General features: G+C 34.0%; 31 protein-coding genes and 1 long non-coding RNA gene across 48 annotated transcripts; 10 read left to right on the forward strand and 22 right to left on the reverse strand.

Annotated features, from left to right (window-relative positions):
- Positions 1-2,698: 2,698 nt before the first annotated feature.
- Positions 2,699-3,280, reverse strand: LOC108197779 (uncharacterized). Its single transcript, XM_017365482.2, has one exon. It carries the CDS (start codon positions 3,278-3,280, stop codon positions 2,699-2,701), a length of 582 nt encoding a protein of 193 aa, XP_017220971.1.
- A 4,770-nt stretch (positions 3,281-8,050) lies between these two features.
- LOC108223230 (uncharacterized) lies at positions 8,051-8,620 on the reverse strand. The gene has a single exon (XM_017397380.1). It carries the CDS (start codon positions 8,618-8,620, stop codon positions 8,051-8,053), a length of 570 nt encoding a protein of 189 aa, XP_017252869.1.
- A 3,927-nt stretch (positions 8,621-12,547) lies between these two features.
- LOC108200174 (uncharacterized) lies at positions 12,548-13,120 on the reverse strand. The gene has a single exon (XM_017368224.2). The coding sequence runs from the start codon at positions 13,118-13,120 to the stop codon at positions 12,548-12,550; it is 573 nt and encodes a 190-aa protein (XP_017223713.1).
- Positions 13,121-15,709: 2,589 nt separating this feature from the next.
- On the reverse strand, positions 15,710-16,522 carry LOC108223237 (uncharacterized). The gene has a single exon (XM_017397393.2). It carries the CDS (start codon positions 16,445-16,447, stop codon positions 15,875-15,877), a length of 573 nt encoding a protein of 190 aa, XP_017252882.1. The 5' UTR covers positions 16,448-16,522; the 3' UTR covers positions 15,710-15,874.
- Positions 16,523-22,638: 6,116 nt separating this feature from the next.
- LOC108223246 (uncharacterized) lies at positions 22,639-23,115 on the reverse strand. Its single transcript, XM_017397405.1, has one exon. It carries the CDS (start codon positions 23,113-23,115, stop codon positions 22,639-22,641), a length of 477 nt encoding a protein of 158 aa, XP_017252894.1.
- Positions 23,116-24,072: 957 nt separating this feature from the next.
- LOC108203259 (ABC transporter D family member 1) lies at positions 24,073-46,389 on the reverse strand. Of its 4 annotated transcripts, none has more exons than XM_064085666.1 (27): positions 46,271-46,389; positions 46,078-46,114; positions 44,804-44,930; positions 43,657-43,939; positions 42,902-43,126; positions 41,883-42,080; positions 41,247-41,701; positions 39,585-39,720; positions 39,411-39,489; positions 38,692-38,930; positions 38,261-38,565; positions 38,062-38,179; positions 37,806-37,964; positions 35,626-35,725; positions 35,430-35,538; positions 34,763-34,853; positions 34,163-34,287; positions 33,187-33,336; positions 33,032-33,104; positions 30,836-31,016; positions 30,589-30,747; positions 27,618-27,776; positions 27,307-27,543; positions 26,297-26,457; positions 26,057-26,109; positions 25,891-25,969; positions 24,073-24,559 (listed from the first exon to the last, which is right to left on the reverse strand). In XM_064085666.1, the coding sequence occupies exons 3-27, from the start codon at positions 44,863-44,865 to the stop codon at positions 24,473-24,475; spliced, it is 4,023 nt and encodes a 1,340-aa protein (XP_063941736.1). In that variant the 5' UTR covers positions 44,866-44,930; positions 46,078-46,114; positions 46,271-46,389; the 3' UTR covers positions 24,073-24,472. The 4 variants fall into 4 exon arrangements, with proteins under 4 accessions (XP_063941736.1, XP_063941737.1, XP_063941738.1 ...); XM_064085667.1 differs by having other exon boundaries at positions 46,183-46,329; XM_064085668.1 differs by lacking the exon at positions 46,078-46,114 and having other exon boundaries at positions 46,183-46,323.
- A 3,354-nt stretch (positions 46,390-49,743) lies between these two features.
- On the forward strand, positions 49,744-55,291 carry LOC108208378 (uncharacterized). Of its 2 annotated transcripts, none has more exons than XM_017378912.2 (5): positions 49,744-50,156; positions 50,829-50,899; positions 52,506-52,611; positions 53,781-53,913; positions 54,763-55,291. In XM_017378912.2, the coding sequence occupies exons 1-5, from the start codon at positions 50,068-50,070 to the stop codon at positions 54,925-54,927; spliced, it is 564 nt and encodes a 187-aa protein (XP_017234401.1). In that variant the 5' UTR covers positions 49,744-50,067; the 3' UTR covers positions 54,928-55,291. The 2 variants fall into 2 exon arrangements, with proteins under 2 accessions (XP_017234401.1, XP_017234409.1); XM_017378920.2 differs by having other exon boundaries at positions 49,923-50,156; positions 54,849-55,046.
- Positions 55,292-56,479: 1,188 nt separating this feature from the next.
- On the forward strand, positions 56,480-70,317 carry LOC108221469 (uncharacterized). 2 transcript variants are annotated; one of them, XM_064085670.1, is made up of 9 exons: positions 56,480-56,758; positions 58,059-58,170; positions 62,336-62,526; positions 62,629-62,723; positions 62,823-63,227; positions 63,926-64,034; positions 65,444-66,083; positions 68,297-68,421; positions 70,026-70,317. In XM_064085670.1, the coding sequence occupies exons 1-8, from the start codon at positions 56,624-56,626 to the stop codon at positions 68,416-68,418; spliced, it is 1,809 nt and encodes a 602-aa protein (XP_063941740.1). In that variant the 5' UTR covers positions 56,480-56,623; the 3' UTR covers positions 68,419-68,421; positions 70,026-70,317. The 2 variants fall into 2 exon arrangements, with proteins under 2 accessions (XP_063941740.1, XP_063941741.1); XM_064085671.1 differs by lacking the exon at positions 70,026-70,317 and adding an exon at positions 69,755-69,892 and having other exon boundaries at positions 56,490-56,758.
- A 1,892-nt stretch (positions 70,318-72,209) lies between these two features.
- LOC108210467 (glycerophosphodiester phosphodiesterase GDPD4) lies at positions 72,210-80,126 on the forward strand. Its single transcript, XM_017381767.2, has 9 exons — positions 72,210-72,506; positions 73,750-73,836; positions 75,045-75,142; positions 75,910-75,970; positions 78,482-78,562; positions 78,671-78,763; positions 79,153-79,242; positions 79,409-79,536; positions 79,628-80,126. Exons 1-9 carry the CDS (start codon positions 72,360-72,362, stop codon positions 79,809-79,811), a joined length of 969 nt encoding a protein of 322 aa, XP_017237256.1. The 5' UTR covers positions 72,210-72,359; the 3' UTR covers positions 79,812-80,126.
- Positions 80,127-80,887: 761 nt separating this feature from the next.
- LOC108205234 (SUN domain-containing protein 4) lies at positions 80,888-86,999 on the reverse strand. Of its 5 annotated transcripts, none has more exons than XM_064085673.1 (6): positions 86,797-86,993; positions 86,604-86,665; positions 85,635-85,861; positions 82,756-84,161; positions 82,484-82,569; positions 80,888-81,185 (listed from the first exon to the last, which is right to left on the reverse strand). In XM_064085673.1, the coding sequence occupies exons 3-6, from the start codon at positions 85,792-85,794 to the stop codon at positions 80,960-80,962; spliced, it is 1,878 nt and encodes a 625-aa protein (XP_063941743.1). In that variant the 5' UTR covers positions 85,795-85,861; positions 86,604-86,665; positions 86,797-86,993; the 3' UTR covers positions 80,888-80,959. The 5 variants fall into 5 exon arrangements, with proteins under 5 accessions (XP_063941743.1, XP_017230593.1, XP_017230595.1 ...); XM_017375104.2 differs by having other exon boundaries at positions 82,756-84,185; positions 86,797-86,935; XM_017375106.2 differs by lacking the exon at positions 86,604-86,665 and having other exon boundaries at positions 86,797-86,999.
- Positions 87,000-88,398: 1,399 nt separating this feature from the next.
- LOC108212406 (uncharacterized) lies at positions 88,399-96,234 on the reverse strand. The gene is made up of 7 exons (XM_017384157.2): positions 95,640-96,234; positions 91,194-91,246; positions 90,925-91,017; positions 90,588-90,811; positions 89,939-90,005; positions 88,765-88,878; positions 88,399-88,677 (listed from the first exon to the last, which is right to left on the reverse strand). The coding sequence occupies exons 1-7, from the start codon at positions 96,067-96,069 to the stop codon at positions 88,651-88,653; spliced, it is 1,008 nt and encodes a 335-aa protein (XP_017239646.1). The 5' UTR covers positions 96,070-96,234; the 3' UTR covers positions 88,399-88,650.
- A 1,750-nt stretch (positions 96,235-97,984) lies between these two features.
- Positions 97,985-100,201, reverse strand: LOC108201379 (uncharacterized). The gene is made up of 2 exons (XM_017369673.2): positions 99,331-100,201; positions 97,985-98,314 (listed from the first exon to the last, which is right to left on the reverse strand). The coding sequence occupies exons 1-2, from the start codon at positions 100,039-100,041 to the stop codon at positions 98,186-98,188; spliced, it is 840 nt and encodes a 279-aa protein (XP_017225162.1). The 5' UTR covers positions 100,042-100,201; the 3' UTR covers positions 97,985-98,185.
- Positions 100,202-100,453: 252 nt separating this feature from the next.
- LOC108201370 (SCY1-like protein 2 B) lies at positions 100,454-113,295 on the reverse strand. The gene is made up of 14 exons (XM_017369665.2): positions 112,572-113,295; positions 111,217-111,321; positions 109,943-110,053; positions 107,684-107,866; positions 107,193-107,319; positions 106,610-106,671; positions 106,414-106,500; positions 105,539-105,625; positions 103,987-104,100; positions 103,693-103,821; positions 103,109-103,171; positions 102,178-102,339; positions 101,976-102,094; positions 100,454-101,711 (listed from the first exon to the last, which is right to left on the reverse strand). Exons 1-14 carry the CDS (start codon positions 113,064-113,066, stop codon positions 100,754-100,756), a joined length of 2,802 nt encoding a protein of 933 aa, XP_017225154.1. The 5' UTR covers positions 113,067-113,295; the 3' UTR covers positions 100,454-100,753.
- A 189-nt stretch (positions 113,296-113,484) lies between these two features.
- Positions 113,485-115,581, reverse strand: LOC108201389 (molybdopterin synthase sulfur carrier subunit). Its single transcript, XM_017369680.2, has 2 exons — positions 115,463-115,581; positions 113,485-114,014 (listed from the first exon to the last, which is right to left on the reverse strand). Exon 2 carries the CDS (start codon positions 113,994-113,996, stop codon positions 113,682-113,684), a length of 315 nt encoding a protein of 104 aa, XP_017225169.1. The 5' UTR covers positions 113,997-114,014; positions 115,463-115,581; the 3' UTR covers positions 113,485-113,681.
- Positions 115,582-116,454: 873 nt separating this feature from the next.
- On the reverse strand, positions 116,455-123,616 carry LOC108205352 (protein WVD2-like 7). Of its 2 annotated transcripts, none has more exons than XM_017375288.2 (9): positions 123,408-123,616; positions 121,724-121,914; positions 119,976-120,608; positions 119,177-119,503; positions 119,026-119,081; positions 118,857-118,952; positions 118,623-118,680; positions 117,176-117,327; positions 116,455-116,838 (listed from the first exon to the last, which is right to left on the reverse strand). In XM_017375288.2, exons 2-9 carry the CDS (start codon positions 121,808-121,810, stop codon positions 116,814-116,816), a joined length of 1,434 nt encoding a protein of 477 aa, XP_017230777.1. In that variant the 5' UTR covers positions 121,811-121,914; positions 123,408-123,616; the 3' UTR covers positions 116,455-116,813. The 2 variants fall into 2 exon arrangements, with proteins under 2 accessions (XP_017230777.1, XP_017230776.1); XM_017375287.2 differs by having other exon boundaries at positions 116,455-116,850; positions 123,408-123,546.
- A 4,458-nt stretch (positions 123,617-128,074) lies between these two features.
- On the reverse strand, positions 128,075-128,693 carry LOC108199137 (ethylene-responsive transcription factor ERF022). Its single transcript, XM_017366881.2, has one exon. The coding sequence runs from the start codon at positions 128,629-128,631 to the stop codon at positions 128,155-128,157; it is 477 nt and encodes a 158-aa protein (XP_017222370.1). The 5' UTR covers positions 128,632-128,693; the 3' UTR covers positions 128,075-128,154.
- Positions 128,694-130,179: 1,486 nt separating this feature from the next.
- Positions 130,180-133,564, reverse strand: LOC108197095 (11-beta-hydroxysteroid dehydrogenase B). 2 transcript variants are annotated; one of them, XM_017364608.1, is made up of 6 exons: positions 133,241-133,564; positions 132,441-132,633; positions 132,112-132,197; positions 131,866-131,997; positions 130,967-131,131; positions 130,180-130,678 (listed from the first exon to the last, which is right to left on the reverse strand). In XM_017364608.1, the coding sequence occupies exons 1-6, from the start codon at positions 133,424-133,426 to the stop codon at positions 130,349-130,351; spliced, it is 1,092 nt and encodes a 363-aa protein (XP_017220097.1). In that variant the 5' UTR covers positions 133,427-133,564; the 3' UTR covers positions 130,180-130,348. The 2 variants fall into 2 exon arrangements, with proteins under 2 accessions (XP_017220097.1, XP_017220088.1); XM_017364599.1 differs by having other exon boundaries at positions 130,958-131,131.
- A 3,094-nt stretch (positions 133,565-136,658) lies between these two features.
- Positions 136,659-143,268, forward strand: LOC108195385 (probable serine/threonine-protein kinase At1g09600). Of its 2 annotated transcripts, XM_064085674.1 has the most exons (9): positions 136,659-136,758; positions 137,095-137,702; positions 138,427-138,711; positions 139,103-139,420; positions 140,010-140,237; positions 141,204-141,301; positions 141,570-141,675; positions 141,765-142,040; positions 142,832-143,268. In XM_064085674.1, exons 2-9 carry the CDS (start codon positions 137,304-137,306, stop codon positions 142,991-142,993), a joined length of 1,872 nt encoding a protein of 623 aa, XP_063941744.1. In that variant the 5' UTR covers positions 136,659-136,758; positions 137,095-137,303; the 3' UTR covers positions 142,994-143,268. The 2 variants fall into 2 exon arrangements, with proteins under 2 accessions (XP_063941744.1, XP_017217837.1); XM_017362348.2 differs by lacking the exon at positions 136,659-136,758 and having other exon boundaries at positions 137,219-137,702; positions 141,762-142,040; positions 142,832-143,128.
- Positions 143,269-143,636: 368 nt separating this feature from the next.
- LOC108207741 (uncharacterized) lies at positions 143,637-150,356 on the reverse strand. Its single transcript, XM_017378175.2, has 3 exons — positions 150,001-150,356; positions 145,982-146,136; positions 143,637-144,477 (listed from the first exon to the last, which is right to left on the reverse strand). Exons 1-3 carry the CDS (start codon positions 150,236-150,238, stop codon positions 143,800-143,802), a joined length of 1,071 nt encoding a protein of 356 aa, XP_017233664.1. The 5' UTR covers positions 150,239-150,356; the 3' UTR covers positions 143,637-143,799.
- A 3,479-nt stretch (positions 150,357-153,835) lies between these two features.
- Positions 153,836-155,398, reverse strand: LOC108213835 (probable E3 ubiquitin-protein ligase XERICO). 2 transcript variants are annotated; one of them, XM_017385627.2, is made up of 2 exons: positions 155,244-155,398; positions 153,836-154,540 (listed from the first exon to the last, which is right to left on the reverse strand). In XM_017385627.2, the coding sequence occupies exon 2, from the start codon at positions 154,524-154,526 to the stop codon at positions 154,065-154,067; it is 462 nt and encodes a 153-aa protein (XP_017241116.1). In that variant the 5' UTR covers positions 154,527-154,540; positions 155,244-155,398; the 3' UTR covers positions 153,836-154,064. The 2 variants fall into 2 exon arrangements, with proteins under 2 accessions (XP_017241116.1, XP_017241122.1); XM_017385633.2 differs by lacking the exon at positions 155,244-155,398 and adding an exon at positions 154,695-155,222.
- A 5,068-nt stretch (positions 155,399-160,466) lies between these two features.
- Positions 160,467-164,183, reverse strand: LOC108209881 (small ribosomal subunit protein bS16m/bS16c). Its single transcript, XM_017381075.2, has 3 exons — positions 163,929-164,183; positions 161,505-161,550; positions 160,467-161,058 (listed from the first exon to the last, which is right to left on the reverse strand). Exons 1-3 carry the CDS (start codon positions 164,059-164,061, stop codon positions 160,836-160,838), a joined length of 402 nt encoding a protein of 133 aa, XP_017236564.1. The 5' UTR covers positions 164,062-164,183; the 3' UTR covers positions 160,467-160,835.
- A 1,649-nt stretch (positions 164,184-165,832) lies between these two features.
- Positions 165,833-169,311, reverse strand: LOC108204877 (multiple C2 domain and transmembrane region protein 6). The gene has a single exon (XM_017374532.2). The coding sequence runs from the start codon at positions 169,027-169,029 to the stop codon at positions 166,021-166,023; it is 3,009 nt and encodes a 1,002-aa protein (XP_017230021.1). The 5' UTR covers positions 169,030-169,311; the 3' UTR covers positions 165,833-166,020.
- Positions 169,312-172,263: 2,952 nt separating this feature from the next.
- Positions 172,264-174,919, reverse strand: LOC108204545 (APO protein 1, chloroplastic). Of its 2 annotated transcripts, XM_017374043.2 has the most exons (4): positions 174,715-174,918; positions 174,327-174,434; positions 173,370-173,728; positions 172,264-173,277 (listed from the first exon to the last, which is right to left on the reverse strand). In XM_017374043.2, exons 1-4 carry the CDS (start codon positions 174,853-174,855, stop codon positions 172,443-172,445), a joined length of 1,443 nt encoding a protein of 480 aa, XP_017229532.1. In that variant the 5' UTR covers positions 174,856-174,918; the 3' UTR covers positions 172,264-172,442. The 2 variants fall into 2 exon arrangements, with proteins under 2 accessions (XP_017229532.1, XP_063941745.1); XM_064085675.1 differs by lacking the exon at positions 174,327-174,434 and having other exon boundaries at positions 174,715-174,919.
- A 1,606-nt stretch (positions 174,920-176,525) lies between these two features.
- LOC108206579 (transcription factor bHLH80) lies at positions 176,526-179,653 on the reverse strand. The gene is made up of 5 exons (XM_017376925.2): positions 179,108-179,653; positions 178,619-178,747; positions 178,266-178,331; positions 177,111-177,179; positions 176,526-176,860 (listed from the first exon to the last, which is right to left on the reverse strand). Exons 1-5 carry the CDS (start codon positions 179,606-179,608, stop codon positions 176,813-176,815), a joined length of 813 nt encoding a protein of 270 aa, XP_017232414.1. The 5' UTR covers positions 179,609-179,653; the 3' UTR covers positions 176,526-176,812.
- A 5,458-nt stretch (positions 179,654-185,111) lies between these two features.
- Positions 185,112-188,860, forward strand: LOC108201729 (protein NRT1/ PTR FAMILY 5.10). The gene is made up of 4 exons (XM_017370018.2): positions 185,112-185,402; positions 185,490-185,707; positions 187,035-187,579; positions 187,900-188,860. Exons 1-4 carry the CDS (start codon positions 185,273-185,275, stop codon positions 188,714-188,716), a joined length of 1,710 nt encoding a protein of 569 aa, XP_017225507.1. The 5' UTR covers positions 185,112-185,272; the 3' UTR covers positions 188,717-188,860.
- Positions 188,861-190,147: 1,287 nt separating this feature from the next.
- LOC108223294 (uncharacterized) lies at positions 190,148-190,771 on the forward strand. Its single transcript, XM_017397470.2, has one exon. It carries the CDS (start codon positions 190,148-190,150, stop codon positions 190,769-190,771), a length of 624 nt encoding a protein of 207 aa, XP_017252959.2.
- Positions 190,772-194,672: 3,901 nt separating this feature from the next.
- On the reverse strand, positions 194,673-196,502 carry LOC108201740 (uncharacterized). Of its 2 annotated transcripts, none has more exons than XM_017370029.2 (3): positions 196,165-196,502; positions 195,426-195,718; positions 194,673-195,320 (listed from the first exon to the last, which is right to left on the reverse strand). In XM_017370029.2, the coding sequence occupies exons 1-3, from the start codon at positions 196,270-196,272 to the stop codon at positions 194,792-194,794; spliced, it is 930 nt and encodes a 309-aa protein (XP_017225518.1). In that variant the 5' UTR covers positions 196,273-196,502; the 3' UTR covers positions 194,673-194,791. The 2 variants fall into 2 exon arrangements, with proteins under 2 accessions (XP_017225518.1, XP_017225532.1); XM_017370043.2 differs by having other exon boundaries at positions 195,426-195,729; positions 196,165-196,500.
- Positions 196,503-197,500: 998 nt separating this feature from the next.
- LOC108201718 (protein NRT1/ PTR FAMILY 5.10) lies at positions 197,501-202,300 on the forward strand. The gene is made up of 4 exons (XM_017370006.2): positions 197,501-197,737; positions 197,830-198,047; positions 200,735-201,273; positions 201,381-202,300. Exons 1-4 carry the CDS (start codon positions 197,608-197,610, stop codon positions 202,204-202,206), a joined length of 1,713 nt encoding a protein of 570 aa, XP_017225495.1. The 5' UTR covers positions 197,501-197,607; the 3' UTR covers positions 202,207-202,300.
- Positions 202,301-204,834: 2,534 nt separating this feature from the next.
- Positions 204,835-213,056, forward strand: LOC108209230 (uncharacterized). The gene is made up of 4 exons (XR_010288081.1): positions 204,835-205,784; positions 207,403-207,597; positions 208,451-211,018; positions 212,795-213,056. It is a non-coding gene; the product is annotated as an uncharacterized LOC108209230 (long non-coding RNA).
- A 1,898-nt stretch (positions 213,057-214,954) lies between these two features.
- On the forward strand, positions 214,955-216,139 carry LOC108195135 (mitogen-activated protein kinase kinase 9). The gene has a single exon (XM_017362120.2). The coding sequence runs from the start codon at positions 215,094-215,096 to the stop codon at positions 216,009-216,011; it is 918 nt and encodes a 305-aa protein (XP_017217609.1). The 5' UTR covers positions 214,955-215,093; the 3' UTR covers positions 216,012-216,139.
- Positions 216,140-221,708: 5,569 nt separating this feature from the next.
- LOC108204559 (dihydropyrimidine dehydrogenase (NADP(+)), chloroplastic) lies at positions 221,709-227,033 on the forward strand. The gene is made up of 7 exons (XM_017374063.2): positions 221,709-222,349; positions 223,473-223,736; positions 223,830-224,000; positions 224,741-224,853; positions 224,946-225,132; positions 226,444-226,553; positions 226,663-227,033. Exons 1-7 carry the CDS (start codon positions 222,077-222,079, stop codon positions 226,817-226,819), a joined length of 1,275 nt encoding a protein of 424 aa, XP_017229552.1. The 5' UTR covers positions 221,709-222,076; the 3' UTR covers positions 226,820-227,033.
- A 1,104-nt stretch (positions 227,034-228,137) lies between these two features.
- On the reverse strand, positions 228,138-234,232 carry LOC108204233 (potassium transporter 25). Of its 2 annotated transcripts, none has more exons than XM_017373579.2 (10): positions 234,052-234,232; positions 231,861-232,086; positions 231,541-231,783; positions 231,364-231,417; positions 231,216-231,257; positions 230,482-230,742; positions 230,301-230,353; positions 229,903-230,062; positions 229,562-229,831; positions 228,138-229,308 (listed from the first exon to the last, which is right to left on the reverse strand). In XM_017373579.2, the coding sequence occupies exons 1-10, from the start codon at positions 234,085-234,087 to the stop codon at positions 228,266-228,268; spliced, it is 2,388 nt and encodes a 795-aa protein (XP_017229068.1). In that variant the 5' UTR covers positions 234,088-234,232; the 3' UTR covers positions 228,138-228,265. The 2 variants fall into 2 exon arrangements, with proteins under 2 accessions (XP_017229068.1, XP_017229059.1); XM_017373570.2 differs by having other exon boundaries at positions 231,216-231,260; positions 234,052-234,226.
- Between the last annotated feature and the right edge of the window lie 4,869 nt (positions 234,233-239,101).

Here is a 239,101-nt window from a genome sequence, read left to right on the forward strand (position 1 = left end):
CAACAGAGGATAAACTCACGCTCGTGCTCATACATTACATTAAATTTTTTTGTTTCAAGTACAAATTCTTTTTAAAGATAATGCCCAATATAAAAGGGGTGGCAGTTTCGGATAACGGGTCGTGTTCGTGTCAGCAATCGGGTCAATTTCGAGTCGATTTCGGGTAAAGCTAAAATCACTTAAAATTGAATAAAACTAAAAATTGAAGGTATTAGAAACGAAATTAGAATTTCGGGTCATGTCGGGTCCATTTCGTGTCAAAACGGGTGATTTTCGGGTCACTTTCGGGTTTTGTCTCAGTAAATCGGGTTACGGATTTGGGTCGGGTTCGGGTCGGGTTCGGGTCGTGTCTGATATTGCCAGCCCTAATTATAATATTAATATTTTTAGCTGAAAAGGGTCGTTACTTTTATTGACAAAATATTAAAAACATGATAATTTTATTCTTAAGACGAATAAGGTCTAATTATGAGACCGTTGGTTCATGATTAATTAACTAGGTGAGAATCCGTATTCAACTTGAAAAATATATCATTTGTTACGTGCATTTTTATATTTTTCATTCTCCACTATAATCTATTATCTATTTATTATATATCTCTCTTGATATTGAGAATTTTATTATCCTGAGTATTTCAATATTTAGTGCACACTGTATATGAAAATACTATATTTTAATACATAATTTATAAAATTCACATGTTTATATGGGCTCCTAACAACTTTTAAATATATTATAAATATAAATTTTAGTTCTTAGTAATCTCATATGAGATCATTAATAATATTCTTCATCTTCATTACTTATTTTTTTATAAAAAATAATTTGTATTTATAAGATCATTTGTAAGAGGCACTCTTTATGAGTTCATAACTAGAAAAGTAAAAGAGCCGGGGTCAGATTGAGTTTCAAGAGACTCTTATAAACTCTTTATATACTTAAGAATCTATTATTTCTTTTTTGATCAAATCTATTATTTCTACTCTCTTTTAGAAGTCTCCACGTGGTTCTTAACTTATTTTCAATAATAGAATTTATTATATCCTCTTCATCCATCATGTTTCCTCTTTTTGTGTTTATTTTTATTAAAATATAAAATAAAAAAAAAGTATACAAAGTATTGTTAGTGTTGACATTTTTAAATATGTATTGATTTTTTAAGAGTCATATATTTCATATTATATCTAAGAGGAACTAAGATGCTATTCGCGATGCTAAGAAGCTTTTAGTGGTGTTTATTTGATGGGTAATGAATCCCGTTAACGGGAATCAGAACCTAAGACATATTTATTGGTATTTGAATTAGTGATGTGAATTGTCACTTGATCGGAAATCGCAGCTTTTGGAAAGCTCATTCCCATATCTAATAGCATGCTGCTCACTGACTCTTTGGTTCCGAAACAATCAAAGGAGAAAGATTGGTTCCATGCCGAGTTTGAAGATGACATGCACCTCTCGAGTCTCGAATTGGACTCTGTTCTTGCTTCCTGCTGACATACAGCATCTTATGAACAAGCTTCCGGTGGAATTGAACTCGACGTTTCTGGCACTTGAGATTCTTAGTTCACAGCTAAAAGCTGATTGAACTTGAAACCATGCAAGAAAATATAAACTATACGTATCTGTTTGCACAAAGTGAAAACACAGAGTTGTAAGTTTGGTTGTTGAGAAGTTGAGAGAGTGCTTTAAGCCACTATTTATGATCGATAAGCTCTGCGATACAAAATGTTCGTCTGAATTAAAATTCATGAAATGAGATTTCGTTAAGGATCTGTGTGATCGGCATAAGATAAATAAGCACTAGCTGGATTTTATTGTGATTTTACAAGATCTTGTTGAGGCAAAACCCCTAAGGTAATCCTTGCAGTGGAATATATACGAGTATCTTCGTTTCTAAATTTATACATACAAAAAACGCGCATACTTATCCAGAGAAAAGCAGCAGCAAACAACCTCATGTTTCCTAATAGTACAGCTACATTCGAATGGCTCAAAGTGATCTCCATAGGACAAAACTACAAGTTAGTGCAGGTATGGTCACACATGTATATAAGCTGCAGCTCAATGGAAAGTAGCTAATTCCATGTCATTAAAGTAGAAGTATGAGTGCGATTATATTTTGTAGGCAATTTTTGATTTCAGACAGGGGTGTCGTTTTAAACTTCAATTTTTACTTGTTGGCTTGTTCGCTGAAGAATTTTACTGATCTGTTAAAGTGTGTGTGCAAGACTGATTGTGAGAGTAATTTCTTCAGGAAACTGGTCCCTGAAAAAGGCAATTGTTCGTAACCATTTTTGAACTTTTTTTTAATCACGGGAAGATAAAAACCCTAGGATGACGCAGTCATTTGTTCACATAAACGCATTTCACGGCTAAAGCTTTAATCAATAAAAACGGATGAAAGATGATTGCATCAATCGCTTGTCAGGAGTCTGGCGCATTTCTGTAGGCAATTTATGTATTCCTTTTCTTTAATAAAGGAAAATATAGTTCAGAATTCAAAATGAAGTCATACAAATTATAATAAGTTTAAGATTAAGATTAACTGATATCAAGGCAAAGATATAACCAATTTGTATACACCAATGCAAATCAATTTCAAAAGAAAATAAATCCAGATTTTTCTTCAATCAATTTAACAGTTTACATTTGTGTCTCTAGCTAATTAGCAAACTACAACTGATCGCTTCCCCTCTTCTAACAAGAGAACTCCAAAGCACCATCCAGTGCAAAAAGTTCACAATTTAAACAACTTTTACACTGACATCCATCACCGCAACTCTTCCTCTGTTTCACAGCCTTTGTTGCAACTGGTATAACAGCTCCGTCAACTTTCATTCCAATCTGCACAGCAGGAGGCTTCACACCATCAGGCAACCTCTTCCCCGTTTCCATCACAACCCATTTCTCAACATCCATCGTCGACGATTCCAAAACAGTTTTCCAAGGAACTTCGGCCTTCCCCAAGAGCTGTGACTTTCGGGTTCTTCCAAAGAATGAAATTCCGCTCCTGCATCTAAGTTCAAAAATCACAGTTCCTTCTAATAGCATGCTCCTCATAGACTCTTTGGTTCCAAAACAATCTAAGGAGAAAGACTGGTTCCACACCATATTTGAAGATGACACTTCTCGGCTCTGGAATCGGACTCTGTTCTTGTTTCCTGCTGACATGTAGCATCTTACGAAAAAGCTGCTTCCTGTGGGAATAAGATCGGCATTTCTAGCTCTGATGACACTTAGCTCACAGCTAATAGCTGCTTGATCTTGAAATTTATCCATGCAAGATTATATAAACTGGTTAATAATTTTTGCTTATGCTTTTGTACGAGTGAGTGAAAGAGAGTTATGAATTTGATGAAGTTGAGGGAGTACTTTGTAGTATATATAGAGAGATTACAGTTAGTAATTAGCCACTTGATTAGTCTTGGTGTCATTTAAAATAGGGGTGTGCATGGTGCGGTTTGGTGCGGTTCCGGACATTAACCGTTACCAAACCGATGAATGCGGTTCGGTTCGGTTAATCATCATTAACCGTAACCGCACCAATTAAAACGGTTTTTCGGTTGCGGTTAACCATTAGTCGGTTGCGGTTTTTTTCCGGTTTTTCCACTATTATTTGCTACTCTTGTGCATAGTGATTTTTTAAAAAAAATATAAAATTTTCGTGAATATGTGCAATATGTTCGGTTACTATTTATTATTGTTTCTATACGAGGATATGGGAAACATTACATACTTTCATCTAAAAAACTTTAATACACAATAAAAACTAAAACATACATATTTTGACAAGAAATTAGATGATGTCAAGTCAATAAAATTACCCAAAATCAACTAATCATGAAATTCAAATAAAAAGTTTTCAAAAAGTACATAAATAAAAAAAGTAGAATAGGTTTCATAATAAAATTTGATTAGCAGATTAACAACAGAAATATTTCTGCTTTGTGGCAAATCACAATAGCTCTAGTTTTCGATCAAGCGCTCCTCCAAATATTTGGGTGCCCAGTTATTTAAGTGACTCAGCAAGTATGCAAGTATGGAAGCAGAACCTCCATATAAAATTAGATGTGAAGTTTTAAAATGACTAAGGTGCTTTATTAATATTATTAATATATATATATATATATATATTTCGGTTCGGTTAATTTCGGTGCGGTTTTAGCATAAAACCGAAAATAAAACCGCACCACTAATTTCGATTTTTTATCTCGGTTATTTTCGGTTTTATTTGCGGTTTGGTTTTTTCCGGTGTGGTTTTTCGGTTTTTTTAGGTTTTTTTTGCGGTTTCGGTTTTTCCTGCTCGCCCCTAATTTAAAATAACTAAAAGGTGTTGTCAACTTGTCCTTGATCAAGATTTTGGCTTATCATACTTGATAGGATCCAAATATGCTGATATGATAAAATATTTATATGTTCATGTGGACTGAAATTCACAAAATGAGATTTTGTTAAGAATCTGTGTGATCGGGCTGAAGATAAACAGGCACTAGCTAGAATCCATTAAAATTATGTTTTGTAAAGTCAAAAGATTGTCATCTTTGTGATCCCTGGGCAATCCATGTAGTGGGGGATGTGTAAGTTTACTGCATCCTTATCTACAAAGTCATTTTTAAAATTTCTGATTCATTATTTCTTAAGTTTTTCATGCTTCTTTATAAAATATATTGATCAAAATACAGTTGCTTTTTTAATATCAAGCATATTTTCTTTTCTTGATATGCTTAAATATTTGCTAGCTTATGTTGTCGACAATTAGTATTCAGTTACAAAATTTTCGTTTTATTTTTTAATAATTTGTCAATTATATTCCTATTTAAATTAAAATTCTGTCTGATTTTTAGAATACAATTTCATGCCGTTTCCTATTTAAATTAAAATTCTGTCTGATTTTTAGAATACAATTTCATGCCGTTCTTAAAATTATCCAATTACATGGATTAAAAATAAGTAAATGCATGGAAGATCTGCGTGGCGATGTTGCATTACACGTTAACATCGAGTAGAAATAGAAATATAAACACACCACTGATACTAATAGTTGACTAGTTGATGAAAATGGAAGTTAATATATATAATATCTGGGGGCAAGGTAAAAATATAATGGAGTCCCAACTACATACAGCACATAAGAAATCGAATTTCACAAAAGCCATATTGTTTTTTATCTTTCCAGTTTCCAATGAGTAAAGCACTGTTGAGCTATTTTATATGAGTCATATTCAAGAGAAAACTATTAATCAGAAAATTCTAAAAACTTCTATCATATTTATAGTATTAGTGAGAAAATTATTAATCAGAAAATTCTAAAAACTTCTATCATATTTATAGTATTAGTTAAGATTCAGTAATAAAACTGCATATAAAAAATATCTTATTTATGTATTATATTTTGAAATTACTTCTGAACACATACTTCTATAAACTAATAAAAAGAACGGCCCGTGTAACTTCACTCAAAAATTAAACGTTTTATCCTAAGAAGTTTTTGATAAATTTGAAATCCTTTTGTTTTACTTCTATACATTCCGGAGAAGACATGCATATCCACTGTGAAGATTACCTTTCGCCACTTGATGAGTCAAGGTGTCATTTAAATAATCAGTACTAAGTTACAAGTGCAGTACCGTCTTCGTCCTATTTTAGTTTTTTAAATATATCTTACAAGATTTTGCTTTAAAAAACTTCACTAATATGTTTAATATTATATGATTTGTGTGGTGTGAAATGCAGGAAATGAGATTTTGACAATGACTTGTGTGATCCGCTTTCCGTAAAGCTAGCTACTTTGTTCTATAAATTACATTTAATAATTTTGAAGAGTGTTCAAGCCATATAACTGATAGATAATCTATCTAGAATTGCAGTGGGGATCTATAAGAGCATCTCCAAGAGGCTCTTCATTTAGGCTCCTAACTTGAGATTTGAGGAGGGAGAAGCAAAATGTTGCTCCAAGAGACTCTTAAGTGGCTCTTAAATCTTAAGAGCCTCTTGTTTCTCTCTCCTCTCTCCTCAAAGTTAAGAGCCACCACATGGCTCCTAACTTATTTTTTCACAATAAAAAAATCTTTCCCTCCAATCAACCTCCATCTTTCCCTCTCTTTTGTTATAGTGGAGCCCAATATATGAATAAAATATGAAATAAAGAAGAGATGTAGAGAGTACTGTTGGAGTTTACACTCTTAACTTTGTCCTAAATTACTAAGAGCCACATTTTTTATATTATATTTAGGAGTCAACAAGGAGGCTCTTGGAGATGCTCTAAGTATCTATTATCTACATTATTTTCAACAACAAAAATATATGGCTAACTTTAAACGGCAAAAATATAATCAAGTCGAACAAGTACATGAATACATGGTCAGAAACATACAAGCATCTAGGTATACCGCTTATCATTATATACACCACTGGTCGATCATGTTTCTTATTTTTGAGAAATAAGTCAATTATTTTGAAAATTTTATACATTTATACTTTTTCTTTTTTTTGAGTAAAATTTATACTTCTTTTTTGAAAACGCATAATGTATTTTCATATATATGGAAAGTTAAAACTTAGTATTAAACATCTCAAACTAAAAACTATATAAATACGAAATTTTTCCTTAAACAAGTTCTTGTAAAAAAATTTAAGCCAAACGAAATAAGTTATTTAATTTCCCTATGTTATTTACATTTTTGCCAACTTCCATTGCACTAGGTTTTGACATTGTTACATTGCCGAGAGTTCGATGGGTTCCTGAAGAGCATTCAAAATGTGATTGGCTCTGTTGTCATGCAGAAAACTAATACTTCTAAAATTTTAAGTATTAGAGTAAGTTTTCAAATAAATCTTATGCTCCATATAAATAATCTCGGAACAAGCAATTGAGCTCACATGCACCGGAGCTGCCCTTAGCACTAAAACCCGATGAGTTGGTCGACACATTAGACTTAATAAGAAAGCAACGTTGGGGTCTTCATTAGTTGCAAAATCAAGATTCCAAATAATCCAGACTAATTAAGTAGTACAAGTTATCTACTAGATTTTGAGAATACTCTGGGCTAGAATAAAATATAAGTGAGCACTTCTTATTTTCGCCGTTGTGTTGTTTTCATATATTCATGCTCTTCGTAAGACATTTAAATTTCTATGGCCGGAAATGTAACAACTCCTAGAAAAACCCATCTAAGAATTATGTTCATAAACATCTGAAAATTGTGCAGTTGATCATGTAGCGTAATTGCTAGATTTTCTGTATACTTCTTTTTACTAGAGGGAGATTATAACAGACTATCCTTTTTGAAATGGTTTGATTTTTAAAAAGATTTTAAAAGAACAGTATAGGAATGAGAACGAGGGATATTTTACCCGAAGCAGAATACCTGTCCTACAATTCTTATAACAGACTATTCTTTTTGAAATGATTTGATTTTTAAAAAGGATTAAAGAGAACAATAATAATGTGATATGGAGAGAAAGTAGATCAAGACTTTTGGATGATAGACAGGAATGAGAACCAGGGATATGAAGATGAGTATTGCAAATGATTTGGAAGAAGGGTTTTGGTCCGTGACAACTGATTGTCAGGAGGCTTTATCTAACACACAGCTCCATTATCATTAGATCTGTATTTCAAGGGTATGAATTGAAACTTGTTTTTTTAAGTATCCGCTATAATTTTTTCCTATCCGCGGAAAATTTCCACGGATACTTAAAAAAACGAACTTTTAATCTGGACTCTTGAAATATTGATCCGACGCCCCTGAAAGTGTGTGTTAAATAATCTGTCCCTGACAATCAATTGTCAGGTATCAGGACCCGTTGGAAGAAATGATTTACTTATCAACTAGAAATGGATTCTCATTCCGTACCACAAAATGACTACTACAAATATAGATTTCAATTCCTGTTAATCGAGCTCATTAATCATAACCAACCAAACAACTCGTTTGATAAATTGACAGCAAATAGGAAAAAAAAAATCATTTCTTTCAAACAATCTCATATTTAACATTTGCAAATGATTCTGCATCCTAACTAATTAACTATGGGTGTCTCCTTTTCTTAAAAGAACTCCAAAGCAGCATCAATTGCAAATAAGTCACAGTTGACACAATCTTTACATTCGCATTTTTCGCCACATCTTTTAGTTTGTCTAATGGCCTTTGAAATTGCTGGCAGAGCTCCGCCAACTTTCATTCCGATTTGCACAGCCGGAGGCTTCACACCGTCTGCTAAACTCTTTCTCGAATTCATTACAATCCATTTCTCAGTATCCATCGTTGACGACTCGTAAACAGTTCTCCACGGTACCTCCGATTTTCCTAGGAGCTGTGACTTTCTTCTTCCGAAAATTGAAATTCTGCTCCTCCATCTAAGCTCAAAGCTCACGGTTCCTTCAGAGAGCATGCTGCTCATACACTCTTTGGTTCCGAAACAATCTAAGGAGAAAGATTGGTTCCACGCCATATTTGATGATGATACTTCTCTGGTCTCGAATCGAACTCTATTCTTGTTTCCTGCAGACATGTAACATCTCACGAACAAGCTCCCCGTGGAATTAAATTCGATGTTTCTGGCTTTTTTGATACTTAATTCACAGCTCAAAGCTGCTTGATCTTGAAATTTATCCATGTATAATTATATGGATTATGTGTGTTTGTTGATATTAGTATGAGTAGAAGAGAGTTATATATGAATTTGATGGAGTAGCTTATGGACAGCTTTGCTCTACTTATAGAGATAGAAAATGCATGCACTTGGAGATTACTTTTAGCCATTTGATTAGTCTCTGTTTGTTTTAAATAATTTGAAGTTATCAACGTCCCACTCAAATACTTTAGTATACTTTACAAGATGTTGGAGTCTTGGAGATTGTTATAATACTCAAGGTAAAAGATACATGCACCATATTATAAGTTTTTCGTGGAGTGAAACACAACAGGTATTCAAAAATGATTTTGACAAGGATTCGTGTGATCGGCTAAAAGATGAATAACATTTGCTAGATTTGATTAGATTGTTGAGCTTAATTAATGACTGGATATTCAAATATTCATGTCAAATGCAAACTCCACGGATGATCCTTCTAGTGGGAGTTCATACGTGTTTCCTTGCTTTAATTCCACTACTACAAAAAAGAAAACTACTACAAAAAGAGATAAGCGAGGAGCATCAGGTGATCATTAACAACAAAATTAAACTCATGTTTAAGGTGCTAAATTTGGAGGGCTCTAATTAGTTTGATGCTTAAATAAATATGCAGCGGTCACAAAATATATATGCAGCAACCAACCTTGAACCCAGAGACTATAAAATGATAGGTGAAACCAGACAACTATGTTGAAATATTGGATCATTTTATTCTTAGTGTATTCAGATTTGAATTCGAGATTATTTTATTCAAATATAAATCAATTTTTAATATTTGATATCCGAATCTAAATCGGATATAAGTAAATATCATGGTTACGTAGTTTGTAATTCATCGAATTGATCCACTAGTATTAAATATCATTAGTATTTCAACTATTCAAATAATTTTCTTGTCTAAGTTAATTAACTTAATACCGCCAAAACATAATTAATACTTATGCAACAAAAATGATATACGTATAATTTATTAAGAATATACAATGATAATTAATGAATCACACTGTATATTCATTTTTTGTGAAAATTTAAACCTAGATAAGCAAATTAAAAATTTATATAATAGTGATTATTTACTTTAAAATTTAATGAGTTAAGGATATAATCATTGATTATATTTGGATATTCAACTAGCTAGAATCAGTACATAAATATACTATGAGATCTAATCTAAGCAGGATATAAATATACAGGGTAGCACTCCATAATATACCCTCTTATATGGAGTTACATAACACATTATTATAAATATAGACATAATATATATTCTATTATATTTTTTATGTAATATAATTACAAATTTTGATTATTAAACAAAAAACTAAGTTATACAATTTTTTTATTCCATAAATCATCTAAAATTATGCAATATCTCAACAAGATTCTATAACAGAATAATAATCATCCATAATTATTCTGTTGTAGAATCAATTTCGAAAATATACTTTTTTCATCAAATTTTAAGTGTTAAATTACTTAAAACATATATTTGTTATAGTATCCTATATTATAATCACGTTTTATATGTATTCTATAATACAATTTATAATAAAATTGATAATTTGCAATGGTGTACTATGTAACTCTACATAAGGAGTCCTTCCCTGAAATGTTGGCCTAAATATACATACTTGAAATTATGTTTTATTCGAATTTAACAGCTAGATATAAATTATATATAAAACAAATATGAGATATCATATTTTCAAGTTAAACATAAATCGAGGTAGGGAGATATTAGAATGTTTATATTAATGAATTAGTTATATCAATTAAACCATCATATGTGATATTTAGAATAATTTTGATAATAAACCTGAATGATACATATTTTTCATAAAATAAATGGGCTGTAATTATTGGACGTGAATGTGTATAAAATATGTTAACTTATGATTCTTAAAATTATCCAATTTCATGAATTTAAAATTGAATATATGAATGTCTACAAAATATGTAGGCTCTTGAAATTATCCAATTTCATGGATTTAAAATAGTTAAATGTATAAAAGAACTGCGCGGCTTTAACTGGTGCATTACACGTTATAAACGGTGTGTACAGATATAAAAACATCCCTAATACTAAATAGTTGACTAGTTGATGTAAATGGAAGTTACTATAATATCTGGGGCAAGGCAAAACTCTAATGGAGTCCCAACTATAGAGAGCACACAAGAATCGAATTTCACAAAAGCCATATTGTTTTTGATCTTTCCAGTTTCCAAAGAGTAAATCACAATTGAGCTATTTTATATCGAAAAAGTAAATATAATACGTACCACATATATATTTTTATGGGTTTTGGTCCATGACAATCCGTGGAAATTTTCCGCGGATAGGGAAGTCCTTATCCGCGGAAATTATAGCAATACTTAAAAAACGAAGTTTTAATCTGGATCCCTGAAATAGAGATCCGACGACCCTGGAAGTGTGTGTTAAATAACATGTTCCTGATAACCGATCGTCGGGACCAGGACCCTATTTTTATATATTCGTCCTATTATCTTTTGATACATTCGGAATCCTTTTGTTGTACTTATATTGTGTAGAGAAGACATGCATATCCACTCTCAACATTACTTTTTAGCCACTTGATCAGTGTGGGTGTCATCTAAATAATTAAAGTACAAGTGTAGTACCGTCTTCGTCCTATTTTAGTTATTTTAATATACCTTACAAGATTTTGCTTTATAAAATTTCATTAATATGTTTAATATACGATCTATTTAAGAATTTAGATATCATTTCAAATTATGAATTTGATAAAGTGACATGTTTGAATATAGAGAAAAAATTGAATTTGAATTTCATATTTAAATAGAATTTGAAATGACAGCTCAAATCTGAAATATTTAAAATTTAAGACAAAATATGTGCACATAGACACAATCTTGTATGCATGATTTGTTTTGAGTGAAATGCAGCAAATGATTTGACAAGGACTTGTGTGATCCGCTTTCCCTAAAGTTACTTTCTTCTATAAATTGTATTAATAATTTGTAGAATCCTACTAGAATTGCAGTGGGGATCTATAAGTATCTTATCATGATCTACATTATTATCAGCAACAAAAACATATGGCTAGGTTTAAATGGCAAAAATGTAATCACGTCCAATAAATACAATACATGGTCAGAAACATACAAGCATCTGAGTTAGTATACTCCTTGTATGTTGGATGTCTCTTTATGTTATTTAATTAATTCTATATGTTATTTGCATTTTTGCCAACTTCTATTGCTTTTGTTCTGACATTTTTACCTTGCCATAGACTTCGATGGGTTCCTGCGCTCGCTGCCCAAGCACTAAAACCTGATAAGTTGGTTGAAACTTGAAACATCAGACTTAATAAGAAAACAACGTCGGGGTCTTCATTAGTTGCAAAATTAAGATTACAAATAATCGAGACTAATTATTTACAAGTTATCTATTAGGTTTTGAACACCAAAAAAGTTTTGTCTAACATTGTTGCAGCAGGAACGTGTCGACATACAGTCTGGAACCCGATCCCATTTGGTGAAATCTTTTCATAATTTAACTGAGCTGGGTAATTCGGATCAGTGATCTTCCACACAAAGGTAAGGAGGCTGGAACAACTCTTGCACTCTGATTTTGAGAACACTCTGGGCTAGAATATTCCGGCATTGGGCTAGACTATACTTTTATTCATAAAAGAAATTTTAAAAAAAAATGTGTAGAAACATGTTTTTTCCATCTCAAATTTCATATAAAAAGTAATAGTAACACTTACTAAACTAAGGGAATATTAATATAATTTAGAGAAGAAATTTAGTAAATTAAAGGTAGTAAGCGGGAAAAAATTATAATTTCTTTCAAACAATCAAATATACTTTACATTGCATCTAATTGTTCCTCCTAAATAATTAACTACAGGGTATCTCCGTTTCTTAAAAGAACTCCAAAGCAGCATCTAGTGCAAATAATTCACAGGTGACACAATTTTTACATTCACATTTTTCGCCACATCTTCTATTTTGTCTCATGGCCTTTGGGATTGCTGGTAGAGGCCCGCCAAGTTTGATTCCGATTTGCACAGCCGGAGGCTTCACACCGTCTGCTAAACTCTTTCTCGAATTCATTACAATCCATTTCTCTCTATCCATCGTCGATGACTCATAAACAGTTCTCCATGGTACCTCCGCTTTTGCTAGGAGGTGTGACTTTCTTCTTCTTCCGAAAATTGAAGTTCTGCTCCTCCATCTAAGCTCAAACATCACAGTTCCTTCAGATACCATGCTGCTCATAGACTCTTTGGTTCCAAAACAATCTAAAGAGAAAGATTGGTTCCACGCCATATTTGATGATGATACTTCTCTGGTCTCGAATTGAACTCTGTTCTTGTTTCCTGCAGACATGTAGCATCTCACGAACAAGCTCCCCATGGAATTGAATTCAATGTTTCTGGCTCTTTTGATACTTAATTCACAGCTCAAAGCTGCCTGATCTTGAAATTTATCCATGTATAAATATATGGACTATGTGTGTTGATATTAACTAGTATGAGTAGAAGAGAGTTATGAATTTGATGGAGTAGCTTAGGGACGGCTTTGCTCTACTTATAGAGATGGAAAATGCATGCACTTGGAGATTACTCTTAACCATTTGATTATTCTCAGTGTGTTTTAATTAAAAGTTATCAACGTCCCACTTAAATATTTAAGTATAATTTAGAAGATGATGGAGATAATTATAATACTCAAGGGTAAAGGATACATGCACAATATTATAAGCTTTTTGTGGAGTAAAACACAGCAGATATTCAAATATGATTTTGACAAAGATTCGTGTGATCGGCTAAAAGATGAATGCACTTGCCAGATCTGATTAGATTGTTGAGCTTAGTTAATGATTAGGATATTCAAATATTAATGCATGTCAAATGCAAACTCGCTCCACGGATGATCCTCCTAGTGGGAGTTCATATTTATTGATGTGTTTCTTTGCTTTAATTCCACTACTACGAAAAAGAAAACTACTACAAAAAAGAAAAGCGACGATCATCAAGTTTTCATTAACAACAAAATTAAAGTTATCATTAATAACAAAATTAAACTGAAGGTGCTAAATTTGGATGCCTCTAATTAATTTGATGCTTAAATCATATGCATGCAGTGGTCACAAAATATCATTTTTTTTATTATAACCGTTACGATTCTCCGAATTTGATCCATTAATATTAGTTATCAATTATCATTATTATTTCAACAATTTGAATAATTATCTAAATCTAAAATAAACATAATGTTGTAAGAACATAAATAATAATTATGAATTAAACATGATACATGTATAATTTATTAAATATATATGAATTAATGCATTGATAGTCACGGTGAATATTTATTTTTTGTGAAAATTTAAAGTTAGATAAGGAAATTAAAAACATATATAATAATGAATATTTGCTTAAAAATGTAACGAATTAAAAATATAATCTACATATGAGTCCAGATCAAATACGAATCCTTTATTATATTCAGATATTTGACTAGAATAATTTCATATATTATGAGACTTAATCTGAGCGGGAATATAAATACTCATATCTGAGAACACATATGTTATTATATTTTAATTTTCCGCTTAGATATGAATCATATATAAAACAAATATGAGATATCATATTTTCGATTAAACATAAACCAAGATATCGAGATATTGGAATGTTTATATTGATGAACTAATATATTTATATTGATTAAATCATGATCATATGTGATATTTGGAATAATTTTGATAATAAATTTAGACAATACAGTATTTTTCGTTAAATAAAAAGGATGTAATTATTGGACGTGAATGTGTACAATGCTTCTTAAAATCATCAAGTTCCATGGATTTAAAATAGTAAAATATATGAAAGACCTGCGTGGCTTTGTTGCATTACACGTTAACACTGTGTACAAATATAAACACACTACTAATGACTAATGAGTAATACTGATAGTTGACTAGTTGAGGAAAGTGGAAGTTACTATAAAAATATCTGGGGGCAAGGCAAAACTATGGTGTCCCAACTATATAGAGCACACAAGAAATCGAAGATTACTAATGTCACAAAAGCCATATTGTTTTTGATCTTTCCAGTCTCCAAAGAGTAAATCACAATTGAAATATTTTATAATATGAAAATTAACTACTTCACTCTATTATTATCTTCAATTTTCTTATTTTGTTTAATTCTTAATTTCTATGTCCAACTCAAATGTAAACATTTGGGTAGGAAAAAAAAATATATTACGAGATTTTGCTTTATAAAACTTTATTAATATATATTTAATATTATGGTCTATTTGAAAATTTAAATTTCATTTGAAATCCTGAATTTAATCACATAACATGTTTGGGGAAATACAATGTTGGATTTAAATTTCATTTGAAATCCACAACATTCAAATAAAATTTTAAATGAAATATATAATTACAAACACAATTTTATATGATTTGTACATCAAGTTTTGACAAGGACTTGTGTGATCCGCTGTCCCTTTAGTTTTTTTATAAGGACTACAAACGGTTAGTTCTACTTTGTTCTAAAAATTATATTTAATAAATTTGAAGATTGTTCAAGCCAAAATTGATAATCTTTGTAGAATTGCAGAGGCGATCGGATGTATAAGTATTTTATCATCTACATTCTACATCATTATCATTTATCAGCAACAAAAACATATGGCTAGGTTTAAATGGCAAAAATGTAATCAGGCCCAACAAGTACAACACATATATGGTCAGAAACATACAAGCATGAAGCATCTAAGTTATTAAGTATACTCTAGACTAGTTAACTAACTAATATCCAGTTGGATATTTAATATAATTAAATTAGTAAACTAAGCTAATAAACTAAGGGGCCGTTTGTGCAAATTTAAAACGAATTAAGAAATGTAGAAACCAGGTTGCTTCCGACAAACAAACAGGCACTAAGTCATGTACAAGCTTCATCGATATCCTCAACATGATGTGTTTAAGGTAGCACATAAATAAAGATTTAAAGTATGACCCTGCAATCAACGTTTGGTTCCTTGGTTCATGAATGTAAATAATTCACGAGTTGTTTTGATGATGTATCAGACTCTCAGTTATGTAACTGCATGATTTCATTAAAGTTATTGAGAAAGAAAGAAATCACAATTTCTTAAAACAATTAAATAAGGGATTAAATAATTGCATTGTATATAATCTTATATGCTAACTATGGAGCCTATGTTTTTCTAAAAGAACTCCAAAGCAGCATCCAGCGCAAATAATTCACAGTTAACACAACTTCTACATTGACATCTAGCACCACAACTTTTGTTTTGTGTCATGGCATTTGGGATTGCTGGCAGAGCCCCGCCAAGTTTGATTCCGATTTGCACAGCAGGAGGCTTCACACCGTCAGCTAAGCTCTTTCTCGAATTCATTACAATCCAGTTCTCAGTATCCATCGTCGATGACTCGTAAACAGTTCTCCATGGGACCTCAGCTTTTGCTAGGAGTTGTGACTTTCTTTTTCTTCCGAAAATTGAAATATTGCTCCTCCATCTAAGCTCGAAGATCACGGTACCTTTAAATAGCATGCTGCTCATAGACTCTATAGTTCCGAGACAATCTAAAGAGAAAGATTGGTTCCACGCCATGTTTGATGATGATACTTCTGTTGTCTGGAATCGAACTCTGTTCTTGTTTCCTGCAGACATGTAGCATCTTACGAACAAGCTCCCCGTGGAATTAAATTCGATGTTTCTGGCTTTTTTGATACTTAATTCACAGCTCAAAGCTGCTTGGTCTTGAAATTTATCCATGTATAACTATATGGACTGTGTGTTTGTTGATATTAGTACGAGTAGAAGAGAGTTATGAATTTGATGGAGTAGCTTAGGGACGGCTTTGCTCTACTTATAGAGATACAAAATGCATGCACTTGGAGATTACTTTTAGCCATTTAGTCTCTGTTTATTTTAAATAATTTGAAGTTATCAACGTCCCACTTAAATACTTTAGTATACTTTACAAGATGTTGGAGTATGGGAGATTATTATATATAATACTCAAGGTAAAAGATACATGCACCATATTTTAAGTTTTTCGTGGAGTGAAACACAACAGGTATTCAAAAATGATTTTGACAAGGATTCGTGTGATCGGCTAAAAGATGAATAGCATTTGCTAGATTTGATTAGATTGTTGAGCTTAATTAATGACTGGATAGTGGATATTCAAATATTCACGTCAAATGTAAACTCCACAGATGATCCTCCTGGTGGGAGTTCATATGTGTTTCTTTGCTTTAATTCCACTACTACAAAAAAGAAAACCACTACTCAGGTGATCATTAATTCACAACAAATTTAAACTCATGTTTAAGGTGCTAAATTTGGATGGCTCTAATTAATTTGTTTCCTGTGGAATTACATTCGACGTTTCTGGCTTTTATGACACTTAGGCTGTGTTCCCTTGGATGAAATGAAATGAGGGGAGAATGAAATAAAATTTGTACTATAAACTGGGAGTGATTAGAGAAATTGACTATAATTTTCATTCATTCAATCATTCCATTCCAACTATTTAAACTACAACCCACATATTTTGGAAGCAATGTTCATTTCATTTGTTCATCATATTTACCTATCATCTTCATCATAAAAAGTTTTAACTCACTCATATTTAATCATTATTATCTCGTACTTTCTACTTTTTCCATAAAACTTCTCTATATGTTTTCATTTCATTCTCCCCTCATTTCATTCAATCCAAGTGAACGCAACCTTAGTTCACAGCTCAAAGCTGCTTCATCTTAGAAATTTATCCATGTATAACTATATGGACTATGTGTGTTTGTTGATATTCGTACGAGTGAGTGGAAGAGAGTTATGAATTTGATGCAGTAGCTGAGATTGGGCTCTTCTCTACTTAGACACACAAAATGCATGCATTTAGGAATTACTTTTAGCCATTTAACTAGTCCAGCTTAGACCTTAGTGTCGTTTAAATGATTTAAAATTATCAACATCCCACGTAAAATACTTAGGTGTCCTTCTTGTTGAGCTTAATAGGTTGATGGGATATTCAAAGATCGTCAATGCTTGATTAATACTAGTATATTCAAAGTTTGTCAAGGCAATATCCAGGGAGGATCCTTCTAGTGGGGGTTTATATGTGTTTCTTTTCTTTAATTCCACCACTACAGATAAAGAGCGAGAAGCATCAAGTGATTATTAACGGAGTTAAGCTCATAGTTAAGGACCTATATTTGGATAGCTCCAATGATTTTGACGCTAAAATAAACATTCATGGTCACAAATTATGCTTAAAACAAACGATTAGATATATGGAAACGAAAAGTCATTATTAACAGTATAATTTATTATTCAATTTCCTGTGCAATTTCTATAATTAAGTTGTTAGATAACTAATTCTCTAATGTCCATTTTTCCATTTTTTGAGATATAGTTTTATTTTCGTGTTCATAATTATTCGTAATTAAATATGGGAACATCGGAGACTCGTTCAAATTCGAATTTACAGCCACAAACCTAATTAACTCTAATATCAGAATTAAGTAATCGATTTTCTCAAAATTTCGAGATCCATGAAACAGGGAATGATAGGAGCATACAGTATTGTATTCCAGGAGAAGTGATCAATACTGCATTATTGCTTATAAAATCACATTAAACCCAACGGCCAAGGCTGCAGCTACGTGGCTATATTGCATTACACGTTGACATTGCACAAGATAAGCAGTACGGTAACAATCGACCAATACAATAAAACACGAGAAAATTGTTTATTACTGTTATAATATCAAAGAATTAAAATTTAACAATCAACTGTAGCTATATATGGGTGCCAGGAAGGAGGTCAAATACTTGTATAATGTATAAGTATATATATATTAGCAGGAGCCATAACTTTTTCGAAGTTTCGAAGAGGTGAATATCGTAAAAGTTCCTTTTCTTTTGACCCATTAGGTTTTGACCCATTAGGATGACTATTTTAGAAAGACAAGTTGATTGAATTTATTTATATGAAGTTTATGCATGCAAAATGATATTTGACTCACACATGCACGGAGAACACAGCAAAATTAATAGAATAGTTGTGTTGATTTTGTGGATCTAATGTCTCACAAGAAATAAGAAATATTTCACGTAAAATGGCAGTTTGGTTAAATCTGTTGAGTGGTGGGTTCAACCCAAGTCCTACGTCAGGAAGATGTATTTTGAAAATAAGCACCCAAACAACTCCATCAGTATGAGACCTTTTGGGAGGAGCCCGAAAACAAATACGTGCGGGCTTGGCCACAGTCCAGAGCGGACAATATCATACTAATGCGGAGTTAACGGGTGTTGTGCGGCCCAACAAGTGGTATCAGAGTCGATGGTTAAGAAGTTGATCCTATGGGTTGCGGGCTGTAGTTGTGTGGTGTGGGAGGCTCTCCAGAACTGCGATTGGAGGTCATTGACGGCTTATGTCGAAAGTCTTTCCAACTAAGGTGGTCGGACGGCGTGTCCTGCAAGATGAGGAACCAATGAGTAGCGGCGGTATAAGGGTCACAAGATTAGTGGTTCTTGGATTGAGGGGAGATTGTTGAATAGGTTCAACCCAAGTCCCAGATTGGAAAGATAAAGAAGATTTATCTAGGATATAAGCTGCCAAAGAACTTCATTAGTACGAGGCCTTTTGGGAAGAACCCGAAAACAAATCCGTACGGGCTTGGCCACAGCCCAGAGCGGACAATATCATCTTAATGCGGAGTTAACGGGTGTTGTGCGGCCAACAAAATCGAGAATAATATTATTATTATATAAAATTGAGAAGTTGATTATAAGTGACGGAGTGCGACAATGTCAGTTGTAACACCATCATCCGCGAAAATCTTATAAATAAAATAAAGGATTAATTATCAAACGGGTTAAATATCAAAGTGGTCACTGAAGTGGATGTCATATATCACTTCGCTCATTGATCTTAACGGGGTATCATTGATAGCTTATAGCGGTTGGATCTTGAAGTCTAGCCATGAAGAAAATGAGATGGATTTAATTTGGATGAAGAAAATGAGGCTAGAGAGCAATGCTATATAAAGAGAGAAAAGGGTGCATCAACTTGACATGTGTCCCTGTAATTACAAAGAAGTATCAAGTTGAGTGACTAAACAAACACATGTTTGTAGTGGAGTGAAATAATGCATCAAGTGAATTTCTCAAAGATTTGTGTGATGGGCTAAATATATGTTAATCCCCACTAACTAGATTAATTGAAATATTTTCCAGAGTATTATTTTCCAAGGCAACATCCCCAGATAAAATAGTTATAGTAGTTGTAGTGGGGAGTCCAGATACATGAGTATCTTACTGTTTGATTTTACAAATATAGAGGTAGGAACATAATATGAGCCTAATCATGCTTCCAATGTACACTGGTACGATTGTACTTATGGGCACTCCTGGTATTTAACCATTTGTTTTGCACTTCATCACATGTATTATTTATATTAGCTTATAACCCGTGCTTCACACGGGCGACCGATCATATAATTTTAATGTTTATATTTATAAGCTTAATTAATATCATTTTATTTGTGTTATTTTATTAAATAAATAAAACAGTATTAGATTATATTAGTCGATTTCATATGTGAATGTTTATTTATAAGCTTAATATAATTTTTTTAATGTTTTTTTATTAATTAAATAAAATGTTATTAAATTATATTAGTGGATTGGTTATATTAACTTTTGAAAGTTTGTCTTGTGGAATATTTTTCTATATTATAAAATATTAATATTAACAATCAATTTGTTTTTCCATATGTGAATGTTTTCTTAATATTAATATATGATAATGTGGTTTTTGATTAATATTACCTCATATTATTCATATTTCATTGCATAGCACAGCACAGAATTCGAGAATCTCGTGTTCGTTCGACACTAAATAAAAAATAAATATTATATTATATGTAAATATAATAAATAATACTATTATTTAGGTATTAATTTTATTTTATAATTGTAGAATTATTTAAAATTGATATTGTATATGTTGTAAATATATAAATAATATTTAGATAAATTTTTTTCATTAAATTAATTTAAAATAACCTAAATATTATTTAAAAATACACCTTGTTCGCGAACTGTTCGTGTTCGGTTCGGTTCGACATGTTCGCGAACCGTTCGTATTCGGTTCGGTTTGAGGTGGTGGCGCATGTATGTTCACTCCGGACCAAACCGACGCTATTAACCGGACGAATTGTTACTTCGTCATGCCTCTTATCACCTTCAAGTTCACCACTCACCTGAACCCTTTTAAAATGAACTATCTCTTCGTCGCTGGAGACGTGATTTCGAAGTACGTTATCGGTTTGATTCTAGGGGTTTGGGTTTACTTCTTCGGTGGAAGCTACGAGTGGTGCATCACTGGCTTCTCTTTGTCAACTATAAACAACAAGGTCATCGTCGGAGTGCCGCTCATGAGAGCCATGTATGGGTCCTTGGGGGAGGACCTGGTGATTCAATCTGCGGTTCTGCAGTCGATTTTTTGGGTTATGATTTTACTGTTTATGCTCGAAATTAAGACTAAAATGCAACATGTGTGCCTGTGGTATGGCCATTGTGCAGTTTGTGTACTTATGGTTTGGAAACTAGCGAATTGCATGTTGTGATATCCTAAACTGTGCAAAGTGTGTGCTGACGTTAAGTTGGTGACTAACACCGTTAGAGTGTACGTTGCACAGTGCACAACAACGTCTGCTTTCCCCTCCCACAGTTTATATAGCTTGCACTAGTAATGTTCCAGCATTTGTAATGTCTTTTGTTTAAAAATCATGGACGAATTACGTATGTGTCGGCTGCTTTTTCCTCCTTTTTCACATTACTTTTACTCCGCCATGTCCTTTTTATATTAAAATTAATAAGGCATGTATATAATAAATTACTTTATTGTATATCTAAATTCACAATTCAAAAAATATTTTTATTGTAAATTTCTACATATGCTAAAAAAAATTATACTCAAAATCAAGCTGCTATAACACCTGCATATACGCCAAGCTGCTGAAAAGTCGATTCTACCCTTCAACAACTAACAGTGTTAGAAGTTGATGGTTGGAAGTACACAGTTTGCACAGCTTTAGATACCATAGCATGCAATTTGCTAGTTTCCATATTATATAGGTACACAAAGTGCACAATGTTAACAGCACAGGTACACGGGTTACATTTTAGTCCGAAGTTAAACAGTACATGAAAAAAAACAACTCCTTTTAACTTGACCAAATTAAACGCAAATCTGCACAAAGAAACAACTGAGGGAGCGGAGTAAGGAAATGAAAGATTCTAACATCACGTGATATAATAGATTTTATTGATATTTTTAGTACTTAGGATGTGCAAAATATTAATATCGAACATTTGTAAGAGCAACTCCAATACTTTAACTTGACATTCAATGATCAACATCTTCTGAGGGTAGTCAAATTTGTCATATAAAAATATATCATTTTTTTAATTTTCATCATCGATTTTTATCTTCCATTTTCAAACAATCAATAATACGATGAATATTGACGATTTCTATTCATGATTAATATATTTATAAAATATTTACAAGTATTTTGTAACATTAATATATGTGGTGATCATCTTATTTCGATAGGTTTGCATCCCGGTGTGTGAACATACAACATAATTACAGGATGTCTAGAAGGATTGTCGTTGGAGGAATTAAGCAAAAGAGCAGGGCACATATCGGTTCTTTGCTTTCGTAAATGAATTTGGCAATAGGTACCGAAATTCATGGTAGAATGTTATACACCGTCACTATCCAGCATTTTGAAGGATTTTGCTAAGGAATATGGTTCAATGGATTCTTAAACTAACTTATATTAATGCATTGAATCTGTAGCACAAGACAATGAGATAACACATAAACAAATATTGCATGCATTTGAACAAGTCTATACTAAGTTCTACAAAATTGTCAGAGTCTAATAACATGAGAACTCCAAAGCTGCATCTAATGCAAATATTTCACGTTCCTCTAAAATTTCCCCACCACTGCTTTTCCTATGGTTTAAAGCTTTTTGAGCTCCAGTAACTCTCATTCCAACTTCAATAGCAGGGGGCTTCACACCCTCAGGCAACCTCCTTTTCGGATTCATCACAATCCATTTCTCGATATCCATCGTCGATGATTCATAAACGGTGTTCCAAGGAACCTCGGCTTTTCCCAGGAGTTGTGACTTTCCTGTTCTTCCAAAAAATGAAGTTCCGCACCTCCTTCGGAGTTCAAACATCACGCTTCCTTCCAGCAGCATGTTGCTCACGGATTCTTCGGGTCCGAAACAATCGAAAGAGAAGGATTGGTTCCACGCCATATTAGATGATGATACTTCTTTCGTCTCGAATCGAACTCGTTTCCTGTCTCCTGCTGACATGTAGCATCTTATAAACAAGCTACCCATGATATTCAATTCGATGTTTCGGGCCTTTTTGATTGTGAGTTGATAGCTGATAGCGGTTGGATCTTGAAGTCTAGCCATGAAGAAAATGAGATGGATTTAATTTGGATGAAGAAAATGAGGCTGGAGAGCAGTGCTATATAAAGAGAGTAAAGGGTGCATCAACTTGATATGTGTCCCTGTAGTAACAAAGAAGTATCAAGTTGATGAAAAGTTGACAAGATTCTGGACTAAACAAATTAACACATGTTTTTATTATATAATATCATTATGATTGTAGTGGAGTGAAATAATGCATCAAGTGAATTTCTCAAAGATTTGTGTGATCGATCGATCGGCTAAATATATATTTATCCCCACTAACTAGATTGAATGAAATATTTTCTAAGATTTTCCCAGGTAGCATCCATAGTTATGGTAGCTGTAGTGGGGAGTCCAGATACATGAGTATCTTACTGTTTAATTTTATAAATATAAAGGTAAGAACATAAAATGAGCCTAATCATGCTTCCAATACACTCGTACAATTGTACTTATGGGCACTACTTAGTATTTAACCATTTGTTTTGCACTTTATATGTATTATTATATGTGCTAAGATCGCCCATTAGCCTCTTCCCGGCTTTAAGTTATAAAATTTGTGTAATAGGTGATAATAATATTTAAATTTAAAGATAAGTCATGGAAAATGATTAAAAGTCAGAAGTTAGTATCAAGGACTTCCTCAAATCTCAATTTCTTTTTAGTTGTCCGGTTTTGAATTTTAATGATCAAACTAATCAAAATTTGATTGAACTTTATCATCAAAAATTATTAAAAAATTTATATCACTACAAAGTACATACAATACATTGCAACTATTATAAATTGCAATGAACTTTAAATTGCTTCAATGAACTTTAAATTGCTTATGTTTGCTGGATTTCATTGTGTAACTTACAATTGGAACACGCACACGCATTAAAATTTAAAAATCAATACATTGCAACTATTATAAATTTAAAAGTCCAAGGTCCATAAGTAATTACCAACATTTGGATTTTGTATGATGCCCCCAACATTCCTGCAATTTTACTGGGGGGTGATTAATTGGATAGGCTTACGAGTTCTTACAACAAAATAGAGCTCTAAACAACAAATAATGCCTATACATGATTTTCTAGATTACACAAACTAATGTTCACCTGTATACCCTATTCCTTATTTCCTTCACACTGGAAAATATATTTCGTTTGCTACTATCACCGATTTTCGTTCGTTTCCGGGAAGTCTAAATTGGTTTGACCTACTAGTCACAACCATTGCAGAAATTAAAGCTGTATATGAACTAAAGAAGAGCAGCTAAAGGAACCATCCCAACTCATTGCATGATTGAGCGAAGCTCCCACTTACCTTCACCATCAATCAGTCGCAGTTCCGTGGAATGGAATGGTATCAAAGCAGGACGCTGTAATTAACAAGCAAATTACACAATATAAGATGAGATAATACAGCAGATTAAACCAAATAAAGAGTCAAAATTGCCGACGGCAAAATGGTTCACATATGATATGGTTGAGTTTTAGGCTCATTTATATATATATATAATACAGATGTATGTACAGATTATATATAACACCAAGGAAACAAAGATAAAGCTAAAGGGATGCCTAACATACTAAATTTTGGAGAGTACAGGCCAACAGGATGCAAAGTCCATTATTCAACACAAGTCAGAATGACAAGAAACGAATGAAAGAAAGGGCTAAAAACTGAATGTTGGAGAGAACGGGGTTCATATTGCCCCTCAAATATCCCATCCACAATGTAAAATACGCATAATGTAGGACCCCACGAAGATTCTAACTAATCTTGCATAACTACTTTAAAAAAATGAATGAAAATCGTCAACAAAATATGAACAAGATTTGGTGTTAATTGATCTGGTTACACAGGCTTGTATAATTTTGACAACCACAGAGCTTATCTAATTCCAGAGTCAACTTAAAAAGTTAAAGATGGTTTTATCTGAAGAGGTCAAATAACATGTACTTACAACTGCTACGTTCAACCATAAAAGGTTCAGTAAATTTGAGGTCACAATATGTACTTACAAAAGATTAGGAGCCCATTTCTTTGGGCTTACAAGTGGACAAAGTTTCCGGACTGGTAGGCAAAAAGTTGAGGAGTTAATCAGGAGACACTTTTTGCATTCTTAAAGTGTTGGTTTTACTTTGAATTTTTTACTCTACACCTTCTCTATCCCCCCCCCCCCCCCCCCCCCAACAACACACACACACCCACCACCACCACGACGCACACACACAAAGTAACTGTATCAATGCATATTCTGCAATTTATATGAACATTTTTTAAGACATCAATGTATTATTCTGCAAATTAGTTTTATACATTTTGTATGTAAATAATCATCATTCAAATTCTTGAACTTTTTAACTCAAGTACAACTAATAGGAAATTCAATTTTTCAATGATTGTGTTCTTTATTACAATATCAACCTTTTTATAGTTTATTTTAAGTGATACACATGTAGGCTACCTTATAAATTCTGTTCTTTTTTGTTATTTTCAGTAAGTTTCATGACATATAAGTTGAGATTACCAAACACAACTAATTTACAGGTTCAATTTTAATTCTGGTTACAATTTACAAAAATACCGTTAAGTGAGAACTGATAAGGAACTCATTTATTTAAGATAAGCCAGATGGGCCCTAAATCTCATGCATACTAAATCACAGCATATTGTAAATTTCTTACTGTTACCAAAAATTCTTACCTGCGAGGAAGTAACAACTGTTATGCCCATATCATGAGCAATCCTATAAAGATGTTCTTCAACGTCAACACTAGTAGCACTGTATTGAAAAAGGAATAAATATCACAACATGGAATATTACAAATTCTGTTTATACTAAAATCAAAGTATACAGTTGCAAGCTTACTTGGTACACTCGTCCAGGATCCCATATTGAGGTTTCTGAAAGAACAAGCGAGCCTGGCAAACAAATGACTCGGTATTTAGTATTACATCATGCACTCAATGCTACAACATTTAGCCACTGATTTTTTCTTAATCATTTTGAAGTTGCTAAACCTGGATACCAACACTAGATGTATGCATATATGTGCGACTGTGCGGGCATGCTCAAGAATGACATAATAATTCCACTAATTTAACTCACCATGCCTAATCTCTGTTGTTCCCCAAGTGAGAGGATGTCTTCCCAGTTCTGACTAGCATCCCAGCGACCTTCCCTTTCCAAAAGATAAAGTAACTTGACTTTCTCTAGAATTGCTTTCAGATGTGCATCCAAATTGTTTGTGCCACTTGTATACGTTTGACCTGATATTGGTGGGAGTAAGTTAAGAGAAAAAGTAAAAGATGAAAGTAATGATCTGTGTGAACAAATTGCCTGACTAAGTACAACCAACTAGCAAAGCAGAAATATAATTATATTAACAGGGAAAAACTCAGGGACATATCCTCATATTTCATATAACAAACTGAAATTATAAAAGAAGTGCAAAGAAGACGAGCCAAAAACAAACTGTAAAAATTCAACTCCGCTAGATAAATTCCCACCTACTTTTTGCTTACACCTTATCACAGATAATGGCTTTAGACTACCAATCTCCTGATTAAATGAAAATATTAATTAAAAAAAAGAGTCTCCATCCACCCATTTACAAATATTCCATGTATTACCATCACATTCCGACAACTCTATAGACTTACTTACCAGGAAAAATTGCAGTGCACGACCATAACAATTATAAATTCATCTAAAATTGCTCTCTCTCTCTCTGCTAAATTTGACTGGAGAGAGCATTCTCAGACACAAACACTCACACACACACACAGACATATCAAATGCTACAGTAATTTTGTGAACTCGACAAAAAGTAACTTCTGTTCTGCAAATCTACCTAAAATCTACAATGCAGAGATATATTTTCTTTGAAATACATTTTGGTGAGCAACCATAATTGCCCCGTATTTGCACCTTAGATTAATTTTTTGATAAACGTCACAAAATTCTACTTGATTATCAGAGAGAAGTTATACTGATTACATATTCTGTCAACCTAACTGATATTAAGAGGAATATTAAAAAAAATGCCAGGTACATCTAATGGACAATGAAAACTGAAATGGGTACAATATCATCAATATTGGTAAACTTATAGGAACCTTTTTCATGAAAATTTGTCACCCTCTTCTCTGCTTCCTCGTGAGAGAGTGGATATATAATTTGATCTCTCAAGGTCCCTAAACATGTATATGGTCTCTGAGGAACAAAAAAAAGGCCACGACCAGATCCAGCCTCTTCATTAGTAACATGATGTGGTTTAACAAGCCTTCCATTAACTACAGGCCAAAGACCTCGAAGGGCTCTGAAGACTGAACTCTTTCCACTTCCGTTTGGACCTTTATAATAGATATGTCAGCCAAAATGAATAATCAAATACTTGCTACATAATCAAAGCAATTACTTTACTAACCAGTAACGAGAAGACTTTTGCCTGGCTCTATATCACAAGTCAACTGCCTAGCTAACATCTTCTGTGTTGGTGTGATGATATCCACTTTGGAAAATGATATACTATCATCAGAGTTTAATTCCTTCACCACAGATGACGATGTAGAATTTGCAACATCTTCTGCAATGAAAATAATGGTATCAGCACAAGGGCACAACACTTGAACAATTAATCAATAAAAAGTAGACAATTTGAAAGAGAAGTAACTGTGTGAGATGATATGTAGTTCTATGTTATGAAAATGGGAGGTGAAGATCATCTAAATCAGATGCATGAACTGCCCCCAGTATGCTGCACAAACTAGAAGGTGCTAGATTTCCCTACCATTTTGAACTTTCCATCCAAATGTGTTAAGCATATTCTCCGAATCTCCATCTATGTATTAAGTCTTATATATTCCAATATCTGGTGCACATTTTACAGAAAAATGTTTGAAAAGATAACATGACAGGGCACATGAGTTAATTGAATGCACCATTGCAGCCTGTTTCTCATAGTAAATCCTAGAGAACAATGCAGAGCCTAAAACCGACAAATTGAATAACAAAATTTATTAAGATCAGTCATTCATTTTGTCCTTTTCTTTTTCATAGATATTCAGAACTCATACAATGCAGTGTATCCAAATCTGTATAACGTATACACCCAAGTACACCATAGAATTACACTTTAACTACATCACTGAGAGTAATACCTACAAACACACATCCATATTATAAAAAAAAAAAAAAAAAAGTCCTCCCTTAGATCCTCTACTCAAATCAGTGACAATAATTGATCACTCAACTTAAAATGATATGAATAAGATTGAAATACTATGGACAAGGCTTGTCGATATCCATTAAGGTAAGAGCATGTATGTCACTTGCAATAGATGACTAGGACCTCATGGAGACTCAATACCCAACTTCTAGCACTGACGGCAAGTAGAAGATTCATTGAACTGCAGGAAATGTTATACACAGCCTTTATGGACAAATATTCAGGGGAACCCCTGTGGGAAAATCTCCCAATTGAGTTTCAACTATTGCATGTGACAGTATTAAACTACTAGTACTTCTAAATGATGGAATCTTTGAACATCAATATCATCTTGAGTGACTTCTTTGTTATGTACGGCCGTGCCATGGGGCCCTTCAGATTTGAACTCAATCCTGATAATGTTCTCACATTATCTGGAAGGTAGAAAGAGATATGAATATATGATACAGTTGACTACATCTGTGAATCTAATTCTTTTCAAGGGGGTCCAGGTACAAACCAAAAGACATTCAATCAAGTCAAAGAACATTAACCCAGAATGACCATCTCTAATTGGCTCGAAGTGATTTAGATCCACTGAGATGACTGACAGGTGGAAAAAAGAATACATGATAAAGAACAAAAAATCAATTTTCACTAGGCCAGGAAGAGCATATAGCACAATTAAATGACTGGTGGTGAACAGATACATTATATAATAACATGTATATATCCATAATGCTGAATCAAGCATAAACCCTTGGACTAGGAAACCCTTAACAACTTCCACCCCTGTATCCGCCGCCAGACCTGCATCCATGGTACTCATATATTGTTGGGTCTGGAATGACTGGCATTCAGATACCCAATTAGCTACATTATTCTAAGCCCCTTGAAAGTATATACTGAGGATTCATCATAGTTTTTCACCTAAATGTCCTTCTACACCCTTGGATTATTATCTACACAAATTTTGCCTGTGTTTGAACTTCACTATAGAGCCAACAATTGATGTTCTACGTATTCAAGAAGTTCGCTCTACGTCATACTCCCTTAGGACCAATTTTTTCAATACCTAGCCAAGTAACTATGATTAAACTATCTTCATCACACACCTACCTCTTAAAGAGTTGTATCATTCCACTAGGTTGAGCAGCTAACAAATAATATCAAGAATCAATTGTTCTTATTCTGTAACTTCTTTATATAATCAGAGGTAATCCAGTTCTTTCATAATGGTATTAGAGTATTATGTTTTAAGAGAGGTCATGTTGCATTACATCAAACTAGCTTAAATAATTTAAGTTCTAAAATGATGTTCCACTGATCATCCATTTGAAGATCTACACAGGAAAGGTCAAAACACCTAGGAGCTCACCTGCTCCCCAAGAATCCCATAGTCTCAGCATGACCTAAATATCATCTTGAGTACTCTAGCAAAACTTGCAAGAGGAAAAAAAAAATACAAAGATGCTCATATACTGGAAGCTTCTTAGACCTCAATTCCTTGATAAACTTTAAAGGTCATCTAGTAGGTTTGATCACCTTACATCGTCTTAAGTGTCTGCATTGCTCGTACTAGTAATCGAGCACTGCCAAGTACCAAAGCAATCTTCAACAGAGACTAGGGTATACAACTTGCAAGGCAACCATGTGTTTAGTTTACGTATTAACTTTATATGTCACAGTATATATCTCATTGGCTTTACTTAATTTCCAAGCATTATTACTTTGTCGGTACATAGGAAAGCATAGCGTCTAGTCATTGCATCACCTTCTTTACTTGACACTCTCACTAGGGATCTAAAAAATTACCTTCCCACTCTTACATGGTCATGCATTGACCTTTATCCTCGTCTGACCTAACAAAGAACTAATTTATAAAATTACTCGCAGCAGTCCTGTGATTTAAATATTCATTCATCATGAACATTAAAGCATCGAACTTTTTCTCAATTCTTCTGATTTCTCATGATTAAAGTCTCTAGAACTTCATACAGCAGCATGTCAATAATTTGTCTACCAAATGAAGACAGAGTTGAGATAAAAAACTGTACCTTAAGAAAATTGAATTGCGAAAATGACCAACTAAAATCAAATCTCATGAGACTCTTATATAGGTGTCCGATGGCAAAATATATATTTCTGTCAAAGAAACAAGGATAATACGCCTAGAAACTTTTTCATATACCTGACTGTGCAGCATCTAAAAGCTCTTCTAGCTCAAAAATTCGATTGATACCACCAGATAGCTCAAGAAATTTCCTATGCAGCTCAAGAATGTCGCCAAAAGCCAAGAAACTTTGAGATACAACAGATGCTAAGAAACGGAGTGCATGTGCCAGCTCACCTGAAATTATCAATGATATATTTATATTCTTTTCGAAGAGAAACTTCACAAGACAGACAAGACATGGGGAACACCATTTTCACTATACCTTGAGTGGAAACTGAAGCTCTGTTGCCTTTGTGTTCCATAGCGTATAACAAGCTCAATCCCCACGTAACATTGTGAGGTAGTTGTTTCGTAGTAAAATCATCTAGCACACCAAACAGCCACTTCTTCTTCAAAAGTAAAGCAGAATGATTGAGAAGTTCCATAAATCTTGATTCAACCATCTGAAAAGAACAAGGAAAATCAATCAGGGAAGGCTGCTGTATAGAGACTGTTCTATAGAATGACCAAAAGAAACAATGGAAAATTAAAGCAAGCTGCACCATACAATAGTACAACTATTGAAATTGAATTCTAGTTGTATCCATAAAATGTGTGTGTGTGTGTGTGTGCAAGTTCACAGTTGTGATGGAGCTAAAGAACATCTTTTCTCTGTGCAGCAAAACTAACAATCCCAAGTTAGTAGTATTCTCAGCACAACGCAAAAGCCCAGGTTCTAAAAAGAAATCGGTATGGAGCCAGAGTAGATTTGGGTCTGTGGCCCTTTCCCCTTCACTGACCAGTTTCTTACTAAAAGTCTAAAAGTATATGACGCATTAGGACACAATCATGACAAGTGTTCAACAGCCATGCTAAGTGACCAACTTCTTACTAAAGGAATGATACCCTTGTATCATCTTACTTGGATGACCAAATTTAATTATCGCTGCAAAATTATTATTTCCATCAATAGTAGAACTGCACCTGCAAGTCTTGAAAATTGTATATATCTGGTCTGTAGTTATCATGGTTATCAGGACACCCAAGTAGTTGTGTTAGCCAAAAACTAGTCAGTGAGTCAGTATCTACAGAAGAACTAGGACCCGCCAACCAGACCCAAAGTGTGTCACAAGAGAGAGAGGGAGACAAGACCCAAAACCCAACACAAAATTAAACACTTACTCCCTCCGTCCCATTTTATATGACCTTATCACTTTTTGCACGCTTTTTTAGGTAGGTAAAAGAAGTACTTGTACACAATATTTTTTCGTGATTTCTTTTTCGTATTAAAATTTAAGCTTTAAACTTTTACACAAGATAAAAATTATGAAAAAATATTATATGAAAGTAGATGTTTTTATTTGCAAAACAAGTGTTCTAATTTGATGAGCTGTTTCAGCACCTTATTTTGTTTGAGGTAGATGTTTTTATTTGCAAAACAAGTGTTCTGATTTGATGAGCTGTTTCAGATACTGTAAATTGTTCAAGCTTTAGTCTTGGAACTGTTTTCAATAGATATTACCTGTTTTAATAGTACAAACTGTAAAGCCTGTTTCTTGTTTTTTATTACATGAGCTTATGGCATACAATTAAAACTATTTTACAAGGCTAATTTATCATTTCAATAATCAGACTCTTATTACTAAAATATATAACTCTTAAATTATTACTTAAATCCAGAATATTTGAAACAACACATCTGGAGTTTAATCAACTACATACACAAGTTACTGTGCAAATCACATTATATTATTAATATATTTTCACAAACACATGCAAAAAACCAAAACAGCTCAATCACTAAGCAATTACTACCAGTGGTTAGTGGTCACATGGGGGATGTAATATAGCATAAATGTCTTCTCTTTCGTAGAGCTAGAATATCTTGCAGAATCATAAAATTCGTCGAAGAAACCATCAAAGTGATGCAATATTCGGGATCTAACTTATTTATCAACTTTAAAGAAAAGCAAATACCATAATGATAATAGTGTTCATGATCCGACATTTGCAAAATTCTGTATCCGTTTGATAATTATCCATAAAAATATTATAAATCTCTCTACAATACATGATGTCATCTGAACCACCCTATATTAAAAACACATATTAACGGACTAAAGTAACGAGAAAAAAGTAATCGAGTTAAGTAGAAACAACCATTTTAGTTGATTGCTTGTATCATTTTATGAATTCTCTTAAAAGATGTCAGTACTTTCACCAAAGCTTGTAAGTAGACACCACCTATATACATATACATATACATAGACATAGACATAGACACACACACACACAATAAATATAACTATAAAATTCTAATTTTCTTGCTCCAACATGACAGAGTAACATAAATACTATCTGATTAGTGACTCCACGTTTTGTCTTGCATTACAAGTGTAATAGGACGAGCTAAACAAATACTTTTACAAAGGAAACAAATTTAGTGGAGTATAGTAAAAAGAAAAAGAAGAAAATATACCGCTTTTTCCCTGGCACCACCTCCAAAGAAAGCAATAGATTCAGCATGTGTACGCAGTCTCTCGTGCATAAACCTAATCATATTAGAATATTCTAAGCAATGATGATTTCCAGATGAGGTACAAAACACAACATTAAAAATAAACAAGATGAGACCTAAAAGTTCCTTCAAGCTGCTGTTCACGGCCTGCCAGGTTGCCGAAGTCTGGAGTAACACCCCTTAAAAAACCCAACCCTAGTAACATGTAAGTATATAATATGGCAATTCCCCTTTGACCTGTTAGCATCTTCATCCTCCAGGTGAACCTAAGAATATACGACATTTTTAAGGACTACATATAATTGAAGAAGTAAAATAGAAATATAGAGGAGGGCAAGGCTAAAAAAGATGCAGGAGTCGAGAAAAGAACAACAGTACATAATTAAGCAGAGACCCCGTATGTTTCTCCCACACTAATAGCTCAATGAAATGCAAAGAACAACGCTCTATCCCGAAGAAGTCAACAATTCATAGCAAAAACAAAAATTTCCTTTCTTGGCGTTGAACATCCACAATAACAAAACAAGATCACCTCAGAAAAACAGTTATTACAATACCTAGTTTATATACTTTTCAAAAGATGTAAGATATACTGTATCCCGAAACAGACAACACAAAACATACAACGGCCACTAACTATCACAAATAAAAAATTATAAGGACTTGGTTTCTTGCACAAAAATAAGCAGCTTCTGGTTCTTGTAGACAGATTTTTCCTGAACTAATATCATCAGTGTGATGCTTCCCGAGTCAGATGAGTCAAATTCAGATTTAAAACTCACTTGAAAGGGACATGTAGCTTTCCAAATATGAAATGCCAAAGTAAAATGACAGTTGGGTACAGAACTGAATGACTGATGTCAATAAATTAATATTAAGTCTCTACTTGTGAACAATTTGAATAAAACTCACAAGAACGGTCTCTGTGGCTTCAAGAGAGCATATACTACTATTGGTAGAGTGTAGATTTAAACAAAGCATCAAACTGATAATGTGAGTGTTAAAATGGTAGAAAAGGAGAGAAGCAAAGTAATCCAACATGACCTAATGAGCGTCCATTAATAAAGCAACATTAGCAGCTTCTGAACTTACCATAAAATGTCAACAGTTGGCTTTACCATCCCTGTAACCAACCCTGATAGATCAGAAGTTAACTTCTCTACATCTTGAGTCAGTCTCTGATCTGCATCAATTTGTACATTTGACATGTGGAATACCTACAATAAAATGCAGTAGAAAATATTCTTTAGAAGGTTGCAGATGTGTGGTTACTATCAACATCTAAGTGATATCAAACACAAAAAGAATATTAAGATCAGTGCAGAAGTAAATCCCGTGGAAGATATAGCAGGACCAACATCTGATGAATTATGAGAGAGGGTTTTAAAGTTTTCTAAACATTTACATTAGGCTGCCTATCTCATTCCCCATTCATATCTAGTCAGCTTCTGACTATGATACGGAACTGTCATTATTTACTGAACGTGTGGCGTACCATATATCTCGGAGAATAAGAACAGTATGTACTATTAATAGTTAGTACGTAACATTTACAAAATAATTGATATTGGGGCAATACTGGCATCTAACATCGCAGCCCTCAGATAAGTGTAGACACTTTTCACATATGATATTAATTGGAAGTACATTCAACTACTTCACATATAAAAGACTGCCTCTAATATTAAATACCTTGTAATATGCACTCTTTCTTAAGTAGTTCTTCAGCAAGTGCTGCGTCAAACGAATTCTCCATCCAAGTGCAAGTCTGGCTGTCAAGTGTCTTTAAAAGAAGATATGTTACATATACTGTGCAGCATAAGTTACCAATATGCAAGGAAAAATAAACAGAAATTATCAAGTCGCATATTAAACCTACATGAACAGATACCTCGCTAATCTGTTCATTTATAAGTAAAAATAATATAAAGCCCATTTAAAAACTAATAAATATGCGTGACAGTCTAAATTCCAACAGTTCTTTAGGGCCTCAGAGAATACTATGCATGTGTGCGTCTACATGGGTGCAGATGCCTATGTATGCATTATACAAGATTGTTAATAAAAAATAGTACATGTTCATGCTTCCTATAATGCCTTAGGTCATTGTTACATTTGAATATATGTCCAATATATAGAGCATTGAGTTTGAAGCTCAACCTCAAGCTATCTGTTGACCTTTTGGCTTTTATAGACCAAACACCACATATTTAATGAAAGAAACAAGGAACACTAAAATCATTAAAAACAACCATGATCCATGTCGCTTAACCCCATATAAAGATTTTGTATTCTACTTTCTTCATAAGAAAATGGCCCACAAATACTTGCAGGTAATTTTGAAAGCTGAGTAAATTACCTTAGAGAAGGTGCAATGAAAGATGAAGCGGCACTTTGTAGGACACTTACACCAATCAACCTTACAAAAGCTGTCTTATCCTGTTCTAAAACATATTTTACAGTAGTTCCTGAAAATACCAAAGAAAAATTATGTTAAATAACATAATCCACGCACTACCAAGCACACCACACAATCACTGTAGCAACAAGTATACCATTTAAAGAGGCAATACGATCAGAAACCCAAGTTCTTGACACCACAAGCAAAGCTACTGCAAAGAGTTGTGCACCCTGTTTATCAAGCACCGTGGGGACCTGGAAAATCACGCATTGAGGTCAAACCTAACATCAGCAATTCAAAATTATCAATCAAATTTCTTTATGAGATATCTCACAAACTTGGATGCCAAAGAAACTAAGCCTTCATCAGGCAGTTTGTTCACTACATAGTAACACAATCTACTGATGTTAGTTCACTAACCTAGCACAATATCTGCAAAACATGAATCTCACCAACTATACCACATGCATGTCAGCACAATAACAAAAAAATGAACCATTCTGTTTTGAGACCTTCAACTCTGACATGAAGTATACATGATGTACTTCCATAAAAATGGGCTGAGAATGGTTTAAATTGCTCTTCTCCATGAGCATGTCCACACCGAGAGTACAATCCTAATTCCTCTACTCAACAAAGACCCCTCATATCTCCAACACTTTAAACTCCAGACCCCCCCCCACCCCCCCCCCACCCACAACAGAGACATACAGCAACAGAGACAATTTAACATTTTGTATAAAGGTAATAAAAAACTGTGTCTGCTGCTCTATAATTTTACGAAAATAAATGTTAGGGGCTAAATGAAGAGCCCATTAAATGGTTAATGCTTTCATGATCAAAGAATTATAAAGGATATGATTTTCGTCAACAAGGTAGTAATTTAAGAATTAAGAGAACATAAGGTCATATCTATATACTATGTTCCAGGTATGTTATTCTTATTATATTGCTATTTTTTCTGGATACAGTGTTGTTTGGTTACTGTAGCCCAGGTATTGTAATAACCACGCTGTTTAGCTTCTTGAGAGCTGTGGTTGGTTCAATTATCATCTTTCCATGAAAGAACAGTTTTTCTCTACTACTTGAGACTTGTTAATTAAACCAGATGCACGCCACTATCCCCGGAAGCTAGTGACTGAAGCATCACAAACTTTGAACTAGATTTACTTAAGGTATCAATAACAGTAGATGGAGATGCATGGACATGACTTCATAGGTTCGGCACAGTAACTAGCTTGCTTATTTTGTCAGTAGATAAGTTAGTTACTTACTCCCTCCGTCCCAAAAAGAGTGAGCTGGTTTGACTTTCACGGGGATTAAGAAAAATGTAGTAAGTTTAGTTGAGAAGTGGGTAAAGTGGTGGGACCTACCAATATTTAATAATAGATTTGGGATAGTGGAGGAAGATATTGGGTGTAATAGTGTTTATATTATTATAGAATGGAGATAGTGGAAGAAAGTAGTGGGTGTAATAGTGAAAAGTAGTGTTCAAAAATAGTAAGTATTGTAAGTTCATTCTTTTTGGGACGTCCCAAAAAGGAATAAGGGTCACATAAAATGGGACGGAGGGAGTATCACTTATCAGATTTCAAGATGCAGAGGAATGAGTTCGTAATGACCTAATTGTGGATCAGATATTCTGTCCAGATTTATATTTAGGTATCTGTCCACTTTACCTTATAAACTCTATTCAGCCTAACAGATACTAAATATTTCTATTTCCAACCAAATCTATTAAGCTTGGGTTCACAGCTTCTATAAGCCTTTCAATGCAGCTAACCCTAAATGGTAGAACTGCATATCAATCAGGGTTCAACTTTTGTTTCAACATATATTGAAAAACAAAACCCTTGATACATACTACAAATATTAGTACTTCTTACTTGTTTGGCTTAATGGCAATGGGACGAGTATGGCAGCAAGGGATGAATAGAAGGATTATAAGATTCATATGCTTTGGAGGGATTCATATGCCTTCAAAATTAATGTAAAAATATGATTGGAATTTAAATGCATAGCATGGACCACTTAAAGGAAAACGTCACGGCAAAATCTCTCTTCTGGCTTTTATAATATTTTAGATTTGCATTACAAGAGAGAGAATATATAAGAACATAAGCTAAGTAGAAAACTGCAGAATCTTTACAGATTTTGACTTATGGTTGTACATATAAATATATCACACAGCACACAACAAACAGAGACAAACAATTGCAGTCATAGGTGTTAGTATGCCAAAGGCAACATCAAATCTTGTGAGCTACGGAGTATTATTACTAAAGAATGTCAGTCAAGTAAGAACAGGATAAAGACGTAGCTTCATGCACTCACCAGTACTTTAGCCATAGCAGCTATTCTTAACGGTAATAATCTGGGAACAACATTGAGTCTTGGGATCACAGGCACTAGATTCCTATCATCAGCCGCAGGAGACGCTGCGATTAAATCTGAAAGGTATGATTGGGCCTTCGTATTTGAGAATGCGGAGTCCTACAAACATATTTCAGCAATATTGTTGTTATGGTAATCCGATATTAAGAGAGACTAACTTGTAATTAAAAAAAACAGTAAAACATAAGAATCTCACCCTTTTCATATCAACAAAAGCACGTTGAACAACAATTGCATCATTTTGCCGGTCTGTCTCTGAAGTCTTCATCTTGTTGATTTCAAGTTCGGTACCAGTAGCAACATCAGAATTCTCGCTGCAGATAACAGGAAGCTATGGGTAATTGAAATGTCAAACGCATAAAACCAAATATCTTTTATAATGAAAAATAATAAACCTTTTGTATTGGACACTCCATCCTCCTTCACCATCCAAAGACAAGACAACATCGTGGAATGCAACTAATGCAGGGCGATGAGATATTGTAATGCATGATGTTCCCATTGCTCGAACTTTAGCACAAAAACGTTCTTCCATATCAGTTGTCACCGCACTGGTACATTCATCAAGAATAGCAAATTTGGGTTTATGGTAGAACAGTCTGGCCATTCCCAATCTTTGTTGCTCCCCCAGAGAGAGTTCATCACCCCAATTAATCTCTTTTTCAGCCGGGTAGCGGTCCAGAAGATACTCAAGATCAACCTAGTAAGATACAAGTGACAGTAACTCAGGCCAGAGGAGATTCGAGATTTATACAGATTACCAATGTGGCCTTGTATCTACACTGACTTGCAAAAAACAGATATGTGGAAATACAATTATTCTTACATTTTTTAACAGCTCAACCATTCCATTACTTGTGAGAGGTTGAACCTCCTGATCTGCTGTGAGAGGATAGATTAACTGGTCCCGAAGAGTTCCTACAGCTGTGTATGGGCGTTGAGGCACGTAGAAAATTTCTTTATTCAGATCAGAACCAATCCCAGGTTTCACAATATGCCCAGATACAAGTGGCCAAAGGCCTCCTAAAACTCGGAAAAGCGAGCTTTTACCGCTTCCATTCGGACCTAGATGAGTACAACGAAAGCGAAATTGTCATTTTTCAACGCATAATATGATGCTTTTATTATATTCATTCATCCAAGCATGACAATGCTAAAGATTGTTGAATGAAATTTCTTTTTTTTTTCGCGTGTACACTGCAGTTATGATCATCACATTTTACACCTGTTGTTTTCTTACTAGTAGTGAGAATTGAGTAATATAAAGGAGTTCAATTCATATTGTGCAGCTTTGCATGTAAAACAAGTACTTTACTGGAAAGATGATGCCCCAACTCATTAGAAAATATAATATAAAAGGTTCAGATCAGTGTCAGTGGTCCACATTCTATAAGAAAAGATGAGGATACTGAAAAGAAACCTTGCGTCCTAAAACGATGAGAACTATCAAGTTCACATATCACATCTAAAAGTTTGTGCTACTCAATTTCACCTAAAAGTAGATTACTGAAAAACATTAAAGAAAAAACTAGTAAAAGGGCTTACCAGTAATTAATAAATTAGACCCCGTATCAACTCTCAAGGTCAAGTCTTCCACCAAAACATTACCGCTTGGTGTAACTACCTGGAAAGTATAGGATGCATCAATGATCAATAGTTATATTCAAAAAAAATGTTTAGTACATATGTTAGGAAGTCCAAAGAACAACCAATTATCACCTTGACATTATCAAATTCAATGTAATTTGCTTCTGTAACATAATTTTTACTCCCACTTCTCTGCAAAGAAGATATATCATGGGTACTTAAATCTCTAGATACGACCATCAGTTCATGAATGCGATCAGCATAACCACTGCAAAAATAGAGTCTTAATCAGATATGGAATCTACGTGATGCATTATTCTATTGCAGAAATTGTCTATTGCCTTCATGTAAAGAAAACAGTAATCTATAGCATGCATACCTGACCATAAATAAATGAAGCAATTAAGTAATCTATAAAAATAGGACCTCTACAAGAGTCACAAACATGTACAGCCAACCTATAAAACCACTTACAAACTACATTTTGCTTTTTACTCTTGTATCGATCAATAGACAGCTTCAAAAAGAACATTTTACATGCTTTCCATAAGTTCTGGAATTACACGAGGAGAGGTTCAAAGCAACCATGTTGATGACTCTACCGCAGATAAGCTATAAAATTAAATTAAATTTAAAATTTAAAAGAGGAGAGGCGTGTATATTCCCTATATCTCTCGTCCATAAAGGCACAGAATGGTAGAAAATTTTTAAACAAGACTAAGAAACAATCTCTTGTAAAAAACTTTAAAAAAACAGACACACATCACACAACATGTTTTCAAAAGCATAAGTGTTCATGAATTGCAAAAGAAGAAGCAGACGGGAAGGGACAGACAAGATTTAATTCATATAATGAAGAGATTAAAACATCCTCCAAATGGTCAAATGAATCCTGAATTATTAATGGTTAAATTCACCAATATCTACCCTCGAATCCCAAAGCTGTCATAGAATGGGTCGAACTAATCAGTAATCACAACCACTTGAATAAAAAAATAAAAAGAAAGAAAGAACATTGACACGGATAGATGACAAGGAATATGATTCACAGATGCATTTTCAAGTCCTGTTGTCTAAAACAAAGGAAAATGTGCATCAAAAAGGTGCCCAGCGCAACATTTGCACTTCAGATTTTAAACAAAAAATTTATTAAAAACCACACACAAATTCTATCCTGTTGGAGGAAGGATCTAACTAAGCAAAATACAAAATGTTTAAACATGTCACATATAATTGCACAAATGACGACCTATTATAACTTTCATAACATCTACTATCTTTACTAATATGATGTGCAAAAAGAATGGTAACAACGACCATAAAATAATTGTCAGATGGGTGCTCCCCAAAAGATACAAAACCTTCAAGCTGATTTTCTCCGTCTATATACCATAGCTAGCATACAAGCCTACCTAGTTCTTAATAGCTCTTGAACCTATTCTTAACACCACAAATTTAAACTAATAAAACATTAAAATTTTTGCCTTGAGCTACAACTGGTGAAACCAAAGACCTGGAAAGGAAAGAGAGGGGTGCATTATCTCGTTACGTAAAATCAGAAACTTTGAAGAGAGATTTATCAGGTAGATAAAAAGAATTCCCAAATAACAACAGATATTTGGGGTTTGAGTATACAACTATTTTTCTAATGTTTTACCTTCTATTTCCGTCACAGGGAGGAAAACAGTAAAACAGGATTTTGCACAAAACACTAAAATACCTAAGTCAAGAACAGATACAAAAACATCCTATCATGCAGTTTGATAGATGTAAACTGAAATGTCTTGTATTTACCTTAAGCGATTCAACCTTCTGGAACTTATTGACAGGGTCCCCAAGGATTGAAAGAGTGATATTATGACACTAGTATGATATCTTAAATTGCTCAACATCTCTGCCCGTCCTATAGTTGAAGTATCGGGTCTTAAATTGCCAGCAAAAAATGGCTCAATAATTAGAACAACAGCAACAGTGGCTCCAAGATACTTTACAAGAAAGTCTTGAATCATGCCAAACCACCAGTGATCATGAAGTACAGTTCGCATATGTTCAACAAGAGTCTTGAACTTCTGCTGAATATGAGATTCTTCTCTTGTTTCACCCCCATAAAATGCAATGCTTTCTGAATGGGTCCTTAACCGTGAGTGGAGCTGTCGATACTCACCTTCCAGTTGTTGTTCTTTAGATACTAACTTTCCAAATGCTGGAGAGAAATTTCTGATCAATGTTCCTGCTCCTAATACATAACCCTGCAAAAATAACATTCTGACATAAGACGAACAAGCACAATGCAATATGCTTTGTAGAATATGACAGGAAAGGGAGTGGAAGTAGTAACTGCGATACTTTCACTGATTCGATCTTACAAGAGAAGGCAAAAACTTATCACAAGTCTACAAAATAACTAACAGTATCTTGTGAGAGACTTACCAGTATCCAAAATACATATTTTGGGCTAGCATATGAACACAAACGCCAGGTATATAGCACACCATCAGTAACCGCGGTAAGATCCTCCTGTATAAGGTCACTCAATTCCGAACAGAATTTTGGAACATCACTCGCAATCCGTTGATCAGGATTGGTGATCCTCCCATCAACATGAGATATTTTGTAGTATACCATATTCTGAATGCAACATATAGCAATGTGAGAAAAAACACCAACAGCAAACCAATAATCTGGAATGTAGATGCGACTAAAATGGGTCACGTTAAAATCTGTCACATTCCACAATATATATAACTTACTGCAGCAATTTCCAACAAAAAAGTAATGACAATAACAACATACAAATTGCAACTCTTTTATAAGTAAAATTTGTACGTTGTTGACACATATTCATGCAAATGTACTGTTAGAAGTTAATTGCTACTCTCACTGCAAAGTTCCTAGAGATGTAACAGTTATTAGGTCCAGGGTACTACCCGGGACTTCTATCAGTGAGAAGACTTTCTACTGGCCCAGCTGAACAATGTATCAAAAGGAAACAGTTGCAAAGGAATCTCGGATATTAGTTTTTTGTGCACCTTTTTAAAGTGACGGAGTCTGACGAGGACATTTCGAGCTGATTTTGTATACCACACTACCATACCATTCTTGCACATCTTCCATATCAATATCAAAGAACTTCTCAAACTATTCTAATTAGAGAGTTTATAACCAATAGACATTTGAAGGCCTATTGTTATGTTGGTTACTCCGCGTTACAGTGCCTTCAATTTATTTAGTCACAAAAGTGAACGCATAGTAGCATAAGCTGCATAGTCTATACACATGCAAATAACTTTATCTCCACTACAGACTGTATTATAGGAACAGACATATTTTTCTTGAACTTCCTTCGGGTAAGGTGGAAAGTTTTCTACACATACAGCTTATGCAAGTGTAACTTTAAAATTTATAAAACAGTAGAAGATATGACAAAGATAAACTTTATCACTTTGTACCTGGAAATATTGTGTATGTATAAGCCTTGTCAGTATTTTTCTGAACTGCAAACTTACGGTCCCTGTTATATATTTTGAGGTAGAAAGCAAAGTTGACTGAAGAAAGCATAACAATATATTCTCGAATATCAGACGGAAAAACGTGGGTACGCGTCGAAGAAAAGCAGCACGGAATAGAAATCCTTGCACTTTTGCTAATCTATTGCTTACGGCAGTTCTCAATACCTGCCAAAAAAAATAAAGTGAAAAGGTAAATAAATGCTAAATGACGCTATATCAGTTCTAAATCAGCCAAGCCTACACTTAGACATGATATACTTGGTTCAAGTTCTGATAGTTGCTACAAAAGGAAATCAAGATCTGGTAGACAATTACAGTATTAACACTTCATATATTAACAATCACAATAAGTTAAATGACAAAAACTTTCCAAATCTTCCAAAAACAGACTAGAAACCAGAAAGGAAAAAAAGGCAATTCTTGATTTTCTTTTTCCTTTCATTTTAAAAAATAAAAGGTACTTCGAATGATTAGGTATGTCACTCATATCAGGTAGGTAGATTTGTGATAATATCAAGGACCTATGGTATTGTTTCACAGTCAAATAAGGAAATGAAGTTTTAACTAATTATGCCAGTTGATCATTATCAGAAAGTTGACCTCATTTAGATGTTGCCTACTTATTAGGATGTTACTTAGATTTCGAGTTCTGGAAACAATGAACTTCAACTGCAGTCAAATGCAGAGGCTCTTACCACTATAGCTAATAACGACAGAAAATCCTTAACACTTCTCTTGCCCATATTCGAGATTAAAATTGCAGTTAAAACTTTAAGTGAGCGCAACCCTCCTTTCTTTTGCCTGCTTTTTTTTACAGAACTATTTTTTCCAACCACTTTGTCATGTCCAACGTTGTTGTCATCGACTCCATTGTGGTGACCGAATGATTCAGGTCTTTTAGCACTATTTCTTGATTTCATATACGCTGCAGCTGTACCGCTAGCAACTATGATACCAGAAGCCAACAACAGGGTTTTCCTGCAAGCGCATAGCAAAAAAACTTGTAAATTGCAGATGCAGCAAGTGTACAGTATATGTGCAAGACTGACAGATACACTATAGGGACATATTTCTTTTAAGTATAACTTGACATTCATTAATACGTACACAAGTAAGTGACACTCCTAGCTTAAAAATTATCAAGAGGACAAGGCTAGGACTTGTGAAGAAAGAACAATTCTCTTCTCTTCATTAAAACATTATACTATCTGTGTAAGGGGATTGCTATTTGCCAATCATGAATTTTGTCATAACTCAGAAGGAAATTAAAAGTGTTCGAATTATACAGATTTCAAAAGTAAAAAAATGTTAAGTTATTTCATTCAAAAAAAAGGCACATTAATTTTCTTAAATTTCATATACTTTAAGATTAATAATTTTTAATACCAAAGCAATGGGAACCAAAAACATTCATTTCTGAATATTTAAATCATTACACCAAAGAATAGCCTCACAGTTTTCCGTACTGGACTTCACAAATGCAGGCAGCACATAGTGATATGACTTTGTTTCACCTAAATGCTTCAGTTCATATTTTATTCAATAATTGTAATTTTGTAGTCCTGATGGAGCACTCTGACTTTCTGATACATTTTATTAAGCAACAAGGATATATTTGGCTATTTGGACATTAGTGGTGTGCACGAATAGTGGCATGAAGACACTACTCACTAGAGATTTGTAATTTAAAAATAAATTTAAACCATGCATCTTAAGCCTTGGTATTCAATAGAAGTCATGAAAAGTTCCTGCTACAATTGCACCTAGCTGCATCAACTCAGAAGCTCGGCTCAATAAAAAATAAGTTGCATGAAACCAATGATGACATGAAGCCCTTAGTACCTTCTTGATGCTAGAAAGCTTTTACCATGCTCAGTCAACTGCAACAGTTGAAGAGAAGGCATGTCTACAAGTGATTATTTCCAGCCAGAAATTACACGAGGGAAAGGCCACAATAACTTCCTCCACTCTACACAAGCGGAAAGAGTTTGTTATAAGGACCAGAGCTATAAATAACAAGAAATATAAGAACATTATACCATTTACCTTAAAACTTAACAAGGCATGAGATTAATTAGCAAAAAGATTCATTGCTTAGAATGAAGGAATGGACCAGGAACAGATGCATTTTAAGCAGAGATGCCCACATCATCTTAAATTTATTACTTCCATACGAATACCAAATCATAGCAACAAAAAGAGTTCAATTAATGGCAAAAAAATCACTTGCACGAGCATGTAGTGGAAATCCTTTGGACCCTCATTAAAAAGTTTACTTGATTGCTTCGTACTTATTAACTTTATAAACAACATTTTATAATGTCAGAAATATGGATAATCTTTCTGGGAGGTTTTTTATGTGAACCGTACTAAATCCTAGTCCAGGATCCATACATTATTTTTTCTAAAATTTTGTAAGTCATACCAACGGAAACCATTTAATGCTTGGGATATGATGATCGAAATATATTAATAAGAATGAATAAAAAAAATTGCGTTTAGGTGTAATTGACAAGCATTTGATTGGAGGAAAAAGAATCTATCCTTCAACCGTGCACAATTAAAAATGCATACAAAACAAATTTGTCGTCAGCAACTTAATAACCCCTGCCAAACATAAAATTCAACAAAGAAAAACGATAACGGCTACTCCGCCAAGGCGCCGATATTAAAAGAATAAAAGTAAACTTGAACAGTTTACTCCAGCTTTTAGCCTCCCTGCGAAAATCAACTCAAAATCATATAATGTTCCTCTCTCTCTCTCAGTCTCTCTCTCTCTCCCTCTCTCTCTCCGTCCCTCCCTCTCTCCCTCCCTCTCTCTCCCTCCCCCCCCCCCCCCTCTCTCTCCCCCCCTCTCCCTCCCCTTTATGTTTGATAATTCCCTTTAAACACACACAGTATATCCCTCCTCTCTCTCCCTCCCTCCCTCCCTCACTACCTCTCTCTCTCTCTCTCTTTCTCTCTCTCTCATATGTGATTCCCTAAACACAAACACAAGTTCCAATTACAACAAACATAGATACACATACATCCATCAACACACATAGACACACCTTCTCTTTTCTACTAAACTGCAACACATACAGAACTATAAGTAAACACGGAGCAAGATTCACCTGATGATCAGCAGCAAAACTGATCAGATTGAATTAGCTGGAAAAATCACAAAGCTGTGCTTCAGATTACAAACACACACAAAACAAAAACACACATATACTTACAGCCGATCCAGTTGCAAGTAAATCAAAATTCACAAGCCCTAGATTCTCTGCGTTGTGCATACATACAAAAAATTGTGTCTATACATACTTGCGAGCAAGGGGGCAGTTGCGACAAAGACAGGGATTTCTATAATTTCAAGGACATATGCAATTAAAAGCCGATTATAAGTCTATAATCTATATTGGTGAGACTACACAAAAGTCTATTCTTGTTTATTTTTTATGTCTATAAACGTGTTTTTAACTTTTTATAAAAGTACTAGCCTTTAACCCGTGCAAAGCACGGGCGGTTATATAATTCGTAATTTATTAATTATAATTTAAATCTTAACACCATATTATTAGTATTTTGGTATTAATGAATTGGATTTTAATTAAATTATATTAACCAACTGATTATATCTTCTAACGGAAATTCGGCTTTCACAATTTATTATATATCTATAAATATTTTTCTGATATTAATATATGACAGTATATTATTCAATTAATTTTAAATCAAATTTTTCATATTTCATATATCTTCATATGGTATGTATTGGTTCGTGTTTGTAAAGAAATAGAACACGTTAGAGTTAAATTTCGAGTAGAATACATTATAATTAAAAAGTAGCGTCTCCAATTATTTATATATATTTTAGACAAAAGATATTCAAAATTGTATATTTATAATTAGTTATACATTTATCTATATAAGTATTTTTTTTTAATATTAGTATATGTTATTAACAGTAGTTTCACCTTTTTCAACTAATTATAAATTATATTTAAAAAGATATTAATATACATAAGGATTGTTTTTAGTATATGTAACTGTTTAATAGATATCTACATGTTGTAGACTTTTAGTTTTAGAGTAGAGTACCAAACCAAAATTTTGTACGACTACAAATTATACCCATGTTGGCTTTTTATAGTATAGTATAGATTTAATTAAATTTAGTCCCTTGAGTTTCAAGAATAAAAAAAAGGTGCAGTGATTGTTTCGACGTTTCGTTTTATTTTATTAACAATATTCAAGATTCTTATTTCAAAAAAAAAAACAATATTCAAGATTCTAATTTATATGCATATTTTATTCTTGCATATCGATATTGATGTGGGACCGCATTTGTAGAATATGAATAATATATTTGAAAAAGTAAATAGATAATATCATCGTTGTGAATACTGTTACAATTAAAAACTAACTAAAATATTGAATGTGTTATTTTGATAATAATTTCGGCTGTTGTTTATTGGAAATAAATAACAAATTCAAAAAAGCTATTATTCATATATATGTACCGATCATATAAAGAAAACTATTCATAAATAATTTAAAATTAGACAGGAGTATATGTTAAGAAAACGAAAAAGACACTGAATTTTTATAAAATTGACATGATATTTTAGATATATTTTATCAATAATCTAACGGCTTCATACAAATTAACTGATTGCACTGCAGATATTGAGCAAATTTTCGTAACCCCTGCTGAGATGAAAGCGAAAAAAGCTAAAAAGACTCGTGTAAATCTGGATGTGATTGGTAAGAGTTATGATGTGGTGGATGTGCGCAGCAATTTTTTAGGCACGAAAAAGATACGTACTTCTAACTGGTGTGTGCCTCGATCTGCGCAATGAGGCTTTCGACTGTGTCTTTGTACGATTAACGGATCACTTGATTTTTTGGCCGAGGATCTTATTTTGGTTTGGAAATTGGAATCCCGATTCCACTCGGTAATCTACAAATTATTGTATTTATTTTTAGTTAACAACCAAATCTTTTTAATTATTGGTGGAATATATTTTTATTTTTGAATGAGGTATATATATATTTTCCAACAAATTTAAAATCATAAAATACAGCTTTTATATTTGATATTTAAAATTTAAATATCAAAGACAAATTAGACAAATAAGTGAGAGATATTTAATAACATATTAAATATTAATTACAGCTTAACTTAGATATTTTTATACAGTTTCTTCACCATAAATTAATTCAATATTATATTTTCAAATTGAAATTTACCTCCTACAGATCATTTTTATTTTTTTTTTGAAAATGAGAATAAATCTCAACGAGCAGATTCGGCAAGATCTTGACCGAGGAGTTTCTTTCATTCAACAAAACTTATCATCTAACCATCGGACATGCTAGATGACCGGGGACATTTAGACAATAAAACTTTAATGTCTGAAAAGAAAAAACTGTCCTCTTCCAAGCATCCTGAAAATATAAACAAAGGAAATAAGAAGAATATAAGTCGATATATATAACAAATTGTATATATTATAAAAAATAAATTAAAAGCACGTGTATATCATTTAAGAAGTGAAAAGGAAGTAATCTAGCCAACAAAGTGGCATATAATTGGGTGTTGGCCGTCACTTTCACTATATCCGTGATTAATGCCCCAAATATCAGGATCTGGAAAAATGACCCCAAATATCATTCATTGACGCTACATCATGTAGCGTTTTATATATTTATACAAAACGCTACACCGTCTAGCGTTCTGTTGGTGTTAAAAGAATGGAACGCTAGTTTATGTAGCGTTATGTTAGGTTAATTCTAACAGAACGCTACATCGTGTAGCGTTTTGGTGGGGTTAAAATACCAAAACGCTACATGATCACCAAAACAATACACGATCTAACGTTTTCTTCCCAAATTGAAAACACTAGATAAAAAGTTAGACCATCATGAGTCAATAACTGGTATTAAGGGGTAGAGCTGGCAATTTCGGGTATCGGGTCGGGTTGACAGCCACGGGTCATAAATTACCCAACCCGAAACCAGCCCAAAATTTTAGTGGGTTAGAATACCCAACCCGACCCGCACTACCCGCGGGTAACCCGTACCCGACCCGAATCGTATTTTTATCAATAATTTTTTTAAAATAAACGTTAAATGTTATTTTAATCTAAATAAATTATTTTTATTAAATTTGCCCAACAAATATTACAAAAATAATATAAACATATATATATATATATTTTATATAAAATATAAAATATTTGTATTCTATATTAATTTTTGGGTAACCTGAATTCAACCCGAAAATGACCCGTTTTTTCCAGGTTGATTCTGAGTCAGCCCGAATTCGACCCGAAACCGAAAAACTCCAACCTGAATTTGTATTTTACGGGTTTAATTCGTGTCGGGTCATCGGGTCGGGTCCAATAATTTCAGATATTTCAGGTAACCCAAATTCAACCCGAAAATGACCTTTTTTCCAAGTTGATTGTGAGCCAACTCGAATCCGAAAAACTCCAACCCAAATTCGTATTTTAATACTCAAATTCGTAGTTTATAAATATTTTACATGTTCAGCGAATATAACCATCATATGAGGTTGATTATAATTATAGACAACAGAAGAGTGTGATGAGAAGGTTTCAAGAAATTATCTATATTTTTTATGCCAAACTCAATTAGCTATTTTTCTTTTTTTTTTTAATCATTATTGAAGCTCTTCTAAGATCATGTAAAAATGTATGCCAATTGACAATCTGTTTAGGATTGCTTTGTTTTGGGAACTACAAAAACACACTTTATTCAAGGTAAAACAGAATCGAAGCAAAACTAAAGGAGATTAAACAAACAGGATGAACGTGTACATACAAAACACCCAGCTAAATGTATCCACGCTCAATACATACTGATAAGGTCATATAGCATTTAATTCTACCCACCCTTCTCTGTCGACCTTGGTAAAATTATTATTATTGTGAATCATACAAAAGGGTTGCTTTCAGTTTGACTTTTGGATTGCCCCCATCAACCTGTTATTCATAAAGTTTTGATTTTGATTACACCCACAACTTCAAAATCAAATTTTAGTAACCCCTTTTAAGGGATTTTCATTTTGCTGTTGCAAATTGATTGAAATAGAAATGTGGGATTCTGTGAGAAGAATAGGATCAGGCACTGGTTCTTGGTTGCAAGAAAAATTCTTTGACCCTCTTCTTGTAGTTCTCCAAAGGTATATCCAGCTATCTTTATGACTTTATCTACATACATACAATTGTGTTTGTGTTGTTGTGTGTGTTTAGCATAAAAAGCTCATGTTAGTAATTATGTCATGACTAATTGTTTATTATCTTTTTATCATGATGCTTCAAGTTTTAAGAAATTATTAGGATCATGGGTACTTGTATAGCTGACCTTAAAGTATTACTATTATCTACCTCTTATCAATATATATATTGATGATTCCAGTTTTTAGATATTTGGATCATAGAGAGTTGTAACGCTGACATGTTTTCCGCTGATAAATGATGTAATGATCTGATTCTACATGTAGTTTGCTGGAGAACATAGATATGCTAATCTGAGGTTTTGTTATTACGACGGACTGTTTTTTAATCTACCCTTTGTGAATTGCTTTGTGAAAACGTTCAAGTACCCTCATGCGAGCTTCATTTAGTATTTCAAGAATAGACTAATATTAGTCGAGAATTCAATTTAATTTAGCAAAATAAAAATTTATTCAATTTATAGATAATTTATTATATTAAGGGTTATCATTTAGAACACCCGCAGCAAACATATAACTAAGAAACACAAGTTCTTATTTTTTCCTCAATTGTATTTGGTATGAATATGAATATCTTATTCAATTTGCTGGACACATTATCGTACTTTGTTTCATTAGGGGTGCTGAACCGAGTCAATTGGCATTTTCAGCTGCTGTTGGCATTACTTTTGGAGTGTTTCCCATATGTGGTGAGTTTGTCATTTACATGGTTGTGATATTTATCCATGTATAAGTGTCACCCAATTGATTTTGATGCAGGATTACAACTTAGACAGTAGACCTCTTACCATGGATTTATTCTTTGATTTCGTAGGATTGTATTGTAGTTATTCTCTGGTTTTTTACCGCCATGGGGGAACAATAAGGGAGATTAGAGGGTGTAGTCTGTGGGAACTTAATGTAATTTGCGTACATATATTCTTATTGCCTACTGAACTTCAATACAATTGTGTTCAAAGTAAGGGAGATGCATACATTGAATTAGAGTACAGAGAACAAGATGATTGTTTTTGCATGAGTGATGTTTCCAGAGTAAAGTTCTAGAATGATATCTAACTATAACTAACTGACAACTGAAATTTGAATGAAAATTTGAAGAACACTATAAAAGAAACAAAAGTTTTTATTGCCAGATATAAATTTCTTTCAATTTCTTTGGGTTTGCTTTCGGCTACTACTAGGATTAGAAAGCTTTAGAGTTTAGTATAAGGCTGGTACAGAGCTCTCTAGCTTAGTAGTAGCAGAAGGGGTTTCCTTGCTATCACATTCGAGGGATTAGCCACTATACTATGGTAGTGAATTTGAGTGTAAACTGAGATTAATCACTTCGACATTGCTTTTTAATTTGGCATTTGTTAACATATTTGCTACACTGTTGTCAGTTAGTCCAGCATATTATTTGATCAACTTTTCCTATTTTGCCTCTATGGAAGTAACATCTAAGAGTCTAATTCGGAGTTTGTATATCTGTTGTTCTAAGCAGTTTAACTGTTTAAGTTGCAGAGTAAAGCAATCAGCTTTAGTTATCTGACCATAAAATATTTAAGGTAAATCTTTAATTGGATATGTGATGAGCGTTGAATACAATAGGTGAAATAGCTACTCAAAAGCATAGGATAAGATTCAATTAGAACAGTCACATATGCTTCAACTTTTCTCCCTCATGTAGGATGTAGTTATTAGTGCGTCACTTAGTATATGCGGTTGGTAAATATATCTCAAGCATGTTTCTATGCTTAAACTTTACCCTCTTTGGCACAAAAGTCATCACCCCCCTCATTTTTGGAAGAGGATGTTAATTCTGTATCCTTTGCAAACAATAACGTGGACCCAAAGGTATCCAACTTGAATAGCCAAACCCACCCTTTCCCTTGTCATGAAATGGGGTGACAAAATCTTTTGCTTGTATTTTTTACCACCTCGTTGCGAATAGCCCAGTGACTGGTAATGCCTGTCTAGCCATTATGGACAATATCAGCAAGTGTCAGGTCCCAGCCGCTAACTATTTGACTTAACCAGATTGCCTATTTAACAACTGTTGTCAAACCTGAGGCTGATTTTGAAATAAAGCTGAAGTTCAGTGGGCCAATTGCATTCTACTTGGTAGTCGACAAAGCGCATCACAGGGCCCTCCAAAAAGACTATAATTTTGTTGGTGCACTTAATAGTTAGGAGTTACCCTTATATATGTGAACAAAATTTCCCACCTGTTTTGATATGTGACTGTGGCGTTACAATTACCTTTTAGTTATCCAAATCCTTTGAATCATGAACATAATATTTTTATATTAACAGGGATAACTGTATTTCTTTGCGGGCTGGCAATCGCAGCTCTTGGATCTCGTTGCAATGCTCCAACCGTAATTATGGCTAATTGTATTGCTACTCCAATTGAGCTGAGGTAAACATATGCTATTAACACTTTTTTTTTTTTACTCCGGACTTGGTGATATTATTATGGGGAAACTTCACAATTTATTGTTCATGACTATTTTTTTACTTAGCTATTATGACATGGCTAATTAAACGAGGGAGGGGCAAACAAATAACACTATTATTTTAAAATCTTGCTTAATTGTAGGATAATATTTTTGCTAATATATATTGTAAATCTGCATTGTAAAAGAGTAAAAAATATTTAGAATCAGGGATGATGAACGATCTTTGTACTTTCCAATCTGATTTGAAATTTTCATTGAGATGTGCAATTACTGTTTTTTCCATCGTGTAATTATTAATTGTAAAGAAATGTGTCTGTATATTATTTTTCATTGGTATTATGTACATTGTGTTATATTTGACCACAGAAGACTAGAAATGGGCATGATAACACGCTGAGGATACCCTCGTAACCCATTGTGTAAATACCATTTGTAAAGAAATACATCTGTATATTATTTTTGTATTGGTTTTGTGCGTAATGCACTACATACAATATCAATTGTAAAGAAATACGTTTGTAATATTATATTCATTGGTTTTGTGCACAAGGCACTACATACAGTATGTTATATTGATTTTAGAAGACTAAAAGTGGACATGATCTATATGTCACAGACATGCGAGCGTAGGACCCTTCTAACCAACACAAGTGTACATGATTGTGGTTGTGGGAATTAAGTCGTGCTTTCACCTATCATTTGACGCATCCAGATTATATTGGGATTGATTTTTACAACCAGCAAGCCTGTAGGGCAATTACCTTTTTCACCAAGTTTATTGTAATAAATCCTCACTTAATTACAATCAGTATTTTCCTCTTCTGTATTAACTCCAGATGTCCTATGTTCTTTTAATAAACCTCAGTGAAATGCATAAAACCTACTTTTCATTATTGTTGTATATATAATTTAAGTCATTTTAAACTGCATTGCAGTGTCTATACTCCAGTTGTTATAGGAATAAGCCTGTATGGCACTTTGACACCTTAAAGTTCTCTCATCTCAGTCTGTATGATAAACTCTAGAAAGCAGTTGTGGTTTTGACACTTCTATTATTTTGATGCTGATTGCTGCATGCCTAGAGTATCCTACATATGACTTTTCTAATATCTGTTTGTATTTAATTTAGTTTGATAATACCTTTCCTGCGCCTTGGCGAGTTTCTTACTGGCGGTGATCATTTCCCTTTGACATCTGATGCTTTCAAGATGGTTATAAGCGGACAAGCTTCACAAGAGATCCTTCAAAGCATCTTCCGTGCGGTAAGTAACCTATTTGTTTATGTTCCTACTGCTTTGACACTTTCTTGCTCATCCAGTTTTGAGTTCTATATAGGTTCAGAATCCAGGTTAACGTTATAGCATTTGAATTTTAAAATAAAACATCTGAAATGCTTTTTCTTTCTAATCAAGGACTCTGTTCCTTGGGAAAAATTGAATTCTGAGCACATGGATCAGATAGTCCGATACAGTGTTCCCGGAAACTGCATCACAGAAACTTACCTTATTTTGGTTACTATTAGGTGCTCTGACAAGTGGCAATCACTCTCTGTCATCTAATTTATGCATGAAAATAGTTTTATTGAATATTGAAAAGGTCTGTACATTTCTAGCAAAAGAGTAATACACCATGTACTGCTGTACTGGACCGTAGAATTCCAAATTATATTAGAGATACACTAGTGCACTACTGAAGCTTATGACCATTTGCTCTGTGTATTACCATGGTGGGTGACGGTGCAGTCCACCTTAGTGACAATGGCCATCTCATTAGACTTGTTGGATACTATGTGATGTTTTGATGCCTCCTCAATATGTGTTGGTGCTTTTTCTTCTCTAAACTTTCCTGTAAGTTGCCTGTTATTCAGGTTTGAAGCTTTTTAATGACCACAAAACACATTGCCGGAATAACGGTTATAGATCACAATGATGAGCGGACGTGTCCTTTCAATTTGTTGTATATTCTGATACTATTGTTTTTTTGTTTTGTCCAGTGTATTGGTAGACTTTGTAAACCCGACAATGAATTACCTTTACCATTACTATTGTTGTTTTCTTATGTTCATTTTTTCTTGATATTATTAAAGCATCATTATTGACCCGACTTTGCAGATGTTGGGGTGGCTTGTTGCTGCACCTATCATCCTGGCGGCCCTCCATTTATTGTTTTTGCCCTGTTTTACTATCCTGGTTCGCAGGTACAGCAGTGGCCCACCAAGCCCAAGGACACCCCTCCTATCTCTCGCAGATGTTAATCTCAAGGTACGGGATGTATGATAAGCATCATAGCTCATCCCGATAATTAACTTGATTGATAAGGAAGACATTAATGCCCAGTACCCTCCCTGTATATAAATTTGTAGTTTGTGTACAAGATTCAAGCTCTATAAGCATGTAATATTGTTGTTAGCAAAGTGTAACAAGTAGAAGCATCGACATGGGATGTGCTTCTTGCCAATAGATATGAAAAGGATATTTGTAAAAAGCAGCAGGTTGATAGGATGATTTATGAGCTACAAGTAATCCAACCATTAGACTGCTGATCAAACAGCCATGGGAGACTAAGCCCCTTAACTGTGTAAGCAGTTGTTCCAATGATATCTGCAGGTCCAGCACTTGAGTTATGCTGTAGTTCCAATGATGTTTGGATTCTTGTTTTGCTGATAATGTTGCATCTAGTGGTGCAACATTATCATACTTCATTAACATAATGGTTCTTGCAAAGACCACCTGACATGGTAATTTATTTTTTAAATGAAAAACTAATTATAGATTGAAATGTTTTATTAATGAATACATAGTGTCTCATTATTTATTAATGTGAGTATAATCAATCACACACTGCCAAATCAGAACAATTTTATTTTTTTGGATACTTAGCATATTTTACACAAACATAGGGGGCCATTTGGGCGAGCTTAAATTAATTGCTTGTTGCTTAAAGTAAAAAAGTGAAGTAGAACTTAGAAGCAAGTTAAGATTTATAAGTGATTAAAATTAAATTGTTTGGGAAATAAGTAGAAGTCATGAAACAAAAGTTAGTATTCTTATCTTTTTTTAAGTAATTCTTGACTTTTTATAAGAACGTTCCCGAATAAGTACTTATAACTTATAAAACTTATAAACCCAGAAGTTCGACTTTTGTTCAACCTTTACAAGATTCTAAGAAATCTCTAAGAAAATTCACTCATTTATTATCATAGTGAAGTGATATATTTTATTTATAAAGATCTAAAATATCAATAATATATTATTTTTAAAATATAGTCGGCCAATATAGTTAAGACCAGAAGAACAATGCATTATAAATTCAACAAACTTTCCACGAAGTCATGCGAGTTCAATTTAGCCAACCAAACAATCGTAGATGCTGTTAATCTGATAAATAAAATATATTCACCATGACATTCTATAAATTTGTTAAATTATAAGATATTATATTTAAACAAAGAAATTACGAAGGTAACATTAAATTTATTGAGCTAAAAAAAGAAAACAGTTGACAAACAAGCACAAATTCTTTATAAATACATCTTAAAAATGTAATGTGAGATTTTTTTTATCTCTGCGAGGGTCGAGAAACTATTGAAATTGAACGTTTTTTTTTTATCACAACTACTTCGACCTTTTTATTTCATATTATATTTTAGCATAATTATATTTATAATTTATTTCTATCCAGTATATTATGATTTATTGAATTAAATAAATTTAAATGTGTTTGAAAATCAATTTCATACTAAAAGCTACTAAAAAAATTTAATATTTATATTAATATTAAAATAATAATTTAATATAAAAACATGTTAGGCCCGTCGGAAGACACCCTGAACGCCTACACACTTCACAGACAGTAGGCTCTCATCAGCCTTAACTTAACCGCCTCTCCAGAACTTTCCTTACCGCCTAGGCCTATACATACACCAGCCAGCCAGGGTTTATACAACATACAGTGTAACTAAAGAGGAAAATCATGTTCAAAAAGTTGGTAGAGGCCAAAACTCATCAGCGACTATCCGGCGCAGACCGTAAAAAACTTAAACGAACGATTAGAGATCGTTTTCCTAATGCTTCTGATGCTCACATTGACATCTTAATCCCTCCCAAGGTCTCTCTCTCTCTCTCTCTCTCTCTCTCTCTCTCTCTCCCTCTCTCCCTCCCTCCCTCCGTCCCTCCCTCCCTCCCTCTCTCTCTCTCTCCCCCCCCCTCTCCCTCTCCCTCCTATGCAAATGATATGTTTGCTTTAAATCGTGTGGTAATTGTGTTAATTTGGTGACGTGATTGATGTATGATTTTTGGTTGTTATGAATTTGACTTGTTAGTTGATTAAATGAAATGAACTGAACTGTCAAAGTGTTCAGGCAATTTGGTGAGGTGTGCCAGACTGCCAGTGTTGGAAGCTTGCTTTAATTATGAAGCTGATCTGAATTATGTGCATCTTTGTATTCAATTGGTGATACCAATAGGTCACTTGAATGATACTGATTGAATTGTTTAAATTTGTCTAAGAACCTTGGTATGACGTTTATTCATGCTGGCAGAATCGCTAAAGATGGAAGAGTGGCCTCTTGTACTCATTAAGAGTTGTATGATAATTTTTCTTCAGGGTTTATGTTGACTCTACTTTAAAGTTTGGATGGACGAGATATAAATACCTTCTGCAGATGATATAATAAAGAGGAAAATTATCTAGTGGTTGTAGTCAAGTGAAGTGAGACTACGAAAACTTGAATGATATCAGTTCCTGATGTCCTATTCCAAAAAATAAGTAGAAATTTCTCCATGACAAAAAGATGATTTCAGTATAATTTAATTCAGCAAATTATGGTTCTTCGCCCAACATATGAGATCATATATCTCATAATAAGCGGTCCTTATATTTTAGGTATTTGGACAATAATTAATTGCCAGTATAGTAGTGGGCGGGGGATAATTATCAGTAATTAGGATTTCTGGGAAGATCTCTAACAAGGGAAATGCAATATTTATGAGAGACTATATTTCAAATAGATAAATCCGAGTTGATTACAAGATATTAAGTCCATATATAAGCAACCTATTCTTCTAACTAAATTCTAAAAGGTAATAGATAAATAAAGATTCTTAGTATTACCGAATAAAATTACGTGATGGGCTTCCAGAGTCATCTTGTTGCTACCAAATGGTTTCCTTGGATTTATGTCCCCGAGTCCACATATCGATTATTCAATTAAGATTTATTTAGTATTTTTTTCTGTATAGGTAATTATTATGCTGCAATTTTATATGCTTGTATGTAGCATCTCTAGGGAGAATTATAAAAGAAAAACTTCTTCATTTGTGGGGATGCATGTGAATGGATTGTTACTAGTTGATCTAAAGATTTAATTGTTTAGCTTCTTATGTTGCTTTTAATTGATATGTTTCAGGTAGAGATAACTGTTGCAAAATATCCGAACCGAGTACTTGTGTATGGAATAGAAAATGATGTTCCAATATTTTTTGATGTTGATGGACGAGGCTCTCAAATATTTCCATCAGGTTGGATGATATGATGGATGCAGAATTTCTTATTATTTTTTTTGGAGTATAATTGTGTGTATTTTCCCTTTAAGCCTGATTTGTTGAATCTGCTGTTGAGTGTTCTTACCAGTAGGGCTGTAAACTGATACGGACTATCCGGTGTCTCGGCTCATATCCGGCTCGAATAAATGATACATGTCTCATATCCGTTTTGAAAAACGATCCAAATCTGGCGGAAAAATTAAGCCCGTATAATATATGATCCCGGATACGAGCACACCTATACCCGCTCAGATTCGGTCTCATATAATTTTTCATAATATGATCCTACCCGAATAACCGAATATGATCCACGGTTCATATTCAATTTAAACTCATATACATATTTTATTTTAACACCATCATATTTGCAAATAAAGTCATCATTTTATAAAATTGTAATATCTTATTTAAGTTTATATCTTCATAAAATATGATTTATCAAATGCGATCATGCTTATTATCTTCATATATATATTTAATAAATGATATATACCAATATATAACTATAGGTTTTAATTTAAAATTATTATACTTTATAATATTATGTTTACTTAGACTAAATGATAATTATTTGAACAACTGAAATAATAATGATATGATGTTAGTGGATCATATCCGGCTCATATTCGATGGATCATAAACTACCCGGTTAAAAAGTTGAAAATACGATACTGGATCATATCCGGTTCAGATCCGAATCTCAAATACCCGGGATCGGTTTATATCCGAATAAAACGATCCCGGACCCAAATCTGGACAAGCTAAAAATAATATGATCCAGTACTTGAGCAGAGGGGTACCCGGATCACCCGGATCATTTTACAGCCCTACTTACCAGTATTTATTCAATCAATTTCTTGCTTGCATCATTTAGATCATAGTAGTAATTAAGACAACTAATTTGGAATATGTTTATTCTGGCTAGCTTGACTGTGAAGTTCAAAGTTGGTGCTATGTATGCGAATTCACTTGCGCTGTGATAGAACCCTTGATATGTATGTATAAGCAACTATATAAAAGATAGACACAAAATACAAAAAATAAAAGATTTGAGTGTGCTTTTGTTGATTAAAATATCAAAAAGATTATTAAACAAAACGAAATTCTGCCTGCTCTCTCTTTCACACATACTCATCTCTCGACAATGTATTCTGTAATCTGTCATATTCTGTACTTGCCAAATATAACATATATTAATTTATCCTCCGAGATCTTATACCAAGTATTTATAGCATATCTCAATATATTCTAATTGATTTAGAAATATCAATCACACGACCTAGATATCCCTTTATTAAGTCCAAATAGTAGTCTAAACAACCCTTTTATTATGTCTGGAATACGTGTATCTGACTGGGCTGTATAACACTGATCCCAGAAAACAAGTTAATGACACTAGATCATTCTATATCAGGAATTCAGTCCCAATATGTATTTTTGCAAATTAAAAGTAATCAGAGATCCATTATTACTTCTTGCATGTTGAGTCGGTTAAGTTGCTCAAAGGTTATTTGCATTTGAAAATTAGTTGCTTCTATTTACTCACCCATTTGTTAACATATAAGAATGTCACAGATATACCGTAGCTTAGTACTTTTGAGTTTTGTCTAGTAGGGTAGCCTCGTGTTCTCTGTATAGCTGCCACAGCTAAGCTGGTAGGTCTTGAGATTTTTTACATAGATGTTAGTGAGTCTACTTCTTTAGGTGTTACCAACTTGTCAATTTCCTCAAAGTCAACTTTTATCTTTTGGCCAAATCTGTGAGGATACAATGTCATTAGAACAGCTTATCGTAACGCCAACAGATGCGCTGAACTGTTTGTTTTTAATGATTATTTATATTATATACTCTTTGTATCTTCTACTATATGAAACGGCGAGGGAAAATAGTTATTTCATGTCTTAATGTGTCATCAATGCATCAGTTTGTCCTCAATCTTCTTTTACTTCCACACAATATTTATAATTTCTTTGCACTCTAAGAGATGAGTCCTAATTGTTGCATCCTTACTCGGTAATTTTTTTCTCGGGTGCATACACATTAGGGCTGAGCATAACTATCCGAAACCGGTCCAAACCGGCCGATCCAAACCGTCCAGACTGAATTTTTCAGTTTCTTAATGGTTTGGTCTGGTTTTGGTTTTGGTAACTGGAAAACCGAAAATTTTCGGTTTGGTTTCGGTTTTCACTTTCAAACCGACCGAAATATCCGAACCGAACCGTTAGCACATATATTATATATTTAATATTTTTATATATTTAGTTTAGGTATTTAAATGTTCAAGTGTTGATTAATATTATAAATATTTCTTACTTTTAAAATTGTTCTTCCCCTTTATCTCCATCCTTATTTTATTTACTCTTCATTAATAATCAAACTTTTTTCTTTTTCTCCATTAAATAAAATATTTTGTTTAGTTTTTAAAATAAAATTGAATTATTTGTTTTTATAACAACATATATGTGTAATTTATTTATATCGATGAGTAATATAAGTTTCACCTTTATCTTTTATTAATTATTTTGTTAAGTGACAAAAAAGAGAGCACCTAGAATTATTATAAATTAATAAAAATGAATATATTTTTTTAATATTTTGGTATTAAACCGAAACCAAACCGAACCAATCCGTTAGAATCGGTTCGGTTTGGATTGGTTTTTATCATATTCGGTTTGGATATGGTTTGTAAATTTTCAAAACCGAAAAATTCGGTTTGGTTCGGTTTGGACCTCTAAAACCGTCCAAACTGAACCGTGCTCACCCCTAATACACATAATGGCAAGGGAACTCTTGTAAGAAAAGAAGGGCAGGGAACTGGTATTGTTATCAAATCTTATTATATTCGGAATATTATAATTTATAGGCGATGTAACTACATAACTATATTACTCTACACATTGTTTCTATGTCTTTCCAACCTGACATGCAGTGTTCTGTATTAAATGCTTTACTATGTGTATTACCATAAAAAGAAGATAACATATTGGAGTAAATACCGAATACGTCTTCATAAAATAATCCGCCTTTACTAATATTTATGTTTAGTCTTAATCACAAATATTTATTACCTTCACATGTAAGTGGTGCTTAAATTTTTTTTGTCAATTTTCATTTTGAAGTGAAAGTTATTAAGTTTTATTTTAATACTGAAATGCAACTCCAGATGCACAATCTAATTTGAAATACCTACTAAATCCATTTAACAAAGAGACTATTGTAATGCAGAGGCCAAAGATTGAATCTAACAAATTGATATTTGTTTATATTATGTTTTTAAAGAATTAAGTTAATGGTAAATACTAATAGGGTAATATTATATTAAATAAAAAGACCGGTAGTAACATTTTAGGTTATGGTAATAGAACAATAAAAGACTAGGTTTTCTATGTTTACTAGTTTCCTAAATAAGGCTATTCTATTATTTTACTTGTTGGTTAAGTTTAGGTTAACCAGTATGCGAGGTTTATTCTTTGATAATCGGCGGACTTTGATCATTGAAACTGAGATTGAGATGTGATCTTCACTGATCTATGGACATTGATTAAGATAAGTTTGTTATAGGGTGCCTTGTGAAAATAAATTCCTCTTTGGCGCTGATGTATCACCTTAGGGCTACTTTTTAGCGTGGATAAATCAGAGAAGTTGATAAGTCAGATGGCTACAAGTTACGCTAGACTCCATATTTCTTAATTTTATTCTGACCTAAGTTCTTGAACTTTTAAGGAAAGTAGCCTAGTGTTTTACATACAAATTATATTATTAAATATAATCTTATACACATTTACGCATGCATTAAATGTTGTACGTGCACACATATAAAGATGCATAGTACATATAATTACATGCATGTTCTATTCTTGCAGCACTTAGAATCCTCAAGTTTTAAGATTTAGTGAAATTCAGTATTCCGGTGTGTTACTCTTTTCATTTATTATTATGCGAATTAATAATTGGTTTGACATGCACTGCTTACATGCATTTTTTGTTCATTTTGGGATACTATGGGACTCCTCTGACGTTTTGTTAGCATAAAACGAAGTGACATTATATTTTCTCCACTTTCTTCAGGTTTGACGTGTTAGTGTTGTTTATTTTTGTAAGCATTCTCATTGGACTTAGTATGTCTGAATTAATGATGCAGTATATGCTCTATGGAAGGTCCCAGAACTTCTGCCTGCCTTTGTGTTGAAAGGTGGTGAAGTATCGCATTATATAATTGGCGGGGCAGATTTGATGTATCCTGGCATAAGCATACCCCCAGAAGGTCTACCTTCGCATTCAGCTGGAGAACCATGGGCGGTAAAAGTTCCTGGAAATCAGGCTCCGATTGCAGTAAGCCACTTGAATCTCTGCTTGTTTAACTTGTTGGATGTTGAGGTGTGTTTAAATGTGAATTTATATCTTTTGACTGGTTATGGATATGTATTTATCTAGGTTGGAACTACCACTATGAGTAGCTCTGAAGCTGTAAAAGCTGGGTTGCGTGGAAAAGCTTTGAAGATATGCCACTATTATCGGGATTTACTTTGGTAAACCTAAAAAACCTCATTGGGAAATTAATATGTTTCTTAGATTGTCGTTTAATATGTATCGATTTGTGACATGTTCTGTTTTTTTTTTCTTTCCAGGGAATCAGCTGAGAAATGCTACATTCCAAATGGTGGATTTCTAGATGATGTTGTGCTTGAGGATCCTTCTATATCATTTGGTGGTCAAGGTGCTTCTTCTAATGAAGGAGAAGCTTCCATTACGGAGGAAAGTGGAACTAACAATGATATAGGGGTGGTTGCTGGTGTCCAAGATGATCTTGTCTCTGACTCAAATATTGTGGAAAATGTTCTTGATGAGCAAGTAATCGCAGATGTCCAAGATTTGAAATTAACGGAAGATGGTGGCCAGTCAAATGCTGATGGTGAGCAGCGAGTTACTTTATCAGTGGAGGAGGTGGATACTCTTTTGGACAAGTGTCTTCTGCAAGCATTGCACACTACAGTTAAGGATAAAGATCTTCCTATGCCTGGAAGTACATTATGGTAACCATATTCCTGATAAAGTTTGTTAATTCTTCTTCCTGTTGTTTGTCCAGATACGAACATGCTCCAATCTTTATACACTTTTGATTAAAATTAATAGTTAATCAAGTTTTTTGTTTCATTGCAAGTCAACTTTTACTTGAAACCTTCAGTTTTTGATTTCCTCGAGTAGTCTCAGTTTCTGGAACTCAACAAGCTGCAAGCTAAAACTGAACAAGTAGTAAATTCTGACTTACAAAATTTTAAGTCTCTCAGAAATATTTTGCTTACCAAATAATTAAGAGCAGGCGGAAAGGTTTTAAGTTTGGACTATTTTTGTCATATAAACTAATCCTGGGATGAGATTCTTCGTAGAGTACTTATTATAATATCATTATCATGAAGTTTCCCTGGTAGTTTCATTACTTGTGATTACTGATTCTAGCAAGTGATTATGCAAATGAAGAGTGTTAAGAATGCAGTTTTTTATCTGATAACAAAAAGCATTGTTAAAGAATTTCTGTATATTAATGTAGTCCTCAAATAAAGTGCTTCAGTAATATGTTAAACTTTCTTTTTAAAGATAATTGGGCCACTTTATGTTTAATTTAATTTTTATATAATTTATGGCGCTCTAAACAATTACCAGTTAACAACAATCGTTTTGCTAATAAGGACTAATCTTTAACTCTTTTTGCTGAATTTTGTTTTTGTTGTAGGTCAAATCACGTGTTGCCTTGTAGGCCGGAAGGCATTACTCTGGATATTAAGAAGTCCTCATACAAAAAATTGTCCAAGTGGCTACAGTCTAAGTCTTCTTTAGGACTGGTATGTTTTGGCTGATCTGGATACTGTTTTTATACAATGTCCGTCTTTATTCATTAAAGAAAAGTTTGTACCTGTTCTCTCATAAAAAGCTTGGACGATGCAAGTTTAATTTTTTTTCCTCCTTTTAATACTCAAGTGTCTTATAATATGTTTATGTTTTTGCAAAATTTTATGATCCAAGTTTCTCTCTGTAAAGAATACTCCCTCCGTCCCAGTCATTTGTATACAAATGGCTGGGACACGGAGACCAATAAATTGTGTAAAAAATGAGTAAAGTTAGATGAAAAGTGGGTAGAATGGTGGGACCCATTAATATTTAATAATAGATTTGAGATAGTGGAGGAAAGTAGTGAGTGTAATAGTGTTTATATTATTATAGAATAGAGATAGTGGAGGAAAGTAGTTGATGTAATGATATTTTATATTATAAAAATTTACTTTTTGGAATGTATACAATTGATGGGACGTCCTAAAAAGGAAACTGTATACAATTGACTGGGACGGAGGGAGTAGGTTAATTATCGAAGTCATCACTCGTTGGGTCCAAATGTCAAGTGAGACACGCACTGCAAAAGTGACTCAGTTTAGTCACTGATCTGAAAATTGGTATTAAGGAGACCATCTGGCAATGATTAAATTGATACAAAAATTCTTTTCTCTAATGACCAAGCTGATACAAAATTTTAAATTAGTGACCAAGATGAGTCAATTTTGACTCAATTAATACATTTGGACCAAATGAATGATAATTTTAATCATTAACCTGTGAAGACTATGACTTCTCTTAATATGCCTTATGAATTACATTATGCAAACGAAATATAATTTTTTTTTTTTTTTTTTATCTACATAGTTTTAGTCTCCTTCTTTTAAACCTCTCTTCTATGTTTCCTAGTTCTGAAACATCATCCACGTTGTGTATCTAGATATCATTCCAGAACCTTTTGGAAAGCTTCCAGTATGTTGTGATTTGGATGTGATCACCACAAAGCGTTACCACACCTAATTGTTTATGGCTGTCGATGCAAATTAGTTGCATTACAAATTTTACAATCATCCAAATCTTCTTTGATTTATTCTGAACCCTTCCGCTGTCATCTCTGCTATCTGAGATAATATTGCAGTGTGAATTTTTGATGAAAATTCTGATGTGGAAGAATCTTTATAGGATTAAGAGATATGTGGAATTTATTATTTTGAGATTTTGATGGCCTCACGGCCATTCTTTTGGGTGAAATTCGAATCATACCAAGACATGTATTGTTATAATATCAACCAAGCCATTTTTATTGTAAAATATAAACTTGTCTAAATCATATATAAATCTGGAAAGTTGCTTGCTTCCGTCCGGAAATAATCTCTGTTTGTCACTAATTTAATATCCCTAATCATATATGTTGTATGAACAGATTTCGGTGAAAGAAGATAAACATAAAAAGGAAACTACACTGGTTGGTGTTAATCGCAAACATGCTGATTACACATCGTTCAAGCCAGAAAAAAGAAAGGCGGAGAAGATGGAACAAGTCACAAATCCAACTGCCAGTGAAGGAAGGGTGATACTGGAAGTTGAAGAGATCTATAAACCAAGTGTGCATGTCAATCCCATCTTTGCTTCTGTAGGAGCTGATACAGGAAAACTCTTTAGTGCATCAGAAGCAACTGACATAGTCTTTCAATACATAGAAAAGGAGAATCTGGTCAAACCCACCAATAAGTCTATAGTGGTTCTGGATGCAATACTATGTGATGCACTGTTCAAGGGAACTGTCAAGAAGGGAGGAACTTATCCAACAGAAATTCATAAAAAAGATTTAGGGAGTACATTTGTAAACCGAATGCAAGCGCATCATAGAGTGACAAGAGGAACTGAGTCGGCTGTACGTAAGGGTGGCCTCAAAACAATCCAAATTTTAACAGAACGAAGGCAAGGTAATAAGAAAGTTACAAAGTTCTCGGGATTTGAATCATTTTTGATTCATGCTGATGCATTGGCTTCAGAGCTTCAGAAAAAGTTTGCATGTAGTACATCTGTCGCAGAACTACCAGGTATGCCACCTAATAGTGGAGTTGGTATCCATCAAACTATATAGAATTTAATTTCAGTGTAGAATTTGCTAAATTGTCACAGTAATATCTTTTACTTGTTTAAAATTTATATAGTTCACAGCTTCTTTCTTCATTTCTCGGTTGAATCACTATAAAAAGTGGTAGGCTGTACAACGGCTTGATATGTTTCAAGTGATTATCTGTAATTTTGTTGATTTCATGCAGATCTTGTTCTTGAATGCGTGTTATGATTTATTTAGTCATCAATAAGATATTTCTTTTTTGTTTAAAATAGAAATATACATAGAAATGATCCAATTGCTATGTATATATTTCCGAAGGACATAATTTCTTATATGTGTTGTGAGAGTTAATTTGTTTGCTGAGCTTTTGGCACTAAAAGCATTATATACTTTGTATGAGGATAATACATGCTCTTCTGAACCATAGGCTAAGGCTTTAAAGAGGTTTGTTTGATACAATTACTATATATTTAAAAAAGTTGGCACAAATATTTGGCATGTTGATTTGGTTTCTTGTGGTGGTTATACTTTCATGATCAGTTGGATGGGCATGGGAAAGGATTACAGGACAAAAATTATCATCACACGCATAACTTTATAAGCTTAAGAGTGAACCTTTTTTGCTGTTGTGACCAACTTGTGTTATCAAACAAGCATTATAATCTAGAAAGCTGTGTGTATATATTTGGGCTGATGTCTATATAAGAGAACCCATGGAATGCTCTTTAGGAGTGGCTACGATCTACACTTTCTAACGTGTTGGATTTATGTAGGATTAAATTTATTAGAGGTTAAGATGCATGAGCTGTTAATGTGTAGGGTGCTTATGAGTGGCGTCTCTGTCCTCTTTCAACCAGTTGAATTTGTGTAGGGTTGAAAGCAACATGAGTTTTGCATGTCTAGGGTGTTTAGGTGCACCATTAGCTTGGCGAAAACTTTATTGCAGCTATTTATGACTGTGCCTAAGAAGAGATGATTTAGTCTTACAAAGAAATGGGTTGAATATCTCTTTAGAGAGCCCTAACACATGGTCATAGAACTTCATTTGTAAATGATTATGTGCTAGATTAGAGAAGAAAAATGTTAAGGGAGAACTTTAGTTTGTATTACAATTCCATCCGTGTTTTTGTTATTTTTATCGTCGTGGAACAGTTCTTTATAACAGGTGTTAGGTAGGTTTATTAAACTCAATAGGAATATGAAGTAGTTATTCAGAATGCTACGATATATTATGGTTGTAGTTTTTTCATTCCTCGTAAATTTATGCATAGATCTCTTCAATTCCAACTTATAATATAGAGGATGCAACACCTTACCTTTTTTGCAATGAGAGCAAGAATCAAGACAAATTTCTACAAGATGGCAATATCAGTATGACCAAATAAAATTAGTGAAAATCTTTAGATGCAATTGATTAATAAGTGTTTTCGTGGCCTATGGTTATGTGGATACTGATGGGTTTTTTTGGAAGGTACACCGATTAGTGTTGTTGCCACTTGTTGCTTAGTCTTACCATTCTTGTTGAAAGCATAGTGTGATATGTTTTTCCGTAATAGTAAATTGTAATTTAGTGTCATTATAGCTTTGTATTAACCTATTAAATTATGTTACAGTGGATTCTTTCAATTCACAGAAATCTCTGCACCTAGCCAAATTTCCTCTCAAACAAAAATCTTACACAGGTTATATCTGAGATTTGGCCAAAGTTGTTGCACACCATATGATAGATATACAAAATCATTTTTGTCCTCGGGGCAAATGTTACTGGTGATTACTCCTCATAGTCTGACCTTTGTCTTCTTTTTTATGCAACAAACATGAGCGGATATTCCAACTGTCTGTTTGATCTTTTGTTTCAGTGGATAAAGCAGTTTGTTCCTTCTCGGTCCTTGATGTTAAGTGAACAGACTTTCATCTGTGATTTTTATTATTTATAATTGTATGCATTTTAGTCGCCACAGCTGTCCCAGGTTCCATGATAGATTGCTTCTTTCCACACCTAAGAAACATGTATGGACGACACTAAATAGAGAAGGGAATTACTGTTGGAAGATAAAGTGTTAATAAACTCCTCATAGGAGGATTAAATATAATGAGATACAGATAATTTTAATGAGACAAAACATTAATCTTCTTCTAAAACATATTCTTGTTAAGCTGAAAAACTTCCTTTCCTCTATTTCTGTTCAGGTAAGAAGGGGCATGAGGTTTTAGTCCAAGGTGGTGTTATTGATGATCTGGCGAAACATCTAGTTCAGCAATATGGAATTCCAAAAAAATACATTGAAGTTCTCGACAAAACGAAGAGATGAGAGGTTTGTAATCTTTGTTGACATTTTCATTCTGTGTTTCTTATAATGGTGGTTTGCAATTAATATTGTCTAACTAATCCATTATGGCAATTTGGAGACGGGCTCTGGTCGTTGCTACTTGTTATGACTTAGGACTAGGTCTGGGTTTTCTAAAACATAGTACAAGTGCATGAAACAGAGAACAATTGCCGTCATTTATGGTCCTCATCTCATCATTAAGCATTTAGAATTTGGTTATCAATTACCTAAAGAATTGTCAACTTGTTGACTTGACTCTAATGCGTTAACTTATCTTTCTACTGTTGTTTGAGGTTTTGTGAACTTTGTACGTGAAATCTTGGTAAGCTATACACGCATCCCCCTTATCCCACCAACAGACTGATAATTCAGACTTGGGCAAAGAGTTGTTGGCATAATACAAGATAAAAGAACTTCGTTGATGTGTAATTAAGATTTCAGAAACTTACTTAATGAAAGTCTAGCTTTAGGGCATGGAAAAGAATTACTATTCTCAACCTGGGAAAGTAATCAAATTTCATTTCTTAGAAAAGCCAGGTCAATAATTGGTCTCCGTAGCTATCAGGCATGTGGCAGTTGAGTAGTGTCAAAAGGGATATTTATGTGATGTTGATGAGTATTTTTAGAGCATCATTCACAGGGAAGGACTGATATTAATACCAATTTCAAGTTTTTTGTTTTTTACAAGAAGTATGGAGAATAGTTTGATGGTGTGTTATTATCTACCGACTAATCTAATAGATAAATAAAAACGAGAAAATAAAGGTGAGAGAAAACAATTCAGGAATTAGAGTTCTTCAATGGCTATGATGGATGTATAATTTGTTTCTTGCTAGAAACAATACTTCTACTGTTTGCCTACAATTATCCTTTAGGAGTCACTCTAATGGTCAGGTTATAGACTATTAAGAATCAAGGATTTTTAGTTGCACAATTCGCATATCAATCTCCAAATCTGATACTTAAATTGTGTCCATCATATCATGTACCAGAATTAAAATTCTCTCTCGATTCGTTATAATCTCTATGAATTCAACTACAGGTTAGCGACTCCCTTAATTGAATGAAGCGCTTTATGATAGAATAACACGGCAAGAGAAAACACAATTAACTAAACAAACATAATAAGCCTACCTAACCCTTGGATCAAGGGATTAGCTACTCGTGATAAGATAATACATATATCAATTAATAACGCAAATCATGAGTTCAAAAATTAGTGCAATGAATTAAGTAGCTTAGTGTAAGGCTTTTCCTTACAATTTAGTTGCTAAAGCTGGTAATACAGTTCGAGTTAAAACTCATCTTGGAATTAGAGGTGTTCCTCTAAAGACACAATAAAAGATGGAAGTGTTTTTTGATTTTCGGAACATTTGGATTTTTAAGCTCCGAGTCATAGAATCTGTAATGGCATTTAAAGCATGAGAGATGTACTGTCCTGCAGACAGCAGTTACGCCTATCTATAAACCTCAGAAAAGTCTCAACCTTGTTGTATTGTCATTCAGAACTGCCTCTAGGTGATATCCAAAAATTGTTTATCTATCTTGATAAATGTAACTTAATACTTGACAGTTTTTCACTTTTGCAGGGTTTTTGCTTTCTCCCCAGGAGCAGACGATTAAAAGATTAGCGATCAGATTGGTTTGTTCTAGCAAGGAGCTGCAACAGTTTTAGACATGTTGAGAAGCAGATGTTAAAGTCTTCTAACTTCTCAGCTTTTGAGACTGGGATAGATGAAAATTTTTTGATTACTATTTTCTATATTTCATATTCTATTGAATTTAAAGTTTCATAAAGCATGAGGAAAGACAAATTTTTCCGAAAGAAGATTTTGTGCTGACAAGTTTGATATCTAATATTCTTGGTTAGTGATTCTCTGATGTTCATCTGAGTATAACTTCAATTATTGTATCTGTTTGAAAGGGGGGAGGAGGGCAAAGAAAACTACTACTAGTCAGGAATTGAGAAGGAACATTGTAAATTCCTAAGCTACAACAGTGCGAATTCCGGGTGACTGGATCACCCTTGCAGTGGGGTTTCATGATCTGAGGCACGACAATCTCTTAGAACCACCCCCCAATCCGACCCAACCCAATCAACCAGACATCTCTTGGTAATAGTTGCCAATGTCCATACGCTTTCATTACCCTTTTATTTCTTTGCTTTCTCTTGATCTCTGTCCGAAAAAAAAAGTAAACAGAAACTATGTATGGGGAAATAGGAACTTGATTGCTGGATGCAAGCTGGTAATACTGTTTCAAGGAGGATTTTGCAGCAATTATTGTAAAAGTTGAAGGTGGCCTTGAGAAATTGGCTTTTTCTTGTGTAGGCATCTGACTTGATTTTGAGTTTCCATAACAATGAAGTGAATCATATCCACTTCTCGACCACCTTGTCAAACAAATGGACGCAAAAATAAAATAAAATAAAAGCATGCATCAAAGAATTTTAAAAATTTGTACAAGACTTCTACTAAAGAATTTTCTTTCTTTTGTGTACTTTATTTATTGTGTTCATCATAGTGTTGGCTAATTTCCAAAATTTGTTGTGTTCGGCTGGGTCGAACACTTGTCCCAGTTTTCGGAATTTGCTGTTGTGTTCGGCCGCCTGTGGACTATTGGAATACCCTCCTCCACCCAGGCTGAAAAAGGGTGGTGGTTTGTGTATTTGTTTCAGAAGTTGGTCAAGAAGTGGATGGAGCCCTGCAAAAATGGGATATTCTTTCTTCCCTCCCCCATAATCTCTGTACAATCTTTCTGTCTCATTCAAATACAGACATTGAAACACTTCAGCATAGGCACTGTTTTTGGTTTAGTGTACCATTCTTAGTTTATTAGCTTCTTGACCTACCATTGAAACAGTTATAGCACTCTGTGTTCCTTTTGCAGTCACTTGAGACTTGAGAGGCGTTATTACTCAAGGTCAAGGGGGCTAGAATTTTTCACCAACACGAAGTTTTACATTCTTCGACCGGTTCATGCGTACAAAATTTCCCTTTTTTATTCGATGTGTGTTTGAATAAATTTTATCTTCCTGGAGATGCGCCCGATGTGTCTGCTGTGGGTAGCTCACGCACCAGAAGTTCTCTGGCATCTCCAACATAGTTGACAACTGCAGATACCTGGACGTCATTTTCGAATGGAAAATGCTAAGTACCCCAAATTTTGTTCCCAAAATTTTTGCCCAAATCTATGTGGCAAGTTGTGATTGGTTATACTCATACTAATAAATAATGGGACCCCCTGTATGCACATAAACCACCCAACCAAATTTCGCCATGTGTTTGCCACGTCATTTGGAAAAATAATTTGGGGACAAATTTTGGGGTCCCTAGCATTGCTCTTTTCGAATTGCTGAAACAAATATATATTAGTGTAATGAAGCTCGTGGGCATCGCTAAATATTAAAATTTATAAATTTGATTTATATTCATTGACGTTTATTTCTTAATAATAGTCCTACGAATAAAATAAATACACCAATAAAAATAATTCAAACAAATTTAGTACTAAGTTCAATGGAAATACTGTAGACAAACTTTAATATTTGTGCATAATATATATATATTAAATTAAACAGGTCGGGTTGGATTTGATCAATCCAAAAATAATCAAACTTTCACGAAATAAATTTTTATCCAACCCAGCCTAATCCTCCGGACCAAAAATCCCAAACTCTAATTCATATTTTTTTAATTTGATTTCGGTGATACTTCGATTGATACCGGATTTTAGCACTCCGTAAAAACTGAGTTGTCAAAGTAAAACCAAGCAGACTGCAGCGCAAGAAAAAGTCACACACATGAACAAAATAGTAGGATGTGACAACAACAAATCAGACTTCCTCAAATAGAAACCCTAGTAGTACGTATCTAATCTAACAGAGCATATTAAAGCTTCTGGTGAAGAAGAAGAAGAAAAGAATGAGGCGTAATCGAAACTTGAAGCAGAGAGCCGGCGGTTTTTTCGCGTCACGGAAATATAAATTCCGTTACATTCTCTACACACTCGCCTTCTTCGCCATTGTTCCCCCTGTTTTCTTCCATTTCAGGCTCAAACACTTCCAAAAGGTTTATCTCACTCTTACTATCTCTATATGTATATGTATACACGGATCACACACGATTGATACTGTATTGTTGATAAGTAGCAGCTACATTTGTTGTTTTTTTGTTTAAATGTGATTACAAGAAATGAATTATTCAGTACGATTTCCTTCGTGAAATCGTATGACATGAAATGATTTTAGTTGTTTGTTTTAATTTAGGCGAGTCAGGGAACTATACCTGTGAAGCATAATGTAGTTTTTAAGTCTAATAGATGTGAGGGAAGTAGTGCAAAGAAATGTTAATGAGGGATTTGTAACTGAGCTTGTTTAAGCTAGAAGAAGTTAATAGCGGATTTGATCAAGCTTTTAAGTACTATTATCGCGTTATTTTAAGAGGTGCCTGTTGACAATTCAAAGGTAATAGGACAGGAATTAGAGGAGTTAAGTTATTGAGGTCTGGAGTAGAATCGTGAGCTTGTACTTTTAAGCCTTATTAACAGCTGATCAAGTTGAGTTCATCAGGATTAAGGGTTTATATCCTGGCCTCCCGGGTATATGGGCGAAAGTAGGTAAACTAAATGAAAGAAGCAGAGAGAGAAACAAAAGGCGAAATTGGTGGAGGTAAACTATATTTTGAAGGTATTTTATATTAATAGGATGTGGGAATGTAAAGGTATTTTATATTAATAGAATGTGGGTATTCAAACCAAAATAGTTCGCCTTCATCAACTTGTATCTTATGGACGGTTTTTTCCGACTTATTTCTGCAATACTTCAGCATGTATAAACCTCTTGCATTTGAAGCATTGAGGCCTTCTCTTATGCCAATGATCCTCTTCTTCATGCTCATCCTTTCTGCAATGACCACACTTAGAAAATCTTGTTTTTTAAATTTTTAGCTAAAGAGCTCTTTTAACCGCATGTTCATTTTTCCTTGTTTCTCAATGCCCCTCCTTGTTCTTGGGCTTGCAAAGAATTGATTAGCTTTGAGAAGGCTAATTCACTAATGTCTTTTGATAGAATAGTTTTGCCTTGAATCCTTCAAGCAAACTCACAAAAAGCTTCAATGAAGCACATGAAAATATATAGGGAGGGGCTTGTGAATAAGCTGGGTAATATATGTATTTTGAATTGCATATTTGAAATGCTAGGATTTATTGAATGTCTTTGCAATGCATGTATTAGTAAACTTATTTGTTTAACTTATTTATATATTTATAAGAGTTTATGGTACTGAACTTTGTAATTTGCTAATGTTTATGCAGATGCAAATAAAGAAATGTAGTTGGTTGAGTAGTCCTCCACTAGTTTGTGCTCATGGTGGTGATTCTTCCCGGGCCTTCCCAAACACTGTATATACCTTTTTCCATGCTCATTGTGATTTGTTATTTTCCTTGGGAACTCCCTTCAGTTAGTAGTTTCTGTTGCATACTGATCTTTTGCTTCCAATGTTCGTGCAATTTTTTGGAAACCGTTGCAACTATTTCGTAGTAGTTTGACATTAATTCGGGAAGAGCAATTTATTTTTTTTACTTTGTTATTAATAAGGTTGTTAAGAGATAATTTGATGTATAAAATTTAATTATATCAGGTGGTAGAATATTATTAATTGCTTATATTTCATTTTAGTGTTTATATAGAAATTGGTTAATTTTATCTGATGGTAGTTCATGTTAGGTGTTTTATTTTGATCGTATTTGCGCTTCATACTCTAATAAGACTTAACAGTTCTAAAAAGTTGATACATGAGTTTTGGAAATAACTGACACCTCTATTTGAGTTTCTACGTGTTCCCTTGCAAATCAGTTCTTTTTACTCATTAATCCTACTGTTTGTGGAATATGGAACTGCTAATATCTGTAGACCACAACTTTAACTTTCCAAAATATTTTTGTATCATGAAAGTATGTTACTTCACATATATCATCAAAGTATGTTGTTCACAACCTTATGCACCGTGATTTATAAGTTCTATAATAGAGGGAATGCCTAGATATTTCCATGGATTTTATCTGTAACACATGAAACCCTTATGTACTTGGTGCTTGATCTACTCATTTTGCGTGACACATAAGCAGTAATGGTTTCATGTATCCAGTTTGTTGAGAATGCAGAGGAGATTATTAGGCAGATTAACTTGACTACTTCACAATTTTATGTGATACTGGGATAGCTGCAGTCTAGTTATTACAGTGTTCTTCAAGCTCATTTATTCAGTAATCATTCCTTGTTAAATGTATATAGTTTCATGCATATATATGTTGGGGAAATGTTAGATGTCATTACTGGTTAGATTTATGTATATTAAAAATGTAACGTCCCTATATATGTTTCCTCTGGCTAAAGTCCAAAGGCACCGAAAATGGAGAAAGTATTGAGATGCAGTCATGAAAATGTAACTACTTTATTTTTTGCTTGGGAAATATAATCATAGTAGAATTGCTTTTAGGCTTATAACGTATGAAGAAAACTTACTTTTTACAAGTGCTTAGAATTGGGCATTTATGGCTTTTGCCAATAACAAGTTTCAAAAGATAATAATTTTTAATTTTGTTATCAGATGGCTGCATACCATATCGCTCTTAATTCTCAAGTGGATTGCATTGAGATTGATGTTTCTCGTTCGTCTGATGGAGTTTTATTTGCCCTTCATGATAGGTATTCATTATAAATCATTGCTACTTAAAATTGTGCTCGTTTTGTAGTCTAAACTATGCACAGTCACACAGACAGATCCAAGTTAAATCACATGCTTTAAATGAGTGAAACACCTTGTACTTGATTTTTATTCAAATAGATATCAGTCAGTGGTTTCTTTCTGAAGGAAGGCTATGTGAGAGTCGACACACAGATATATGCAATATCTTGAGATTTGCACCTAGCAAAAAAAAAAAGGAGTATATATTTTGAGATTTGCATATCATGAAATTGTGAAGGGAATGAATGAACAAGTTGAAAGAGAAGGATTAGGGGATAATCTAGGGCCAAAGAGTAGAAAAAGAGGAGTAGGCTTACATTTGATTATGATTGGATAAAATATACTTCAAAACTAAATTGTTATGGCTGTGAGAAAATCAGCCACTTGTCCGCTTTATAGCATGATGCAGTTGATTTCTTTAGTGTTAAAACTTAAGGATATAAATTGTTAAGGATTTTTAGAGAGCAACTGCCCGAGGAATGAGGATAACACGTTTGATAATAAATAGAAAGCATATCTGGCATAAATTAATTGCTTTAGAATGTGTCTTCTGAAGTTATGGTGCACTAAGAGTGTGCCTAGGTTTCTTTAAAATTGGTTGAATTTTGTTATGCTTTACTCTTTATTTTGTTCTTTTGTTCCTTACATCACAGCTTATCACGTAGCATTTCATCATCAGTGAATTTATTAGGTACAACTGATTATAGTTCTCATTTTCTGCTGGCAGGGATTTGCAGCGGATATCTGGGAATAGTACTTCAAGAGTAGGCTACATGACTATGAAAGAGGTAAGCATTTTTGTAATTATGAGGTAGTATTAGTATTTTAAAATTTGCTTTTATGACAGAAAAATCTGGTCAATAGCTTCGGGAAAGCTATATATGTGTATTAATATATTCTTCTAAAACCTATATAATCTTTCATATGAAATTTACCAACGCATTACACTTTAAAAGCATCGTTTATAATGAAACAAAGTTGTTTCTTTTCATTTCTTTGTAGTTAAGCATTTACTTACATATGCTAACAGGGAACTATATCATTTAGGAAAAGGCCAGCTTAAGCTTAAATAGATAATTCTCTAATGTCTTTTCCTTTAGTCTGACAATAATGGGGGATTCTCTTTTATGATTAGGAATCCTATGCTCAAAATGGCTTCTTATGTTCAAACCTTTTTTGAATGGTTACCTCTGGTACTGGGAGGCACTAGGCCTCTTACCTCTAATGCCCTCTTACTAAGCATACAAGAAGAGTGTAAAATTTTGTGAGCAAGTAGAATTGAGTGTTAATGTATGCAAGAAGTGTCAGATTCTTTTTATTTGAAAACCTGCAATCCTCTTGTGATGACATATCTGTTATTTATTGTTTACCCTCTTAATAAATATATGTTAGTTTTGAAATAACAAACTTAAATAATACTGTATTATAATTCACAAAAAGAACTTTTAAAAATAATTGTTAACTATTTGATCAAAGGGTTAAATCTCAAAGTGCTCACTGAACTGAAGGGCTGGTATCAAATTAGTCATCAAACTTAATGGGGTATCGTTTGAATCACCAAAGTCAAAATAAATATCAAATAAATATCTCAAAATACGTGCTCGAGGACTAAAAATTATTTTATAGAGTTTTATACATATTCCCTGAATGGTACTACAACTAAATAAAAAGTTATGAATTTTTTGGTGTTTTAGATAATATAGTGAGATTTTTAAAATTTTATCTACCAATTATTTTTATTTAAATAAAATAATAACTACAAAATTAAAACTAAAATAGTAGTTAATTATTAAAATATCTTAGTATATTATCTAAAATATTAGAATTCATAGCTTTTCATTTGATTGTAATAGCATACTGGCATTCAAGAAAAATGTATATAACTTCACAAAAATAATTTTTAGTTCCGGAGCACATTTTCGAGGTATCTATTTGATATTTATTTTGACTGTAGTGATTCAAACGATACCCCGTTAAGTTTGATGACTAATTTGATACCAGCCCTTCACTTCAGTGAGCATTTTGAGATTTAACCCTTTGATCAAAACACCTAAATACCCGTGCAAAAGGTCAAGCGACATAAAAGAAAGAAGGAGTATTACACAAACATTAAAAATAAATTCAATATTTGTTAACTATGAAAATATATAAATTGTTTATAAATAGTATTGAGAAATGCTAAAATAATGGCTAAAGAATGAGGAGTGAGGATTAGTGGAGGGAGGATGAAAAATATATAAAAAATGAGATTTGACGAGGAATTGTCACATGAGCATGAAGATGGCCATCAATTTCATGATGACATCAACTGTCTTCTTTGTTTTTTTTTTTTTTTTTGTTATAGAGAAGATGTTTAGACTTTCAAATCTCTTTTTTCTTATTGAGCTCAGGCACACACTTTGCTCCCAAAGACACCTAAAACCCTAATCATTTAGTAAACAAGGGTGAGGGGATACCTTTGGGCAAGAGCTCGCCAGTCATTATCAGGTCTTTGTTGGAGCAAACTTGATCATTACTTCAGTAAAAGATAATAATTAGGCTATAAATGTTATGGAAAAATAAAAAGGAAAGGGTATTACAGGTAAAAGGGTGCTTAAAGTTTTATTGATTGCTGCTAAATACTTAAAACTACATAAGTATTTTATGTATGTAAAAACCTGAATTTTACTCCAGCTATACAAGTAAATCAAGATAATAGCAGACAATTGAATTTGAATACTTCATAGCATTTATTGTGGAAATGCTCAAATTAATAAATATTAATCTTTATTCAGATTTTATTAGGAATTTATAATGATGAGGTATAGAAGAATTTTTTATTTTCGGGCTTTGGCATGATAAATATTAAAATTTAATCCAAAAATATATTTAGACAATGGTTTCTAAAATTTGACACTACACAATTTTCTATTGATTGCAATCTGTACATGCTTCCAAATTCTGCTGTTAAATTCTGGGCGGCGGTCTGTCAGTTCAGTAACCTTGATTCAATCTATTTTTCCATTATAGTAACTGATTGGAATTTTCCTACATCAATTTGCCAGAGCTTTTAGTTTCTCCATCAGTTTCTGAAGTTCGGGATATCTCAGATTATGCAGAATTAAAATAAAATTGTAGAAGCATAAGTAGGTTGTTTGCGTATTATTCATGCTGATTTTTATTTATTTGTTTGTCCGTGACTCTGTATTCTCATGTTAGTATGCAAGTTCTATGCGCTGTGTGTTATTCCTGCTAAGGAAGTTGGATGTCTTTTATATGTCTAATGTTAAATGAGCGTATATTTTAGCATGTGGTTGTAGATAAATGAACTTGTTCCTCATGATCCTGCTGAGTTGGAGTTTCATGATAACAAAATCCCTACTATTGAAGATGCTTTGAAGGTATACCTCACTTTTTCCTATTTCTTTTTTGAATTCTTATGTGAGTACACTATTATTCTTTGTCATTCAGAGTAAGGTTATGTTTTCTAAGATTAATTTGGTCTTCAGTTGGTATCAAGTTCCGTTCGGCAGATAGTTTTAGATGCAAAAGTTGGACCACCTTCATATGAGAAGGGACTTGCAAAGGATATTTTAAATATTGTAAGTTTGTTTGTAGTTTGTGGATTTTGTTAACTTCCTTTTACTTTGTTCGTTAATTTATTCTGCTTGGTATAAAGATTTATAGGATATTGGTTTAAAATTTAATGGAATAGGTGCTGAGAAATTTTGACAATTGATGAAAATTTGATAGCAAGGGTGGGTATAAAGATTCATAGGATATTATGTTCCTCCGGTTGGAGTGGTAATACATTATGTTTTTGAATAAAAAATCTGTTAAATCAGATGTATCCCAGTCTCCTATTTTTACAAGTGAAGCTGAGAGTTAAATATATGACCTATATTTTGCAGCATGAAATGTCTAGCCTAATTTTTGCATTTTTTTTTTTAAATTTCTTGTGTCATATTATTATTGTTCATGCCTTATGTAGGTTGAGAGGACCCGCTGCAAGAATTGTCTTGTGTGGGCTAAGAGTGACAACTTAGCCAGGGAAGTAATGAGACTATCATCTGATGTGGTGGTTAGAACATTTTACATCTCTCCTTTCCATTTCCTAATAAAGTATACATATAACTGAATAATTGATAATGTTTTTATTTTGCTCATAAGTGGATGATGTTGTATTCTAGTGTTCCCGTCCCACTTTTTGATATTTGGAGTTGATTGCATAGTTTGGTGTTGTTCAGGTAGGCTACATTGTCATGAAGGATCCTTCTACTGGTGTCAGGACAAATTTGTTGAGAATTAGTGGTGCTAGTGTGGTTGGTGTTTACCACCAGTTAGTTGACAAGAATCTTGTTAAAGTTCTGCACGGGTATGGATTTTAACTCTTTAAATTTGAAATTACGTCTCATGCATACTTGCCTCCAGCTCTGTATTTGAGTCCTGCATGCTAAATTTTACAGGAGAAGTAAGAAGGTATTTGCATGGACAGTTGATGACACTGCTTCAATGCAGAAAATGTTGTACGAAAATGTTGATGCTATTGTTACAGGCAACCCCAGTTTACTGCAGCGTCTAATGCAAGACATGAGAACAGAATGCCTTGAGGAAGGTTTCTCGTTTAGTCGTGGTGATTTCAATGTTTGAAGCACGAACCACGTTTATATCCACTCGTGAGTTCAAAGGAAGACACCTTTAAGATCCTTTCTTACTTTGCTCAGTCCAATCTAGCACGTGTTTACCTATTTAGAGCATTGACACGATCGATCATAGCATTATTTGTATTGCTACATTTGGCAATACTATTCTTACTAAAAAAATTACAAAAAGTTTTAAAAGACTATATAGTCAAAATGTTATTAACTATTTCATTGGGGCGTTGGTGACTTGGGTGTCATGTAGTTGGTATTTTTCTATATGATACTGAAGAAAATTTTATTTAAAATACCCTGTATGTGTTGACGTGTTGGGGTAATTTCTATTTTGGAGATTTATGTGGTTTTTTGTAACGGGCATCGACCAGATCAAATGCTTTTTAAGTTGTAGGATAAATTATTTGTCCGGCAATGAGAAGCGAGTCTTCTTTTAATAAAAATTTGGCACATATTTTTCTTAATTCGTTTGTACGAAAAAGTAGAAGTACTTTTAGAAAACTTTGAACAACTTGTTTGTATAAAAAAATAGAAACATGTTTTTTTTTTTTTGACGGGATCATTTAAAAGTAACCTCGGAGTATACACCATCCTGTTATGGAGAAAGATGTTGGACATCCTGTTTTGGAGAAAGATGTTGGACGTTGACAAAATTAGCTTATTTTTTATGACCGCTATTTCTTTTCTATATTCTTTTCTGGTAAATTATACATTTTTTTATTATCAAACATTTTTATTGAAGAACGAACGTAATTTATAATTACCATTTATAATCTATTTCTTTATTTTAAATAATAATTTATAATCTATTTTTTCACTTTATACAATAAGTAACAGTGTTTAAATTTAATCAATAACCCCGTGCTGATTCCTTGTGCAGTACACATACCGTTTAAAATATATTGGTTGAGTGCATTTTATGATCCATAAACAATCTACAAGTACAGCCTGATATTAATAATCTTAAATTTGATTTTTGCAATTCCTAACATTAGAAATTTGTAAATTGCAAACGAAAAAAAGAAAAGAAAAGTGAAGCCAACAATTATAACGGGAAAAGGGAACTTGAGGTAACTAATACAACTTTGGTCAATTATATGACTACTTTTTTGTGATTATATTTGATGCTTGTGTATAAATTTATTATAATGAAATGATTATAATTATAGTACAAGAACATAATAGTACAAAAAACCAGGAAGACCTCTCCGAACAAAATTTCCTGGGTTGTGACCTGTAAAAACTTAATAACACATCTATGAATAGCCTTGAAATAGCTAAAACCCCAAAAACTATGCACACAAGAAAGACAACTATTCCTTTATTCTCCATATGTATCTGTCGCTGCCGAACCTTTTCAACCTCCAATCTGCATGAACAAGACAGCAAGTTATTCATGTTATTTTATCCCGGAAAAAATGTACTTTGCTGGGCAACCTTCTAACAAGTATTCAAAAAGGAAAAGGTGATGGGGCCAATTAAGTATGATTAAAGGAAAAAATGATCCTAATAATAGGGCTGAACTTAGTTTTGGTAAAAAGTAGAAAAGGAAAACAGAATTATAAGTTGGTTCAAATCCTGGTGAGAGAAGCTAAATGATTTTTTATTTTCTGGGCCCGGCTTGAAAAAAGCAGTGTTCTGTTCTTCCCAACAAACTCTTGTTAAGTTCACTGATTGTTCTCATCTTCAACAGAAAGTAGGGACTTGTTCATCCCCACACAAGAGACCACTGCCCAAGTATATACTTCCAATGGAACCAAAAAGCAACAGAATTTGACAGAAATCAATTTAGAACATTTTACTCTTTCTTACATTTCACTCTCATTGTCACTCAGCATCATTAATATCCCTCCATTCATCAAAATTTTAAGCATTCATCGCACTATTTTTCTAAGATTGAATTTTTATTTTTATTTTAAAAGAACCATTCATACAGCCTGTACATATACACAATAGTTCTTCATTTTTCTAGCAGTAGATGTCGAACTCTTAGAAGGTGGTGGCAGCATCTTACAAAGAAATTAGCCATGTGTAGTTCACAGACGCTTTCAATAGTTCTATCCATTAAACAGTCAGTGGAAAGGTTCAAACTCTATATATCATTATTTGTCTATTACAAATCACCCTAAAGTGTAAGTTCACAAGAGAAAATGGAAGTTATAGTATGGTTGACAAGACTTTAAAGTTGGATATGTTAAAAAACCAAACCATACGGCCACAAATTTCCCAAGAGATAGAAAACTATACCATAAGAGCATTAATTTTTTGATCTGATATTCAATGATAAGGGTGTTTCAGGATGACTTGACATTTAACATTTCTAATTATTTGGGCTAATTTTAAACCACTCCACTCGGTATATAAGAGGCTCATGTGACTCAATGTAGTTGATTTTGGGGCTTGAGTATGCATAACTCAGACAGGCTTTAAGCGAAAAACAGCTTACTCTATGCAGGTTCAAAACGTCTACTTAGTTATATTTATATATAATACACACACACGCACACACGTACACACGTTTGTGAATTATATATATATATATATATATATATAATACATATATATATATATATATATATAATACATATGTGTGTGTGTGTGTGTGTGTGTGAAGGAAGAAAAGATAATCATGTTATATATATGTAGAAACTTCAGAAAATAACAAACCTGAGCATAGCATTTCCCTTCACCATATCTTCCAGCTGTATGGAAACAAATGATTTCCAAGATACTAGGTCTTCAACCTCTTTCGTCTGAAGGAACAACCAAAAAAGCTTAAATTATTACCACCGGATTCCTATTATAATGTAACTAAATATTACTAATAGATTTATTAGGAAAGCTTATTTAACCTATTGTCTATGGCTATTTTCAAACAACTATATTAAAATGCTGTTTTAGTTTCAAGTAAACTATTAAACCATTAAAAAAGCACGAACCATGGACTCCTTGTGGTCAAACAAACTCCTTATATCTGCTCTTACTTTCTCCATAAGAACATCTTTTTCTCCGATTTCCTTATCAATATCTTTTAAGATGTTCCCGTATCTCGAAGTTAATTCCTCCAGAAATCTCTCCAACACTGACAAATTGACATCAAGAGACCTAACTTTTTGCATAAGTATCTTCAGAACACTGTCTCCTGGCATCCTGCTAACCTGTTGATGCCGAGTATCTTCTGTAGGGTCAGGTTTATCCATCAATGCACCTTCTTGTTTGACATCTGAATTTTCAAGTGGCTGTTTAGATTCCACCTCTTCTGCTATATCATGATATTGGTCACCCTCGGTGACCACTTGTTTGGTGGGCACTGATTTCTGTTCACTACTGACTTTATCAGCTGAAACCGAGACCAAGTCTTCAAGCATCTTCTCCACAGCATCCACTCCATAGACTTCTACAACACTCAGTGTACAATAAAATCCGGATCCGTAATGACTCAAAAGGTTTAACTTGAGATACCTTACCCATTTTGGCTCCTGAAGAACAAACCTTTGAACATGCTTTGCATTTGCAGCAGTAAAATTCCCAAGTTTGCCCCATGTATCTGTAGGATAAACCAAACTGCTACTCAACTCAAATTCCTTAAGATTAGAAGAATAATGTTCAAAATTTGCTATTTGAATTGTATCCACCAGGGTTTCTTCTGAAAGTTCTATAACAACAAATTTCTCCTCAGCAGAACATGGATTTCGAAGGTATTTGTCCTTGTCTCGTCCTAGGATGTTGGAGGCACCTTTGGCTTCCTTGTTGTAGGCCAGAACTTTTGCTCCCTTTGAAGCAGAAGCATAATTATAGTCTGTCCCACCTGGCTCAACCCTGTGTTTGATGCCCCCTGCCTGATCATTTACTGTTTTACTTTTAGAGTTGAGTGCTTTTTGTTTGAACTCATCAAGACCCGGAGGAACAGCATGTGACAACCTTTCTGTTTTGGGCTTATTAGCTTCTTCCGGTTCAACATTTTCCAATACAGTTCTTAGAGCTTCTGGTTCAGGAGCATGTGACAACCTTTCTGTTTTGGGCTTATTGGCTTCTTCCAGTTCAACATTTTCCAATACAGTTTTTAGAGCTTCTGGTTCAGGTTCCGCGTCCAGATTAAGACTTTCTACTTCAGCTTTCTGTTCTGCACCTGTGAGAGAATTCATGCTACTCTCACTAATAACCTGTAATTCAAAATCAGGGCCTGCTGGTTCTCTCCCAGTTGCACATGTATCATCATTTTGACCAGAATCAGGTTGCACCACAGGCTTATCTTCTACAGAAGCAGCATAAAATGACCCTTTATTTACTCCTAGATCATCTTCATCCCAAGTATTTGCACCAGCATGTATCACTTCAGACCCATCTAAATTATCATCAAACACGATCTCTGTTAAGAAGCATGCCTTAAAACTTGCAAATTCCAGATATTAACAAAGATGTAGCATATTTTAATAACTCATAAATGTCTAGATACTTCCATATAATTTTTGTTAATGCACAATAGAGATGAATACTCATATATAATTTGACTATTTATTACACCTTGAAATAAGATGTGGATCATCTTTTAAACATGTTATAAGATCTAGATTGTATTTTATTTGATTTTACACACGGGCGTGGGGAAAAACAATTCAAGAAGTATACCATCAGTAACTCTTAATGCATATTCCCACTTTTACAAATATTTGGAGTTTATGTGAAGTTGTGAACAGACCTTAATTCAGCCACAGGGCTCTGGATTGTATTTGATTGTACACATGCATATTATCATTTTTGACAAATATATGAAGGTTATGTGAACAGACCTTGAGTCAGTCATTGGGCTCTTATTTTACATGTGCCATTTGATGGCCATTTATTTCTTGCACGCGCCAAGCCCTCTTCAAGCAAGAATAATACAATAATTTTTCCTTTACATTGTCACTAATTTCACAATTCTAACCAACCTGGTCACCGCATTATATTTGACAAAAGCACTTATCAAAATGCCTATAATTGTTTATAATGTACACCCTCGAGGCCTTGACGGTAGTATAAAGAGCAAAAAAGGTCCCATTAAAGAGAAGCTAACACAGAAACAGCGATCAAGTGACCAAAATGGCACCTTTTAAATAGTTGGCCCATTTATAACGCATGTAGAACATGCGTGACACATACTCAAATTTATTATTTTAAAATATGCTACTTTGGTACGCACTTGAAAAAATTCTCTACACCTGCAACCCATCCAATACATGCGTACTTTGTTGTCTCGCACATTTCAAATGCGTTCCAAAAGAGCTAAAATGTACCAACTTTCTTTAATGTGCTATCTTAGGAATTTTAATTTTAAAATGTACTAAAAAGGGTCATTCACCACATTAAATGAGTAGCACCAACGCATAATAATAGTGACGCATATAAGATAACAAAAATACTTGTCAACAACAGCAGTATCAAGCAACTGATACAATATTAATTTAAAATATGTGAACATATCTAAAGCAATACAAAGGTGGATAAACTAATGAAAAGCTACAGCAACGAGAATTTTTACTCAAGACAAGGATTTTGTTACAAATGAATGCATCCCAAGTAGAAAGTGAAATCCCATGATACTAAACTTGCAAATTTTCTTCTTTTCCAGGATTTTTTTTTATATATATTTTGCAGTCCCTGCTAAATTATCTATAACACAATATATCATATTTACATGGAGGTTATTCTTTTACATGTCTGCAGGGAACATCATAAGAATACTTAAGTATTAGAACTTAGCAAAAAAAATAAAAAGAGTTAAGTATTCGAGGATATTCAATGAGGCAAAAAACTTAAGCACGTGACAGTGACTGACCTTTATAACCATCACCATGGCCAATCCACAAGTTTAAAAGGAAGAGAAACACCCATAGAACAACAGCCAGAGAAAGAGAAACTTTATAGAATTGTTTCCTTCCATAGAAGGACTGCTTTAAAGCTCTTCTTTCCAGAAGAGCTTTCCGTGACCTTTGCATTGCACATCAATCCAATTCACCACTTAATCGCCCCAAAATTAGTCAATTAGCATGTCGCAGGAATAACCTACACAGGCAATTATATAAGACTTAAATACAAAAACAATAAATCAGAAGCTCTGCAGGGAAGATACTGGACAACTAATCAGTAATCACACATCCAGGCCAATAAAATTGATCATCTCTGGGACAAAACATAATAAGAATCGAACAGATTTGATCATTCAAAAACAAAGAAGATAGATCCGAAACCGATGACAATAAAATGCAATAACGAATCTATGCAGAGTTTAAATGAACCAACTAATAGCAAGAACATAAATTTATCTAAACAGATTCAAAATTTAAAAAATTTGCAACTGATTTAAATCCTGACTAGCAGAAATATATATCACAAAAGACCAACCAAATGTCATCCTGACGCCTGACAATGTCGTCGCAAAATTAAAATCTTTCCGCCGCACTCATAGGTAAGAAAAAACAAGTTACTTGCTACCAATCAATCTGATTCACAACACATATACAATCAGAATGTTCACATAGATTGCTTATAACAAAAGTCCCAAAGCTTCCAGAACCAAACAAATAGTGTACAATAGCTACTACAATTAAAAGAGATATCACCTTAGTAGCAAAGACATGTATTTACCACACTTCCAATACAAGCTAACACTATTTCAACAAACAATAGGCAATACTTACAATTACTGATATCAGAATATATACATAATCACAAACAACCCCAACTAATTTAAATTCAAAAAAACAAAAAGATACACTAAAGATGACAAATTTAAGCCAAATCAAACCTCAATTCTTGAAATTGAACACTCTAAAATATTGATCCACAACTTCACAGCACATAAATAAACTGAATTATGCAAAAAGAAATACACACAATCAGACATACACAATTATGAATCAGTAAATTCAAAGATTTCTTGAAAACCACTCAAGAAAAACAGGTTTAAGCAATGATCTGTATATAAAGAAAAAAATCACCTTGAAAACGGAAAAAAAATGATGAAACCAATAAAAACCCAGCTGGAAAATGAGAAATCTCGAGATGGGCAATGAAGAAATCGTTCAAAAAAGTGATTTTTAGGATCCAAAAGCAATAGATTTATAAGGGGTTTCTTTCTTTTCTTGACGCTTCTACATTCATACCTTATTATTGTGTGTGTATATATTGCAAGTATAATGATGATGTGTGTAATGTGTTAAATTGTTTTTATTGTAACGGTCTCTGCGCTGGCATCCACCGCTGCCCAGTGTCCGAGATCTCTCCACAAGTTTATTTTTTATTTCGAGATTTTGAATTGAGGTTTCAAATTGAGAAACGTTAGATATCCCCAAAAAAAAATCACAAAACTTTTCCAAATATTGAGTTGTTAATGTATAAATGATAATTTTTTTAACAATAATATGTGATCCTGCATGCATATATGTGTCTTCTCAAATAAAAAGTTGTCGTGTGTTATGATACGTCATTTTATAAATATTCGAAAATTTTATTTGATGTCTAGCACTGTTCTCTCAAATTGATAGTGGTGTATTCGGTTGGGATTTTAAAAGATTTTTTTTCATTTATGAAATTCGAGGGTATTCGATTGAGATTGTTTGAAATCTATTAAAACTCTAGGATATTCAATTGATATTTTAAATTATGTTATAAAATCTTTTTATATATAATTAAGATATTAAATTGTATTTTAAAATTTGATAATATTCAATTGAGATTATTTTTTTTTAATTTGTTTTGCGGGAACAGTACGTGGCATCTGGTGAAAATTCGAATCAAAGCCCTGCAGCTGTACACGGAGAACTACAACGGGCCCACTAATTTAAAACGACATGGCTCATTTCATTCTGCCGACCGGTAGTCGACTGGTATAAACTAGGATTACTTTGTTAAGAAAATTAAATAGACTTATGTATACATATGTTGATGTATATCTTCTCTGCCGACTCCCAAGAAATCATCATTTTTTTGCTAAATAGAAATCATCATTTTGTGACTAATATCTTAAATATTACTTTCCGAATATATATTTTGTAAATATCATTTTAAATATTAGTTCAAATTGTATTACTCAGAATCAAATATTGTCATGTGTTTTTCATAATTATTGACCTGGGATTGAAAAGAGAAAAAAAATCAAAAATGTTGGGTCGTTTGGGTTAGATTAAAAAGAGTGACTTTTGCTTAAATTAAATAAGTGGAGTGAAAGTGAGAGATAAATAAATTAATAAAGTGTTTGGAAAAAAATAGAAGCCAAAAAACTAGTATTCTCACCTCCTTGAGAGTACTCCTACTTATTTATACAAACGGGGCAAAGTAGAAGGATTTTTAAAAACAAACGCCCCCTTTACAATCCAACGTTTTCAGATGATATTTGACATTTGTTATATTATGTTGAAAAATATGATCTAGGGTATTTTCTCGTAAATGTATGTATAAATATTTTATTTCTCAATTTCATACTTTATTTTAAGCGAACATTTCTATTAGTTTTTCAAATAGTGATAATTGTAAAGTTTCTAAACTATATGCAATTAGATGGATGAGGACTGAAAATTGTCTAGCTAAATTTACATAAATAATAATTAAATTATAAGATAATTTTGATTTGTAAAAATAAGAATCCAAGTTAATGTAATTATGTACAAAATCCTATTTCACAACTACGTTTATTGCTCTTATGTGAATATATGACACATGTTTGGTTGACAAGTACATAGAACAAAATTAGATTTTCCTTTATGAACCGGGTAAGTGATGCCATTACAATTACAATTTACACAGGGATAAGACAAGTTCATTGTCTTCATACAAACAAAGATTGGCTCTGCTGCCTACTCCTCAATGTCCTTTACAGCATCCTGAAAGACGAGCATTAAGAAAATCGAGTCAATGCCATCTGGCCATTTCTAAAAATATTGAGTGTCATCGACGAGAAGACAAATTACCTTTGCTAGCTTAGTTACGTAAGATGCGGCTAAGGCTGTTGCCAATAGTCCTAAACCAAGGGTCAATAGCTGCTGGCCATTGCTTCCCGGTAAACTGATGCCTGATTCTTCTTGCTGATATGTACACGAAAGAGATTGATTCAGAATAGATTTTAAACAGATAAAACAATAAATAGACCTATAACATCCTGCATAAAATGCAGCAATTCTGAGGCAAATATTCTATGACAAGAAAGATAATGTAGAATCTGCCTGTACAATATGTCTGGTCAGTGGTCTCTTTAAATGCCAACAAGCCAGAAGGTCAATGGATTTGTACAAATCACATACAAGTAAATTGGATGACTCGGAATAGCATAACACAAAACTTGACAACAGTTATTGCTACAGCAGTCTAAAACATAGAAGTAGTCAATGTTCCACTAATAACAACTTTTTGCATCACTGCTTGTTTACGTAAATTTTACAGTGAACATGTCAAGACCCTTGCAGTGACCAGATTTTTCTGAACATAAAACACAAATTCATTTGATTTGCTCGACTAGAAGCAATGCCAAACAAAATCTGTACACAAAATACTCGTTCTCAACGTTATAGTTTTTGGTTTTAAAGTACAGAAGCACCTCATTGATCTGACTTTAAATATTGCATGCCCCAAATTAATTGTCTCATTGGATGTTTGTTTGTCGAATCTCTGAAATAAGGACTTACTATTCATAAACAATACCTATTTTGGTGCGTCTGAGTAATAAGTACTCATTTAGAGGACCTGCTATTCAGAAACAATACCTATTTTGGTGCGTCTGAGTAATAAGTATTCATGTTCTGAAATTAAACTTAAGGAAATACCCTCTTTGTACCATCTACAGTTTACAATAACTTTGAGTATATCACGTTTGTGCTTGCAAAATTTTAATGCTTACACTAACCAGAAACTGGATGGTCCTATTGTACATGTCATCTGTTACACCGACTTTAAATGCTAAGGAAATTCAATTTGTAATAATAACTTCTCCGGTGACTTATTACCAAGTGGGTCACTTATAATAGAACACAAAGAATACAGTTTTTCCTAAAATTTCTTTATGGATAACCAACTCCCTGCTTTATTAAAGATGAAGCCTTAAAAACTGCTGTAATATAATACTGCACCAAGAGCTTGAGAAAGACTTACAATTATTGCTCGCCCAAATGCACCAGCACTGACATAAGCCCATGTGCCAGGAAGCATTCCTAGCCAACTGCATAAGTAATTGACCTCGTCAGCATTTAAATAATATGCAAAATAACTTGAAATAAGTTAATTACACTCCGGGGATGTGCACTATATTAATGTCCCTCACATATTAAATTATGACATCGATTATTATGCATAATTACATCATGGCTTTTATTTGTCAAAACATCTTAAGATGAATACTTGATAAATGACCAGAAGCTATTCTCCCAGAACAAAAGGATCAATTTCAAACAACCCTAAATCTTTCAAGAAATGATATTCCAGAGTACTGTTTGGATCTCAATTTTTTAAAAAGTTCTGTTAATTTTAATGTCAGCATGTAAGACTGAGTTTACTAAAATAGGTACTCATGTGATGAGAATCTGGGTCACCTTGGGAGAGACGCGTGGCGAGTACTCGGCGGCTTCTACAACAAAATGCACTTATGACACGAAATATACAAAACTGAGACCTGTTTCCATTACTCATATTCAGGGATTTACCTACAGGTTACAGTTTTACTATTGATTACCTAACAACTGAAGAAAAAAGCAGGCTAATAGAAATATGCTTATATACTATACATTTAATTTCACAAAGTTACCTTCCCAAGACATAAGGTACGAACTTCACCGATGTTAGCCCATATAAATAATTCCCAAGAGAAAATGGAAGTAAAGGGCTCAAACGGAGAAGTGTAACAACTTTGAAACCGTTTTCACCAATTGCTTTGTCAATTGCAAGAAATTTCTTATTTTCTTCAACGAGTTTAAGTATTCGCTCCCGAGCAAAATATCTGGCAATTAGAAATGCAACAGTTGCTGCAACCTGTAAAATTATAAGATTTTTTCATAATAAATAAACTTGACTCCATAGTTTTCACTTTCATATGCATTCAAAACATCAATCTACAAATTAATAATATAAAAACATTAACTTACTGTTCCACTAATAGAAACAAGAATAGTTCCAGTGAGAGAGCCAAATAACAAACCAGCTGACATAGTCAACGGAACTGCTGGTATAGCTAGTACCTGGAGTAATGTGATTATTAGTATGCAACAACAAAAATATGCTTAGATGTAGGAACATTATATTGCAGTTTCAAGAAACAAGCAGCATAACTACTAAATAACACGAGTGGTGGCATTTATTCACCAGTGAAAATTACAATAAAGAAATGTAGCAAATAATAGTGTCCAAAGCTAACCTCTAGTCCAGCATAAACAGCTACAAATAAGGCATATCCAGCTGGTCCATAACCTGTAAAAAAACATGCAAAATATAAAGCAAATCTTTTGAGAAGGATAGGCAGAGTTTATTAACCACATAGGTTATTAATATTTTGGAAGACCGGGAAAGTATTCTGCAACTAGAAGTATAAATATTTATCGGATACCATACAACTTCATTGATCGAAAAACCAGCATTGTTCCTGGAGTTGTACAAGTTTAACTTGTTCATCAACTAATTGATGTTCAACCTACTTCTTGAGTCTGATGGAGATTATATCTGGCATGGTAACACATGCAGTTGCCAACACTAATGAAGTTAAAAATACTGAGTACCCACTTGAAGAATATGTATCTATTAAGGTGATAGAAGGTTTATATTTTGGCGGTTAGGTAGACCTATAAATCTTCAAATTTCGAGCGCTTAATGAAAATCCTATGGAAATGCTCAATCCAATATGGAAAAAAATTCCATCCTAATTGGCCAGAATCTTCATGCAGGGTATTTCTAGATGCCTTTTGTGATTCAGAAGATGGCCATCAAGATCATGCATTGCACTTGATCGATAATTATGTGACTACCCGCTACCGTTACCCCCACCTTTACGGGAAATAGCCATCTTTAAAGACAAGAAGCTCATGAACCCTAACACTATGATGTTAATATTAGGGTTTGTATGGTCCAAGAAGCTACTGACCTCTGCACTCGAATAAACTGAAATTGTTGATGAAACAGATTAGATCGATTATGAATAATAAAGCATGCAAGGATGGTGACCTTTAGAACATAACAACGGAAGAAAAGGGCTTCTCTTCTTTGTTGATTAGTCAATTTACATTTCTAATCAGACCATTAATCACACATATTTGGCTTATGTAGCTGCACCATGTACTGAGGATTTGAAGGAGTGACTAAAAAATGATCCTCTTTGTCAGAAGGGTGTCAGATATCATTCTATAAAGATGATGAAAATTCACATGCACCATGTGATGTCGCAAGCAGTTGCAAAGTCAAAAATGATAAAAGTGTCGAAGGAAAAAATAGTTATAGTGTTTTGTCAGATTCCTTTCTTAGTAGTGTTTCGATCGCTCATATGTAAGATTGTAGTTAGGGAAAACTAACAAAATCTAACTTCATCTTCAATTTCACATTCATACTGTTAGATGCACAAGCAGGTGGTCATGACAAATTGTTGGTTTTCCTTGACCACAATAGTTTACCTACTTAACAGACAGTGGAAGGAGTTCTTTAAGTTACGAATTTGACAAAACACTATCAACCCATATCTTTCCTCCTGGACTCTTATATTTTTCACTTTGCCACTGATTGCAACTTTGCCATCTAAGAATGATATCTGAAGATCTTGAGCAAAGGGGATCATTTTCTAGTCACTCCCTTTAATCTACAGTACATAGTGCAACAGGCTTACTATTAGCGATGGCTACATAGGTCAGAATTGTGTGATTGATTAACGGTGCGACGAAAAATACCAGTCCAAAAATTAAACGAAGAAGAGAAGGACCTCTCCTAGTGCCAAAGGTATTAATGATTTCAAAAAACGAAAGTGAAGCATCATTACATGCATATCTATGTACACTTATACTCAAACCTTTTCTGTATCATGATCATGGAGGATATCATTTAAGCTTCTTTCCCCTTTTAGCATGGGTGACCGGAATAATAATAATAATGTAATTGTCGATCAAATAAAAGCATGATGCTCATTTTCTGAATCACAAAAGGCATCTATAAAACCCTGCATTTTTTTATATCTTTTTTCCAGAAATGACTGAACTTATGAAGCACTTCCATAGGCTCTTTTTTCTTGAAATGACTAAACTTATGGAGCATTTCCATTGGCTCCTTATCAAACTCTTAAAATTCGGAAAGTGTATAAAATTATCTCTCCGAGTCTCCGCACAAAGTACACACTGTCTATCATTATAATCAATCAATGGTCAACCAGATCCATTTCAATATTGACCATATACTTAATTTCACATATTGTGGTAGTGGCTGAACCTGCAACAGCATGGGTTGCAAGGTTAATGCAGCTATATGACGGTGCTTGGTTGAGTAGACAACCTTTTTACATCCTTCGAGTGTAGTAGTCATTTCAAAAAATTGAGCACATATGTATAAGCATGATATGGATAACATGAATCTACCAAGCTAGCCGTAGCCATTTGCCAATCTAGTGCTGGGGTAAAATGTCCAAGAAGAGAGTATGTGGCGACTAACTTGTGGCTATCAGAGTGAACATAAAATATAACCATTGGCATGAGAACCTCGTCAAAGATTAACATGACACCACTAGTCAAACAAAATTGTATTCTAATATCTGGGTAGAAAATCTGGCACATTTCACTCAAATCATAATTGTCAAGTTCCCTCCAGCTTATATCTGGGTAAAAAATGTGTGCAGCACTCAAATCATGGACAGCAGTACAGAAGCATCTTCCCTGATAAATAGACATAGGAGCATTTAAAACATCTGAGCACAAATCCTCTAAATTTTTTAGAGGTAGCAGAATTCAGACTACTTTTTCAAGTTGTGAGGTCATTAGCTTTGCAGCTAGGGCAATGGGCACTTTTTGCTGATCTGTTAACATCTAAACTCAAAATTTGTCCTTCAGGAAAGAAAGGGTTTTAAGCTTTACCATTCATTAGCTATTGTTTCAGGCAAAACTATTCAATCCACTTGCGCCATGACCCCTGGTGCCGAGGAGAATCTATTGCTAACCACTTTTCCCCATCAATCATTTCAATCCATGAATCATCTGATTTGGATTCGGTTAGCTCAGTTGTGCATAGTTCTGAGTCGAGGTTCCGTCCACCTGGTCATGTTTATGGAATGAAGCTTTGTCACTCAGTTTCTTACTTGTCTTTTTATGACTCAAGACTCCATTTCTAGGAAAGGTGATCATATATTTAAATCTCCTCAATTCATAAGAACCCGTCTGTACATGGTTCAATTTCAACCAAGTAAGTATTCCCTAATTCCAAAAATTCCTTTCTGTCTTGGCCTCAAGAACAAGAAGCAGTGACTCAACTCTGATAGAATGGTGCAATTTGGAATGATAGTTAACACAATTTGTTCATTATGTGGTGAACAGACTGTAACAGTTGGCCACCTATTTATTAAATACTCTTATTAGGCACAAACATGTGCCATTCTATGCTTCATGTGCCTCTTGACTAAAGGGAGGACTAATGATCTTTTTGGTCCTCTTGAGCCATACTTAAGGTGAACATACCATTACAAATCTATTTCCCTATGTCGGAGTAAATGGGATCTGGTAGTAAAAAAATTAGCGTTTTCACTCTTCTATTGGACTTCCTCATTCTAGACAATCTCTGTTGTGCTAGGTAAGGACCCTGCAGCATATCATTTGAGAGAAGCTGCTTAGTGCTAGAAGAAGTTTACTAGATTTAGTCATCCTAAGGTATGACGTACTATGTTGTTCATTCTCTTGCTTGGTTTATACATTATTACTTCGCAGAACAGAAACGCAAATGGCTAACCAACTAGAAATATATAAATTATTGACAATTCAATTTATTCAGAAAATTCCCATTAATATATTCAAATTCAAGATATTGCTCATAAGATATAACCCATTAATAATTAAACTGATCTCTACATCATTCAGGATACAGCATTAGTTATTTTTTCTTTTTGCCAAGTAGGATATAGCATTAGTTGCACTGTGTATTCTTGCAATTGCTAATACTTTGCAACTTTACCAATGTTCTTCTGTAAAACCCAACATCTAAAACCAAATTTTAAGGCGGCTACCTAAAAAAAAAAAAAAAACAACCAATAATCCATGAATTATGAGGACAGGTGCTATTTTACAGTTGTGGACTGGATCATGGTTTTGACAATAAAGGCTATGCTTATTTACAGAAATGGATATTGGATAAGGGACTAGTTGTGGATCTTGTATCAAATACTTAAAACTAATTTGTGCATGATTTGTAGCCATTTGTGTAGTCATTTAAAGGTGAATTAGCAATCCTAGATATCCATTAGATAGTTGATGTGTAATCTACAGGTAACGAGTGGCAAAGTCTAACACGTCCCAACACCCAATATGCACAAACCCAAAATTAACACCCGATTAACTACAATATGATCTACAATAACCCGTCATTTATTTGAATTCCAATCCTTTACCTTCGATTTCATTTCATTTGAATTTCAGCAGTTTTATGACGAAATTACATTTACGAGCTCCAACACAATCCAAAACCAAAAAAAGACACCCCTTTAAGTTAGAGATGGCACAGGCTGCATAGCATAAGCTACACAAGTAGTAAGGCACATTGCAGAATCCAAATTAGGCACTCGAATTCGACATAAAATATACACAATCCCAACACAAAATCATCAAAAACCCCAAAAAGGGCAAAGGAATACCTTCGATAAAAGCAGAAAACTGGATCAAGAAAGCACTAATCTGGTCCCTATAAACATAGCCAGCAGTCCCAAATCCACCAACTACACCCACAAGCAAAACCCCAGCTAAAATAGTCCCTCTAAGAGCAACCCCATCATCATCATCACCATTACTATCCTCCTCCTCATCATCCTTAGAGTCCAAATTTAAGAACCTTTTCAAACTGTTGGGCCCACTAGTTGGACTCTTCTGAAGGGTCTGTGGCTTGTTTTTCTTGGTTTGCTTAAGAGAAGAGCATGGCTTCAAGAAATGGAAGCTGGGTCTTTTGGGTCTCAAAGGGAATGGAAAAGAAGAAGATGAAGAGAAAGCGAAGATGGGTCTGAGAAGAAGAGATGGTTGAGTTGGGGAGGAGGAGAGGCACGGTGGCCTCACGCTCGAGGGGATGCGCATTTGTCAAGTGCTCACTGGATAAGAGCAGCAAGATTGTTGAGTTTGTGGAACATCTTTAACTAGCTCACTTCTATCATGTTTCAGCTGTTTCTTTATTTTTTGGGTAGTCTAAACCCAAAATTAGCATGTTTTCCTGTTGCCATTTTGTGAAATAATAAACATGATCGTCGATGGATTCCGATTATACGTGTCTCTTGTATCGAAAATATGATACATGACTTATATATATTTTTAAAATAATTCAAATTCAACATAAAATTTGATTTCGGATAAAATATGATCTCGTATGGGCAGCGGTCCACAACAATCGATTGTTGTGGAGCGCTTAACTAACACATTGATCCTGAGCCGTTGGATGCATGTCCAGCGGTCAGGATCATATTAAAATTGTAATATGTCCAGCACTTTTATAGCGCTGGACGGGGATTCCCATGTGCAGCGCTTTGATCAGTGTGTTTTTTAACCAGTCTCTGGCATATGACTGCCAGGGACCTAGACCCTTCTTATATAAGAAAAGGTTTTTTTATCACAGTTTTTACAAGTAATGTCTAAGATATCCGAATTAGGAGAAATAAACCGAAATATCACTTAATGGTGTTGGATGATCTATCATTTTGATATTTGAAAGAAAACGTTACATTGTGTTGCGATTTAGCTCTGAAAATTTCTACAAAATATAACAAGATCTAGTGTTTTAGTGTGAAACGCTACTTGAAATTGTGTTTACGGTTTCAAAGTGTTAATTGATCTCATGTTAAAAAATAAAAGATGGATTGATGCACGACCTATTATTTTGGATTATAAAATTATATTTGGGTTCATCTTCTCCGATCGTGATATTTGAGACTTTATTTGAAAATAGTGATCGATTTGGATTAATAAAAGTCAATATCTTAATAAATTCTCGATCAAGTCAATAAAACATTCTGTATTAATATATTCAAATATTTAGATACACACTAATAATCAGTTTTTATCAGTCTAATTTTTATATATAGATATTCATCATTATTAAAAGAGGAGCCAATCAAATAAGCTGTACTTACAAAATTTAGTTCATGAACACACACCACAAAAATGAATTAACCAATTAGTATCTCAATAAAATGCGTGATGGTAAATTAGCAAACACACCCACTCTCAAAACTATCATATAATTGCTTACGATTTTACAGGCATCAGCGGCATGTTCTTGAAATAGTATCATAAACTTTTCATCAATTCTCTGGCGTAAATTATATTTTTATAAAAGGCGAGTCTATATGAATTCTACCCTTCAACCTCTTTTAAATCAGATTTGATGTTGTCTTGATTTTATGCTATCGAGATTCGTACAAATGTTTTATATGCATTTTGTGAGTGATAACTCATATATGTTAAATTGTGCGGAGTAGTGTTGTGTTAGTTGAATTCGGATGAAAGTCCAACACAAATATATGTCACACAATCAACAATATTTTAAAAAACCCCTTTAACAAACTACCAAATATATAAATCGGGAGTACTACATAAAAGCTCATATTTTAGTAATTGCATTGTGTTAAGTGAATTCGGATGAAACTGAACAAAACTATGAAATGAGTGATAACACGAGAGGTCGGAAAATTTGAGATCATTGTGTCGCCTCCTGTAAAATATGCGATCATCTTGTGTCGTGTCAAGTGAAATTGAAAGAAAGTGGCAAAGCACAAATACATGTATTGTACAGTGTTAACACTGAACTCAAAAAAAAAAAAATCTAGTACGAATATTAAAATCTAAGTCAAAAAAAGCTTTAGAAAGAGAGCGTGATGAGATGGTGCATTTTGTTGTCCTAGTTCCAATTTGATTCTCGCTCACCTGACATATCTGACATTTATGAGGATAGATTGTTCAAAAGATAAACTTAAGGTTGAAATTATGAAGAAACAGAAGATGGAGGAAATCAAATGGACGACAAAAACATTAGTAGTATTAATTAAGTTTATACATAGATTTTGGTAGGCACACGTACATTTCCTTGGCACTTGGAATGTTAATTTACACAAGTTGCATGCAAAATACCGATTATACAAGCCATACATATAAGGGTGCGATCTACTCCATTCTGGGTGCAGCGTGATGTTTCTCATTACTTTTATCTAGACATCACAGGCCATGGCATCACCCCACCTGCGGGCAGCTGTGGTCGAATGATAGGAACCCGCTTCACTACAGAGAAGGCCTCATTTAGTTGTGCAACTCGGTTCATGAACTGAGACACCTTCTGCGGGAACCAAAATAATGAAGTGTCCATTAGGTTCTTGTGATATTAGCAAAACCAGAAGTATTTACTTCTTTTTTCTATCAACAAACGCCAGAATACACACAGACACACACACACACACACACATTATAATATGTAAGTGCTATTATAACTATGTGCACATAACAAATAAACTTAAGCTGCAGGAAAAATCAAGCTGTAAATATTATTTTCCAATTAAAGCGAAGTAGTGAGCGACAATCTGCCACACACACACACACACACACACACACACACACACACACACACACACACACACACACACATATTTGATAATAAAAATTTAGAGCAAGTTTAATATTACCCATGATCCCACTTAGACTTGAATCCTTGACCTCTTGCTACCACAACAAGAGCCCAGGGGTCTTCACTAGACCAACGATGCTATCTATCCAGCAAACTATCACCACATACTTTTGATTGCCTAAATTTATCCCTCGAATATAACACTTAAACTTATTTCTTAAAGTAATTACATAACTCGTAACTCTAGAAATATTATAAAAACATGTGATTCATCCTCAACTAATGGCAAAAGTCAAATTTATGATATTCCCCCATGTAGTCAGATACAGTATAAGACTTGAACATTCTTCCTAAAGAAGTAATTGCATACCTCGTACTCTAGAAAAATAATATGAACAGACATAAAAACACGTAATTCATCTTCAACTAAAGGGAAAAGTCAAATTATATATTCTCCCTCACATAACTTGAAGTCTTGAACAGTCTTCCCAAAGAAGTAATAGCATACCTCATACGCTAGAAAAAAGTGTATAAACATATACTGAAACAAGTGATTCATTTTCAACTAATGGTGAAAATTGCAGTTATTGCATAAGCACACCCCTAAAATGTCAACCTGACCTCTATAATAAATCCGATAAACTAGCAGATATTAACGTAAACAAACAGCATAGTCTAACAATCATCATCTCAAATACAAATTCCATCTTATAGAACTCGAAATAACTGACCTGATCATCCACAGTAACCTTCATATGCACACTCTTACTCTTCCTCTTCATCCTATAATAACGACGTCCAAGTATCATAAATCCCATCACCGCAGCCGCCATCGGAACAGTCCAAGCAGGATTCATCCTAAACATACAATACTTCAAAAGCTCCAATGGAAGCTTCCACCAAGCCATCACTCTCTTCTCCCCCTCACTCGCTTTCGCCACCTCAATCACATCTCCACCTTCCTTCACTTGAACAACCTCATCACCAACTCCCTTAACCTCCATTCCGTCATCAACAAACTCCTCGTTTTTCGCCTCAAAGCCAGTCGAATCAGACCAATACTTATCAGAATTCGCCTCAATTTTTTCATTCTGAGCAAAACCTAAATCATTATTCACCTCAAACTCAGCAAACTTATGATCATCGGAGCGATCACTGGCGGAATCAGGCCAGAACTCAGTAAACTCCTTCCGCGGAGAACGAGTATCGGAACCAGGATCAATCCAGCTCGGATTGTTGGAATTAACCGAAACACCGTCCTCGGAAACACCACCGGTGTTCTTAAAAGCGATCGGCGAGTCGAGCGAGAAGTAATCCGGTCTAATTGCGCCACCGGAATCTCCATCGATACAATCAAAGCACTTAGACTCCGAATCATCACCAATTGACTCGGAATCCGAGGCGTGAAGAACCTCCCAATCGTGTAAATCGCCAACCTCCATGGTCGGATGTTTGTGTGTATAGGTGTATGTATATGTGAAGAGTAAATGAAGCCCTAACCTACTTGGTTGAAAAAGATGATAAAAGACAGATGTGAGAAGATAAACAAGAGGAGAAAGGAAAGGTGTGTGCGTGCGTGTGAAGGAGTGGTTTCTACCCGCGAAAAAAGTCGTTATTATTTATTTTTATTTCATTTTTTATTTCTGTAAAAGACAGTGAGAGAAAATCTGCTTTGTTTTTCGTCTTGTCATTTTGCATATGAATTTCAAAATTCAAATTAAAATAATACATCCTGCTTTCTAAGAATCACACCAAGATTAAAAATATTACATTTCCGAAAGACGATTAATATTCTAGATAATCGTTATTCTTCGGTTTGATGCTCTAGCCAAACTCAAATTATTCTACGAGTACTTCACGAGATGAATTTTTTAAAGATGATAATTACATTATTATTCAATACATGTAGAGGAAAACGGTGGAAGAATCTGTATAAGCGGGGCTCCTATTTTACAAACAAATATTTAATCTAAAATACAACAAACTTCACTTTACCCGACGGCAGCACCCATTGTCGCATTTGCATATATCAACGAATTTTTCCATGGATAGTCCAGATAGCTTTTGCTTGATGACGTGCGAGCTTGGGTAACCCACTCTTGATGCATGTGTATACTCTCTTATAACCAAAAAAAATGAACTAATGATACAAAATTACAACAAATCAAGCAGTGGGGGCTGCCCAGATGAAGTGTTGCCGGTTCGGGATGATGTGTTAGCCCTGCTTTGCGCTTGATTTCCCCGGCCTCTTCCTCTACCTCTACCAACAGCCGTCATGGGTGGAGGAGCAAGTCTAAGCGCTGAATGATCACCTTTGTTGGAAGAAAATATTGATCCAATGTCAGCTGGTTTTTGAGGAGCACTAATCCGAGCTGAATCAGGCTGACTACTTTTCATGAACTCAAGGGAACCTTGTGACTTGGTATTGCCATTAAGGCTTCCATAGTTCAACGTTGAACTCATTTGGTTCTGTCTCATTGGCTCAACAGCATTCTGAGTACCATATGTCCAACTGCTATTGTTGTAAGATTGAGAACTTGTGCCGTTCAAGGTACTTGCGTTCCAATTCGATGCAGGATTAATTGCAGACTGACCTATTGTGGAGTGGCCGGAAGAATTAGAACCCACTGTACCAGTCGTCCGAGGGGGCCAATTCGCAAAAGGATCTACATCGTCAAAAGTTGAACTTGACAAATTCCCATTTTGAGTTTTCTTATCAGTATTGTCACCTACTGGAGGGCTAACACCAACAGATGAACGTGGAGGCCACTCTAAATCAGCAGGGGCGTTCGATTCTGATGTTGGCTGAGAAGATGCAGCAGCAACTGATGATGCCAAATTTGTATGATTTATTTGCATAGGCTGCTGATTGGCTACAGCTATAGCTGGCTTGGCCGATGACACATTTGTTGAAGATGTCTTAAGTGACATGGCAGATTCCTTCGCAGGAATCCATTCTTCATCCCATGCAGGAATGCTCTTTGTGGTAGACATGCTAGTTCCTGTGCTGTTCTTCGCAGGCCCGAAGTTAGGCCCAGCACCAGCAGCTGGTATTTTAACTTCTGGAACTCCGGAATCAGTCACAGTTACTCCTCGCTTTTCTTCTACCTTTCTGGGACAAGTATACAAAAAAGAAAAAATCTTTCATTTTAACTTTGAAAAAATCCTTTATTTTACCTTTCTTCTGGTGTTTTAATTTTATGTACTATATAAATAAGGACACAGCCATCAATGTCATTTAAAGAAACTGTAGACTTTATCTATTATTCCCACAGCTAGTAACTACCAGTTTTCTTCATTACTGCAGATTAACGTGTATTCCCTTGGGTGGTGTCCACACACGCTCACGAATGAGAAAAAGAGAGCATATATATACCTGAGTAAATCCTTGATAAATAGCATATATTTTGCAAATTGCTGAACATTCAATTGCTGGGAAATTAAAAGTGGTCCGAGCAGCGGGAGAATATTTTCCACAGCAAAGTCTACTCCATGCTGTGAATTATGACAGGGATGTAAAATAACCATAATAAATAGTTGGCACATATATTCAAAAATAAGGTAGCCCAACAAATGACCTGCTTCAGAATTGAATTTGCAACACCGAGTGTACACATAAGTGTTGGAGCTGAGCGGTCAACAGCAGTGCAGCGCTGGATTGTTTGTATAATTTCTACTGTTGCGCGCTTATCAAGCATAGGGACCATATCACTAAAACATAACAATGCATTCACTCTCACCTGTCAATAACAAGATCATTTCAACATATATTTACTGACAAAAACATGCCAAAATAAATATATACGAATAAACGATTAACAATGTAAACTAAAGTCATATTTCTATACAAAACAATACTTCCAACAGAATCAATTCAGCAATAACTTCATTAAAATTAGCGACTCACTGATTGCCCATCACATTCATTCTTTAAAAATATGCTTGTCTGTCCGCTATGTTACAATAATATGCAAGTGTCTAGAATGACAGGCACATACTGAAAATCAAATTAAACATCATGCCTGGCATCACAACTATTGCAACGTGCTGTTATAGAATGCTCAAATAAATAGCCACACATCAATGGAAGCTCATCACAAGTAATTGGATCTTTATTGTTGGATCCTTATTTTGTCACTTAGGAAGTAAACATGAAAAAAGGATTATATATATACATATTTCCATTTCCTACAAGCAAACGGAATTGCAGCAACAGGTTCTTCACAATTACACTTCAGCATATAAGTTTATTAATTTTTACGGATCACAGATAATTTAATAACAGTTCTGGAAACCCCGGATTAGACACTTGAAGTCAATTAATAAAACACAGACTTCATGCACCAGAAGGTCCAGCCCATATGAGAGGTAGACAAAAGACGTGACAGACAGATTGTTAGACAGTAAAAAGGAGAGAGGGAGAGGGAGCGGGAGGGGGAGTTGGGGGGGGGGGGGGGGGGGGGGGGTAGAAGGGAGGGAGGGAGGGAGAGAGAGCATGAGAGGACATACTGCAGCAACAGTCGTCTTAAGTGCCAAAGCATGTACGCGGGGCAAGATTGCTTGTCTCACCAGCTGCAAATGCATTAAAAATAATATGAATGAATAGAAAGGGATATCCAAACTATCTGTTTCTCTCCATCTTCAAGAGTTGCTAGCAGATATTTTATATACAAGATTTATAACCAAATAAATGATGAAGAAATAGACTATCTATTTCCATTAACTTCCTGATTTATATGTAAATAATGTATTAGAAGAATAAGCATACAACTGTACAGTTTTGAGTTTGTATTCACATCTATAAAGCTTTTAATATTTTCAGTTTATTTTTTTTTGGCTTCAATTGGAAGACAAGACACTCAAACATGCAAGTATAATTATCATATGTAAATCTGTAATGCTTACTTGGGTTTGATTAAAATCAAGACTACAATTCTTGTCGACTAAATTGATAAAGCATGATTAGTTTCATATCTGTGTAGGAATATACAACATATAAAAGGAGCACAATTGCGAACAGCTCAAATAATACAAATGCCAAGTTTGGTAAATTGAAGTTTCAAAGTGTAGGAGTATGATACAGTGACAATCACCTGTGCATCAAGTTGCTTAGCAAGAGATACAGTCCTTTTTAAAACTTCTTCTTGCATACGAGCATCAGTATCATCATACGCTCGAACAAGCATGGGTAACACATGTGCAATCAAGTGCTCTTGACTAGCCTGAAAAAGATACATATAGAATTATACAACAATGTCTCAATCCCAAAACATAGCAGAAAACATTAACTTGATTAGGAAGCAAGTATGAATTACTGGATATGTGCCCACAGGAAGAAAATTTTATAAATTCCCAAAAGATCATCTGCAGTGTAGATGATGAATTACCTTGTTAATAATAAGCTCTGCATGCTTCACGAGTAGTAACAATGTCTCACCTGCAGCAGAACTCAAGACAGGAACAAGAGCTGGCAGTGTCGATAATTCAAAATCATATCTGTCCTGCAATGTATTCAAGAAGCCAAATCCTCATGGTTATAACTTTTAGTGACAATTTAGGGTTCTTTTTTACGTGAACCCCCTACTAGTAACTGGTAAGTAAATATTTTAACGCAACATGTTTCGTAACGTTGATAGATTTCCACCACCTCCAGTAAAGGATGGTGGAAACCATTTGCTTCAGGAGTTGCTAACATGTAGGATTACTATATTCTCATCGAATTATGCCCATTTTGTGCTAATAAAGGCAACCCAATATAGGTTCCACTAATAAAGATAAATCCATGAGAAATAAATAAGCAAACTATATGCTCAAAGGACTTTGAGAAGTCAACACCCTGTATAGAAAACCAGAGGAAGTACTTAATTGCCTAACACCACAGATATTGTCTCTATATCGACTCATATGCCTTGTTAATTTGGGTCCCTTTGCACTTCTTTAATTCTTCTCATCAATCACTAAAGCTTTCTTCTGCATGGGTGTTTTCCTTAAACATGGTCTTTCACATCCTTGATGACCCCTCATGTGTAACATGAAGTTCATCTATAAATTAGATATGGTCCATGTTAAATTATTGATAATTTCTGAACCGTTAAGCTAGCAATAATGGAGTGAACAATTCAGGTCCTTTTGTCTTAATTAAGTTATTATCTGTTCCAATTTGTCCTAGAGAGGGGTCAGTCTTGTGGTAAAGCCATATCCCAAATTTTAAATAACTTTAGGCACAATTGTTCATCTTCTTTTTTCAACAAATATGTTCAGTCAGTCCAAATAAATAAAGATCTAAGCAATCTTTATTGATGAATAATTCATTAACAAACTCGTACACACATAGGCCCTGATGCTCCTCTTGGTTGAAATAAATACAGTGAGGTAAGAATGGGGTGAAAAGTTATGATTTTCAAATAAAAATAACTGAAAGATGGATGTAGGAGATGAGAGTGAAAATATGCACAAGTACAAATTTCTACAATTAGGTTTGTGATGAAAATGATTAGGGATGACTGAGGAAAATGAAGCAACCATTCTCATAGTGGGCGGATGGAGCTCTAGTTTGAATGTGTATGAACAGGATGTAGGCAAAGTTGTATTGTACTGCTGGCCCAGGACTTACAGTTTTAATAGAGGACACCGCCAAAACAAAGTATCAACCAATAGTAAACAGTAAATCCACCCCCCAGTCATAAGGATTTATAGGAAAGTAATAAGGTTGTTAAACAGCCAAAAATGATGCAACTTTCTTACAAGCAAAATCAAAATTAATATACAACAATCAGCAGAATGAGAAACTGAAGTCGGATAATTGCCTTCAGGCTAGTGGAGAGAGGTATTAAAAGGTCAATGACTCTAGGGTTCAAAGCCTAACGGGAGGCACGGGGGTGTGAGTAATTAAATTAATGCAGTTGGCCATATCCCATACTTAGAAAAGAAGCAGAATACCTGAGACTCAGCAATAGTTAGAACCATGGGTAAAATCATTGGTTGCATAACCAGATTTCTGAGCTCAGCACAAAGTGGTGGAAGAACCTGCATGCATGCATAATCAGTCTATTTAGCAAATGCGAGAAGATACAACATATAAACTATAACAAAAAACAATCAAACTTGTAAAACGTTACTATTGAAATTAGTGAGATATATTTCTATATAAGAAGTAACATATTTCAAGGACAATACAGTTTAAGAAAAAATGATCCAAGCAAGTGCAAAGTTTCCTATAGACTTTCCCAATCCAACACTTAGACAGATGACCATGTTTGACAGCTTACAACCTTCTCCGGGTAACATAGCTAAAGTAAGTCCAAGAGATGCCTTATATCATGTCCTAAGTTATAATTTAGGGCATTTGATGAAAAAGGTTGATCCAACAATGTCCTAGTGATGCCTTATATCACTAGGACAACCTCTTCAAACCCTATTTTTGAGGCACATCTCTCCTTGCCCTATCCTATATCCTATATTTTATAATAAATTCTCATGAACACTCTCTTTCTCTCTTTACTTTATATTATGGTTTAATGATGAAAGAGAATCTTTAATAATAAAATATTAAACATATTGTGAGAATAGGGCACATTGTTGGAGTTCAAGTTGGTAAAATATGTCCTAAATTACTAGGACATGATATTTTATATTATATTTAGGGCTTTCAACTAGGACACTGTTGGACCCGCTCTAAGCATCAGTTGCTCGAAAAGATATGCAACAATATTTGGTAAATATGGTTAACGAGATGTAGAAACAAAAGTTTTCACGACTTCAACGAATCAGGGCTACAAATACAACATAGCATGTATAGAGATGGAAAATAAAACCTTGTATCGCAGAACACGTGAATCAAAATCCTTCCACATATCTGATAAAGCTTTTAGAAACTCTGACTTCTGCATGTTGTCTCGTGCCTGTGATGTATAATAACAATTGTGATTTAAATTTCCATTTGCACAAGATCCAACAAGGTCAATGTCTATATTATAACATGTCACCACCAATGTAAAAATTTAGCCATACAAGCATGTGATCAAGGAAGCGAAGTGCACGCAACCTCGTATCATCCCGGAAAAAGGGGGAACCTACACAAACAAAATATAAAAGAGAAAAAGTTACAGTTTCAGAAAACATAGATTCAATGAAACCTGTAAGGCTAAAATCACTCAGATTACTCTCCAAAGATAACACTTCTTTCTTCCACAACCTAAATAGGTCCGACATAGCTATCAATGACCATCTTTAGCAATCCTGGGTTCCCAATTTTGCTGTATCCCACTATGTGTTTCTCTAAATTGCGGACCAAACTCAAAACGTTAATATACCTTATTACCATCCCATTTTTATAATGAGTCAGCGAACCTGAAGTAACAGAAACCTACTGTGCTAGAGAGGGGCAACTTAGCAGAGGAATCAAGATAGTTTTTCTTCACATTTTTATAATAACAGAGGTCTTGACAAACAAGCCCACATATTTTATTCATATCTTATATCAAATTGTGTAAGTTATTAGCTTTATATGTTTCTAGAGCATATACATAAAAATTTATGTCTGCGTAAATTTGCAAAGAATAATAATACGCAACCAGATGATCAATATTCTCACCAGTGAAATCAGATGCTGTTGGCCTGGATGTTTCATTGGCAGAAAGCATCCTTCGCAAATCAGAAGTCAAGTCTGAAGGAATGGATGAGAATGACTCGCTGGATAAGTAAGTCAAACTATTCATGTACTGTAGGAAACCAGACAAATAAGATATACATGTAAGTTTTAAGTAAAGAAACGAGAACAACAATATGGACTAGAATTAAGTGCATAACAAAGCTGGAGCAAGTGAATGTGCTCTGTGCACATTTGCTGGACTGCTGGATATTATTTTGTATTAACAGCTAGAAAGTTCATGCTATAAAAGATCAGCATTTTGTTAGCACTCCACACTGAGTGACTGAGACGCACATACCAAATTCACCCTAAATAAGCTTACGATAAGCATAGAATCAATTTCAAACTGAGCACACAAGTACAAATTAAGCCAATTCTACCTGATCCATGTATAAAATTTAAGTAAATTTTAGCAGAAATAGTTGTTACAGTACCATCTTCACATTGTTGTGGCAGTCGAACAAAGGCTTGCGAGCAACCAGGTGATAAACAAGACAGGCAAAACTGAATATATCCGAAGAGCATCCAACTGAACTTGATTTACTTCTAACTAGTTCTGGGGCAGTGTAGTTCAGGGATGGCTGAAGGGGTAATAAAGAATCTTCAACATCATACTCCTGAACAATAAAATGAGATCAGAAAACTCCCAACCATACTGAACATTTTGACAGTCTATTAGATTTAACTAGTTAGCTAGTATTACCAATAACCTTGTGAAGCATCTTTTATACTAGCAAGCAATACACTAGAAAACTACCTTTATTTTTATACCGTGTGAAGTAGTGATTAGTACTGAATAAATAATAGGCCAAGCGTATATAATGAATTCTGCAAAGCATGGGCCTGTAAATTAAAAAAATATTAATTAGTAGTATATGCTCCATCAGATCCTATCTTCAAAACCCAACTACTCTTGAAATAACTATACATATTAACCTAGATATGTTCAACATACAGTAGGGTTTTACTTTTGAAATGCCAGCCTTTTTTTCACTCAAAAGTAAATACCATGTAAGATCCTATGTTTGAAATTTTGAAGTTAACATTTTAATTATCATAACCCGGCCTAAAAGATCATTAGTCCCTACTATACTATCTAAGATTTTGCTTTATAAAACTAAATATATTTCTCATCTTAATCCGACCGAAAAAACTAATTGATCCACAAAATATTATTTTAAGTCGGTCCAAAACACAGATCAATTACAAAAGAATCTCTTGTTTGGCTGTAATAGAATAAAATATATACATCTCACGTTACTCTCTTGTCCATATAGATGAACATGGCCCACTGTGGTTACGTCGCTAATGCAAGTCACCATATTGATGTGTGTGTCCCGAATGGCAAGTTTGTAAGTATAGGTGTTTGACACAAATACCCCTTCTTTGTGTTTAAAAAGCTTCATATCTCAGGGTTCTACCTGAGGTCACCATCAGGCCCAGCATGCTCTATTTGTAATTGGCCCAGCATGCTCTATTCGTAATTGTATTATGTATATATTACATATAGTGATATATAAAAATTTATTTACATATATCTTAACAGTAGTACAAATATGGTCAACTATAAGTAATTATTATATAACCACAATCAGATGCACTGCAATATATCAGTAGAATCATAGTCATACTTGCAAACTGAAATATTTCCAAATATTTGGTGTGCATACAAAGAGGGTACACAAATACAAAGATCTATACAGTACATAGCACACAATGAGAAACTGAGTATCTAGAATTCAGAGGTGAATATGTTTCTCTTTGGGCCTGATAGGTCAATTTTCTAAGAGCTTTAAAATTTGGGCTGGCTCATGTAGCCATGGCATTTAGTAGATCTCGAACACACTTTTGATTTTCTAAATGACCCTCATCTGCTTCTGGTAGTTTCTCTTTTCTCTTAAATGCTTTTGTAATATTGTGTAATTTTTCTCTCTCAATAGATTACTAGTTGAAAGCAACTTCTAGTTGTGAGGCTGAATTGTGAAGATCATTAGTTGGACACTATCGCTGTACAAATATTTGTTAGGGGAAGTCATATCCTAACTGTTTGAAGTCCTACAAAGGGATCTTCAGGTAGAGAAGTTAAAGTACATAGTAGTTAATATTCTTAATCATTCTAATATGCAGTTGAAATGATTCTTACTCTGTAAGCATATTTCCCTTTTACATCAATTTTCAATTGTCACAAAAATTATATTTGAACTTGATCACATATATAGCTCCTCTAACCACATTTTAAAAAAAAAAAAAAATAGCTAAAGGTTACTCTGTAACGGAAAATCCAAAACTTCAAAACAAAAAAAACAAAGTTTCACAAATTTCTTAAAGTTGCTGAGCTGTGAACTTTGTTTGTCTTATCCGTAAGGCCTTATAACTTATTTACACTTTCATACTAAATAACTAATTATTCACCCCCCCCCCCCCCCCAAAAAAACTTGGTGACATGTGTCACATGTACCTATGTTATATAAAATAGGGATATGAAAGCAGATGCCTCGTCCAGATTAAACAAGACAAATCTGGTGCAACCATATTAAAAGCAAAGCCGGAACATTTTCAATAGCAAAGACAGCATTGGTGTAAAACAAATTCGCCAGAAGATCAAGTACAAAACCATAACAAAGACCAAATAATATTCAATACCAATATTCATTGCTTTAGCAAGTGTTAGTGACGGTTTGATATTAACTTACAGCATAATGGAAGGACTGCACATTAGATGAATCAGAAGATGCCTGATCTGTCGTGATTGCAAAGCCAAAACCACTAAGTTTCCATGCTCCATTTGAAGTAATTAAGATGTTCTGCAACACAGGAAAAGAGGACCTAAAATGTCATTTCATGTTGCTACCATGACACAATATACCAGATATGGTACTTTGGATTAACTTAAAAACCAAGACGGAAGCTTTAATATCACAAACATAGAAATAATATATATACTTTGCTTAAATAAATTGCCTTCTGTCTAGCAACACAAAGGAGAAACCCTGCCTAATACCCTTAATATATAACAACTTGTCTTTCACATCTCCCATAGTTGTCAAGGCGGCTCCCGACCAGCCATGAAATCAAGGCATAGACAACACCTAGGTTCGCCTAAGTCCACCCAGGTCCGCCTAATTTCATTTTGACCCAGCTCAATATATTTTTGACCGGGTCCACCTATAAATTAGTTATAAAGAATAATGCTGTTGAAGACATCAGTCACGAGTAAAACAGTCTGCAACGATCTAAAGGGGAAAGGACATTCCAAAGTATTCTAACAGGTTCTTCTATTCTCCTTTTCTCTTCTCTTAATCTTACAAACACACCCGAATACATATTTGATATAAATATGTGTTTGTATTCTGTATTTTGTATACAACACTTCAGCACTATAACCACCCTTTTCCTGTTTATATTAACATAAATGTAAGTATTTATAAAAGAACAATACATATAGTCAAATGTATAATCCACCTAATGGCCACCTAGGCGGGCACCTAACCGCCTAGGCAGTTAAGCTGTGCACTATCACCTAGCATCCTTGACAAGTATCATATCGTCATTATTGTCTTGTAATAATTAAATAATTTTTTATCTATTGGCTCTTCCTTTTCATGATCTAAAATTTTATAAGTTCATCTCAACAAGAGAGATTTGGCCAGCATAAACATTATGAGGTTTTCGAGCTAGTACTGAATGACTGTCAAAATGTAGTTCAACAAATTTAAAAAATCCAAACTCTAAAAAAAATGCATGGTGCGAACAAAAAGATTTCATAACGACCCTAACCAACATAAATAACGCATACTATGAACAAAAAGAATCATAATACCCTAACGTAGTTTTCGCAAACGACCTACATTTAAGTTTAAAAGTACATGTCAACAGAGGATGACCACGAGGAACCAAAAGAGAAATATCCACAGTAAATAAAGTAACTGATACTAAGAATATGTATTAAACAAGAAGACGTCTCAACCTCAGGACATATGGCCCTATGGATAAGGCGTGCATTATTGTGGAGAAAGTCCAAGGATTCAGTGACCTGAAGCAGACCGTGCTTAACCTCCAATAAACTCATCTCCTGCAAAAGAGGAAGGATTTCAGTGGAAGTATGGATTATATGGTTTGCAACAAAAGACAACATCATTATAGTGTCTGCAATCATGACGTCAAAAATTTTGATAAAAAACATCCCTGGTCAATTTTCAGAATAGGTTAGTTCTGGATTTCTGGTTCTGCTCTGGCAACATAATGTATTGAATATTTTAATTTTTTTTTAAATGTCTCCTAGTGTTGTGTAGAGTGTGACTTTGGAAATACTTCCAAGTTCTATATACATACTCAAGTAACAGAGTACTGGAGTGGTTCCCAGCAACTAGCTGTTTCGGGCACAAACTTATAGAGTACCTTTATTCATGTCTGTTTTATATGCTACATACATTTAAGGGAAAATCATATTTTACAGCACAGAATTCTAAAACTATATAGCTGAAGCCTTGAATAAGTTATAAAATCACCAAAAAAAAACAAAATATTTATTTCTTTATCTTCTTATTCTGTTTGTTAAACTTTAAATCTTATAAAACTACATGTACTTAACGATGGCAGTAAAATATTTATAGCATTCCTGCACTTAACTATACAATGGATCTCATTCAAAAAATCACGGCTCGTCGGCTAGTAATATGATGTGATAAAAATCCAATATCCTAGCATACCCTTCAAATTACGTTCTAAAACATAATGCATTTGGAAGCAGTCTTCTTACACTTTAATACATAAACACAATGATTTTACCACATCCGGTGGTTCCAAAAACATTTACTATCAGTTCTTGCAGCTAGATCTTATATGATCTACATTTCTCCAACATATTATAAAGAATAACAAAAGAGTACTACAACATCCTATATGATCTGCATATTTCCAGAATATTAGAAGGAATAACCATAAAAATCATTAAAATTAATCAACCTGAATAGAATTCTTGTTTGAAACATAGCAACAATTAACTATGGGAATAAGTTCAAAGAAGTATGCAGCTACATCATATTTATCAAGGGGTAAATCACTAAATATAACGAATTCCAGGGTTTTTCTTTTCTAGCTCCCATTCATAGCAATTTACAGACTCAATCATTTCAATTTCTAGAATTCAAAGCCATATACGTAGTTTTTCAATTAAAAGGTATATGTACACATGTGATTAATAATTCAATGGCAGTGCAAAATGAAGTCATTGTACAACAATGCACAACAAAAAACAAATATCCAGACCGATATCTACTCTACAGCTGAAAAGTTCGAGCATTAGAAAATTCAAGTAATTACCATTCCTTTAAGCTCCTTCGGAACCTTAGCAATATTATCGAGATTCCCAAGCACATTGGCCACCGACGCAAACAATGGTTCCGTAACCATAGCCATAGCATTCTTACTCTCGTCCAGCGCCTGCACAACATGAAGCACACCTGGATGCCTCAACCTAACCAACCTCGCCGCATCCGCTCTAATGACATCCAAAAACGAGTCCTCCGCGGCTTTCGACAAACCGACACGCACTCTCGCCTCCGCCAAGGCACGCTTATCAAGCAACCAAACACACACCGTCGGATACTGCTGCGAAATCGAAGATCCGTTCCTCGCCTTCCCTGAATAAAGCTTCCAGGCCAGACCTGGACCGGCCGAACCGATCTGGTCCAGGAGATCGTAGTCGTGGAGAGCCTTGGGACCGGTGACGTCTTGCACGGTGGTCTGTACGGTCTTCTCGATCGCCGCGGCGGTCTTGGCAAAGGCTTGACTTAGGGTTTTCATGTTAAGAGACATCGCGGTGGCGATGCGGTGGTTAATTGTGGTGGAGGAAGATGAGGTTGATCGGAATTCACCTTCCTCGCTGCCGCAATTAGAATATAATTTTCTCTCTCTAGAAGAGTTTATTAAGTGGTTGGATTTTCTCTCTCTAGAAATTTGATTGAAGAGACAGGGAGGAGGGGTTGATTGTATCTCTCTCTCTCTGTTTTCTCGCGTTGGTTTTTTTCCTTCTCGCTTCTTTCTTCCGCTTGTTTTCTATTTTTATTTTATTTTTTTAGTTATACTCCTGCGTTAATATCCCTCCATAAAATAATATACTCCCTCTTTAAAATAATATAATTTTATAATTTATTATTTTTTCTAAAATAATTTTTTTTCTTATTTCAAAAATTAATTATAGTACTTTCCGCAGTAATGCACAATGACAGATGAATTCCACTTTGAAGTTGTCAGAATTAATATGTAGCATCTTCATACAACATTCAGTAGGATATTATTATATAACCCAAAATAAAATATAGTAATAAGCTAACCATATTCCTAACCCGGTATTGAGACCTCTATGGGTATATAATTTGCACGAACTCAGTCTTACATTCTCAAGTTTCAAGGGTCAACACAACAACAAACTTAGCCTCCACTTATCGGTGGTATAACAGCCAATTCATCTTTGTCTTTAACAGTGGCAGACTCAGTCGTGTATTCTTCATTCAGGGCCAGTACCATGCAGCCACGGATCTCATCCAATTGCGGAAACTTTGCAATTAGCTTGTTCAAGCAATCATGTGTAGTACTTCCCTGTAACACGTCCAGTGACATTTCAGTCAAGCCAGTTAAATCTCTTGCTCGTGCAAAGAACAACACCTTTATCTGAACCAGTACATTCTCCTTTTCATGCAAACTATCAACATCTTTAGTTGCACTGTATGTCTGAATGACATCCATAACAGAACCTATTGCAACCTGATTCAAGAGAAATTAAAATTTCATATTAAAATATATAAAGAATACACTATGGAGGAGTATAGTTTCAGAAAGTCAAAAGCAAAACAACTTGGATTTGCAGAAGACACTGTGAACAACAAAGTCTAGCTCCTTGAAGAGAGAAAAATTGTTTATCGGAACTCCAAAGTTCTGTTAAAGGATAGCTAAAAGATTTGTTTTAATTTCAATTCTAACAATACATAAGCTATGCATTTTTGTATCATATATTAACTTGCAACTTCAGCAACATTCAGAAAGAGTGTGACAGGTCAATTATGAACAAATTATAGGACTGGCTAAAGCATTGCTAAAAAGAAGTATGCTGACGGAAACATGGCTAAGTACCTCATTCAAGAGATTAGTAAAACAAATCCGAATGAGTATCTAGGAGACACTGTTGGGGCTCAAAATCATGGTCAGTTACTCTTGGAACTTTCTGACACAGTGCCAAATTTGATATCCACTATTTTGGTGGAGAGTCTTGTGCAAAGAACATGCTGTTTCAATTGGACTGTGAAACGAGGTTGCAGCAGTGGCAGCAGGTAGGTTGGAGAATAAAAGTGCAACTGTACAAAAATATGCACTAAATTTATTTATTATGATGTTCAAGCATAACCCTTTAGGTCCAAATTTTCGGACAGCTTCTTTTGGGGCAACTCTAGAGCAGAACAAGAAGATATTATCCTTCATCAGAGAGTGTTTTAAATGGGTCTCCGTTAGATAATGATGCTTGCAATGGAGACGGTGAGGTCGAGGATCCCAATATATTATGTATCCACGTGTTTAAATTTTCTTAAAAGTAGCTGTGAGTACTCTATTTCTGCTGTCGCTGGAGGTGCACAACATTTTCCTCAGCCTTCGTATTCTCCCCTAATTATTATAATTATTATCTCTCTGTATACCATTCTGTCAAAATACTTGTAAAAGGTCTTTACCATGAGAGATTTCAAATCCGCATAGGCAAACAAACTTAATTACTCGTTTTTGTTTCCAATCCAACAGTATGTTGTGATAAGCTAGGCATTTATATATATATGTAAATTAACATGTGCTCGAGCCGATTAATTGTTCGATAAACCACTTGATGGACACGGAACATTATAATTTTTTTCTGCAGGCATAAGATTGAAGAGACACTAGCTTATCCCAAACTAAATGTCCATAACACAAGTCAATTCTTTGTCTTTCATTTAAAGTGAAGTCAATCAACACATCTAAGAAAGAGAAAAACACGAGTTGCAAATAAAACTTATCTCCATCCAAAATCAACTGATATAATCAAACCTAAGTAGTAAATCCAAACTCAAGCAATATAATTACAGAAATTATCATAATAATCGTGCAATTGAGTGAAGTCACAGCAAATTCTGATATATATAGATATATATGTATGTATGTATGTATGTATATTGAAAGCAAGCACTTACGCTCTACGGCGGCGCGCGGTGGTGGCCGTCCTCTTCTATCAAGCAGCTATCTTCGCCGCCCGTTTTGTGTATCTATCAAGCACCCGTGTAAAACATATAATCTCGTGCCAAAATACGCGTTGCTGAAAAAAATCATAATTTTATATATTATTTTCAAATTTTTTTTCTTAAATGAAAATTTTAACATCTATATTATTATTTAGATAAAAAAAATTAGAAAATAATATGTAGAAGTGTGTTTTTCTTGTACCTTAAATTACATAAAATCAAAATTGACGCTTATTTTGGGATGGAGAGAGTAAATGAGAATATGTATAGTATGAATTTTAATCTTTGAGTACATATTGCAAAATATCAGTTTGTAACTTACATATTATTTGATATTTTCATAATCAGTATTATTCATAACATATAAATATAAAATTATTTTATGCAATTTTACTTTTATATATTTTAAAATAAGTCAAATACAAGACTTATCTGTATATTTTTATTTTATTATTATCTATTCTACCTTTTTTATTAAAAATAAAAAATTGAACATACACAGACAACGACTAATAATTTGACTGAGTATATTTTTAAAGCATACTATCATTTGACAATGACTATTGACTACTTATTTGGAGAGGGGAGTATATTTTTAAAACCTCATTATATGTCAAATTCTATAATATCTTAATTTAAAAATTATCTGATAAATTATTAAACTTATTTGTAATTATGATTGTAGAAATCGGGGAATGAGAACAAATCTATCTTATAAATTATCGGAGTTATTTTCAAGTTGTAACTACAAAGATAAAGACAATGTGAATTACATATATGAATCTGTTGCTTTGTTAGGCCATCCAAATGAAAACTAATGAAAAAATGTTTAATTGTTATCAATTCTACCTTCATGTATGAAGTAATCACCTCTTCAGCTTTAAATATTAGTAGAAATGAAGATATAATAAAGACATGAGTTGAATCTTAAAGACAAAGATAAGTGGATCGGAAAACAGATGCTTTAGAATATCAATCTTTAGACATGAGCCGTCTCAGACGAGTATTTGCTTGACCAGATATACTAATATTACTTTGTGTTGGTTAACATGTCATTACACAACTATTCCTTCAGAGGTAATCTGACATACGATTTAGCTGTTTTGTTCTTTGACGCCTATTACTAATACATCTATAGTTGCTGCCGATGCCTCTAAATAGTAAATACACACAATTATAACTGTTGGTGCCTATTACTCCGACTTCTGCTTCCATTATTCTTTGTCATGTCAGATTTATTGATGTTAGCAAGTGACTCTGGACATCTAATTCCGATCATACTGTCTTCCCAAGTGACCACCTTTCATCGCCAGCTTGGCAGCTTGTTCCTGCACGGGATGCTTTGGTAAATACAAATCTGAAGTTAATAATGAGCATGGACACAATAGGCAGACTTATTAATCCTACTGTCGGCCACAAGCTTATATTGCACTTCAATGTCAAGTAAAATATGTCATAAAATGGTACTGCTTCGTTCCATCAAGTATTAGTTTCCAGGAATAATTCTATATCTGGTGAGAGGTGGAGTCATTAAGAAAAGATATGGATGAAACTACTGACTACTCTGAACATAGAGGTGGTCTATAATAGTCTAAAACTAGAAAATTACAGGTATATACTTTGACACAGGAGTAACTAACGAGCCTTCAATTTTAGAAGTCATACCTTTGTTCCCTTCTACCACTTGTGGGAGCACCTAACTGAAAGTTAGTACGAGCCATGACCTTCTTCTCCGCTGTGGAACTTGTCGCCTTGTTAGCATTGCATGGGGTAGTTGTAGCAGTTTTTGGAACTCTTCCATCAACTGCGCGAGTTACCTGTTTAGATAATTTTTAAATGGATGATACATGCATTGAAATAATTTTCTTGTAAACACTATAAATCAACCAATTTCTTAGTGTAGTCAAACCAACTAGCTTTTTTGCACATAATTCGAGAAGCTGACTTGCAGAGTCAGAAAAGCATTGAAGCTAAATGGATGCGATAAATTTAAAACACTTAGAAATAGGTTGACTGAGACTCTGATCAAGTTCTTCTCGGGAGCAGTGAGTAGAGGTATGATCTGCATACATCTCAACCTCCATTGGACCCTGCTTCCGAGTGTGACATGGTGGGTATGTTTGGGTAGCAGGTTGATTGAGTGATTCAGTACAGAAGTTTTATAATAAATAATCTGAATTACTCTGAAGCTGCTAAAGGAACTTCCTTTTAAAGTTTGATTAGGACAATTTCCGAAGGTTGAACTCCATTTTGAATTTATAAGGTGCACAATTATCATATGTTAGTCAAATGAATAGAGTTTGAAACGTACTAATAGCACATCTTAATTATTATTTATACCAAAGGAAATGATTCTAGTATTAAAGATTTTAAGTCACCGATGCCGCAATTTGAGACGACGGAGCAGGAACAAGTACGTTGTGGCTTATTTGGGAGTAACAAATTTTGGCTAGTGACCTTTTTATCTAACCCACAGCTAATAGTGAAAACGCAACTGCAAAGATATCATCAATTCCATATATTGCATATTTTACCAGTATAGTGTACTATGTGGATATCAAATTGGGATACTCTGGTGCTTATATCTCAAGGGTACATTTGAACCGGCTTAATCTTGCCAGATCATGTTACTTGCACATAGAGTCCTTCTCTGATGCGACTAGATTGTAGTGCCATCTAATCAAGCACACCACTTCTTACATATCTAATAATTGTAAATAAAATCTTCTTGGAAAAGTAACAAGAAGATTGTAATGGCCATAACATGTTTGGTAATACTTGATGAAAGAAATGGACATGTCACTTTAGAAGTGTTAGGACTTTGAATAAAAAAGAATCGTGAATTTGTGGTTCACAAACATGGTTCAGTACAATCCATGACAAGCCACAGACTCCACTTTATCCAAGTAAAAGTGGATTCCCATTTCACTCATAAGAAGATTCAAGTAGGGATATTACTACCAATGAAAACAAGCTGTCTATAGCTCTTAAAACCCGGTCATAATGTTTGGCTAAATATGCACCAGGAAAACTCTTCAACAAGACCTTTGATCATTTCCAATAATAAAGGCAACCAAGTATAGTACACAACTTTATACCAAGGAGAAAGTACCTTTATCTGTGTTCCTACTCTGATGTTCGGATTTGTTTCTGTCTGACGGTTTATAGATCTGAATTAACCAGAGAAAACAATTAAGGTAAGGGAGGTACTAAATGCACAAAGTAATATAGGTACACAGCACTTAAATGCTAAAAACACAGAATTAGCAGTGAATATATTTGACAAAGTGGTAAGAAACAACCATAAACAAATAAAATTACAATGCCAGGGTCCAAATCACATTACATGATTTTTGGTTTCTGGTTCTCAGATTGTCCACTTCTCCACGTCATGCCCCTGCTGCTTGACTCTGAAGTTTTCCCAGCAATACGAGCAGAGGACCTATAAAAATTGTAAATTATGTCATAAAGCATATATTATAAATATATATTGGTTAACAATCTTTGTAACAAACCTTTCCCTAGACATATTATTCACTTTACTTGTCACATTCGCATGCCTTGAAGAACTCTGCAGATACATAAAACCCTTGATAACATTGATATTGCCGAAAAAGTTGCTAAAAGCCTAAAATAGGCAAAGAGAGATGGGTGCCTCTATCTTACCTTGCTCCTGGAGCCAAAATTTAAATTTGATTTATCCGAGTTAATTTTGGTATTTAAACAAGTTGTTGGAATATGTCTTGACACAGCAGGTTGTGATACTTCAGTGCTGGACTGAACTCTAGAAGAACTTTTATGAACCGCTAGATTCTTACACTTCACACTTCTTTGTAGCAAATGAGAAGTCTTTTCAGCCATTACTAATCTCCTGCTGCCATTTACACTTCCATCACCACCACTTAATGGGTTTCCCTTCTCAGGTAGCTTAGCTGCATTTCTCCTTGCCATGTTGTTTAACATTGTCTCCTCTTTAGCTAGAGGAACAGGCCCCTTAAGTATACATAAAAAACATTGCCTGCTTAGTATCTCAAAAAATTATAATAAATGCTCAAATTGAGTAAAGAAAAGAATGTATAAAACCAAGTAGATTGAAAATACATGTGACACAAATGAAAATATAAAAAAGATGCCTGCAGAACAAAGAACTGCAGTGCACCTTTTAAGCTGAGACAAGACCAGAAAACTAAAAAGAAAAGATGTCACAAGCTGTATCATGTATCAGTTTTCTTTAAAACTTGCCAGTTTTGACCACAATTATTCTATTTAATATAGAACAAGGATTTTTAAGTTCACAGAAGTCAAATTTTCTTGCCACTCCAGATGTTACGATTATTATTATTTTTTTAAAATCAATGAGAGAACATCCAAACTTCCTAGTACCACTGAGAAAGCAGTTGGTTGCGAACGGAAACATGTAGTGTTGTTAATACATAAACAATATATCAAGATTTCTGACTGCTACCTTGACTTCAGAAAGCAGAGTACGAGCCTTCAGTTTTTTAGCATTTAGGCTAACTGAGACAACTTTGTTTGGGAGGGAGGATGTGTAACACGTTTTTTGTGATGAAGCAGGAAACTTGACGGCCTTCTTTAGGCATTTAAGTCCTGATGAATCCAACGTATTGTTACTTTGCTGCACCTTCTTTACTACATCATCTTTGAAGTTGACTTTTTGTTTCCCAGTAACTAATGAGTTTCCCTTGTTAGATTCTGGTGCTATGTGTTGCTGTTCATTCATCTTCTCCACTAAAACTGTAATTTGGGAAGTACTATCTGAATTCTTTACATCATTTGAGTTGCAAATCTCAGCAGTATTCTGCGCTTGAGAAGTACAGGAAAGTTTGTCTTCACATGGATCTGGCTGACTGATTTCTTGCTCCTCTGTTTGCGACTTCTTTGCAGCTCTAATCTTCCGATAATATTCTTCAAAGTAGGCCTTCTTCTGTGCAACTATGCCCGGGGCTTTAAACTTCTCCAATTCATCCTGATATCTGTTGTTGGAAAAAACTGACCGTTTTTCCCAATCAAGCGTTTCTGCAGCAAATCTTCCAAAAGATATTGAACCATGATTTACAAGTTCCGAGATAGACACATCCTGTGTAGGTCAAATGAGTTAAAAATTAAAAGGTTTAGAATTCATATGTTATTTATATTTTGTAATTTCTCTTTTCTCTGCTGTAAACAAAACAAAACAAGCAACAGTATTACAAACAAGAGCGGTTGTCAAAATTTAACACATAAGATTTGCATCCCTATTTTACGAAGGGTGTTCTTTCTTGTAATAATTCAAAAGGTACAACATACCATTTTTTTTTTAATTTTTTTTTTAGGGGTGGGGGTTCAGTGGTAATGCACATGTAAAGCCTGGGGTTTGAAATTTTAATTTTAAATTTTTATTTTTTTTTAAGTAAAGGGTATAAATAAATTCGTAAGTAGTCGTGATTTCTCCCACTCTTTTTGTAATATCACTTAACACTTTTTCTTTTAACTTAGCTAAACTCCCCATGTTCCCCTTATAAGCTATAACTCCTAATAATTTCCAAACATTCTTCCTGAATCTCTCCTCTTTTTAATATTAAAATCTCTGATATCAGACATCGGTCCTTGTCATCTTCCACTTACCAATACCTTGCACCAATTGCTTTATAAGATTTTCATTACACCCTCTTCTTCAAACCATATGATATCCTCAGAAGAGCTTTAATGAAGTAAATGAACAAGGACTCATGAATATATGAATATCTATCACATTCAAAGAAGAAAATAGCTGAGGTATAAATCATTAGGATGTAATACCAATCAGTTTTATGTCATGACAGTTAACACATAATTTATCTGCACCGAGGCTGCCTTAAAAAGGCCACTTCCTAATAATTTGCTTTAATGGGCCAGCATTCCTAAATTATGTGCTGTTCTAAGCCTTTTCTCCGGAGGTACATTTCACATATGGAACTCGAACTCCCGAGTCTAAATTTCATCTATTACTCAACCTTAAAAGCTAAATAAATATGTGAGCCTTTGTTAAAGTTTCTTTTACCCTTAGCTTTTTCCTCTCTTAGAATCTTATTACTGTGATGTTATGTTACTCCAACTCCTCATTTTGAGTGTTGTTACCAGTGCCGCACACTTGGGCATCCGACACTTATTGTCATATTCTTTGAATAGACTGAAACGACAGATAAATGGCAATCAGGAACTGGAAAATTGTACCTGAATCTCATACTGAGGGTCTGAACTAAAGCTCGATGGATGTCTCAAGTGGCCACAATATGCACGATGATCAGTATCTGTTGCCATTGTACGGCTTCTCTTGGGTTACATACCTTTATCATAAAATATATATTTGTATTATACAGAATCTTTTGTCACGGTGATGGCAGTGATTGAATTTCTTCAACAACCTGTAATTAGAAAAATCAGCATGTATCATATAAAAAGATCGAAGCACCTTCTGTTTCCATCACAAGCATGAATGCAGATCTAACATTTGAGTCATACTGAAGTGCTTTTTTACTTCAATGAAAGAAAACACTAAGCTTATATTTGTAATATATAGGATATCGCCTGCATGTGGCTATCGATAGTCAATACTCGGGCAATATAAAAAAACCAGGTAAGAACTAGGACATTGTTTTGCAAATCAAGATGATACTTGGTTAAATGTCAGCACTTAAGCAGTGTATAGATCAAATACTCGAAAAATTTAGTTCACAGATTCCAAAAAAAAATTCTCTTTTTCTTTTATAATTGAGGGCTGAATATTCAATTGAACAACTGACCATGTTGTTATTTATAATTACATTAACCATTTCTAGACATATTCAGATTTTACATAAGATTAATAATAATTATTTAAGATATGTTAACCTTTGACTCAAGGGTGTACATTGTCCAAAATTCATTTCCCCTATAACCTCGTTAGAGAAGGAGGAGATTTCTATTCATCTTCTGTTTTACTTTTATCATCTTTAGTCTCAAACCAATAAATACACCGTTATTTAAATATGACCGGCCTATATCCTCCTTGACCAGTAAAAGGAGTATATCTTAAGAGTTAAGACTAAAGATGACCAGCTTAGTTACTACACAGTAAATAATTGTATCTTTTTTCAAAACTCATAACTGTTTGCTTTTTTAAGTCCTCTGTCCAAACTCCAAAGAATACAGGAAATATAGTAGTGCTATATATGTTACAGCATTCAAACAAGAACATAAGAGTATTGTGGAGATAAAGAACCATGTTAAATCTTTACCAACCAATCAATCTGATCTCCGGGTTTACTATTTGTTTTTAACACTGAAAAGGAAATTATTATGATAACAAAACTTCACACCTTTGATCTTCGTATAAACAATATGAAATACCATAGGGACAGGTGGAAAGAGCAATCGCACGACAATAATTAAATGAAATTGACCTCAAAAAGAGGAAGCAAGCTCAAAATAGTGCAGAAACCACTTCGCTGGAGCACTTGTAGATGCGAATGAACCTATATACTAGCTGGCCAAGGTAAAAATAAATCTTCCACGATTAACATATCCCGCCCTCAATCATCCAATTTGATGGACAGTAAGTCTAATATATGATTATAGCATACCAATTGCTAAAACATATTGAAAAATGCTAAAATATCAAAGTGTCAGAGTGCAAACATCAGATTCAAGTAACAGAAGGCACAATCTCTCTCTCTCTCCCCCCCCCCCCCCCCCTCTCCCCCTCCCTATCTCTCTCTCCCCTATCTCTATCTCTATCTCCCCTATCCCTGTCCCTGTATCTATCTCTCTCCCAATCTCTCTCTGAGAGACGTATCATCGAGCACATAGATCCCTTAAACATGAAATATATACAAACATATAGCAAGACAAAAATAGAGAGTTTTAAGACGAAACATACCGAATTGAGGAAGCTTGAGATCTGAATTGGCAGGCAAACAGGGGATGTGTGTAATTCGTATATGTAGGATTGGTGTGAATGTGCTTTGCTTGGGAGCGAGACAGTGAGTGAATGGGGAAAAAGAACAAGATGCCAAAAGTTCGCAAGTAAAAAAACCGGGGAGTGTGTCTAGTAGTCTAGGAGTCTAGAGTACGTGGTTGTCTATGAATGTGTGATTGCACGTGTCTCCGGGCCTATATAGCGGTTCTACACTTCTACCTGATAAAAAGTTCCTCAATCCACAACTCTTTTTTCTTTCTTTTTGAAATATCCTCAATCCTTTGACTCTTTTTTCTTTCTTTTTGAAATATTATGTGTCACAGATATAAAAATTGAGAATCAAATTTAATTTTAAAAATATCATTTAAAAAATTAATTAGATAATTAGGAATTAATCTTTTGATTAATTGAATTAAATTAATATTATTTTAAATATATATGTGTATATGTATATATATTATCATGTGATACAGATTTAAAATTTCGGCAAAATTAAAATAGCATAAACTTATATATCACATAAATATTACTTATTAACGTTTTATGGAACGGAACCGTCCAAATAACGATTAGCTAGTGATTAGTAGGCCAGCAAGAGTTGGTTGGTTAAAAGAGGGGACATGTATCTCGTTGATCATAGATTCGACTCTCGAAGGGAGGAGAATCTGTAATTATGCCTCCTAGGCCAGAGCCTGTGCCCAAAAGGTAGCCGCTGCGGGTTTCTATGTTAAAAAAAAATAGTTAGTGATTAGTCTCGATTAACTACCGACATTTAAATACTCGTCAAGGCTAGAAGAATATGTAAAATAAATAATAATAAAGTCTTTCAATTTTATAATTTTATATTGGTATTTATATCTGGATAGTTATTTTTGGCGAATTAGTAAATTTGTAAATATAAATTTAATTTATAATAACATAATAATAGTAAAATATACACCGCTTCGTTCAGTTAAAATTTTATACTTTAATATTTATTCAACTATTTTATCTATAATCATCAAAGATGATCTTAGATCGGAAAAAATCTATTTTAACTCGATAAACAATAAATTTTCAACTTAATTTTTGATAAAGTTAATATCAACTTAAATTTAGTTTAGAAGAAATTCTCCTCATACATCTAAAAAAACTATATTCCGAATAATGAATGTTTCTTTAAAGCTGAATTTCATCCTGTCCAAAAGCACAAAACACGCTCTTAACAACATCGTTATCAAAGCCACCTGTTGGTAAAACATATTCTAATGCAACAGTTAAAAGTAGACATACATGCCAAACTTTTTTTTTTTTATCAACTACTACATGCTGAGTCAAACGATTTATGGACATAGATGATTTGATTGTTTGGTCAATAAAATAGACTATCGACAACTCACCGTCAACTCACCGTTCACCCAAACAATTTTCAGGAAAATGTCGACCTTTCGTTTAACTTTATCAATTATGATCACGCTTGCGTATTGATAAGTAAATTCTTCCGTTATTACGTAGAAATAGATAGAATTGGTCTCAAACCAGCCAAATTTTTCTTCAAATTAATCATTTTATTACCTTTTTGTAATAAATTAATTGTGTTAATGTACTTTGTCGTTATATAATTTTTTCAGAAAGTAGTGTATAGCACAGATGTCGAATTTCTCGTTGATTAACAATTCTAAAGTTGTTATTATTACTATATTATCATTACTCCCTCCGTCTCAATTTATAGGTCGTTTTGCAAAAAATACGCATATTAAGAAATAGTTGGTTATATATAGTGGGTGTTTGGCTGGCACTTATAAGTCCAGCTTCTGGATTATAAGTTATGAGCACTTATTCGTACCGTTTGTGTGCTAGCTTTTGTTTCAGGGCTTCTACTTATTTTCCAAACACTTTAATCACTTATAAGTCTTATCTTCTTTCTAACTTCTACTCCACTTATTTATTTTAAGCAATAAGCACTTATTTTAAACTCACCCAAACGGCCCCATAATTTTATCTTATGTATCATTAATTAGTACATTGATAAGTGAGAATAAAGTTGAGTTTCAAAAAAGTCACAATAAATATAGAGATTTTGTGCATTGAGAAATGAGAATAATGTTGAGCTTCAAAAAAGTCATAATTAATATAGTCATAAATTTGTATTGAAATAAGAGAGGGATAGGTATTTTGAGACGGATGGAGTATTAGTATATTTGCTATATATATTATATAAATTAGGAAGAAGTAGATGGAAGTGCTATCTAATAATGAAATTATAAATTAAATTTAATTTGACATGTATGAAATAAAAAAGTATTTAAAGTAGATTTTTGATCAAAGGAGTCAATTTGACATGACTAGTAATATAAAAATATATAACTTAATATATATTAATTGAAAATATATCAAAAATAGATACTTGATCAAAGTAATTAATTCTGGTGTAACTAGTAAAACAAAAATAATTAACAACGGAAAAGGAGAAAACAAACTCGTGCTAGTTTTGAAAATTAAGGAAGTCTCTCCACGCTGAATATAGTCGATATTAATATTTTTTATTACACCTCTTCTTTCATTTTTTAAGAAACATATAAAATATAATTATTTAATTATATATATATAATTAAATATATAATACTATCTCGTAAGCAGTATTTGGAGTATTCCTTATTGGCAGATTAAGCAAAGGTCTATGTTCCCGCACTCACATGTTGGGATCCTTATCCAACACACAAAATATCAGCCGTCGGATGAGTTTGTGAATGACTTAGATTTAAAAAAATTCTCATACATATACTCCCTCCGTCCCATTTTATGTGACCTCATTTCCTTTTTGGGACGTCCCAAAAAGAATGAACCTATCATACTTACTATTTTTGGACACTACTTTTTACTATTACACCCACTACCTCTCTATTTTATACTCTTCTTTATTAAACAAACACTATTACACCCACTACTTTCCTCCACTATCTATTAAAATATTGATGGGTCCTACCACTTTACCCACTTTTCAACTAAACTTACTCACTTTCACTACTTTTTTCTTAATCTCCGTGAAAGTCAAACGAGGTCACTTAATATGGGACGGAGGGAGTATCTTTTAAAAACCGTTGTATGTCAAATTGTTTTTACGCGCACGACGCTTCAAAATCGTTGTACGGTTAGTTTACAACGGTTTTTAAACGCTATAAACCCATAACAATTGTAAAAAGCATGATCAGTATTATCGAAATAAAAACATGACAAAAAAATCCGACCTGGCTACGAATGAGACCACTATTTCTCCGCCTGATAATGTTTTCTAAGCTTTTCTATCTTATGGTGGCACTGTGCCGACGTCTTCGTCGGAAACGTACTAGGGCAGCGTTGACCGACGGCGTTAGCGACCGAGTCCCAATCGGCGGGGCGGAGGTACCCACGACATATAGCGTACCATTTCTCACAATAAATCTCAATTAAAGCCAAAGCTTCTTCCTGGGTCCAATACGGCGGCAGAAACTTGCGAGGGATCTTGGCGGGAGCGGCGTCGATGGTCGTCATAGATATGTATCACAAACCAAACTTAAAAATCAAGATCCAAAAAGATGAGTTTTTAGTGGAGTTTTTAAATCTGAAAAAGCGTTGCACACTTTTTGTGAACTTACAGCTTTTTAAGCACTGTATATTAGTCAGCAGTTTTTAAGCGATATACACGTAAAAATAATTTACACGAAACACTGTCCGCTAGACGTACATCCGTTTCTAAGCGCCGTATATGCGAGATTTTTTAAATTAGAACGGTTCACAAACTCATCCAACAATTGACAGCTTCTGTGTTCGATATGGGTACCCAATAAATGAGTGTCGGGGACCTGGACTGTTGAGCAAAATATTATTTAGTTGAAAAGGTAAAAAGTGCAGAAAGTTTATCTTAAATTCTGGTCAAAGACCATTTTCTGACAAACATACATATGGACCGTATGAATTTAAACTACTATATACTACTCCCTCCGTCCCAATCGTCCCAATCGATTTTATACAGTTTTTTTTTGGAATGTCTCATCATTTCTATACATTCCCAAAATAACAACTTTTTATACTCCCTCCGTCCCTATTTATCTGTCCACTTTGAAAGTAAAAACTTGTTCCTATTTATCAGTCCATTTATATAATCAAAGCAAATTTTTTCATTTTTGCCCTTATTTATGTTTTCAACGTGACTGATAAACATGTTAGTTTAATGCCAATAACTCATCTAAAAACCTGAAGAGTCTTCGACTATGTTCTTCTAGCTATAAATATCATGACTATTACTCACTGATTCATTAAATTTGTATTGGATAATGGAGTAATCCCACAAATATTTTCCTACAATTAAGTCATTAAACAAGGGTATTGCTGAAAGTTTCTTATCAAACATAAATTTTCGTAATATGTGTGAAAATGTTAATAGTGGACTGATAAATAAGGACGGAGTGAGTAATATAAAACACTACTACACCCACTCCATTCTATAATAATAAAAACACTATTAATTACACCCACCACTATCTCAAATATATTATTAAAAAATATATGGGTCACCACTTTACCCATTTTCCATCTAACTTTACTCATTTCTTACTCTTTTTCTTGGTCTCCGTGTCCAATTCCAATATAATTTATTGGGACGAAGGGAGTACTATACTTATGTTATGTTATTGTATTGGACTAAAACAAATACTATATCAATAAGTGTTCTACAAATTTTCTCAGTGAATCAAAACTTCCAAAGAGAACTGCACTGCATTTCTTCAAGCTGCTCCTCATCTCGCCTCTCCTCCAGAAACACCGAGCCCCCCATTTCCATCCACATCTTCGGCGAGTCCAACGGAGACTCATTGATCGCTCTAATCTCGCTCGAACTCAACTGCACCGTAACGGGCCCTCGATTCTCACTTTTCCCGAACCCCATGGCAGCCTCTTGAGCCGCCCTCTGCACATCCGCATGGCTCGAACCAACTGGCTTGGGAAGAGACCCAACCAGTTCAGGGAAATTAAGATGAGCCGCGGAGCCTCTTAAGTGCAATGCAGCTACGTCGTAAGCGGCTGCAGCCATCTCGGGTGCCTCGTAGCTTCCGAGCCAGATTCTGGCTTTCTTGCCTGGCTCTCGGATTTCGGACACCCATTTTCCCCATTTGCGCTTTCGGACACCTCTGTAGGACTGTTCCTGGCTGAGTCGTCCTTGTTGGTTCATGTCTGAATGTGGAGAGTTGCATGAGGGTGGGTGGGTTATATATGTTTTTGTTGAAAGTGTTGACAGATGTTATGGGAAGGGAGGTTCTACGTACGTGTCCATGGTAGTGGGATAAAGTTGTGAAATTGACGGTGTGACCAAGTGAGCTTGGACCGTGTGTTTTTTGAGGTGGTATTTTAGCATTTTAGCTTTTTATAAAAGAACTAATATTTCAAATTTCGTCCATGGTACACAACAGCTATTGAATATGTGTAAATATGATGATATTGGACTTTAACTCCAGTTGTTCAGATTTTTGTTATTTTATCAGGATTACTGGTTGGGAAGTGGTTAGCTCATACTATTTGATTTGAGTTCAGATACTGGGACCGTTTGGGTGAGTTTAAAATAAGTGTTTCTTGCTTAAAATAAATAAGTGGAGTAGAAATTAGAAGCATGATAAGACTTATAAGTGATTAAAGTGTTTGGGAAATAAGCAGAAGTCCTGAAACAAAAGCTAGCATTCCTAACTTTTTATAAGTGCTTCTTGACTTATTACACAAACGATACGAATAAGTGCTCATAATTTATAATCCAGAAGCTGGACTTATAAGTCTCAAACAAACACCCACGTTATAATTCATTTTGACTAAAATGTGATTACCGATACTTAGAGTTAGACACCTTTAACCATGTAAATACTCTATAATTTTAATGTCAACGGATTTGATCGAAATGGATTTGGCTAAATCTTAAGCTGAACCCATTATTGTCCCAAAATCCAAATTTAAAATATTCAATCGAGTTTGGTTTACTGAATTAATCCCGAAAAATTTCAAGATTTTAAAAAGTAAAACAAGCTAACAAATAATATTTTTTTAACAAGTGGATATAATCCAGTTTATAGCTGCATGACTGCATCTGACTTGATTTTTTTTTTGTTAGATGCATCTGAGTTGATTTTGTATATTTGATTGGGGTAGAGTCCATTTTTATTATTTATCACACTCTTTTAAAGAGTGTGACAGTTTTGTTCGCCAAGTTATATTCTCCTGACACTTGCATTTCTTTCTCTAAACAACATCTGGCTCCCTTTTAATTCCTTGAAAAATATTTTTAGTTTTGTCAAGCCAAATGGACATCTGTTGACCATAATTACTCTACGCCTTCTCCTGGTTATATCTCCAACCAAGCATTTGTATTTTCGGCTTTTTCCAGTTTTTTTTCACTAACCAGAGAGAGACCTTCGCGTCCTGCTCTTCATCTTTCTCCGCAATCCACTCAATTTCTTCTTCTTCTGCACCTCCTTTCTCAATATCGCTCTCCTTTGTAGCCGTATAAATGGTTTCTGCAACAACACAAGATCAAGAAAATCCTTAGGAAGGATGTGATCTAGTCAATGAGTAGAGACGCCCTCCAAAGGATACTCAAACCGTAGACTGGTCTAATTTCAAAGAACGTGGCCAAACGCCACTTCTTCGAATTAAACATGAAGCCGAAACTCTGGCTACAAATTGTGAATTTGAAAATTTAGCAATCAACTAGCAGCACATAGTCTAACAAGCAATATACTACTAAATATCCTATTATTACATTATTATGCCAAATGTAACAACTTAATGTCTTACATTATTAAAGGTAAAGTCTTGCAAATGCAATTGCTTATTCGAATGTTCTCAATATTCAGACAATAACGCAAACAACATAAACAACATAGCTAGAAGATATGTGCATATCTTCACTCCATTTTCATAGGCTGCTTCCTGCTGGGAGAGGTAGTGGGAGAGCTGGTGCCAGAGGTAGTGGCAGAGGTAGACGGAGCCATAAGAAGTTTCTTTTGGGGAGGACCTTCGAGAAGAGGCCTTCCTGTTCCCATCAAAGAAGTTCTTCGCACGCCTTTTGTTGTAAAAAGAAAGCTAAATGTCCACTTGAGAACATTGGGTGCAAATACCCTGTAGAGGAGGAATATATCGTACCAACTCGGGTATTTCACGTATGAATCTCCACGGCAGGCCCCTGAAACAATCATCCTCGCGAATTCCTCAACCGCACCACCAGAAGCATTTACCTTGAAAAAATAAATTCAGGGAAAAATGGATATTTAGGTTATGACTGCTGGCAAAGCCGTAAATTATATTATCATTAAATATTAGGGGATTTCATATTGTTGCTAATTTTATGGAGGATTTCTTTTTATTCATGAAATCTTCCTTAACTAGATACAATATCTTACATGAAAGCCAGGTCAGGCCTGACAGAGATTTTCAAGGGTGAGAGGAATTATAGTGCATTTAAAATTTAACTATAACATTCAGCAAAAATAATCTAACTTTAATAAAGTACATACAGAAATCACCTCTCTTTCTTCCTTCCATTGCATCTCTGCTCCTTCCTCGAGTAAGAACTTTCCGCCAGTCATTTCAGTACCAATCCAACCGTGCGTAGCAATTGTTATGTCAACTTCATCCTTCACTTCCAATCGTAGTGTCTCATAGAAGTTGATTAAAGCTGCTTTTGCCGCCTATAATCATTATTAAATCGACAAACAAAAGCAAAGTTTATGAGTTCCTCAGTGATCTAACATATATATGCCCAGTCATTTCCAAACTGACAAGTAAAAGAAGGTTTATAGCCTGCTCATGAAACAATAATATAGACTATAGTATGCCACAAAAAGTGCACTACGTCTGACAATTACACATTTACACTAAACAAGATAGACATGAGAAAAAGAAAGCCAAGTGATTGTAAACTTCACTTGTTTAGAGCAGTGCCTTGTGCTTTGTATGATGGCATATTGCTCCTAAACAGACTATATATGTGTAGTGGTCTGATGATTAGAGAGACTTGGTCAGTGGACTATAAATGCAAATGCCCGGCTTTCATTGCCAATCAAGACCACTAATGGCAGTTTTTTTAATGCATATATCTACTTAGCTTATTTCCACCCTTGGTTAATTTCGCATTAAAATTTATGTCTAAGGTGTCCTAAGCTTCTTCAAGCTCATAAAGCACATTTTGCAGAACTGCTGTGGATTTTGAGTGAATGCCCGTCTTGCGCCTTACATCCCAACCTAATGTGAGAAGGCTAGGAAACATGTCATTTGGACCTGGAAGGAATATAACAGAACAAGCTGCTGCAGATAAAGTATTCTTCTTCATATATAAACTCAAATCATGCTCTTCAAATTGCTATAATCTATCCCTGAGTGCTTAGGTACACAGACGAGAAGATCGTTTAAGAGGTCAACTTACAGAATATAAGCTCATCCTTGGCAAGGGTAACCAATTTTCAACGGATGCATTGACCACAATTCTTCCATTACTTCGTCGCAGGTGAGGAAGGGCAACATAGGTTGGATAAACATTTCCCCAAAAGTTTATGTCCTGAAAGTGACAAATGTAGAAACCACGTACTTAGTAAGTTTCAAATACATCAAGTATTACGTCAACATATCTGATATTATCAAATCATTTCATAAATTACTCTATAATTGTTACCAGCAAGATTGGAAACACAGATGTGTCTGTAGCTTCCTCAAAGTAGAAAGTATGCCCCAAACTTGCTGCATTTACTAGGTGATCCACTGTTAAATAGAAATGAACCAAGTTAATAAACAAAATTATGAATAAAGATATCACTTAAAATTATGGATCTGCAAGAAAAAGCTCGAAGTGATTCATTTAAACAAACAATTTTCTGCAACTAATTACTGCCTTTTACGCAAACTGAACAACAAATGCTTATGTAATCCTTTTCGAGTATATATTAATTGCTTCTACTACTAACGACAAGGTCTAACCACAACCCGCCAACACTTGATGCTTACCGCGCCCATATATTCTGACAGTCTCATTAACAAATCTCCGACATTCCTCCTCCTTTACAACATCAGCAGCTATTATGAGCACATGATTGGCGCCAAGCAGCCTTGCATTTTCACCAATCCCTCGAAGCCTGGACTCCCTCCTGGCAACCAAGACAAGTTTCGCTCTCCTCTTTGCATACTCGTATGCAATTTGCTGATTTCAAAAAAGCCACAACAACATGATGAAACACTAGAACATAAGAATTTATTGCATATCTTACATTAACATATATATATATGTCAGTATACTGTAAACATTTGCACTACGCAATTTAGATACAATAAACATCAGCAAAATAATTTGCAAAGCAATACAGAACTTAAATCAACTCCAATCATTTATACACAACTGAAGGTATCAACACTGGAAACGCATCTGATATCCATGAACTATACATAAAACTTGAGTATGTCACAACAGTTTCTAGTATATGTTACAACTTACAACCTCAATTACTCCATTAAAACTAAAAACTAAAAACAAAAAAACACATATCTCAATTAATTTCAATATTTATCTCCAGATTTGGCTACTTGCTACACAAATCAAGATTACGAAAGCGAAATTAAAGACTCAAAAATCAACATATATCATCACCGCAAATTCAAACAACCCTCCAGAATTTTGTTATCACCAGACTCATCCGTCAACAAAAATATACCAGATCACACAGATATAATCATACAGGCAATATTAAATAATCATGAAAGCATATAATAATAAAATCTTACATAAAATATTCGAAATAATAAAAAATTACCTCACCAATCCCAGAAGAAGCACCAGTGATAATAACAACTTTATCTTCCATATCAGAAGGGTTGAAGTAGGTGTCATAAATCCACTCACAAGTGTTGACAAAGCACAAAGTTGGCCATGCAAATGCAAGCATCACCAAGCTCGCCGGAGGCACCACAAAATCAAGAAAAGCGTTGAAGAGATCCATCACTAAGATCACCAAGTAATTTCAATTAAATATATTTTATTTTCAATTACTAACACCACAATCTGTGTTGGTATTTAATAATTAAAAGGAGCTGAAGAAAGAGGGGTATTGATGAAATTACAGATGAGGGTCTGAAGAGATAAGCTCGAGGAAAGGAGAAAGGCAAAGTGATGAGTTCATGCAAAGTATATGGTGGCGACACGTGTACTTCTGCATGCAGCCGTTTGATAGAACATTCTTGAAATTAGAGAAATTGAAAAGAAAAGAAAAGAAAACACTTTAAATAATTTCTTTTTCAGTCCGGTTTATTTCAGTTTACAAATTATTCTGTCTTATTTAATTTATTTTTGATTCTGCCTTTTTTTTCCCTCAGCCTTTTTTTATTTTATATGTGCTACAAAGTAGAAACTGATATAATATCAGAGTAATTTTCAAAAGAGAACTATTATAAAAAAAAAGGTTAACCACTAAAATTGTATCCCACGCTGTTAGAGCATCTTAAATCTACATTATTATTAATTAAAATAATTTGATAAGCTAATAAAAAATAGTAATTCTATAAAATTTATTAAATAGAGACTGATATAATATCATAAAATAAAATTTAATTACTAAGTATATGTATTACTCATTGTTAGAGGAGTTAATTACATTTTGTAACACTAGATTTGCTCCAAACGCAGTTTAGTACCTGAACTTTAAAATGTGGCAATATGCACCTTACACTCAACATTCCCGTGCAAGTTTTAACCTCTGGTCACTATTCCGTCCAAATCTACCGTTAATTTTAACTGTTTGAAAGATAACAGTTTGACTAATATACAAACAGTTACCTCTCAAACAGTTAAAGTTAACGACAGATTTGGACGGAATAGTGACTAGGGGTTACAACTTGCACGAGAATGTTAAGTGTATGGTGCATATTGCCACGTTTTAAAATTCAGGTACTAAACTGCGTTTGGAGCAAATTTAGGGTTACAAAGTGTAATTAGATCTTGTCAGAGAGTTGGCTCTGGAAAAGAGCATAGGTCCACCTTCAGGGTTCAAACAATAAAATGTTTAGTGAAGATTTTCACTTCTTATTGCAGTGCCATGTTCACAGTAGAAACATACTTCTATCTAAACTATTCTTTTAAGAAGTCTTTTTTTAGTCTGCATAAAAGTCTCAATTAAGTTTGAATATTTTAACAAAATAAAAAATAAAACAAAAGGATGTCGAAAGCACACCACGGCAGGAAATTGATGCTATTGTCTTACATGATCATATTGACAATGACAGGGAAAGTCTTTAATGTAAATTATATATTTAATTTGTGATTAAAAATTAAAAGTTGGCTAATTGCAATATTCATAGTCCTTAGGACAAGTGTAGTTCCACCTTCAAACAATAAAATGTTCAGTGAAGAATTTCACTTGTTATTGTAGTGCCATGTTCATACTACAAGGCAAGAGCATACTTCTATCTAAACTATTTTAAAAAGTCTTAGTTGTTTTTAGTTAGCATAAAAGTCTCAAGTTTGAATATTTTTAAACAATAAAACAAAAAGATATCGAAAGTACAGCACGGCAGGAAATTGATGGTATTGTCTTACATGATCATATTGATCTCAGAAGTCTGCAGAACTCATTTTCTTAATCCATGTTACTGTCTTTTAGTACATGTTCAACATCAGATTGACAAGGTCTAATCCATTTGTTGTTGACTTGTACTGACCAAGTCCAAATATTAACAGCTACAGACCATTTCTACATCTGGTGGTTGCCAAGATCTCACATTATTAATCATCGCTCTCTGTCAACTCTTGAAATATTTATATCCGATTGAAATGTTCTATATACGTTACGTATCCTTGTGGCAATGATCATTGCCGCTTATATATATAGAAGTCGGCGATTTGTTTCTTTAGATATCACAGGGAATTGTAATTTTATCTGATCATTTGTTGGAAATGTTGAGGAAGAGAAGCAAGATTAAGAGGTGCATAAGAGCGCCAATTAGGGCGCTAGGCAGGGCAAGGGATTTGTATATCCGGACCATGAATAATCTGGCCGGACAAATGCACAGCAGTGGCGGACCTCTTGTTTATCAGTCAGTGCCAGTGGCACGTTTGCCAAGAAGCTTCACTGTCAATCCAGCTTCTGGCAGGAACGACGATGGGGACTTTAGGGAACTTTTGAGGGTTGCTTCGGCTAGGAGTTTAGGCAACAAAATTGAGATGGACTCTATCCGACGTCAGCAGTCATTGTCAGGGAAGACGATGCTTGGAGAATGTAAAGTTGTGAAGGTACCGCGCAGCCAGAGCCTGGCTATTGGAAGAATTGATGAAGATCATACTTGTGAATTTGGTGATGTGGATAGCTTTGTCAAGAAAACAGCTGATGTGTTTGCAAGAAGCACTTCTGCTGCTTCGACCAATAAATATTGATTCTTCGTGCTATAACAGCAAATTTCGTCGTGATTCTGATCCTCTCTTTTCTCTGCTCTTTTTACCCTTGCGGGCATCAGTTATCCGAGTGATGATTCTTTTGTAATTTGATTGTTGATAGAATGCGTTTTGAGCCCAATGCAAGTGTTTGTAGCTTCATTGCATATTAACATTTTAAGGTTCTTGGTTTCAGATGTTGCAGTGAACCAAAATTTTGAAATGGAAATCTTAATCGATTGCAAGTTGTTCAAGCCTATACCCAAAGGCTTAAACTTTCAAAAATGTCGAACTGGCCTAGAAAGATCTTCTCCTTAAAGATTTTGGCCGGGATTTGACGCATGTTTATCATTTTTCACTTATATAAATCACTTTGATGTAAAAAAATATTGAAAAAAGTTATAAATGAAATTATTCCATGCCTAATCTTAACAAGAGGAGTATTGTATCGGTTTTTCCATCATCAACTAAATTCGTGTAGTTGAATTTGTATTTCACTCTAAATACACGTATAATAATTTATTTTTTATTTATAATTAAATATAGTCGTGTGTTTGACCGAATCTCCTGTATCGTGTAAAAGAAAGCGAAAAAGGTACATCGACGAAAGTTTAAATAATAATTTTATAAGCCTGAAAAATTTGAAAAAAACCCATATGTATAAAGCAGGAAAATATATCCTGGTGACCAAATTTATAATGTTAACTATTAGTTGTTCATCCCACCTTGAATTAGACAAAATCTAGGCAGTGAGTGCAACGAAGCTAACCAAAATCTCTAAAATTCAAGAGTACCAAATTCCTATTTTCAGTTTGTATTTTTTAAAAATAATTATTTTTATTATATACAGCTGGGATATCTTCCAAACAGTCTTTCTTATATCCTGGGAAACCCAGAATCGCTCGTTAGGTACTCACCTCCCCAGGTTTCCTGCTTATTCATCATCCATCTGCATGCCTTTGGTTATGAATATATGATTCTATAATTTTAATTATTGTTTTGATCAATCATTTATTGTTTAAGTTGATGCATTATCTTTTTTTTCCCTCAATTTTGTCATTTGAATATTATTTGTTGTTGTGTATTATCAAAATTCATTTTTGTTGACATGTTTGTGTATTGAACATGAAGAAGATATTGGATATTTTCCATGTCGGATTTGAAAATTTTGAAAATTTTCTGGGCTTAGAAATGCAAAGTGTGAAATTTGATGTAAATTTAATTGTTTTGGCTTTGAATTAGCAGAGAGCGAAGATTCTGGGTTTTGTTGCCGCTAGAAGCACTGCCAAATGGATTCTCATTTGGCTGATGCTCTTTGACGTTTTTCTTCTTTGACTATTATCATGAGAAGTGCTCTGTTAGTTGTAATTCAAGATATTGGAAAACTGAGGTATTCGAAAAACTGCAGAATCTTGGTTTTGAAAGCTTAATATAAGGAGGTTGTTTAGTGTAAAATGGGCTGCCTTTGCTCCAAGGCAACCTGGTCTAATGATTTTGTTGTTGATTATGAGAGAGAGAAAGAGAAGGAGAGTAGAAAGTCTTCGGTGCAGTTAGTTCCTCCAAAAGAGGAATTTGTGGCCGAGTCAAGAAGAGGCTCTGTGCATCGGATATCTAATGAAAATGTGGGTTCAGTTCGCGGGACCAAGGATGGTGAGGACAGAATTGTGGAAAGGCCTAAGAGTGGGCATCATAAACGGACAGGATCAGAGTCGATACATGGTCGGATAAGTAGCAATCCAGGTGCTGCTGAAGGGGAAGCAACAGAATGGCCCTCTTGGCTAATTTCAGTTGCTAAAGACGCTGTACATGGATGGACTCCTAGAAGTGCAGACTCGTATGAGAAGTTAAAGAAAGTCAGTTTTTTGACCCTCTATCATACTATATATATTACAAGTACTTGCAGTACCAATTTTTTGCTGTTTTTGAGATTTCCACTTCCAGCTGCACTTCATGTTATTAGTTTGAGATTCTTGCATTTCATACGAGCAAATTTTATATTAAGTGATTTGCAAAACAAGTTGGCAAGTGGTTCGAGATTGAGGCTCTAAGATGGATCATGGTGTATCTTTTGGCTGTAAACTTTTGCTGAACCAATCCTTCCTTGTTCTTTTTCTGAAAATAAAGAAAGGCCCTTATATCACTTCATGTCTTGTAGTTCAGAAAATTAAAATAAGCAAAAGGAAATGGGAAAGGGAAAGGGTCATAGTGATGTGAGGATGGTTGTGGTAGCTAATTTTCAGCTTATTAGTGAAAATAAGTAACTGATTATTTAATTGAGTTAAATTAGTGATTTCAGACACTTATCTGGTATGTAATGCTTTAAGCACTTTCACATGTAGACGTGCTGTAGGCGCATGTATGAGTTTATAATAATTTAATAGTGGATCATTAAATCAGTCAAGTTAATCTCCTAGCATAGGAGTTAAATTTGATTTTCTTCTATTACTCCGGGGCCTAATCATAGTTAAGGTGCTTATATATTGGTGTAAGCCTCACAATTAGCTTACATGATAGTGGTGACTAGAATTTAGACTTCTCAAATTTCTGATAGCCTACTGATGTTGTTTTGCCATGCAGATTGGCCAAGGAACCTACAGCAGTGTTTACAAAGCACGTGACCTGAAGACCAACAAAATAGTTGCAATGAAGAAAGTGAGGTTTGTTAACATGGATCCAGAAAGTGTACGTTTTATGGCTAGGGAAATTTGTATTTTGCGTAGACTAGATCACCCAAATGTTATGAGACTTGAGGCTATCGTCACATCCAGAATGTCAGATAACTTGTATCTTGTGTTTGAGTACATGGAGCATGATCTCACTGGGCTTTTAGCATCGCCTGATGTCAAATTCACTGTACCACAGGTATGTTTTCACTTTCTTATGCGGGTTCAACTTCTAATATACGACATGAAACTGAACTTGCATTTTCAACTATACAGAGCTTTCTATGAATGAAATGAGATTTTCACTAAGTGTATTAGGAGACATTTAAAATTTATTTTTTTCACTATAGCTTGCCTCTAGGACAGTCAGATCAACACCACCAACATATTACTTTCTGTGTTTTTCCTAAATAGGAATTTCTTGCTTTGATACCAGCACCTAATAAAGGATACTTTTTATTCAGTTTTAAGTTTGTGAAATTGAGTTCCTTATGTAAGTAGTTGGTGACAGTACCAACTACTTAGCGATAAATGGCATTCACATTAGCAGCTTATCTTTTTTTTTTTTTTTTTTTTGCCTACACCTTCAGATTAAATGTTATATGCAACAACTGCTTTCTGGACTCGAACACTGCCATCGTCGCGGTGTCCTGCATCGAGACATCAAGGGTTCAAATCTTCTAATTGACAACAAAGGAGTTCTAAAGATCGGAGACTTTGGTCTAGCTACCTTTTTTAACCCTGACAAAAAACAACTATTAACTAGTCGAGTTGTAACTCTATGGTATAGGGCTCCAGAGCTTTTGCTTGGTGCTACATCTTATGGAGCTGCCATTGATATGTGGAGTGTAGGATGCATTCTTGCGGAACTATTTGTTGGGAAGCCTATCATGCCAGGAAGAACAGAGGTAGAGTAATCTAAACAATAACTATCTGCACTTTATATAGCTTAAACAAGTAGTAGCACAAGCAAGGACATACACTTGCATTTTTATGCCTGCCTTATTATAGAGTTCATCATTTTGCCCAAATAACGTCATCTAACATAATATTCTTTTGAGTTTTAAAAAATCTGATTTAAAAACACCTGTCCAATCTTAAATTTGACTTGAATGATTGTGTTATATTGATAAAGAAGTTTCTAGTGAAACCTCAATTCATCACAGAAAAATTGATAATTTTTTTGTGCTTTAAGAGGGCTGCGCATGTTGATGCTATCTGGGAACATATGAAGATTAATGATTTTGGTATGGGAATTCTACCTCAAAATTTCAAGAAAGTGATAGGTTATTGATCCACGTGGTTAAAATGGTTACACGCGTGCATCCAGCTCACTTCATATTGCATGTTGTACACACTTCTTTTTTCTTTTCATGCATCTGTAGCCACTTGTTCGAGGCCCACTCTTAGGTTCTGAATTTTTTCCAACTTTCTGTATGTCAGAGTTTACTACTCTTCCTTAATTAAGAAAATTGCTAATAATCTTGAGCCATTCAGGTTGAGCAAATGCATAAAATTTTCAAGCTTTGTGGATCTCCTTCTGAGCAGTACTGGAAAAAAACCAAATTACCACATGCTACTAGTTTTAAACCTCAACAACCTTACAAGCGTCAGGTTGCAGAGACTTTTAAGGATTTGCCCTCATCAGCTTTGGAACTTGTCGATGTTCTTCTTTCAGTGGAACCGGAAGCACGGAGTACTGCTTCTTCTGCTCTTAAAAGCGAGGTAGTGCTTATGACTCTTAACCTCAGTTATTTGTTAAAATTATACGGTAAATTTCAATGATTCTGCATCGTAAAGTAGCCGTTGCATGCTGCTAAGTGCAGAAATTAGAAATTTAGACATCTTGGCAATAAGATACTTCCCCTTCTTTTAATGATTTTCTTTCTTTGCATTAAATTCTCCGTGCTATACTATTAACTAGTACACGTCCCTCCACTATCTTCCCTGGTTCCAGATGGATGGTGTGAGACTTCTGATTTTCCAAACAGTAAAACAGTCAACGCGATGTATTCTGTAGACTGTGCTCGGAAATGAGAATTTCTTGGATTTGCATAAGAAATTAGGCATGTGTCGCAATTATATTGTTCTGTGTGGGCAAATTAGAGGACAATCACCTGGACAGTTGGAATATAGATTTTCAGCCAAATGATTTCATAGTGCAAACTTTCATGACTACTATTAGCATCTGGGTAATTAGGCAATTGACCTGATAAGGCAAGAGGATGCTATGGAGCAACATTGCCTCGTACATGATGAAAATTTAATGCTGTCACTTATGTTCATCTTTATAGCAGCATCAAGTACCTTATACTCAGTTATACTAGTTTGTTTCTGTACTATGGGGGTTAGCTGGATAACTTGGCTCGATTTTTGTTTGTTAATCATTCTTAAAGAGACGTTATATCTTTTATATTCAGAGTTAAGCATGGTTGGAAGTTTGGAACAGTTGAATAAGGCATTTTATGTTTTACATATATATCTAATTAGAAATTGAATTTGGTATGCAATATTCACATCCAAAAGTCACTGAAGTTGAAAGTTAATTGGCTGCTTTTGTTGTGCGTGTGGCGCGAACATGATTAAAGTCCGACTTGCATAATTCATAATTTTATTTGTTCTATTGTGTGTTTTTGTTACTGATGAGATTATTATCTCTGACGGGACCTGTTAATATGTTCTTGTTTTCAGTTTTTTACGACAGCGCCTCTTCCTTGTGATCCATCTAGCTTACCTAAATATGCCCCGAGCAAAGAATATGATGCAAAGCTTCGAGAGGAGAAAAAGAGGTATAATTGTGTAGGACTAATTCAGAGTTTGTTTAATGTCACCTTATATCATTTTTAAAAAATTATATGAGCTATATAACATTTTTATGTCTGAAATTTATTTTAACTTGTGGAAGATGTAAGATGATATTCTACATTACAGAATTCGTCATCATTTAGTATCACTTCTATGTAGAAGCCTGTGAAAGAGATTAAGTCGAAAACATACTTGCTTTTTTCAGTCCTAGCTTATATTTACGTACCGTTTGCATCTCTGTCATTTCTTCAGGCGAAAAGTAGAGTCTGTGAAAGGACGTGGGCCTGAATCTGTGAGGCGGGGTCACAGAGAATTGAAGGAAAATGATCCAACACCGGAATTCATGGCACACGGACAGGTGTTTACATGTATTACTTATGGTTGGACTATGTATCAGTTTCTTGCATCAGATTCAATTTATAATACAATTGACTTGTGGTGCAGCAGGTACATTCTAACAAATGCGCTAGTGTAGCGTACAAGCCTCATGGTGATGCTGGAGCTGGCTTCCCACTTGAGCCTTCTAAAGGGTTGAAGAATACTGGGATAAATCATTCAACTTCAATGGTACATCCGAGTGCAGCAGTCTCGTGGTCAGCTAAAGCAAAGGATGAGACTGGTGTGACAGTTTCAGGAAGGACAAACAGCTCTATTCACCGTGGTTCAAACTTAAGAAGGCAGCATTCTCATAAAAATGAAAAGGCTTCCAGCAATGATAATATGGTAAGTACTAATGATATGGCTCGCGTAATGCTCTCTTATATCATTCTTCTCATGCATACAGGTAAATTAAACTGAAACACTTATATATCATCCTCTTGTTCTGTATTCCATTGGTTATCGAACATGTTAATGTGCTCTTACCATAAAGCAGATTGGATATGAACCAATAATATATAGCACTATTACTGGACAGAAGCAAGCCTCAATTCTGTATCAACCAATCATTGATGATATATAACATCTCTAGGTATATTGTCTTTTGTGATCTAGGAACTGAATTAAATTGCTTCCCAATCTATGAAGCAGGGAATCCTTTTGTGTAGAAAGTTATGTGGGTATACAGGGACAGCATGCCTGGGTGACTCTAAGATTTACGGGTCAAAATCAGTTTTCGGGACCCTCATCTCTATTATACTATTTCATACATTTATATAAAAGATTCGACAATTATGGACCCCTTAACGTTAGGCGTCCTAGACGTAAGTCTTGTCCGCCTATAGCCAGGGCCACTTCTGTACGCACGGGAGTGCGTAGGAATATCCCATGTAGCGTGTCCCTTTGCACCCTAATACCCATATGTAAATAATGTGCTTATCCTCGTACTACCCACCCCCCACCCTTTATCTTGCTTTTAGCCCATAAGTTTATGCTTCTAAGTTTAAACTCGGTGCTACAGCTTAGAACAGGCTTTCTCACGCAAGTCATGCATATACACAGTCTATACTTGTCTTGGATAAAGTTTTCTTCTGCATTGATTCATTGAAACTTCTCAACTTTTGGCTTTATGCTAGGGCCAGATACGAAAGAAAAGCAGAATCCTTTGTTCTGGACCATTAGTCCCCGCTGGGGGAAGTATGGAAGACTTGCTAAAAGAACACGAAAAACATATTCAAGACGCAGTGCGTAAAGCACGTCTTGACAAAGACAAGAGCAAGAAGAATCTGGGTGATTAACTAGAAACGTCCAATTTGGGCTATATTATCCAGGAGAGAGTGGAAGCCGAATTGTAATCTGCATCATTGATCCATTCAGGTGGGCTGATGGTATGGTGGGAAAAAAGCTTGTGGTCATATATTAATGGCATTGATATTTTGTAGGCATGAAATATGCCATTGTATAGCTGGAGAAGAGCTGTTCTATTCTAGTCATAAAATGCCATATTGTAAATTCTCTCATAAGTCATAACATAACTAATTGCACTAGCGAAATAGATTCTGTAGTTTTTCGCATTGAGATTGCCGCAAAGTATATATATATAGTTGTAGAATACAGGATATTTTAGGCAATTAGCTTACTATAGAGATGCAAAATTTCTAATCAATGAATTTGTTAGCAAAAATAAAATTCAACAGAACTTTAATTGCTTACACTGGTTCTCTAATGTCGTATGTGATGGACCGTGGTCAAATCGAGGCCTTGAGTTGCTGCATATGTTGTCGTGAACAACCTTCATTGTTGCAATTCACTGCAGTCTACCATACCAAGTATTAACACAATGGCTATCTACAAAGAACAGAGAAACAAACGTAATAGAACAAAAACCTGAGAAAACATACTAGACAATCTAACTAAATGAAATTCCACATACGCGAAGCCTGAAAGAAAAACAATACCTCCACTGGTTAATAATCTCTGTTAATACTATGTACATTTGACTTTTCAGAAAAGCATAAACTTTAAAAATATTTCTAACCCAAATACTCTCTACTAGGGCCGTTTATTAATTTTATTATGTGCACATACAATTCGTAATAAATAACTACAAATCTTGCTTAGGCTTGCGGCTTAGTTCTGAGTAATGACCCCCCATTCGCTGCAAAATCTCTTCCCATAACCCTTCTGTAGAAGAATTAGCTGTAGCTCCAAAAATCAAATTCGCACTACATGCAGCAACATGCCAAAAATCTGAGTCAATCTCCTCTTTCAACTGATCAAGCTGCCATCCAGCATAACCAACAAAGAATCTGAAGTCATTTGGTCTGATCAAGCCTTTCTTCACCAGCTCAGCAGCTTCATCCAAGCTGTTGCGAGCACCAAAAGACAGGCCAGGAATCACCTCCTCAACGCCAGGATGACGTGCTTTATGCCCTGTTCTGAGCAGAAACATGCTTGCCTCCAGGGGGCCACCAAAATGCAAAGGGCAGTCAGAAAATGTGGTTGCAAGATCAAGATTAGTGGGTTTCATATGTTTCATCTTTTTATGAAGTGGACGGTTTATAACAACTCCGAATGGTCCCTCTTGTGGATGCCTGGTTCCAGATTTTAGAAGAAGGACAACAGTTCGCTCAAAGGTGCGAACTCCATCAAGCTTTTCTGTTGCAACAAGAACACAGCCTGCCTCAGGTGATGAAATAGGATGGGCCCATTTGGAGCCAATAGGTTTAGAATGGAGACCTGCAACTTCTTGTTTACGAGTATCAGAGCTTCCGATATTTGCCTGGTTCACAGAACAGAAAGATTAGCATTTAGAACTCAAACGGCAAACACTTCAAAGCTCATTGCTGAAATAAACGAAACAACGGAGGTAGCTTTTACTCGACATGTATATTTTATTGCAAACCCCATGGGATCTCCTAAGAAATAAGTGTTGCTGGAGCTGTATCAACTCTCATCAATCTACTACAAGCACTATAAGATGTATACTACTCAATCTACCATGTTTTTGCAGTAAAATTAGATCAAATAACTTAACCACTACTGTCCAAAGATTGGTGGAATCGAATCTATGCAACATGGCCTGAAAAAACTGACTGGTGATTTTGGCATTCTAATAGACAATATAGGCCTTGCCTTGCGATAAATTTCTACATTAATTTTCTCACAGTTCAATCTAGTTTTCATGATCGAAACAAAAAAGAAAGAAAAAGTTGTGGTCAATATAGAACTTCGATATGAGAACTGAATCTAGCACATGAAGAAAAGAAAATTTCCAAATGTTCTTTAGAATTTTCATACGGCAAGGGAGATATAACATAAGAGCATCCTCTCAACCAAAATTTCCTCTTCAACGCTGTCCTCCGAGTACTCTATCCCTATTGAACAAGGATGCTAAACTTCCTGCTTAAGGCTCTCTTATAAATCAGATTTCAACCTTCCAAGATAGAGTTGCTTGTAAGCAATCAAAGCTACAAACTGAAAAATGACATTCTCATTTGGGTTGCCTCCACTCCAGTGAGGTCCATTATTCTCTCTAAATCAGGCGCCCTCCATAGATTAAAACAGAAACCAAACTAGTTAAATGTGTAGGAAGCAATGTCACCCTCTTTTGTATCAATAGTATTCGACTTTTTCAAGAATTTAGTTGAAATACAATATTACAATTGCATGAAAGATGTTAGATACTACATTATTATTCTCCTACACAATAATCACTTTTAAACAACCAGCTAGGAAACGTTTTAGACAAGAAACAAGAAGGTTCAGTGACTCTGGTCTCTGTATAAAAAAAATACTTCTTATTTAATAAGCAGCTCCACAATGCAAACTAATTAGTCATCAACTCAGATTCCTCATTCAGCCATTAATGTATATTGTAATTTGAGAGTTTAATTGAGATTCTGAGATAAGATATCATATAAAAACCATAAACATAAACAGCTTTACATTTATACTGCTTGCCAACATTCACTATATTTCTCATGGAGGACTACCCTCTTAAGCATTGTGACAATTTAGGAAGCTTCTGTAACTTGACGAGCTTCAATTTACTATTTTAATAGCATTAGAACTTATTGTACTAATACCATTTTTAAGTTATAGTGTAATATTAATTAATACATGCATGTTTGTGTGTGTGTGTCCCCATGTCACATGTGAATTTAAGAACAAGGTTCAGCAGATCAGACGACTTGTATGATTATGTGGAAGCAACTACTACAACTACATGGATGAACTGTTTTATTGCTATTTGCATTGTTGTAAAAAAGAGAAATTAACACTACCTGCTCGTGAGCAAAAAGAGACGCTCTAAACTCTCTCCAGTCCATTATTGTACGATGGTGTTGCTGGGAACCAAGTTCATTGGGCTTGTTTCTTTTAGATGGCGGATCTTTTCCTTTTGATTGATCTTCCTTTGGAGTCTTATGATCATCATTGTCTGCATTATAAGATTATGCACACAGACAATTATTACAACATGTTATGCGGTAGAGGGCACAGATATTGTACCCCGTTATGCAATGCAGGGTTACAAATATTCTCAGCTACTGGCAATGCATATGACACAAATACATGATTACAGTGGAATCTCGTCACAGTTAAATAAGAGGTTGACTTAAGAGTGTAACCTTAAGAGAACCAAGAGCACAACGTAAAGTAATCAATTTATTGAACTCAAAAAATTATTAAAAGAATTTACATTCATACTACGACTAAAATTTCAAGACTTAATTACCAAAAAAACTATACAACTATCATGTTTTTTTCATTTTAACCATAATAGTATATTTATTGCAGGATAATGCAAGTAACTTTAAAAAATTATATTCTAAAAACCCACTATCACTAATCCATAACCACGGTTAAGTTAACTTTGAGATGTATGCCACATATATTATCAAGTTATTAATTATTAAATTAATTAATATATGAATTTTATTAATTTTTTTACTATCCAATTAAAAGGTCAAAATCCTAATTCATATTTTACACAAATATAGAGCGAATCATAATTTATGTATGAAGGTAGAGGACAATGTTAGCATGATTCTTTTGAAACACAATCAGCCTACTAGATACTTGTGTATCGATAATTTTTCATGTGATATAAAAATTTATAAATTTATTCAAACACTTGATCGCTTTATGAATCAGTGTTACTAATTTTGTTGATATTACTGCAACATAGATATGATAAATGTATTTTGTTCGGGTACAACCTACACAAGCACATATAATATATATGGTATTTTGAGATTTCCACATGATTATTAATAAATATTATATATTTTTCGATTATGATTTTCGATTATAAATATAATTCTTCAAACAATATATATATATATATATATATATATATATGTAATTTTAAAATAAGAGTAAATTCTTACTAATCAAAAAAAATATAAACTAAAATAAATTAATTATTTAGCCGACAATAATTTAAAATTATATTATTAGTAACCCTAATAATTCAAATAAAAACAGCTTGTTTGGTCCGTGTGTAATGAATTATGTAAATATTTAAACCAAAATTATACTCCCTCCGTCCCATCCATTTCTTTACACTTTCTTTTTTGGGGTGTCCCACCCAATTCTTTACATTTCAAAACTTACCAAAAATAGTCAATGGGTCCCACCACTTCTCTACTTTTTTTTCCTTTTCACACTACTTTTACTACACTATCTTCTTTTTATACATTAAAAATTAATGGGTCCCACCACTTTACCCACTTTTCTTCCTCTTTTCCACTACTTTATACATATTTCTTAACCTCCGTGCCCAACCCATTTGATAAGAAATGGGTGGGACGGAGGGAGTAAAAAAAATGATATTTTAGTAATGTTGCATAGGACATCCATTTAACCATGGTTAGAAATTGGATTCCCTCAAATATGTTTTCTATTAGTTAGTTGCATTTTTCTGCAACAAAATTAGTATTATGGTTAAAATGAAAAAATTATAAAAGTTTAATAGTTTTTTCAGTAATTAAGTCAAATTTCAATTGCTAACAAAAAAGCTGCTAGTAAATTAAAACAACATTGTAAAAAAATTACCATCTCTTTTACAATCATATTCTGCCAACAATTGAAATTTTAAAAGCATATTAAGGATATAAAAAATTTATTATCTTTTTGGATTTGATTTTATTATCTTTATCAGATAGTATATGCTTACAATTCTGCCTACACAACAATATATTTTAACCCATGTAATGCACAATATTCTAGTATATATACTTACATTTATATGTTATTATGTCAAAAAAAGTGTTTAAATATGAAATAAAGGTATTTTTTCGGTCATTCGGTGTTTTAGGGTTTATACGTAGAGATTTAAGAGAATAGATGCAGAATTCAAAGAGAAGCAGAGGATTTAAATGAGATATAAGCTACAGAGAGAAATGAACACACAAAGGCATAAATTCAGTTATAGAGAGAAAAAGTAGAACAGAATTCTAGAGAGAAAAAGAGATCATGAAAAGTAATTCCATTTTCTGATAAATGTTCAAAAGTTCCAGAATTACAAACTCAACTTGGTATTTAAAACAGTACCCCATGTCCTCCTAGTAAAGAGTATATTACCCTCACTACTACACCAGTTACTGCTATGCTTATTACTATTCTTCATATAACATGTCATAGTGATGTCATGACATATCAATATATCATATATTAGTTTTTTATATTTAACAACCTATAAATGTTTTTTAATAAAAAATTATATAAAACAATTCCATTTTATGTTATAGTAATTACATTAAGTTTGTGTTAGAAAATACAAAAAAACAGGTTAATGTAATTACCAATGATGGGATCCTAGATCTTTCGGGGGTCAAAACCAAACATTATAAAGCAAATAAATAATATGGTTTACAAAACTTTACAACAATCAAAGACCTTTATTAGTAAAGGTCAGATGACGTACAACTATATAAATATTTTTTTATTTTCTGTAATTGTACAAATAGAACCTAAGTTCTTTTATGGAATCATATTACACATGTAATAATAAATTTACCTTTTTTATTTAATGAAATATGTATGAATTTCTAACTCGATAATGATATAAACAATTTGTAAAAAAAAAAAATAGGATTTAAACATATACAAATAGGTTTTAAGAAAATACAAACAGATTTCAAATCAACAACATATTATAGTAGTCAAACCAATAAACAAAACGCTACATGTAGTATACAAATGCTGTAGAATTTCAGCTCTACTTGTTGAACAATATTCATTTCAAACAATTGTGATCGATAGTTTATTACACTAATAAACTCACTCCCTATATATCCATTCATCTCCTCAAGGCTTTGCTGCGTATGAATAAAAAAAGAGGCAAAAAGCAATTTATGTTTCTCCTAATCTGCTTGGAAATTATGGGGGAAGGATAATTATATCTGCTTTCTTAAGGTTCTGCAGTTGAGAAATAACAAATCTTTATTAGTAAAGATTGATAACAATAACAATTTATGGTACGCAAATATCATAATAAAAGAAATTGCTGATTGGAAAGTAAATAGAACAACGGTTGTTGTGGCCAAGTACTAACTTGATCTTGATCTTCTACCACATACTAATACCAAAATTCTAGATAAGAGGTAAAATTTTGACTCTTGAGCATCTATGGGAGGAGTCATAATTGTATGGCCTACAAACTGTGTAATGTGTTAAAAACATTATTGTTGCTTGACAACAATTATATATTTTTAACTTCTGGTAACTAAACTTGAAATTATATTTGGTAGCACGCAGAGGAGCAAATATTACACATAGAATTGAAGAACTTATGGTTTACTCAGTAAAAAGTAATACTTATATGGCTTAACTCGGAATAAGGCAGAAGCCATGTCTTCCTCTACCACAGCCTTAAAACAAACTCCACACATGTCTACCATACATCCAGTTCAAACCAATACCAGTCATAGTAGTAACATTTCAATTCAGATGTCCAGAATAATATCAATAAAAAGCAACATGATTGTTTCCCCTAAATATAAAACTAACAGTCTAACACACACTACATTCAATGTAAAGCCTGAATCCGCACACATATATTCAGTAGAATCAGTCAATTATTTGATCTGTACTCCATATAATCGGTCAACAATTTGGTCTGTACTCCATCAAAACGTACCTCTTACCTCTAATCTTTATAATTCCATCATTTTAATATCCTAAATCAAATGCACAATCAATTTTGAAAAATCGAAAACCACACAAAGTAAAAAACTATCACAATCAGCTTAAAAATTGCCACAAGAATCAAACAAATACACACATATATCGCAAGTACCTGAAGAGTTAGAATTAGAATCGTGACTATTATCCTTCCCCAAAGCCGTGACAAGAAGCCGATTGGCGCGGCGTTTAGAAGCAGCGTCGAAGAAAACGTCGGCGTTGAATTGAGACGAATTTCTGAGTTTAGTGGAATGAAATGAAACAGAGTGGTAATTGCTGAAATCGTGATAAGAAGAGTGGAGAAGAAAGGGAGTGTGAGTGGTGCTCTTGACGTGAATTGCACACAGATCCATCTCGATTGAATTCGAAGAGAGCGATACAAACTATGCGAGAGACGAGAGAGAGAGAGAGAGAGAGATTACGAGAGAGATAGAAAGAGAGAGTATATGCTTTTAGTATAACCGATTTGGTGATATGACACCCAATGGGAATTCAGCCACTTTAACATTTTCTTTTTTCAGTGGACTATGATTGAAAAATATTTTTATTTGCTAATTAGTGGAATTAAAAAAAAAAAATTCAGTATTTTTATTTTCATGAATTATTTGACTTCTGAAAAATATATTTCCCGAAATTAAACAAACAGCAGAAAATCATCGCAAAAATATCTGCCTATTACAAATTATTGAGTCTTAAAAGCATATATTATTTTATTTCCATTGGTTGGTGTTTTGCAATTTGGTCATTTGATTTACATTTTCTTGTTACGTGTACTCTTTTGGTGATTTCTGCTGGAGTCTGCAGGGACATGTATTTGTTTTTGTTTGAAAAATTGAGCATATTTGTTTTTGTTTGAGAAATATGTTTATAATTTGTCATCCCAAAATTTTATTTCAATATTTTATGCAAATAACATGACTAATATTAATTCAATAATTTGTATGTATACAGATTTCAATATTATCAGCTAGAGAATCAAATATGATCGACTAAGATATGAGAATTTTCTTTGATAATACAGTAATTTCTAAATATTAGCATTTTCCAATAAAAACAACACAAAGCTCTGAATATTTAAATTGAATACAAATCTAACATCTGAGATTTATAGTACATATATTAATCACTCATCACTCTCTTCACATTTGCACGGTGAGTATTTTTCATTGGTGCAGACAGATGCACTGCAACTTATTCTGAACACTAGTTGCTCCTCCACAAGTCTACTGGTGTAGTAATATAAGAATATTACAAGTCAACCTTACGCAAACCTGTAAACAATTTATTTGAATAGAAATTGAACATCTGACATAGTACATGAATTACTCACTCATCACTCCCCCTCATTTAGTATTTTACATTGGTAGTAGTCTAGTAGATAATACAATCTATACTTCATGCAGATTGATCCACTGCAACTTATTCTCAACAACTTCAAGCAAGCCTTACTAGTTGCTCCTACCCAAGTCTCATGGCGTAGTAATACCTGCAAAGTAGTAATACAAATACGAGTAAGGAGTCTGTTTCCGCAAATAATTAAATATACGAGCTAGTAAGGAGTCTGTTTTCGTGAATACTCAAATGTACGAGAAGAGAGGTGGATGAGCTACTTACTTCCGCACTTGAAATGGCGAGGGACTTGTCTTCCGCAGCTTTGAATAACTCTGACAGCATAATTCACATCGATAAGTGCTGCCAATTTGGGCGTGATGACCGGACAAACACACTCCACATGCGCAGCTCTCAAGCGTTGACAACAATATGAACTAGGCCCTCTCCTTGCCAACAGTGACTTGCAAGCATTTACCAGGACCTTCCTTTCTTGCTTGCATTCCCCTGCTGTCATGGCTTCGACTCCTTTTCCTAAATCACTCAAATGCATCAATACTATAAAACATAATATTGTTATTGTTATTCTAACACTCCCTTTATGCCCTTCCATTTTCTTCTGTGATAATGTGTCTTGTGTTTGTTTTACTACTCAGGGGAGTATGTATTTATAGGGGATTCGAAGTAAGCTTCTGAAATTTCCTGGAATATGTGTACTAGGATTCCTCTGGTTTTTATATAATTATGATGTATTATTTAATTGTTGAGGTCTTTGTCATGCCAATTGCCATGAATTTCCATCAACTTGGCTGGGTGAATTTTTTTTAAAGAAATGTGATATTTATTCTAGTAAGCTGAAAATATGGTATCATCCCGGTAATATCATGACCTAACACAACTGGTTTGATCACATAACACACTTCAAACAAAAACTATAGGATCCTCGTTTTTCAGAAAATTTCTAAATATTAGGTGCATTCACGTCAATCACACACATCAAAACTTTCGATTTTGACACGTCACTGATGTCAGATCGTTTGGAAACTTTTTTGGAACCTAATTCGGGACTTTTAGTACTGTTCAAAATCAAAGGTTATAAAATCTTAATTCGTACAGTAGAAATTGAAAATCTGGTATTTTCCTCAATTTTTTTCCTACCGTTGACCACCTATTGGTTTATAAAATGCCGGGTGATAACTTCCTCGTAGTTTACGAGCTAATTTAGCAGCTTAAATATGGGATCATTGTTTCCATACGGTTTACCTGATGAATTGTATAATTGTATTACATTTTCTGTGAACAAGACCGTTTTTTTTTTCTAATACCCAAGTCACTGCTAACTAACCAAGTCAATACAATGGTTGATAACTGGATTTCACACCACATAGGATCCGATAAGATCTACTAGAAATCAGGATCCCGTGCCAACTAAATTGTCACAGTTTACTGCCAAGTATCCAGGAAATGAAGGTGCACATATTTAATAGTAATTGGGAGGCTTTCCTTGTTTAAAAAAGAAACATAAGGTGCACAACTGCATTACACTCTAAAATCTCCATCTGGAGGCTCTGGAAACCTCCGTGTCATTGCATAAATCTGGTGTATTGCAGGCTCAGTAAGCTGCAACTGCATAAGCTACTGCTACGCTGTGAGTCGTGAGAATCTGGACAGTTACATTTCTTAAACGCTTGCTTCAGGGGGGGAGCGTGGATAAGCTTAGGCACAGGCCCTGTTTGGAAATTAGCGGTTAGCTGTTAGCGGATCGAATTAGATGTTTTGACTAGCTGATTGAATTAGATGTTTCGACTAGCGGATTGAATTAGCTGTTTCTCGTAAAACTGTTTGGTAAATAGCTGATTGATTAGCTTTTTCTGACACAAACCAAAACCGTTAATCCAAAAAGCTCCTCAAAGTAACTTTTTCAAAATTAGTTTTTTGGATCCAAATCTCTATTTCAATCCGCTAACTACCAAACAATAATATTAACTTATTTTAGTGGTCATACCTCTAAAGTACCTTAAACCTCTAATTTTGCCCCAAAGCTCTAACTTCCAAACAGGACCATAGAGTGATTACCAACTGAGCTACCACAAGATGTCTCCATTCTGGACTTGTTAGTGACGACATACCAATACTTAAAAGGTAGTTGTCCACAGCCATTAATGGCTGTGGAGGAGTTAAACAACACACAGGTTTTGGGCCGTTGGATGAATATCCAACGGTCAGGATTATAACAAAATTTAACATGTAGAGCCCTTTTTAAGCGTTGTTAAACGCTTTTTAACCGATGTATGAGAAATTGAGAATGTCCCTGTACAACGCTTAAAAAGCGCTATACATGTTAAATTTTTATTATAATTCTGGCCGCCGGATATTCATCCAACGGCCGAGAAACTGTATGTTAATTAAACAGTCCCCGGCAATTATATGTCAGGGACCCGGACCTTACTTAAAATTGACAATATACATACGTGACATTTTTTCCTTCACTGTTTGATCATCTTCTTTGGCACAAATTGACAAGGCACATCTGGAGACCAGGGAAACATGAATCTACCTAGCAAAGCTTCCTCAAAACGCAGGCTAGCTCTATCGATAATAGAATAAGTCTGCACATTGCATATATATGTACATACTAAACTGCACATTTATTCATCACAAAGACCGCATGCTAGACATTTCAGAAAAACTGGCATATATAATATAGATACAAGAGTACACCAGATGACCAGATTCAAATACAAACTCCCTACATACTACTAAACTGTACATAGACACTTGTTCATGGTGCGTATCAATCAAACCGCTCACACTGAACAAGCATCTTAATTTATCTTCTTTCTTGCTGTCTCACATTGGACAAGTATCTTCTTCTTCGTCTTCGTCTTGGGGGATCATGTTTGTCCTGCAGTTGGGGCAGGTGAGCTTCCGATATTTCATCCACTTCTCCACACAAACTTGATGAAAAACATGCCCACATGACAAGTGGTTTATTATTGCCTTTGGTCTAAAATTTGTCAAGCAAACAGAGCAATCATGCTCAAGTTGCTTAGAAAACACGGAATCATATCGCATTGCAGGTATCCTACCACGAAACTCTTCTATAGAGGTTTCTGAGGAGCTTTCGTAACATTCTAACGAGTCCGAGGGGATATCAGTGTTGTATTCTTCCCATGATACAATATCAATGCCTATAGTCTTAAGTACAGAGCGGACCATTTCCTTCATCATAGAGATGTATTTAGCGGTATTGACCAAAATCATGCACATCATTTCTGCATCAGCTGGACCGGGGTATTGTGAGAGTCCCATATTTAATTTGAAACCTAATGAACATTAATAAAATTCATAAGTATCAATGCAGAGTATAACGGCATATGAAGAGGAAAGAAGCGAAGCCATATGATCACAAACCGGGAACTAATTAACAAAATGTTTCAACAAACTACGGATTATCAAACAAGCACTGAATGGACTCACAAGGCAATCAAAAACAGAATGAAGGCAGTCATTTTGTGCTTTCGTAAATCAAATGTCTCGCTTAGATTTAAGATGCCGGTGAAACAACATCACTGTTACTTTAATAAGTATAGAAGCTGAGTCCAGCTTCCATGAAAACACCCTATGCTTTCATCAATTGAATAAAAATATACACTTAGACAAAACCAAAGCTTGCTGGCTTCACCAAAATTCAGACAAGTTTAATCTACTTGTCTACAATTAAATTTCTAAAACACCACATAAAGTAAACTCCTAAGTTTTTTTTCCTTAAAGCTCAAACCCAATTATTTGATTATAAACCAAAAAATCAATGGACAGATTTAGCTAAAAAGCGAAGTTAGCAAGTGATACACAAATATACTTTCTTTTGCTTCTATATCGTTTAAAGTAAAGGGAGCAGCATGAATCAAAACAATAAAAAGCAGATAAATCAAGTAAGATAATTAAGATCGAAACACACAGAAAAAATATGGTATGATATGAGATCTGAGAAGATAGTAAGTAAAAAAGAAGAAAAAAAGTACTTACTGGGCAGGGGAAGAGAAGCTAATCAAGTAGAAAAAGATGAAAGTTTTTTCTTTATTTGGGGAAAGAGAAGGGGTGCCACAGGAATCAGGACTAAATAAACAGAGACCAAACACGGGTGAGTGAATGTGACAGCGCCGATGGGAATAACTTGCATATAATTAGCGCCCATGTAAAGGCTTGTCGAGTATTCATTTTGAGAATGCATATCTATATAATTCTTAAAGCATGAGTCATTTTTTAAGGCTGGTTTGGTAATTTCACATTCTCTTGGATCAACCCGTTAAGCTCTGGTTCGACCCAGCATCTTTCTTATTCAAATTAACATTATGAAGATTGAATTCGGATTTTTATGTGACCCGAACCAGATCACACTGGATATGCAGCATGTTCCTACCATATCAGTAGTACTGCATTGAATATAGACACTTCAATCAGGCCACTCATCGCGATTTCTGATCAAAATTTCAAAATAGCATTAATCACGCTTCCTTAAATCGTGCCACCGATCACGACGTCAGTTCAGATTTAAGCTTTGCTACTTATTTGCATATAATATTCATATCACATCAAATCAGATAATTTGAATTTCACATTCGAAACCATTTTTTCTTCCACGCCTCTAATTGCGACGGGTATGTTTTCTTTCGAACTGATTTGTGTCCTCGGTTGGATTTTGCTGCAATACTACTGATCTTGGCGTTCTTTACACATTAATTTCTCTATCCACAGACTTTGCTTTGCGCTTATTTACTGTATTGTATAATAAAATTCTATTTATCTTGCACAAATCGCGTTGATCCGTGTATGCATCAGGTAGCATCCGTCAAAGTCCTCTTGCGACAATGCTTCGACAAAAGATGACGTCTCGAAGTTAAAAAGAGAATTACACCATTGGCCGTGAATTAGGTATGCACTATTTCCGGCTTAATTTACAATATTTGCTTCATTGTGTATATTTATTCATTCTATTATTTTTGAACGGGCTGATGTTTGTTGTTTGAACGCTGCAGGTATCATAATCAGTACATGATTTCGTATTTAACGTGCTCGATAATTTGCTATAGAGAAAGCCGAGAGATCCGTCCTCATGATTTCTATTGATTTCATGTTCCTAGAATTTGAGAAAAATTTCGAACACTATTGTGCAAATGAAAGATTTGTCTTGTGATATAGAACTTATTTTTTGAACATCATTCTTAACTCTTCGTGTTAGGATTTGTGTTGTGCAAAAAGTAATCTTAGTGTTTTGTATTTTAGTTCTTCTGGATTCAATTTATTTTGATTCTGTTATAGTTTGTCATGTATGATTTCTGATATATGGTTAGTATAATTCATAGGTCATAAAGTGTTTGTTCGAATGCCTAAACTAAACTGTTTGTTCTTTGTGTGGTTGATTCATTTAATATGTTTATTATTCTTAACATGTTAATATCTTCAAACTCTATTTGTGTTTTAGATTAATGTTAAAAGAAATGAATGATGATCTTAGAGTGAAATCGATTCAAGTATTACAAAATAATTTCATATCCGCACTAGAGTAAAATTTCCATACGCATTTATTTTTCGCATGTATTTTTGCATAATTTCCATTCGTACTGATAGTGATTATGATACATATATGTCCTCTCATGCATTTATTGAGCCTCTTTTTGTTATTGAGTTTTCCTTACAGCTGCTGAATAGAGATGATTCGTCGAGGCCACTATCGGATGCTCATCGTGTGAAGAAAGATATTCACTTTTTCCTCAACATCTGCTTATTGATCTAGACTTTTTGTTTACTTTTTATCGTGTGTCATTGTTTTTTGACAAGAGCCACCGAGAATGAATATGATGCAATTTCCGTCCAGATACATGAATCTAGCCTGCTATAATTCATATGTAAACATGGAAAAGTAGTCAAAATATATTTGATTTTCAATGATTTTGGCATTAGTCCTTTTTTGTATAATATGTACTGGTTTCCATATTCACTATATTCAACTTTAAAATCTAGACTTTTTGTTATAATTTCAAATTTTGGAGTCATTTTTCACTTCACAATTTTAGCTCTTGATAAGGAAGTTTTTATATATTAAATTTTTAAATATTCGGATACATGGATCTAGACTGTTATAGTTCATCTGCAAATAGGAAAGTCAAATTTTATTTGATTTCCACTGATTTTGACATTAATTACTAAAATACTTTTTCATTTAATTTTGTGGTTTCCATGTTCATTATATTCAATTTTCAAAATCAAGACTTTTTGTTATAATTTCAAATTAATAGAGTATTTTTTCACTACATAATATTAGCTCTCGATAACAAAGTTTTTACATATTTGACTTTTTTAATTTTTCGATACACGTGTCTAGCATGCTATAATCAATATGTAAATAAGGAAAAATAATCAAAGTTTTTTTTATTTAACTAAATTTGGCTCTAATTATTACAATCCTTTTGTATAACATATACTGGTTTCCATACAATACATTTAATTTTCAAATCATGACTTTTTAACACCACGATTTTAGCTTTTGATAATGAAATTTATATATATTAGTTTTTTAATGTTTTCCGATACATGGATATAGACTGCTATAATTCATAGCAAAAAAGGAAACGTAGTCAAACATAATTTGATTTCCACTTATTTTAGCATACTACAATACTTTTTCGTTTAATTTATGCGGCTTCCATGTTCATTATATTCAATTTTCAGATCAAGACTTTTTATTATAATTTCATTGTTAACAGAGTTTTTTTTTTTTGCATACCTGTATCATACCCGTGTGTGTAGCACGGGCCAAAATGCACAAATAATTTTCATGTGGTAATAAATGAGCATATTTTTATTTAAATAATTTCACAATAAAATTATTTCTATGCGGTTTATTGTATTTTTTTAGGATACGAGGTCAAAATGAGCATTGTTAGATAAAAAAACAAAAAATCATACATGTGTACGTAGCACGGGCCAAAATGCTATGAGCATATTTTTATTTAAATAAAATTTTGATAATGAGCATTGTTATATTTAAATAACATTACAATAATTTTTTTTACATACAGTTTACTATTATTTTTTGTTATTTTATTTAAGATACGAACCGTCGCCGTGAGGTGACCCCGAGAAATTTTAATTATATAAAACAATGCCATTTTCATGTCTTTTATGAATATTTTAGAAAAAAAATTACCTAATATTTTTTATTATTTTAACTATACAAATAATGATTTAATAATAGATCCATAAACTAATAAATTTTTATTCCAGATATAAAATATTATTATTATTATATTAAATATCTGATTATATTAATGTTACCAATAAAAAATCTATTCAGGTACAGATATTTATGGCGTATATCTTCTTATTAACAATTTTTAATATAGACAATAATTGTAGCATATAATTTTAGTAAGGTATCTGAATTATGACAATATATGTATTTCTTTATTGATGTATTCCTTTAACGTCAATTATTTCTTAACCTATTTATCAATTTTTATTAAGGACGGGAGGAAACTCTATCATCAACATATTCACCTTAATCAGGTTAAGTTTATAATTATTTATGTTTCTAAATACAAAGATTTATATAGTTCGCGTCGTTATAATTACTATTGCGTGATTTTATTTTATTTCAATCGACATTCGTATATATTATCTTTAACATGATGATAAGTACTAATCGCCAATAACTTAACTCGATAATTTTGACTCTTACATACGTTGTCTTTCATAACTTATATCTAATATCATATTATTTGTTAATAAAAAATGTATAGGTTAACTAGATAAAAAAACAAAAAATCATACATGTGTACATAGCACGGGCCAAAATGTTATGAGCATATTTTTATTTAAATAAAAATTTGACAAATGAGCATGTTTTAATTTAAATAACTTAACAATTAAATTTTTTACATGCAATTTATTATAATTTTTTGTTACTTGATTTAAGATACGAGGCGTCGCCGTTAGGCGACGCCGAGAGGTTTTAATTATATAGTCCTTACCATTTTCATGTCTTTTATAAATATTAAAGAAAAAATTATTTAATATTTTTTATTTTTTTAACAATACAAATAATGATTTAATAATACATCCATAAACTTATAAATTTTTATTCCCAACATGAAATATGATTACTATATTAAGTATTTGGTTATATTAATGATACTAATGAAAAATCTATCCCGTTATAGATATTTACGACGTATATCTTTTTATTAGAAATTTTCAATATAGTCAATAATCGTAACATATAATTTTTGTAATGTAACTGAATTATGACAGCATATGTATTCCTTTAAGGTCATTTAGTTCTAAACCTATTTATTAATTTTTATTAAAGATGGGAGGAAACTCTATTATCAGCATATTCACCTTAATTTTATACTTAAAGAATGGATGGAATCTTTATAATCTGCATAATCAGGTTAAGTTTATAATTATTTATGTTTATAAATACAAAAATTTATATAGTCCGCGTTGTTATAATTTCTGTTGCGTGATTTTATTTTTTCAATCGACATTCCTATATATTATTATCATTAACATCTACGACGTACTGATCACCAATAACATAACTCGAAAATTTGATTCTCACATACGTTGTCTTTCATATCAATTATCTCATATCATACTGTTTGTTAAGAAAAAAATGCATAGGTTTACTAGATAAAAAAAAACAAAAACTCATACCCGTGTGAGTAGCACAGGCCAAAATAAAATATGGTTTTGAAACTAATAAACAAGTAAAATTTTATAACCTAAAACTCATAATGAATATTTTGATTGCGTCGATTACCCGTCAAATTTGGATTTAATTAAGACTTAAAGAACAAAGTATAGATTAAGTAGATAAAAAATCAGCGAATCATACCCGTGTGCGTAGCACGGGCAAAAAATGCTAGTTTTTATTAAAGAGATGTCTTATAATCATTATGTTTTAAATAAATAAGGATTTATTTCAGAAAAAATTACACATACTTTTATTTTAGAAATAAGTCCTTATTAGTGAAAAAAAGGATGGTTATGCAATCATAATATAACTCCTCCTATGAAGAAAAACAGTAAGATATTCCACCACACACCAGTCAACATGCTACTTATTTTGATATTCTGCATATTTATATATATATTGAATGATAAGTGCATTTTGGATGTGGTTTTCATTATCATTATATCCATCATCAATATCCTGAATATTACGATATGGGAAAGAAAAAAAAAAAAAAAAGCCCCGAATACCATAAATTAACGCTACATTGTGTAACGTCTAATATATTCATCAAAAACGCTACATTATCTAACATTCTGTTTGGGTTAAAGTTAAAAAAAACAGAACGCTGGTTCATGTAACATTCTGTTAGGGTTAAAAAAAACTCGAGTTAACATAATAAAACGCTACATGATCTAGCGTTTCTTCCCAAATCGTAAGCGATCAACACAATAATGTTAATATAAAATAAAGTCTTGCCATCTAAGAGCAACTCATAATATTCCAATGTCAATCTCGTATTAGGAGGGCTTGCAGGAGATTTTTTAAGATTCCGGAATGTTTTCTTTCATGCACCCACAACATGACATAATCCATAAACTTCAGGAGGTTGCCGCGGTGTCTTCACCACCATCTTTAGATTGATCACTTTTGGTTGGGTTCTCTGCTGTCAAATACCGTCCAGTCATGGGATCGATTGGCCTGGTGTCTCTTGGCCCACCTTTACGTCCCATTGCCAACATCGGTGGAGGAGGTAACACACCAGCCCTGAACAGAAGGCGCTGAACAGGATCTGAAGGCTGAGCTCCAACTGAGAGCCAATACCTGCAAAATGAGAGAAAAGGGGGTGATAAGAATAAATTGGACAGGTAAGTATAGGTAAATATGGGATCGAAGTATCTAGATGAGGAGTTTGCATATATTTCCTCAACTATATCCTACTAAAACACATAAATAAATATAATAAGAGAGGAGAAATTCTAGTCTAGCAGTAAAACACTGTTTCAATATACTATTAACGCATTTAAAATAATTCCAATGACTCTAAAACATATTACATGTCTTGTGAATAGATTACTCATCTAACAGAGCAAAACAGCTGAACTCCCTGTCGGCTGTCGGCATATAAAATAACAATAACGATCGCATATTTACCATATATCAAGAACTTTTAGTTGCAGCAACACGTATTCTAAAACATTGTTTGACACGAAAAAAAACATTATACAAGAAACAAAGTCAACACAAAATCAAGTCTAGTAAATACTCACTTCACTCTATCGAAGTTAAGACCCATTCGTTTACCACCATCTTGACCTGTGAGAAGTGAAGTCAATGAAACAAATAAATTAGCAAATACTAAGAATGGAATCCAGAAAACGGAAGAAAAAAGAGATTTTCACAAAAGCTACTGCAGTAATCAGTTCATATAATTGTTAATATATGTAATATCCAAATCTTAATATGTTAAAAAACAGCAATGTGAAGATAATTCTGAAAGTGAAGAATAACTAAAAAAGTTGAGCAAATTGACCTTCAGTTTAATCTAATTATTTTCTGTGTATACAACTTTCCAAGGCCAAAGTAATTATGCCCATTAGAGACAAGTACAAGTACATGGACGTGAAATCCTAGACGACCAAATCCAAGTACTAGATAACTAAGTCACCCTTGGTGAGAAGCTAAACTAAGGCTTTTCTATATACCATAAATGGCTAACCCTCTGATGGGAAAAAGAGTTGTTATTTGGTAGTATACCAAACTATTTTGTTTTGCTAAACAATGATCTACCTTACATTATTAACACAAAGCAAAACCATCCATAGGATAATCATTTTCCTCACAAAGAAAACAGGGCATCATCTGCCAGTATATGAGAGGAATGCTAGTAATATCATATCAAGGGCAGGCCAAGCTGTCTTTGTTCATCTACCCAAATTCAGGTATTTAGTGCCATGCTTTAGAATAATATATAAGGGTACAACAGCAGTGGTCCTGTAGGTTCTATAATTTCTTGCTGGGAGGGGATGATCCTTCCACCAGTCAAAATTACCATAGACCAGAGCCAAATAGAATATGCAAGAAGGGAGTGATTTCCCCTGGCTAAACCTGCTAGCAACTAAAAGTCAAGAGAGCCTGTCTTCGAAGATCCAGAACTACCAGTAATTCTATATGAACTGCCACTAGAACCATCTACAGGGGTTTGATTTAAACATTCCAGGACTAAGAACCTTCTTTTCTGCAGCTTCATAGAAAATGTTGTTGCATCTAAAATAACAGGAACCTGTGTATTGAATCGAGCAACTCTATGTACATTAAGAAGGCCAATCATGTCTTGGTAACCAGTGAGCAGTTTTGCCAACTCTATGTCCTAATCTTGAATTGCTCTGACAGTCTGACTGACAGCAAAGTATCAGCCAAATGCTGCCACCGCTTTGAGAATGATGAGGAATGCAGGGAAGCTTTGAGATAAAAAGGTTGAACAATGGTCTAGAAGAGTGGACATATTTGAATATTCTTGAAGGCTGATGCATTTAATCCTTTGTCCAATTAGAAAGTGTCTATCTTGGGGCTTCCGCAAGTCAAACTCGTTGCAGTACTCAAGTTTTACATCTCGATTCCAAGTAGGGAGCAAGGTCACGGGCTTTAAGCGAAAGCCATGAGTTCATTTCCCCTAAAGAGGATGGCATTGCGCTAGGCTGGCTTCACAGAGCAGCGAACACTTCCCTCTTCTGTCGGTGGAAGGATAACAAGCCGGTTCTTCACTAGTCCATCAAACACCGGATGGGTCATTCAACCATACAACCATCTTTTTAAATCTGGTTTAAATAGCCAAGTTTCAAGAGCATTTTCTCATTCACACCCATCAAATCGTGCGGGAAAATGATTATATACCTATACACATGAAACTGCAAAATCCAGATACTTTCCTCCCTTCTATAAGATAGTAATGACATATAATTACGAAACCAAAAAGGAATAAAGTTGGTCTATCTGATAACTGCAAACAAATCAAACTATCTTCAATTAGCCTTTTTAATTTTACCTAAAGTAAAGCAATATACAGCTGACAGAATCTGCTTCCAGGAGACTACAAAAGAGGACAAAAATAAGGAAAACGGAATAGGGGACAGACACTAGAAATTTAAACAAGGATGCAAATCATTTACCTGACTAACAAAGGCCAGCGATGAGGGTAAGTAAAAGGTTGACAGACCCACTCTCGGTAGACTAGATGAGTGTTTGGAAAGCCATCTAAAGGGTACAAGGATTCTAATCTTAACCCCCTACTTAAAACTACTCCATGTAATCTCCCACATAAATAAACAGGTATAAAGAAGTTCCACATCACACAATTAGCACAACACCCCACTGATGATGAGAATTTTATGTACATACAATTATATCTTCATTCTTAACAATAAACGAGAGTGTAGCATCAATAATCCCAAAATGTATCGCATACATCATAAATACAAAATACCCATTTGGGTTGTCAGAAAAACCATTATAACAATCAAGATTATCATAATATTTCCAAACCCAAAAATGATTATACATAACATACACAAGATATACATACATAATTAGAAAGAGAGATGAGAGGGTGAGGGGGAGAGAGAGAGAGAGAGAGAGAGAGAGAGAGAGAGAGAGAGAGAGAGAGAGAGAGAGAGAGAGAGAGAGAGATGGGTCACCTGGTAAAGGATTGTAGTAACCAAGAACTTCCAAGTGCTTGCCATCACGAGGAGATCTGCTATCAGCTGCCATGACTCTGTAAAAAGGCTTGTTCTTGCATCCCAATCTTGATAATCTTAATCTCACCACCATCTTTCCTCTTTCTTTTTCTTCAATTCAGGGTAGAGAGAGTGAAATCCAATGAGATGGAAAAAGCACACTGAAGTGAAGAAAGGGTTTTTCCCATTTCAGGGGTTTTATTTATTTAGCATAACTCCTGGTTCTATTTTATAAATGGCAATCAGAGGCAGAAAAAAAAGCTTAAAAAATAGGTGTGAAATATCAATAATATTCCCGTTTATTGTGTAATTACAAGAGGCCATTATTTAATTCATGGAGTATTTCATGTTTAAAATATTAAATATCATTAATTAATGTACTCGATACTATAATTATTGAAGTTAATTATATTTATCATGTGAATCCTCATTTATAAAGTTTCGTTAGAGCATCTCCAACCATCTAAGAGCATCTCCAACGGTGTTGGCTATAATCGTTGGCTAAATTGGACCTGTAAGACATTATGTAAAATTTGCTGAACCTGTAAGACATTTTGCTTCAATGGTACTGGCTATATTGGTTGGCTATAATTTAAAAATAGTATGTTATTAATATTTTAAATTGTTAAAATAGAATATATCAGTTCAATATGGTAATAAATGATGTACAATCTTCCTACAGATTTTCTTACAGACCTGTAGAGGTTCGACAAATTTAGCCATCCATAGGAGGTTGGCTAAATTTATAGACAACAGGTGAGCATGGTTGGAGTTGAGTTTTTGGAGCTGTTGGCTAAATTTATAGACAACAGGTGAGCATGGTTGGAGTTGAGTTTTTGGAGCTGTTGGCTAAATTTTTTTATTTTAAGTAAGCCAGCTCACCTTTTAGCCAAGGGTTTTAGATGGTTGGAGATGCTCTAAAGCCCTTGGCTAAAAGCTGAGTTGGCATACCTAAAATAAAAAAATTTAGCCAACAGCTCCAAAAACTCAACTCCAACCATGCTCACCTGTTATCTATAAATTTAGCCAACCTCCTATGGATGGCTAAATTTGTCGAACCTCTACAGGTCTGTAAGAAAATCTGTAGGAAGATTGTACATCATTTATTACCATATTGAACTAATATATTCTATTTTAACAATTAAAAATATTAATAACATACTATTTTTAAATTATAGCCAACCAATATAGCCAGTACCATTGAAGCAAAATGTCTTACAGGTTCAGCAAATTTTACATAATGTCTTACAGGTCCAATTTAGCCAACGATTATAGTCAACGCCGTTGGAGATGCTCTTAGTCATTTTACATTGAAAAGATTAATTGACACCATGAGTATTTTTATTTTCTTGCAAGTTTGACACATGAATCAAGACTAATTTGATATTTTAATGTTTTGCATAACCAACTGAAGACTGTGCTTTTACTTTATGTCTGAGCCAGATATGATATTCTCACTATGAGTCCATTATGAACATGCTACAAATCTAAACTTGAAACGGGATGTAACTTGTAAGATCAAATTTTCCATATATCATGCATGTGTTAGTTCTGTTGGTAGAAACATTATGTGGCCAAAGCTTCTTCACCTCAATAATATCTGTTCCTAGTCAAGCACTCCTATCTGCAAGAAGAACTCTCAAATGTGCACCACTTTGTATTGTCAAGTTTTAAGCTGCCTTGAAACTTTTGTCCCTGATATCATTTTTTTCTGGGGAAACCTCCGTATAGTGTATCATAAATTGGATGGATGGCCTCTGTATAAGAAGAATAACAATCCAACTTGCTTTAGCTTTTGTTGCTTATTAGGTTAATCTGATTATTACTTAGCAAAAGAAAAAAAATGAAAGATTGACAACAAGATGTCACACCAGCTAGGATAGTTATCTACTACAAATCAGGAATTGTTAGGAATACAATATAACTCTGGTAAGCCCTCTTCCTGACAACTTGAGATTTAGGTGAACTGAGAACCTAACGGTAATCCATTTTAACTATTGTCACACTTTACGAGATTTATGTTAACTAGGATATAATGTTAAACTACACTCTACTAGGATAACAGCATATCAGACTTTGATGGGAGTCTTTTGAAGAAATTGACAGGAACAGAAGGCATCTTGTTTCTGAACTTCGGATGGCGCATCCAGTACAGCCCGTGAAGCACTGCAATGACCTGAAAGGGAGTGAGGTAAAACAAAGTTGCCCACATGAGAGCAAATATAATGAAGATTGCGGTTGCTCTTGAATCTCGCCAGCTAAGTATTGCCAAAGCTCTCTCCGCTTGTGTAGCTAAATCTCCGAGGACTGTTTGCACTCTTCCTGCCACACTACGCATCCGATCATACCTCATCCTAATTAGGTCTGTAGGTCGCGAAGATGGAAATGTGTCAAATTCCTCGTCTAGCTCATCTGGATGCACGTTCTCAGCCTGTGAGATTCGTGCATCCATATGTGGAGGCTTTCGGGGTCTGAACTGGTAGTTCCATAAACCAATCACACACAAGTAGAGAAATATTGTAGGGAGGATTAGTTCAGGGTAGCAAACCAGGATCAAGAAAAGTACGTGCACAAGGCATGTTGTCAGAGGGTTTCTCCAGTTGCAAATTCCATCCAACCATTTCCAGATAGCTGAAAATCCTGAGAGGAGTGAAATTATTCGGTAAAAATTTGCTTTGCTTCTCCTGAGGCTCCACATGTGATAGTCCACATCAAGCATGTACTCAACTGTTTCGCGTCTTAGAGGTGGTTCTGCCCTGCTTAACCGTGCTGCAACTATCTGCATTGCTTGGTGTCGTAGCCAGTCAATGTGTCGGACAGAAATAGGCTGGACATAGTGCATTTTGGGGAGTAATGGCTTGCTATATTGGGTCAACATATTAACCCAAGCTACACAAGTGAAGCGTATGGCTAAATGAAGCTCTCCGTGTTTCTTCAAACCAGAGGGTTGCAGAACCAGCAAGGGATAGTTATGTGTATAAATTCTATCAGTTTCAAGAGTTGATAGACGAATCCTTACTTTCCCGATCCTCTGATCTCTTGCATCCTCTTTGTTTCCATTAACATGATGATTGTCGAATACACCAATAGTAATTACAGTGCAGGGATCATAAACTTCCCACGTATACTGCTCGTTCCACCTGGGAGACAGTGTGTTAAGAAGAGTTCTAGTACGTACCCATTTATTTCCGTACTTGGCTACACAATATGCATCTGTACTTCCACCTTCTCGGATTTTCATTGGTAGCAGATTTTGAGCACTCAATATCCCTACTTCAAGAATTCCTATTCTTTGTTTCCTCAAGTACTTGGATGATGGCTGAAGATCACTACTGAAATGAGTCGTTTCGTCTAAGACATGGTACCCGACGTCTAAGCAGAGGCAGAGGCGGATTTTGCTAGAAAACTTGACTTCTTTCTCGCCATCTTCATGCACAGAGTGAGAAGGTCTCTGAAGATTTAACCAGCGAGGATCCGGGAGCTTACTTGAATCCACCCTTGGTGGAATCTCTCTGACCGGTACCATTGCTCTTCCCATATTATCCTCCCTTCCCCCTTCACCACGGTCTTCAACACTCACAATAAGGACGTCTTCAAAAGGCTCAGAAGCTACAAACATAAGCTCTTCATTCCAAGCAGCATTTATGTTCCTCGTTTGGGAAGGCCGGGTGACCCTGATCTGATGTCCTAGCTGTATTCTCACATATGGCTGTGGTAGTCTTGTTCTATCAGAAGGCACAAGATCTTGGGCTTCAATGACATGGACGCGAAGATAGTACAACTTAGGCGAGAAATAAACCTTTGAGCGTGTACTCGCTAGGTTATGATGATTAATATCATGAGCATCACTATGCCATGCCTCAGGAAAAGCCTCATCAGCCTGGGTTCCAAGCCAAACTGCAAGCATAATCTCTCCCTGACCAGCCAATCTATACCACTGGGGAGCCAGAGGACTATCAGGTGGCACCCGAAGAGGCACTTCCACTACATCGAAAACCACCTTCCCAACATAATCATCCTTCCCCAAATCTTTAGCCCTCACTATCACCTCAATCACATTTGACTGCAGCCTTTCTTTAGAGAACGCAAACACACTGTTCCACATCGGATCCTGGTTATGCTCCAAGTGTTTTGTCAAGCCCCTGTAGTTTCCCACCTTTACTTCAACATAAGGGTCAAGACTTCCATTCACATCCAAAGCAGGAAGATCTCTAGCTTTCACCACATTGATGTACAAGTAATGCACTTTCTCCACCAAATCATAAGTACTCGCCATCTTGTCACCTCCCAAATACCCCATCCTTGCTGCCACTGGTGGCCGCGTCTCAACCAACCCGAATTCAGGCTTCTGCATGGGAATTTGATTTTGCATAACCATAGGTGGCCTTGGTGGGATAAACTGAGGCCTGGTTTCAAGAACTACTGGCTTCTGCATTGGAGGCATAGGACCAGTTGGGCCACCAGTTCCAACAGAGTAGAAAGTCCTAATCTCTTTCTCCTTCTTCCTTTTTATCTTCTGTTTGCTAAAATCATTAAACTCATCATCCTGAGCCTTCTTATCATACCTTTTAACATTTTCTTGCACCGGAGTTTCTCTACTTTCCATGCCTTTCTTCGTCTTTTCTTTTGGTAATTCAGCTTGATCTGATGAAGCGCCATCCTCATCTTTGCCATCAGCAAGATACAGCCTGAGCGCGATATCACCACGAATATGAGAAAATATACCTCGTTTCTCAAGAGGATATCGTTGCACCGTTGCTTCAGACTCGGACTTAGGAACTGACAGACCAGATAACCGAACTCGACCAAGAAAATTGTGGTTGCCATGACTAGTATTTTCATTGTAGATGACAACTTCAATAGTTTTCCTAGAAAGATCCTGCAAGTCATCGAATTTAAAGACAAATTTTTCGTGCCACGAGGGGTTAAGATCCTTAATCCTTGTCTGTGTCCTTTGATGCTGATCATCTATATCTACCTCAACAAAGGGACTTGCCGAGCCTTGTCCATCTTTCGGCATCAGGTCATTGGCCTCAAGGACTTCAACTACAAGCCTCCCCATGATAGCTGTGCACTAAATTTTCTCAACAAAGATGGTGAAAAGTTGCAGGGGTTTTAGACTGAAGTACTTTTATTGTTACTGAAATGTATCATCAACGATGGTCAAGTGTATACATGCTATCCGCTGAGCAAAAGTCGAAACTCGAAAAAACAGCTATTTTCAGAAGGGTGTGTGCATACATGTTGCAGAGGAGGTGTAAAGTGGAGAAAGTTATGATGGTGTGAGAACTAAAGAAATCAGAAACTGCATTATTACCAGCATTATTAGTGTGTGATCTAGAGGAACTAATGTGAGTTTCACACTTTTGGTCACATTTTGACTTGAATCACTTTTTTCAAGTTTTACTTGTGTTAGTAACATGATGTCATTTAAAATGTTGATTTGTGTCATTTGTTTATTTCTGACCTGGACCAAACTTTAGTCTTTAGATGTGCACTGCACTCACTGAACTTTTTTAATATCTAGAATACCTGTTAAAACTGTCTTTTGCAAGGAGCCCAGGGTTTTTGAATAATCCTATCATTCAAAAATTAATTTATTAATGTTATATTATATAACAAAAAGAAAAATACTACTCAAACATCATTGGAGACCATTGAGTAGAAAAATGGATTAAAAATATGATATCAGAAAATCAAGTGGTCTCCTATTTAGAATTTTTCTTCACGTTTTCCTTAGAGTTAGTAATTTTCGCATGTTTGCGGTTTTTTCTTCTTTTATGTATGGATTGTATTTTATACATGGATGTGGATGGAGTTTTTATGTTAGTCTAATGTATTTGATTATCCTCTACTTTGTTACAATTTAAATATAAATAATAAATTATAATATCAACTTAAAATTAAACTCTAAGTTAACAAACATAGAGCTGACAAAAATGCCATATGAGACTCGCAAACCTGAACACAAGGAAACCAGAAATCCTTGCAGAGTTTCTCTCCGAACTCCACCTCGTCACAAATATCAGTTGTGCAACTAAAACTAGTCCTTCAGACCTGTAAATCAATTTGGAAAAATTCAAATAATTTACTACTGAAATCAGCATCTTCTTCGAGTCTAAACTATGATTTAAATTTAAAAATCTAAGAGCAAATTCAGATGCAAGGCACAACAGAATCATTAGGCCTGCATTTCTGGCCCCTTCCCCAATAACCATTCTTCGCTACTGAAAAGCAAGGAAAATTCTGAGAAAACCAGCCCCCAGCAAATGTAACGTCAAATAACTAGAGCTGGGTCTGCAATGCATTGAAAACAATTTTCAGCCAAGGAAACACGTTGGAATTCTTAAAAAATCTGCAGCTCCTCAACAACATAAAATGAGAACACCCTTCATAGCATTCTGCTTCGATCCACTCTCTTAACATGAAGCATTTCAATCTCAGGAGACATAATAATAAATCATATGAACTCAGCAACACAGATTGATATCCACTAAAGTGTTGAACCTTGGTAACTCTGAAATAACCAAGATAAAAAGCCCAACAAAGTTATCACATGTGTAATTAAACCGACTAGAAAAAACACATCTTAGTGATCCAGAAATTAAGAAACCACCAGTGATTCTCTAAACAAACCCAGCCATTTACTAAGAAGAACATTGTATCATAAAAAACCCAGATTTTTTGCCAAAACTCCTTGGAATTGGATTAAACTCCCCAAAACAAAGTCGAGAAATCTGACCTTAAATTATAGAACATCATAAATGTAGCTACCAAACTCCTCAAAATGAACACGAAATACCTTAAATTATAGAACAACATAAATGTAGCTACCAAACTCCTCAAAATGAACACGAAATTCCCGAACCATTCTAGAAAACCAATCATGGCCCTGAACCTCGAAAAAGTTCTGGCGCAAAAAAACTTAAACAACCAGTAGCAAAATATCCAAGGATTTTTGTCCCAAGCAACCCAGCTGTGATGAATGTAGATGATAATTAACTTTAACACAACATCTGAAACAATTACAATTCAGCCAGCAAACCCCTCCAAAACACTAAAAAAATCTGCTGCCTGGAATCACTTCCCCTCAAGCTCCAGCAAACCATTATACTAAAGCTCAAATTTTGCAGTCAACTATCACACGAAAAAGGTTCATAATATAACCCTCTGAAGCACTCTACAAAGAATCAGCAAAAGTGCTGGTACAATTTTTAATTTTAAAACAGAGCAACCTCTTCAAACCAATGTTAAAAAGCCTACCAAGATATGAAATTAAGTTAGACTGTTCCATAGTATATTCCATTCCTGCAGAACTCCGGAGAAATTATCAAGACAGATTCTCAAACCAAATTCTTCATGGCTTTAAATTATTTTGACGTACCAAATCCCAGAAAATCACCCCCAAAAAGGTAATCTCTAATTGCACCATAACCAGCCAGATGGCAGATAACCAATAAACCACAACAAAAATGTACTCCAACTACGAAATCCACTACCAGACCGATAAGAATAACACAATTGGGATTAATATTGAAACTATCATCTCTCAGGTTACTATCCAGAAATAAAGTAGCCCAATGATCCAACCCAAGAAAATAAATCCAAGAATCCAACAGGACGAGAACATAAGGCCTAGAAAAAACTCTACAACACTAGTCTCCATAATAAAAGATACCAGACAACGCGTATCAGATTCAATATATTTAAAATAACTCCTCATTTCCTCAGCAAACCAGATGAAATCCAAACCAAATCATATTTTAAATCTCCCCAAAAGATTATTTATAAAAGATGCAGAGTAACACATTGATTATGGAGATTCCACAAAGCAAAACCAGACCAGAGCACCAAAATAAAACTAGTATAACAAATGCATCACACCACACTACATCCTCTTAACAAATTTAAGAAGATCAGATATTCATATAACCAAATCCATGTACTCAAATAATATAAAAATATTCAGCCACCAACCTAGATTCAAAACAACTTAAATAACATTATAAAGCAGGACCAGCATAATTGAACAACTGGTGCGAACTGCACTTCATTTGGATTCAAGCAAGCTCAACGGAATATTTCCACATTCACAAAGAATCCCAAACTCTCCTAATATCGTGAAGTCTTATGCCCATAACCTTCAATTGAATATTAACGTGTTAACTTTGTTATGTTGTTAAAAGGATCCAAACCTGAAAACTTATTATATAAAAAAATCAGTATTATTTCTAATGGTTCTCATCTATTTGCTATACAGGATCTAACGGTCATACAATAATTGGCCATACCAAACTACCACAAAAGTCGATCTCAAAAAGGTTTTGATTCCATAAGTAATCTATATGTATTATAACGCTTACTTACATGCTATTAATTAGTTTACTCGCAATTAAAATTTTACATAGACTTACAGGTAAAAATCTATCTTTGGAATGCTTTTCTGAATGAAACTTATCAATCTTTATAGGTCTATCAGGCAGCTAGGTGGGTCTCCTCTTTATCTGGGACAACAATGTCAACCCTCATCATTGGTTTGTACTTGGCCGGAATTTGAGCACCTGCCTGCAAGCATAGCTCAACAACCGCAGGAGCCTTGCCATAAAATCTTTTAAGGGCAGTCCTCAATGGAGGTCCCTTAGGATCTTCGACGTGCCATACATAATTTGGTGGGAGCACTTCATCAACAATTGCATCCTGCCAACCATGCTTTCCATCCCTCCACTGATGCTTAAATTCCCCACAAAGCTTGGCATTATGACCCCACGGCCCGACATGAACTTCTGAACAATATCCACAAGCCTTCACCGTGTATTTTTTCATTAGCTTCTTCAATCCTATTTTCACCCTCTCATATGCTTCAATAGTTTTTTGTGCTATCCCAGGCACTTCCAACTCTAACGGAGAGGAGAACCGCTCATGAGTACGATATGTGTCAAATTCCAGCATTGATGCTGCATCCGGTGAGCACTGCTGTTCAGGGGGCTCGACAGATCCCCCTCGCTCAATCACTTTTTTCCCAAGCATTCTAATAGGTACAGTCCTCCTCCTTGAAGGATATCCTGGTATATCAACACCAGCTTGGATGCATAGCTCCACAAGAGCTGGAATTCTGTCATAGGCAAACCGAGTTTCATGAATAACTCGCGGGCCAAATGGATCAAAAAGATGGTATGAATCTATAGGAATAAGCACATCATTGATGGAACCCTTCACCCATGAGTGGAAGTTTCGGCGCTTTGCGCTAGTTGCGCCCTGACAATCCTGGATGTAGTGAGCAGCTTGGCCCACGTAAACTTCAGAGCACTCGCTGTTAAGGAATTGCTGCATGTTATTTTCCATTATATACATATAATGCATCATACACTTAAACAAAATAACAAGCAAAGAGTGAAACACAACCTGCAAGCATGGACAGGAATAACATGCAGTAGCTGTGAAACCCCTTGTATTACAATTTTCCAAGCATCTAATACATCATGAGCAACTGGAACTAATTTAGGGACGAGTAGTCCATTTTTAGGTGGTAAAAGCGGCTTCTCCACTCCCATCTGTGCAAGCTTTTTATCAGCCCTTGCAGCCTGTGTGATCTGTTTCAGAGGGATTGGATAAGGTTTCTTCTTTTTCTTGGGCTGGATTGGGGGAAGATCTACATTTTGACGATGCACCCGCCATTTACCAGTTGGCTGATTTTGAGCCTGTCTCTGGTCAGTGCATAGGAAGGTTATGGACTTGCTCCGCCTACCTCTTCCACGGCCAAACTGTAATTTTGAAACAGGAAATATATGAAGGAAATAAGATATAAAAGAAATACCCCACACGAAACAACAATTAGAAAGTGATTCAACATGAAGGAACTTGAAGTCTTTACATAGTGAAAAAATTGCATCGACGGCAATTGAAGGAGTTCACTCTTACTTTTTAGATTTAAGATGTACAGGAAATTGGGGTTCAAAGGTTTTATAAACCACAATTATGACCAACGAAGGAACAAATATCGATAAAGTACACCAGCTAAAATGCACCTAGCAAGGCAACATGAAATCAATTATTATATAACTGTAATGCTTATCAAGTATATGTTCCTAGTGTAGTTTATATAAAGATATAACCTAGTCCAGTATTCACTGTTTTTATATTAACGGCAAACTTTAAACTTAAGAAGAACGAATTATCAAATCTATCGACTTCATAATACTACAGCAGATACAGAAACCGCACAATTATGAGTGAACCAAAATATTACAGTTACTTTTCTAATGCAAAAAATAAAATAGAATCAATTTTTTAAGTAGTCGTAAAACGCAACAATCAAATTGACACCGCAATTTAGAATTTAAGAGTTGGTAAATAAGCTACCAAAATAGGATGAGATTTGAGTAGCTCGTTGATATCCTCTCTCGCACTCTTCAGTTGATCGATATGCAAAGCAAAGTATTTGGGTGAGCTCACCGTGCTGCTGTAGTTCTGCTTAACAAACATAAATGTAAGCATATGCTCAAATACCCACCTTATACAGTAGAATACTAAAATGAGACTGAGATTATAAACTGTTTCTATTATTAAAAAAAATACTCTAGCAGTTTATCAATTTTATCTGTCAAGTGAAAATATTAGTTAATTGAGAGCATACGTATGATATCGTCAATTGGATATATTTATAGTTTAATACATATATAAGACGATATTGATATGACACACAGAGAGAGGGGGGAGAGGGAGAGGGGGAGGGGGAGAGAGAGATTACGCGGTTCAGGACGGGATGAGAGATGAGAGGAGAAGGAATAGAAACTCTGGCTGTGGTGATAGGGGAGACCAGGTGACAGGTGCCGCCGTGAGCTGCCGTTATTGACGACGGAGATGAGGTGAGAGAGAGACGCGCGGCCATTGAGTAGGTATTGTGTAAGCTGACTGTGTTGTGGGTGTGTTTGGCGAATTGTAAACACTTCAACAAAATTCTTGTAAATGATTATATTATAAATAAATTGATTTAGCGTAAATAACAAATTATTAACATATCAATTAGTATTAAAATTGTATTATAATATAGTTTATTCTATTTTAAAAGTATCAAAATTTTTTTAAATAAAAGGAATATAATAATATAAAGTTGAAATTTTATATATCTAAAGTATATAATTCATAATAGAATATTATTATTTATCCTTTTATAAAAAATAAATCTATCGTTGTATTTCGTCTCGTATCTATTAAATTTATACGAGCTAAATATAATTTTTATTGGATTTTATATCAGATTGCCCCAGTAAACTCAACAAAATATATCATATAGCTACTCAATCTCCACGACGACTTATTTAAACCGTTAAAATAAAATATTATTTATATCATTCTGTTAATTTTTCAAAAAATTGACGACAGTGGTGATGTGATAACAGAATTTCGTTAGTTAACTTGAGATTTCAATCAAAGAAAACACTGATATTCCAACTCGGACTTATCAATTTATCTCAAACTTATCAAACTATCTCAAATGTAACTTCTAACTTGAGAATTCAATCAAAGAAAAACACTCATATTCCAACTCGGACTTATCAATTTATCTCAAACTTATCAAACTATGTCAAATGTAACTTCTTGGAAGTGTGGAATATGATGCATTGTACAAACCAATAACAGCTAATCCATGGGTCTGGAAAAAAAAGAAAGATAACAAAATGATTATAATAATATTTTAGTGAGATTTAAATGAGTCGTCGTGATGATCAAGTAGCTACTTGATGTATTTTGCTGAGTTCGATTGGCAATTTGATATAAAATCCAATTTTTATTAATAATTAGGGTAAAATATTTAAATTTATTTTCCAATTTTAGACTACATATATAAATATATGTATACATAATAATATTTAAATATTTTGTGTTGATGTGACTTAAGATTCTAATTTTAAATTTATTATCTCTTTCTTTTTTATCATTCTGAATGATATTCTAAAACATATGCATGTCCTTGTGTGTACTATCGTGAAAATAAACTAACCTGGACTGTAATTACAAATTTGTCGCTCTTGCAATAAATATTCATTTCTAACTTTTTTCCCAATAAAAATATAAATTATAAATTTTAACACAAAAACAAAAGGGTCCAGACAGTCGATTGCCAAGGACGCTGTTTGTTTATGGACCGTTGGATGAATATCCAGCGGCCCAAATTTTAGTACATCTAGCGCTTTTTAACCACTGGACGGGGTAATTCTTTTACGTCTGCCGGTTAAAAAACGCTAGACAAGCCCCGTCTAACGGTTAAAAAGCGCTAAACAGCCGTTGGATGCAACGGTCCGCTGCATATACATCCAACGACCCAGAAACCAAATGTCGGTTAAGCCGGCGCCAGGGCTCAGCACCCAAAACAAAATATAGTGAAGATATTCTTTTGTTGACTTTAAATTCCGTGTAATATAATTTTGGTATGGAGGAGTATTAAAAGGTAACTCTTCAGACTGCAGAGTGCTTCTGAAATCTGAACCTAACATGTAGTTTTAAGTTCAGTGTTTGCCATATGTGGTGTGTACCGCTACATTGTAACACTATTATGCAGAGTCGCAAGCACATATTTTTCAAGCACGGAAATATCTTTAACAGTGCTGTACAGCAGTAGTTGAGCTACATTTATAACCATAATTGTCAAACATAATACAGAGGCTGATTGCGGATCACTGATAAAACTTAACCAACTTACAGTTCCCCTGCAAATTGGCAACTCCAGCGGCCAGCACATATTTTGGTACAAGGCGAGCACATATTCTGGTACAAGAGTCGAAATTTGCATGTAAATAAGACAGCCAAAAAAGTGGAAAGCGCGTTCTGGAGGAACTCTGTTGCTTCTAATATTTCTGTGCACATATGCATGTCTTTTGATGGTCCTTGAGTTCCTGCATATGTTAGATGTTCCGGTCTTAGATATTGAGCTTACCTCAAATTTAATACACAATAAAGCTACAAGACTTCCCTTGTTCCTAATAAGTAATAACTCCTGTGAACATACTCATGCCAACAATATTCTCGTGTGAGGAGGAAATGGAAGTGCATATTTAGATCAAATGACAAAAGGCTTGATATTGATCTTAGAAGTTCACTTTCTTTTCCGAACATTATGCATAGAGGATAAGAGGCAAGACATACCTGGATCTGCTTTTGTAGAAGCTTGACATACTCTACTGCCTCGTCCAACATATCTGCAGTATTTGTTTGCTGCATGAATGAAGTATGAACAAGTGATGAAGTGAGTAACTAAAGCTATATAATATCATAACAGGAAATTTGATATAATTCCAGAATCAAAATTGTCTGTATAGTCTGTTTCTCAGGGATCTTTCATTGTATGAGATTAAACTACGAGATTGGCAGGTCTTAAGTTAAGAAAAATGTTTAACTAGATGCAAAAAAAATTAATGTATTCTTTAAATTTCTTTATCTTGTTTCTTTCTGTCTAAAACTGAGTCTCTCCATCTCACACATCTTTATTCCCCAGTATATACGACACGAGTGACAAGATTATAAACCATTTAGCACGGAATATAGGTTCTTTCAATATTTTCACGCGAAAAAATTTATGTACCTAAAGTTATGTTTCATTGACACCATAAAACAAATTATGCCCTATGTAGACTCCGTGACAAAAAAATGTAATGTTAACGTTGGAACAGACGCAATACTGCCAGATTAAGATGCCAACACACTGGCTTCAGCTTGTAAACAATACATAGGCTACATAAAACTTTTCAAATCTCAAAAGGTAGTTCAGTAGTCAATTGCAGGACTCAAATTCAAAGCAACAGGAATATAGTACGAGGTAACTACAGGTGGCTATGATATTATAGAAAGGCAAAGTTTATTGTGATTCTTTTCCACGCAAACATATTCATTTACAAGAAAGTGAATATAAAATATCTCACCCGGCTGTGTCAGCCCTATATGAAATATATATATATATTTTTGACCCATTTAAATGAAAATTATTACATCCCAGTGATCTCTTCTATGTCAGTCTCATCTATAAATACAAGATGTTTCAACTTTACTGGAGACTCTTCCTTTGCTTCTGTCTACATGTATACATTTACTTTAAGAACAATTTACTAAAGCAGAAATAGTGATCCAAAGGAAGAATCTCTGAGACTAATTCTTAAGGGTTTATCTTGTCGTTGTCACAAGTCACAGCTAATTAATTTCCTACTGGGGTTGAGTATAAGATATATTAATAAAATTATTATATCGTAGAGATCAGAGAGATTAGTAATATGGATAAGAGATAGGCAGATTAACTGTATTACGTACCTTATCCATATTTGGCACAAGTTCTTGAAGTTTTCGTATACGGTCACTTATTCGCGTCCTCCGAACCTAAATATGTTATCAAGCTATTAATAACATGACATATCCTCAACATTAAACACAAAGGTAAACAACATGCTCGCCAGTCATACTAGTTGCTAAGACAAAAGTACACAAAAACTTCTCGAATTAGTAGCCTATTATTCAAACACCATGATAGATTCTCCAAAAATAATTAAAAAACACCAATTTAATAATTAAATTTATATGTAGCTAAGAGGTTAAGAAAAATCAATAGTATGATCCATCAAAACAGTTAGTAAAATAAAAATCTACCAGAGAGTGTTTTCATATACCCTCTCGGCTATACTGCGAGGATGAGTAGCACAGCCTCGCTTTGCCCGAATTCTACAAGGAACCGAATCTTCGAAAAGCTTCTGCATATCAGCATCAACACCATTGAACTCCCCACTCTTTTCCCCTTTCTACACCACACACAAAGCTCATTCAGATCAACACAGACATACATATTAAACAAATTCAAGTATCGAATTCCCTGCAAAATCGACAAGACCAGTAGTAACACACCAGTCATAAATCGAGATTCATGTACTAAGAAATATAAGAATTAAATCAATTCATAAATCTACATATAAGATTTAATTGAACTAGTAGCAATATTATTTTAATATATGAAACTGAACTGTAGACACTTTTCTCCTGCAAAAACTAAATAATAATACAAGTGGATGAAGACTATATAACAAAACACACTAACTACAAATCATTAACAAAACACACACAAATCTTGTAAGTAATGATTTTCATAACATCTAATAATCTACCTCTCGAGGCCGTTTAGTCGACGAAAGCGAGTCATAATTCGCCGGAACTCCAAAATTCGAGAAGTACGCATCGGAGCCACCGGCCGGACTAATCTGGCCGAGAAACTCCGCCGGCGAGCTGTTCTGCCGGAGAAACGGCGACGATCGGAGAAGCTCCGGATCTAGAAATCCAGGTTTGGCCATAGTCTCCGGCGGGGAGAAGTAGTGAGTGGCCGGCGGCGGCGGCTTCGCCGGCGAGGGATGGAAGATGCTCTCCTTGGCGTCTTCTTCTTCTTCGGGCTCTTCTTCGGATTCGAGAAGAGCTTCGAGCCATGTGGCCGGAGCTGAGCGGAAGCGGGCGAGTCCGCGACTCAGTCCTGAGTTAGCCGAGTTGCCTGTCGGTTGCATAATGAAAGTGTGTGAGAGTGTGTGTATTTTGTCTAGATTTCTGCTGCGGGGCTTTAATTTCAGACACTTTTTGTTGGGGGCAGTGGGAATCCAATTTACTATAAATAGAAACATACATCTACTTACATTATCTGTATGTATAGCTTTTGCCTAACACAATCTACTGCTCATTTTTGTTTTCTGTTTTTTATTTCTTTAAATTGTTTTTCAGAAATTTAAGCATTTTCATTACAGCTTTAAAAGCAACTCCAAGGCATTAGACCTCTTAGGTAAAAGTGTTTATGTGACACCTACATGGCATCTATGTGGCATAATAGGTAAAAAATTTAGTCTCCAATCATTACCCCTTAGCAAAAAAATATAGATAACTAAAATTGGGATAGCTACATTTATAAAACCTCTAAAGGTATTATGTATAATTTTAGATAATATAATTATACATAACACCATTAGAGTGAACCTAGAATCTCTTAACTATAATTTGCATAGTGTTGGTTATAGATGTAAAATTTGTTAAATTATATTATATTTTAATAATATTTGTTATATTAATTGATATATTTTAAAAATATATATAATTCGTATTTTAAATTATTATAAATAGAACGTGTTTTTAAATAATTCAAGCTCTAAGCCAAATATAATTTATTTGAGGACGCTGGTTATAAATATAGATGACGAGAATACCTGTTGAAATTGAGTGTTCTTACATAATTATTATATCTTTTATTTATAATATGTATTTGACTCAATGATTATATAGTTTTTGAGATGCATTAATTTATAGTTTATATATTTTGATGATATTTGTAAACTAATTGTTGTCAAATATTACCTGCATATGATATTGATATAATAAATAAGAATACAATTTGAAATAATAATTTCATTAATATTTTTGTATAAATTAATTTTTTAAGGACTACTAAAATCGGATGAGAGTGTATATTTAAATGACGATAGCTGAGATATGACAAAGAAAAAATGACTATAGCTGAGCATGCATGTACATCTTTCTTCGAGCCACAGAATATTTAAGCATGGATATTTGACGTATTATTGTTTCGATTTTGTCAACGGACAGATTTATTAAATATTTCAGAGCATGTGGTATCACACGTAACCAGTAACAACCATGTGATTGTCATAGGATTTGTTGCGTAACAATATTTTTATAATACAAATATTTTATTAAATATGTTTGATCGATGATATTAGTGGAATAAATTGTATGACAGAGTCGATTGAATTCATGCAAAATTAATGTATTAGGCAAACGAGAAAATTTATATATTCAAAATATATTCCCTCAATCCATATTACATGTTCATTTTATAAAAAAAAACTTATATCAAGAAAAAATCGATCATATCTTTAAATAACTTTAACTAATATTTTGAAAATGATGGAATACCCCTAATTAATGTCTTGAACACGTGAATTCAACTAAGTCTCAATAGGTCAAGTCTTGAAAATAAAAATGATGGATAGATTTGAAAAATTATCATTAAATTTGTTTTGAAAATGTAAAAAAACATGTAAATAGAGACACTGTTTATTTTGAAAATTACATATAAAAAGAGACGGAGGTGTAACTATTTGCGTATAGAAGTCACGATGTAAATGAACCCTAAAGAGCTCACTCTAGTATATTGCCTCAAATTCAAGCTCAATTTCAATTGAGTAAAATAATATATTTAAACTCGATTCATTTAGAATATGTGATTCCAAAATTGAATATGAACTCATCAGCTCTCCTGCGAGCAAATTCGCAAAATTTCGTAAACAAATACGACTCAACAGACTTCTCGTCATAGATATTAATCATATATTTTTTTTCTTAAATTATTGCTCCAGAATCAATATACTAATTATAAAATATATATTATTAAATTGTGGCATATACTTTTTTATTAATGAATCATCTACGCAAATTTTTATAAAAGCATCTCCAATGATATTGACTAAAAGTGGTTGGCTAAATTGAACCTGGAAAACATTATGTAAAATTTGTCGAAACTGTAAATCATTTTGCTTTGATGGTACTGGTTATATTGGTTGGCTATATTTCAGAAACTATGAGTTATTATTCTTTCAAGTTGTTATAAAAGTGATTGGCTAAATTGGACCTGGAAGACATTATGTAAAATTTGTCGAAACTGTAAACTATTTTGCTTCGAAGGTACTGGCTATATTGGCTGGCTATATTTGAGAAATAATGAGTTATTATTCTTTCAAGTTGTTATAAATAGAATGTATATTATCATATGGTAATAAATGATGCAAATATCTTGTTACATATATTGCTACGAGTGGTTGGTCAAATATAGCCAAAATCAATTGGTTGGCTATATTTTTAGACAAGACTTATGTGTGGTTGGAGTGTAGCAAATTTCACACATTATCTTTAACTTCTATTTATGGTATTATTAAATGAATTTTAGCTAAGGGTTTTAATGGGTTGAAGATGCTCTAATGATATAAGATATGCCTAACATATTCGAAACAGTATAGTCTAATTAATAAAATAATATATATATATATATATATATATATATATATATATATATATATATATATATATATATATATATATATATAATCAAAACATGTATACAAGTGTGATCAAATTTGTTTACGGACCATTAACGTCGTCAGAGAAATTGTTAATCGGATCAAATAGGTTGAGTTACATATTTCAGAATAATTGTAAATCGGAAATTAATTGGAAAGAAAGTAGATGTATTTTTTTGAAAGAAAATTTAGATGTATTTTAATATTTATCAGGATGAAATGAGATGTATTTTAATATTAAAATATTATTTAATATTTTGCTATTATTAAATTAGTTATCTATTAACAGTTATATATTAATTATATCATAAATTCTATAGTTGTTCATATTTAAAGCAATATAGTATTTTAATTTTAATAAATTAATATATATCTAGGTTAAAGAAACTTATAAGAATTAATCAGTTAAGTAAGAGATTTTTAGAAATTATAATTTGATTCGTATAAGAATATTATTCGAATTTATTTTAGATCATCGAATCATCGAACTGAACACTACTAGTATGATGGTGGTCGTATACGAATTAATTCGGACATATTCAAAATGAACTCGTTTATAAATCAATCAAACTTGACTCCGATCCTTTTCATATTATTTAAATTTTTTATTTTATATATGTTCTAAAGAGTTTTTAGTAATAATTATTATTTATTAAATTTATTATTATAGTTATTGTTTTGACATTAGTTTTGTTCAATTTTCAGGTTCTGGTGGTTCATTTTCTTATATGAATATTTTATTTGTCAGCAAACATCTTCATATTCTTCGATACTAAATTTTTTTAAGCAAAACAATTTTAATTTAAAATTTTAATTTTTAATTTAAAATTTCATACGCGTGTAAATATAGATTGTGACAAAAAAAGAACTCGACTCCAACCTCCATCGAGAAACACCAGAGACATTTACAGCTGAAGCATGCAGAAGTAAAACTTCATAGTAAATTTGTATTGTTTTTACATCCGACTGTGTTTGTGAAAAATGATTAGTTAGATTAAATTTGTAAAATATTTTATAATTTCAGGTTTCAATGCACAATATTTAAGCAAGCTCGTTTTTATTAATTTATTTAAGAAAAAGTTTTAATTTCAGGTTTCAATGCATCTCTTTACACCAAATGTATGGATCAACTAGTGACTGATTTCACAAAGTTTATCGCAACATCTCAGCATGAGACTGATTTTATAAGATTTGTCCCAATATCCCCATATGAGCATAATATAATATCCCACTATTTATGTTCATAACCATTCACCTAAATTCGTTATATTTTATTAGAAATTGTTACTCCTAAGAATGGGGGAGAACATGTTTTTAGCTGCACAATCTCACGTAATTACTGAAATTAAGCACAAACTTGATTATTTAATCATTAAATCATGTTTCACATTTATTTGAAAGAATTATAATTTCATTATATTAATTTTTTTTTATTCAAGAGATTATATTTCTGTCATTTTTTAGATTATTTTTACGAGATAACAAGATATTATATTTTTATAGCAATGAAATAAGATAATGATAAAAATATAAATGTATGAGATTATATATTGCCTCTCTCCCAAAAGGACGACCCTTTGATTTGATTTTTTCCACGCATTTCAATGTATTCGTCGGGTATTTATAAATAAAATATTTTTCAAACTTTGTTGTTTTGTTCAAAAATATAAGATTCACATTTTCAGACAAAACAAAAAAATTGAAAAATAATATTTGCCAATAATTCTTCAAAGCGCATTGAAATACGTGAAAAAAAATCAAAGGATGATTATTTAGAAAACAGAAGGAATAATAATTTAAAATTATATTAAATAAAGTAACAATTTCCAAATTATAATTCGTCCAAACAAACAGCACGGCCAGAAAAATGAGTCCCAGATCTCACTCATCTTTGAGTACCTACACGTACAAGTACATCTCTCTTACAAACCACAAACCACCTGCATAGGTGAAATCACAAACGTCAATAGAATATGATGAGGGGAGGGCAGTAATGATTCAGAAACGCAGCAGACCCATTCGTTTGTTTTACATAACCAGAAAAATCGAAAAGGAAAGGAACCGTAAAGGAGTCACAAGTGAAAGGATAAAGCGCAGAAAAAGAAGAGTGTTGGTTTGTGGCTGGGAACAAAAGTAGTGTAATTTATAATGGGTCATAAAAGGGCGGGTGTAAGTCATTTCCTTTTTCTACCAAAATAAGGAGAGAATTGTATGATTACATTGTGGCATGCCCACCACATATATTGCTTCTTGTTTTTGTTTTGTGAATAAAGTTGAGACGTACACTTTCAGCCTCCATTTTGCTCATTAGTTCTCCGGGACCACACACTCTTGGCAAAAGGACAAAATGTTTGCTAGTAGGGTTTGTCCTAAATTTTAATTTTACAGTTTTGCTTCCGATTTTTCGTAAAATACAAGAATTCTGGGTAAATAATTTATTTTAATAATAACTTCTATAAGTAATTATACATATATATATATGATATCAAATTTTATGAAATGAACAAAAATATTGGGCATTAGAGTATTTGTCATAATTTTTTTTTATCTTTTTATGTTGATATTATATAAATATGTTTTTCTAGTTTTTTACATATAATTTTCTATCAATATTTATTTTATTGAACTTTCTGTGGTAATTAAACTCATATTTATAAACATTTTTAATAATATAGAAGATGAAATTTATTATACATTGAGATGTATTCCTTCTATTTTGAAATATAGGTCGCTTGACTTTTTTGACACACATTCTATGTCCTTTGACTGCATAGCAAATAATATTATTTTTAAATTTTATTCTTCTGAATTAAAATATTAATCATATATTTTTATTATTAAAAAAATATTCTAAAAATATTGATTTTAAAGCAGAGGTAGAAAAACAGGCTAACGGTCACAACCTAACTCTTAACTGATTTCACATTTTTACCGCGTTTCAAATGTCATAATTTATACAGAGGGCCCCTCATAAGTTATTTACCGCGCTTTCTTACACTACCTCTATTATTTGCGAATTGAGACCACAGCATCTCTTCATCATGTGAGAAGAATAATTCAAACTAACAATATTACTTTAATCACACTTAATACAAAAACCCACACAAACGCCACAACGATTAACACACAATTAGTCCATAGTTAAGGCAATAAAAAAACGCATAAACTCCATCTTAATAATTTCACGCAAATCGAGGTGGAGAAATGTCTACCGCCTCTTCACTTGTCTCTCCACTCCTGTCAAACGACGTCGTTGACGGCGCCGTCGACTACAAAAACCGGCCGGTGAATCGGTCGAGTTCCGGCGGATGGAGATCTGCAGGTTTCATCATAGGTAACAACTTCATAGTGCATCAAAGTTACTTGTAGTTTATTTAAATATGATTGATTTGATTTAATGGTGCATATGATTTGATTTTAGGTGTTGAAGTAGCTGAGAGGTTTGCTTATTATGGAATTAGTTTGAATTTGATTACTTATCTTACCGGAGAGTTAGGTCAGTCCACGGCGACCGCGGCAGCTAATGTGAATGCCTGGTCTGGAGCTGCTATGCTCACGCCGTTGCTTGGAGCATTCATCGCTGATTCGTATTTAGGTCGTTATCGGACGATCATAGTTGCTTCGTTTCTCTATGTTCTGGTATGATATGCTTTCGCTATTTAGTTTACTTATTATTATTATCATGAATCACAAATATGTTTCAAATCTTTTGATTTGTTGTAATTACATACGAAGTAGTGGAAAATTTGCATAATGATATAAAATGAAGTGATTTATTGGTAAGGCAAGTGATCGTGATATGGTAATAAGTAACAAGTAATACTAGGAAGATGGTAGGATTCTAACTTAGCATACATTTTTAAGCAATCTGTTGGTGTTAAATTAAACAATTGACAGTTTGGAAGGTTCAGATATGCAATAAATATGTGTTGTTATATGAACATAGGTAAGTATACATTTGTGTCTTAGATTGTTCTTGAAAATGAAAGATAGCAAAGGGTTAACTTTACAATAGTTTCATTGACTATATATAGTTAATCTATGAGTCAACGAGCTCAGCCGCTTGGTGATTGCTAAATTCAGTGTTTAAGTAGGTCATTTTAACCAACCGTTCACTTTAACCAACTCTACATGAATACAACTGTTTTTCCAGCCAACTGCAATTAGAGCCTGATCATGCTCTAAATTAGCTATCCCAGCTGTACCTGCAGATGACTGTTGTACATTTGGCATATTTCAAAATAATGGCGTTTAAGGTACATGAAGAAACAGCATTTTGTATACAAATAATGTTAGGTCGTACACTTTAACCATTTTGTACAATGTATACAAACATTGTGCCTTTGGGGGGGGAGCGAGAGTTATATGCAATTTTCTGTCATATATGAGATCAATCTTACACTTGTTACCAGATCAGAAAAAGAATTTGGAGATAAAGCAAGATTCACAATATTCAGATTATTCTGCTTGTCACCTTCTGTAAAAACTTGATTACCCCATTAGAGATCGGCGTCTTGTTTTCTTTTGCACAACTATAAGACCTTCTGTCAACAAACTTGTTTACCCCAATATAATTAGTGTCTTGTTTTCTTTTGTACAAATATAAGACCTATTGTAGGACAAACTTGTTTACCCCAATAGAATACAGTTTCTTGATATCTTTTGCACAACTATTACTGCGATAAGATATTTGAATTTTGTAACCGATTTCTTTTGTTTGCAATCCCATTCCCAGCCTAAACATGAAATGCACAAGGCAACATGCTTTCTGGTTGTCCAATAAGTGACTAAGTTTTTAAAGTTCCGAGAAACTTTATAAGCATTCAGATCGCTCAAAGATTATGTGTCAGCATGATACTCAGTACTCAATATTTGATGCACCTGTCTATATTATATTTATGAATTTTCATTAATGTATATACCATGAGGTTCTAATTATGATGTATTGGATTGTGATGGACTGCAGGGTCTTGGATTCTTGACCCTTTCAGCTGTTTTTCCTTTCAGCTCTACAAACTGTGAAAGTGCAACTAATTCTCTGTCGTGCCCCCCTCCGTTGTTCCAAGTTATCCTCTTCTTTTCCTCTCTATACCTTGTTGCACTAGCACAGGGAGGACATAAACCATGTGTTCAGGCATTTGGAGCTGACCAATTTGATGCAGGAGATTTGGAGGAGCGCAAAGCCAAAAGTTCATTTTTCAATTGGTGGTATTTTGGTTTATGTAGCGGTACATTGGCGGCGCTCACAATTCTAAGTTATATACAAGATAACCTTAGTTGGGGTCTAGGTTTTGGGATTCCCTGCATCGCCATGAGTATGGCACTGGTGGTCTACTTGCTTGGAACTATGTCATATCGATTTAGCATCAATAGTGATGAGAAAAGCCCGTTTATGAGGATTGGTAAAGTATTTATCATAGCAACTAGGAACCGTAGACTTACCTCTTCAGCAGTATCGGTTAACGAGGAAGCAAGGGGAATCTTACCCGATCAGGGTTCTCAACAATTCAGGTAGGAGTAGAAAAGTTCTTTTCAGGTGACACCTTTGTATCTTTTCATATATTTATTAAAATTGTATCTTTTCATATATTTATTAAAATAAGTTTTCTTTTGCGAACTTGCATATAGAATGAAGAAAATAACTTCTACTAAATTCTGTCTCTATAATATGGATGGGATTATTTGTTCCTACTTAATATACTATTTAACCTAATATGTACCACTAGTTCTTTGTGTCAAATGGCTTGCTCTATTCCATTGTGATAACTATGCCTTGTGCAAATATTTGATAATGGCAGTTTTTAGTTCTTATTGTTCTTCCTTTCCTGTAGTTTTCTCAATAAAGCGCTGATTTCACCTGATTCTTTAAAGGAAGATGAAAAAGTATGTAGCATTCCTGAAGTTGAGCAGGCAAAGGCGATTCTGAGGCTGGCTCCTGTTTGGGCTTCATGTTTGGTATTTGGCATTGTGTTTGCACAGTCACCCACATTATTTACTAAGCAGGGAGTTACGATGAACAGATCTATTGGGTCAAACTTTCAGATCCCTCCCGCAGCGCTACAATCTTGTATTTACCTTCCGGTACTTCTTTTCATTCCCATTTATGACCGCGTTCTGGTTCCAATAGCAAGAGTCCTGACTAGAAGACCCTCAGGGATAACAATGCTGCAAAGAATTGGAGTTGGACTACTTTTCTCCGTCTTTTCCATGCTATCAGCAGCTCTGGTTGAGATAAAACGACTCAGAACTGCTCAGGATTATGGTCTTGTGGATACACCTGATGTATACATCCCGATGAGTATATGGTGGTTGGTACCGCAGTATGTATTGTTGGGACTGGCTGATGTATTCGCTATGGTTGGTCTCCAAGAATTTTTCTATGATCAGGTTCCTAGTGAACTAAAAAGTTTAGGTCTTGCTCTATATCTGAGTATCTTTGGAGTTGGCAGCTTCTTGAGCAGCTTTCTCATCTCTGCCATTCAAAAGGTCTCCAGTGAAAACGGCCGTGATGGCTGGTTTGCTGACAACTTGAATCGGGCCCATCTTGATTACTTTTACTGGCTCTTGTCTGGACTCAGTGCATTGGCGTTGGTGCTTTACTTGTATTTTGCACGATCGTATATTTATAATCGACAACATACTCTTTAAGGTGCGTGTAGATGTTAAACAGTGATTGTTTGCAGTTATGAATCTTGTAGATATAAAGCACTTGTATCATCATTGATTGCTTTTGATGAACTGGATTCTGTAAATATGAAGCAAAGTTATGTATTATATATTTACTTCATTTGAGGATCTGTACTGATTTATTGTGCTGTCTATTATTCCTCCTAGTATACCTGTAAGCGCTAAAAATCACACTGAATAGCACTGTTTTGAAGACATGACCTCAATATGTACAAAAAAGTAAGTGTATATGATCACTAGACAAAAATATGCTAAATGTTGTAAGTTGCTTGTCAGATACATGTATTCAAAGGTTAAATAGTAAGGCTAGGCTTAGACTTGGAAATTTTACATTGCATTAAATTTTCTTGTTCCTTGTTTTGGCTATAAATAGCCTTCTTCGGATTGAAGCAAAATGCACCTCAAGCAGCTTGTTTTCTTTACTGCTTTGTTTTTATTTCTCTGCTCTCTACCTCCATAGTTAGTGTTTATAATTGCCAGTATTTTACAACACGTTATCAGCACGAAGCCCTGCCGGAACTGAGAAGGTATAATTTTATTTAAATGTACATATATATAAGTAGACGTGGTTATACCCTCTACTAATAATTTATATCTATAACCGGAGTAGACGTGGTTACACCCTCTACTAATATTTTAACTACATATGGCCGGAGCACCGCCTATCTACGGTACCATATAATTTTGGGTAATACCGAAATATAGTGGGAACCTTAATTTATAAATTGCCTGCCTATCGGATAATAATTCTTTTGTGCCTAACTAATTTATGCAGGATTTTCCACTTAAATATATTATTGGTTGGAGATAACCTGTATACGCAGACGTCCGTATGGCGGGTGAAAATCCATTTGTCATTTTATATATAGATCTATTCATAATATCGATGATAATAATGATGTACACATTTATTATTGCTTATTTGTTAACGCACCAGATTCAGTAGGATTTTATGTAATATTTACATTGATAGTTTAAGTTAATAATTTTGGTGTTAAATTCAGATTATAATGACAAATCTTACAAACTTGTCGTTCGTTGCGTTGGACATTTCTGGGGAGAATTATTTATCGTGGGTACAAGATGTAAAGTTGCACTTGGGTTCAAAGAAATTAAGCAACACAATAAAGGCAGAAAACACATCCACGGTCGAAGAAAACTTTACCTCTATTATTTTTCTCCGACACCACATGCATGAAGATTTAAAATCTGAGTACCTAGAAGTCGAGGATCCCTTTTGTTTTATGGGAAAATCTAAAGGATAGGTTCGATCATCAGAAACTAGTTTATCTACCTGCAGCTGAAAATGATTGGGCTAATCTAAGGCTTCAAGATTTTAAGAGTGTTCGGGCATATAGCTCAGCACTATTCAAAATAAGCTCTAGGCTCATTATGTGTGGTGAAGTTGTTACTGAGAAAAGAAAGATCGACAAAACATTATCTACTTTTCATCCCAATAATATCAACTTAGCCGAGATGTACAGGGAGCGCAAGTTTACCAAGTTTGGGGATCTCCTTTCAACCCTCCTTGTTGCCGAGCAGAATCATGAATTGGTGATTAAGAATCATCAATCCCGTCCAACGGGATCTGCTCCTTTACCAGAAGTAAATAACACGACATTCCAGCAGAATGTACGTGGAAAAGGGCATAGAGGTGGACGAGGCCATGGTCGCTACCGTGGACGAAGCCGTGGTCGTGGGCGTGGGCATTTTCGTCCTTATAATAGCTCTAGTCACCAGAAGTGGCAACCTGAAACACAGAGCAAAAGAAAGGCACCACAAGGAGGGAAAACTGACAATTTATGTCACAAGTGTGGAATGGAAGGGCATTGGTCACGTAATTGTTATATCCCACAACATCTTGTTGATTTATATCAGTCATCTAAAAGATCGAAAGGGAAAATGGTGGAAACCAATTTCGCCAACAACTTAGATGATTCCCTCATAATAGCAACCGGAGGAATAAGTGTTAATGGCCCTAATAATGAAACTCCCATATGGGAGGCTGAGGATTAGTTTCATTAGCAATCAGAGGAATGAGCATTAATGGTCCGAATTACTATAATTACTAGTGTGTAATGTGTGTTTTATTTGAACTATGTAATGTGTTATGTTCTTATAAATTATGTTTCTTAATTATATACAGAATGGATTCTGAAGATATATGCATTGCTGATTGTGGTACAACTCATACGATTCTACAGAATCGAAAATACTTTACCCATATAACCAAAACCGAAGCTCAGGTGGGAACGATTTCTGGAGTATCTAATATAATCGAAGGTTTTGGAAAAGCTAGTTTCGTCTTACCTAATGGTACACACCTGCATATTCCAAATGCATTATTTTCTAGTAAGTCCACTAGAAATCTTCTTAGTTTTAAAGATATCAGACTTAACGGATTTCACATTGAAACCACTTCTAAGGCTGGTAAAGAATATCTCCTTATTACTTCTGCTAATTCTAGCAACAAGAAAATCTTAGAAAAGTTTCACTCACTTTCCTCAGGATTATATATGATGAAAATCAGAACCATTGAGTCACACAATGTCATTGCTTCCAAACTCATAGATCCAAAATCATTTACCCTTTGGCATGAAAGATTAGGTCATCCTGGAGTCTCTATGATGCGTCGTATTATAGAAAATTCTACTGGACATCCTCTTAGAGATCTTAAAGTTCTTTCCAAAAATGATCTTCCATGCTCAGCATGTTCTTTAGGAAAACTGATTACTCGGCCATCTCCTACTAAAGTTAAGCTTGAAAGTCCAAGCTTTCTAGAAAGGATCCAAGGCGACATATGTGGACCTATCCACCCATCATCTGGTCCATTTAGGTACTTCATGGTACTAATCGATGCCTCAACTAGATGGTCCCATGTTTGCCTTCTCTCAACTCGTAATGATGCTTTTGCAAAATTACTTGCCCAGATAATCAAATTGCGAGCTCAATTCCCTGATCATTGTATTAAGTCAATTCGTTTAGACAATGCCGGCGAATTCACATCTGCAACCTTTGTCGACTATTGCATGTCTGTAGGAATTTCAGTTGAACACCCAGTTCCTCATGTACATACACAAAATGGGCTAGCCGAGTCCTTTATCAAAAGGCTTCAACTTATTGCAAGACCGTTGTTATTGAAAGCCAAATTACCTACCTCTATATGGGGTCATGCAATACTTCATGCTGCTAATCTTATTAGGATTAGACCAACTGCCTATAACCAACATTCTCCACTACAGCTGGTACTTGGTCAAATTCCTAATATTTCTCACTTCAAAATCTTCGGAAGTGCTGTATATGTACCTATTGCTCCACCACAGAGATCGAAGATGGGAGCTCAAAGAAGAATAGGTATCTACGTTGGTTTTGATTCGACATCAATAATTAGATATCTTGAACCACTAACTGGAGACTTATTTACTGCACGATATGCGGATTGTCATTTTGACGAGTCTTTGTTTCCTCCCTTAGGGGGAGATAAACATGTGAATAAGGTTAATCCTGACATAACATGGAATGCATCAGGATTACATTTTCTAGATCCACGTACCGGTCACTGCGAACTTGAAGTTAAAAGAATTATCCATATGCAAAATATCGCAAACCAAATGCCTGACGCATTTAACGATTCTAGAAATGTAATAAAATCTCATATACCTGCAGTAAATGCTCCAGCTAGAGTAGATATACCAATTCAAAAATCAAATACAAATGAATTGGTTACAGATTCAAAGCCACGCCTGAAGCGTGGTAGACCGGTCGGTGCAAAAGATATTGCACCAAGAAAAAGAAAAACAAAGAAAATCGCCCCTGAAGTGGCAAATGCTCCAGAAGAAGCAAATACCCCTGAAGTGGTATTATCTCCTGAAGAGATTCCCGTCCCTGAAGATTCGGGATTGAACAATCATGAAATTTCAATAAATTATGTGCATGATATGAAATTATGGGATCGAAGTAAAGCCATAATTGATGATGTATTTGTGTATTCTGCGGCATTGGATGTCGACATAAATTCTGATCCTGAACCACAAAGTGTGGATGAATGCCGTCGAAGAAAAGACTGGCTAAAATGGAAAGACGCAATTCAAACAGAATTAAATTCATTGCGCAAAAGAGAAGTATTTGGACCTGTTGTCCAAACACCAATCGGTGTAAACCCTGTTGGGAATAAATGGGTATTCATAAGAAAACGAAATGAAAAGAATGAAATTGTGAGATATAAAGCCCGACTTGTAGCACAAGGGTTTTCTCAAAGGCCTGGCATTGATTATCACGAGACATACTCGCCAGTAATGGATGGAATTACTTTTCGTTTTATATTAGGTATGGCGTCGAAAGAAAAATTACAAACACGTCTTATGGACGTTGTTACTGCATACCTATATGGATCACTTGATAGTGATATTTTTATGAAAATCCCAGAAGGATTAAAAATGGATGAGTTCAAGAAACCTCGTCATATATACTCCATTAAACTTCAACGATCATTGTATGGATTGAAACAATCTGGTCGTATGTGGTATAACAGACTTAGTCGTTATTTACAAAAGAATGGGTATATTAGTAATCAAATTTGTCCATGCGTTTTTATCAAAAAATCACAATCTGGTTTTGTGATTATTGCTGTATATGTGGATGATTTAAATCTTGTAGGAACAACTACAGAGGTTGATGAAGCTGTCATATATCTAAAGACAGAGTTTGAAATGAAAGATCTTGGGAAGACAAAGTATTGTCTTGGTATACAAGTCGAGCACTTGTCATCGGGAATTTTCCTCCACCAATCTACATATACAGAAAAAGTTTTGAGCAGATTTTACATGGATAAATCTCATCCGTTGACTACTCCAATGGTGGTTAGATCTTTAGAACCAGATAAAGATCCATTTCGACCACGAGAAGATGATGAAGAGGTTCTTGGTCCTGAAATCCCATATCTGGGAGCAATTGGTGCACTTATGTATCTTGCGAATAATACAAGGCCAGATATTGCCTTTGCTGTGAATCTATTGGCTAGATTTAGCTCTGCTCCGATGGCTAGACATTGGAATGGGATCAAACATATATTTTGTTATCTTCGTGGAACAATTGATTTTGGGTTATTCTTTCCGGAAAACTCGACATCTCAATTGATTGGATATGCAGACGCTGGATATTTGTCAGATCCACATTTTGGCAAATCACAAACTGGATATGTATTCACATATTGTGGTACAGCCATTTCCTGGAAATCCACGAAGCAAACTACAGTAGCAACCTCAACAAATCACTCGGAACTAATTGCAATTCATGAAGCTAGTAGAGAATGTGTTTGGTTGCGATCTATTATCAAGAACATTCAAGAATCATGTGGATTGCCGGACATCACGAGAAATCCTACTGTTATGTTTGAGGATAACACTGCATGCATTGATCAACTCAAAAAGGGATATATCAAAGGAGACAGGACGAAACACATTTCACCAAAATTCTTCTATACTCATGAGCTTCAAAAGAATGGTGAAATTGATGTACAACAAATTCAATCATGTGACAACCTTGCAGACTTATTCACAAAATCGTTACCGAATTCAACATTTGCAAAGCTACGACGTAACATTGGAATGCGTCGACTCAAGGATATGTTGCAGCAAAACTTCAGTGATTGATGTTTTCATACAAGGGGAGATTGTACTCTTTTTCCTTCGTCAAAGTTTTTATCCCACTGGGTTTTTCTTTGACAAGGTTTTAACGAGGCAGTCTATGATCCATGCTATCATGACAATCAAAGGGGAGTGTTGTAAGTTGCTTGTCAGATACATGTATTCAAAGGTTAAATAGTAAGGCTAGGCTTAGACTTGGAAATTTTACATTGCATTAAATTTTCTTGTTCCTTGTTTTGGCTATAAATAGCCTTCTTCGGATTGAAGCAAAATGCACCTCAAGCAGCTTGTTTTCTTTACTGCTTTGTTTTTATTTCTCTGCTCTCTACCTCCATAGTTAGTGTTTATAATTGCCAGTATTTTACAACACTAAAAGAATTATAGAAAGCATCTACTGGACCAAAACCAAGCCATTGTACAACCAATTTCTCATAACTGTGAATGCCTCATCGGCATCTGCATCTTCTTCTGCAGACTGAGGTCGATGAGCAAAGCCATGACCTCTTCCCTTGTAAATTACCACTTTAGATCCTTCGACAATGTTCTTCTCAATTTCTTGCAAGCCACTGACCGGACAGAGTGGGTCATTGTCACCGGCAATAAACAGAACTGGTACCTTGACACTTGCAGCCACATTGGGATCAATTCGCGTGCCATAGAATGAGACCCCAATTCCAAAACAAGCACCCTGATCTCGTGCTAACACATCAAGAACTCGACCTCCTCCGAAGCAAAATCCCAGGACACCAAGCTTCTTTGAGATTCCTGCAGCTACAAATTCATCAACCATCCATCTAATCCATGTATCTATGTCCTTAGCAACCCTTTCAGGGGACTGATTAGCAAGCCATGGTTCAAACGAAGTTTGTGGTCGTCCCTTTTCCCATGGATCACCACGAAATAGATCAGGCACAAGAACACTGAGATACCAAAAGAATGGAAATAAAGTTTAGTTTGTACTGATCAACGTCATGCCATTACTACTTAAGTAACTAAACAATGCTGGGGAGGATTACAGGACATACTTGTAGCCATTGCAAGCAACCCGATACGCGAAGTCTCTAGTTGCTGAGTCCTCAAATCCAAAGATATCTGACAAGAGCAATACGCCTGTCCCATTATTATTCTTCACTGCTGTGCACAGATATGCATTGATGCTATCAGTTCCCTCACCCAAGGAAAGCTCCACCCCGTTTACTAGTTCACAAGCTTCGTCGTTCAAAGTATCTTCCATCTTCACTTTGCTGCAGGACACTTTACAGCCCCCGTCTTTCACAAATGACAACGACAATCTCTGAGAATTTAGTACGCTGATATTCTGGACAATAGCTGAAGACATACAGTCAAAAGTTGTACAACAAATTTCTATTACTGTTAGATGCTATCAATTCAAATAAGCACATAATTTGCAATCTATTTTACCATCTTTAATTCTATAAAACACAATTATAATCAAAAAAATCAAGTGACTCTAATTTGGAATTACTACAGAGCAGGTTGAACTACATTTGAGCACTTGAGCAACTATAAGGCCTGAGATTAAACACAAACAACAAATTCTACATTATCAAGTACTAGACAACTATATATATTTCACAATGAATTGTGATTGAATTTAATAATATTCAATTATGAGCATATACCGGGGATTAATGATGTTATCTATATATACATAGCAGTTAGAAGTTAGAACTAGCACGAGAACAGTTGTTCTGCACTTTTAAAATTTTGCGGAAAAAGCCATACAAGTTAAAGAAAACATACATAAATTGTAAGCGCAGAAGTTGAGCTGAAAAGAAGAGGTGGTTTTAAGGAGAAGCAACTGCAGATTAATGCCGTTGAAGTCCCATGTAACAAACCCATCTTACTCATTTCTCTCTCTCAATATGTACAAAATATGCAGCTGTCTGTATAACTGGAGGAACACAGAAAGAGATTAAGTATGTATGGGTCTTTTTAGCCAAAGTTAAGCCTCATATTTTGCACAGGAAGGTCGGGCCTTTCCTACTGGATCACTGGATTCTACAGCAATTATCTCTTTTTTGAGAGTCAAGCAAAAAAACAAAGAGGAGAATTGTGGTTCACATGCACTTGAAGATGAACAAGGCGATGAAGTGTATTTATATTTCATTAAGATTGATTGCATTTCGATCCCTTAAGTTTGACTCGTTCTCATTTTAATACTGATATTTTGAATTTATACTTTCAGACACTTTGTATCTTTTGAGCAAATTTTTATCATTTTATTTTACGAAAATAAAAATAATTTGACTATGTTTCATGATATTTCGTTTTTGGCTTTCCTCTTTGTCATCAATACTTGGTTTATCACTGAAATTAGTCAAATTTTTACAATAAAAATTTGTAAATTTGGTGAAAAATAAAAGAACAGAAATATGGAAATCAGTTAAATGAGAGAAGAGTAAAACTTAATTCACGTGAAATGTCAGATGCCGAAACAATCAATTTTATAGCAAATTTTTTTAGAGCCAAAAACATACCAAAAAGTTATAATTTACATACACATTCTTAGTATTTAGGGCATAAGTAGAAACGTGTTCTTTAAATTTTTTTATAGTTAAGAGCACAACGTTCAGCCAGAAAAGTTTAAACACAAATTCAGTGAAATTTTATTTTAGGGACCGTTTGGGTGAGCTTAAAATAAGTGCTTCTTGCTTAAAATAAATAAGTGGAGTAGAAGTTAGAATCAAGATAAGACTTATAAGTTGTTAAAGTGTTTGGAAAATAAGTAGAAGCCCTGAAACAAAAGATAGTATTCCTAATTTTTTATAAGTGCTTCTTTACACAAACGATACGAATAAGTGCTCTTAACTTATACTCCCTCTGTCCCATTTAATTGTATACGTTTCTTTTTAACTGTTCGACACGCATTTCAATGCTCTTATAAAATATAGTTCCGTAACTTATTTTTGAGATTTTCTTTTTCTGAATAAAAATATAACATTCAAACTTTAATTCAGAAAAAGAAAATTTTAAAAATAAATTACACAACTACACTTTACAGGAGCATTAAAGTGCGTGTCGCGTCCCCGTCCCCGATGTATACTACTCAGGGGGACGGAGGGAGTAATTCAGAAGCTGGACTTATAAGTGCCAGCCAAACACCCACTTAATTTTGACAAGATGATGCTCGAAAGATCAACGACCTAAACATGACAAACAAGTCCAGAGAGTGAAATAAATCAAATGACCGCCGCTTCTTCCATCATCACTCCACTCCTATCCGACGACGTCGTAAAATTCGCCGTTGACTACAAAAACCGGCCAGTGTATCGATCAACTTCCGGCCGATGGCGATCGGCACTCCTCATTATAGGTATCACTCACCACTCACCAGTCACTATATACTATGTGTTGAAATTTATTAATATATCCCAAAGTAATATAAAAAATCAATTGGTTTCGTAGGTGCTGAAATTTCCGAGAGAATCGCTTATTGCGGAATCAGCTTGAATTTAATAACATATCTTACCGGAGACTTGGGTCAATCCACGGCGGCTGCTGCGGCTAATGTGAATGCTTGGTTTGGCTTCTCCCTGATCACGCCGCTGTTGGGAGCAATTATCGCTGATTCGTATTTAGGTCGATATCGAACAATCGTCGTCGCTTCATTTATTTATGTCTTGGTATGCCTATTATCTTTCGAATATATAAGTGTGAAAATGTGCATAGTGCGAGAGAAGTGATTGTTCAAATAGATGGTAATTTGCGGTAGTGTGCTTATTTTTAAATTTTTGTGAATAGTCCATGATGAGTGGCCTTCTGACTTATCAAGGTCGAATCTATATTGTTCTACCCTAGTTCACCGTAATTGTGGCTTTTTTTTCTTGTACTATAAATTATGAATGTCATTCATACGAGTGAAGGTAAAATATAGATATGCTTGATGTATTTTTAAGGAAAGAGGTTTTTTTTTTTTTGTCTTCTTTGATATTTACAAGGGTTGTATCTTTGTGTCAATTTTTATAGTTACAACTTACAAGCATTTAATCTTTGTTATGCCCTAATAGGACGTTTATACTGAAGGGGTAACATGGGTTAAAATGTAATTTTTGCTGATAGGAAGTATGAAGGGTTAATGCTCTATTAACTCGATCAAAACTTTCAGTTGGCCTACCGAGTGAAAAAAGCTTTCAGTCAACTAATTGTACCATTTAAAACTTGCAGTTAGGTCATTCCGTTAGTCTCCGTTAAAAACTTAATGTTTTAATGTTCTATTTCATCACTGTTTTCGCTCAAAATTTCAGTTGCCCTACCAAGTAAAGGATAACTTTACAAGCAATCTTCCCCTCCATTTCCTCATGCTCCTGATTTTTTCTCCCACCTTTACTATGGTGCCAATGCATTAGGCAATGTAGTTGATGTAATTTGCATGAGCCTGAAGTCTTAGCAGAATGAGTATTTATGAATTAGTAGTTTATGAATTAAACCAGTGACTACCTTTTAGTTTTACAAGCTTGAGGATGAATTAGTAGTTTATGAATTAATGAAGGAATGAGGTTAATGGCTCAAAAATTCACATAGATTGAACATATTCGGGAAGATGGACCATCTGAAAATCTGAAAGCCCCAAATTAACCTGAAGAACCCTAATTTATACACGCAAATCTGAAAATATATGTAATTCCGTTAAAGTTAACGTTTTCCGTTAAAGTCAAACACATGGTTAACGGCACTGAAATGTTTTTCAAACTTAGTTATGTGATTGTAAGTTTTTAGATGCTTTATTATTTAAATGAAAACTTTTTTGACTCGGTAGGCCAATTGAAAGTTTTGGTCCAGTACAGTGACCAATTAGAGTATTAACCCGAAGTATGAATGACACAAGTCCAATAGAGTGAAGAACTGCATTCCCAGGTGCAAGGATTGCATGTCCCAGTATCCCAGTCTGGGATACACAAACAGTGATGGGTGTGGAAAAAATTGTAAATGTATTTAACTCCTAAAGAAATAAATAGAGTTAACATCGTTATATCTCTTAATGTTTAACCGTGGACATGGGCGGATCTATGATTCAAATTTTGGGGGCACCAAGCAAATTTTTGGAAAATATCTATATATTTTTAAATTTTGTGGGGGCTTTTGCAAAATTTAGAACGGTAAAAAAATGTAAAACAGTTTTTAGGAGGGACTCGTGTCCCCCATACCTCTTCCTAGATCCGCCCTTGATCGTGGAGGCCTTAGAGCATTCACATTGGATTCCCCATCCCTATCCCTATATTCTTATTAAATTTAGTAATTCCCTAGAATTATCTTCATGAATTTAAATATCTTCTACATCTCATTCCCCATCCTACCTTACCCCATTCCTATATTCTTTTTAATATTACTTCCGTCTCTTTCTCTCTCATTTATTATCTAATCAGTTACACCTAAATTAAAAAATGAAAGGAAAAGGAATGGGGATGTACAGTGAGTCCCCAAATATGGGGTTTTAGTTTTTGTCCCTAAAACTAAACCCTATTTTAGAGTCTCGGATGGAGCAACAATTTTGCTAAAAACTTAGGAATTTCCTTAAATTATAAGGATATGGGAAGTATGGGGAAGCCGATGTGAATGCCCTTAGACATATGTAAAGATCATTTGATGAGTTCGGGATTTTCCATTTTGGACACTTAAGCACTCCTACCACCTTCACCACCTTGTCGCACCATCCCTCTAATTCAAGTCTGCCTAATGTAGTCCGGACTTAATTTTATCCTATTCCCGATATAATATGATGCACGAGTGAGATTCCTTTTCATTTGTTAAATTTTAAGTGACAAATTTTTTTGGCACAGAGAAATAAGGAAATGGGGACTAGAACACCGGGACGGAGAGTGTAATATATTATATACATTGCATTCCACCCAAATCCCCATCTTATTATATTTTCCCTTGTGACACACCGGATGCTATATTTTTGCCTGCTACTATATTTTTGCTTCTTAGCTTTGTTGTTACCTCTATCTCTAAAATTTACAAATTAAGTAGCTAGGATGTGAATCCATGCTGGCCGAGTTCATGTCAAATAAGAGAACAATATTGCAGAAGTTATTAGATCTATAAAGTATCTAGAGATATAGTTGTCGATGTATAGTTATCTTTTATACCAGTAAAATTGTCATAATTTATCTGAAATCTTGAATTATTTCCTTGTGTTAACCCCTAAATGATTCTAGAAACTTTTGTAAACACTAATTTTGTTTTAAAGTGGCGTTTTAGCGTGAAACTCTATATTCTTATGCATCTGCTTTTACCTTGGTCAAAACAATTTTTAATCTATATATCATGAAGTATATATTTAAGTTAACTACAATGGGATGGACTGCAGGGTCTTGGCTTGTTGACAATCTCAGCTGTTATTCCTTTCAATCCTACAGACTGTGATTCCAATTCTTTATCCTGTCATCCTCCCTTGTTCCAACTTATTCTCTTCTTTTCATCCCTATACCTTGTTGCTCTAGCACAAGGAGGACATAAACCCTGTGCTCAGGCATTTGGAGCTGACCAATTCGATGCTGAAGATTTGGATGAGTGCAAAGCCAAAAGTTCATTCTTTAATTGGTGGTATTTTGGTTCATGTACTGGTACATTGGTGGCTCTCACAATTCTAAGTTATATTCAAGATAATTTTGGTTGGGGTTTAGGTTTTGGGATTCCATGTATCACCATGAGTTTGGCATTGGTGGTGTACTTGCTTGGAACTATGTCATATCGATTTAGCATCAGCAGTGATGAGAAGAGTCCGTTCATGAGGATTGGCAGAGTTTTTGTTATAGCAGTAAGGAATCGTTCACTTGTCTCGTCAGCACCATCATTAAATGACAAGGCTAGGGAAATTTTGGCTGATCAGGGTTCACAAAAATTTAAGTGGGAGACTCCTTCATGTCTTCTCTTATATTGCAGATCAATTTTCCTCATACAAATACTAGATAATGGATTATTTTCGCTTCTCATTGTTCTTCCTTTTTTTGTAGTTTTCTCGATAAAGCACTGCTTTCACCTGATAGTTCAAAGGAGGATGAAAATTCGTGTAGCATTAGTGAAGTTGAGGAAGCAAAGTCAGTTCTCAGGCTGGCTCCTATATGGGCTTCATGTTTAGTATACGGCATTGTGTTTGCACAGTCTATCACATTATTTACTAAGCAAGGAGTTACGATGAACAGATCTATTGGGTCACAGTTTCAGATACCTCCTGCTGCATTACAAGCTGTCATCTACCTTGCTGTACTTCTTTTCATTCCTGTCTATGACCGTGGTCTGGTCCCAATCGCAAGAGTCCTGACTAGGAAGCCTGCAGGCATAACAATGCTACAAAGAATTGGAGTTGGACTACTTTTCTCGGTCTTTTCCATGCTATCAGCAGCTTTGGTTGAGATAAAACGACTTCAAACTGCGCAAGATTACGGACTGGTTGATACACCAGATGCATCCATTCCAATGAGCATCTGGTGGTTAGTACCACAGTATGTATTGTTGGGACTAGCTGATGTTTTTGCTATAATTGGTCTTCAAGAGTTCTTTTATGATCAGGTTCCTGCCGAATTAAGAAGTGTAGGTCTTTCTCTATATCTGAGTATCTTCGGAGTTGGAAGCTTCTTGAGCAGCTTTCTCATCTCCGTTATTCAAAATGCCTCCAGTAAAAATGGTCGTGATGGTTGGTTTGCGGACAACTTAAATCGAGCTCATCTTGATTACTTTTACTGGCTACTTTGCGGACTCAGCGCAATGGCATTACTGATGTATTTGTTCATTGCAAGATCATACGTTTATGTGCGGACAAGTATTCTGATACATGCATGATTAGTAATTTGCGATTATGTAGATAACCATCAAGGTATTATCAAATGACCATTGATCTCACTTGAGGAACTGTATTAATTGTTGTGTTTGTCTTGATCTTTTAGTAATTGTTTAGATATGTTGTGTTACAGGTAGCCTTACAGGTTGATCTTTTGCAAAAAGTCCATAGAATTGAAATCTCCAGATATTATCATGTGAGTAACGAGTGCAACTCCAAAAGTGATAAAAAAAAAAAAAAACAAAACAAAACAAAACAAAAAACTTGAGACAATTTTGTTCCAAACCGCTCTAATCTGAAATTAAAAAAAAAATGATGCAAATTTGAATCAGTGAATAATAATCGTCCAAATTTGGATATCAGGCATGAGAAGAATATATTAATCCTGAGAATTATTATTTTAATATAATATTTTAATATTTTAAATTTATTTTTTATATTGTTTATTTCTTTCGAATTATTTTGTAATTTTGTATCCTTGTTTTTTCAAAACATTTAAAATCAAAACATATGAATATAATAATGATGAATGAATTTGAATTTATATTTAGATCACGTAATTTGAATAAGATTTATATTTTATCTTAAATTTGAATTATTTGATGATCTCAATTTATATCTATGATCAGAGTTGTTTCAGTAGACTCCAGCAACACGAGATCTGTGCAAAACAATATATGTGGAAAACAGATTAAACGAGTGATTGCTGAGCGCACACATGGGTGTTGGAGCAATACATTGGTAACACAGATGGACACTGCACAAGTGTTTTGCAATATAAAGCCAAATACTCTCCTTTATGATATCAATGTGAGATTTCTAATACATTACTCATTTTACATTTCTTAGAGACCAACTTTGGATACTATCATCTCATTCATCTCTTTGTCATTTTGAGTGATTCTAAGTGTATTGGAAAGATCTCTAGAGAAGAACGCGTTTTAAGTTTCACTCGTTGTGCGTAAACAACAATCATTACTCAAATATTTTATTTTGACGAAAATTAACAATTTTTCCAACACTGATTACGCACGATACATTTGGTTCTATAATAAACTTGTTTAACAATCGGAGTAGCTTTTAAAACTATCAATTTTAGATATATATATATATATATATATATATATGAGGATTTTTTTATATGTTTCGGATTTGGATCCAAGCCAGGTTCGGGGTTTTGAGTCTCGGATCAAACATCAGCTTGGTACATATAAAATCCTGATCGAACCGGGTATTCATCAAATTAAATTATTTTACAATTTCTATCTCAGAAGACGGATAGATTATTTTGTCAAAATTCGAAAAAAAAAAAAAAAAACCATTTCAACCACAGTTGTGGTTTATACTGCAAGCATGTGATGTGTACTATTCAATCGTTTAGAAAAACATGTGCTGTGTACTTGTCGTACTCTTGTCTCATTCATTTTTATATATTTTCTTTTTCAAAATATTTTATTCAATTATATACATTTAAAAAATAATAAATTTTTATAATATAAAAATTTAACTACACCACTTTCTTCCATAACTCTCATTTCATATCTTAAACATTGTTTGGTTCCAACATTTTACTTACTTTTCTTATTTTTTTTCATTCTATTTCATTTTTTTTAACTGCTGTGTCATCCAGTATATATATATATATAATCTCTTGGAAGGATGGAATGAGCAACAAGTAGGATCGAACAAAGCTGAATACAGCGTATCAACTTCTTGGAAAGATAATGGAGGTGTTTGGCCACCACTTATAAACCAGCTTCAGGATTTATAAGTTAGAAACACTTATTGATATCGTTTGTATAAAAAATAAGAAGCATTAAAAAAATTAAGAATATTAGCTTTTGTTTGAGGACTCTTACTTATTCTCCAAACACTTTAATCACTTATAAGACTTAACTTGCTTCTAAATTTTATTTCATTTCTTTAGTTTAAACAAGAATCACTTATTTTAAACACATCCAAACGGTCCCAGTATTTAAGAATCTATAAATGTGGAAGGGGAAAGAAAGCGATATGGAATATAAAAAGTTATTTAATGATTAAAATAAAAAAATGAATTATACGTGATAATTGAATATTACTTATAAGTTATTAAATGTGTTTAAAAAAATTTATTGATAAGTCGATTGAGTGTTTGGTAATTTAAATTTACAAGTTAAAAAAATTATAAATTATTAAATAGAAGAAACTATATTAATAAATAAAAATTATTACACATTAAAAATTTAACAACTTCATAATAAAATGTAAATCACTTAAAAAAAACTAAGATTTCTGACTTTCCAACTTCTAACTTCAAAAGTCCAAAAATAAGCACTTCTTCAATTGCCCAAACAAGATTATAATTATTGCTTATCAAATATATATAATATAAATAAATATTTATATATTTTGGACTATTTGATCTATTATGCTCGGGTCAGAATATATTTAAAAGAATCAGGCTAAACTGAATTTTATTTCGATCTATTCGATCCGTGCAATATAGACCGATTTTCCACAAAGTTCAGACCGAACAAACCGAATTTGCATAATTCAGTTTGATTTTTTGAGTCTGATTCAGTTTTACTCATCCCAGTCATATATTATTTTGGTGACAAATCTTAACAGGAGGAATGTGACAACCCGGATTTTTCAAAATATTTTATTAATGGTTTTTATAAAAAGGAGGAGTAAAATTTAATATTTTATTCCAGTTTGATATATTGGAAAAAAATAAAAATATTTGTTTAAATATTTTCCTGGTCATCGGGGTGGGAAAATATCTGTTGATCGTGCAATTATCTGTTACGAGATTTAATTGATCTATTTGTATACGATTATGTTTGTGCGTGCATTTATTCCTGCTTTTGATATTATTATACAGTTTTATTAAAATTTATTATCCTCTTAAATGGATATTTATTTTTGTAAAAATACAAAGATAATTTCAAAAATTATTTTTAATTGCTCGATAGTGATCACAAATATTTTTAGGAGTTTGTAAAATATTAAAAATCTTATTTCTATAAGGACATGATTTTTAATTAGTTTCTGAACGCAGCTAACTTCTAAATTTTGTATAAATTCCGAAAATGCTCTATAAATCCGGAAACTTTTATTTGATTAGTTTTATAATATTCCGGGGTTTATAAAAATATTTTGGTAGTTGTTGGGAGAAATTTTATTGCAAGTAATCTCCGTAAATTAGTTGAAAGCGGGTAGAAGTTAATTGCTTACTCAGTTTAATAAAATAGTTGGCAGCTTAAAATTTATCCGCGTGTCTCCACACTTCTCTTCCTTCAGCCACGTATACACCCCTGTGAACCCTTTTCCTTTTATTCCCTGTGAAACCTCATCTCTCTCGTTAAATCACAGTAATCGGTTCTCTCGCAAATATCTCCCCAATCTCACGCCATTCCTTCGGTCTCTCGCTACCATCTCCCTATACACTTCCCTCCATCTCTCGCCTTTGTACGTACGGTCGCCATATTCCATCGGGATTCTCTGCCGCCGCTTCCTTTTCCGGCCAGAACCAACACCGCCTATTTCTTCCTCTTCCGGCGACCACCATAGCCCTGCACCAGTTATAAATCAGTGGGTATAAATCCATTCTTCTTTATAAAATCAGTTTATATATGTATGTGTATATATGTTGTGTTGTGTTCACTACGATTTGAATTGATTAAGTTAGCCAATTTTGAGACCAATCAGTTGTATACACGTATATATATGTGTGTATATACTTGCTTTGCATTAGTTAAGAATTGCTTTGGTTACTAGAGATTAATTTAATTAACTACGTGATTAGAGGCTAATTGGGGTAATGTTTACTCGATTGGGAGTTAATTGTTGTATATGTGTTCATATGAATTAGGGAGTTTAATTGGAGATAGATTCGGGGCATTTGTTGGGAAGAAAACTTTATGTAATGTGTTTGTTGTATTGAATTGAATAAATTTGTAAGGGTTATGGTTGGTACAAATTGTTTATAAATTTTTGAGTCACTTTTCGTTGAGTTTTCGCAGCAACTCTGCCTCTGTTTGGAGCTCTTTTTCGAACAGCTTAAAATAATTTTTAAAATGAGACTTTCAGAGATTTATGATCTTCTCAGAGTCTACTTTATGTGCGCGAAAGAATCGAATCGATTCGATTAGCGAGTTAGGAGATATGACAGTTTTATTATGGCATGCGCAGAGTACAAAACTGCTTCACTTTTCTACTTTCTAAACTATAGTTTAATTACTTAAACTTTGATTTTTAAGCCAAAACTTATTTTGTAGCTAGTCAGGGAGTTAAGGGAGGTCTCATAAAAATTTCAAGTGAAAAGCTTGTATTTTTGATTTCTTAAAAATGTTTGAATGTCGGTAGCGCAAACTTGTGAAAATTCGGTTTTGATGTCACAAAGAGAATTGTTTTTGCTAGTTTAAATCTATGAGTTTGGGTTGAAATAGTGATGATCTCTATGTGTAAGATTTATAAAGATCTCTGAGAAATATTTTGTTAAAAAGTTGAATTATTGACTTATGATTCATCATATGATTTCAGAGTTTGCTAACTATTTAAATTCAGTCAGCGAGGAATGGTTGATGTTATTCCGTTGGTTATAAATAATCATGATGATCATACGAGGATTAGGAAAGATAAGTTTTGATTATATAAATATGTATATATGCTTTGACTTCTCGGGTATATGTATTTATATAATTAAAATTATATTTCTTATAGTATGAGAATGATTGAGAATGAATGAGGTATGATTATACAAGGATTAAGGACTTTAGATTTTGGGATTATATGCATATAAATACCTGAAATCTTTATTCCTTATAGTATAAAGATGAGATGTGGATTGTTGAGGCGTGATTGTGTTTTAATTGATATTGGTTCAGTACTTGTTGGTTTATTGAGTTGGATTGAGTTGGTTATTTGTTGAATAGGATAAGGAAACAGGTGGATAGTCCGATAGATAGAGGAGGTGCTGCCGAATTTTTGTTAGAAACTATATATGTTTTACTAGTTAAAGGAAATTAAATAGATAAGAATAAGGTGACACGGTTGACTAAAACATGTTATATGTTAACTTATCAATATTGACTTTTAATAGCTATAAAAGTTTATTGTCCAACTGTGTGCTATGTGTTTATCTGACTATATAATATGTATATGGATTTACGAAGGGTAGCTAATTACGGATTTTAAACGTTATTTGATATTAGTTAACTCCGTCTGCGTCGACAACTGAAGTACCGTGTTACTCTTGGAAAATCAACCAAGACTTGTATATCAAGAACATTCAGAAGTAGTTGAATAGCTTTGCGAACTGAATCAGGTATAGTTCCTTAAGACGAAGCTGTGCTGTGAGATAGCCCGGTAGAATTAAATCGGTATGAACATCAGCAGAACTGAGGCAAGTATTCTTATCTTTACTTATTGTTCAAGTGATATTTTCTTCAAACCCTTATGCAAGTAATTCTATTCTCAACTTGTATTTACTGCAAGTATTCCTACCTTTCTCTTATATTTGAAAGATCAAGTATACTCTTCTTTTATTCAAAGAAGAGCGTCCATATTCATATTTTGGAATTTCTGCAAGTGCTTCTACCTTTCTCTTGCAAATTAGAAGCAAGTACACTTTTCTTAAACTTTTACTTATGGCAAATGCATGACTTAAGTGCGAGTTTGATTTGAAAGGTTGACCTACTAAATTGATACACATGGTTTTAAATCTCTATAAATGTTTTTCATAACTCGGTTTAGTTCCTCGGTTGTAAGGCTTATCCGTTGTAAGTATACTTCCTATGGAATAAACCTTTTCTTAAAAATGCAATTATTTAGAACTGGGAAGCAAAAATAACAGATATTGGAGTTGCTTAGTTGATTGCGTAAGAGGTCCGTTACCCTGTAACGGCCCAGCTTGAAGGGTGCGTAAGAGGTCCATTATAGATGGCCCAGCAATGGATAAAGACCTAGCTAGTCTTTAGTTCCGGAACAAATTTTAATATAGGACATTTGTGTAAACAATGTCCGAGTTATCAATGGACTGATCATCTATGATAACTTTTAAAAACGTCCAATATATCTGAATGCTTTAGAAATTCATATATACTTTTGAATTGTTTTGGTTTCAAGTTAAAAGCATGTTGTTTTGTATACTTCCAGTTCAATTACTTTCTCTGCATTAACTCCTGTTTCTTTTTAACTATTATACTTGCTGAGCATTCCTTTGCTCATTCTTGCTATTTCTTCTCTAACCCTTTCAGATAGTGTTAAAGATGATTCATCTGTCTAGGCTGAGCGTAAGAGTAATGCTAGGCAAGGATTCCAAGTGATAAGTTGTGACTGAATGACTAGGTAAAGTATTCAGGAAGATGTCTGCGAGATTAGTGGTAATTAGAGTTGGCTTAATTTTGCTTCAAATGTAAAATAAATTTATTAAATATTATCAGCTACTCTGATAATTTAGATTGGGTTGTAATAAGATTTATTAGTTTTGATTCTGATTTCAATACTATAGCCTGTTTGCGATCCTGTTTAAAGGGGGTTAAACTTTGTTCTTTTAAATCTTTTATTAAAACTTTCAGGTTTTAAATTCTTTGATTTATATTAGCTTTTCAAAAATACAGGTTTTCAAAACTGTAAATCATTTTTTTTTTATATCCAGGTTTTGAAATACTTGTTTTTACTTTCTCTCAAAGATACAAGTTTTAAATTGTTTTTTTTTTAGTGGCTCAAAAATACAGGTTTTAAATTATTTTTATTTACACGTGGCACCAAATCCAGACCCCCGGATTTGAGGGCTGTCACAAGGAATACTAAGATCATAATATATATCAAATAGATATGTTTAAATATGTGGTCGGGAAGTAAAATAATATTAATTAAATTTTATATATTTATTTTTGAATGTTCCCACACTCGGATAAAAATTTGTGAAATTTAATACTTCTGATAATATATTTAGATTTAAAAATTTATTAAATTTATTTTAATTAAAAAAAGAAAATAACTATAAAATTTTAAAATATATAATAAATAAGAAATATATAACTTTTTCAATATCAAAATATTATTGAGTCGTGCAACACCTAACTCTACATTTCAGGTGGCAATTTCGGGTAACGGGTCGTGTTCGTGTCAGCAACCGGGTCGATTTTAAATCAAGCTAAAATCACTTATAATTGAATAAAACTGAAAATTAAAATTATTAAAAATGAAATTTCGGGTCACTTCAGTTCCATTTCGGGTCAATCGGGTTATTTTCGTGTTACTTTTGGGCTTTCTGTCTCAGTAAATCGGGTTTCGGATCGTGTCTGAGATTGCCGCATTGCATTAGTATGATATTGTCCGCTCTAGGCCCTGGACAAGCCAAGGGTTTTATATCAAATGGGCCACTCGTTCTACTCAAAAATCTCACCTAGACCACCCATTAAAAAACCATATCATTTAGACCACTGAATTGACTATATATATCATTATCTTTGATAATGTTATGGTAATTGACATAAAACGTTAAGTTCTTAAACTTTCTATCTCAATTCAAAGTTGACGTGTTCATCAACGTTGCTTCCGGCATGCATCAGACATGGTGTCTAGAAAAAAAAAGATAAACTAAATAGATTAATCGGGCCAACCTAATAAAAACATGTAAGTAGAATAAAAACCCTAATTAAACTATTCCTTCGGGAGAAAATGCATTTGGAGGTCATAAATTCGACCTCTCAGGTTTGAATTAGGACAAAAAGTTTAAAAACTTATCGATCTGCGTCAATTACCTTGACATCATCGAACGGAATGATATATATACTCAATTTAGTGGTTTAAATGATATGATTTTTTAATGAGTGGTCTAGGTGAGATTTTGGGACAGAATGAGTGGCACATTTGATATAAAACCCGACAAGCCAGTACGTATTTGTTTCCGGCCCTTCCTAAAAGACCTCATAGTAATAGAGTTTTTTGACGGCTTATAGTTAAGACAAATTTTTTTTATCTTTAACAGGGGACTTGGGTTGAAACCATTCAACAAATATTAACTAAAATGCTAGAATTTCACAAATTTTTATTTGATTATGATGATATTAAAATTTTGTATAAAATTTAATAAATATTATTTCTACGTATATTTAGAGATTTATTTAATATCAATTATAATTTTGGTGGTTCATATTATAATCAGATGAAAAATAATTTGTGACTAACAACACGCATCACTAATATATTTTAGGGTAAAGTAATAATCAACTAACACCATTTCACCCTTTCAAGTTCTCCTCGATCCCAAAGTATTCGTGGACATTGTTTCAAGGTTGCTACCGCCCCACTCCGCTGTAGAAACTTTTTCTCTCCGCTGATTTTAAAATCCAGGTAAACTGTTTCCACAATCCTTTCTGCAACTTGTTCGTTCTTTCATATGTCTGTTCTATATCATTCAAAATCATCCACATATCCCTCCGTCCAAACTTTCAACATTTGACTTTCAAACTCCCTGCAAATATATCCGTATCCGATTCGATTCAAACCGAAATTTACACCGTTCAATTAACATAAACCAAACCAAACCAATTTGATCAAGTACCCCGGAGGTGTTTGATGGAATAACGGAGAGGAATGATGTTTGCTGTATGGCAATCCATCTCTAGCCAAGTCAACCAAGCTCGTCCAAATCAGGAGGGGAGTAGAATCAAATTCATATAGTGCACAGTAGCGTGCGGAGATGACTCATGGCAGGGGGAGATGCAGTGAAGGGGGAACTCTCTCTTACAGGGTCAAAGAACGACTACAGCAGATGTCCTGTTTAACTCTCTGAAGGGTCAGATACAACAGTAAGAAGAGGTATATTCTTATTTTATCCTTCATATGCTTAGAAGTGTTAAGTTGATGTTCTCTATCGTGATCGGTTATAGATTTCTACCTTGTCTTGTGTTTATTTTCCACTTGTCTTCTCTTCCCTTTTATTCCAGTATTACTGTTAAGTTAGAATGCATTGCTATGTATAAACGGGAATGCTGAAGGTTGCTTTACTCATGATAGATTTATAGTTTTTCTTTTAGATTCTCGGCAGGTATCTTTTCTTTGAGATTCCACTCATTCTATTTCCTTTCAATTTAGTTTACCCGGTTAGATTGCTTTCTAATCTTTACTGTTTATCTAGCAAGGTTAGATAGTCAGGATCTCTTTTTACATGCCTCAAATGTAGATGATAGTTATTCTTTAGAATAAGTATAGACTAATTTATTTAGAGGAAAATGTGCCATGATGTTATATGACTCATGGGGGCCATGATGGATGGCAAATTTGTGCCTTTAAGAGGCAATGTATCATCATATATGGAAACCACAAACACGATTTTAATATAAAAGCATGAAGGAATATAAATTAATTCCCATTTTACGCCCAAAGGATTCTACGGATTTTCAAGATGGGGTAAATCCCAAATTATAATATGAACTCTGAATAGACAATATACATAAATCACTCACATTAATAGTGCCGCGTAACTATTTGGTAAAGTTATGGTATCTTCAAATAGGAGATGCTAATTATACTCTAACCAAAAGGTAACTTACTCCGTTAGTAATTAGATAGGATAGACATAATTCAATCCCTTAAATTCTGCAGCGAATAATTCCCAATAATAAGTAACATGATTGTTCAAATATAAATTAATTCCTTTTTAGGCTGGAGGATTCCACGGATTGGCAAGATTGGTCAAATCCTTAATTTTAGCAGGCAATTCTTTTGACAGATTTATAGTAGGCAATTTGAATAAACTGTTTATATATTTAACACATTAATAGCATAAAAATTAAATCCGTTTAGCCTGGAGGATTCCACGGATTGGTAAGATTGGTCAAATCCTTAATTAGAGTAAGCACTTTTTTGACAGATTTATAGTAGGCAATTTGAATAGAATGTTTATATATTTAACACATTAATAGCATAGTATTAATATATAGTAGCATAATAGAAGTTTCCAATAATACAAGATCATAAGGTTTAACTTATTCCATTAGGAATTAGTTATGATAATTATAATTGAATCCCTTAAATCTTGCAGTGAAGACTGCATAGTGTTAAATAACATGATCATGCTGAGGAACTGAAAACTATATAAATGATCACCATGAGCCTATTACACTCATTTTCATCCACCATTGGTGTCTGATCCATAACAGATCACTTGCTATGGGTCCAGATGGTGATCATTCAGAACCCATACAACTTCTTTCTGACAACATATCTCATTTCTTTCTGAAAAATCGCACAGGACTTGTATAATTAAGTTTGATTAACTGCTTGATAATATACTGAGGCATATTTGTCAAACTATAATTGTATGATTCATTGTTAAATAGTACTGAGTCTTGGCCAAGTGAAAAGTACATCATAATTGTTAAATATAGGAAAATATCCGTGAAGTATCTTTAAGTATCTAACCAAAGGTCCCCCTTTGGTTAGATTTTCTTTTATTTTTCTTTCTATTTTCTTTTGATATGTATTATTTCTTCTCTTATATCTTGTAAAATTACATTGATGCTGAGATTTTAATAATTACTAATTACTAATGTCTTTAATTATTAATAGTGAGATTTTGTCTCTTTGTTTCAGGGATGAGAAGGGAATAGAGTGGATCTAGAGCTTGGGACGTTTTATTTCGGACATTAAGTGTTATTGTCTAAACTTCCGGAGACATTTTCATGTCTTTCGGTTAGATAATAAGCTTTTTGGATGAAAGAAACTCCTCGGAGTAGCGGCGTTTTCTCGATACGAGCAAGTGCATTTCTGTCAAAAAAAAAAAAAAAACTAACACCATTTTAATATCCAAACCTGGCATGACTTGAAACCGAAGTCACGCCCTTCTTCTTTTCTAGTACAATTTGTAATCTGATGTGTAAAGAATATTATTGGGAATATTGTTTTCGGGCCCATTTGAGCCGCCCCTTTCAATCTGGACCCGAAAGATTAAAGGCATGTAATTTAAAGTTAACACGAAATGATCCAATCCAGCTAATCCTTAAATTTTTGTTGATAATTTACTTAAATATCCATTTTTGTACAAACACCACAACACAGTCCAAAATATAAAATCTAATACAATCCGAATAATTGAGTTTTAAAGTCGTCCCCACAATGTTTTATTACACGCACAAAATCATAACTTAGCTGACGTTATTGATGAATATAATGTGCAATATACAATATGGTGTGACGGCTGAGTGGACCTATTAGTCCAATACAAGTTGCTTGAGACGTTGGTTAGTCACCAAATTAAATAATTGCCCACTTGTCCAAAGATACAGATATCTATCACTGCTGGGATATATAAAAGTAATTGCTGCCAAACAATTATTATAATATAATTTTAAAATTTTATATCTATGTATATCCTACGGGAGAAATCTAAAATGAGAGCTAATCGGTTTACTTATCAATTCAGAATTAATCAAAAATTTATCAAATATTTTCTGGATATTTAGGGAATCTCCTATCGAGTTGGAGTGTAATTTACAAAATAGTAAAATATTTTTAAGAGATTAGTCGGGGTTTAAAATAGTTAATGAATGATGTTGCTCTTTTAAATATACATATCTATCTTCTATAAATATTTTTGCTAGCAATTAGAAAAATGTATATTAAAAAATTAAAATTATGAACCGTAATTATTTCTAAAATAACATATAATGCTATGAGCTGGCTGTATAGCAACATGTGATGTATATCGCCACTTTGGGAAGGTGATGTTTAACTACAAGTGCTTTGTTTTGTACCTCCACGAGTCCACATACATAGAACCTCATCTCTTACTATTCAGGATTCAGCTCCTTCTTCTAAACGGATCCTTCTTGGTTTAACGGGTTTTTACCCGCTTTGAGCAGCCAGCCACCAAATCGATTTTTATTCTTTATTAAATTAATATAACGATATCCGCCCGTTGTAATATAAAATTGTGTCTCGTTTTTGTACAGTTCCAATTTTAAAACACAATAGAAAATTAAAATGACGTTGTTGTGTATCGCATTTTCCAATCCACGTGCCCAATGGTTTTTCACTAAAACACATTTTAATCTGCTTGCACAGTTTTAATATAAAAAAAATATTTTTAAATTATTAACTTGCCCATGCTTCGTTTTTAATATTGCGATATTAAAAATCATCAATTGTAGTAGGTTGCAGACCACTTTTAAAAACAAAAACGGCTTTAAAAAGTAATGGAAGTAGACCCCATCTTTTATTTTCTATCTAATATAAATTTAGTTTTTTTCAACAATATCTAAATTGTGGTCTTGTTTAAAAATTACGATGCAACGGTTGCAACCTTATAAACAACGATTTTCAACTCTATAACAATTTCATATGTAATTTTGATTTATTATTAAAAAGTACTCGAAAATATAAGTATTTCTTAACAAGTACTTATAAAATTCATTTTTTTTTTGAAGATATACTTTTAAAATTCATTAATTACTAATATTTATGCAACAACCCTTTGTTTGATTCTCTCTATTCGATTCTTGTTGATCGAAATTGTTTGTATGCTTTTATCTCGTAAAAAATGATATCAATAAACAGTGTGATACAATGAAACTTAATGGATAAAATTAAATTGATTTGAAACTAGTCAAGTACTTATTTTTCTGAAACTAAAATTAAGCAAATAATTGATTAAAACATGAATTAGTCGATAATTAATCACACATTTTTGGATAATGCTAATAAAATAGAAATGGAGGTCCTCATTGTGATAACCATATTCCCACCTCCCTCGCACACTCATGTGGCCTTCCCTCTCGTTTCCAAATCAAATCCAACGTGCTTTAATCTCCCCACTTATATAAATATCCCTCCTTCCACAACACAACAACTGAGTCTCTGAGTCTGAGTCCTCAACTTCTTGCACACAAATTCCATGGCTCTTGTTCAGAAACGCCGCCAGCTCAGCCTCCACCTCCCACGCTGCCCCCTCCCTCTGCCACCGACAACCACCACAACGGCTACAACCACCATCTCCCCCGACCTCGAAAAGCTCCAGGTCCTGGGCCACGGCAACGGCGGCACCGTCTACAAAGTCCACAACAACAAAACCTCCAAAACCTACGCGCTCAAACACATCCACGCCAACACCGACTCCACCACGCGCCGCCAGATCCTCCGCGAAGTCGACATCCTCCGCCGCATCGACTCCCCCTACGTCATCAACTGCCACAACATCACCGAACGCCAAGACGGCGACATCCAAATCCTCATGGAGTTCATGGACGCCGGCAATCTCGACACGCTCCTCAAAAAAACCGGCACCTTCTCCGAACCGGTCTTATCCAACGTCGCCTTTCAAGTCCTCAACGGCCTCAACTACATCCACACAAACAAAATCATCCACCGCGACATCAAGCCAGCAAATTTACTCGTAAACTCAAAATTCGAGATCAAAATCTCCGATTTCGGGGTGAGCAAACTCATGTGCCGAACCCTCGACCCATGCAACTCATATGTAGGTACTTGCGCGTACATGAGCCCGGAGCGGTTCGATCCCGAGACCTACGGGCGTGATTACAACGGATACGCGGCTGATATTTGGAGTTTAGGCTTGACATTGCTGGAATTATATTTGGGGCATTTTCCGCTGTTGTCGCCGGGGCAGAGGCCTGATTGGGCGACGCTTATGTGCGCTATTTGCTTCGGGGAGTCTCCGAGTCTGCCGGAGAGTGTGTCGGGGGAGTTTAGGAGTTTTATTGAGTGTTGTTTGCAGAAGGAGAGTAGTAAGAGGTGGACGGCTGAGGAGCTGTTGTCTCATCCGTTTGTGATGCAGAGTAGTCAGAAATTGTGAGAGGTCCTTCGGGGAATTTGTAAATATTGTTGGTTTATTGACTGTTTGTTGTTTTAGATTTGGGCAATTGTAAGTTGAGGAACTTGACTATAACCAGGATCATTTTATGAATTTTCTTTCAATTGCAATTTATATGTAAGAAAGATGATAATTCATAGTAGGATTCAGGATCATATGTCAGAAACAGAGGACAAAAACAGGGGATTAGCAACGTATATACGGTATTATTAAACCTAAACAAGTAAAATTTGGTCGTTGGTTTGTAGTCTGTTACGGTGTATTATATTATAACTGTTAAATCACTTAAATCACAAAAACGGACACTAATGAAAATGTACCGATATCGTGTGAAATACAGTTATATAAGATTATGAACATCCTGATGTAAAACCATCCTCCAAAACGACCACAGACACCGGGAAAGCATTTAGCACCGCCCATTGGCACTGAGTAATACTCGAAGAGCATTCATAAACAAATCGTATAACAAGAAGCAATAAGCAGGCATGCCCTTTCTTTTTGGGCTTTTAGATCGTATTCATTGCTATTCACTTAAGTATGCTGACATTTCCATTTCACTGTGGCAGTCTTGAGTTTACAGACTGATAAGCAAAAAGGTGTGGAGCTAGTAAGAGTATCACTTCTAAAATTCTGTTTTACATTTCTTCACTATTTTAACTTTTATGTAATTATAGAAGTTTCATTAGTAAATTTGAAAATATATAAATATTTTTCTGCAAATTTGCTTGGAGACTTGTGTCCCCGAAGAAATTACCTCTAGATCGGTCCTAAGAACCAGCACTTTATTTGAATTCGTTTCGACTTAATTTACTATGATAAAGGAGATACTCGAGTGTAACAGCTCCGGTCGATTACAATTTACAGGTGTGAAAACACACATCCTGTCCACGTTTCTTTATAAAATAATAAAACCCCCTGTTTTATGTAAGAACCACGAGGTCCTCTCGTGTGAGTGTTGGATTGCACCAGCACTTTTCTGCAGCTGGGCTTGAAACACATTTAGGGATCGTTTGGTTCGTGGAGCGGTATCGGGTTGGAATTAAGAATCGGTTTGGGGTGGTATGGGGTTAAGGTATCATTCCTGATATCTTGTGTTTGGTTGAGTGTTGGAATGAATCTATTTAATTTAAAATATTATGGTGCTATTGATTAAATTAAATTATTTTATTAAATAAAAAATTATAAATATTTTTATTGTTAATAACAAAATTTATTTGTACATATAAATATTTTTATTTTTATTATTAGTATTTTTTTGAAATATAAAAAGAATAATATTAATACTGATACCCATACCAGCATCTCATACCCACCCCTCCACTTGGGTTTCAAAAAGTCATAATCGGGGGGTTTCAGGTATGGGTATGAAGATAAAAAAAAATCCAACCAAACACTAGGTATGGGTTTGGCTGATTTCATACCCATACCTGATTCCCCATACCACCCAACCAAACGACCCCTTAGTATATATTTGGTGCAGCAAACTTAGTCAAAGTCGGAGCATTAAATTTTGTTGGGCTTGGACGTCTCAGTAACTAAATTAAGATATGAATCAAACTTTTTCAATACAGCTGAATAAGGGCCTGGTTGCCTGCTACTTCTTCGCCGGCTTCTAGCTTGTTGAAAATCATAATTTTTTTTAATGAATTTTTGTTAAAATTTAATTTTATAAAAATATATATGATCAACTTAAAAGATGATTTATAATATTTTATAATAATAATAATAATACTAATAATAATTTGTATGCCTTAAAATTTACAATATTTTAACTAACCTTCGCCCTCTTATGTACGTGGATAAGCACATTAACAAGAGTCAAGACACCCCAACACTTGCGATATTTGTAACTTGGTTACTCTTTCTTTCACATTACATAAATATTTTTATCCTTTTTTTTCCGACTCATCATATTTAAAAAATAATAAGCACTTAAGATGGCTCCCCCCACATTGATCGGGGAAGATTAGAACTTAATAGCAACACATTTATCATTTATTTGAAAGTGCGATTATCCCCCAACCACATCATTTGATTATGGTGAGTATAGTGTAGTGACCAAATGATGATACCATGTTGTGAACAGAATTCCTCCTAAGATTCAGCATATTCACCTCCCCACCCCAAATGAGAGTAAATTTCAAATCACATTTATCACAATGCATTAGGCCTATCACTTTAATATTTCTTTCCACGTGTTTAAATGATGATTTTATTTAATTTCGTTTCAACATAAGTTTCACACTAACTGGAACTAGAAGGAAAGTGGAAGAGGTAGTCCAACCTGACGAGTATTAGTTTCTTTGATTAACGAGTATGTCCTATGTTCTCTATCAGTAGCATAGTGAGCATTTTATAGAGGGCAACATCGTAGGCTAATAGAGTCCGTCTACAATTAGTGTCAATATTAATTAGTTGTGATCTTAATCATCAAGACTTGTATCTTATTAATATTATGTGTGAGATGTAATCAAGTGTTGGATAATATAGTATTTTGATCCGTGGAATGTTTGTTCATTGATATATATATTCATTATATTATCATTGTGTTGTATTTACAATGAATGAAATGTTTAGCGTCATGGTGACCTGATGTGTGGAGGTACAAGTTTAGGAGCGTAACATATGTTGAGATGTAATACATGATATATAAATTAGGAGCATAGACGATTATATCTTGCATATGTACATTTGTGTATGTCATACGTTTCAGCAGCTAAACCCATTATCGGCATACGTTTATATTACACATATTTATACGCTGACATCTCATAAAAAAATAAAAATTATAAAAACAAAAGCTTGAGCGAGTAATGTGTATAGCTTGTACAGGTTGTTAGGATTTGTATTTGTCGAGTATTTTGGGAGATCTTAGCATCCGAGGTATTTTGATTTCTCCGATTTAAAAATGAGGCAGTTTGGTTCTTTACCCGATACATTTTCCGAAGATTATTAATCTGTTAAGACCTTTTAAGATTTTAACCGAATACACCAATAATAAATTAAAATCTTATCTCTGTAGTAGGTGTAAGTATTTAAAAATTATGCCATCATGAGGCCAGAGACCCGTGCCTTTTCTTGGATAATTTGATTATATTTCCGTTTAAGTATCAACAGAAGATATGATAATTAAGAAAAATCAATTTCGAATCTTTTAAAATATCCAAATAAAATCTTCAGATTTATGTATTGTATATGATTATTCATTATGGTCCATCATTGATGTGCCTATATAAGCACGTCTTGTATGTACATTTGTTGTATCAAAATATCTATACCTACATTTTCTCTCACAGCTCTAAAAATGATTATTATATTTCTACTCGATATACCTTGTAGTATACTCCAATCTCACTCTCCATCGATGCAAAAGTCATCTATTTTGTATAGTTTCTTTCGTTACTTTTTTTATATATAAACAAGCTAATTAGCTTACCTTGATTATTCAAATTTTTTTAAATGAGTGTTGCTATATTTAATTATATTTTATTTCCAAAAAGAAATGATCATTTTGCTAAAATGACCTTGTTCACCATTTGTTATATTGTTATGAGTTTCTATATCATATCAATCGTTTTTAGTCTTTTGTTGACTTCTGTACAAATATTATAAATTTTATCATCGGCTTAAAATGAACATCGATCAAGATGTTATGATTTGTAACGAAAACATAAGTGATTTGATGACTAACAATATAATATATAGTTAGACAAACACAAGTTTTCGTAGTTCCAACTTGATCACATAATTTACTAGTACATGATTATTTTTAGTTACTCATTTATTTTGCACATTTTTTTTATTTCAACAAGATTGTTTTTAATATGATCTGCAAATTAGTTATATTTAATTCCATTATCACCTTACATTTATATCGAATGCACGAGATACGTTACCGCTTACGGATAGCGATGAATATCAGTGCAAAATGTGCCAGAACTTTATGGAAAGGCAAGAAATTAAAGTCTTGGTAGCTAGGCACCATGAGGAGCTGTCTTCTTCTTTTAAAAGAATGAGGCACAAAAAGGTTCTTTCTCGAAGTAGTTCTTTCAAGAAATCTAATGCACTTTAAAACTTATTTGGCTCACACGATTCTAGACCTAGATCAAAAGAAGTGCCATTGAATTCACTAGATGGTATTTAAGAGACTCTACCACTTCTCAGAAGGAGAAGCACAAGAGGGAATGTCTTATCATTCTTTATACTGATCGTGATTGGCATAACAGGTAGAATGTTTTGTAAGCTCGGTAGAGTTGTAGTTGAACTCAGAAAGAAGTTGTATACTACTTGTAAGAGAGTTGTCTATAGGCTTGAACTGATTATATTCAATTATAAGACATCGTCAAAGACAAGTTTCATACATGATAACATCATTTCATAGCTCATGTTTGTCTCCGATGCAAATGTGATCTATGGAAAATTTCTGAAATGATGATATCACTAGCGGAAAATTTGTCCTCAATGAGGTCTTATAGCTGAATGTTACCAGATCTAGGCTTATCAAACAAAACACTCTATATAACCATTATACGAGTTCTTCCTGAATTCAGCTACAGCTCTCCCCAGCTCACAAAGTGTTCCACCAGTAATGTCAATAACTATCAGTATAAAGTTTGGTAGCACGCTCTCTTTAGTGCTTCTCCTTCTGCGTATTGGTGGAATTTCTTTAGTGAACTCAATGACACTTTTTTCAATCTAGCGCTTGAATTGCATGAGCCATCTAATCTTTGAAGTGCATCAGACTTCTTGAAAGAACTACTCCGAATAAAAACTCATATGTCTCTTCTTCTTCTTTTGTAAGAAAGAAGACAGATTTCTAGCTATCAACGCTTTAATTCCTTGTTTTTTTATAAATTTTGACACACTTTATGTTTTTATTCATTCTGGATGATAAGTATAACTTGGATCCTTTTTATGTTGGGGCAACTAAAATGCATAAAGATTCATTGCCTTCGTACTGATTTTTGCGTTATCGCCCCTTCCATTTGTTTCACCGATTCTGAGAGGATAGATGATATCATCCCTTCAAATATGACTAGTGATATCGCCATAAAGCTATAGCAACATTACACAATTTTTATTAAAATAATGGATATGTTGATCTAAATATATCTTCCAAAAAAGACACAAGTTGTTTTTTATATATACGTACAAAAAAAATCATATTTATGTGTGTATTATTATTTTTTTTTTTTATTTTTTAAATACATGTATATATATATATATATATATATATATTAATTTTTCTGAAGATATTTTTATATATTAGATTTATCAATTCTTGACATATCAAAGTACTTTACTTATTTTTTTTTATATATTGTTGTTTTTCAACTTTGGAAGATGATAACAACGCCTGCAATAGTAGACATGTTATTAAATTTAAGTTTAATATGTTTAATTTTGCACTTCCGGTCCTCCTTATTTGACAAGTTTTAAAATCTAATTAATCATCATAAATAATATATTATAAATTAAAATTAAAATTAATATATCAATTTTTTTATAAAGTAATAAAATATCTAATTTTTAATTTGGTTAATATCAAATTATCCGATTAATTTCTAATCGCACATTCATTGATTAATTATGATCTTCGATTTTTATGATTATGATAATTTATCAGATAAATTATTGTATCAAAAAACTAAAATAAGATCAAAACGAAGCTTCCACACTGAAAACGGAAATGCATCTACATAATATACACACAGATCAGGTTAGATCGTGTTACTCATGAACACGCAATTGTGTTGACAATTCAATATTTCAATGCAATCTTCACATGCAACAGCCCATTTAAATATACTAATTATAGATTACTCAGATAAGTTTTCATGTTATCATCATCATCGAAATAGACACAGACATGATCCTCAATCTTTTTTAATATTTTATAACAACATCTCTGATTCAAGTATATTCATTTTTATCTTGTTCTCATCACTTTCATCAACATATACATAAACCATAATATCAGCTTGTATATACACACAGAAGATATATACATACACAACTTGAGTTTCCGTTTTCAAGAAACAAGTATGGCTTTACTGGGGTCAAGTCAGATCGTCGGAAACAGCAGTTCCGTGAAGTTTCCGGCGAGTTTTCCGGCGTGGAGGAGGTGTAGTAGCAGAAGAAGTGTTGGGTTTAGAGTTTTTGCATCTGAAACACAAGGGGAGCCAGATCTGAGTGTGACTGTAAATGGGTTGAATATGCCTAACCCGTTTGTGATCGGGTCGGGTCCTCCTGGTACAAACTATAAGGTGATGAAGAAAGCTTTTGATGAAGGATGGGGTGCTGTCATTGCAAAAACTGTATGTATTTTGCCACTTGTATAACTCTTTTATGATTTATTTTTCAATTTTGTATTGCTTTACTTTTTGAGGATTACTTATGTTACTAATATTGATAGTGTTGATGAAAACAAGAATCTTTGAGTGGTTTACATGTTTATGATGTTGTGTTATGTTTTGGTATTGTTGGAGTTCTAGCTTAATACATATTTTCAGAATTCAAAACTACTGTTTTGTTCAAATTTATGAATATTTATGTTAATTAGACATTGCATCAAGCTAAATTTGATCTTGGGATGGTTACGATTCTTGCGTCATGGTTGTATATGTATATGTTTTCTTGTGTGGGAGATCTGAATAGTTTCTTGGAAGTTTTCTTTTCATAGTCAAGAGCAAGGTTAGTAAACATGTTGGGTGTAACTATGGGCTCGGTTGGTACTAGATCATTATTTCAAGCAAGATGTAGGAATGTTGCGAAGTAGCTCATACTTTTCATGGTTTGATGTTGGAATCCTTCCAAATTATAGACTCCTGCTTTAGTTTGAATCCTTAACCAAACTACCATTAATCAAATCTGTATAAGCTCTAGTAATGATGTTACATATATTTCTCTAGAGGTGCCTGTGTTCATTCAGCCGGACATAGGTGCAATATGAATCGGAGTTGGATGTTTCACTTGTCAACTAGGTACATTGAATCAAAAACAATTAAATGTGTGTTGCCTAACTTTTTTGGTACTATGAAAATGTACCTACAAATTTGATAGTTTCTTTCATGTAACTTCTCATTTCAATATTCACTTTAGATATGCCCAATCAATTTATCTTGTACCCAACTTTCTCGTACTCTTGTATGCTGTGTGAAGGATTAGAACATATATTTTCAGCATAACTGTACCCGATTAACTCTCTTGACCAAAATAAAGAAGTGCCTTATGAATTCTAGTATGCCGTGTTTAATTTCCTAATTATGCCCCTACTTACTTTTTAATAAAGGCAAGAGAGGACACTAATAGTAATAATTATGCTTACCTATGATCACATGCAGCATAGATTCCTGTGCATAAACATAAACGTCTAATATTTGAATGGCAAAAGATTACTTGATTTATACATTGATTGTATTTTTTGACTGTGATATCTAGGTGTCATTAGATGCAGCCAAAGTTGTAAATGTAACTCCTCGATATGCACGATTGCGAGCAGATGCAAATGGCTCAGGCCTAGGCCAGATAATTGGGTGGCAGAATATTGAACTCATAAGTGACCGACCTCTAGAAACAATGTTGCAAGAATTTAAACAGCTAAAAGAAGAGTATCCAGATCGGATTTTAATTGCTTCAATTATGGAAGAGTGCAACAAAGCTTCCTGGGAGGAACTTATCGACAGAGTTGAGCAAACTGGAATAGTAAGTTAACATTTGTGTTTACTGTTTTTCGTATCAACATGGTTCCCTCGGTTGGTAATCAGTTCTGGGTCTAAAGCTGTATAGTTGTTGTAGGATGCCATTGAGATCAATTTTTCATGTCCCCATGGTATGCCAGAGCGTAAAATGGGTGCGGCTGTGGGTCAAGACTGTGAATTGTTGGGAGAAGTTTGTGAATGGATCAATGCAAAAGCCACAGTTCCAGTTTGGGCAAAGATGACCCCCAACATCACTGATATTACAAAGGTATTTTTGTTAGGTTCTTTTTGTTCCCATGCACGTTGTGGAATATGACTGTAATATGAGTCGAGTTTGTGGTAATTGAGTTCAATTCAACTGGAGCTATCATTCAATTTAACAAATCTTTAGTCGAGTTAAACCGCCTGTTTTTTTTCCTTTTGCTTCCTGTGCAATTTTAACAGTTTTTATGTCAAGTCTATATCATAAATTTCTAACACTAAAAATCTGGACTAATCCCTGCTGTTGCAACAAAAATATTTTTCTTTTTGTCTGTTCTATTGTCATGGCCTTTAAATTTATATAGAAACGCCTGTCTATGTGATTTATTTGATGTTTGTTGCAACTTCTGTTTTTTTTCAAGTTGCGATATATTATTTCCTAGGAGTGAGAAACTGAGAATTACTCTTGAGGTTTTAACTAAATCAGGGAAATTTGTACTGAGCACAACCTAAAGTCTAGATCAAGCCATATGAGCTGTGGTTTGCATCAGCTCATGAGCTGCGTGACTCCCATTGCAGCCCTAATGATTTTGAACTTTTTTAGGGGCTTTAGAAGTTTAAATTTCATATTTAGGTGATACATCCGGGTTCTTTTTACCTCCAATTTGGCTAATTAACATGACCACAATACCAAATGCTTGAATTACAGTTTTGTTAGGTGTTATACAATGCACCAGCATATTGTCACAATTGCATCAACAAACTGGGAAGTTGATTTAAGGTTATTTCATCTTGCTTTTGTTGTAGCCAGCAAGGGTTGCTCTGGAATCAGGATGTGAAGGCGTAGCTGCTATAAATACAATAATGAGTGTCATGGGAATTAATCTCAATACATTACATCCTGAACCTTGTGTGGAGGGGTTAGTGATAAGATAACTGTGTGGAGCCATGTAATATTTATTCTTTGATCTATTTCATGGTTTAATTGTGTATACCTTTAATACATACTTAGATACTCAACTCCTGGGGGCTACTCTGCGAAGGCAGTTCATCCTATTGCACTTGCAAAAGTGATGAGCATTGCACAAATGATGAAAACGGATTTTACAGATAAAGATTATTCTCTTTCGGCTATTGGTGGTGTGGAAACAGGTGGTGATGCTGCTGAATTTATTCTTCTTGGAGCAAACACTGTTCAGGTCATGACCATTTTTTTTACTTATTTATTTTAAATATCATCTCGTACTTATATCTTGAGAGTACCACATAAACATTGTAAGATCCTAGTCGATTTTTTTGTAAATTTCTGTCCACCCTTGATGTGTTTTAAGGCAGGTGTTTTGCATCTAGGATAGAGTAGCCACCTTTAAGCTAAGGCAAGTTTGGTTTTCTAATTAACTAAGGCACCCTTGATGTGTTTTAAGGCGAGTGTTTTGCATCTAGGATAGAGTCGCCACCTTTAAGCCAAGGCAAGTTTGGTTTTCTAATTAACCGCCAAACTGGCATAGCTAACTTCGGCATAGTGGTAAACATTCATTCTGTTTGTTCACATGCTAAAGTTAATTTAATTCGTTTAGTAAAATTTGTATGATTTGTTTGTGCCTGCAGCATGAGATCTTCTGCAGATCCAGAAGAGAAGTAGGCTTTGGAATAGCCATATATATCATTGGAAGTTTAAGTAGCTCTATACTGGAACTTAGAATATTCTATATAGCTATAAAGCAAGGGGTTGGAAATTTGGAATTGGTTTTAACACAATCATGATCATAGAAGATAAAAAACAGATAGTAGCAGTTCCGCTACCATGTAATCTATGACTACCTTTAAGTTGACCTGCTGTCGTGAAAATAATTTTGTTTGAAAGTCTTTTTTTTTCTGTGCACTAGTAGAATTTCTGATTGTGAATTGGACAAGTTGCCGCAAGAAGATAAAAAACAGGGAGTAGCAGTGTTCCTCCACCATGTAATCTATGATTACCTTTAAGTTAACCTGCTGTCATGAACGTAATTCTGTTTGGAAGTTTGTTTTCATTTTTTGTTCCCAAGTAGAATTTCTGATCATGAATTGGACAAATCGCCACCAGTGTTTAGTCTGTTGCTGCTTCTTTTTAATAGGGAAATTTCCTTTTCCAGGGTTTTCATGTAAAGAGAGTTACTGCAAGTCTACAACCCATATTATTAGGTTTAGTTCTCACAGCTTTGTTACTAGTGTTACAACTACAATAAGCACAGCAGAGAACTTAAACCATCTCTATGCATAGAACATTAAATAATAATCATCCCTAAAAGCTGTCAATGGAACAGGCCATACACGTGTAGCCTGTAATACATGTGGTGTTGGAGCAAAAGCAACTTTATCCATCTTAGTGATGTTGTCGTATTGTCGAAAATATAGGGAAGCTAGCTAATGGCCATTCCACAGATAATATTGAATGTCTTTGCTTAATTAATCATCAGGCGCTTCCTGCCGGGTCCTGTGAATGCCTGAATGCTTATGTTGTTTGGTTGCAGGTCTGTACTGGTGTAATGATGCATGGTTATGATCTTGTAGGAAAGCTCTGCACTGAACTGAAAGATTTTATGAAAATGCACAACTTTTCATCCATAGAAGAATTCAGAGGGTAGTCTTTTTCATCCATAATGTTTCCCCTTTGTCTAGATATATGTTGATTGCGTACACAGATCAAATATTGTACACCCGTTTTAAGTTTGTGCTATTGTTTTCCTCAGGATGTCTCTTCAGTATTTTACAACCCACACAGAATTGGTCAGGATGCAAAAAGAAGCGGTACAGAAGAAAAAGGCAATGAAAAAAGGACTGGCATCAGACAAAGACTGGACAGGTGAAGGATTTGTGAAAGAAAGTGAGAGCATGGTTTCCAACTGATCCTGCCACCTTGTATTATTAACACATGGCTCCTCAGACCAGAGATGGGGGCACTTAATTTTTATTTTTTGTTGTGGGAACAGTTGAAAAGTGGTGGCTGGGTGTAGTTGATCATCATGTATTTGTCAAACTCTTGACTTGGTGGGTGGTGAATAATTGTAAGAGATCCAAAGAAGTTCTCATAAATGAAATAAAGATGCTTTATTTGACCTCATTTTGCATGCATTGTGATGGGATCTTTTAAATGGCATATTGTTTTTTGGTCGTAGGATGAATATATAGCAATTAAGACACGTTCAACATTTTTTAATTGGATGGGTCCTCTAAATATTCATCCTGACGATAACAAAAATAACAAGTCACTAATTATTGGATGACCAATAAATAATAAGTCGCCTAGGAGATTCAGACGCTTTCATCCAACAACCAAAAAATAACATGTTCCTTCTAGATGATTCTCTTGAGAAATTTTTTTTATCTTAGTTGAGCCTCTCTCTTTTTAATGGACATTTAGCAAGAATCTTCCATTCTTATCCTTTTTTATTTATCATTTTCAATGTACCATCTAGCTAATATTATAAAAAATCAACACAATAAATATGCACAAAAATTGAAAAAAGAATAATTATTTAATATTCCTTAATATGTGTGAAATGAGCAAAAAACTCATTTAAATTGGGATAGAGAGAGTATCTCCTTAATGTTAGTTAGGACTTGAGTGCAAAATACAAAGCTTTTCTAGTACTTTTGTTTTCCCTTGCTGCCTGATAATGAGCCCGAGCTTAATAATATGTGTGAAATGAGCAAATAACTCATCTAAATTGGGATTGGGATGAAGGGGTATCTCCTTGAGGTTAGTTAGGACTTGGTGCAGAATACTTCTCTAGTACTTCCGTTTTCCCTTGCTGCCTCGTAACGTGCCCGAGCTTACGACTTGATATGACTTATGTGATTTTATTTATGTAATAAGCTGGAAGTTTAAAATATCTGTTTGGATAATTTTGATTTATTAATGACTTATGAGTTGTTACAAAATTATATTAAAATAAGTGACTTATAGGTAATTTATGTATTATGAGTAATTTTTATCAAAAAAAAGTTCAAGAATATTAATTCAGTGAAAAAAATACCTCAAACTAACTTCTGATTTTAAGTCATTTTTGACTTTAAATCAGCTTCTGACCTATTACATAAACAATTCAGCTTAAGGCAGTTTTAAGTCCCGGTTTAAAGTCGGGACAAACATGCTCAATATGTGGATACTAACAAGTTCAGTTCTCGACTGCAGAACTGAAAAGAAAGAGTGCTGAGTCATGAGTGCAACATAGAAGGTTACTCTGAAAATTTCTGAACATGTTTCTGGAAAGGGATACGTTATCATACATATTGGATACACGTCTTTAACAGATACAGAGTAGGAAAACTGCTCTAACAACTAGATGTGATTTAAATGGTATAGAGCATACCAACTTCCAGAAGCGCAGCTCGGGGGATGTTCAAGGCAACAGGAGGCTGTCTGCAATTCTTATCAAGAAAAACATAGGTCGTTATAAGGAATTTCTTCATAAAACTGGCGCGTTTTTGCACTGACAAATGAGACTGTCCCAAGAAATATGCTGTGCCGCTTTCTCTAGCATCAACCAGTTCCTGAAGTTCCCTCCTAACTGATACACGCATTGCTGGACTCTTTGGAGGCAACATGAATCGAACCTTTTTCTGGTTAGGAGTAACACAGCTACTTCCTGAAGGATCAACTGGGGGACTCAGAGTCTCAGAATCAGAGCCTCGGGGTACAGAAACTATAGTATTTTCATCCATCAGTTGATTACCAATCACAACCATCCTTCTTTCTGGACTTGTCAAGGCTTCCACATCTTCTTCCTCTCTTGATATGAATTCCCCGATGGAAAGAATAATATGATCCTCAAAATCATCTGTATCCCTTACTTGATCACAATACCCATAACGAACAATGCATCTGTATATTTTGTACTCTTTTGGCCCAACTCTGCCTATAAGATAGCGCCGGCTTGGGGAGATGTGAGGCACTGGTAAAAGTTTGAAGGACACAAAAATGAGCACTTGATGATATGCAGGAACATTCGTAATGAAATGAGAGAAGAAAGCCGGAATTCCTGTAACGACTTCAGTATAAATGAATCCGATACCAGGTACCCTGGAAACTCCAAGACCAGGGCTAAGATCTGTAAGCCAATCTACGGGTACCTTGTTTTCTAAGTCGAATTCATACTTCTTACGTGTGCCATAGTGCCAAGAAAGCATAATAGTCATGCAAAATACCAAAAGGATCACTAGACACCAAGCACCCTTATAGAAATTTAACAAACTTGATGATAGATACATGATTTCAACGAATCCGAAAAAAATGAGAAAGCTTGCAGCCAAAAGCCAACTCCTTTCCCAGTATAGCAAAATCACAAGAGACATCAGACAACTTGTTACCAGCATTCCGGAAATGATAGCGAAACCTGCAGATGAAGGTGACTTTGCTTGAGTAACATGTACTACATACAATGTGAAGATCCCCAAGTAAATTAGTGGGATGTATAAATTCAGCCTCATGTGACAATCCCTCCGGGTTGAAAGAAATGTCGTTATGGCAATCTTAAATATGTTTCTTTTCAGAAGTGTATTCAGATAAATTTCTTCCCTACAAGTCAATCTAAATGGATGAGCTTATTCATTTCTAACAAATACACAATATCGGTAATTCAAACGCACCTGTAGCATTTCCAAGTGGTAATATCTCATGGAAACCTATTGTACAGGCAATGCTGAGGATCATCAATAACCAGTTGACATCTGGAATATATACTTGACCATGTATTTTATTTGATGTATGAACAACTTTAACTCTTGGAAAGCAACTAAGTGCCTGACACTGGTTAATGATCGAGAAAGTAGCTGTTATAGTTGCCTGGCTTCCAACAGCAGCTGCAAAGAGGGATAACACCACAAAGAAATGGCGAACTACTTCTGAACTCCCTGTGTCTTCATACGAGTAAAACAACACAGAGTTAGCGAAATTATTTAAGAAACAACCGTAAAATATCACGACTTACGATTAGGCACTGATTCACGGAGATGAAAGTACTCTGAAGATGCATTTTGAGTGACACAAACCACTTCATCGTCATGAGGAATCAAGTGCTTGGAGATGAAAGCAGCTTGCCCAGCATAACTCAAAACAAGGGCTGGGTAAACCAAGCAAACAAATGCAATCTGCAGCAGAAATTAAGAGATCATCCAAGTCTTCATATGAACTAACAGATAGTGTGAAGAGCAATTCTTCTCAAAATTTCTATCTCTTGATATTTAGTCATCACTAAAACATCTTTTTTTACCAACAAAATTCTAACAATATGAAATCTGTGTTGCATCGTGAGGGAGCTATGCTGTCACATGTACACAGTCATGTAGAGAAAATACTTTGAATGAACTGTTTAAAATTCAGTACTACCTTGATGGATTTCTTTGAGAAATGACCTAGATCAGTAAACATTGCCTCGGATCCTGCATATGTAAATTTTCCTCTCTTGTAGTCAGAAAGATGAAGCTAAAGTCCAAGGGATTATGTTGAATACTATATATAAGAGCTTTGGATATGATCAACAAAAATAATAAAGTTCCACATGACTCACCTGCTATACATAGAACAAGGTTCCCCAGTAACTTCCAACTTTTAATGGTGGAGTGTTTCATAAATTTGAACATGTATGTGGGGGACATTGCCTTCAAGATACGGTGATCCCAGTGAACAATATTATACAATCCCACACCGCTGATGAGAAAAAGCCATATGATGACAACCGGAGCAAATATGATCCCTATCTTGTGGGTTCCATACCGTTGCACCGAAAAAAGGCAAACTAAGATAAAACATGCTGTAGGAACTGGTACATCTGGAAAGGATGGAAAGAAAGGTACAAGTCTTCATCTTTTTGTTTTTAGTTAAGCAAGCAAACAACCTATGCACATATGCACCAACTTTATGAGGAACTGATCATATTGTGGTGCTATCATAACTTTGGTATTTATTTGTATTACCTTCATATTCTTAATAGGTGAAAGTTTAGATCCATAGCAGATCTTCATGGTGTATAATTTTGAGGACAAATCAAAGGTATATGAACAGTCAGAATTAAAACATGTCCATGACATATTATTATTTTGTAACCCGATTCAATTTGGCTCCAAAAGCTAATAGGAATGATAAGGAAGTTGGGAAGAGGAAGACGGCATTCCTTATTCAGACATCTTAGGTTCTATCTGTATTACAGTTGTCTGCATGTCATGCACGCACTATCGGTGCTGATTGTGCACAGCAATAAAGAGATTGTAAAAACACACCACTCAACTGATGGAATGTACTTACATTTCTTTAAGTCCTTTTCAAGGTCTCCACACTCTGAGGTAGCTGCTAAGAAGCACAATTTGTTAGAAAAATTAGCATTAAAAATGTCCTAATGGTAGGCAACACTATAAAATAACCTCAAGAGACCAATGAACTTTTCTTTTCTTACATTTCTCTAAAATCTTTGCCAATGATAGTTGGAGCCCTTTTGATGCTGATAAAACTGGATTGAAGAAAAGCTATATAAATAACTCAGCCATTGGAACATTTTTAAGTAGGCATATAATACTTAATAAAGAGCATGAGTGCATCACATCTTTAGAAAAGATCATGCAGATCAACAAACCAGATAGAGCTGGCGTTAGAACTCCATCGCCAATCATCATACAGGAACCAAATAAAGCCAACAACAGCATCATATAATGACTGATCTTGTTATTCTTGATGGCCCTTCTAGCCCTTGAATTCTTCTTGCCCGGGCTAGTACTGCCTGTCTCGTAATGCATGATTTCATCAGAACTTTCATCACTTGGAAGCAGCCCAACTTTGGCATGTCTGCATAGCAGTGAGTATAATGAAAAGGTACCACCTGAGAAATTAGATGGAGGTCAACAGGACTTCTAGACATATACCGTTAAACTTGTACAATTTTATTCAATATAATACCTTCTCCATTGTCATCAGCCCTCAACACTATGACAGCATATTTCAGTAAAGGAACAATGGTTAGAGTCCAAAATATAAATGAGAACAGCTCATATAAACGCTCATCTGAATCGATATCTTTTGGGCGCATCGATCCAAACACATACAATGGGGCAATACTTAAGCGACCATAGACAACTCCAATGCTTTGAACTGTCAAAAGGATGGTCCTCCTCCAAGTTTCTTTCTGAAAAATTTGTTTCTATGTCAATAAACATCTCATGTTGATAATATTTTCCAAGTATATTGCAGATGATAATCATTAAAAGTTTTTTATTTTTTTAAAAAGGTTAACAAAGTTATACAAAATATAGGATTGACCCCTTTACAAAAAAAAAAGAAAAAAAGATATAGTGACCACAAATTATATGTTTATGAGCAAAACCTTTAAGCAAGATTTTCAGCCTGATAAGCACTCTAGTCTGTATTTTGGACTGGCACATTTTTGGATAAACAGCATCATTCAAAGTTGTTGGTTAAAGTATGCAATTACATATTAGGATGACCAAATTATTAAATCTATAAGAGTTCATCACTCTAAACCAATAAATTTTCTTCCTTAGATCTTATTATTCCCTGTCACTTAACCATGACAAATTTATCGAAGACTGATATATATGACAAAATAGTGTTAGATGTTTATTAGGTATCAGTGATAGCACCCGAGGGGAGCATCAGATCCCCTATTAAAACAATTTTAGAAGTAGACTCCCAACCAGGATCTTGGTTACACAATACGTCGGATCCACTGGAAGCCAATGGGCGTATCTTACAACATGCTATCGTAACCGGCAATACTTTTTCAAAATAATAATAAAAAGAGAAATGCTAGAGCTCCTAAAACTTTTTTCGGAAAAAATAACAAATGCTGAGTTGTCAATATATTATAACTCTCCCCCTTATAATTTAGTGGCCCCGTATGCATATAGACACCACAAATCAAATATGTTGTGTGTTCTTTGGGAACAATTTTGGGATCTCCGAACCCCAGCATTGGTCATAAAACATAATACGATAGGTATACCCTCTCCAAAAATACGATGTTAAGTAACTATCTTCCTTAATAACTTTATTAAACAATACATTTGTTAGATGTAGCATTGGTGACACTATGTTGTCTATCAAGTAGGAAATAGGGAAGTAAAAAATACAATGATAATTTTTATGTCTAGCATTGATTGAAAGTTCAGTTTTAGTGGCATTACCGCTCAACATAAATTTTTTATATATAATATACGTGTGTTGTATACATGTAGATGTATGTACAGCTTATACAAATGTACATATGTTTCTCTATGTAAAAACCATTGTTCATCCTCAATTCCGTCATATCCAATCAAATTTGTATATAAGATACAATCTAATAAACAAGATAAATGAATTAAGAGATTTAAACTTGAGGGCCACCCACAGAAGTCAGAACTAAAAAAGGGCAAACTAAAGAACAGTGTAATTCCGATTAGGAAAAAAATTATAGAGCCACCGGCCCACCGTAAATGTATATCTCTAAATTTCGAACAAAGACAAAACTGCTTAAATAATCCTACAAAAAAATAATTACAGAATTCCTCTCCTTCCAACTGCCAAAGTGCAGCTCCCCTTGACATTAAAGACCAGATCTAATCCACAGCAACATCTTATCTTAACTGATCCAGATAAGTTCACTTTTAAATGTATTTCCTATTGAGCATCCATCTAGATTATCAAGAAGAAAATGAACCATCACACTACACACTATACCCAGAAGCACAAGAACAACAAATTGAACAAAAATATACAATCAAGAGGTTAAAAATGAAGTTGGGCAGACAAATTTGCTCTTAGAGGTCTAGAGTTCGATTCCCACCGCCCCTCAGAGAACTTAAAATCTAATGCACTCAAAATTACCCAAATTGCCAACAACAAGATAAGGACCAAAATTGCCATTTTGCAAACTCACACTCCTATTCCTACTCAAATTTTAACTTGAATTTCAGCTTGCCAAGCTACCCCTAACTGAACTCTATCTTGTTGTCTAAACATCAAGCAAGAAAGCTAAAAAGATTTAAAAGGGTCCAATTAAGACCATTATAACAATCCGAACATCATGATCATAGCAGTAATTAACCAAAAAAAACACAGTAAAATCTTGAAAAGACAAGAAAAGATTTACCTGAATGTCGGGAAGATGATTCAGTGGAGAAGCCATGAAGAGATGTTACAGAGCAGGAACAAAGCTCGCATTTGAAAGGGATTGAGGTGTGAAGTAGTGTAATAAATTTGACAGGAGAATGAAACAATGTCTGAGGTGGTCTGAGCGACGAGCAAAACGAGGAGAAAAAGCACAACAAGGCCCTGTTATTCTTGGACCTTGTCTTTATAACTTATGTAACCCCTTTTTTTATTATTTTCTTATTTTATGGGCACCGCAATGTTTTTATAAAATATAAATCAGTAATTTGTATTTAAAATTAAAATTATAATATTTTAATTTTTATTCAGTAAAAAGTTTAAAAATAATTTGCAAAATTATAGCTCATAAAAATATTAATATAAGTGAATGGGAGAGAGGAAATATATGTTTGCTCTTATAAAATACTCTAATGTATTAAATTAATTTGTTATAATCTGAACAAATATTTAATATTCAAAATTTTATTTAAAAAGAAATCATAAAATTATGGTTTATATGTGTTTTAAAGTATATGTGAAAAATAAAATTAAATAAATAAGACGAAAGGAGGAATCAGTAGGGTTGTCTAACGGTTATTTAACTACTACTAATAATGTGGGTTAAATGAATGATTTGTGGGGGATATGTGCATGACAAATTTGAAACGGATATGGACGGCAGAAGGTTGCAATCACCTTAGCGGACTCGCACTTTTCTCTCTTGTTTTTTTATCAGTTTCACTTCATCTGTCATCTACAATAATCACGTCTTTTTATGTATAATAATATGTTTAAAATTTATCTTTGTCCTTATTTATTTATTCTTATTATTGTTATGTTATATTATACTGTATAAAGGAGAATGTGACCCTCTATAATTGTTCCAGTTATGTTTATATGTTGTTGGAGAACACGTTAATTTAAAATTTTATAAAACAATATTCCTTTTTAGTTTCTAATATACAGAAGTAAGTAGTTATACAAGACATACATCTAATTTGTATGTTGAGAAATAATACATACTAGTTGATAGCCCGTGCCAAGCACGGGTTTAAATAAAATTTTAAAATTTGTTATTCATTAGAAGAATAATGTTTTTTTTAATTATATTATTATATCTTTATTATACCTATTTAAATTATTGTTTTTAAATGATATTTAAATTATTGTTATTTAATATAAGATCTTCTAATTATTAAAATTTGATCATACTTTAAATTTATTTCATAATAATATGGGTCCATGTTCTATGGAGTCCACAAAATAAGAGTATTGTTGTCCAAAATTATTTAAAAATACTCTACTCGTTTCAATTTTAATTTTTTTAGTCTATAATATTTGTAAACATCTGACAATTTGCAGGTTATGTTCTGCAATATAATCGTTGCAATCAAAAGATAAAACAATTATATTATAAATCACTAAACATTATATATGTTCTAAAATATAACTCATAAGTAGAATAATGATTTGATATCAAATATCTTGACGTATGTCTAGAGTTTTATTTCTTTTATTATATGTTGCAATATGGATAATGACTTCATTTTCTTTGAGTTTCTATTTGTCAAGTCAGTGTTGCTACCGCCTAATTCATCTTTATCGTAATCTTCTGAAAAACACTAAATGATAATAATTATTATTATTGAAAAATAAATAACCAAGTTTTTTGGTACTTTGGTATCAATATCGAATCTTGTTTATTTTAATTCTGAAATATGATTGAAATTTTATAAATTTGTTTCGTAAATTAAATTGTATGAGTTTTAAATATTAAAACAAATATTTGACGTATGTCTAGAGTTTCTGTTCTTTTATTATATGTGGCAATATGGACAATGACTTCAATTTTTTTTTAAGTTTCTATTTGTCAAGTCAGTGTTACCACCGCCTTATTCGTCTTTATCGCAATCTTCTAAAAAACACTGAATGATAATAATAATAATTATTATTAAAAAATAAATGATCAAGTTTTTTGGTACTTTGGTATCAATATCGAATCTTGTTTATTTTAATTCTGATATATGATAGAACTTTTATAGATTTGTTTCATAAATTAAAGTGTATGAGTTTTAAAAATTAAAACGAATATTTGACGTATGTCCAGAGTTTTGGTTCTTTTATTATATATGTTGCAATATGGACAATGACTTCATTTTTTTAAGTTTCCATTTGTCAAGTCGGTGTTACCACCGCCTTATTCGTCTTTATCGCAATCTTCTGGAAAACATTGAATGATAATAATAATTATTATTAAAAATATATGACCAAATTTTTGGGTACTTTGGTATCAATATTGAATCTTGTTTATTTTAATTCTGAAATACGATAGAAGTTTTATAAATTTGTTTCGTAAATTAAAGTGTATGAGTTTTAAAAATTAAAACGAATATTTGACGTATGTATGGAGTTTTGGTTCTTTTATTATATGTTGTAATATGGACACTGACTTATTTTTTTTAAGTTTCCATCAAGTCAGTGTTACCACCGCCTTATTCGTCTTTATCGCTATCTTCTGAAAAACATTGAATGATAGTAATTATTATTTATTAAAAATATATGACCAATTTTTTTGGTAATTTGGTATCAATATTGAATCTTGTTTACTTTAATTCTGAAATACGATAGAAGTTTTATCAATTTATTTCGTAAATTAAATTGTATAAATTTTAAAAATTAAAACGAATAATTTCGTTGACATTATTATTCTATTGATAGGAATTATATTAATATCAATATGAACTCCCTATTTATTTGAACTCTGAAGTATGATAAAAGATTTATAGAGTTGTTACGTATATTAAATTATTTGAGTTTTAAAAAATTAAAACAAATAATTTTGTTGGTAACATATTTTTATTAGTAAGATAATTGTTATAATAAAAAATCCTGTCAAATATAGAAGTTTTTTTTGATAATAGTAATAATTGTTAAATAAAAATTAATATGATGATAGCCAATTTTTTATATGAATTTTATAGAACTGTTTCATAAGTTAAATTGTTAGCGAGATTTAACTGTGCGAATAGGATAAATGTTATATTACAAAATCCTAAACACCATAGAAGTCTTTTTATGTAGTAGTATAATAATCTTAACCAATATTGAAATTTTTATTTATAAAATCCGAATCAATATAGAAGTCTTTTCATAATTGTATAATAATAATTATAGAATCCTAAAAATGTATAATAATAAGTATAAAATCCTAATAATATGAAAATCTTTTCATAATTCTATAATGATTGTTGTTATTAAATAAAAAATTTATATTACATTGTCCTAATAAATATTGAAGTTTTTAATAATAAAATTCTAATCAATACAGAAGTCTTTCAGTGTCCTAATGAATATTGAGGTCTTTAATAATAAAATTCTATTCAATATAAAAGTCTTTTAATAATAATATAACAATGACTATAAAATCCTAATCAATATGAAAGTGACCAAATTTTGGTACTTTTGGTACCGATGTTCCACCGAAAAGTGGTTTCGCTTATTAATAAAGGGTATTGATTACAATTCTTAATTACACAAATCAGATAGCCGGATTACTAATTATAAATCAACATTAACCAAATAAAATATACGTTACGAGTATTTTACTCCATATATTCGCTATTGGAGCATATCTGCTGAATAAAAAGTATGTGGCCTGCAATGTGCATAACGCATATACGTTCACTCACCGTCACGGGGACAGTGATGAGTCATCATTTGGATTTGGGAGCAACAGTGCAGGTGTGCGCACATGCTATTACTTTTTACAAATCCCTGCATTTATGGTCCAAATCATTTGCGTTTTACTCTTTCCGTCCCAATTTGTAAATCTCTTTTAGAAGAAAATAAATTATCCGAAAATATTTCCTCCGTCTTAATTTGAGATGGAGTGTAAAGAAAAGAGGACGGGTGTATTCGGTAAGGTAAGGGAAATAAAAGTCGGGTGATGTTAGATTTGATGAAAGCCGGCTTCTTTCTTCGATAAGATAGAATTTTCTTAATTTTTCGACTAATATAAAGTTGCTATTAGTCCTTGCCCCGCAAGGACAATCACTTTTCGCCATTTACACCCATTTGCAATTTATTATTTAAAAATATATAATTTTTAATAGAATTTCAAAGTTATATTTGTGGTTGCAGATCTAGTTGCCAGCGGCTGCAGAAGATATGATTGTTTTTTTTTTGTTTTTTTTCTCAGAAAATGATATTTTTACAATTTTTATTATACTTTTGCAATTTTTGAATAAAATTATAGTATTTTTATAAAAAAAACTCTGTAGACTTGAATATTTGTGAAAAAACTCCAAACATATTCTATAAAGATACGATTAAATAACTCAGAGTATCTCCAACGGTACTCCTAAATCATTCCTTAAAAAGTCATATGAAATGTAGCTCTCAGTGAGTTAATACATCGGAAAACGTGAGAACTCTAATACTACTCTTTATAGTTAGCTCCTAATTCACATTTTATATTTATTTTATATAAATAGGAGGAAAAAGTTAACTAAAAGAGAAAAAAGATTGGAAAAAAAATAATATCATATTGAGTTAAGAGCTACTAGATGCTATTTTAAAAAAAAGATCAAGAGTAGGCTCCTAAATTTTTAAAGAGTATCTAGGAGCCCATTGGAGCACTCAGGATTTTGATTTGCTCCTAAAATTTAGACTTAAGAGTTTGTTTAGAGAGGCTTTTTGAGTTCTCTTAACATAGGTGAGTTATATAATGGAGACGGTATTTAGCCGAGTGATTTATGAGATGAGTAAATATTGCGAAGAGAGCGTTCAAATTTCACAAAATTTAGATTCGGAATAAAATTGTAATTTTGCCAGTTTTTTTATTACTGCAATAAATTAACAACTCCTCCTAATAAATTTGTTTTAGTCTTCAAGATAAGAAAGCTAATATAGTAGGCAGGTCGTAGCAGTCCTCGTAAAAGGAGAGGTCCATTTACCTACTTTAATCAATTATTCAAATGGGACAACACTTATAAAACTTAAATTAGTCTTGGATAAATAGTTAGCTCCAACTTAGGTTTTATTTGTCCATT

Source organism: Daucus carota, chromosome 1, assembly GCF_001625215.2.
Source record: "Daucus carota subsp. sativus chromosome 1, DH1 v3.0, whole genome shotgun sequence".
Classification (NCBI taxonomy): domain Eukaryota; kingdom Viridiplantae; phylum Streptophyta; class Magnoliopsida; order Apiales; family Apiaceae; genus Daucus; species Daucus carota.

Excerpts from the sequence above, each read along its gene's own strand:
- LOC108223294 (XM_017397470.2), top strand. The coding sequence starts at position 190,148 with ATGTGTGGTGAAGTTGTTACTGAGAAAAGAAAGATCGACAAAACATTA.
- LOC108204559 (XM_017374063.2), top strand. The coding sequence starts at position 222,077 with ATGGCTTTACTGGGGTCAAGTCAGATCGTCGGAAACAGCAGTTCCGTG. Across the intron at positions 222,350-223,472 it reads GTGCTGTCATTGCAAAAACT|GTGTCATTAGATGCAGCCAA; the intron begins GTATGTATTTTG and ends TGTGATATCTAG. Across the intron at positions 224,001-224,740 it reads ACATCACTGATATTACAAAG|CCAGCAAGGGTTGCTCTGGA; the intron begins GTATTTTTGTTA and ends CTTTTGTTGTAG.
- LOC108201379 (XM_017369673.2), bottom strand. The coding sequence starts at position 100,041 with ATGGAGGTTGGCGATTTACACGATTGGGAGGTTCTTCACGCCTCGGAT. Across the intron at positions 98,315-99,330 it reads AGGTTACTGTGGATGATCAG|AAGGTGTCTCAGTTCATGAA; the intron begins GTCAGTTATTTC and ends TGGTTCCCGCAG.
- LOC108223246 (XM_017397405.1), bottom strand. The coding sequence starts at position 23,115 with ATGGGTAGCTTGTTTATAAGATGCTACATGTCAGCAGGAGACAGGAAA.
- LOC108209881 (XM_017381075.2), bottom strand. The coding sequence starts at position 164,061 with ATGGTGGTGAGATTAAGATTATCAAGATTGGGATGCAAGAACAAGCCT. Across the intron at positions 161,551-163,928 it reads TTACTACAATCCTTTACCAG|GTCAAGATGGTGGTAAACGA; the intron begins GTGACCCATCTC and ends CACTTCTCACAG. Across the intron at positions 161,059-161,504 it reads CTTAACTTCGATAGAGTGAA|GTATTGGCTCTCAGTTGGAG; the intron begins GTGAGTATTTAC and ends CTCATTTTGCAG.
- LOC108206579 (XM_017376925.2), bottom strand. The coding sequence starts at position 179,608 with ATGTTTCTATTTATAGTAAATTGGATTCCCACTGCCCCCAACAAAAAG. Across the intron at positions 177,180-178,265 it reads TTGTGCCAAATATGGATAAG|CAAACAAATACTGCAGATAT; the intron begins GTACGTAATACA and ends TCATTCATGCAG. Across the intron at positions 176,861-177,110 it reads TTCTACAAAAGCAGATCCAG|GAACTCAAGGACCATCAAAA; the intron begins GTATGTCTTGCC and ends TAACATATGCAG.
- LOC108197779 (XM_017365482.2), bottom strand. The coding sequence starts at position 3,280 with ATGGATAAATTTCAAGATCAAGCAGCTATTAGCTGTGAGCTAAGTGTC.
- LOC108197095 (XM_017364599.1), bottom strand. The coding sequence starts at position 133,426 with ATGGATCTCTTCAACGCTTTTCTTGATTTTGTGGTGCCTCCGGCGAGC. Across the intron at positions 131,132-131,865 it reads CAAGGATGAGCTTATATTCT|GCGGCAAAAGCAGCTTTAAT; the intron begins GTAAGTTGACCT and ends TAATGATTATAG. Across the intron at positions 130,679-130,957 it reads AAGAAAGAGAGGTGATTTCT|GTAAATGCTTCTGGTGGTGC; the intron begins GTATGTACTTTA and ends TATTTTTTCAAG.
- LOC108221469 (XM_064085670.1), top strand. The coding sequence starts at position 56,624 with ATGTTCAAAAAGTTGGTAGAGGCCAAAACTCATCAGCGACTATCCGGC. Across the intron at positions 62,724-62,822 it reads TATTATCGGGATTTACTTTG|GGAATCAGCTGAGAAATGCT; the intron begins GTAAACCTAAAA and ends TTTTCTTTCCAG. Across the intron at positions 64,035-65,443 it reads CTAAGTCTTCTTTAGGACTG|ATTTCGGTGAAAGAAGATAA; the intron begins GTATGTTTTGGC and ends TTGTATGAACAG.
- LOC108223237 (XM_017397393.2), bottom strand. The coding sequence starts at position 16,447 with ATGGATAAATTTCAAGACCAAGCAGCTTTGAGCTGTGAATTAAGTATC.
- LOC108207741 (XM_017378175.2), bottom strand. The coding sequence starts at position 150,238 with ATGGATCTGTGTGCAATTCACGTCAAGAGCACCACTCACACTCCCTTT. Across the intron at positions 146,137-150,000 it reads TTCTAATTCTAACTCTTCAG|ACAATGATGATCATAAGACT; the intron begins GTACTTGCGATA and ends CTTATAATGCAG. Across the intron at positions 144,478-145,981 it reads CTCTTTTTGCTCACGAGCAG|GCAAATATCGGAAGCTCTGA; the intron begins GTAGTGTTAATT and ends TCTGTGAACCAG.
- LOC108195135 (XM_017362120.2), top strand. The coding sequence starts at position 215,094 with ATGGCTCTTGTTCAGAAACGCCGCCAGCTCAGCCTCCACCTCCCACGC.
- LOC108223230 (XM_017397380.1), bottom strand. The coding sequence starts at position 8,620 with ATGGATAAATTTCAAGATCAAGCAGCTTTGAGCTGTGAATTAAGTATC.
- LOC108203259 (XM_064085666.1), bottom strand. The coding sequence starts at position 44,865 with ATGCCTTCTCTTCAACTGTTGCAGTTGACTGAGCATGGTAAAAGCTTT. Across the intron at positions 43,940-44,803 it reads AGCTTTCTAGCATCAAGAAG|GAAAACCCTGTTGTTGGCTT; the intron begins GTACTAAGGGCT and ends ATGCGCTTGCAG. Across the intron at positions 27,777-30,588 it reads TTTAGATGCTGCACAGTCAG|AAGATGTTGCAAATTCTACA; the intron begins GTATATGAAAAA and ends TTTTCATTGCAG.
- LOC108201740 (XM_017370029.2), bottom strand. The coding sequence starts at position 196,272 with ATGAGTAAGATGGGTTTGTTACATGGGACTTCAACGGCATTAATCTGC. Across the intron at positions 195,719-196,164 it reads CTTCTGCGCTTACAATTTAT|AATATCAGCGTACTAAATTC; the intron begins GTATGTTTTCTT and ends GCTATTGTCCAG. Across the intron at positions 195,321-195,425 it reads GTTGCTTGCAATGGCTACAA|TGTTCTTGTGCCTGATCTAT; the intron begins GTATGTCCTGTA and ends TTGGTATCTCAG.
- LOC108213835 (XM_017385627.2), bottom strand. The coding sequence starts at position 154,526 with ATGGGACTCTCACAATACCCCGGTCCAGCTGATGCAGAAATGATGTGC.
- LOC108201729 (XM_017370018.2), top strand. The coding sequence starts at position 185,273 with ATGTCTACCGCCTCTTCACTTGTCTCTCCACTCCTGTCAAACGACGTC. Across the intron at positions 185,403-185,489 it reads ATCTGCAGGTTTCATCATAG|GTGTTGAAGTAGCTGAGAGG; the intron begins GTAACAACTTCA and ends ATTTGATTTTAG. Across the intron at positions 185,708-187,034 it reads CTTCGTTTCTCTATGTTCTG|GGTCTTGGATTCTTGACCCT; the intron begins GTATGATATGCT and ends GATGGACTGCAG.
- LOC108210467 (XM_017381767.2), top strand. The coding sequence starts at position 72,360 with ATGAGGCGTAATCGAAACTTGAAGCAGAGAGCCGGCGGTTTTTTCGCG. Across the intron at positions 72,507-73,749 it reads GGCTCAAACACTTCCAAAAG|ATGCAAATAAAGAAATGTAG; the intron begins GTTTATCTCACT and ends ATGTTTATGCAG. Across the intron at positions 75,971-78,481 it reads GCTACATGACTATGAAAGAG|ATAAATGAACTTGTTCCTCA; the intron begins GTAAGCATTTTT and ends ATGTGGTTGTAG.
- LOC108195385 (XM_017362348.2), top strand. The coding sequence starts at position 137,304 with ATGGGCTGCCTTTGCTCCAAGGCAACCTGGTCTAATGATTTTGTTGTT. Across the intron at positions 141,676-141,761 it reads AATTCATGGCACACGGACAG|CAGGTACATTCTAACAAATG; the intron begins GTGTTTACATGT and ends CTTGTGGTGCAG. Across the intron at positions 142,041-142,831 it reads CTTCCAGCAATGATAATATG|GGCCAGATACGAAAGAAAAG; the intron begins GTAAGTACTAAT and ends GCTTTATGCTAG.
- LOC108204545 (XM_017374043.2), bottom strand. The coding sequence starts at position 174,855 with ATGGCCGCGCGTCTCTCTCTCACCTCATCTCCGTCGTCAATAACGGCA. Across the intron at positions 174,435-174,714 it reads CTCATCCCGTCCTGAACCGC|AACTACAGCAGCACGGTGAG; the intron begins GTAATCTCTCTC and ends TTTGTTAAGCAG. Across the intron at positions 173,278-173,369 it reads ATTCCTGTCCATGCTTGCAG|CGAGTGCTCTGAAGTTTACG; the intron begins GTTGTGTTTCAC and ends ATTCCTTAACAG.
- LOC108205234 (XM_017375103.2), bottom strand. The coding sequence starts at position 85,794 with ATGCAAAGGTCACGGAAAGCTCTTCTGGAAAGAAGAGCTTTAAAGCAG. Across the intron at positions 82,570-82,755 it reads TTGACCACAAGGAGTCCATG|ACGAAAGAGGTTGAAGACCT; the intron begins GTTCGTGCTTTT and ends TTGTTCCTTCAG. Across the intron at positions 81,186-82,483 it reads AAGGGAAATGCTATGCTCAG|ATTGGAGGTTGAAAAGGTTC; the intron begins GTTTGTTATTTT and ends TTGTTCATGCAG.
- LOC108201370 (XM_017369665.2), bottom strand. The coding sequence starts at position 113,066 with ATGTCTCTTAACATGAAAACCCTAAGTCAAGCCTTTGCCAAGACCGCC. Across the intron at positions 106,672-107,192 it reads AACAGCATCTGATTTCACTG|GTTCCCCCTTTTTCCGGGAT; the intron begins GTGAGAATATTG and ends TTGTTTGTGTAG. Across the intron at positions 106,501-106,609 it reads GCTTCCTTGATCACATGCTT|GCACGAGACAACATGCAGAA; the intron begins GTATGGCTAAAT and ends TATACATCACAG.
- LOC108204877 (XM_017374532.2), bottom strand. The coding sequence starts at position 169,029 with ATGGGGAGGCTTGTAGTTGAAGTCCTTGAGGCCAATGACCTGATGCCG.
- LOC108201389 (XM_017369680.2), bottom strand. The coding sequence starts at position 113,996 with ATGGATGTCATTCAGACATACAGTGCAACTAAAGATGTTGATAGTTTG.
- LOC108199137 (XM_017366881.2), bottom strand. The coding sequence starts at position 128,631 with ATGAACCAACAAGGACGACTCAGCCAGGAACAGTCCTACAGAGGTGTC.
- LOC108200174 (XM_017368224.2), bottom strand. The coding sequence starts at position 13,120 with ATGGATAAATTTCAAGATCAGGCAGCTTTGAGCTGTGAATTAAGTATC.
- LOC108208378 (XM_017378912.2), top strand. The coding sequence starts at position 50,068 with ATGTGGGATTCTGTGAGAAGAATAGGATCAGGCACTGGTTCTTGGTTG. Across the intron at positions 50,157-50,828 it reads CTTCTTGTAGTTCTCCAAAG|GGGTGCTGAACCGAGTCAAT; the intron begins GTATATCCAGCT and ends TTGTTTCATTAG. Across the intron at positions 50,900-52,505 it reads TGGAGTGTTTCCCATATGTG|GGATAACTGTATTTCTTTGC; the intron begins GTGAGTTTGTCA and ends TTATATTAACAG.
- LOC108205352 (XM_017375287.2), bottom strand. The coding sequence starts at position 121,810 with ATGGCAACAGATACTGATCATCGTGCATATTGTGGCCACTTGAGACAT. Across the intron at positions 119,504-119,975 it reads CTCTGCTTTCTGAAGTCAAG|GGGCCTGTTCCTCTAGCTAA; the intron begins GTAGCAGTCAGA and ends TGTATACTTAAG. Across the intron at positions 118,953-119,025 it reads AATAATATGTCTAGGGAAAG|GTCCTCTGCTCGTATTGCTG; the intron begins GTTTGTTACAAA and ends CAATTTTTATAG.
- LOC108201718 (XM_017370006.2), top strand. The coding sequence starts at position 197,608 with ATGACCGCCGCTTCTTCCATCATCACTCCACTCCTATCCGACGACGTC. Across the intron at positions 197,738-197,829 it reads ATCGGCACTCCTCATTATAG|GTGCTGAAATTTCCGAGAGA; the intron begins GTATCACTCACC and ends TTGGTTTCGTAG. Across the intron at positions 201,274-201,380 it reads CAGGGTTCACAAAAATTTAA|TTTTCTCGATAAAGCACTGC; the intron begins GTGGGAGACTCC and ends CTTTTTTTGTAG.
- LOC108212406 (XM_017384157.2), bottom strand. The coding sequence starts at position 96,069 with ATGCGCATCCCCTCGAGCGTGAGGCCACCGTGCCTCTCCTCCTCCCCA. Across the intron at positions 91,247-95,639 it reads GTTTTCTGCTTTTATCGAAG|GTTATGGACCAGCTGGATAT; the intron begins GTATTCCTTTGC and ends GTTTTTTTACAG. Across the intron at positions 91,018-91,193 it reads CTGTTTATGCTGGACTAGAG|GTACTAGCTATACCAGCAGT; the intron begins GTTAGCTTTGGA and ends ACATTACTCCAG.
- LOC108204233 (XM_017373570.2), bottom strand. The coding sequence starts at position 234,087 with ATGGCTTCTCCACTGAATCATCTTCCCGACATTCAG. Across the intron at positions 230,354-230,481 it reads CCTTGTTCTATGTATAGCAG|GATCCGAGGCAATGTTTACT; the intron begins GTGAGTCATGTG and ends TTACATATGCAG. Across the intron at positions 229,832-229,902 it reads CCGTGAATCAGTGCCTAATC|ACACAGGGAGTTCAGAAGTA; the intron begins GTAAGTCGTGAT and ends ACTCGTATGAAG.